The sequence below is a fragment of the Grampus griseus genome, assembly GCF_964374135.1.
Source record: "Grampus griseus genome assembly, chromosome: 3".
Taxonomy (NCBI): Eukaryota; Metazoa; Chordata; class Mammalia; order Artiodactyla; family Delphinidae; genus Grampus; species Grampus griseus.
Genome location: NC_139019.1, coordinates 169,249,778 through 169,504,791, shown reverse-complemented (window position 1 = coordinate 169,504,791; position 255,014 = coordinate 169,249,778). Strand labels below are relative to the sequence as shown.

Genomic DNA, 255,014 nt, shown 5'->3' with positions numbered 1-255,014 from the left:
TCAGGAATCCAGGAGCAGCTTTGCTAGATGGTTCTGTGGGTCCCTCCCAAGGTCACAGTCAAGCTGTCTGCCGGGGCTGCCTCATCTGATGGCTCAGCTGGGGCTGGAGGAGCCACTTCCAGGGTGGCCCCCTCACGTGGCCATTCCCTGGAGGCTTCATGTCCTGTCCACATGGGCCTCTCCACAGCACTGCGTGAGCCTCCTCACAACATGGGGGCTTCTCCCCCTCCCCCAGCGAGAGTCCCAGAGAGAACAAGGAGGAGCCCCGGGCCTTTTATGACCTGTCTCGGAAGGGACACACCGTCATTGGTCCTGTTGTGTTCATCAGAAGCGAGTTACTACAACAGCCCACCCTCACAGGGAGGGGAGTTAGGCTACACCTCTGGAAGGGAGGAGCGTGAAAGAATTTTTGGACGTATTTTCAAACCACCACAACTGCCATTTCCCAGAGGGTTAGTTCAACAGGGTCACATAGCCAGGAAGCAGCCAAGGCAGGATTCATTCCCAGCCCCGCCCGGCTCCAAAGCCACCTCTCTGAGACCTGGCGGGGCCGACCTCACCTCTCTGAGCCTCAGTTCCTTTGTCTGTAAAGTGGGGGTTATTGTGAAGATTAAACGAGATTATGTCTGGAAATATCTTAGCCTGGAGCCTGGCACACAGCAGTTGCTCAGATCGTCTTTTTTAAAAATCTTTATTACTTTTGCTTAGTGACGGAGCCAGGCTGGAAGTCCAGGCCACCTGGCTCCACCGTTGACCAGCCGCATGGTCTTCGGCAGTCACTTCCCCTCCACGAGCCTCAGTGTTCCGAGCCATGAAATGGGTACAGCTGTGGGACCGGGTGCTGTGGATCGAGCCCCAGGGTGGGGGGGTCTCCCCTTGCCCATGGTGACCCCAGAGGCCAGGCAGGCCACGTGGAGGGGTGGAATCCCAGCTCACTCAGCCCTGTGTCTGCACACCTGCCAGGTGCTGGAGAACAGAACCAAGGACTCCAAGCTGGAGATGGAGGTTCTGGAGAACCTGCAGGAGCTCAAGGACCTGAACCAGCGGCAGGCACACGTGGACTTCGAGGCCATGCTGCGGCAGCACCGCCTGTCGGAGGAGGAGCAGCGGAAGCACGAGCAGGCGGAGGACGAACGGGAGGCGGCGTGAGTCCCGCGGCGCCCGCCCCCCCACAGCCTCTACAGGGTCCTTCCCTCTGCCTGGAATCCCCCCTTCCGGACCTTTCCACAGCTCCCTCATGCGTCACCGTCTCAGGGAGGCCTTCCCCGCATCTCCCTCCCCATCTCGCTTTGTGTCTCATGGCGTCTCTGTCGGGGCCCCCAGGATCACCCCCAGGTTTGATGAGTTAATTACAGTGAAAAGTTACGGCGAAAAATCAGCAGAAGGAAAAGGCAGGTGGGGCAGAGTTGGAGGACCGGGCGCAGACTTTCAGAGGCCTCTCCCGGTGGAGTCCCACAGGAGAGGCTTAATCCCCCCAGGTGAGACATGACGGCAGAGGGAGGGGCGCTCCCGGGGGAGGCCCACGAGACCCAGCCCGGGGTTCTCACTGGGGGCCGGTCACGCAGGCACCTTGGCCCGGCACGGCCAAGACCCCAAACCCAGGGGGAGAGCAGATGCCCGTGCAGACCCCATGTCTGCACAGTGTCGGGACAAGGAGCCCCCCCATCAGTGAGGGTGGCAGGAGCCCCCAAGTCCAGATCCAGATGCCCCCCCCCAAGGGCTGGCCTGGTGAGCCAACCTTTCTGAGGATCTGGCCTCAGGCCTGCTGTGTTCATGCTTCTGCCCGGCACCTCCCACTCTCTGGAACCTTCTTGCTGATTTGCCCCTTTCCTGATTTATTATCTATCTCCCCTCATCTAAAGTCTGAACAGGGACTTGCTCTGATCTCTGCATCCATGGCCTGGAACACGGTCAGGCACATACTAGCTGCTGTTGGATTGGCGTAGATAACAGTGAGAGGAGTCTGCGTTTAGCGAGCCCCTTCTCGGTGCCAGGCACTGTTCTGAGTTTGGCTCTGTCATTATGGTGGTCAAGAGAACTGAGGTTCAAGGAGCTCCCAGCACAGCCCTGACTGAGGCCCCCCAGCTGGGGTTCAAACCCAGAATGGTTCTGGCTTCCAGGCACTTAACCACCCCACTGGGCTCAGTAGACAAAGAACTTTTTTTTTTTTTTTTAACTTATTTATTTATTTTTGGCTGTGTTGGGTCGGGTCTTCGTTGCCGCGTGCGGGCTTTCTCTAGTTGCGGCAAGCAGGGGCTACTCTTCGTTGCAGTGCCTGGGCTTCTCATTGCAGTGGCTTCTCTTGTGGAGCATGGGCTCTAGGCACACAGGCTTCAGTAGTTGCAGCACACGGGCTCAGCAGTTGTGTCTCGTGAGCTCTAGAGTGCAGGCTCAGTAGTTGTGACGCACGGGCTTAGTTGCTCCGTAGCATGTGGGATCTTCCTGGACCAGGGCTCGAACCCGCGTCCCCTGCATTGGCAGGCGGACTCCCAACTGCTGCGCCACCAGGGAAGCCCCTGGACAAAGAATTCTATTTTAAAGTTATTTGTGCATCCCCATCCCCCACTCAGTGAGATCAGGACAGGGCAGCCAGGCAGTGCACCTCAGTGTGTGTGTGGGGGGGTCCTGGCCATTGTCCCACAACAGAGCACGTTCCCAAGTCCCACGTTCCTTCCCGCAGGGCCTTAGTGGAAGAATCTAGGAAACGAAGACTCCTGGAAGACTCCGATTCAGAGGAGGATGCTGCCCCCACCCAGCCCCAGCAGGCCCTCCTGCCCAACCCCACTGCCATCCTGGACGAGGTGAGTGTGGCCTGCCTGCATCTCCACATGCTCTCAGGTGAAGCAGGGGCAGAGTAAGCCAGAGGTTGGCTTAACTTTGTCTTGAAAGGCCAGTCTGGGTCGTAAGTGGTCAACTCCACATCATAGCACTAAACATAGCACTAAACTTGCTACGTAGATAGTACATGAATAAGTGGGTGTGGCCGGGTGCCGATAAAACTTTATTTACAAAAACAGGTGACAGGCCTCCGGGACTAGTTTTCCACCCCTGCTTCAGCTGCAGAAACAAGGAGACTCCCCACACTTAGAGACATCAGGCAGACGTTTATTTCTCAGTCACTTCACAGTCCTGGGCTGGACTCCCAGGCAGCCCTGCTCCATGCAGTCACTCAGGGATCCAGACTCCTCCCATCTCCTAGTTCTGCCCCGTCCTAGAACATGGATGCCAACTCTGCGGTCACAGCTGGCTCAGAGCACCCTGGGGTTCCAGCTGCAGGAAGGCAGAGCATGTGTGGAGGACCACCAGCCAGCGCCTGGAGGCCCAGGTTCAGATGCAGCCCACCTCCATTCCCCTCGAGTCCCAATGGCCGGGCATAGTCACATGGCCGCATCCTGCCTTTGCAAGGGAGGCTGGGAGCTGCCTCCTCTAGCTGCCCTTGCTGGCAGAAAGAAAGAAGAGGGTTTGGGGAGGGAGCGAGCCTTTTCCGCCACAGATGTCTTATCCAAGGTGGTCAAGGCCATTCTGATTTGTTAATTGAAGGAGGGGGTTAAAGTGGGAAATCATAAATAGCACAGACACCCCCAGAAACTTATTATTTTAATTCAAAACATGTTCCTGGTCTGTATTAGTTAAATACAAGTCCAGCCACTGGACAGGACCCAAGTGACAGCCACTTCAACTACATGGAAGTTACTTTTCTCTCGAATAACAATTGTGCGGGGCTGTGCAGAACAGAGAAGGTGGACCCTGGTGTCCGGGTCCTCATTGTCCTGCCGTCCCAAGGATGATGCCCTCATTGCAAGGCAGCTCAGTGCCACGTCTGCATCCCAGCCAGTGGAAAGAGGTGGGGACAAGGGAGGAGGACATTGAGAGTAACTATACCCTTGATTGAGTACATCCTTCTGCTCACACCCTATTGGTCAGAACTGAACCACCTGACCACATCCTGCTGCAAAGGAGGCTGGGAAATGTAGTGTTTCACTGAGGCAACCACATTCCAGCTGAGAATTCTGTAAGTGTCTGAAGAGAGCGGGTTTGGGGGTCGCGTACTCTCACCCATTAACCTTTTGACATAGAACCAAGGTGTTTTCCTTGAGGCTGTATCCCTGATCAGAGTTCTCACGCTGTCTCTCTTGCATAAACCAGCCTCAGAATTCATGGTCTAAAGTTTCCTCTTCTTTTTTTCTTTCAAGTGGAACAAGAGATTGAAGGTACTTTCAAAGCAGTCTGGCCTTGTATGATTTCCCTCCAGTCTTTTTTTTTTAATAAATTTAGTTAGTTAGTTAGTTAGTTTTGGCTGCGTTGGGTCTTCGCTGCTACTGCGCTCGCTTCCTCTAGTAGCAGCGAGCGGGGGCTACTCTTTGTCGTGGTGCACAGGCTTCTCATTGCGGTGGCTTCTCTTGTTGCAGAGCACGGGCTCTAGGCGTGTGGGCTTCAGTAGTTGCAGCACGCAGGCTCAGTAGTTGTGGTTTGCAGCCTCCGTAGTTGCAGTGCACGGGCTCAGTAGTTGTGGCTCACGGACTCTAGAGCACAGGCTCAGTAGTTGTGGCGCACGGGCTTAGCTGTTCTGTGGCATGTGGGATCTTCCTGGACCAGGGCTCGAACCCATGTCCCCTGCATTGGCAGGCGGATTCTTAGCCACTGCGTCACCAGGGAAGCCCACCTGCCAGTCTCTTACAGTTACTTGCTCGTAGCTAATTTGATGGTGGACTTCTTGTATTTTGCTTTACACAGACTTCACCATAACTTTTACGGAAACATCTCTCTTTGACCCCTCTGTTCCCTGGGTTTAGTTTAATGGGGACATGGAATGGCGTTTGACGAAAGGTGAAGGATAGCAGCTAGCTCCACCAGTCAGTTCAGTGGTGCCAGATGAGCAAGCTTCGGCTAGGACTGCCGGTCTCTCCCTGTGCCCCCAGCGGACGGCCTCTGTCTCGGTTACTACACACGGGGGATGCAGTGAGGCCGCTGTGTCCTCCTCCTGCCCCCACTCCCCGCCCCAACTGTGCCAGCCCCCTCGGATGGGCCAGGCTCAGTCCTGCCTCCCATCTCTGCTTGCTGACCTCAGCACTGCGTTCTGACCTCGGCTCTGCTGGCCCCCGATCAGCAGTAGCTGTCCCCCCGACGCTGTCACACCACCCTAACTTCTTTCTTTCACATCACTGATCAAGACAATGGTGTCTGGGGACTTCCCTGGCAGTCCAGTGGTTAAGACTTCCTATTCCCAATGCAGGGGGCACAGGTTTGATCCCTGGTCGGGGAACTAAGATCCCTCATGCCGTGCAGCCAAAAAAAGAAAAAGACGATGGTGTCCTGAGCATCTACTTGCTCATCCACCCTCTTCCTCCCCAGATGGTGAGCTCTGTGGGGGCAGCCCCCTGCCATCATGCTCCCCCTGCACCCTCAGCTCCCAGCTCCGACAGGGCCTTCTGCATCTAGTGGTTTCCAGTTCCTCTATTTAAACATCAAACAGATAAAAGGGGTCTCTTCTGGTGCGACTGAAGAGCTGGAGGTGGGGCTGAGCCCCTCTCTGCCTCCCGCTAACTGGTCCCCAAAGTGGGTGCCCCCATCTTCTGTCATTCCCTCAAACACGTTGATTGAGCACCTACTACAGACCCAGCAGTGAACAAGGCAGGACCCCGCAGCTTGGTTGAGGAGGCAGTTAATAAGGCAGTGGAGGCCACTGCGGGCACAGACATGCAGCACGCACTTGAGCTTGAAATGTGAGGAAAGGCTTCCCAGGGGAGCAGGTACTTGAGATGGGTATTGGAGGATGAGTAGGAGTTCACCAAGTGAACTAGAAGCAAAAGGGGCATTCCAGGTGGAGGGAATGGCATGGGTAAAGGCGTGGAGGTGAGCGGTCACAATGTGATTTAGGAAGTGTAAGCGCAGGGTGTGGGGGGGCCACAGAGGAGTTTTGAGCAGGAGAGAATTGGTCAGCACAGCAGGGGGAGTGGGAATGGCAAAGATCCTGGCTCAGCTGGGGACTAGGAACCGGGCTGCCAGAGAAGGAGCAGGATCTGGGACAGACCCCCCCAGTCATGCCTGCCCCCCGCTACCCCCGCCACAAACTGCAGGCCCCAAAAGCCAAGAGGAAGGCGGAGAGCTGGGAGCGAAGTGTGGGCACCTTTGGCAGCAGTCCCCAGCTGTCTGGCCTGGTTGTGGTGAAGAAAACAGACCTGGGCCGCAGCATCCAGCGAGGAGGAGTCCTGCCCGCCCCAGGTAGGTTCCTGCAGTCCCTTAGCTTCATGCAGTGCCAAGGGTGGCCACCAGGTGGCAACAGCACCCCTGGTGCTGTTCCGGTGCAGGTTGAGGTGTGCCCCCAACCAGCGGTAAGGGGAGAAGGGCTGCAGTTCCCTTTTTTTCTTGTAATTACAAAAGGAGCAAGTGCTTGCTTTTAAAACCCAAGTCAGATAGAGGCGTGTAGGACAAATTGTCTGCACCTCGGTGGTTGTGTCGCCGATGCTTTGTGTGTGTGGCTCCTCGGACCCTCGGGAGATGGAGAATTAGGGTGAGGTCGGCCCGATGAGGTGGAAAGAGCAGGCTTCCAGGGCAGGCATCCTGGGTGAAGATCCCTCTGCCTCCACGCGCTCGTTCTGTGGCCTTGGTCGAGGGCCCTCAACCCCGGTCCTCAGCTTCCTGTCCTGGAAGCTGCTCATGACAACAGGACCAACCTCGTAGGGCCTCGTAGGGTTTGGGGGCTGATTCCATGAGCTGCTCCATGTCGGGCGCCTGCAGTAGATCCTGGCACCCAGCGAGCCTTGCGGATACACAAGCCATTGTTATCAGAACAGTTATTACCCCATTTATCAGATGAGGAGACTGAGGCCCAGAGAGGTGAAGCTGTTTGCCCAAAGCCACACAGCCAGTGTGGGTGGTGGAGCCAGGGTCTGCCCCTCTTTGTCACTTGGGACTTGGAGTGTTTCCGTTTTCTGTGTTGCACCCCCGGCATGGGCACCTCTGCCCACCTAGATCAGCTTTTAGAAGCGGAGCTGCTGGGTCAAGGGGTGTGCAGTTTAAACCATGATGGGTCTGCCAGGCACTTTCCACAAAGGCTGCAAACAAGCAGGAATGGCCCAGTCCGCCTGGAACTGTCCCGAGGTGGGCTGCCGGGACGAGGAGGCACGGTGGGCTAGCTCTCGCCTCTCCTCCAGATGCAATGAAGAACGGGCAGGTGGCTGGCCCTGCGCCCCAGACGTCTGGCACCTCCTCCCTGAGCCAGCTGGGTGTGTATTCCGACAGCGAGGACAGCAGCGGCAGCAACTGAGCCCTGCCCCCAGGCCCTTCCCCAGGTCAAGATCACACAGCCAGCTCCAGCCCATGGTTGGGGCAGGAGGCCCTGGGACCAACTGGAGTCACCACTGGACAAGCACAAATGACCTCCAAGGCTGGCGGGGTCAGCAATGGCTTCAGCTGAGGGACTCAGTTTCTCTCCCGTCCCCCCACCTTCCCTGCTCCGGAGCTCGGGGTCCCCAGCTCACATGGCGGCATCCCCGGAGCAGCTTCTGACAGGCCTTCGAGGTCGTCGCGGCTGACATTCCGAGATGCTCTGGGCACGTGGGTGAGCCCACCCACCAGTGGTTGGCTCCATCCCCGCCACAGAACCATCTGGAACCCATGAAAGGAACCTGCTGATCTGGCCTGGGGGTACCTTCTCTCTGCCAGCATTTGAGGAGGGGGCTGCAGAAGCATGCAACCTAGCCAGTCCTGGACTCTTGGCTCAGAAACTGCAAGATAATAAATGTTCCTTGTTTCATACACTCCGTTGGGGGATAATTTGTGAAGCAGCAGTGGAAAGCTGATACGGTCATGTAACCAGCAAGTCTGATTCCAAAGCTCATGTTCTTTCAAGATTGCCAGATTCCAGCTTGTGTGATCTCCTGCTGCAGTATTTTCTAGTTGAAGGTCCTGTGCCCCCGCCAGACTGCTTCACAACTTGATCAGCCCCCGTCTCTGGTCTCCCACCCCTCCCGGGGTCACAGACGTTAGCCCTCCTCTCACACACAGACACACACACACAGACTGTCATCTGGCATTTGATAATGAGGCTTTGTGTTTTTCACTGTCAGAGTTTAGGGGATGAAACGACCCCACTTTGGGGATTCGCTTTCCTAAGGTGATTTCCTTGCTTAGGACAGCACAACGAGGTGAACCAGGGTCCAACCAGGGCTTCTGATGAGGGCTTGGGGGTCTTATATTACAGCTCCATGGCTGCGAAGACAGGACCTGGGTGGGTCTGATTCCAAAGCCCTGACAGGGACTCCCCTGGCGGTCCGGTGGTTAAGACTCCACGCTTCCACCACAAGGGGCGCGGGATTGATCCTTGGTTGGGAAACTAAGATCCCACGTGCCTCTTGGCGTGACCAAAAAAAAAAAAAGCCCTGACGGTAGGGACTAAAGCCAGCCCACACTGGCAGCTAGTGAGAACTGATGCCTCGTGCATCTCTTCCCAGTTTTGCACCCAGCGGCATCATATTTATGGCTTAAAATTGGCCACCACGGAGTGTTTACACCACGGAAATCGGCAGATGCTGCAAACCAGTTCCCCACACCAGAGCCAGTTGTGAAGCCCGTACCAGCACACCACTCCCTGTTTTCCCCCAACTCAGCATCCTGCAGACAGTGCCCTGGACGTGGGCCATTCAGAGACTCTGGGTTAAAATGTCATCCAGGGAATTCCCCAGCGGTCCAGTGGTTAGGACTCGGTGCTTTCATTGCTGAGGGCCTGTGTTCAATCCCTGGTGGGGGGACTAAGATCCCGAAAGCTGCTCGGCACAGCCTAAAAATAAAAACAAAAAATAAAAAGTAAAGAAGTCACCCAGCTTAAGTAGTTGTGAAAAGAAATTGGGGGGCTGGGGCCTCTCTGCTTCATTTCAATTCATTCTTTCAGACGGTTTCCTGAACTGCCATTGCTCTTAATCCACCACAATTTTTGCCATGTACGTGCACCATCCGTTGCTATTATTTACTTAACATTATTGTTAACCTGACTCCGTTCTAAAACATGGGTTACCAAACTCTGATCCACAGGCCAAAGGTGGCCTGTGGCCTGTTTCTGTAGATAAAGTTTTATTGGCACACCTACACACCCATTTGTGTGCATATCACCCACGGCTGCCTTTGCTCTCCAGTGGCAGAGGTGAGTGATTAAAACAGCAATTCTGTGACCTGCAAAGCCAAAATATTTACTCATATATCAAAATAAGATGTAAACGAATGATACTAGAGGTGGTGCTAATGTTGCAATTAAAGCAGGGTAGGGTAGTTCTGATGGGAGTACCTTAGGAGGTGTGCGTACTGCTTGTGGCTCTCTGTATTAGTTACCTAGTGCTGTGTAACAAGTGATCCCCAAATCTAGCAGCTTAAAACAACAGGAATCTGGATGTGGTTTCACTGGGTTCTCGGCTTCAGGGTCTGTTACAGCTGCAGTTGAGATGTTGGCTGCGGCTGGGGTCTCACTGGAAGGCCCGACTGGGGTAGGGTCCGCGTCAAGCTCACCCACGTGGTTGTTGGCAGAATTCACTTACTCATGGACCCTTAGCCAGAGGCCACACTCAGTTCCTTGCCTGCACGGACTGGCTTCATGAAAGTCTGCTAGAAGTGACGGCCCATCACTGTTGCAGTGTTCCGCGATTAGAAGCAAGCCACAGATCCCTCCCACGTTCCAGGGGAGGGGCTCACCTTGTGTGACAACCAGGAGGTTGGGGTCATAGGAGCCACCTGAGGGTCTACCTGCAGACCCCCCTGCACAGTGAGCTTTGCAAGGGTCCGTGTGTTGATGAGTGTGTCCCCAGCACCTAAGACCAGCTAGGCACTTAGTAGGTGCTCAATTAATGTATGTAGCCTGAGTGGGTATCTCCCCATTCACGGATGAGGAAGTTGAGGCCCAGGGAGCCCCACGCTTCTGCCCACTGTCTGTCACCCTCCCCTTTCCTCCACACTACACTGGAATTGTTTCTTTAATTCTTATTTCCCCCGCAGGCTTTTACGCTTTGCTCTCCCACCCGTGTCTTGGGAACAGTTTGTCTCCTGGTCCCCAGTTTTCTTGCAGGGGTTCCCAGGGCCGAGCAGGCAGAGGGACAGCGCAGCAACACTTTGGGCAGGGGGTCTGTTGTTGTGTGCTGACCCTCCAGGGCCTCAGCCTGCATGCCCCCTCGCTCCCTGCCCTGAGCCCGCCACCCCGAGATCCACACCCCCTTTTTGCTCTCTGGAGCCTGCCCTTCCCTGCTCGCTGCCGACAGTCCCCGTCCCCCACGAGTTCCATGTCTGTCATCTGGTCCTTGGGAGCTGTCAGGCCTCATCCGGAATCTCCTACATCAACTCCCCTGGGGGCTGCCTGGCTGCCGGAGCACATCAGAGGGACTGGGGGGGGTGGTCTCCCCTATTCTGGAACCCCCTCCCTCCTGAGCCTGGGCTTCACAAAGGAGACAAGGGGCCGCTCCTGCTTCCCAAGCTCTCGCTGAGGGCCAAGCGCTGCCCCAAGCTCCCTCCATGCCAGGGCTCTGCCACCCATGCCGTCGGGCACATGCTCCCTTACCCACCGCCCCATTTTACAGATGGCAGGAGGCTCCTTGGCCAAGGGCTCAGAGTGGGTGAGTGAGGGGCTGGACCTGGCTTTGAAACTGTGAGGCTCCAAGGCTACACCTTCGATCACCACACCCTATAGACTGGGAGCTTCCAGGGAATGGTCTGTGCTTCCCCCATCAGGTTGGGGCCCTGGAAGGCCAGTGTTAGACTGGGAGCCCTTGAAAGCAAGCACGTATTTCCTGTGTCAGACTGAGTACTTCGAAGGTCAGTCTTATGCCTCCTCCATCAGACTGGAAGCTCCTAAGTTCAGAGCCGTGCCTCTCCCTTCAGACCGGGAGCCTATTGACGCTTGCACACATCTCCTCCATCAGACTGGAAGCTCCTAAGGTCAGAGCCGTGCCTCTCCCTTCAGACTGGGAGCCTATTGACGCTTGCACACATCTCCGTCAGACTGGGGGCTTCTGAGGGCAGGACTATGTCTCTCCCATCAGACTGAGCTGAAGGCAGGGCTGTGTCCAGGAGCTTCTGAGAGCAGAGGTCGTCTCTTCTATCAGATTAGGAGCTCCTAAATCAGGGCCATGTCTCCTCCATCAGATCAGGAGGTTATAGGTCCCACCATGGGTCATCCCCACTTGGTCCCCTCCTGTCCTGGTGCCTTGGCTCCCATCCCCCCTGCAGACATGGGGATCCGTGAGGTGAGAGCAGGCGCAGCCCCCAGCCAGGGACCCCCTCTGGCTTCTTCCTGAGGTCCCATCCACCCTAAGCATCTGTTGAGCACTTACTGTATGCCATACAAGAAAATACTATTCAGGGGCTTCCCTGGTGGTGCAGTGGTTAAGAATCCGCCTGCCAATGCAGGGGACACGGGTTTGAGCCCTGGTCCGGGAAGATCCCACATGCCGCGGAGTAACTAAGCCCGTGCGCCACAAGTACTGAGCCTGCGCGCTAGAACCTGTGAGCCACAACTACTGAGCCCAACTGCCGCAACTACTGAAGCCCATGCGCCTAGAGCCTGTGCTGCACAACAAGAGAAGCCACCACAATGAGAAGCCCGCGCACCACAACGAAGAGTAGCCCCCGCTCGCCGCAACTAGAGAAAGCCCGTGCGCAGCAACGAAGACACAATGCAGCCAAAAATAAGTAAGTAAAAAATAAATACATTTATTTTAAAAAAATGTTTTTTAAGGCACCCAAAACAGTGCCAGGCAGTAAGCGCTCAACAAAGGTTAGCTGTTCCATTTCATAGACGGGAAAACAGGCCAGGTCACTTACTCAAGGTCAGGTGGGCTGGGATTCCAGAAACCCAGCGCTACCCGGGAGGAGACCTTGATGGAGGAGACCCTGATAGACCGTCTTTCAGACCCTGAATGCTGGGGAAAAAGAGGTCCCATCAGCCCAGGACCTCCAGACCACTCACCTCCTTGCCTTTGTCCATGCAGTGCCTGCCTCCTGGCTTTGCTCTCTTGCTCCCTCCTCCCCCAATCAGAAAGGCAAAACCCAAGAGGTTACTGGCTATTCAAGGTCATACCACTGCAGGGCCGCCAGACCTCCAGCCCGGCTCTAACCCTCGTCCACCATCTCCCGCCCCTTCTCAAGCCCCCTCCCTGCTCCTGCAGTGGGAGTGGGGGCAGCCCCAGGAGAACCCAGCTCAAAAGCGCAGGAAAGTCAAGCGCCGTTTGATTCTGCCTCCAGGGCCTCTAATTGCTATTCCTGACACAGACCGGAATTAGAAGGCCCCTTTCAAATATTTATACCTTAGACATCGCGTATTTATCTGACAGGGAGAGGACTCGGATTTGATGAGATCTGTCAACAGCTCATCCCCGAGCCGGGTATTGCCTTGCGGCTGACAGAAAACAGGACAATTACTTGCCGTGCTCCCTGGGCAGTCCCCAGGGATGCTGCCTTGTCGCTGATCAGAGAGGACGGGGTGGGGTGGGGGTCTGTGTGAGTGCTCTTCGGGAGGGAGGACCAAGTTCAACAGGTTCGTGTGGAGGCCAACTCAGCCAAAGCAGGAAAGAGGAGGGGAGGACATACGGACACCCCTGCTGCCGTGAGGGGCCTTGCCTCATCGGCTCTGGACCTCAGTTTTCCCATCTGGAAATGGGGCTAACAGTGGAGGGGAGATGGAGAACCTCTGATTCCACGAAGAGACCTGATGGGGGTCGAATGCCATCCCAAGCCAGGCCATATCACAGCATCCAGGCAGAAATGAGCTGTGGGGTGTGTCTCCCCTCTCTGTGCCTCAGTTTCCCCATCAGGAAAAAAATGTCACATCCTCCTGATGATCCTTCCTCCAGCTCTCTGAGTTTTTCCTATTAGAAACCCCATTTTTCAAATCAGGAAAGCAAAGCGTGGCCTGCATAGACATTGCCCAGGCCCCACTGTTCTTTGCGGGGGGCGGAGTGGGGGAGAGCTCACAACAGTGTCAGCTCTGACTTGCGTCTGGTCTTGCCTCCCCTCCAAGCCACACCCACCCTAGGGGGCTTGGAGGAGGGAATCTGAGGTTCCATCCTTCCTGACTACCCCTCTCTTACTCTTTCTATTAGGGGTCACTGAGCAAGCCCCCTTATGGGGAAAGAAAAAAAATGTGTTTGCTTTGGAACTGGCCAGCAGCTCCCTTTGCCTATCTTACTCCCCCCAAATCCGTTAGTGTCCTCGCCCCCTGACAGCTGCAGCTGCCAACAGGCAGCCAGGCCAGGCGAGACACCTCTCATTTCTGTCCCCCTCCCGGCCTCCACCCCCAGAAACCACAAAGGGACAGATGCCGAAGGCACACTCCAGGCACAGATACCATCTCCTTTCCCCTGGCCAGCTGCCCCAAACCCCTTCCCCCATCCTGCAATTAGTCCCCGGGGGAGAGGGGACGGAGAAGAGCCCTCTTGGGGGAGGGGAAGCCAGAACCCCGTCCCTTCCGTTGCAAACCCCCCTTCCTTTGGCTGCCTCAATATTCATTTTAGCCGGTGACCTCTGGAACAATTTCCACAACCCCAATCTCCTGGTCAGTTTCGCCGCCAGACCCTGGTTCAATTTCAACCCTCAATAGTGGTCACGCTCACCCCCTCTGCTGGTCAATTTCATCCCTGCTCGCGGTCAAGTCCAGCCCTCCATTTCCCGGCCAATTTCCACCTCCCCTCCCTCTCCCCCTTCCCCATCTCAACACCTCTCGCTCTCCGGAGCAAGGTCAGCCCCTGTGGGTTTCCACCTCCCGTGCTCCTCGCTCGCTCCTGCCAGCCTCGGTCCTCCGGGTCACTGTCCAGCCGCCGCGGCCTCGGCCCCCGCGACTCCCGCCCCGCATCCCCCCTCCCTCCCCGGGCAGATGCTCCCCTCCCTCCCCAGAACAGCTGAAGGTCTCAGTCACCTCCGAGGGGAGCGCAGGGGGAGGGGAGGGGAGGGGGCGGGGAAGCCTTGACGTCGCTGCCCGGGACCCGGCCCGGTACTGGTAGGGGCTGGGGCGTCCGTCTGAGAGCCCCCTCCCCAAAGTCCCACCTCCCGGGCGCGCGCCGGCGGCTGCGGGTAAAGTCTCTCCGAAAGCGTGAAGGGGGATTGGAGATTTTATTTTCCTTTGTGCCCGCGACTGGGGCCGGATCGAGGCGGCCGGGCCGGGGGCCGCGGGATTGGGGCTCCCCCCGGAGTGGCGAGGAGCGCAACAAAGGATGCGCCGCACCGGGGTCACCGTTCCCGCGGCCCAACTTTGCGCGCGGCGCCCGAGTCCCCGGGGAGCCTGCCCGCTGCGCTGAGAACCCAGGCGTCCGGGCTGAGCCAGGGCTTGGGGGCGTCCGCAGGCGGCGCTTTCCCCGCCCCCGGCCCCCAGGAAGGGATCCCGGAGCTTCCCGGAGGCAACGGGTGGCCGAGCCGTGCAAGGAGAGCGCGCTGCCCGCGGAAACTCCGCGGATGCCCCTCGCTCTGGCTGGACGACCCCGCGCTCCGCGTTCAGGGCCCTACGGGGCGCCCCCTTCCCCCGCCGTCCTTCCAGAGCCGGGCTAAGGTGCGCTTTTGCTTCTCCTCCCCCTTCCTCCCTCCTCTGTCTCCTCCTTTTCCCCCCCTTTTCCCCCTCCTCTGAGCCCAGCCAAGGGTCACACCTGATCTTTCTCCTCCTCCCTTCCTCCCTTCCTTCTCCCCCTGCTCCTCCCTGGGGACTCCGCCGAGGAAGAGGGTCCAGAAGAGGGCATGTGGGTCCTCTTCTGACAGTGGCCAGGTTTGGGGTGACACTCGCTCAAATGGCCAAGTGGCTACGAGACTACCTGAGCTTTGGCGGTCGGAGGCCCCCTCCGCAGCCGCCCACCCCCGACTACACGGACAGCGACATCCTGCGGGCCTACCGGGAACAGAAGGATCTGGACTTTGAGGACCCCTATGAGGATGCAGATGGCCGCCTAGAGACCGACTCCGCGGGGCCCGGGGACTCCAAGGGCCCTGGAGAAACCAAGTACGACTCTCCAAAGCACCGGCTCATCAAGGTGGAGGCAGTTGACATGGCCAGAGCCAAGGTCTTGCTGGGCAGCCCCCGGGAAGAGGTGCGTGGCTAAGGCCCAGAGGTTGGGTGGCCCCAGGAGACTGGGTGGGGCGGCCAGGCTAGGTTTCCCCAGGACTTTGGGGAGCGTGTTTTATGTGTTACCCCAGGGAAAGACCAGGGCACCAGCCGGACACTCCCCAATCCTCCATCCGCTTCGTGGAGTTTGATATCTGCCCCTTTTCACTGCACAGCGCTGGTTGTCCTCCTCCCTCTCTGACTGGCTTTGTGCCCCTGTCCTCCTGCTCCCTGATTCCCCCCTTCTGGATCCCTCCGCACAGCTTCCCTTCCTCTTAGCAGCTGAAGGGATCTTCCTTAAACAGATCTGAGTGAGTCAGTTTCCTGCGGTCACTTAAACATCCTCACCACTACTCTCCACCCTTGCTCTCTTATTACTCCCATTTTACAGAAGTGGAAACTGAGGCTCACAGAAGAGAAGCGACTGGCCCAAGGTCACATGGCTCTAGCTTGTTAGAACTTGAACCCAAACCTGCCTCCAATGCCCATGCTTTTTTTTTTTTTTTTTTCGGTACTTTTCCTAGAGGATCAGGGGGTCCACCCCAAACCCTCAGTGGAGAGACAGAGAAGGCTTCAAAGAGGGTTACGGTAGGCTGTGTCAGGTAGTGGTTAATGGCACAGAGAAAGGTAGGAGGAAGCAGGGACTCGGGGAAGCAGACGACCAAGGATCAAGCGCTGCTTCTTACTTATCAGCTGTGTGACCCTGAGCAAGTCACTTGCCCTCTCTGTGCCTTGGTTTTCTCATCTGTAAAATGGGGATAAGGTACTTACTGAGTGTTGGTGCTACAAGTAAATATATGTGAAGCCTTTAGAACAGTACTGGCACCTAATCATTAAAATGATTGAAGGAGGGAGGTAGGGATCTGTGTCGGGGAGAATCAGAACAGCACAGAGGAAGAGAGTAAGGGAAGCTCTATCTGCAAACACTCGCGGGTGGAAGAGGAAACTACTTGCTTGGAGGGGATGTATCAGATGACACAGAGACAGCAGGCAAGAGGTGTAGTATTGCCCAGCAGGGGTATTCAGAGCTAGGCTTGGTCCCCCTGAACCGTTGACTCCCTCCCCTTCCTTTCTGTCTCCAGTTGGAGGTCGACACCGAGTACTCGGACCCTTTTGATGCCCAACCTCACCCGTCACCCCCGGATGACGGCTACATGGAGCCCTACGATGCCCAGCGAGTCATGAGCGGTGAGTGGGCAGAGCTTGGGGGAAGGTGACAGGGTCCCAGGTGGGAGTGGGAGCTGACCAGTGTCCTTGGCCTCCCAGAACTGCCATACAGGAGGGTGCAGCTGTATGACACTCCCTATGAGGAGCAGGACCAAGATCTGGGAGATGGGCCTCCTTCAGGGTGGAAACCTCGGCAGAGCCGGCTGCCCCAGGAGGATGAACGGCCAGCAGACGAGTATGACCAGCCCTGGGAGTGGAAGAAAGACCACATCTCCAAGGCATTTGCAGGTGCTTCTCTGACCCTGACCTCTGAATGCCTGTGTCCCTCTATTTCCTGCTCTGGTCACATCCCCTGTTTCAACTTACAGAGTAAATCCGCATCACCTGTCACTTTGGTAGTTTGTTAATTCTCACTAAAGTGTGAATGACTGATAGTCATAATCTTCCCAGGAGAATCTGTAACTTCCTTGGAAACTGAAACCCCATTTATTTATTTATTTATTTATGCTGCACCGCGTGGTTTGCGGGATTTTAGTTCCCCAACCAGGGATTGAACCCAGGCCCTCGGCAGTGAAAGTGCAGAGTCCTAACCACTGGACTGCCAGGGAATTCCCCTTTCAGAGTGCAATGGAACCTACGCATTCTGCTCAGTATAGTGCAGGAATAGGCGTTGATGTCACACTAGATCTGGGTTTGTGTCACTTGGGCAAATCCCTTTATCTCCCTGAGTCTCAGTTCCCTTACCTGTAAAATGGGGATCATTCTAGTACCTATCGAATAGGGTACTTGTAAATTGAGTTCTAAAGTGCTCAATTACACAGGAGCCATTGTGGAAGAAGGTAGCATTTCCTGGAGTCGATTCGTAACTGAGTTGGGTAAGCTTGGATAAGTCTCTGAACCTCAGTTTCCTCTTCTGTAAAGAGGGAATAATAAGGTCAGCTTTAAGAAATAAAATAACTTGGACTTCCCTAGCGGTCCAGTGTTTAAGACTTCGTTCTTGCATTGCAGGGGGCACGGGTTCGATCCCTGGTCGGGGAACTAAGATCCCACATGCTGCATGGTGCGGCCAAAAAATATATATATAGGAAAAAAATAACTTGGACCAGGAAGAGTTGTGCGTACCCAAATCTGCCCCAGAAGTTGTATGACTGTGAGGGAACTTGGAGCTCAGTGCCTCAGTCTACCTGTCTGTATATTGAGGGTGGTTTTCTAGCTCTATGAGTTGGCCAAAATCAGGCAGAACTTCCCGCCGACCCCTCTAGCCACACCCCCTGCTCTCTGATTTATCACTCAGGGAACTGCCCACCCTTCCATGCCACCAGATTCAAGAATGACCACACCCCTTTCTTCTGAAGGCTAATTGGTTGCTCGCGTACCAATCCCGCCCCACCCTTAAGCCCAACCCCTCCTCTTCTGGGTTCTGATAGGTTGCCCTAAGCTGGCACCGCCTTCCTACTGAAATTCCACTGGCTTGCCCCCACCCCACCCTCTTGAGATAGGCGGGACTTAACCATTTTCTCTTTAAATCTTCTCCAGTGCAATTTGACGGTCCAGAGTGGGAAAGAACCTCAGGCTCAGCCAAGGAACTCCGGAGACTCCCGCCCCGAAGCCCCCAGCCTGCAGAGCGCGTGGACCCGGCCCTGCCTCTGGAAAAACAGCCGTGAGTGGGGAAGTTGAAGATGGAGTTGAATCCCTCCCTGCCCCACACCAGCCACAGATTCCTCGGGCCAGGGGGGCTGGAGGAACTTTCACTCATTCACTTAATTCATTTCCTCAACTAATCTTCGCTGGGTGACAGCGCCTGCTGTGGGCCAGACACCCAGCTCGGTGCAAAGCAGAATCAGGTGGCGTCTCCATTCCCTCCGGCGTCAGATTCTGGGTTCAAATCCCTTCTCTATCTTTTGGCTGTGTGGCCTTGGGCAAGTCACTTAACCTCTCCAAACCCTGGGCTCAACACCTCCAAGACAGTGTCTGCCTCACACAGAATAAAAGGGGATTTCCTCCCTTCCCTTGAGTGGGGTTTATAAGCCTGAGAGCAAAGAGACATCTTTCTCACCCCCAGGAGATCTTGTGGTGAAAGTGGGAGAAGCAGGATTTTGAAGGGGTCCCAACTTTAGGCTGGGGTGAAGCTCACAAGCTGGGAGAGTCTGGGTGTTCTCTGTGTCTCTCCAGTCTAGGAGCTTCTCAGGGAACTCCCCGAGCCCCCAGAGCCCAGCCCTGTGAGTACCAGGGTGTGTTTATCACAGTCATTCCCAAACCTCTTAGGTGGGCCGTACAGAACTGCCTAATTAACACAAGCACAGGGTATTTTCTTTCAATACAAACAACTGTTTGGTGCTCATCTGTCTTTGACACTTTGCTCCCACTGCTAGCTTCTCTTTGAGCACATTAAAGAAAAATATTATGTAACAAATGGTACAGGTGGGTTGGGGATACAGGATGTGGTGAATCTCATGAAAGTGATATGCAAGTGATTCGAGTTGGGGGATTAGGGAGGGGTTGAGGACACTTGGAGACCCAGCTGAGGGAGGCTGTAAAAATCAAGGTCGGGGTATGTGCTGAATTGGAAGGAGCAGCTCCAGGTTGACCTGGGTTCAGCTCCCTCCCAGGGAGAACCTTGTCTGCCTGAAAACCAGGCTCCTCTTGAGAAATCCAAGGAAATTTGTCTCACTTGTTTGCCTGGACGTCACAAGTCCTTGAAAGAGCTGTGCCTGCATCCAGCCCCAGGACGTGTTGGAAAGGGGGATTGCCCTTCAGGAGACCTGTCCCCACCCCCTAGGTGGTTTCACGGCCCGCTGAGCCGGGCAGATGCCGAGAACCTCCTGTCGCTCTGCAAGGAAGGCAGCTACCTCGTGCGGCTCAGCGAGACCAGCCCCCAAGACTGCTCGCTATCCCTCAGGTGAGACCGCAGCCCCCTGGAGGGACAGAGGGTCTCAGGACTGCGTGCTTTCCGGAGCAGAGGGGTGTGTCTCCAGCAGCCAGTGGGCGGGACTTCCAGGGCTGATGGACAGAGCTTTCAGGCCAGGGGGTGGGGCTTATGGGATCCGTGGGCGGGGCTTCTAGGCCAGGGGGTGGGGCTTCCAGAGGGGCCACTGGCTTGGTTCCGACTGAGAATGAACACCCTGTCACTGGAGGTACGCAAGAACATGGAGAGGAAGCCATACCGTAGATGTAGGGCTTGAGTGAGATGGGGAACCAGGGACCCTAGACTGAGGGTAACCCTAGTGAGGAGCCCAGGACAGGTAGCACAAGGTGTCAAGAGGTTTGGAGAGAAAGTGCCTTCTGTGTTCCTGGGGAGGGACCTCCACCTGGTAGGAGCTCCAGCCTGTCTTGATAGGGGACAAGCTCGGAAGGCATCCCCGCAGTGTGGAACTAGCCAAGAGCTTGACGCCAAGTGGCTGTTAATCAGAAATATTAGGGGATGCCAGCGTCGGGCTCCTGGGGGCCATGAGGGGGTGGCTTTAGGGTTGGAGAGTGTGGGCGGGTCTGGAGTGCTGGGTACCCCCTCTGACTCCTGTCTCCAGGAGCAGCCAGGGCTTCCTGCATCTGAAGTTTGCTCGGATCCGAGAGAACCAGTTCGTGCTGGGTCAGCACAGCGGCCCCTTCCCCAGCGTGCCAGAGCTGGTGCTCCATTATAGCTCCCGCCCACTGCCCGTGCAGGGCGCTGAGCATCTGGCCCTGCTGTACCCCGTGGTCTCACAGACCCCCTGACTGAGCCTCAGTCAGCCCCCCGCCCTGGGCTGTGAGGACCCAGATCAGTGGCTGCAAACGGTGGAGGTCTTCCCAGTCCTGGAGAAGGCTGGATGGAGAGAACCCCGCCCCTGCCCCTCCAGGCTCTGGGTCTTCATCAGAGCCGCCCTGCTCAGCCTCCTTCTAGGTTCTAGGGATTAGAATTGTGTCTCGAAGCCCTCCTCTGGCCTGGAAAATAAATAAGTTATTGTGTGTTTCAAGTGTCCTTTCTGGGAGGTGGGGATCTCAGCCCCTCAGAAGGAAAAGGGGAGGCAGACCCTTGGAGGGGGAAGAGCATCCCCAGCTCCTTGTTTTGGGGATGGAGCTGGGGTTGGAGCCTGAATGGCTCACAGGGAGGGACCAGAATTCAGAGAGCTGGAGACAGGCAGGGAGAGAGAGGCATGGAGGCAGATAAAACTCCGGAGACAGTGGATGGAGACCAGCAGATTAAAAAGATGGAGAAACGGAGGGGGCGAGGCTCTCAGGCCAGCCCTGCCCCCACCCTGCCCCTCCTCCTTATCCGGGGCGGGCGGGCGGGCAAGGGCTGATGCTGCAGAAAGGACATCTGTCCCCATGGAAACAACAGAAGTGGGGGAGGGGAGCCAGGCCCAGCTGGTGTCACTTCAAGGTGACAGTCGGGCAGGAGACCCCGGGGGCTGATAAATGCCAGGAAGCCCCGATCCCCCCCCCCCCGCACCCAACTCCAAGCCTGCCTGGGGGAGAGATACCAGCTGGGGAGGGGGTGCGTCCAGCTCCGGGCACTGTTTTGAAGCCGGGGGCATCACTTCTCTCTGCTAATTGGACATGTCTCTCCAAGGATAAGAGGTGGAAGGCTTGCGAGTCGTCAAAGAGCCCCCTCACCACAGTGGTCCTCTGAGACCCCCCTGATGACTCCTCAGATCTCTTTAGCACTCCCAAATTGCCACACATTCTGGCTTTGGTTTCTTCATGAGCCTTTATTGGGTGTTCTTTGGGCAAGGGAGAAATCCAGCCTCATAGAAATGAGGAGGGGGCGTGTCTCAGGATGAACTGCTGAACTTCGTGATCCTCTTGGAATAAGTCACATCTTTACGTAGCTGCTGGGGGGGTGTCCTCTGTTGGTCTCTGGGGTTCTGATTCGTCTTCCCACTTCAAAGAATCCTCTTGGCCTGGGCCAGGAGGGACTTCAACTGCAGAGATGGGGTGACTGGGCCTGGGGCTGGAGGAAGATTTGGGAGCCAGAGGCCGCTTGGGGGTGGGGGGCCAGGGGAAAGAGATCGAATAGAAGCTTTGGCCCTTCTGATTCTTGCTGGAGATGTCCAGCATCTTCCCCTACACAGGCCATGCTTCACTCTTCCTTGGGGCCCTCCGGGGCTGATATAAGGCATTGATGTAGAGTGGATTCCCTGCATTGGAAGGAGGGGGGTATGACACCAAGAGGGCAGAATCACTTAAGAGAGCCTGGCCCTCTCCAGCCCACTTTCTGGAGGCTTTGCCTATGCCTCTGAAAAACATGGGTGTAGGGGCCAGCCTTCCCCATCTATTCCCCTTCTCTGCCGCCCAGCCTCACCCTCGCTCCTTCCAAAAGGGGCAGGTATCAAAGTCAGAAGGGTCTGCGTTCCATCCTTGTCAAGAAGCTGCAGTTCCCGCCTCCGCCACGCGGGGGCGGGGTCGCCAGTGGATGGCGGTGCTCGTGGGAACCGTCCACCCTCCGAGCGGCTACCTGCGCGGTTCCTTACCTGCGTCTCTGTTCCGGCAGCGGCGGCGGCCCCAGATCCAGGCTCCCAGAGCGAAAGCGGCCACGGCCACCGCTCCAGTCACCAGCAGTGCGAAGGAGAGCCCTGGGAAGGCGGTGGGGGTTTGTGGGCGGTCTCACTGGGGGCGGGGCACGGGGGCGGGGTGGGGCGGGGCTGGAGGAGGGACACGTGGGCGGAACTCACCTGAGAAGCTCCGGTTCAGTAGCCAGCCATCTGCCGAGAAGAAACCTACGTCTCAGGGGAGCTCACCTTCGAGTCCAGCTTCCTGCACCTCTTCAGGGTAAGAGCCCCTCTACCCCGTGTGGGACCTCAGGGTTCTTGCCCCTGCCATGCTGTGTGAGTTCAGGCAGGGATTTGCTCTGAACCTGTTTCCTCTTTTGAAAAAAGGATACTAATCATTCCTATCTTGCTGGGTTATTGTGAAGTAACTGCCAACGGGATTTTCTCATCATGAGCTCCATCATCCCCACCATGAGCTGCACCACCCTTGTCATGAGCCCCATTGCTGCCATAATAGACTCCACCGTTCCCATCACAAGCCTTATCATCCCCACCCTTAGTCCCATCACCCTGAACATGAGCTCCATCATCCTCATTTTGAGCTCCACCATCTTCACCAGGAACTTTGCCAACACTACCATGAGCTCCATCATCCTGATCATGGGATCTATCGTCCTCATGGCTCCTGTTTTTTGAGCGTCTACACTGTGTCAATCCCAAGATAACTGAGCCTCAGAGAGGCTGAGTCACTTGCCTGGAGTCACACATCCAGGCAACAGTTGGGCCATGCTTTGAACAAAGGTGTTTCTCCCCTCAGCTTCCCTCTCCCTTCCCTGTTTCAGAAAGAAAGGAAAGGAAAAAAACCAAACCAAAACAAACAAAAACTTACACGGGCCTGAATTTTTGAGTCTTGCTGAATAATCAGTATCATAGACACAATAATAACCACTTATGTTTACTGAGGACTTACTATGTTCCAGACCCTGCAATAAACTCTTTAGATATAATCACTTTAAATTCACCTAATCTGATGAGGAAAGCACTATTAGCTGAATTTTGATGACTAAGGAAACAGGCACAGAAGGGTCAAGTCACTTGCCCAAGGTCACACAGCAAGTGAATGGCAGAATGGGGATGTGCTTTCAGGTCTGTATAACTGACATGAACCCCAGCCAAAGGCGCCTTCTCCTGTGATTAAGACGAGACCCAGAGCCCCCAACCCCTTCATCTTGGAGGTTCTAAAGTTGGCAGTGGTCCCAGGGTTCCAAGCAGCTGTTCAGGGATAGGAAAGCCAGCTGTGGGGAGCTGGACCTGTGCCCGCTCCCTCTCGCTCCCTCACAGCTGCCAACAACTCACAGCCTGGTGCCTCTGCTACCCTGCCTCTGCTAATTGGTAATTGGCCCCCTCATCACTGGAGGGGTGGGGGGCAGGCAGGACAGCCATAACACACCGCCCTAGAGGCAGGCAGCGGGTGGGTCCTGCCAGCTGGAGACAAATGGGCGTCTCTTGGGCCTGGGAGCCCGGGTGGTGCTTCATTCTGCCTGATACGGGCCAGGCATGTGCCCAAGGCCCTCGGGAACCGCCGAGAGAGAGCAGGACCCCATCGGGTCAACCTGAGTCTCCGGCCCCTATGGTTTGGCCTATAATGGGGTGTCATGCAGAGTGGGGGAAACGCATGAGGTGGGCTCTGGAGAAAGCTGGCTGCATCCCCGGCTTGTGTGTGTGGTTGGATGTGTCTTGGCCCTTGCTGAGCCTCAGCTTCATCCTCTGTAAAGTGAGACAGGTGGCTTAGCTGATCGGGAAAGTGGCTTCCAGCCTTGAGAGTCCATGCCTTTCTTTTTCGTTTATTTGTTTGGCCGCGCCACACGGTTTGCGGGATCTTAGTTCCCCGACTCACCAGGGATCGAACCCGTGCCCCCTGCAGTGGAAGCATGGAATCCTAACCCCTGGACCCCCAGGGAATTCCCGAGAGTCAATGGTTATCAATTCTGGATTCTGGAATTCTAGAATTTTCTGCTCCTATACACTTTGTGATTGCAAAATTCTAAGAGTCTCTCTGGGACTCCCCTGGTGGCCCAGTGGTTAAGAATCCATCCTGCAATGCAGGAGACACCAGTTCGATCCCTGTTCAGGGAGCTAGGATCCCACGGGTCGCAGGGCAACTAAGCCCATGTGCCACAACTAGAGAGCCTGAGTGCTGCAACTGGGACTTAACACGGCCAAAATGTAAATAAATAAATATTTAGGAAAAAAGTTCTAAGAGTCTCTTTTTAAAGTCAGACCGGTTTCCCTGGTGGTGCAGTGGTTAAGAATTCACCTGCCAGTGCAGGGGACACAGGTTCGAGCCTGGTCTGGGAAGATCCCACATGCTGCAGAGCAACTAAGCCCGTGTGCCACAACTACTGAGCCTGCACTCTAGAGCCTGCAAGCCACAACTAGTGAGCCCTCGAGCCACAACTACTGAAGCCCGCATGCCTAGAGCCCCTGCTCCGCAACAAGAGAAGCCACCACAATGAGAAGCCCACGCAACGCAACGAAGAGTAGCCCCCGCTCGCCGCAACTAGAGAAAGCCTGTGCAAGCAACAAAGACCCAACACAGCCATAAATAAATAAACAAATAGATTAATTAATTAATATTAAAAATAAGTAAATAAATAAAGTATTTAAGACTACAACTCTAAGATTCTAGAATCTTCCATTCCTTTATTTCAGTGTTTCTCAACTTTTTTCATTATCACTCCCCTAAGTAGACGTTCTAAGAACCTTAATTTGTTCCCCGATGAAATGTTAATACCACAGACATTCTGTAACTCTGTTTATGGGCTGTCTGCGTATCGATGCTTTGTACATAAAAAGAGTAAGATTTTCTTTGCTCCCAAGAACAAATTTTTGCCTGCTTAGGAGTGATAGTCCCATGCAGAACATATGCTGTAATTCTCAGAGCTTGGAATTTATGTCCCTAGGATTCTAGAACTGCAAGATTCTTTTTTTTTTTTTTTTTCGGTACGCGGGCCTCTCACTGTTGTGGCCTCTCCGATTGCGGAGCACAGGCTCCGGACGCGCAGGTTCAGCGGCCATGGCTCACAGGCCCAGCCGCTCCGCGGCATGTGGGATCTTCCTGGACCGGGGCACGAACCCGTGTCCCCTGCATCGGCAGGCGGACTCTCAACCACTGCGCCACCAGGGAAGCCCTAGAACTGCAAGATTCTATCTTGTGGTTTGAGATTCTGGAATTGTCCTCGGTACAATAGAAATGTGGCCATATGTTGACCAAAAGACAAGTTCTAGATTGTTCACAGCAGCCTTATTCATAATAGCCAGAACCCAGAAGCTGCCCAAATGGTCATCAGTAGGAAATTGGAATGATTGGTGGTGATGGAGGCCGCTCTGCAGCAAGGATGAGCCACCGCTCCACACACCAACATGGAGGAATCTTCCAGACATCAGGTTGAGTGAAAGATGTCGGAGACAGAATATACTCTGTGAGTCCATTTAAGTAAAATGTGAAACCAGTTAAAATAGATTTATGCTGTTAGAGGTCAGGATGGTGGGGTGGGCATGAGGACGGCATCTGTGAGGAAGCAGATATGTGTGTTGTCATGGTGCTGGGTACCCAAGTGTGTTCAGGTTGTGAGAATCCATTGCTGTGGTTTGTACACATCCCTCTAAAATTCATATGTTGAATCCTAACCCCCAATATGATGGTAACTGGAGGTCGGGGCCTTTGGGAGGTGATTAGATCATGAGGGTAGAGCCTTCATGAATGGGATCAGTGCTCTTATAAAAGGGACCCCAGGGGACTTCCGTGATGGTCCAGTGGTTAAGACTCCACGCTTCCAGTGCAGGGGGCGCAAGTTCGATCCCTGGTTGGGGAACTAAAATCCCACATGCCGTGCGGCACGCCCCAAAAAAAAGACCCCAGAGAGCCCCCCGGCTTCTTCTTCCACGTGAGGACATAACTAGAAGGTGCAAGCTATGAAACATGAAGAGGGTTCTCACCAGAACAAAACCTTGCTGGTGCTTTGATCTTGGATTTCCAGCCTCCAGAATTCTGAGAAATAAATCTGTGGTTTATTTAAAAACACTACCCAGTCTGTAGTGTTTTGTTATAGCAGTGGCCAAACAGACTAAGACATCCATTGAGCTGGCCACTTACAGTGTGTGCATTTCTCTGTTTGTAGGATGTACTTGAATAGCGTGTTTTATGGGATGTTTTGAACCAGAATCCAGAATTATATATATTCAAGGGTTATTATAATTGTGATATCTTGGAACAGGGCTCAGCAAATATGGCCCATTGCCTGTTTTTTTCAATAAAGTTTTATTGGCATCCAGGCCTGCCCATTCCTGTAGGTATGCCTCTGGTGACTTTCATGCTGCAACGGCAGAGTGGAGTTGTTGCAACAGAGGCTGTCTAGTTTACAAACTTCTTGCATCTGCAGACTTTCTGTTCCTAGGAATCTGATTTGGAGAATTTATGTTTCTAGGAGTTTGAGATTCTACAGTTTTAAGATTTCTGGAAGTTCCAAGTCCCCAGCTTGCCCGCACATGCTCTCATACCTGTCTCCAGCAGGAGCTGTGTCCCACTGCCCTGGGCCTCCTCCAAATCAGGGATCTCCACGGTCGCACAGCACACGTAGAGCCCATTGTCATTGAGGCTCACGTGGTCCAGCTGCAGGGTGAGATTGCCAGGCGGCTGCCAGGAGAGCCGTCCCCAAGGCCCGCAGACACCCACGGTGAGACTGCCGTTGATGATGCGTGTCTGGCACAAGATGTCACCATCCTTGGTCCATTCGATGTGTAGCTGCTCCCAGGCCTGGGCCTGCACCACCTGGCAGGCCAAGGTCACCTGGCTGTCCTGCCTCACCTGCAGCAACTTGGGTGCCTGCTGCACACTCAGGCCTGTGGCTCCTTGCAGGCCTGGGGGACAGAAGAGGTGATTGAGGCCTTTCTCAGTGTGTGTGAGTGTGTGTGACTTACCGCATTAGCCAGCCCACAGGGATGAGGCAGTAAGAGTCTGAAAGCTTGCTGTCTGTGTGATCTTTGCAAGGTTCTTGCTGAGGGTCAATGGCCTCATCTGTGAAATGGGGATAAGTCTCTTGGCACTTGCGAGATTTCAAGGTGGACTGTATGACGTGTCTGGCTCTCAGCCACACACATATTGCCTCGCGTGAGCCAGACCCTGTCCTGGCCACTGTGGACACAGACACAGAGGTGACTAAGACAAAAATCCCTACCCTTGTGGAGCTGAGGGTCTGTGGGGAGAGAGACACTGGAAGTCGTGAAATGAGAATCCTGACGGAGGAAAGGAATGGGGAGTGGCAATAGGGGATAAGGATGAAGTGAGAGGATCTACTTATAGAGGATGGTCAGGGAAGGCCTCTCAGAGGAGGCGACATTTGAACAGGGATCTGAATGGTAAGACGTAGTCAGTCGTGGGAAGGAAGATATGCAGGAAGAGCACTCCAGACAGAGGGAATGGGCCGTGCAAAGGTCCTGAGGCTGGACCGTGCCTGGTAAGTTGCAGCAACAGTGAGGAGACCCTGTGGCTGGAGAAGAGCTAGCCGGCGAGAGGAAGTGGGATCCAAGAAGTCAGCAGGGATGGCTTTTTCGAGGCCTGCAGGCCATTGGGGTGGGGTGTGGTGGAGGTACAGAGGTGGGGGTGGGGAAAGAGGAGCAGCTTAGTTTTTAACCTAAGTGTGATGGGAAACCAGGGGAGCAGGGAGGAAATGTGGTCCAATTTAAGTTTTAAAAAGATCACCGTGACTGCCATGGTGAGAACAGACTATGACACAGGGAGATCAGGTGAGGCCAGGAAATGAGGGTCCAGGAGACCAGTGATGTGGGCCGGACCCTGGAAAGAAGTGGTCAGAGTCTGAATAGATTTTGAAAGTTGTCCCCAGAAGGACTACAAGAGGAACTGAATTGAGAGAGAGGGAAAGAGGGACAGTGGCAGATTTCCAAGGTTTAACCTGAGGGACTTTGTGAATGGTGGAGGCTTTGGGCCAAGATGGGGGACACCGAGGGAGAAGCAGGGCTGGAGGGGAAAGAGTTTGCTTTGGGCCATGAGAAGTCGGGGTGTCTGTTAGACACCCCTTCAAGTTCCCGGTCTTTGGGGTGCAGTTGTAGCTGACGCTAGAGAGAGGAGATCCAGGGAAGAGTATTCCAGGCAGAGGGAACAGCAGGCGCAAAGGCCCGGAGGTGGGATCAAGCTTGATGTGTTGGGATAAAAAAAAGAAAAAAGGGGGCTTCCCTGGTGGCGCAGTGGTTGAGAGTCCGCCTGCCGATGCGGGGGACACGGGTTCGTGCCCCGGTCCAGGAAGATCCCACATGCCGCGGAGCGGCTGGGCCTGTGAGCCATGGCCGCTGAGCCTGTGCGTCCGGAGCCTGTGCTCCGCAACGGGAGAGGCCACAACAGTGAGAGGCCCGCGTACCGCAAAAAAAAAAAAAAGAAAAAAAAAAAAGAAAAAAGGAGAGAAGAGTCAGCAGGCTGGCCACGGGGGAGAGAGGGAATGCAGAGGAGAGAGGAGATGAGAGGCCAGCGGAGCCAGGTCACGCAAGACTCATACGCAGGTCATGGTGTGAATTTTATCCTGCAGGCCCCTCTGAGGATCCTTGCTAGAACCCTCCAACCCTTGTAAAGTTCTGAGTATCAGGGAGAGAGACGGGGCCTATTTGGCAGAGCAGAGAAACTAAGGTTTCGAGGGGCCCTCTATAGGAGGGGCAGGAAGCTGGGTGATGGGTTGCAACAGGGTGGGGGTAGAGGGGAGGGAGGCCCAAGTACTCACCCCAAAACTGTGCCAGGAGGACCAGCACCTTGCCCAGGGAACCCATTCCTGGCCCATCAGGCTCCCCTCTCCCAGCATCCTGCCAACCCCCTCCCCCTCCTACATGACAGACTTCCTGCCACAGAGACATATGTGACACTCCACCCCCACCACAGAGGTATAGGTGACACCCGGGCAGCCAGCAGACGTCTGGTGGCCACTGCTGCTTGGGGTTCCATTTCCTGTCACCTCTTGCCTCAGTTTCCCAGAAGTTTTTTTTTTTTAATCTGAAAAGCAGTATGCGTATGTGGTGGAGATCATGTGAGCGAAAATCCTTCTAAAAGACTATACAAACACACCTAGGCTGGGGGGGACACATTGAAGGGCAGGTGAGGCAAGGGGAGGGGAGGGGAGCAGGTGGCAGAGGCCTGAGCAGGGGACAGAATGGCAGAATCCCAGGCTCAGTTATTTTGCCCCCAAGGTGTCTTCCTTTGGGGTTCAGAGGAAGGGATTTCTGCTAATGGCTTTGAGTCCCACGGCAGATAGGGTGGCTCCCCTGTCCCCACAGCCTGGGGAGAAGATTGGGGGCCCAGTCGAGGGGGTTCACAAGCTCTGGACTTTCTCCCAGCCCTGCACCCATCACCCCACAGCCGGCAGTACCCACCCCGGAGGAGGAGGCAGACTCCTAGGCCTCAATGTCTCACCCCCAACCACAGTGTGACCTCCTTTTTTTCAACCAGAAAGAAGAGGGTCAGCGTTCTTGGCAGAATTGTTCCTGTCAACCACAGGGAGGCCCCTGCGGTGGCGCTCTGCCCACACTTCCCCAGGAAGTGCCTCCCAGCCTCCTCCTAGCCCTATGGATTCTGGGCAGGCAGAGAGGCTTCTGGAGGAGATGTGAGAGCCTGGGGCTTTGTGGGATGCATAGGAGTTCAGTTGTGATTTAGGGAGGGAAAGGCGGCTTTGGAAGCTGAACATCCGCTTGTGCAAAAGACTTTGGCTTTTCAGTAAATGTAAGGCGTGAGTAGTTGCGGGGGGCAGATCTCTGGGCCAGGTGGAGGTGGGTTGCAGTGGAATTCCAGTTTGAGTGGCAGCTGAGAAGTTGTGTGGGTGAGAGAGTGGGGAGACTGAGGCACTAGGAAGACTAGGGGTAGGCTCAAGGCCACACGGCAGTCGAACCCAGGCATCCTGCCTCCCAGTTCCGGGCTCTCTCCAGCTCAGACATCATTAGCAATGTCGCCTGGTACGACCCAGGCTCTGGGTCTCGGCTCTCGGCGACCCTAGCGCAAGAAGGACTACATTTCCCAGTCTGCCGCGAGGGGCGCGCCTGCGCCCTGCGGCCAGTGATGGAGCGCTGACTGGGGGCGCGGCGGCGGCGGCGGCGGCGGCGAGGGCTCGGCGGGCCATTGGCTACCGGCAGCGGCAAAGGCAGCTTGGGGACTAGAAGAGCGAGTGAGACCCGCGGCCCTGGCCGGGGACGACCTGGGCTGCAGCCATGGAGGACCAGAGGGTAAGACCGGGGCGGGGCGGGGCGGGGCCCGCGGCGGGGTTAGACAAGAGGAGGGGACCAGGTGATGCCGCAGCTACCTCCCCGCCCCCCCGCCCCAGCTGCTCTGCGGAGGAAGCCCCACCCCCACCGCAACCGCGCCCGGATCTAGCCCCGATTCTAGACTCGGCCCCCCCCCACTCTCGCCACGACCCCACATCATCTTGGCCTGGGTTCAGGCACATCCCCTCCATGTCCCCCTCGCCCTCCCAGTACCCCGGACCCAGCCTTGACTCCATCTCCCACGCCTTCCACCCGGATTGCGGACCAGGTGTCCCGGCCCCCGCCCCGCCCCGCCTCGGAGGACGCCCCGCCAGCTCAGCACTGGTGACCCCATCAATCCCGCGCCCCCAGGAAAAGCACCCGTCGGAGGCCTGGGTTAGGGATACAGGCCCCAGCAGCATCCCCCCACGCGGCCTCCTTCCCTCCCGCATCCCCTCTTCCAGGCCTCCTTGCCTTTCTCCACTTACCTGGCCTCTCTAACCCTCCCTCAGGTACCGTCTTTCTCCTTGCTAATCCCTTTTCCCAGCGTATCCCCTTCCCCAGATGAGCCCATGTTCTGCAGGCCTCCTTTTCCTCTGGGGTTTCTTTCCCGAAGCTAGTCCCTCGCCCTGGATCATGCCCTGCCCTCAGGATATAGGTACCTGCTTGAAGGCTTTGTGCTCAGGCAGACCTAACTGGGGCCCAGGGTCTGTCCCTTCCTGAGAAGCTCTCTCAGAGCCTCAGTTTCCTCCCCTGTGAAATGGGCACGCATAGGGTGCCTAATGCCTGCCCGCTTCCTGAGGGATGTAGGGCCAGAGCTCCGCCCAGGGCCTGCTCTTGGTGGATGCCCAAGCTCATTGGCACCGTGGCCCCCGCATCCCCTCCCTGGATGCCTGGAGGACAGAATGGGGAGCCTCAAGTCGGGGAGCCCGGCCAGGCTGAGGGGCTTACCTGTGTGCGCGCTTCCCTGGGGGCAGGAGGCTCTGCGGAAGATGACACTGGCTGTGAAAAACGAAGAGATTCAGAGTTTCATCTACTCCCTCAAGCAGATGCTGTTGAACGTGGAGGTAAGGAAGTCACCCCCCCCCAGGAGGGAGGGAGGGGCAGCCATACGAGCTAATCTGCTGATGTCCATGGGACTCGCGGGCCTGGCTGCCACGGCCAGGCCTGTTTCCCCATCTGAGCACCGGCTTTGACAATCCTAGCCCTTCTGACCCCACAATGTCTCTCCAAAGGCGAACTCGGCCAAGGTGCAGGAAGACCTGGAAGCCGAGTTCCAGTCCCTCTTCTCCCTCCTGGAGGAGCTGAAGGAGGGCATGCTCATGAAAATAAAGCAAGACCGTGCCAGCCGCGCCTACGAGCTGCAGGTGTGTGTGCGGGGGGGGGGGGGGGGGGGGGGGGGAGATGGGGGGGCGGTGCTCTCCTGGAACCCCGCCCAGACGCCATCCTCCATCCCACCCCTCGCACTCAGCAGAGCCCAGCTGGCCTAAGCATCTTCCTCCAAACCTGCCCCTCCTCCCGTGCCCCTTCCCAGAGATGTCCCCAAGTGTCCCCGGTGTCCAGAGCCAGACCCTCTAGCGGTGTCGGCCACACCTCCTCTTTTTTCCTGGGGTCTTCCCAGCCTCCTCCCTGGCCATGACCTATTAATGTCCCACCCACCTGCTCTCCTTCTTAGTCCCCTCTCCCATCCACCCCTCCTCTCCACGGCTGCAGCCCCACCCGTACATCTGGCTTTTCCTCCCCACCTGTCCTCACCCAGCGCTTCCAATTTCTCAGCCCTTCCCACTGGTGCCCCAGATCTGAGGGCATCACCCCTTGCCAAATACCCGCCTGTGAGTCTCCTGGGGTCTCAGATTCCAAGCTGGGGTCGCTGGAGGTTGCACCAGAACCTCCTGGGCAACCTCCTAACACCCCAGATTCCCATCCCTGGGGGATGTGGAGCCCTGGGCTTAGATGTGGCCTGGGCATGTGCATTTCTAAGGAAGGGATCCCCAGGTGGTTCTGATGCCCTGCCTGCAGAGGGCCAGCCTCCGTCTCCCACCTGCAGTTGGAGAAGGGCATGGTACCCTGCATCCCGAAGGCGGTGGGGAGCCCTGGGAGGGCTTGAGGCAGTGGAGTAAGGTGTCTCTTCTCTCGGTGCCATGGCGCCTGCAGAACCAGCTGGCTGCCTGCACGCGAGCTCTGGAGAGCTCTGAGGAGCTTCTGGAGACGGCCAACCAGACCCTGCAGGCCACGGACCGTGGGGACTTTCCTCAGGTAGGTGCCTCGGGAGCCAGACTGGTAGGGCTGCCAGATAAAATACAGGACCCCCAGATACATTTGCATTTCAGATCAACTACGAGTAATTTTTTAGTATAAGTATGGCCCATGCAATATTTAGTCTAAGTACATCCCAAAGATCACATGGGACATACGCTAAAAAGAACAATTCATCGTGGTTGATCTGAAATTCAAATTTAAGAACAAATAAATTTTTTAGTATATCTCATGCAAATGTTTAGTATAAATATTTCCCAAGTGTTGCATGGGACATATTTACACAGAAATACATATTCATTCTTTATCTGAAATTTAGATTTAACAACGAATAATTTTTTAGTCATATGTCACGTGCGATATTTAGTATAAGTGTGTCTGAAATATTGGATGGGACCTACTTATACTAGAAAATCATTTCCTGTTTATCTGAAATGCAAACTTAACTGGGCATCCTATAAAATTTTTATTTGCTAAATCAGCCAACTGTATGTACTGGGTACTGGGTGGGAGGTGGGGGTGGGAGCCTGTCTTTGCCCCCTATCCCTTCGGGGCACAGCCAAGGTTTTCTGCCCCAGTGTTGGGGCACTTTGCCACATAGATGCCTGGCTGGGCCTCAGTCTTCCTGTCTGTATACTGGCTTTCAGACTCAGTCAACACAATTCTTTGGATTTTATTCTGTCCCTCTTTCTAGGCTGCCAAGCAAATCAAAGATGGGTAAGATGCTGGGACCTGGCTCCCACCCCATTGCCCCACCCCTGTTGTGAAGGTGGGAATGCCCAGGTGAGGGTCCCTTGGCCCAGAGCACTGGACAGGAAGAAGGAGGAGGGGGTCCCCTACACACACCTCGGAGGACTAGGCCTGGGCGTCCACCTCCTTCCCTGCAGTGTGACGATGGCCCCCGCCTTCCGGCTGTCATTGAAAGCCAAGGTCAGCGACAACATGAGTCACCTCATGGTGGACTTTGCACAGGAGCGGAGGATGCTACAGGCACTCACGTTCCTGCCTGGTGAGAGGGGAACTTGCTGGAGGGCCAAGATTGCAGGGAAATGGCCCGGGAGTCTGGGGGGCCCTGAGACAAGGCCTAGAGTAGGGCTGACAGCCATTTGTGGAAACCCCAGAAGGCCCCGCCCTGGGGAGGAGCCCTGAGAGTTCCCACCCCACGGTGGATGGAGCCATGAGTAAGCCCCACCCTGTGACAGAGCCCTGAAGAAGCCCCACCCACCAGGGGTGGAGTCCCATGGAGGCCACACCCCCAATTGGTCGCGTTCTGGAAATGTTCTTCATCTGAATGGTGGAATCCAGAGAAGGCCCAGCCATTTGTTGGTTAAACCCTGAGAAATCTCTTCCCTACCCTCCACCCTTTGAGGAGGTTCCACCCCCAGGCCCCACAACCCAGAGGGGCCCCGCCCCTAATCCTGGGATCCAGAGGACGCCCCGCCCCCAAGAAGGTCTATTATGTGGGTGGGGTTACAGCAAGGCCCGCCCCTGCAGGCACAGCGCCCTGACACCCCTCTCTGCTCTGTCCTGGGCAGTGCCTAGTGCCCCTGTGATCGACCTGGCCGAGTCCCTGGTGGCCGACAACTGTGTAACCTTGGTGTGGCGCATGCCGGACGAGGACAACAAGATTGACCACTATGTGCTGGAGTATCGGCGGACCAACTTTGAGGGCCCGCCCCGCCTCAAGGAGGACCAGCCCTGGATGGTCATCGAGGGCATCCAACAGACAGAATATACCCTGACCGGTAAGGGCAGCTCACCCTTCCCCATCAGTCAACCTGGGGCTCATGGACGATCCTCAAGGCACGTGGGGTGTGAGAGCAGCCGGGCTGGACCAGTGGGGCGTAGCAGAAATAACAATGATGAAAACGATACTGGTGACAGCCACTGTACCACGTGTTGAGGGCTTACTACGCGCTAAGCATTTTACCCACATGTAATGGGCGTGCTTCTTATCACCATTTTACAGATGAAGGAACTGAGTGAGGTACGGGCCGAGAGGGCCTCCTCCATCCCTGTCTTATCTCTATGATCCAGCATTCGTTCATTCATTCATTCATTCATTCATTTTGACTTGATGTCTGCAGGGTACCAAGCACCATCCTTGGAGTAGTGGGGGAGCAAAGTGGGTGAAAATCCCTCCTCTGGTGCACTGGTGTTTGGGGGGCTACCCTCCCAGGATTTGGGGATTTCCTTGGCAGTTATAAGAGAGCAGAAAGCCTGGGGGAATCCATCCAGCTGGTAGGGGAGGGTCTGATGGAAGATGAAATTAGGGGTCCCTAATGAGTTAAGAAGCCATCCTGAGCCAAGGGAAATCCTCAGGGGCGGGGAGAGTCTTGCTGACAAGATAACTATCACCACCGCTCTTGGGCTGTAATTAGCCTGCATGGTTACTAATGAGCATGCTAATTGCAGGAAAGAAAAGCCAGCAACCTGCGACAGGGCCTGAGAAACTCTTGGCTTATCCTTTGCATGGGAATCAAAATAAACACATCCCATTTTTTCCCCCAATCTTTTTTTATTGTGGTAAAACACACATAACATAAAATTCACCATCTCAACCATTCTTAAGCGCACAGATCAGCTATTCACTGCGTTCATGATGTTGTGCTAACATCCTCCCCACCATCCATCTCCAGAACTTTTCATCTTGCAAAACTGAAACTCTGTCCCCACTAGCTTTGTTTGTTTGTTTTAACTTTTTGGCCACACCACACGGCTTGCAGGATCCTAGTTCCCCGAGCAGGGATCGAACCCACACCCTCGGCAATGAAAGCTGAGTCCTAACCGCTGGACCACCAGGGAAGTCCCCCTGTCCCCATTAGATGCTAACTCCCATTCCCCTCCCCGCGGCCCCTGGCACCCACCATTCTACTTCCAGTCCTTACGATTGTTACTACTCTAAGTGCCTAATATAGGTGGAATCACACAGTATGTCTGGCTTATGTCACTGAGCATCATGTCCTCAAGGTTCATCCACGTGGTACCCTGTGTCAGAATGTCCTTCCTTTTTTAAAGCTGAATGATAGTCCCTTGTGTGGCTATACCCAGCTTTCTCTAGTAGTGGCAGCTTACATAACTAGAACTCAATACCAGAACCAGAACGCTGATACGGGTACCTTCTGCAGTGTTGACTCGCTTTTCCCCAGTTTTACACGCACTCATTCGTGTGTGCCTGTGTAATCCCATATGCCATTTTATCCCATGTGTAAATCTGTGTCATCACCACCGTCATCACGGTGTAGATCTTCTCCATCACAGGCTTCTGGATGCATCCTCTTTGCCTCTCTGGCCTTTTCCAAAATCCATAGGGCAGGAACTTGAATCCCTCAAAAGACCTGCGATATTCAGGATAATGATGAATTCGCTCACCTCTGTAAAGAACCTATGTGGTTATTTGCAGTCCGCCTACTCTCTCGTTGATTGTTTGGAAGACAGGAAGGTTTGGGTTGAGTTTATAACTTATATTCCTTGACCCATCTCATCCTCATGTGAACCCTGCTCAGTGTCGGGGATATGATTGTTGGGTTGCAGAGTAGGAAACTGAGGCACGCACTGTCAAAAGTCAGATGGGTTTGTGATTCTGAAACCAAGCCTCCTGGGTGGTAGGTAGTCTTAGCTCTGGGGCAGTAGATGGCGCTGCTGAGCAAACCACCTTACTCTCAGAAAAGGGGCTCCAAGGGAGGGGGAGGCAGTCTGTGTGGGCACCTGGAGGAGGTTAACAGCCAGGCTGAGGCCCAAAAGAGAAGAGGGGGAGAACAGACTTCCAGGCAGAAGAACAGCCTGATAAGGGCTCAGAGGCCAGAACACTGAGCCTTTGTGCCTGGAACTAGTTAAGTCTGCAGAGGGAACCACAACTGTAGGGAGAGGGGAGAGGAGGAACGGGGACTTTACCCTGAGGGCAAGGGGATCTATGGGAGATTTCAGAGCAGGGAGTACTAAGTGTTGTTTGGGATGCCCAGAGAATGGGCACCCTGTGAGGAATGCCCAGGAGGCAGCTGGACATGTGGTCTGAGCTAAAGGTTGGGCTGTGAGTGCTGTGGGTGGAGAGGTGGTGTCTGAAGGGTGAGAAGGGGACAGTCAGCAGAGTGACGTGAGCAGGGGTTCCAGACTGAGGCACCCATACATTTGAGGGTATGGAGGAGCCTGCAAAGAAGACCAAGGGGGAGCAATCAGAGGGGGCAGGCTGCCATGGCTGCCAAGGAAAGAGAATGTTCCATGAAGGAAGGAGTGGTCAGCCAGGAGATCCTGAAAGATGAGGATTAACAAGGCCAAAGGAAGGAGAGGGAGTGAGGCAGCTGAGAGGGGGGTGTGGACAGCTCTCCAAAGAGGTTTTGCTTGAGGGAGAAGACAGCTTGATGGTTGCTTTTATTTTGTAAGATTAGAAGAAATTAATAATATATTTTTTAAAGTATAGAAATGGAGGGTAGGATATAACCTAGTAGTATGGAAAGTCTTTAAGGAACCAGGCATGGCTAGATCCAGGGGTTCCAGCAAATGACTCGCTCAGCTCTGTTCCTGACACTCATTGGCTCTAGGGCTGCATTCTCAAGGAGGCTTGCCGACGTGCTGGAAAATTTTCTCAAAAGGAGCTTCCTCCTAGCTGGCGAGCCCAGAGGAAAGACAGAATCTGCTCGTTATAATACTAGAGTCCCAGGGCAGATTCTGATTGGCTAGTTTGGGTCATGTGCCTATCCCTGGACCAATTGGTGTGACTGAGCCATAAAGCATCCTGACTGGCCAGTCTGGGTTGTGGGCAGAGCCAAGTGATACCCCACAGGTGAATGAGGGCAAGGATGGTTTCTCAGGGATGTCATTTATAAGATACTCCTTAGAATGAAGGGTGGTGGGATTACTGTGGGACACAGGGGCCTCTAATCTATTGCTCAAAGCGTACACAATGTCGATTCCTCTGTTGTCTCGTAGGTCTCAAGTTTGACATGAAATACATGAATTTCCGTGTGAAGGCCTGTAATAAGGCAGTTTCAGGCGAGTTCTCTGAGCCAGTGACCCTGGAGACACCAGGTGACTGGCTCCCACCCCTGCCCTGGCTGAGACACCATAACCCCTTACTCCCAGGGCCCCAGGGACTGGTGTCTGAGGAGAATCTTCTAAGCGGGATTCTGTGACCCTTTTTGCCATGGTTGCCAGGAAGCTCAGTGCTTGGTCCACAGTAGCTTCCTTAGCCTGAGTGTCTGGTATAAACCTGGTATTGTTCTTTGCATTTGCAGTTGATCCCATTATACCTGGATGGTTTTTAGACACACACACACACACACACACACTCTCTCTCTCTCTCTCTCTCTCTCTCTCTCTCTTTTCCAAAAAATGGCTAAGCGCGCTATAGAATTGGGAATGGGATATCAGTACTGAAGACAGATTTGTTAGCTTCCCACAGTGACACTTTTGAATGTCCTGATAGGAAGTCCTTCTGCAATCTTGCTTAACTCTGTCATGCTATAGCCCAGCCCCTTTCCTGGGATTAATCCCCAGTGGAAGCACAGGGCAGCACAGTGGTTTGAAAATGGCTTCAGACCTGGGATACCTTTAGGCAACAAGCCCTTGGTCTTCACTCCTCTGGCTACATGTTCTGCCCTCTCCACTCTTCCCCATCTTGTCTATTGGTGTCTTTCTGCCTGTTGTCTCTGTATCTCTCTGTCTCTGAATCTTTGTCCATTGGTCTCTTTTGCTCTCTCTCTGTCTTAGTCTGTTTCTTTGTGTTTTTCTGTTCTCTGTCCCTGTCATGGTCTGTCTTGGTCACTGTCTGTCTCTCTCTGTGCCTCCGGGTTTCCCCATCTCTGTGACTCCCACATCTGCCTGGCCCCAGCGTTCATGTTCCGCCTGGATGCGTCCACATCCCACCAGAACCTCCGGGTGGATGATCTCTCCGTGGAGTGGGACGCCATGGGCGGGAAGGTGCAGGATATCAAAGCTCGCGAGAAAGATGGCAAGGGGCGGACGGCGTCTCCCGTCAACTCCCCAGCCAGGTAGCCTGCCCTCTCCCCTCTCTGAGTCTCTGGTGGAGGAGATCAAGCTGGACATGGACACACAAAGCCCAGTGTGCTCAAGGCTGGGGTGGAGGGAGGGATGTGGAGCTGGGGGGACCCAAAGAGTGAATGGAGAGGAGATTTTGAAATGGGTTTTGACGGTTGAATAGTTTTCCAGATGAGGAAGGGCACTGGTGTGTTCTGACATGAGAGGCCCTGTGTATGAAAAGAACAACAGACAGTCAGGGAATGATGAAAAGTTCCTCGTGGCTGGGGTGGACCAGGGAAGCCCTCCGATGGGAGAGGTGAGTTCTGAATTGAGACTTCCCCTTCCCTGTCGCCCACAGAGGTACTCCATCTCCCAAGAGGATGCCCTCGGGTCGTGGGGGACGGGATCGCTTCACAGCTGAGTCCTACACAGTGCTGGGTAAGGAGGAGGGTAGATGGGAGGAGAGAGGAGTACTCTGGGCAGGGCCCTGATGGGGGGTGGTGGGAGAGAATTCCTTTGGCTGGGGAAACTGAGGCAGCTATCAACAAAGCTTCTGTGGGAATGGTCCCAATAAGGTGTTATTGTGACACTGGAGGAATGGGAAGATTTGGGGCTGAGGGATTAATGGGGGGAATCAGAGCTTATGGGTGTTCTGGACTGGGGAGTGGCTGGGCAGGAGCTTGAGGGGGGATTTCCTGGGGTCTGTGGAGTAGCTGAGACTCAGGGAGTAGCTGAGCCTCGGGGAGTAGCTGGAAAGAACAGTTGCCTGTGGAGCAGCCAGGTTTGTGGAGGAGCTGAAGCAAGACAGGGGCTCGGGGAAGTGGCTTAGGGTGAGTGGAGGAGCCAGAGAGAGTCGCTGAGTCTGAGAAGTGGAGAGAATGGCTAGGATGAGAGGAGCGGTTAGCACCACAGGACTGATTGGATCCTGTGAAGGAGAAGCTGGAGTCCGAGGACGACCTGGAGTTCAGGGGAATCACCACTGTCCAGAAGAAAAGCTTGAAAAAGAAGCCAGGGTAAATGAGGAAGCCAGTGTGGTTTGTACTTTGTGGCAGGTGGCGGCGGGGAGGGCACAAATTTAGGGAGTAGCTGGTTTCTGGGAATGAGTGAGGAGAAAAGCTACCATCTGGTGGGGCAAGAGCGTGCAGAGAAGCTGCAGCTCAGGAGTAGCTGGATCGGGGAGTAGCTGAGGCGGTAAGAATCTGGATCCGGGGTCCGGGGAGGATGTGGACTCAGGGAGTAGCTGAGATCTAGTTGAAGCTTGGAAGATCCGGACTTAACGAATATCTAGGGACGCCTGGAGTATCTGGAAGGAACAGCTGAGGACCAAGCAGTATCTGGAGGGAATAGTTGGGCTCTGGCTGCCCCTTTGTGAAAGGGCACCTGGGACCCGATTCTACCCAGTCCCCCCTGCCCGCTCCGCCCCACAGGGGACACGCTGATTGATGGCGGGGAGCATTACTGGGAGGTGCGCTACGAGCCGGACAGCAAGGCTTTTGGCTTGGGGGTGGCCTACCGCAGCCTGGGCCGCTTCGAGCAGCTGGGCAAGACAGCCGCGTCCTGGTGCGTGTACGTCAACAACTGGCTGCAGGTCAGCTTCACTGCCAAGCACGCCAACAAGGCCAAGGTGCTGGACACCCCCGTGCCCGACTGCCTGGGCGTGCACTGCGACTTCCATCAAGGTGACCCCGGGCCCCCGCTGACCTCTCCGGCCACCCCTGTCCGCCGTCTCTCTGCCCAAACCCCTCTTACTGGTCCCCCTGTTCCTCTTGCCCTCCACCCCAGGCCTCCTGTCCTTCTACAACGCCCGCACCAAACAGCTGCTGCACACCTTCAAGGCCAAGTTCACACAGCCACTGCTGCCGGCTTTCACGGTGAGGCCTCCTCCGCGGCCCAGGGGTAAGAGCGGGCGTGGCGTGAGGGCTGGCTTCACTACTGAGCCTCTCTGTGTCCCCCCACTCCGACGCCGTCCCCCAGGTGTGGTGTGGCAGCTTCCACGTGACGGCAGGCCTACAGGTCCCCAGCTCTGTGCGCTGCCTGCAGAAGCGGGGCAGTGCTACCAGCAGCTCCAACACCAGCCTCACCTAGGCCTCGGGACGGCCCCTCAGCCGGGCTGATTTCGGGGCGGGGGGGGCGCCTCCAGGCCTTGGCTGTTTCAGCTGGGCACCCTCCTCTCACTTGCTGCTTGGAGCCTTAACCCCTGATGGGGTCACCAGTGGGGAGCGGGCACGGGGGCGGGCCCTCCTCCCCACCTCACCTCCTAATAAAGGTCAAACACTGGCCGGGCGGTGCTGCTGGTCTTATTTTCGGGGCTGGGTGGCACTGGGTGTGCCTGGCCCTCTCTGGACCTCAGCTTTCTTGGCTGTAAAGTGGGCTTTTCTTGGGAATTGCCTGGCGGTCCAGTGGTCAGGACTCAGAGCCGTCACTGCTGAGGCCCGGGTTCGATCCCTGGTCGGGGAACTCAGATCCCATGAGCTGTGAGGCACAGCCCCCCACAAAAGGCTTTCCTTGAGGGTCAGGAGGCAGGTTTTGCTGAGCTGAGGACCACCGTGGGCAGTCGTCTGAGGGAGCCCGCACTGCCCCACCCAGCCAAGCCAAACACGCAGGTCCTGGGGTCATTTGAGCTTTAATTCTGGGAGGAGGGATCTGCCTGACTGATGCGCCACACTTGGAGATGGGCCCGCTGGTCCCCTGTGCACTCGGCTGCCTGCTGCAGCGCCAGTCTCCTCTGCAGTTTCCCTTTCAGCTCTGCTGTCACATCTGCCAGCCCTGGGAGTGGGGAGGGGGGTGGTCCCTGAGGCTCCAGCGGCACCAGGGATTCCCCAGTCCAGGCTGTTCTCTCTTATATCCACCCAGGACTGCTGCAGAATTTTCGGGGCCCAGCATAAAATGAAACATGTGTTCAGTGGACATGAGGAATTTCAAGATGGACCCAGCAGAGCATTAAACCAAGCGTGGAGGTCACCCATGTGTGACTACACGGGTCCCCCGCTTGTGAAGCCCACCCTGCATTGACCCCTTACCTGTGGTCGGGGAGGAGGAAGCCTGCGCTGAGCTGACTGCCAGCTTCCTGGCCAGGCCACTGTTGAGGCCTTTTTTGGGCTCTGGTGGACAAGGTAGATGAAGGCTGAGGCTGGCTCTTGGCTGGATGGGAAAGGGGCTGGGAAGAGGGACCCCTACCTGACTTGGGCACGATGGGTGGCTTTGGAGGCTTTGCCTGAAACATGGCCAACTTCCTGGGCTTCGGGACAACTGGTCGACTAGGGGAAGGCACTGCATGGACAGAGATGTGGCATATCACATCCAGTCGTCAGCCCGTTCCTCATTTCCAACTCTCATCCACCCCGGCCGCCACCCACCGTCCCCGTTCACGTAGTTGGCAGCTGGGTCATCTTCAATGGGGATCACATAGTTCTCATCCTGGTTCAGTAGTGGGGGCAGCTTGTCCTGGCTGGACACAGGCGTGATGGACGAGGGAGGCAGCTGCTTAGGGCCACCCCTAGGGGCTGCGGGACCTGGTGGGAAACTGTGGTCACTGTCAGGGCCCACGTGGTGCAGAGACACCTCAGGATGAGGATGTATGTGCACACCTCGTTGCATGCATGTGTGTCTGTGCACGTGCCCGTTTATGAGTCTGTGTGTGTCCCCCTGTGTAGCATATACATGGACACTGGGTGAATTTGCGGAAGTTGAATATATGCAAAGGGTTTATACACACGTGTGTGCATGACATCGCATGGATGCTAAGGTATGTGCTGGGTCGCTTGTCTATATTAGTGTGTACACTAATTTAGTGTATGTGTAAAAGTCTGAATTTGTGCTCTTGAGTGGGTATGTCTGCATTTGTGTGTACGTACATGATTGTGACGTGAGGTATGTATATGTGTGCTACATGGGACTGGAACTGTGTGACACCTGTATTCATGCATGTGTGGAGCCACTATCTACATAGGAGCTTCTGATGATGCAGGTGAACACATACAGGTCTGTGTTCATGAGTGTGGCATGTATGTATGTATGTATACTTGGGCCCATCATGCACGTGGGGTCCGAAGCATCTGACCAGCCCAGGGAGAACTATACTGCTCACTCCACAGACCTTTCCAGTCTCTTCTTGCTTCGTAATCGGGACTACCTCCCACCCTGATTTCCCATCTCTACCTACTGAAATCCTTGGGGACCTTCAGCAAACAGCCCCTCCTCCAGGAAGACTCCCCTCTACTCTGCCCTGCCTCCTCTTCTCCCAGCTCTAGGTGCCGCGCCTTCCCCTCCCACCCTCCAGCCCCAGGTTCGACTCCTCAGGGCTGGGACTGTCTGTGCCCAGCCATGCCCGCCCCCTCCATAACCTGGAAGCCCCTAGAGAGCAAGGTCTGGGTAATTTCTCGGTCCCTGCAACTCTGGGTAGAAGATTGGGCACAGGTGGCGCCATGAGGTTCCTAGGTCTTTCCCCACTCTGCCCCAGTGGCGACCGCGGGGACAGGGCATCACCTGGGCCGGGGGCCGAGGGCGCCACCCACACACTCTCGCCATTCTCTTTATCCGCCTCCACGTAGCCTGGAACAGAGAGGGCGGCCTGGAGGAGGCACGGCGGCTGGGGGCTGACCCAAGGGTGTCCGGGTCGGGGAGGGGGCGGGAGAGGCGTGGACTGGGCCCCCAGAGTTCCCTGAGGCTGCACCAACCAATCACTTTCTCGTAGTCATCGTCCAGCAGGAAGGGCATCAGCTGCTTATTGGAGTGCGACACGAAATAGTTGACCACTGCGTCGAGCGAGGTGCAGGAGAACTGGGGTCAGATAGGGGATGTTATCAGGGCTGGCGGGGAAGGGGAGCAGACCTTTGCAATTCCCGGGACCGGGGCCCAGCGCTCACCGGCTCCTCCACGTCGATCACGTACTTGGGGCCCTCGCGCTTCACTCTGTAGTGCCGGACCACCGGCGTCCTGCAAGGGCAGGGGCGAGTGAGTGGCCTGGGTGAGGACAAAAAATGGCCTGCCCCTCGTCCGGGCCCCGCCATCATGGAGGGCCCAACCCCGACTTGCTCCCCTGCACACTGACCACGCCACATCCTGGCGTGGGTCTCTGCAGGGGACCAGGCCCTCGAAAGACTCCACCTCCTAGAAAAACCCTGCGCCTGGTCCTGGCATAGCCCCCCAGGAGGACCCTCCTGTACGGATTCCATCCCGGGAGCCCCCGCCCCCGTCTCCACATTCTGCCTGGCCCCCCGCCCCTATATATGACCACACCCCCGCACCCGACGCCCCTCCCACCCCGGCGCCGGGGCCACGCATGCGCACCCGTTGAGCGTCTGGAGCGTGCTGACCGACACTCCGCCCGCGCCGTCCCCGCTGGGCCGGAGCAGCAGGTTCCCGCACTCGGGGTGGCGCTCCAGGAGCAGCTGAGCCTCCAGCCGGCTCACTTTCAGGAAGCACCTAGGGCGGGTCGCGTCACTCACCAGGACAGGCCCCGCCCCCAGAGACACAGCCACGCCCTCCCCACGTAACCCCGCCCCTGGGCACCCAGCCTTGCCCTCCCGTCCGCGACCTGGTTTCTGGAGACCCTGCCTTGCCCGACCCCAGGCCCAGGCTCTGCCTCCGGAGGCTCAGGCTATCCTGCGGGCACACAGGCCAACACTCAGAGACCCATACCCGCCTCCCAGGCACCTATACCCTCTCCTGTAAAACTTGTCCCGCCCCCAGGCACCTAGGCTCGCCCATGGAGATCCAGGCCCGCCCCCAGGCAGCTAGACCCGCCCCAAACACCCAGTAGGGCTCCCAGCTGTGAGACCTAATCCCCGCCCCTGCCCGGATGCAGTCTTACGCTCAAGACCCAACGCCTGGAGACCCCGCTCACTGCCCTCTCCGGCTCCATGCTGTCCAGCCCGCCACCATCCTGGAGACCCTCGGCACTTACGAGGGCATCTCGAGCGCACGTCGTGCCTCTTCTTTGGCCAGGACCTCGGCCATCATGTACAGGTGTCCGGGCAGCAGGTTCAGGTTAGACGGGACACGGAGCTGAGGGGGGCATTGGGGCGTCTGGGAATGGGAGGCTGTGACTATGTCACGGAGGGGCAAACTGAGGCCAGAGTGCGGATACAGCCAGGATGGGAACCCAGGTCTGGGGGCTCCAGAGCCACCTGACACCTCAGGGGCAAAGAGGGCATAGAGAGGACTTCGGTGATGAGGAGGACAGAGCAAATGCTAGCATGTAGGGTCTCAAACAAACTCAACGGCCTGCAGGAGGCAGACTGGGAACAAATGAGTAACCTAGAAATCAGGAATGTTTACTAACACTCCTGGTTTTTAAGTGTTAGCAGCTGACTTAAATTTATAGCACTTTGCTGGCAAAACAAAAGACGTTTATGGGCTACATCTGGCTCATAGGCCGCCAGTTTGTGACCAGTTTGCTCTACTGGAGAGGTTTGTTTGGGGAATGAAGGTTGGAAATTAAAAAGAGGATTTCCGAGCAGGCCTAGTGGGGAATGGGGGAGAGAGGGGCCGAGGACGACCACTCTTACCTCCACCACCATCAGGATGAAGCCTTTCCACATCTCCCGAGACTCCAGACTCTCTACCTAGGGAGGGAAAGAAAAAGATTTTGTGTCGATGAGCCTCGGTCTAGTCATCTGTGAAATGGGAGTGAGGAATAAGAGTCCCTGTGTCCAAGGGCTGTTTTGAAGATTAAATGAGCTTGAACAGGTTAATTTAGAATGATGTCTGAATATAAGTTCTTAGTAATGTGGGGTACTGTTATTCTTTAATGTTATTACATCAACATTTAAAAAAAACATAAGTCAGATCATGTATCTCCTATGCTTGAAACCCTCCCTTGACTCCTACCTCCCTCAGGGTAGAAGCCCAGGTCCTCCTGGTCACCCACAGGCCCTGTACAACCTGCCCCTTCCCCCCACCCCTGCAACCCTCATTCCCTCCCTCTCTCCCCCTCTTTCACTCTGCTCCAGCCACAGGGGCTTTATATATATATATATATATATATATATATATATATATATATATATATATATATATATATATATATATATCACATCTTCTTTATCCATTCAGTGGACATTGTCAGTGGACATTTATGTTGCTTCCATGTCTTGGCTATTGTAAATAGTGCTGCAGTGAACATTGGGGTGCATATATCTTTTCAAATTATTGTTTTCTCCCGATATATGCCCAGGAGTGGGATTGCAGGATCATATGGTAGCTCTATTTTTAGTTGTTTAAGGAACCTCCATACTGTTCTCCATAGTGACTGCACCAATTTACATTCCCACCAACAGTGTTAGGAGGGTTCCCTTTTCTCCACACCCTCTCCAGCATTTATTATTTGTAGACTTTTTGATGATGGCCGTTCTTTCTGGTGTGAGGTGGTGCCTCACTGTAGTTTTGATTTCCTTTTCTCTAATAATTAGCGATGTTGAGCATCTTATCATGTGCCTCTTGGCCATCTGTATGTCTTATTTGGAGGAAGGTCTGTTTAGATCTTCTGCCACTTTTTGATTCGGTTGTATTTTTTTTTTTTTTTTGATATTGAGCTGTATGAGCTGTTTGTATATTTTGGAGATTAATCCCTTGTCAGCCACATCGTTTGCAAATATTTTCTCTTATTCTGTAGGTTGTCTTTTCATTTTGTTTATGGTTTCCTTTGCTGTGCAAAATCTTTTAAGTTTAATTAGGTCCCATTTGTTTATTTTTGTTTCCATTACTCTAGGAGGTGGATCCAAAAAGATATTGCTGCAATTTATGTCAAAGAGTGTTCTGCGTATGTTTTCCTCTAGGAGTTTTACAGTATCCAGTCTTAAATTTAGGTCTTTAATCTATTTTGAGTTTATTTTTGGGTATGGTGTTAGCGAATGTTCTAAGCGCAGGGATTTTTAATTGTCTTAGTCACTGCCTTGACACTAGAAGAGTGTCTGGTACACAGTAGGTGCTCAGTAATGTTAGCTGAAAGATTGGATGATGGCAGTGATGGTCTTTGTGGATCAGATCTTGTTCTGGGCACTTTACATATATTATCCCACTTTTCAGTTGAGGAAACTGAGGCCCAGAGAGGTTAAGTGACTTGCCCAGTGTCACCAACCCAGTGGTAAACTTTTTGTGACTCCATGCTACTATGTGTTAATGGTGGGTGTGACAAGAAGGAAGGGTCTCCTACCAGCCCCACCTTAAGACACCTACCTTGAACTTGATCTCCTGGTTCCGCAGGACCAAGCAGAAGTGGGTGCCACGGTCATGGGAGCTCCCCCAGGGAGCTTCATCTGTGAGCTTCACAAACATTCCTAGGTCTAGCTTCTCCATATGCTGGGGGCACAGTAGACAGGGTCTGAGCACGAGGCCTGTGGCCCCTCAGGCCCCCTGTCTTAGACATACCATCCACGTCCTCTGCTTGGTCCCTGGGGTCAAGGTGGGCCAATTCTTGAGCCTTCATTTCCATCCTTACCTGGGAGTCCCGATTGCTATTGTAGAAATAGAGAGTCAGGCCCTGGAGGCCTGCCCAGAACTTCTTGTAATCCTGTGGACCAGAGTTGGAGAAAGAGAAGGAGGTGAGGTGGCGAGGCTGGGTACCTCCATCATAGTCTACCTCAGGACGTTTGCACTGGCTGTTCTCTCTGCCTGAACACTCTTCTCCCAGATCTTTAGGTAGTTTCATTCATCACCTGCTTTGGGTCTGTGAACAAGTGTTGCCTTCTAGGGGAGGCCCTCCTCATCCATGGCCCGGCTTCTGGGGATCTGTTACTCTCAGAAAGGACCAAAGGGAACCTACAGGGGTGGGAGCTTTAGGAGTAATTTGTGCTAACTCACTTTATGGTTTTCCATGCATCCACCACTCATCCATCTGTTCCGCCCTCCCATCCTTCCACCCTCCCATTCACCCATACATACATATAACCCCCTGTCCCCTTATCCACCCTGTAAATATTAACATCTCCTAGGTGCCAGGCACTGGGCTAGGTGCTCAGTCTACAGTCAGAATTTCACAAGGCTCTGGACACTAGAAGGTCTGCAGATTCAGGATTTCCCCCTCAGGATTCTGAATTCCAAATGTCCTAGCTCTCTGGAGGCCGAAGGGGCTGATACAAATCAGATTATAAGATTGTAGAATTTGTTTTTCACCAAATATTCCCTGAGCACCTACTCTGCGCTCAGCTCTGTTGCAGGCAAAATAATAAATGGGGCATGGCTTCTTTTTCTAAATAGATGATGTTTCGGGAATTCCCTGGCGGTCCAGTGGTTAGGACTCCGTGCTTTCACTGCAGGGGGCACAGGTTCCATCCTTGGGGGTGAGGGGTGGGGGTGGGGACTAAGATCCCGCAAGCTGCATGGTGCGGCCAAATAAAATAAAATAATGATGTTTTAGAAAGGTAGAGAAAGCATAGATACTTAAATCCTCCAAAGAAGAGAAATTAGCACCCTCAGGGAGGGATAGATCCTGGACCAAGAGATCACAGAGGAGGAGAGAAGCCCTCCAACTGGGAAATCTGGGAAGACTTCCTGAAACAGGAGGTACTTTAATTAGTCCATAATGATAATGAGGGTAGCTCTTATATTGACAGCGATCAAGCATCCATCAATCCACCTATCAATTCATCCATCTGCCTATCCATCCGTTCATCCAGCCGCACATCCATCCATTCATCCTTTTTATCAACTTATGTACTCACCCACACATCCATCCACCTGTCTACAAGCATACCTCATTTTATTGCACTTCACAGATATTCTGTTTTTTTCTTTTTTACAAATTGAAGATTTCTGGCTACCCTGCTTTGAAGAAGTCTTTCGGCGCCATTTTTCCAACAGCGTTATTTTTTTTTATTTTTATTTTTTGTGGTACACGGACCTCTCACTGCTGTGGCCTCTTCCGTTAAGGAGCACAGGCTCCGGACGCTCAGGCCCAGCGGGCATGGCTCACGGGCCCAGCTGCTCCGCAGCACGTGGGATCTTCCTGGTCCAGGGCACGAACCCGTGTCCCCTGCATCGGCAGGCAGATTCTCAACCACTGCGCCACCAGGGAAGCCCCCCAACAGCGTTATTTTAAAATTAAGGTACGTACATTGTTTTTTTAAGATAGAATGCTATTTCACACTTAATAGAGTATAGTCTAGTGTAAACATAAATTTTATAGGCACTGGGAAGCCAAAAAATTCATATGACTCACTTGATTGCAATATTTGCTTTATTGTGGGACTTCCCTGGTGGTCTAGTGGTGGGACTGGGTGCTCCCATTGCAGGGGGCCTGGGTTCAATCCTTGGATGGGGAACTAGGTCCTGCATGCCACAACTAAGAGTTTGCATGCTGCACCTGAGAAGACCGCCTGCCGCAGCTGAGGATCCCACATGCTGCAACTAAGACCTGGCAGCAGCCAAAATAAATACATACATACATACATAAATACGTAAATACATACATAAATAAATAATATATATTTGCTTTATTGTGGTGGTCTGGAACCAAACCTGCAGTGTCTCCGAAGTATAGCTCTATGTATCCATCCATTCACCTATCTGTCCCTCCACCCAGTCACCCATCTGTCCATCCATAGGTACATACTACATATATACATTTTACATTTATTGAAGACCTACTGTGTGCCAGGCACTGGGAATACAGCAGTAAGTGATTAAACTCACATGGTCAGACCTACTTTGTCATGCACCAGCTATGTGCCATCCATTGCACATTGTTCAAGCTATCTCTGCCTCAGTTTCCCCACCTATAAAATGGCAATAATAATGGTGCCTGCCTGGGACTTCCCTGGCAGTCTAGTGGTTAAGACTCCGGGCTTCCACTGCAGCGGGCACAGATTCGATCCCTGGTCCAGGAACTAAGATCCCACATGCCTCTTGGCATGGCCAAAAAAAAAAAAAAAAAAGGTAACTGCCTCAGAGACTGCTATGAGAATTGGGTGAATTAATACATGCAAAGCGCTGAGTCAGATCCTTGGCATGTTAAGAGTTATCCCTTGGGGCTTCCCTGGTGGTGCAGTGGTTGAGAGTCCGCCTGCCGATGCAGGGGAGGTGGGTTCGTGCCCTGGTCCGGGAAGATCCCACATGCCGCGGAGCGGCTGGGCCCGTGAGCCATGGCCGCTGAGCCTGCGCGTCCGTAGCCTGTGCTCTGCAACGGGAGAGGCCACAACAGTGAGAGGCCCGCGTACCGCAAAAAAAAAAAAAAAAAAAAAGAGTTATCCCTTGGGACTTCCTTGGTGGTGCAGTGGTTAAGAATCTGCCTGCCAATGCAGGGGACACGGGTTCGAGCCCTGGTCCGGGAAGATCCCACATGCCATGGAGCAACTAAGCACGTGTGCCACAACTACTGAGCCTGTGCTCTTAGCCCACAAGCCACAACTACTGAGCCCGTGTGCCACAACTACTGAAGCCCGCTGCGCATAGAGCCCGTGCTCCACAACAAGAGAAGCCACTGCAATGAGAAGCCCACGCACCGCAACAAAGAGTAGCCCCCACTTCCCGCAACTAGAGAAAGCCCGCGCGCAGCAACGAAGACCCAACGCAGCCAAAAATAAATTAAAAAAAAAAAAAAGAGATATCCCTCTTATGTAACCATGCCTATGGCCTTGTCAACCCATTTTATTTTTTTCATTTTAATTTTATGTTTTTGGCCTCACGGTGTGGCCTGTGGGATCTTATTTCCCCAGCCAGGGATAGAACCTGCGCCCCCTACAGCGGAAGTGTGGGATCTTGACCATTGAACGACCAAGGGAGTCCTTTTTTTTTTTTTTCTCTCCATTTTATAATAGAGAAAACCGAGGCACAAAGATGCAGAGTCACTTGTACACGGCGTGGGAGTCAGGACCGCGCGGAGCAGGGATGTGAACTTGGGTCTCATCCTCTGGGGCCCTCGTGCTCTTTCTTAACCCCTGAGATCTCCTGCCTCTGGATGCTTTCTAGGCTGGGGAGGATTTGGGTGTGTGGAGGCCGAAGGACGGGAGGAGGAAACGGGAGGAGGAAACTGCCAGGGCAAAGGCAGAGAAAAGCCTGTTTGGTTTGCGTCCTGGTAGGAGATGAGTATGCAGATGAGGAGGGGGATAGGCCTTAGTGGGAACCAGGCTGGGCTTTATTCTGAGGAGGACACACACACACACACACACACACACACACACACACACACACACACACACCCCTACACACACACACACCCCTACACACACACACACCCCTACACACACACACACACACACACACACACACACACACACACACACAGCCCCTGGCCAGTATCTGGTTCTGTGGGACGTAGCCTCCATTAATTCTCACTGTCCCTCCTCACAATCTGTACTGACTTTGACCCCTGGATCTGAAGTTCACAGAGTTAGCTCAGGGCTGGGGGTGGGGGAGGGAGGGGAGGTGTGGGAATCAGAAGACTCCCCATTTCCTGGAGTAAAGTCGCTGATCCTGTTTGTATCCGAGAGAGACATAAAGAGACCAAGACAGAGAGAGATGGAGCCAGGCAGGGAGAAATACAGAGAAAGAGAAAGAGCTCAGGTCAGAATCAGAGACACAGAGAGAGACAGAGACAGACAGACAGAGGGACGTAACCTTTCCCAGCCCCCAGTCCATGCCCTGCCCCACCCAGCACCCACCGCATTATCCTGGGCCGGTTGCGGAGGTCTAGGCTCAGAGAGGTGCTGCACCTGCCTCGGCCGCCCAGCAGCGCCAGCTCCCTGGCCCGTCTTACCCGGTCTCGGGGTCCCTTCTTCTCCAGGAAGCTTTCGTGGTAGTGTGAGGGCAGGCTCCTCTTGGGCTTGGGAACCCGGGGTGGCCTCAGGGCCAAGGCCATGGTGGGCCGGGTCTTTGGCCTGGCCTCTCCCTCCAGTGGGTGCCCCAGCTGAGCCAGGAAGCAGAGAAACAGGTTCCAGGGGAATTTCCTCTCTTCTGTCAGCTCCCGAGCTCCCTCCCCTGCCAGGGCTGGATGGGGGCTGGGCCTGGGCAGGTCCCGAGATCTTAGGGAAATCCCCTCCTCTCTGGTGCCCAAAAGAGGTCAGGGAGGCCTGGCTGGAGTAAGGGAACAGAGGAGAGAGCTGCTGGGAGCTGTCAGTGCCAGGGCATCAGGAGGGGGACCTGCCTAAGCAAAGGCCTGGAAGGGAGAGAACGGAGTCTGGTGCCAGAGTGGTGAGGGGATGAGACCAGAGAGTGGTACGATGTCCAGGAAGCCCATTAGGCCGCCTGGACGTTAGAACAATCTTGTTTGTATCTACCAAAAATCTTGCAGGGATTTTGACAGGAATAGCACTAAACCTGTATATCAGTTGAGGGAGACTTGACATCTTTTATGTCCTGTGTTGAGTCTTCCAACCCACAGACATGGTCTTTCTCTTCCTTCCTTCCTTCCTCCCTCCCTCCTTCTCTCTCTTTTTCTTTCTTTCTTTCTTTCTTTCTTTCTTTCTTTCTTTCTTTTCTTTTCTTTCTTTCTTTCTTTCTTTCTTTCTTTCTTTCTTTCTTTCTTTCTTTCTTTCTTTCTTTCTTTCTTTCTTTTCTCTCTCTTTCTTTCTTTCTTTCTTTCTTTCTTCCTTAGTAATTATAAACACCATTGTACTTTTAGTTCCAGTTTTCATTGTTCATTGCTAGCATACAGACATGCCATTGATTTTTGTGTGCTGATCTCTTATCCTATAACCTTGCTGAACTAACCCACTTCTTAGTTCAAGGGGCATTTTTGGTAGATTTCTTGTGATTTTGTACACAGGCCATCATGTCATCTGCAAATAGGGTTAGTTTCATTTCTTCCACCTTTCCAATCTGTATGCCTTTTATTTCCTTTTCTTGTCTTATTGTGCTGGCTAGCATTTCCAGGACTCTGTTGAATAAGAGTGGTGAGGGTGGACATCTTTGCCTTGTTCCCAGTCTTAAGGGGAAAAGTGGGATTTCCCTGGCAGTCCAGTGGTTCAGACTCCATGCTTCCACTGCAGAGGGCACGGGTTCAGTCCCTGGTCGGGGAACTAAGATCCCACATGCCACGTGGCGTGGCAAAAGAAAAAGTGTTCCGTCTTTCACCATTAAGCACAATGTTAAGTTTTGTAGACGTGCTTCTCCAAGTTGAGGTAGTTTCCCCTCTGTTCCTAGTTTGCTGAGAGTTTTTATTATGAGTGGGTGTTGAATTCTGTCAAATGCTTTTTCTGCATGAATGGATACGTTCTTATGATGTTTCTTCTTTAGCTTGTGTGTTAGTTTTCTGTGGTCGATATAATAAATTATCACAAATTTAAAGGCTTAAAACAACACAAATGTATTATCTTACAGCTCTGTAGGTTAGGAGTCCTACGTGGATCTCACAAAGCTAAAATCAGGGTGTTGGCAGGGCTGTTTTCCTTTCTGAAGGCTCAAAGGATGAATCTATTTCCTTGCCTCTTCCAGCTTCTAGAAGCTTTCCTCATTCCTTCCTCCATCCACAAAGCCAGCAACTGTGGGTAGGAACCTCACATCATATCACTCTGAATTTCTTCCATAGTTATCTCTTCCTGACTCTCTTCCATTTTTAAGGACCCCTGTTATTACACTGGGCTCAGCAGATAGTCCAGGATCATCTCTTTATTTTATTTTTATTTTAAAAAATTCATTAATTTAGGCTGCGCCAGGTCTCAGTTGCGGCACGTGGGATCTTTTGTTGTGGCGGGCGGGCTTCTTAGTTGCGGCATGCATGCGGGATACAGTTCCCTGACCAGGGATTGAACCCCAGGCCCCCTGCATTGGGAGTGTGGAGCCCTACCCACTGGACCACCAGGGAAGTCCCAGGATCATCTCTTTATTTTAAAGTCAGCTGATTAGCAACTGTACTTCCATCTGCAACCTTAAATCCCCTTTGCCATGTAACCTAAATATTCACAGGCTCTGGGGATTCAGACATGGACACCTTCAGGGAACCATTATTCCACCCACCACAGTCTCTTAAATATGGTGGAAAACACTGACTGAATTTGGCGTACTGAACCAGCCTTGCACCCCTGGAATAAACTTCACTTGGTCATGATGTATATAATTCTTTTTATGTATCGCTGAATTCTATTTATTAATATTTTGGTAAGGATTTTTGTGTTTGGATTCATGAGGTATATCCTGTAGTTTTCTTTGTACTCTTCTTATCTGGTTTTGGTGTCAGGGAGATGCTAGCTTCATAAAATGACTTGGGGAGACTTCCCCGGTGGTCCAGTGGTTAAGACTTTGCCTTCTAATGCAGGGGATGCAGGTTCGATCCTTGGTCAGGGAGCTAAGATCCCATATGCCTCGCGGCCAAAAAAATAAAACATAAAACTGAAGCAATATTGTAACAAATTCAATAAAGACTTTAAAAATAGTCCACATCAAAAAGATCTTTAAAAAAAATGAATTGGGAAATATTCCCTCTTCAATTTTCTGGAAGAGAATATGTAAAATGGTATTAATTTGTCTTTGAACCTTCATAGAATTCTCCATCTGGGCCTGGAGATTTCTTTTTTGGGAATTTTTTTTTTTCTCCCAAGCAAATGAATACTTTTATTAGCATGGTAAAAAATATTTTTTTAAACACATAGGGTAAAAAACATTTTTTTAAAACACATAGGGTTTTGACTTCAAATACTTGCCAGGCCTGCTACAGAAATTAACGTGTAGCTAAAGAATTTATGCATCTTGAAGGTACCTAGTTCCTTTCTGGGGACTTTTAAAATTACAAATTCAATTTCTTTCGTAGTTATAAGGCTGCCTGGACTTTATACGCGTAGCAAAGAATAGCCTTTGGAATCTGCTCAAGAACTGTGTAGTCTGGGCAACCTCTTCATCTGCTGAACTGTCTGGTAATGTTGATTATACTATCTGCCATATAGGGGTGCTGTAAATGGTTAATAAGGTCACAGCAGTTAGGTTTTTTTTGTTTTTTTTAAAAAAATATATTTATTTATTTATTTTTGGCTGCGTTGGGTCTTTGTTGCTGCGCACGGGCTTTCTCTACTTGCGGCGAGCAGGGGCTACTCTTCCTTTCTGTGCCCGGGCTTCTCATTGAGGTGGCTTCTCTTGTTTCAGAGCACGGGCTCTAGGAGCACAGGCTCAGTAGTTATGCCTTGTGGGCTCCAGAGCGCAGACTCAGTAGTCGTGGCACACGGACCTAGTTGCTCCGCGGCATGTGGGATCTTCTAGGCTCAGGGCTCGGACCTATGCCCCCTGCACTGGCCGGCGGATTCTTAACCGCTGCACCACCAGGGAAGTCCACACAGCAGTTAGTTTTAATTTTATTTATCAAAGGCAATGGGGAGGGAGGTGGTCATAGTTGTATTTTATAAAGATCTCTCTGGGGCCAGCCAGGGTGAGAGATGGACAGGGTGTGGGTGAGTGTGGAGGCCTGAGTCCCTAGGAAATGATCCAGATGGGAGAGGCTCGAGATCCAGCCCTGGGTTTTATAAGAGAGCCAAAGAGAAAGTAGGCAAGGTTATGTGGGAATAAACGGGCCAGTTTGAGCTCTGCTGAGTCTAAGGGGCTGGGGGATGCATAGTTGATGGCTAGCTCCTGGGTGGGTGGTGAGATGACTCCAAAAGGAGGTTTGGACTGGACACAAAGTGAGTGTCAATGAAATTTAACTATCAAGTTAAGAAGAAGAAAAAAGGGAATTTTATTTGAGCCAAACTGAGGATTATAACAGAGGAAGCAGATTCTCAGAAAGTGCTGAGAGCTGTTCTGCCTGTTAGAAGCTGAAGGCACATATACATTTTATTTATTTATTTGTTTGTTTGTTTGTTTATTTACGCTGCACCACGGGGCATGCGGGATCTTTAGTTCCCCAACCAGGGTGCGAACGCGCCCTCTCTGCGGTGGAAGCATGGAGTCTTAACCACTGGACCTCCTTGAGACAAAGGATCATACATCGAAATGATACTGATATTCTACATAAAGTTCACCAAGGATAGATAGTCCAGGTAAGCCCGTAAAAAGGGAGGAGCGGGCTTCTCTGGTGGCGCAGTGGTTGAGAGTCCGCCTGCCGATGCAGGGGACACGGGTTCGTGCCCCGGTCCGGGAAGATCCCACATGCCGCGGAGCGGCTGGGCCCGTGGGCCATGGCCGCTGAGCCTGCGCGTCCGCAGCCTGTCCTCCGCAACGGGAAAGACCACAACAGTGAGAGGCCCGCGTACCGCAAAAAAAAAAAAAAAAAAAAGGAGGAGCAAATCATCCTGATCCCCTACAGAGCTGGGAAAGAACACTATTCTTTTAAGAAGTTACATTTACTGTTGAGTAGGCATTCCCATCTTCCCATGTTTGAGGATCACTGGTTAATGTGTAATGCAGATTGGGGAGAGAGGGAGGAAGGAGGTCCAAACAGAGAATTTTGTTTACTTTTTCTTGTCCTGCCTTAAAATACAACTTTTATTTCATCATGAGTAATAATAATCATTCACATTGCCTAGCTCTTACTCTTTGTCAAGCTCTGGTCTTTAACAACTCTGAAGTAGGAATTATTATCCCCAGGAGGCAACAGGGAGGTGGAGACACTTGGCCAAAGTCACAGAGCTGGGAAGTGGTGCCGCAGGATTTGGAGCCAGGTCCAGTCTGATTCCAGATCATCCTGGCTGGACACCCCCGCCCCTAACAGCCTGTCCCCTCTTCCAAACCCGGGTCGGGTACACCCATATGCGGCTGAGCCCAGCCAAAGGTGCCCTGCAGCTTAACGGAGCCCCCACCCCGGGCTTTAAGCCCTGCGAGGGGCTGGTGAGTCCCAGCGCTGGGAGGTGGCCCTGCGCCTCGGAGCGGAGGTCCCGGGACGGCGGCCACCGAGAAAAGAAAGGGCTGCAGCTGTGCGGCGCACTAGCTGGGCTCAGCCCACATGCACGAAGCGCTAGCGTTGGGTGGGGGGTGGAGGCCACGAGCCAGCTTTGACCCGCGAGCTGATTGGCTAGCTGAGGACAAGACCCTACAACTGATTGGATGCGTGAGGCCGGAGTCTCCTGCTGACTGCTAGAGGAGGAGCAGTTTAACACTGATTGGCTGGAAGGAATCCAGCCTCTACCGTCTATTGGCTGAAGATGAAATGACCCAGTTTTAATTGGTCGGCTGGCTCTGCTGTGATCCAATCATGGAATCAGTCGAGGGCCGCCGGGAAGGGTGGAAGTTAACCCTTTAGAGAGTGCCGCCCGGCTTGGGCGATCTACAGTCGCGGCGCGGGGCTGCTTCCCCATTCTATCCCGTAGCCCCAGGGCAGTGTGGCTCATTCTCCCGGACCTCAGTGTCTCCTCGGTCCCAACAGCCGAGGCCTGTGTGTCCCTCAATAGGAGTGGCCGCGGACCTCAATTTCCTCGGTCGACGTAGTGGGCTGAGCCACCCTTGTCCCCCAGCCCCAGGCCTCAATCCTGTAGGCTATGGCCTCGGGTGGAGTCATTGGTTCTCCGAAACCGTAAGTCCCCGGCCTTAGTTTCCCCAATGGTACCCTGAACTCTCGGCTACCAGCCCCCTCCCATGGAAGGTGGCCTCGGGCCTCAGTTTTCCGAATGGTCCCGGAGGATTGAGCCGCCGCCTCTTTCTCCAGCGTGTGCAAGCCGGAGGCCTGACTTTCCCCGCTCGCTCCTGCTGACCCGCCCACCGGCGGCGGCCAATGGCTGGGGCGCTTCCCGCTCGGGGCAGAGCCGCGTCACGTGCCGGGAAGAAAGCACCAGAGGCGCGCTGGGCGTGTGGCTGAGCGGCCATGGCAGGTACGGCGGGCCTGGCGGGGGGCCGGCAAGGCGCTGGGTGGGGTGGCTGGACCAGCTCGGGGTGCGAGGCCCCGCTGCAGCCTGTTGCTGCCCGCAGCTCCAGAGCCGCTGTCCCCCGCGGGCGGCGCGGGCGAGGAGGCGCCGGACGAGGACGAGGCGGAGGCCGAGGACTCTGAGCGGCCGGGGGCATCGGGTGGCGCGCGCAGCGGCGGCGGAGGCGGCGGCGGTGGCGGCGGGGCCGGGCCAGGGAGCTGCGGTGGCCCGGGGGGCGCGCTCACCAGGCGCGCGGTCACGCTGCGGGTGCTCCTCAAAGACGCGCTGCTGGAGCCCGGCGCCGGGGTGTTGTCCATCTACTATCTGGTGAGCACCCCCTAGCCGCATCCCATCCTAGCTGGTGCAAAAGGGGAAACCGGAGTCCAGTGTGCTTTCTTGCCGCAGGCCGAGCCCCGGTGTGGGGAGGGGAAACTGAGGTACGGAGCATCCTGACCCAGCACGAGCCCTTCTGGGCGGGAGAACATTGTTTACCAAATACTCCACTCAGAGAGGACACTAGTGCCTTCCTGACTGTGTGACCTCATTCAACCTCTCCGTATACCAGTTTTCTCATCTGTAGAATGGGATTTTCTTTCCTCCCATGGGGTTGCGTGAGGATTCAATGAATACAGTGCTCAGCAGTATGCCTGCTACACAGTAAGTGCTTTTTATAAGTGTTTGCTATTATTACTATTATTGTTACTGTTGTTGTGCTCTTTGTGAGTGGGAGCAATTTGTGAATTGAACACCTGCTGTGTGCCAGGCTGTGTTGGGTGTTAGGGACACAGCAGAGATCAAGACAGACCCTGTTCCTGCCCTTTGGGGCTCACAGTCCAGTGAAGGGAGGGAGTACAGTCATATAACTGGACAGTTCCAATCCAGGCTGATCGGGATGGTACCTAAGCTGGAAGCCTTCCTGGAAGGAAGCAAGAAGTGGTTACCAAACCCTGGGAAGCGGCATGGGGTCAGGGAGGACTTCCCAGAGGAGGGGTCTTGATGGGTACCAGCTCTTCGGCCCAGCCAGCCCACTGTCACTGCAGGGGAAGAAGTTCGTGGGAGACCTGCAGCCCGATGGGAGGATTGTGTGGCAGGAAACGGGCCAGGTGTTCAACTCACCCAGCGCCTGGGCCACCCATTGCAAGAAGCTGGTGAACCCAGCCAAGAAGTCTGGCTGTGGCTGGGCCTCTGTCAAGTACAAGGGCCAGAAACTGGACAAGTACAAGGCTGCCTGGCTCCGGCGAAACCAGCTCCATATACCTGCAGCTGCCGCCGATGAGGTGCGTCCTTCAGCCTCCCTGACTCACTGTTGGATAAGGAGTACCCAGAGAGAGGATGTTGGAGCTGGGGCCTTGAAGGATGAACAGGAGTTGGTCAGAGAAAGGTGAATGGAAGAGTTTTCCAGAGGAAGGGATAGCATATGCAAAGCCTTGTAGGCATGAAGCAACACATGCTGCTTAGGGAACCATTATTAGCTGATGCAGCTGGACATTCAGATGCCTTGGTAGCTGAAGGGGCTGGAGACATCAGCAGGGACCAGATCTGGGAGGGTCTTGAATGCCATGATAGTAATAGATATTCTTTGAATGTTCACCAGCTGGGTTGAACTTGGCCAAGGACCCTCTCTGGGTTCCTAGTCTTTTTCATATGTAAAATAGAGATGATAACGGTACCCAGGTGTATTACACACACACACCTGGTTGGCAAATCTTTAGGGCCACTGGCAGGCTGGAAACTCAGGCAAGAGTTGATGCTGCAGTCTTGAGGTAGAATTCCTTGTTTTCCAGGAAACCTTAGTTTTTGCTCTTAAGGCCTTTAAACTGATTGGATGAGGCCTACTGACATTATCAAGGGTAATCTTCTTTATTGAAAGTCACCTTATTGTAGATGTGAACCACATCTACCCAATGCCTTCAAAGCAACACCTCGACTAGTGTTTGATTAAATAACTGGGTACTATATCCTAGCCAAGTTGACTTTTAAAACTAACTTTCACAGCATGCCATAGGGCTATTCATTCAGCAAGTATTTAGTAAATGCCACCTGTGTGCCAGGCCCTCTTCTAGGTGCTGGAGATAAAACAGATCAAAATGAGAAAAAATCTCTGCCTTCATGGAGAGAGAAACAAATAAGTCCACCTTACTGTACGTTGGCAGAAGTAAGCAGGGACAGGGGATGGGAATGGTGGGAGGGTTAGGGTGGTCAGGGAAGGCCTCACTGAGAAGGTGACATTTGATCAGTGAACTGAAGGAGGGGAGGGAGGGAGCCATAAGGCTTTCTGGAAAACAGCACATGCAAAGGCCTTGAGGCTAGACTGTGGCTGGTGTTTTTGAGGAACAGTGAGGCTCCAGTGTGTCTGGAGCAGAGTGAGCAAGGGGCAGAGAGGGAGGAGGTGAGGACCAGGGCCGGCGGGGGGAGGACAGGGGCAAGTCGTGCAGGACATCATGGGCTGCGGCGTGGACTTGGGCTTTTACCCTGAGGGAGGTGGGAGCCCTGGAGGGCTGTGGGCAGAGGAGGGGGCGGGACCTGACTCAGGTGCTCACGGCCGCCCTCTGCTGGCTGCTGTAGGGTGTAGGGAGGACAGACTGGGGCCAGGGCGTGAGAGTAGGAGCCGGGGAATCGGGGTGCAGGTGATTGTACAGATCCAGGTGGCTGATGATGGGGTGGACCAGGACAGCCATTGAAGGGGGAGGAAGTGGGCAAGTTCTGGTTAATTCTGCAAGTGGATCTGATGGGATGTGCTGATGGATCTGATGTTGGTGTTAGGAGATGTTTTGTTCTGAGCAAGTGGGTAGACAGGATTGCCCTCATCAGAGATGTGGGGAGGAGCAGGTTTGGGGGGATGGTTGGGGCAGGGTGGCCATGTTGAGTGTGAACCCCCCACGAGGAGATGTCAAGGAGCAGCTGGACCCCAAGTCAGGAGCTCAGGAGAGCCCCAGGCTGGAGTCAGGACTGTGGGCAGTTGTTCAGGGGGTAGATGGGGTTGGAGGCCACCCAGGAGGGATGTGGGTGGGGAAGGAAAGAGGCCCGAGGACCCAGCCCTGGGCCAGCGAGTGAGATGGGGGAGAATAATGGGGTCCAGGAGAGGTGGGAGGGAAGCCAGGTGAGTGGGGGGCTCCCTGAGGAGTTTCTGGGAGGAGAGGAACAGACCCGGGCAGACGCTGCCAAGAGGGGGGCAGGGGGACAGAGACTGAGATGTGACCATTGTGTTTGGACACAGAGAGGTCACCTCGGCAAGGTTTCTTGAGAGAGCAGGGGGAGAGGTTATTGAGAGAATCTGGTAAAATAATCCATGCAAAGTGCTGGCTTGCTTGCTGGATGAATGGAGCAACAGGGCATATGCTAAATGCTTTACACGCATTCTCATTTCACCCTTACGCCACGCCTGTGGGGCTGGAGGTCATTGTGCCGTTTAACAGATGAGGAGACTAGAGCCCGAAGTCTGTTTGTAATAGGCAGAGGCGGGATTCGAACTTGCGAGGCTAGTCCACAGCCTAGATTGTTTCTGCTCACTCCCTCCCTCTAGTGGGCACCTGGGGCAACGACAGGAACCGAAGGCTCAGGCCAGCCAGAGGTCTCTGTGGAACTTGCCGGGAGAGTAGGGAGCAGCCAGCTGAAAGTCCCGTCGCTGTCCCCCCAACCCCGACCCCGCCAGAGCCCGGCCAGCGAAGGAGAGGAGGAGGAGCTAATGATGGAGGAAGAGGAGGAGGAGGTTCTGACAGGAGCCTCAGCGGAGGACAAGAGTCGGAGACCACCGGTGAAGGGCCCCTCGGAGCCTGTCCACCCTGGTGAGAGGTGGGGGGAGGAGGGAGGGAGGAAGGGCAGGAGGCCGACGGAACTCAGGTGGGGGAGGAGGCTGGGGGCAAGTCTGGCCTTTCTTTTCCTTAGAGCCCCCAAGATGCCTGGCTGACTTCCCAGCCCCCGTTGCCTAATTTCACTCTCACTGCCTGACTTCTTTAAGCTCTAATACTACATTTCTTGGTCCCACTGCCCAGTTTCTTTATCTGCTGCCGGATTTCTTCACCATGCCGCCTGATTTCCTTGCTCCCCCGTAGGATTTCTTTGCCCTGTTGCCTGATTTCTAGCCCTGCCGCCTGATTTCTTTGACCCGTTGCCTGGTCCTCACCTGACTTCCTGAGCCCTTCATCTGAGTTTTTAAATCTCTTCTGCCTGATTTGTTAACCTGCCGCCTGATTTCCCAGTCCACCTGCCTGATTTTTAAGGCTGCCCCTGGAGTGGTTTTTTTTGTTTTTTGTTTTTTTCTTTCTCCGGCTGCCTGGTCTTCATTTTCCAGTTTCTGGCTGGGGAAGGAACTGACGCTGCCTTTTTTTTTTTCTCTTACCCCCCAACCCCGCAGAGGCCACGCCCCCAGGGAAAAGGGTGGAAAACAAGATCCGGGTGCCTGTGCGCTACTGCATGCTGGGTAGTCGAGACTCTGCCAGGTCAGATATACCCCATGCCTGCCGGGACCCTCACCCCCATCGGTGTGAGCTCTTGCCGGTGTATGGGGAACAAAGGCAGGGGTAGGGTGGAGACAAGGCCTCAGGTCCGAGCTGGATGTGGGCAGCTGGGGAGCCAGCGTGGGGGTGAGGAAAGGGCCTGGGGGTTCCTGAGGCTGTGGAACCCTCCTGGCTCCTTCAGGAACCCGCACACCCTGGTGGAAGTAACATCCTTCGCAGCTATCAACAAGTTCCAGCCGTTCAACGTGGCCATCTCTAGCAACGTGCTGTTCCTGCTGGTGTGTGCCCAGCTCCTACTTTGCCCCTTAGGGGTCAGGGGCTCTCAGGCCTGGGCAGGGGGTGTCCCCCCACCCCACCCCCCACCAGAGGATCCCTGGAAGGTTGGCTCCATGAGAGCAGAGACCTTGTCTGCTCTGTTCACTACCGGTGAACAGTAGGCGCTCAATCAATGTCTGAATGAAGAAGGAGGTGGGTGGGCTGACCCCGTCACAACGCAAGGGCCCTGGCCCTCAGGACGGCCTTGGGGCGGCGGTGCGCAGTCTGAGCGGGTCTTCCATTGTCCCTCCCCTCCCCAGGACTTCCACAGCCACCTGACCCGCAGCCAGGTCGTGGGGTACCTGGGCGGCCGCTGGGACATCAACAGTCAGAGTGGGTATTTGGGGCCTGTGGGCAGGGGGGTGTTTGGGGCTGGGGTCGATGTCCACGCCTTCTCCCGCCTCCGTGCAGTGCTCACGGTGCTGAGAGCCTTCCCCTGTCGGAGCCGGCTGGGGGACGCGGATACCGCGGCCGCCATGGAAGAGGAGGTGAGGGGGCGCACGGTGACTCGGCGTTCTGGGGAGGGCTGGCGTGGACACAGCTGTCCTGGCTACCGCGTCTTGGCGCCTAGCACCGTGTCGCCACTCAGCAAGGGAGCAAATGGGTGTGTGTGACCTCCGGTCCCCTCACCTGTGACCCCCACCCTCATACTTCCTTCTGTACAGACGCCGCCGCCGGCCCCTTCCCCTCTGAGCCTGTCTGGCACCTGGTAAAGGCCCGATAAGTATTAGCTGCCGTCCTTAATGTTTTCATAGGGTGCTTAGTACGCGCCTGCGCTCCACACTCACCTTGTCACAGGGCACAGAATGCGTGTGGATTGGGCGCGCACATGTTTCTCCGCCCACTTCTTCCTTTCTCTTTACCCTATCTCTTGATTTAACTATTGATTGAGCGCCTACTATGTGCCGGGAATTGTTCCTTGAGCTAAGGATACAGCAGTGAGCAAAATAACCTTTTATCTTAGATTTATGTGAGGAGCATCTTTGTTTTTTTGGGGGAGGTCGCACCACTTGGCTTGCGGGATCTTAGTTCCCCGACCAGGGATTGAACACCAGGCCCCGGGCAGTGAAAGCGTGGAGTCCTAACCACTGGACCGCCAGGGAATGTAGCAGCAACTTTTTAACGTTATTTGTTGACTGTCCCCCACCCCCCCACTGGACTCGCTGAGGGTGGAGCAGGGTGTGTCTGCGTCACTGCTGTGCCCTCAGGCCTGGTACACAGCAGGCGCTCATTAAATGCTGGCCGCGTGGGGCTGGATGGGTGCCAGGCACGTGAGCGCACTAGGGCTGCTACAGCCCCCGGCCCCGTGCGTCTCTGCCCCCAGATTTACCAGAGCCTGCTCCTGCGGGGCCTGTCCCTGGTAGGCTGGTACCATAGCCACCCGTACAGCCCGGCCCTGCCGTCGCTGCAGGACATCGACGCACAGATGGACTACCAGCTGCGGCTGCAGGGCTCCAGCAATGGCTTCCAGCCCTGCCTCGCCCTGCTCTGCTGTGAGTCCCGGGAAGGGGTGGGCGTGGGGCCCCAGAGGGCCACCGCGCCTCCATGCCCAGCCCCTTCTCTCTCTCTCCTCCCCCAGCCCCTTACTACTCTGGTAACCCGGGCCCAGAGTCCAAGATCTCGCCCTTCTGGGTGATGCCGCCCCCTGAGGTAGGCGGGGCTGCTGGGGGGAGGCCTAGGGCTGGGAGGCGTGGGCGGGGCCCTGTGTGGGTGTGGGAGGGGTCAGGAGGCCTTGTTAGCCGCAGGAAGCCAGTACTCTGGTTCCGGGCTCATCTGGGGAGCTGGGGTCTGCTCTCATCTGTGAAATGGGAACAAAATCATTGCTCTGAGGCTGTGGGTGTGAGGACTGTTGAAAAGGTGGGTGCTCTACCTGTAGCATGCTGCTTTTGCACCAAGGTAGCCTCCTTCCTGAGCCCTGTCTGGTTTCATTCCCCAAGTCCATCTCGGGGTCAGAAATCAGCTTTAGAAAGGAATTCCGGAGCCATGGCCACTCCTGTGTGTGTGGTGGGGTGGGTGCCACCCTGCCTCCCTGGTCGCATTGCTGGGTTCCTTTAAGGTCTCGCGCGGCTCTGGATCTGATCTGAGTGCGGAGCCAGGCCTGCAGTATCAATTCTCTGACTGCCAGCCCTGGGCACTTCCTGCTGTGCTCTGCCATCTTGGAGGGGGGCCGGGTTGGGGGTAGCTAGTGGTGACTGCCATGTGTCTCTGCCAGCAAAGGCCCAGTGACTATGGCATCCCCATGGACGTGGAAATGGCCTACGTCCAGGATGGCTTCCTGACTAATGACGTCCTTCATGAGATGGTGAGTTCACTGCCGCGTGAGGTGGGTGGGGTGGGTGCCCTGGGAGGAGCAGGTGGGAGATGAGGGCGCCCAGCTGGATGGACATGACACTGTAGGACTTGGGAAGCGCTGGCTGAACGGGCCACATCAGGGCCCAGTCAGGCTCCTCTTCCGCTCCTGAAAATCACGGGCTCTTAGGATCAAGTCCCAGATCCTTGCCTCAGCCCCTCCTACCTCTCCCCCCTCGCCCTCCTGGCTGTTCTGGAACATGCTAGGGACGCTCCCACCTTGGGCCTCCGCAGCTGCCAGGGATTCTCCAAGTGGGGACACGTGAGAACCTCAGGTGTTACTCGGACGAATAGCGAGCAGGCACGTAAACAAACGGAGCTAGTTCGTCACACCTGTGACTTCACTGATGTTACTGCTCTGGCTAAGGCTAAACCGTGGAGCCATGTCAGGACCGGGGCAGGTATAAAGAATCACATTCAGTGTGCCTGCTGCTTCTGCAGAAGTTGTCTCCCCCTCCAGGGGGCCCTCCTGCCAAGCCCCTAATTTCTTCAGGACCTGGGTAACGTCTACATGCCACACTGCATTAGACTAGAGGCCCCCCGAGGGGTGGCAGCAGTGTCTGTCCCACTCGCTAATGTATCCTGAGTGCCTGGCCCGGGAAGTGCGGTCGCAGGGGCTCACCTGCCCCACCGTTCCTTAGATGCTGCTGGTAGAGTTCTACAAGGGCGCCCCTGACCTCGTCAGGTTCCAGGAGCCTTGGAACCAGGAGCACACCTACCTCGACAAGCTCAAGGTAAGACTCATGCTGAGTCCTGTGCAAACCCCTCCTTTTATAAAGATCTCTGGGAGCCCCGGGGACCCCCCCCCCCCACTGAATATATTCGTGGGCAGCTTGAAGAGAAGTGAGTTCTTACCTGGGCCTATACAAAAATACTTCAGTCAGAAATGAATGCTACCAAAGAAAAGTCGTGTTTTATCACATGGAGGTGGTGACGCTGGTGGACATCACCATCGACATGCAGATGAAAATGCAAAAGCCCCGTAGACCTCATCACCCCTGGGACGTCCCAGCTGGAGACGCTGCTCTGGGCCCTGCTTCTCCCGGGGCGCCCATGGAGGTGCAGGAGGGGTTCTGAATCTTAAGCAGCAGCAAAGCTGAACCGAGCAGAGCGGCTGGTGCTGGGAGTGGGTTTGTCTAGCCCGCTGGTCCTACCGCTGGTAAACGGGACGTGTCGGCAGGGGCTCCGCATATTTCCTGCCTTAGAGTCGTTCTCAGAAGACACTACCCACTCCGCTTTGCAGAGAAATAGCTGCACACGTTTGCTTGTTTTGTTCACACTTAACAGTGACCAGGGCTTAAAGCTGCCACTGGTTACCTCCCAGACTGGTGCTAGGTGGGTGGGGTGGCCTCGGCACACGAGGGGGCCGCGTGTAAGAGCAGGATTTGGGAAGTGTGGAGGAACCTCACCCCCAAAGGACGACGTCCCCAGGCCTCAAGGTGTGGCTTCAGGGACACGGCTGCGTGCTTGGGTTAGGAGAGCCCCCTGGCAGGCTGCAGCCCTGAGGCATCAGGCCTCCTTATTTCAGATCTCCCTGGCCAGCAGGACGCCCAAGGACCAGGGCCTGTGCCACGTGCTGGAGCAGGTTTACAGCGTCCTCAGGCAGGGGAGCTGAGAGCACCAGCCTCCAAGGACCAGGGAAGCCTTTGGTCAGATGCGGCTCCCCGAGGCTCTGCGTGAGGGGAGTGGGCCCAGGGCCTTTGTGCTGCTTCGTTCCTGTGTGACTGAGGTGTGTGACGGCAGGGGCTCAGATAATAAAGGAGAAACAGCCTAGGCATGTGCCTCACGGATTCAGGAGGGGTTACTGTCCATGCAGCCGTGGCTATGGGGAGGGGCCGTGCTGGCGACTGGGCGGATGACAGCCGTCCCTCCCAGGCTCTCTGTGGGCTGGTGCTCATGTGGGCCCCACCCTGGCTGGAGACCCCTTCGAGAGGGCCCACCCTGCACCACAACCAGGCAAGAGACTGTAGAAAGAGACATTTAATACTTTTTTTAAAAAAATCAGGATTACATTTTGATCTGCCCTAGGCTGGGATGGCTGTCTCTCCTCCAGGTACTGGTGACCAGGGGCCTCTTGGAGGAGCAGGGAGGGCCTGGTGTCCTTGGGGGCTTTACCGGGTCACCAGAGGAGGGGAATGTGAACCAGGCCCGGGGTCCCCTGTTTAGCCAAGTTTTGGATTAGGCAAGAGGGGAAGTGGGTGCAGGGCTGGGGCCCTGCTGGTCTGGGCAGCTGCCTACCTTGGTCTGGAGGAGACGGCCTGGGCCACTGTCCAAAGAGGGTATGGTGGCTGGCTCACCAGGGTGGTGCCCGTGACTCCCCCAAGGGTCCCAGCAGCCAGGGGTCTGGGAACATTCACTTAACAAAGCCTTTGTGCTTGACCTTCCACATAGTGGAGGCTGGGCTCCCGTGGTCGCATGTATGTGTGTAGGCTGGGCTCCCGTGGTCGTGTGTGTGTGTGTGTGTGTACACGCACGTGCACGCTGGCAGCTTGTGCCAGAGATGCTCCATGTGCTTGGCTTGGGATGCGGTGGTGGGCACGGGTGTTTGGGGCTTAGTGCCCTGCAGGGGGGAGATGGCCTGTCTTTAGGGGCCCTGGCTCCTGAGAAGCCCAGGCTCGTCTTTCCCCAAGTCCCCAGCCAGAAGAATGGGGTGAAACCCTTCCAGGAAGGTGGCATCTGTAGGCACTCAGGGGCCTAGGGAGCTCTGGAGGGGGCTGGTAGTGTCCGGGGGGAATTTAAAAGCAGGGTGGCGAGTCTCAAACAGGGGTCTCGCCCAGACCACCCCATCACACCGATGTTCAGTCCTATCCCGTTAAGGGCAGGTCTCCGGGCAGGGCTGGATGGAGGTGGGAGAGGATGCGTGTGCGTGTGTGTGTGTGTGTGTGAGTGAGAGAGAGAAGAGAGGAGAGAGAAGGGGGGCCCACCTTGAGTTACCAGTCCCTGGAGGGGTGGGAGCAGTTAGTGTTTCTAAGAGCACCTTAGTGTGAGCCTCCTGGGGCGGGGTGGGCGGAGCTGGGGGGGCAGAGTTGTGAGCAGCAGGAAGGAGGAACACTGCCCAGCCCCCAAGACGGCCACGTGGAGTGGGGAAGGGAGCCCCCACCACCGGGGGTGAGCACTAGTGTAAACAGGGGCCCCGCTGCCCTGGGGCTGGATCAGGCCCAGAGTGGGCCGCCCCGCAGGCTGTGAGCACTGCCCAGCTGCGGGGGCCCGTGGAATGCAGAGATCTGGATGGAGGGGCGGCGGGCCGACACACCATGGAGACGCGGTCACTGGGGCAGCGGCACCAGCACCTCCACGTAGCTGAGGGGGAAGAAGCCAGACTGGCCGTGGAGCATGCCCTCATACCAGTTCTCGTCGATCTGATTGGTCAGCGTGATGATGTCGCCCTCATGGAAGCCCAGCTCCCCGTCGTTCTCAGGCTCAAAGTCGTACAGGGCCTTGCAGCTCGGCTGGTCCAGGGGCGCTGGGGGCGGGGGGAGGTCCAGGCTGTCACCTGCCCCTGTGGGGGCGCAGGGGGATGTCGCCTCCTCTCCCCTCCCCCCCACCCCTTTGTCCTGCCTACTCACTGCTCCTTGCTTTCCCCCAAGGAGAGCCGCTCTCTCCCCTGTGGCCCCCACTGCTATCAGGAGGAGCCAAGTGACAAGGGGAGGGAAAAGGGCTCTGTGAGTCGTCACCAAAACGCTCCTGGGAGGAGCTGGGGACACCCAGTGGCATCAGGGTGATAGTGACCAGAAGCACACAGCTCTCAGGGTACCACTTGGAACAGAGGGAAGCCCAGCTCCACTTCTACCAGAGAAGGGGTGGAGAAGGACCCTTGGGGCACAGATTAGCAGGTGGCATCATAAACCGAGGCAGGGGCACGGGGCAGGGCCTGGGCCCCTTGGGGACACTCACGCATGCTCCTGCTGCTGGGGGTCCGGGTGGGCTTGTCGGAAGATCGGAAAGATGACGAAGCTGCTTGCAGACAAAGAACAGAGGTGGGCTGAGAATGCTGGCGTGGGGCCTGGTGCCCATCCTTGGGGCTCCTTGTGCAGAGAACTGGCCCTGCGGTTGGATGGGTGGCGGGCTAGGGGCTCCCCCAAAGGGGCCTGGGGCAGAGTGGTGCCCTCTCCTCCATTACCTGTGATCTTGGGGGCCGTGGCACAGGGGAAGCCCCCGTTGGACTGCTCAGGCTCTCCGAGGTCCAAGGGCTCCCGGGGCTTGGGCTTATACTCCCGCTTGGGGCGCGAAGAGGCTTCGCGCATCCTGCATGTGGAAGGACGCCTGTGAGCGACTGCAGGGCACCTGTTGAGCCCTCGCGTGTCGAGGTCAGGGAACAACGCCTCCAACCCCAGCTATTTATGCTGCTGCCTCGGGACTCGGGATGCACGTGGGAGGTGGCGAGAGGGGGGCCCCCAGGCATATCTCCAAGGCTGCCTACAGGCCTGATCCTACTGCACCCAGAAGCCTCCTCGGCAGTGGCGGCTGGGGAGCTGGTGCCCAACAGATACCCACCCCTCACCAGGGAACCACCGCCCACCGGGGCTTCCCTTCTTAGGCCCTGGACGCTGCTGACTGCAAGATGGCCCTTGGAGACAGGGAAAGAGAGGAAGGGGCTCCCCAGGGGCAGGGCTGGCCAAACCCTCTCCCCACAGGACATCCCAAGCCTCTCCTCTGGGGACCAGGATGAGCATGATGAGGTCCTGCTCCCTCCTGGGACCCCCGCCCCGACTCATGCAGCCTGGGATTCTTTCTGAAAAGGAAGTAACCCCGCTGCTCTGGAAGGAACGTGTCACAGTGGGGCTGGGTTGTCCAGGGGCGGGGGCGTCCCACGGGTCCCCCAGGGCTGCCCTGGCAGCCGCAGCACCCAGCCACCGGGCCTCCCAGCCAGCAGGGTGGGCCGGGGCTCCCGCGGGGAAGGCCAGGGGGCCAGGCCCACCTTCGCTTGAGCTTGTCAGCCAGCTCATCCAGGATCTGCACGGCCTGCCGGTGGTAGTCCAGTTGGGCATCCACCAGGGCGGAGAGCTGGCTCACCTGCTCGATCTGCAAGGGACCAGCCAGGGCTGAAGAGCTGCCCTCCTTCTGGCCGCCTCCTGCAGGAAGCCTTCCCAGATTGTTCCAGACATGGGCCCAGCCCCCGCCTGACCCTTGAGCTGCAGCCGGAGGAGGGTGAAGGGCCTGAGGAGACCCCAAAGCCTCAGTGGGCCAGTGGCTTCCTGTGGGCCTCCTGTTCCCCCTTCCCTTCACACCCTGAACAGGCTGCCCACTGGCACTGGGAAGTGGGCACCGCCGCTGGGCTCATGTCTCAGGGGCTCCCCCAGAGTGGTCCCCGGCAGACCGGTGTGGTGGGTGCACGCGGGGAGGGGCTCAGGGCCTACACACGTACGTCAGTCTCCAGGAGGTTGTGCATGCTGGTCTCGGCCACCTCCTTGGACTCCTCAAACTTCTCCATGGCCTGGCGCAGCTCCTCATCGGGGATCTTGCCCTGCCGCTTCTTCTTGTAGTCAAAGTCCAGGCGGCGGCCCTCCAGCTTCTTCAGGTGGTGCTGGGGGCCGGGACGAGGGTCACACCGCGTGCCTGGGACCTCGGGGAGGGCCACCTGATGCCCTGCAGCCCTTCCCGCTGGGAAACCTGGCCTGGGCTGTATGTGTGGGGGGAGGGGGTAGGAGCGAGGGTGGGCCTGGAGCGGCCCCACATACCTGGATCTCCTTCAGGTCCTTGTCGCACAGGTTCTGGAGGGGATCGATGAAGTTCTGCTTCACCTCTATGTCCAGGGAGTCCTTCACCTCAGCCAGGCGCTTCATGGACTCCCCGGCATCCAGCAGGGCGTCGCCTGGGGAGAGGATGGGGTGGCGGAGGAAGCCGTCACAGGAGGCCTTGGCCTGCGCGGCCGAGGCACACCCCACGGCCAAGGACCTGGACACCAGAACAGAGAACGAAACAAGGGACCCTTAAGTCTGACCAGGAGCCATGGGGGCCGGTGGTGACAGGTGTTCACGAGCCGCCCTCCCACCTATTGGAAGGCACCCAGGTCCACCGTGGGCCGGGAGGGTGGCTTTTGCATGGCCGTGATGCTGTAGGCAGCCCTCGTCCAGGGGACCAGCCACCCTGGAGAAGATCCTCAAGCTACGGGGAAGTGCCAGCCTGCTGGCAGCAGAGACTTTGGCCCCAAGCTCTCAGGCCCGCCCCCGCCTCCAGCCTCCCCAGGGCCTCACCGAAGTTGGACTCGCCGCCCAGCTCCTTCCCATGGCGGATCATGCACTCGCCCAGCAGGCCCTCCGACTGCGGGTAGCCAGGGTTCTTCACCTGCCCTCGGATCTTGGACACCGTGTTGAGCATCGTCAGCTTGGCCCGCGAGGCTAGAAGAGGGCGGGGCCGGGTGGGTGTGGTCTCTCAAGGAGCCACCAGACTGCCAGCTGCCCCCCTCTGCCCGGGGGCTTGTTTATTTCTGAAGTGCTCCCTTGGCCTGAGGAACCAGAGCGTGAGAAGAACCTCCTGAAGAGACGTCCCCCCGCTGCTCTGGTCCTCGTGCAGGAGTACTGGCAGTGGGCAGGAGAGGGGGCCAGCTCCTCGAGACCCCCAGAGAAGCGGGGTAGGCAGGTAGAGGTGTGGACAGGCACAGGTGCCCCAGTGCAGACCTCTACCGGGGGCGGGAGGTGAGGGGCGTGCCTGCACCTCTGCCAGCTCCAGTCTGTCCTCAGCGAAGGCCTCAGGTGGACACAGCTGCTTTTGCTGCCTGTCCTGCATCCTCTGCCTTTCACTACAGGAACCAACATTTGGATTTTTCTCCAGGAAAAGTCCCTGCCTCCCTCTCAGCCTCGGAGACCCCACCTCATGCTCCAAAGACAGGCTTGTGGCTGGGGCCTGGCACCTGATTCAAATTGGTCCAAAGAGTTGACTGGGGGGAAAAGATGCCCTTTTCTGCTGGGACCATTAGCTCTAAGGATAATTTAAGGCTAGGGTTGCCGTGAAAAGCGAGAGCTGACAGATAAAGCAGAAAGGAAACGCATGACCCTGAAGACATCCTTTGGATGCCTGGATCCAGCCATGCCTGAACCTGCCTAGCCCTGGGCATTTCAGTTCTGTGGGCCCACGCACTGCTTCTTCATGCTCCGGTAACCAGAAGATTCTGGACTGACAAGAGACCCAAGGAGCTGGGGGCAGACCCCTTGCAGCTGGCTGGTGCCCTACCTGGGTTGGGCTGCAGATACTCGATGGTTCTGGCCAACACTTCTGTCACGGCCTTGCTGGTAACATCCACCTTCTGTAAAGGGAGTCCACGTGTAGGGTTTTGAAACCATCAGGGCGTCTGAGGCCAAACCAGGAGCACCTGGACAGCCCTTGCCCTGGTCCCAGTTCCCCAACCGCCTCAGAGCCCACGCAAGAACTGCCCGCTGCTTCTGGGGGCCGCCTCGCCTCCCTGCCTCCTTGCTGTTGGCTGTGCTGTGCCCCCGCCACTGCCTGCTCTGGGCTGGGGGGAGGCCTGCGACCCGCCTAGACCCTTCCGGTAGGCCTCGCCTCCCCCCAGGTGCCAGGGCCGGGGCCTATGGGGGCTGGTAACACTGCCAGCATTAGACAGGCATCCCTCTCCTGTTACCTTCTCCATCTCTTTGAAGTCATCGTCCAGCTTGGTCCCTTCAGCCCCTCCGACCTTCTCACTGACCAGCTGGGGAACGAAAGGAGGGAAGAGAGTGTGAGCCTCAGGGGAGGAGGGCGAGGGCTCAGGCATCCACGATGGCTTCCCAGGGATGCTGAACGTGGCAGCCAATGGCAAAACGGGGAGCCAAACGAGCTCCTGCTCCAAACCCACATACTCCTGCAAACCCAGGGCCGGGGGCTCCTCCGGCTGGAAGCCTACCCTGGCTGCGCCCACCCAGTCAGGCTGCGCTGGCAGCTCCGCAGCCCCCAAGAGGGTCCCCCACCCCTGCGGAGTTGTGCAGACTGTCCAGGCCCCCCTCACAGGGCCGCGGGGCCCACACCCGGACGGGGCTGCTGTGGTTCAGCGAGACGCCGAGGCTCACGGAAGCCCCTTTGCTCAGGGAACTGTGGCCTCCCTTTCCCACTGAACTCCTGCCTCTCTGCGAAGGACTCTCGGGGACCAAGGGTCTGCACGCGCCAGGGGCACCTCTGAGAGGCGAACAGGTCCTGAGGCCAAATGAACATGAGGACTGCCATGGGACAAGCGCCGAGTGGGAGGGAAGACCTGCCCCACATGGGCCAACTGTGGTGCCCAGAAGTCACTTCTTGCGTGCACGGGTGTGAACACACACAAACACACACACAATTTCCTGGTGGCCAGCAGCAGTCTTTGCCTACTTGTCAGGACCGCTCCCGGGGCTCCTGAAGGCACCCCAACCCTAACCCTAACCTGTGTGGTCTTGGGCCATCAGCTTCACTGGGCTTCAGTTTTCACCTCTGTAAAATGGGGTGACAGGTGTGCACTCACCAAGCTGTGGCCAGGCTGCCGTAGGCTGCTGTGTGCAAGTGTGTGCTCTGGGGTACTCCTGCGACACCCATGCTGCCCACACCGATGACTGCTGTTACTTTCCCCACGCATCTTGGTTCTCCAGGGGAACCACAGAACTGTAGGGCAGACCTAGCCTATAGGCCTTTATCCCTGCCTCTCCCCCCGGGGGTCAAGGGGAGTCTGGGGGGAGCTGCATGCCCCTGCAAGTCAGTGTTCTCATGGCAGCTGCACCCCGGGAGCCCAGGAGGGGATGGGGCACAGAAAGGAAGCAGGGCTGGCTCAGGGCCCCTCCACCATGCACCAGTATCTGGGGGACCTCCAAGGGCGGGCAGGGGCTGCCCTCCCATTTTTGACTTTATAAGGAAAGACCCTGGTCTCTCCTAGGTGTTTCTGGGGTGTTATACTTTATTTCATGGGGCAGTTTCACTTCTTTTGATTATGGTAAAACAGGACGTTCTCAAATTCAGTGGTTGCCAGAGGGAAATGAGTTAGGTGTCTGATGTGAGACAAGACACTTCTGGTGAACTGAAAGGGTAGCTGAAGTGCTGGGGCTCAAAAACCACACTTTCCGGGCCGAGGGCCTGCTCAGTACAGGGGACATGGGCGCCCCCAGGGAGCAGCCCCTGCTGGCGGGGACTACATCCTTTCTCTGAGGGGAGAGGGCACAGGCAGACCCCACAGCCTCTTCCAGGCCCTCCAGGAGTGTCACCTCCCCATCTTCCCTGGGAGCCCTCTGACAGCTCCCATGTGGGGCCTCCTTGCTCTGGCACCTGGGGGGCTGTGCTGGGAACATCTGGGTCCCTACCAGTCTCCTCGCCCTACCCCCACCTGGGAGCTCCAAGCTCCAGTCCCTCAGGCTGATTTGCCCCAGGTCCCTTCTCTCCAAGGCCCACAGTCCGGAACTGGCACAAGTGGATGAAAGGATGACAAAAGGCCAAAAGGGAAAAGTGGGAAAAAGCAAGCCACATGCCAACCACAGCAAGAGCATCAGCAAAGGGAGGCTGTGCTGAGTGCTGGGCTGTGCTCCAGAGGAGGGGCCTGGGGAGCCCCCAGGAGGAGGCCGGAAGGCGGGGAGTGCCCCATCTGTGTGGGAGGCCAGGACTCTGCCGCTCGGTCCTGCTCGGGGACCCCGCACACACCTTTTCGGGGCCGGCAAGAGCAGCAGCACCGCCATGGAAGTAACACCTTCACGTGTAGCGTCTGCATCCAGCACTCCCCACAACTGACGGTGTTCCCCGGCTGCGGGAGAGGAAACTGAGGCGCAGCCCTGGCAGGGGCCCCGCGGGCTGAAGCCCACTCTTCTCTCTGCAGCTGCCGCCCCCCACCCCCCACTCCGGCCCGCAGTGCAGAGGGGCTGGCCCCGTCAGCCAAGGCACCCCCCCCGGGGTGGGGGAGGCAGCAGAGGGGGTGGGTGAGCGCTGCCCACTCTCCGGCAGGGCCGTGACCACGGCGTTGTGGAAATCATGGCCTCCTGGGCCTGCCCAGCTGGGTGGGAGCCTGAGTCACCAGCAGTGGGCCCACACTGGCTGCCACTGTGAAACCCATATGGGTGCCTCCCTGGGGGAACGTGGGGCCCAGGCCAAGCCATGGCCCCAGCCACCCCCGCCAGGTGACAGCCAGGGCTGAGGGGTCGCTGTGGAGAGGCTGCGCTCGGCCAAAGCTGGCAGCGGCCTTCGGAGATGAACTCGCTGTTGCCCGTCACACGGGCCTCTCAGATCTCAGCCTGGCTCCCCACCTGCACGCCTGGCTTCACTTCCGCCCTGGCAGGGCGCTCAGGGACCGTGAGTCCCATGAAGGCCCAGAACAGGGTCCTTTCTGAGGAGGCCGGGCAGCTGTCTGGAAAAAAGGTCCACGAGTGGTTCTGAGACCAGCCACCAGGTGGGACTGCTGAGTGACTGCTGCTCTGTGACCCTCTGAGCGCGGGCCTTCCTGTGTCTGTCCGTACCCTGTGATGGCGGCTCTATCGAGGTATTGCTGGCCTGCGCACGACCCACCAGGGAGTGCACACCTCTGCCCCGCAGGAGGCTCCCTCTGCAGCCTGTCCCTCTGGCGGTACCTCTCCGGGAAACTGCATGAGCCAACCCCCCACCGTATGTTTGGTCTGACCTATGTTACTGCCCTTATATTATTTCTAACCTCTGAGAGGAGCGTGCCCTGCTTGCAATTCAGCCTGCAGGCGCCTCCAGGGCTCCAGCTCCAGGTCCCCCTCAGTTCAAACTGCAGCTTAGACTGCAGAGGTGGTTACTACCAGCCAGAAAGTGGAAGGACCCCAACCTGTTCGCTTCCCCGTGTGCTGACCCATTCGGACTGCTCCGCCAGCGACGGCCCCAGCCCAGCTCCCACCTGGACTCTGAATGGTCAGATTTACGACGACACGACCCCCAAGTGACTGCGACAGGCAGAGGGCACCCACTTCAGGCTCTCACACAGAGAAGCAGTGGAGCCGTGTGGTCTGAGGACACCTGCCCCAGGCACCTGGAAAGTGAGCGAACTTGGAACGGAGATGGGGCTTCATCCCTGAGCACCTACACGACCTCCACCCATGCAAGGCACCCGTGGGCACTCATAATAAAGACCACTCGGAGAAGGGGCTGTTCTCTCAAGGACTGGCGTTCTTCAGCCTTCTAGTCTTGGCCATGTTTGGAGAGGAGCGAGGAATCTGACACGCGGGAGAGAAACAAAGAACGCGCAGTGGAACAATCTGAAAACACAAGACATTGTATGCCAAGAGCCGGCAGGACAGCCGCTCCAGGAGTCGAGCAGAGAACAGGAAGGCAGGAGAACCTTCTTTCCCCCAGGGAGGGACGTGGGGACGAACGGCTGCCCCAGACCAGGCAGGCACGCTGCAGTGGCCCCTCAGGGGCAGCGGAAGCTCGAATCCTGCACCAACGGGAGGCCTTGTAATTGAGTCATCTCAGCGGGGAAACCTGATCAATATGATATGGAAAATAAACAGCCGATCTGCAGGCTCGGTGACCGGGGCAGACGATCCACTTTGACGAATTAAGAGCTTAAGTAAAAAGAGCAGCAGGAGGAGGCTGGCACAGAGGAGCCGGGAGAGAGAAGAGCAGGGCTGCTCAGGGCCTCGCAATGCAGGATGGATGCTCTGCACGTCCTGTTCAGCACCCTCGCGCCTCGTCCAGCCGATATGCTCTGTGGGGCCGCTTGCCACGCTCCAGGTTAACAGCAGAGGTCCCCATCCTCTCCCAACTCCCCCAACTCCCCTCCTGCCCTCCGCCTGGCTAACTTCTCCCTGGCCCCACCCCGTGCTACAACAGAGCAGCCCCCGCCTCTCCCTCCCTCCTCATCAGTGAGGAGCCCAGCGCCAGGCGGAGGGGGCACGCGTTGGGGGCAGCTGCTCTCGGGCACTGGCTGGAGAGTTGGACTAAAAGGCATGGAAGGACTTCCCTGGTGGTGCACAGGAGTTAAGAACCCGCCTGCCAACGCAGGGGACACAGGTTCGAGCCCTGGTCTGGGAAGATCTCACATGCCACGGAGCAACTAAGCCCGTGCACCACAACTACTGAGCCTGCGCTCTAGAGCCCGCGAGCCACAACTACTGAGCCCACGTGCCACAACTACTGAGGCCACGTGCCTAGAGCCCACGCTCTGCAACAAGAGAAGCCACCACAATGAGAAGCCCGTGCACCACAACGAAGGGTAGCCCCCGCTCGCCGCAACTAGAGAAAGCCTGCATGCAGCAATGAAGACCCAACGCAGCCAAAAATAAACAAATAAATTTATAAAAATAAATAAAATTTAAAAAAGAAAAGAAAAAGCGATGGGGGTGAAAGAGCCTTGGGGTCCAGGCCCAGCCGCCCTGCTATGCGGTCCCGTTCCGGCCATCCTCGGGTCTGGGCCAGTGAATGCCCTGTGGCTGAGGCGCTGTGACCCAAGGCTGTCAGGTGTGAGCACTTCCGGCTCCAGTTAGCGACCACCGTCGGGAGGGGGTGGGCAGGCCCGCTACCCGCTGCCAGGGCAGAGGCTGTGCTGGCTTTGAGGAGCGCCCCTCTGGCGAGGGAGGTAAGAACAACAGAGACACAGTGATAAGAGCTGCAAGGGAGGTTTAAACACGCCAAACATGCTCCTGGCTGGGTGAGCTGCGGGGGCCAGTGCTGTCCAAGCTGGACCTCAAAGGGCAGGGTTCCAGCAGGCAGAGCCTGGCCAGGCAGGCACATGGTGTTCTGGGTGAGACCCAGGCTCAGGGGCACAGGGGCTGCCATTCCTGATCCTCCACGTGCCAGGCACTGTGCGGGCGCTTTGCATACATCCTGCCATTGATTGTCACCCCTCTGCAATGACAATGCAGGGACCTGCACACCCATTCTACAGATGAGGAAACCCCCGGGGTAAGAGGTGGAACAGCAAGGCTGCGAGCTTTAAGTGGAGAAGCTGGGAGCTGCGCCCAGAGCTGTTGGACTGGTCGGTCCGTCCCTCACTGCTCCCCGCAATGCAGGATCTGCCAGAAGGGCACGGGGCCTCCGAGGCTGTGGGGAGGAGGCAGACTGCCTGTGTGCAGAATGCCCAAACGTGGGAGGTCCCGGGAGGCAACTGCAATGACTCCTGGGCAGGGCTAAGAAATTCCTGAACGGGGAGGACGGCACAGGGACGGGAGGGAGCGACACAGGGATGGACTCATTCGCCTCTACATCCCTTCCAATTGCTACTCCCCTTCCTGCTGGCCTCCCAACACTTGGGAGCCGCTTGCCAAACACCTCAGAGCAGCCCCTTCTAGTTTCCTTTATGGTCTTCTGTCTCATGACTTGGAGAGCCCACGACACGGGCAGAGCCCAGGATGGCCTGCTACCCGGCCGACACACGAAGCCGCTGGCTTTCTCGAGTCTCCTTTCTCTGCTTGGGCCCTGGGCCCCTGACTCAGAGCTGCTGGCAGACACACCAGAGGGTGCACTCTTTGGCTAACTGACGCCCTTTCTGGAAAGGCGAGCCAAGGGTGCTTCTGGGGAGGTAACGTGCACGGTGCACTGCCACGCTGAAGCCTCCTGTCCGTCCCTGCCCAGAAACCTCCAGTGGCCCCCGTGTCGGGATGATTTCCAGAGCCTGGGCCCTTGTGAGTACGAAATGCTTGCCGACGGGGGCGGCACTTGGACTCCAGGCAGCTTGGATCCCACGTGGCTCTGAGAGTAAAGGCCACGAGGTGTGGGGCCGGGCCACCGCCCTAAGGGATGAGGGAGAGGTGCCACTGAAGCAGAGGCCACAGAAACACTATTCATACCCAACTCCTCAGCCCAAGGAGGCGGGCCAGCAGGAAGCCTGAGGGCTCTGGCAGCAGGAGAGCTTTCATCTGTGGCGGGTCTTTAGTAAATATCTGTGAGCTGATGGAGAGTAAGTCACCACCCGCTTTGTCAAGCTCCGCAGAGGGAAGTGTCCTGACAAGTCAGAACTTCCTTCAGTATACCCGGAATTCTGGAATGTTCCCGGTTTGCTGGTACCCTTCATGCCTCCAGGCACACACTTCCTCTCCTCCTAGGGATCAAAGCTACGTGGTTTTAAAAAGCAGCTCTGTGAACGGGAGCAGTGGAAATAATCAAGCAGGAAAAGGCTTCTGAAGTTACTTCTCCCGTGAAAACCCCCAGTTGGGCACCACGACCACCAGGTCTGGCCCCAAGGGGCAGACACAGACCCACAGACGCCCCTCCACACAGCAGTGTGTCGGGGTGTATCTGGAACACAGTTCTGGCAGCACAAAAACAGCGGCTTTGAAGCCCAAGGTGTTCTCTCAGCAGGAGGGATGGCACCTCTGGCCTGAGGCCAGCAGCTGAGATACTGGCTCAGAAGCAGAACCCCTCAGGTCCCCGAGGCTGCAGGCACAAGCCAGCTGCAGGGTCCCCCAGGTGGTGGCGGGGGAAGCGTTTGGCTGTCTCTGTGGAGAGGAGACTGGCCAGGGGGCCTGGTCTGAGCTAGCCTCTTGCAGTCTGAACCCCCCTGGTTCTCTGCCCCCGCCCCGTGGTGCCCCTCCCGCCTCCCTGCCCAAACCTTCCCAGGGCTGGCTTGGTGGGCAGCAAGCTGAACGCCATGTGAGTCCCAGTGGCTGCTCCCCTGCGTGCCACATGCTGCTAAGATGAGGGGGGGAAACCGTTACATGAGAAAAATCCCCTCAAAGTCACGTCCGGCTTAATCTGAGAGTCTGGTCTGGACACGGCACGGGCAGTGGGAGCAAAGCAGGAACCCGTCGTCGGAAAGAATGGACTAGGGAAGGCAGCAATGGCACGTGGGGACAGTCGCTCAGTGACTGTCAAGGCAGTGACGAGCTGGGGGACGGCGGTCCCGAGATGGATTGAGGTGTAGCCTCAGCATCGTCTCAAAGCCCCGACCTCTGCATCTGCAGGCTTTGTGGGTCCTGGTACCAGCAGCCAGAGGTTCACCCAGGGCAGACACCCAGAGAGCTGCCCCTTCAGCCCCAGGCTGATGACCAAGTTGCCAGACCTCCCACTGCTGTGACACTGCTTTCCCGATGGGGCCTCAAACTGGCTTTAAGCACCCCGGATCCGTCACCAGGGCCCCTGTGTGTAAACCAGGCCTGCCCTGCCCTGGCTCAGACTCTCCTCACTTTTCCCCAGGACCCCTCCTGGCTGCTCTCCCCTCGGCCTTGCTGGGCCTCCTGCCCACGGCAGCCCCCGAGAGCTGGGTCGAGAACCCTCTGTGTGTCAGGGTCTGTGCCCTCTCCAGCTCCTGCAATCCTGGGACTGCTCCCCTCCTCCTGCAGGGGCTGGAGGCTGAGGCCTGGCCTGACCCCCCGTTAGCTTCCCACGCGCCCGTGCTCATCTCCGAGCGCAGGGACCCCGTGTGTCTTGCTTTCCGCCATCACCCAGCCCAGTGCATCTGACCAAGCACCCAGGCCCCTTACTTTTGGGGGGTCCTCTCCTGGCCTCGCAGAGGAGTGGCAGCTCAGAAGGACCCAAAGTTGGAGGAGGAGTGAGGGGCTGGGCAGACACGGGTGGCTGTGCGGTGCCTTTCCTGTTGCCTCAGCCCTGTTTGAGGAAAATGCCTCCCTCACCCCGAGGTGACCCAGCAGTCCTTGGAGATGGGGTGACAAAGAACTTACTCTCTGCCTGGCCCGACCTCCATGTGGAGCTCAGCTGAGTGTCGGCCACAAGGGCCCAGGCTGGCCAGTGTTTCCCCTCGCAGCCTGTCTGGCCAGAAGCCACAGGCCTGAGTGCCCTCCCGGTGCGCTGTGGAGGGGTGGGCACTTCCTCTGGGGACCAACCCCCCGGCCCAGAGCGTTAGCCCGGGCTCGACTCTAATGATGGTTGGTCCTGGGATTCCCATTAAAATGCCGAGTTCCTCCACAAGAAAGCAGAAGCACTTAACAAGAAGTGTTCCCTGCTTCCATTCATGGTTAACCAGTTCCCCAGGTCATCTGGCAGAGTCTGGGGGAGGAAGTGAGCCCTGCTGGGTGCTGGGACAGGTGTGGAAAGCAGGCTTCAAATTGAAGCACTTCTGGCTTGTGGGAGGAGGTAGGACTGCTGGAGGGGAGAAGGGACCGCAGAATGTGCATCTTTTAATGTTTCTATGAAACGCAGCAGAGACTGCATTGCTCCTTGGACCCGCGGCCTTGCCAGCCCTTCTGTCAACCTTGAGGAAGGGATGGAGCCCCAAAAGGAAGAGATAGAGCCATTGGGGACCTCCAGCACCCATCTGGCCCAGCTGCAGCCTCTGGGCAGTTATCTCCACCTTATAAATGGAGCAACTAACACCCCAGGAGGTGACCCGCCTTTCCCAGGGCCAGGCAGTGTAGTGTAGTGTAGTGTGTGTGTGAGACCAAGCCATACAGGAGGGGTAACTGGGTGCCCAAAGTCTTAAACCACCTTGCTCTGGAGGCTGCCCTGCATCTCCCTGCATTGCTTCCTCATTTTCAAAGACTGGCCAGGGCAGTCAGGGTGCTGTGGATACAAGGCCCAGCCCTCAGGATCCGGCCGCAAATCCCGCCCCTCCCGCTTGGCTGGGGAAGCGTCCCAGCAAGTGTGAGGCCACATCGCAGCCCCTGGGAGCAGGCGGTCAAGAGGACCACAGCTGTTCCTGGACAGTGACAGTGGGGGACAACCACCCAGGATGACACCCTACACCACACCAAGTGCACGGGCCTGGAGGCGGAAGGCGTGCGTTGGAGGGCCGACTCTGCCCTGAGCCTTCTGGAACTCCAGTCTCTCACACGATACCCACCACTCCAGGGTGGCATGAGGCCACAGCCCCTGGAATAGCACAGAGCTTTCTATGAATACCAGTGGCACCCCGGACCGGGAGCTGCTCAGGGAGGAGGACACCAGTCACACACAGACCCCTGCGCAGGACATGATGCAGCTCATGTGGGGGAGAAGCAGACGGGCCCTGCCCCAAATGTTATCGGGGGAGGTGAGGGCCAAAGCCTCAGGGCCTGGCTGAGGAATCTGGGCGGCAGACTGGGGTGTGGGCTCAGGACTTTGCCTCCTCCAGGACACAGGGAGGGAACAAGCCCGCTGAACAGGGGCTCTCAGGGGGGCCTGATCCCAGCCGGCACCCCAGGCTGTGCCGAGGGTTTTTACCCAACGACCGAGAGGCCAGCAATTGCTTGAGGCTCATCTCTTAGGAACAAATCTCATCTGGAACTCTTGCCAGAGCTGAGAAGCCTGGGTATAAACCGGCCTCATGCATTTTAATTTCTCATCTCGGGGACAAGGCAGGAAGGCTGCATGTCACACAACCAGGAAAATCAATTTCAGATGAAAACTCATAAAAAGAAACACCCAATCCACAAACAAATGAGGTAATAAATTCCCGAGTCCTGCCGCGCCGGCTCCGCACCACTGACCGCGTGCTGTGCCAGGCTGTGCGGTTGGGGAGCTACCGCCCGCAAATCCCCTCTCAGGGCAGCACAGCAAACTTCTGTCCCCACAGGAGAGTAAATGAGGTGTCCTGCAAACTCACCTTTTGTCAATGGCAGAGCTGACGCAAGAGCAGCCCTTCAGGAAGAGACAGGAAACGGGACTTGGAAACCCTGCGAGGCGCACAGCTGTGCGGCCTCCAGAAAGCACCGGAACAGACCCTGTATCCAACACCATCACCACAGCCTACTACATAAGAGGCTGTAGGCACCAGGTCACGAGTCTCACGGAGGGCCACGTGTACCCCAACAGCACCAAGCTAAGGTGACAGAACGATCTAAAAGCCCAGGGCCCCGACCTCCTTAGAACACAGATGCTATCCCCCCATCTCTACTACCACTTCCATTCTGAGACACTTAACTAATGTGAAGCCACCTCTTCGAGGAAGCCCTCCTGATTCTCCATCACCCGCCTCCTTACCCAGGTGGGAGTGACCTGGCCACTGGCCACCTCTCCCAGCACACTAATGGCACCTCCTCCATTGAGGCCAGAACCCCCGCCCCCTCTGGACCTCACCTTGGACCAGGCTCCACAAAGGCACCCACCTCACCCCACGTCAGAGCCTCTGCCCTGCTGTCCCTTCTGCCCCAGACTTTCCCGTGGTTGGGTCCTGTCCATCTGGTTCCCCCCTCCCCCTGACCCACCCGTCACTCATCCTTCTCTCAAGCCCCTCTTTTTTGTTTACAGCCCTCTTCCCACTGGACTGTGAACTCCAAGTGAGTGACCCCAGCACTGCTGTACCTGCACTCGGAACGGTGTCTGAGACTAGAAAGTGCTTAGTCGATACTTAGCGCCCCATGGGAGGAAGGAACGACCTCACAGGGGTCTGACCTCATGGCGCCATTCCATAGTGGCTAAGCACTGGGAGGGCTGCGGACCCAGGAGCCGGCCGGATGACAGCACCCCCTACCCCTGAATCCCCAACTTTCCTTTGCGTCGCTTATGGGAAGTTCAAGTTAGGCGGCACTCTGCCTGGGGGCTGCCAGTCTAATTCCCCACTCTCCACCCAGGGTCTGCCCACAGCTGGCCCCCTCACCAGAAGGTGAAGGGAAAGTTTGCAAAGGAACAAAATCTGAGCAAGCTGGGCCCAGGCTGGCTTGCATCCAGAGGACCGCGCTCCCTGTGAAAGGCACGTGCCTGCAGTTTGGGAGGACAGGACACGGGAAAGGAAGGCTGACAAGCAAGCAGGCTCTGAAGGCTAGAGGGAAATGGCCCCCAAATGGGCCGGGCTGGAGCCGTAGGGGCCGCACATCTAGGTTCTCCAAGGATCATCGGGGGCAACCTCTCGGGGAGGGCAGAGCTCGGCCTGGGCGCTCCTCCGAGAGAGCTCCAGGAAGAAGCTCTGAGTGGGCGCTGAGGAACATACCCTCACCTGGCTCCACGGCTCGCCTGTCACTCCAGGGCGGCGACACCAGGTGACTCAGGGCCACTGAGACCAGTTTCTTCAGGCGTGGCTACCAGAAGCACCCGGGTGGGTCATGATCCCAGGACAGCACACGGCAAGCCAGAGGAGGTGACGCCATCAGCCCCTCTCGGCACAGCGGACCAGCCCCTCTGAAGTTTAGTGACGGGCACTGCGACACTAGGCCACGTGTTAGATGCCGGCACCCTGTCACCCTGCACGGCCGCTCCTCTTCCTGACCCCCACCCTATTTGTCCAGGGGCACCTGCCCTTCTAACCTGTAGAGTCAGTCCTGGAAACCCTGAACTGGAAGGAATCTCAGCACACAGATGAGGAGATCAACAGGGGCCTGCTGGGGCCAGGTGGGCACCAGAGCCGCCGCTCCTGTCCCCGGCTGCCATCCATCCTGCAGTGGCAGAGGGGGTGGGCCTTCTCCTTCTCAGGACGCACATCAGGCCTGGCGCACACGCTCCCTGATGTTACTGCCTGTAACTGCCCCAGTGGTGGGTGAGCACCCGACTGAGGGGTTCCCAGGGACCCCGCCCTAGATCACAGACAGAGAAGAGCAGTTCTCAGGGGCCGTCTCCTCCGCCACAGCTCACCTTCATTCCAGCAACAGCTCCTGGGAGAGCCTTGCCTCCCCACCCAAACGCACCCTGTCCCCAAACACTGACTTCCCGTTGGCTGCCAGCTGCTGTGATGGGGCTAGTAGAGCAGCAGGGGGCCTGACGCCCAATAGGTGATGGGCAATCAGTATTTGCTGAGATAACGCAGACCTCGCCCTTAGGAGCCCAGGGGAGAACACTGCCAGTCAGGTGTGTCAGTAACAGGCCAAAACAAGGGTTTGCCCAAGAGGTCCTGAGGCAGGGCTGGGGTCGCAGGGGAGCAGTGGGGGTGTGGACCACAGCATGGGGACTGGATCCGGCTCTGTCACCGCACTGTCACTTAACAAGAATGTGGACCCCTCTGAGCCTCTGTTTCCTCAACTGTAAAACTGGGTGCTGATGACGACCCGTGATGACACAGGTCGCTGGGTCTCCATTGTGTGCACAGGCTCTTCACTGCGAGGCTTTTCTCTAGTTGTGGCGCACGGGCTTCTCTAGTTGTGGCATGCAGGTTTAGTTGCCCTGCAGCCTGTGAGATCTTAGTTCCCCGGCCAGGGATGGAACCCGCGTCCCCTGCAGTGGAAGGCAGATTCTCAACCACTGGACCGCCAGGGAATTCCCTCAGCAATGCCTTTTTATGTTGATTTTTCCAGGAGTAAAGCAGCCCTGCCCTCGTCCTTGCTTCTCCGCTGTCACCGTGTGACGTGTCTGGTGCTGCCACTTGCTGAGCTAGGAGCCGTAAGCATATTCAAATCTCTCTCCATCTGATGATGATGGTCTAGTAGCCAGGGCCTCCCCCCGCACCCAGGCCAACCTCTGCTCCCCTAGAAGGACTGAGCCCACAGACAGGCGGTGTCCGGACTCCCGGACAAGGAACAAGAACACAGTAGGGCAGGCCAGTGACCCGGAAGCCCCAGCACTGGGGGCTTCGCTCTGCTGCCTGCTGGGGACAATCTGCATCCTCCTCTCCCTTCTCCCTCCCGTGTCCACATTCAAAGCCAGGGTCCAGGTCACCTCCTCGTGAGTCATCCCTGGTTTCTCCGTACAGGGCGCGTGTCATAGGACCCTGTGTCACCGTATCTGCCCTATTTCAATCGCTCAGCCACTGTGCGTGTCTGGGACACTCTCCTGCCCTGAGCTTACCTGCTCCATCAGAGCAGGATGGGGCTGAATGTCTGGGGTCAAAGTCAGCAGGCCAGCTCCCCACTTGAGAAGGTTGCCCTTATTCATTCAACAGATATTTATATGTGCCAGGTATAGTAGAGGGAAAAAGAGATAGATACTACAAGCTCACACAAAAACGGCACTACCTTAAGGACCTAAGATAAGGAGCCCCTTCCTCCTTGTGGGGAGGGAACGAGGTAGGAGTTACAAGATGTCCCTGGACTTGGCTTTGAAGGATGGGAGAAAAGGACATGACATGAGGAAAGGCAGAGACGGAGGACGCGGGGTCTGCACCAATGCAGAGGACAGAGGCGCTAAGGGCCGGCTTGGAAACCAACTCCCAGAATGTGATTCTGAAGCGTCCCCTTTGCAGGTGTGGGAGTGATTAGTGAAGGCTGCCTGGCACGAGCCTCTAGTGTCCGTGATGGGAAGAAAGGCACGCTATCAGGCTCGAGAACTGCCGACCTCTTTCTACAGTGGATGGGAAGTGATGCGGGTCGAAATCCCACTGTGGCATTTCCCAGAGGTTTAGACGGGCCACAGCGCTCTTTGCATAAAACCTGAACACAGAGCCGGTTTTCAAGTTGACGATGGAGGATTCCCTATCAGTCCACTAGCTCGTAAGTCACCAAGGTGGGATTCCAAGAACCAGGGGATGACTTCCATGGAGCACTAAAACGAAGATGGCTCGGTGGGAGGCCCGCTCTTCCCACAGCACCCATCCATCAGCTTGGCAAAGCAAATCGCTCCTATTTCCTCTTTGACCCCAGCCGTTAAGTTGGAGGTGAGAGCTAAGGGAGGATGAAACACACGTGCTCGTGTGTACATGCGCATGCATGCGTGCACGCGCACACACACACTCTTCAATGCTGAGCTGAAAACCTTTATCCAGACAAAGCTTTAAGACAGCAGGGACCTGTAAGAGTTTCCTACAGCTGCTGTAACGAATTACCACAAACTCAGTGACTCAAAACACGTTTCCTAAGCCGCACAAAAATCTGAAGGAGGTCTTAAGTCCAACATGGCTCTCCCCAGCGAAGACCAAGGTGTTGGCAGGGCTATGTCCCTTTCTGGGAGCTCTAGAGCTTTCCCGCCTTTTCCGCTCCTAGAGGCGGCCGCACTCCTTGGCTTGTGGCCTCGTCCTCCGTCTTCACAGCCAGCGAGGTGGGCCTATTGTGCCACCTGCCCTCTGGTTCTCTCCTCCATGGTCCTGTCTCCCTCTGACTAGGCAGGGAGAGGTTCCACTTTTAAGGGCCATTATGATGAAATTGGGCCCACCTGGTCATCGGTTCCACCTCCGGGTCCATGCCCTTAATCTCACCAGCAAAGTCCCTTCTGCCAAGGTCACACATTCACAGGTTCCAGATAATGGCAGGGACACCTTGGTGGAGGGTAGGGGGGTGGTGTTCTGCCTGCCACGGGAATAGTCAGCTCTCGTTACTCACAGTGGTTCTGTGCTATAAAGTCGCCCAGACGCCGCACTAGTAAATACTGAGCCACTGCTCTGGGGACACGCAGGGGTTAGGCTCCTGTGAGCCTCTGGTCACAACTCATCACCTGTAACTTCATGTTATGTGTGTTTCTGTTTAAAGAAACCTTATTTAGGGACTTCCCTGGTGGCACAGTGGTTAAGACTCCGAGCTCCCAATGCAGGGGGCCTGGGTTTGATCTCTGGTCAGGGAACTAGATCCCACATGCATGCCACAACTAAGAGCCCACATGCCGCAACTAAAGATACCACATGCCGCAACTAAGACCCGGTACAGCCAAATAAATAAATAAATAAATATTTTAAAAAAAAGAAGAAAGAAAAATGATGTAATATACACTGCTGATTCATTAGCACTGGACGCACGGCCAGCAGTACCTGATCTCGCCTGAGCGGAGCTCATCTCACACGTGCTCTGTGAGCACGTCACAGCCTTCCTGTGCCTGGGACACTAGCCAGCACTTCAGCTCCATGCTTGGGACCAAGAGCGAAAACACCCGCAAGAAGCACAAAGGTACAAACACGCATCACTAAACAAGCCGTGGAAAGGATGCTGGTTTACAGTCTTGTTCTGCCTCAGTGGGAATGAACGTGTTGGGAGACTCAAAAATTTCTGTCACTCTGGGCATGTTCACGAATACCTGCGAAGGTGCCCCAAGTCCTGATGGGGGGGGTTACAAACACATTTCGGCAAGTAAGGTGAAACCGCAAACACAAGCCCGCCAACAATGACGGACCGATGGTGAGTTCAGGTGCTGCTGGCTGTGCATCCAATGCTAATGAATCAGTAATGTATATTAAATAAGGTTTCTTTAAACAGAGGCACGGACCGGGAGGTGGAAGCGATCGCCCTGGATGACCAGGTGGGCCCAATTTCATCAGGTGGGTCTCCCTGGGTCCTCCCCCTGGCTTGTGCCCCCACCAAGCGGACCCTGTGCCTGAGGAGCCCCCGCCCCACGCACCCAGTTTCCTGGCTCAGGCGGTACCATGGAGCCTAGCAGAAAGATCACCCCTGACAAGGGCCCCGACGCAGGACCCCCAGCAGCTTTGATCAAGACTCCGGGGTCATGCGAACAGAAGAGGTGGTGATGTTCTCCAGGCTGGTCCTGCTCAAAAACCTACACCGTCACATTAAATGGGCAGGAGTTTAGAGAAACACTTGGACCTTGCCTGCGGGGACATCCATGTGACCGCTCACTGTGACGCCAAGAGCAAAAACGCGGCAACGTCCTAAATGCCCACTGCCAGCGGAGGGAGGACAAGTCGCTGTCCGCACACAAAGGACAGCAGGGAGCTGTGGAAGCAAAAAACTCGAGCCACACGCTCAGTGTGGACGAAGCGCCCCAGCGGTGCTGAGCGAAAAGAGCAGGCCAAAAAAGCTGCCATGTGACACCATTTTTAAGAGGTGTAAACTTGCAAAACAAAGCTGCAGACTTTTTAGCGGTAGATTCGTGTGCAGTGATGTATCGGGGAGGGGCCCTCGACTCTAACTGTGCTGCTCGTGTTTACTCAAGCTCTTGTGGGCGCTTGGCTAACGGCTGGCCATTCTTCACCTCTCTACAGATGAGACATTTTAACACAAACTCAAGTGCCTGAAAAGGGACGTGCCCTTTACGACACACTGGCACTGCCTGGTGTGGGGAACTAGCTGAGTGCAAACTCCCCTAGACGGCGGTGGACTCTCCTCCAGGCTCTGCTGAGAGCTGAGAGGACGCCTGGACTGAGACCGGGCAAAAGGTCCTCCTCCCCACTCCCCGGAACCAGCACACCTGGACTCCCGGGTCCCCAATGCGCCCCCATCTGCACAACTTCCCACAGAAGCCTCCCAATCCTGACAGTCTGGAGGCGGCAGAGGGACTTGGCCGACCGGTGCCTCCTGCCCACCCTGGGCCGAGGCCAAGGGCATGGGATACTCTGAAGCAAAGCGGAGAGAGTGCTCAGCTACCCTTGAGTCCACTGGCAGGAAAGGAATGGTGATGTGGAACTTCCAAGAGAGCCCAGGAGAAACACCTAAGGCTTCTCAGCCGTGAAGTAAACGCATCAAGCCTGGGGGCAAAAGACAAACCTCAGAGCCAACCTCTGAGGGCAGCACACACAACTGTATTGGGGCAATCAGTGGGGAGCTGCAGCAGCTCCAAGACTCCTCAAGGGTGAAATGCTGACTTGGTGGGACAGCAAGGATTCTCAACCTTGGAGGAAACACCCCAGGGAGAGGAGATAAAGGACAACCCTAGGCCAGGAGGTTAGGGTTAGGGGACGGAGAAATCCCGCCCTTGTCCCCGTGCGCTCGCCGCCCTCTTCTGGACAAAGGCTGACCCTGAAGGGCCAGGGCTGCCCGCCCGACTTCAGACAATCACGGCTCTGATGACCTGAGGCCATCAAGCTGATGGACACCTGCCTGCCTGCCTGCGTGCCTGCCCAGAGGCAGCCGAGGGGCCTCATCCTGGGGAGGCAGCTGGCAGAAGATGAGGAGGGGACCTCGGGAGTGATAAAGTTCCCAGTTTCCTTCCCCGGGGGCGTCCTAAGTCTCCTCTCACTCCTGGGGCCGAGACCCAAAATGACAGAGGAAAAACCATCAGTCAGCTGCTCCACTTTAGAGAAAGTGGGACTGGATTGAGGTGTGCTGGCCAAAGACATCTGAATTATCGGCCAAGGTGGTGTCGGGGGACTAAACACACAGACTGAACGGTGCCACTTACTGTCGGGCCTCTCCCCAGGCACTTGGGAAATGCACCCTCACCCCAAAGCTCTCTCTTCTGAGCCTTAATTCAAGTCTGCAGGATTTCCTGGCTCCACGGGAAGACGATGAGGGGCAGGGGAGGGGGTGACAAGAGAAGAGGTAACCCAGGGACAAGTGAGAAAGTTATTCCCACCGCGACGCTCTTTCAGTACCCCTCGTTCTGGCAAGGAAAAACTTTCCAGTGGGCACTTTTTTTTTTTTAATTTTTTTTTTGGCTTTTTATTTTTTGGCCATGCCACGTGGCGTGTGGAATCTTAGTTCCCTGAGCAGGGATCGAACCCATGCCCCCCTTCAGTGAAAGTGCAGAGTCATAACCACTGGATGGCCAAGAAGTCCCTTGTGGGCACTTATTGTTTCAGCGACTCTTTAATAAGAGGGACCAGGGCTTCTCTGGTGGCGCAGTGGTTGAGAGTCCGCCTGCCGATGCAGGGGACACGGGTTCGTGCCCCAGTCCGGGAAGATCCCACATGCCACGGAGCAGCTGGGCCCGTGAGCCATGGCCACTGGGCCTGCGTGTCCAGAGCCTGTGCTCCTCAACGGGAGGGGCCACAGCAGTGAGAGGCCTGTGTACCGCAAAAAAAAAAAAAAAAAAAAGAGGGACCAGACCCCAGCCTCCGAGGTAAGGAATCCAGGAGGAATCAACTACACTGCTTTGTTTCTGTTGTATCTTGTGATCCAGTTACTATGACTTAGAGTAAGAAATAACATCAAGATCCCTTTTAAAATAAATTTAAAAAGTGAGTCTATTTGAAAGTCAAGTTAACTAACTGATTCTAGTCACAGGCTAGGTGGTTGGTTCCAGGTATTTACTGCAGGCCCAGGAGCTGGTGTGATGGACACAGCACCTCGGGGAAGGTGGCGGGGCTCCCTGGGCCCCAGGGTGTGGACAGGGAAAGTTAGGGCCCGCAGGTGAGGAGGCTGGCCTCAGGTGCACTGGGCCTACGAGCTTGTTGCATTTCCAGTACCAGCCAGACGGGCAGGGACCACCATCTAGAGGGTGGCTGGGAGTGCCATGACTGGGGACAAAGATCTGGAGGACAGGTGCACGAGCAGTGGCAGGTGCCAGGGAGGTCCCTCAGGTCCTGGAGGGAGAAGGCCCAGAGGCAGGGTGGCAAGCCCACAGGGGGAACCAACGGGGCAAGGCAGAGGAGGGCGTGAGAGAGCTGGCCAGCTGACTCAGGACACAGGAGAAGAGGCAGAAGGGCGGCCAGGTGTGGAAGCCAGGGAGGGGCTGCACACAGGACCCGGGCTAACGCCGGTCAAGTCTAAGAGGTCAGAAGTCCAGGGGCAGAGAGCAGGCTTCTGAGGCCAGAGTGGTGGGGCCTGGGGAAAGTGGAGCCAGGGAACTCCTTTTCCCAGCAGGCTGGGCACCTCCAGTTAAGTTCAGGCCTGGCTGCGGGGTTGAAATGACAGAGACTGCCCGTGACACAGGTTGGGCCACTCTGGCCCAGTCAAGCGCCGGTCCCTCGGCCTGGAGCCCTCAAGACAGATCCTAAGCCAAAGGAACAACCTCTAAGCTTTGATTTCTTATTCTTTAAACCAGTCGGACCTGTTCCTGACCGAGGCCTCCACGGCCTTGCCAGCCACCTGGCTTCGCATGGGCACCGCCACTGGCACCGGACAGCCCCATTCCCGCTCTGAGAAGGAGTCCACCATTTCTGACTACTTGGCCAGCAAGCCACAACCCGTGGGGACCCGGGCCTGTCACCAGCCGCCAGGCAAGCCTGCTCCCTCAGGAGCTCACACCCAATGAGAAGAAAAGCACACTGGGTGTGAGGATGTGCTGGGTGTGTGGCACGTGGGCAGGAGACCACCAGGGAGGGTGGAGAAATATTTTTGGGAGGGGGACCCAGGAGATGGCAAGGATACAGGAAGATACACGCAGGGCTCTGAGGGCAAACAGGAAGTGGACAGGGAGACCTGGGCTGGGGTGGGGAAGGAGGAGGGAAGGTATGAGCCTGAGCAGACCTGTTGGACTGGGGCGTGCTGGCTGCGAGGGGGAGGGTGGGATTGAAAGCCGCGACCAGGGCGGGGGCTCCAGAAGGTTCTGAATGCCAGGTTGGAGCTGGAACCGCACCCCAGGTCGGCGGGGGACGCTCCCCTCAGCAGACCCCAGCCCTGTCTTCTCTAGGTGCGCCCACACGGCCGCCCCGCTTTTGCGCTCTCATGACCTACGATGTGGGGCAAACTCCGTCCAGCTAACCTTTACTGAGTTCCTGGGACAGTGACCCACTGTCCTCCTCACCGCCCACCCCCTCCCGGGGGGCAGCTCACGTCACTGGGCCGTGACAGCCCGGGCGGGCGTGGTACCGCTGGAGGGGTTTAATGCCCAGGTGCGGAAATCTGAGCATCCAGGCAGCGGCTCTTCCCAGGGCGGCCACGGCTGATGCTGAGTCAGGTCCTTCAGAGGAAATCGCACATCTATTTTCCTGCTGTGGTTGGGAGTCTCCGCGTGACCCCCCTCTCGGGCCCAGTCAGCAGGTTTTTCTAGGAGCTGAGTGGAAAAGGAAGACGAGGCCATCCTCTGAGAGCCTGAGTTTGTGGAGCCCTGGTTACTGCTTAACAGGAAATGAGCAGAATTGGACCCGAACTGCAGTGCTCGAGAGAAGTGGCTGCAAATCCAGCCCTGGGGAGAGGGGCGGGGAGAGAAAAAGTTTGGGTGGGGGGGTGGGGAAGAGAAAGAAGGAGAAGAGGAGGAGGAAGGAGGGGGGTGCAGAGAGGAGGGGAGAAGAGAGGAACCGGCTGCTCCACAGTCTGATACACCCTTCCTCAGCTTTCCAGGGACAGCTTTTAAAAAGAACCAGAAAAAATCGCCCCTGACACTTCCCCAGGCACTTAAAAGCCAGGACGGTTTGAGCACAGGGGGTAAAGATGCCTCAATAGGCCTGCTCACCCCTCCAGTGGCTGGAAGGCTCCAGCATCAAACCCTCCTTAAACCTCAGAAACGTCACCCCACCCCCCGCCGTGACCTCGAAAACCAGAAATAGAAGACAATCTGACTTTCCTCTGCCACTCCGCGGCCCACGGCAGCCCTGCAGTGTCAAAATGTGCAGATGCCTCTGAAATCCTACGGAAGAAGTTGGCTGCACGCCCCAAATTAAAAACTAACTTTCCCCAGATTGGATCCGTTTCAAAATACTGGCAACAAAGTGGAGAGGGCTGAGACAGAGGCCAGGGCAGAACTAACTGTGGCCCACATCCCAGGGTCAAAGGCCATGGGACACGCACACCAGAGGCAAATGGCAGGCCTGAGGGGCCCGGTCAAAGCCTGTCAGTTTGTCTTCTGAGGAAAGAAGCAAAGAGATGCCCAGATGGACACTTAACGGGCGGGCGGAGAGCTCAGGCCCCCAAAGGCACTAAGCGCTTGCTTGGATGTTGGCTCCGGAGGGAGGCTGGGTGGATGGGTGGTGGGTGGGTAAATAGCACCATTTCCTTACTTCACTTGCTAAGTCAGTGACAGTTCTGGGGTCGCAAAACTGTGACAGCCTTCAATTTCTGAAACCAAACAGAGGCTGTTATTAAGTGGCACACGGAATATAATTAAGTATCCTACAGCTTTGCCTCAAAACATACCCAGATAAGCAGGGCGAGTAGCTCCCACGGGCCCTCTTTGATAAACTGCTCTTTACTACACACAGGATTCTGAGTCAGAGGTGAACTTCAGGTCTGATGTACCGCCGTCACGGGCAGCAGAAACAGAATATGATGACCCCTTGGTCCTGGTATGTTAATAACAAGAGTATGCAGGATGCTGCTTGGTTACAGGGCGCCTCCCTGATTGCAAACAGCGGGTCCTGCCCAGGAGGTCGGGTTAACCTGGTTTTACAGACAGGCCTGGGAAGTGGTGGAGTTTAAAGAGGCCCCTTGGCTCCCTTCGGGAAGGGCAGTCTCAAATCTCTTCTGTAGCTCCACAGTGCAGCCTAAAACACAGGGCTGGTTACTCCACCCAGCAAGCTGGGGACGGAATACTGATGGAGCAGGACAGGATCATCTCTGTCCAAGGTCCCACAGGGACACCGCTAGGTCAAGGGTCTTCCTACAAAATGAGTCAGCAGAGTGGCTTCCTGTAAGAGTGGACTTAACCCAGTTCCCATCGCACATGGACATGGCAATGGCCAAAGGCCCTTCCCAGGTCTGCTGTCCCGAGGCAGAAGGTCTTCCGGAGGTTAGCCTGCAGCTGCTCAGCTCAAGGGTCTGGGCCAGGGACCACCCCCACCACCAGATCTCGCCTGACACCTGTCGCTCCCGGCTCACAGGTTCCACACTTTGATTCGTGCTGAGACTAAGGGGTTACAAATTCCAGATTTTTGTATCCTAAGATCACTCCATGTCCACTACTTAGCAGGCCAAGAACTTTACTGGGAAATCAAAAGCATGATCCCATAAAATGAAGTTTAAAAAATAGGTCAGAGGGACTTCCCTGGTGGCCCAGTGGTAAAGAATTCTCCTTCCAATGCAGGGGACACAGGTTCGATCCCTGGTCGGGGAACTAAGACGTGCCACGGGACAACCAAGCCCGTGCACCAGAACTACTGAGCTCACGTGCTTCAGTGAGAGAGCCGGCGTGCCGCAACTACAGAGCCCACGGGCTCTGGAGCCCTCGTGCCACAACTAGAGGGAGAAAGCCCACATGCCACAACTAGAGAGGAGCCCGCGCCGCAGTGGAAGATCCTGCACGCCTCAGCGAAGACCCCGTGTGCCACAACTAAGACCTGATGCAGCCAAAAAAAAAAAAAAGGTCAGAGCAGGCAGTATCTGGGGACATCGGACATTCCCCCGGCTACTGCTTACTCCAACACGTTGGGGTCCTGGGCCCCCCGTCATACCCCCACCCCATGCCTTTCCCAGGAAGCTCGATCTTTCCTCCTAGACACAAACCCGGAGCCTAGCGAGTATCCAACAAACGTCAAAGCTACGGGATATGACGGTCATGAATTTCCCTCCTAGCTCGGACGGAACCAATCTTTCAGTTTAAACTCTCTCCCTTCTTTCAGGCAAAAAAAAAAAAAAAAAAAATCAGGCCAGCATTCCAGGCAACTGCCAGATCTACCCCTAGTTACACTCTCAAATCTCCACATAGCCCAGCCACAAGAATTATCAGGAAACCAGTTAGAAGGTTAGGCCTGGAAATTAATGTCACCCAAACACACCACAATGACAAGTGAACTTTTGAGCCTAGATCTCACTACTGGGTTCCTCTACCCACCTCAGTTCCTCAGAAAGGCTCATAAAAGCATCTCCCCAGATTCTAGGTGTGCATGAGTACCAGAGGGCTATTGAGTGGCATTACACAGCGAGGCCAGACGGGACCAAAACCATGGGCCTGAGACAGACGCCCATTTCTTTGGCTGCTTCACTCCATACATTCAACTTTCCTCAGCTCAGGTGGCCAGTTCCTATTAAGAAGTAAAAACCCACAAACTTCCCGCTCAAGCTCAAACCGATTTTATTTGAGACCTGAAAGTTTTCACCAGGGATGAACTGGTGTGGAATTTGCCAGTATACTGCCAGACACTGGGACCTGGTTTGTTACCAGTGTCACCAAGGAGGTAGAAACTTTTCATTAACATCACAGCCTCACCTTCGAGAAACCCAGCTTCTCTATTCCCAGCTCTCTCTCACACATCCACCTGGCTTCTATTTCTCAATTTAGAAATGATGCTCTTACAAGCCTTGGAAATCAAGAACCAGTTTCAAAGTAGGGTTTCTTGCTACAGAAACGTTGGCGCTTCTCTTATGCAGGGCCAGATAATTCTCTGTCGTGTAGAAGACTGTCTTGTATGTTGTAGGATGCTTAACAACCATCCCCAGCCATTACCTACTCGGTGCCAGTAGCACCCTCTCCCCAAGGCGTGCCACTGTCTCAGACGTTGCCAAATGTCCCTTGGGTGGTGCACAGGGTGGGAGAGGGGAGGGTTAGTTGCCCCTAATTGAGAGGCACCAATGCAAGCTTGTACCTTCTTAAAAATGCCAGATGCCAAAAAACACTCTGGGGTTTTCCTGAGGACTTGGGAGGGGAAGACTTGGTGTCTGGATGCTGAATTTTACGCACGTGTCCATCTGCGTATATGTGGTTATCTGCATTTCGAGAATTAGAAAAAGCAGGCAGCTGCCAGAAGAATGCCCAGGAAGGATTTTTTGTTGTTCTTCTGTTTGGGTAAAATTATCCTCACTTTTTTCAAACCATAAAACAGTGTTTCTCAACCTCAGCACAGTTGACGTCAGAGCCAGGTGACTCTTGGTTGTGCAGGGCCGCCCAGTGCGCTGTAATATAATTAATTACCACCGTGTTGTGACAACCCAAGATGCCTCCAGACATTGCCAATGTCCTCTGGAGGGTAGAACTGGCCCTGGTTGAGAACTACTGTCCTACAGGAAGACAAATGCCCCCAAATCCTTTTGTGTAAAAAGGGGACAGTGTTTACCCTTAGGCCAGATAAGTGAGACCAATTGAGACCGACTGGTTTAAAGAATATCACCTGTTCACGCAGTGAAAACTCAATATATATTATTATGACTTAACAAGAATGTTACCTGACACAGATGACCCTACTTGAAAGAGGTGTTCATAAGATCAAGAAAAGAAACACAGGGCTTCCCTGATGGCAGAGCAGTTAAGAATCCGCCTGCCAATGCAGGGAACACGGGTTCGAGCCCTGGTCCGGGAAGATTCCACATACCACAGAGCAACTAAGCCCTGTGCCACAACTACTGATCCTGCACTCTAGAGCCCGTGAGCCTCAACTACTGAGGCCCGCATGCCTAGAGCCCGTGCTCCGCAACAAGAGAAGCCACCGCAATGAGAAGCCTGTGCACTGCAAACTAAGAGTAGCCCCCGCTCGCCGCAACTAGAGAGCCCACGCACAGCAACGAAGACCCAACGCAGCCACATAAATAAATAAATAAATTTACATATTAAAAAAAAAAAAGTAAAGTAATACACAAAGAAGTGGACACATCCAGATAAACAGCAGAGGTCTATGGAAACTATTGCAGAAGGGAATGGAACACAGCCAGGGTGATTCTTGAGAGGACAACTCAACATGGAATCGGTCAGGAGGCCAAGACGACAGCTCTCAGAGGAGGACGTGTCGCACCAATTCTTTGGGACTGGGCCTCAGAATATCGAGATAATAAATTGATCCGCACCACCAGCTTGCACTGCTCTGAGCTTTCCAGATTTCCAAGCACTCCCCGCAGGTCTGAATGCAGGCCAACCTTCTTTCCCTGAGAGGAAAGGCTCCGGTGGATGGCCTGAGGCCCAGCTAGTTCCTCCGGCACAGCGTATCTGCTGGGGACAGCATGGGCCACCAGCACGGGCCCTCATGGCTGGGGGCGGGGCGTGGAGGGCTTCCAGAGACCTGTCTATATGAAGGAACAAAGTGGCCCAGGAATTCTTCCGAGACCCACAGTTCCTGCGAGAGGGGCTACATCAGGGCCCAAGATAGTGAGCAGCCCTCCAAGGTGCTCTGGTCAAGTGTGCGGGGGTGGGGTCTGAGGCCTGCTGGGCAAGGTCTAACCCAGGGCCAGCTCACTTAATTCCATCCTGCTGGGGCAAAGGGCTGTACTCTCAGCAACAATCCTAGAATCCCTCTGGATTAAACCTCTCTTCCTCCAGGGTTTGGCCTGGAGTCTAGAGATAGACCCCAAATATCTTTAGCCCTAGACAACTACTAGGGTCATTAGTTCTCCCCCTCAAAGGGCAAAAGGTCCCAGCTGTGTATTACTGGGGACTCATCTCTCTTCCCTCCCACTGGACCTCTCCAAATTGTGGGCAGAGTCTGGTTTGCCAGCGCGGGCCAAACAACTCCTACTACTGTTGCTCGCTCCTTCCTGGAGTCTATCCACACAAACTCCAGATCTAAGGTTCTCATAGGATCAAGGGATCTGGGACTTCTTGGATCTGAAATTATAAACTGAATTTTGCATTCGCCCAGTTTTCTGAAGAGTGGATCCACTCAGCTTTCACCAGACTCGTGAGCAATGGGGCCTGACACAGCACCGTTGGGAGGGGGAGACTTGATGTCTGGATGCTTGGACATGTCTGGATGTTTTGGAAAGGTGACTTTCCAAAACACCTATTCTATCTGTCAAAGTAGAACACTTATATTCTTGGATTCTGCATTCCACTTCTGGGAATTTATCCTTTAAATCCAATCCCACCTGTGAGCAGAGATATTCACTGGCTATTCACGATAGTATCGTTTGCAGCAGAAAACTACTGGAAACAACCTAAACGTCCATCGATGGACAACTAATTAAATAAATTATGACAGACTTCATGGAATGGAATGCCACATACCCATTAAAAAGATACAAGAGGCTCTAGGAGTAGCTCTGGGGGAGGGGGAAGGGAGAGGGGTTTTCCCCTAAGGACATTTAGCAGCATCCGGAGACATCCGTGGTCGGTGGGGGGAGCTCCTGGTATCGACTGGGTAGGGGCCAGGGATGCTGCTCAACGCCCCACAGTGCCCAGGAGGGCCACAACAGAGAATGACCCAAGGTGATAATTCTGGCTCTAGTGCGATCTCCGAGACACATTTAATGAAAAACATCAATTACACGGTTCTGTGTAGACGATGTTACCGCTACGTGTGTGTTTTTAAAGGAGAGGCATACCCTTCTCTTTGGTAACTGGTGACAGTCCCTGTCTCTGGAGAGAGGGACTGGATGCCTGAGGGACTGAAGTGGGAAACTGACTTTTCACTCTACCCGTTCAACTTTGTACCGGGCCCACTGAAAAGGTTTTTTCGTTTGTTATCTTTAAAAAAAAAAAAAAGAAAAAAAAGAATTGTTCTAGACACAAAATTTCCCTGACCCTGGGTTCTCTAGCAAGAGTCCTGTGTCGACAAGCTCGGGACTGCTTCCTCCCCTTCTCTCCCTGCCCCCCCACAGCCCCCGCCGCCCGCCCGCCCTTTCAGAGGGAAGGACGGGAGGAGAGGGGTCCACGTCCGGGGCCAACCTCTGGGTGCACCTACGCGCCTCTAAAGCGTCTGCCCACCCGTCTCGAAGAGACTGGAGCCCACATGGCGGGGAGGGTCTGGGCCACCTCGCACGCAGACCCCCGCCCCTCCTAGGTTGTCCCCACCCGGCAGGGGACGAGTGCCAACGCCGCCCCCTCAGTACCCACGGCTCCCTCCCGAGTCAGGGCCTGGCCGGGACCCCCTCCAAGCATCCTGGGGCCCGGAGCTCGCCCCCCGCCTCGGCCTCCGCTCACCTGGCTCGCCTTGTAGAACTGCTTCTTCAGCCCCGCTACCGACATGCTGCCTCCCGCCGTCGGGCCTCCCGCGCGGACTCAGCGAACCGGAGGGACCGCGCAAGCGACAGGCTTCCGGGCGCCGCCAAACCCCGCGCGCCTCAGCGGGCCCCTACGGCACCGCCTCCGCCGCCCTCCAGCCAGCTCCGCGCCCGCCCCGGCGCCGCCTCAGCTCCTCGCGCGCCCGCGCGGCCAGGATATTACATGGCAACCACACACTTCCGGTGCCGGCCTCCGCCGCGCGCACGCGCGCCCCCCCCCTCCACGGCCCCGTCTGCGCACGCGCGCCCCCTGCCGGCCAGGGAGCGCACGCGTACTCCGCCTGCGGATGGAGCGGCCGCCTAGCCCAGTGAGTGGACCGGGGAGAACCTAGAGGGGCTGTGGCGGCTGCAGCGACCCCTCGAGTCCCGGAGGTGGGCCTGACGTCTTAGGAAAGGCGCTTAACACCTTTTTGCAGAGATTGGGGAGGCGAAGGGGCAGGTAGAACTCCAGAGGCTGGGTTTACAAATCTTCGGATACCTGTTCGGTAATCTCAGCTATACCCAATTCTTCTGTGGTCTTCCACCACCATCTCGTTCGGCCCCGTGTTCGTCCATTCAGTTGCCCAAGTCAGACATCAGGCTATCACTTATAACTCCTTTCCACTGCCCCAACTGTCTTCTGCCCTGATCAGACCATTCCACCACCCTCCTCTCTGGTGTGCCCACCTTCAGGTTCTCCCCTCCAATTCATCTTCTACAAGACAGCCAGAATGATGCTTCTATAACACAATTCAGATCACATCAGTCCCCTGTTTAAAGTCCATCTACTGGCCTTAGCATACTCTCCCAATTTCTTAACATGGACTACAAAGCTTGTATAATTTGGCCCCATCACCTTGTCTAACTTCGGCTCTCTTCGTCTTCTATAACCCATGGTCCCTGTTGCCTATGGATTTTGCTAACATTATTCCTCTCATGCACATTCTTCCCCAATCTTTCCCCTGTCCCTTGTGCATAAAAAATAACTCTATTTGGAATGTCACCTCCTCCAGGAAGCCTTCCCAGATTGATACATGTTTACCGATATTGATTTTTTCATCAATTGTTATTTCTATTGAATGAATTGGAAATTAATAATGAATCGAAATGAGTAAATGAGTCCAAAAAAACAGGGTGGGGGCCAGTTGCACAATGGATAACGTGTCTGACTACCGATCAGAAAAAGAACAATAACGTGACTAGAGCTAAAGTGCTTGCAACTTCAGTGCTGAAATATCTGACAGAGTTGAGTGATTTTGTAAAGCAGAGGATTGCTGGAAGTTTACAGGTGCCTCAACAGAAGGACTAGATCAGAGGATTGCTTTAGAATACGCATGCCCCAACGTCTTTCCCCAAGATCCTGATGGGGCTATTATGAATAGTTTGAAAAATCTCCTCTGTGATTCTGATGGGCACCCTGAATGGTAATCCACTGGTCTAAATCATTTCAGATGCCAGAATGTCAGAGAAGGAAGGGAAAACATCCTAATGGTTCAGATGAGGAAACTGAGGCCTTGAGTAAGACATGACTTGCCCAAAGCGATGTCCTCAAATTTCCTATTTTCCACATTATTTCCAACCAATTCTACTGATTTAATTATCCAATCTACAGGATAAATAGAATTCCAAAATTGGGCTAAATTTCACTCTTCTCTCCTCACTTCTGCTCTGCTTGAGAGGTTCAATTGGTGCTGAAGAAAACTTGTCCTAAGGCTTGCAGGCTGACTCTGAAGGTTTCTGTTCCGTGTGAGGCTTTTAACTTACATGATCACACAGTTCAATTAAATGATATTTATGTATTCACTCAAATATTTATTGGGTACCTACTAATGGTTGTCATGGGTAGGTCCTGGGGATACTGTGATAAACGATTCCTGCCCTCATGGAGCTAATGACAAAAACAGAAATGAATTCATTAACCAATAACACGCTAATAAATAAACACAAGCTGTAATTGCTCCAAGAAAAAGAACAGTGTTGTTGTAGGAACTTCATCTTGTTGGGGGATGGGGAGGAAAGGCTCCTCTGGGGTTTCAATCTAAGATCTGAAAGTTAGGTAGAAATCAACCAGGAAAAGAGCTGCGGAAAGAGTGTTCCAGGCGAGGAAACAGCATGTGCAAAACCCTGAGGATTAAACCAGAAATATCCATTTCATTCATTCCCTCTGAATATATTTACTGCCTCTCAAATGCTTCTGAAGCGATGCGCAGAGTTTATTTAATTAATTTTATTTTTATTGTTAATATAAAAATAATTTATAATTTTAAATTGCTGTGGCTGTATTCGGCCTACGTCCCATTAGGATAAAAAAAATTTTAGTCTTCAGCTCAATTGCAGCTTCAGGTTGTCACCGGCGCCCTACGTAAAGCGTTTCGTCATGACGTAGAGCCTGACCCTCCCTCCTCCCAGAGACGTATCCCACGAGCTCAGCCAATCACAGTGTCTGGCCCTCAACTTGACACCACCCACCACCAATCGCAGGGCGCCTGCTCCCTGCCAACGACAGGCGGCCGAGAAGAAGCCCCGCCCACCGCGGGAATATCAATAGGGGAGCCATGGGAGCAATGGAAGCCTCGGCTCTCGCGAGGATGCTCCCGGAGCTCCTCTCTTCCCGAGGAGGACCGTCACGTGACTCGGCCTCACCCAATCCGCGCGTGGGCCGCGGGGGTCGCCGCGGTTCCCGCCAAATACGAGCGCTGCGGCCGCGGCAGTAGCGGCGCGGGCGGGAGGGCGAGCAGCAGCGGCCGCCTGAGTGGAGCCCGCGCCTCCGCCGCCTGAGGGGAGCTCGAGACGCCGCCGGAGCAATGCTGGAGGAGCCGGAGTGCGGGGCGCCGGGCGCCCGCGGAGCGGCCGCAGGTCGGTTCCGGCCCACGCCGAGGGGAAGGGGGGTCGCGGCGCGCGGCCTGTGCGGACTGAGGCGGCGGTTTGGGGGCGGACGGGCCTGCCGGCCCTGGGCCCGCTCCTCCCCGCCTGGCGTTCGGTCCGTGGAGCCGTTAACAATCCCGAGGAAGGGCCTTGCGGTTCGAAGAGCACCCTCCTTGACGTTATTGTTGCAGCCGCAACCATTTTTTTTCCGGCACTTTTGCGTCAGTTTGTCCTTCCAGAGCGCTTTGCGGTGACGGGTGTGTGTGTAGCCAGGAGGGGAAGCTGAGGCCCAGGGAGGCGAAAGGGACGGGTTTGCAGGTTACCGAGTGCGTTTGTGTCCCCTGGACAAGTTGAACCCTGCAGCGGCCCTGTGGCCGGGTGGGGAAACTGAGGTCCGGGGTCACACGGGCTCGGGGACCAGAACAGCTGCGTCTGCGGGTCAGGGCCAGCCCAGGTAAGCGGCCCGGATGGTAGGGGTCTCGGGTTCTTGATGCTGCCGGATATGCATGGTGAAGACCTGTCTTTCTGCTTCCTGTGTCTTGGGAGGGGGCTTTCTGGCGCCTGGCAGGCCCCCAAAACGTGGGGTGGTGAACCAAGGAAGACCAAACGGCTTGTCTCCCCTGCTTGACTCCCGTTTTACCACCAGCACTTGGCACAATGCCTGGTACATAGTAGGTGCCCAATAAAGATGGGTTGGTTGAATGAATTAAGGGTTGGTAGGGACATCAACTAGTCTAGTTCAGGGTTTTTCAACATCAGCATTACTGACATTTGGGGCCATCCTGTACGCTGTGGGGGGTCGAGCAGCATCCCTGACCTCCACCCATTACATCTCAGTAGCAACCTCTTCTTCCCAGCTGCGACAACCAAAAGTGTATCCGAAGCATTGTCGAGGGGCCCCCTAGCTGAGAACCACTGTGCTAATTGTTTCCAGACTTCGGGATCTCAAAGAGACATAGAATTCATATAAATAAAGTTGGGACTGATTGTCATTTGACCCATGTTTAATTTAAAAGTCTTAAAAGCACCATCTGTTTTGACCATGCACCATAAAAGGGAAGGATGTTTTAATGCCAACTAAAATTAGGAGGGATATAATCTCAGGATAAAGAGCAGTGGTAAGTTTATACAGAAGTATTTGTTAATTTGTATGTGTACCTTTGAACAATCTGAATCCCTGGATGGGATCCCTTTTTATGTCGACCTGAGGTTGTTTCTGGGCCCCAGGTCACCTCTGTTCCACTTGCGTCAAAGCTGGTGACTCAGGGCCATGCCAATAAGTCCTTGTGGTTGTCCTAAAAATAAATTTAAGTGGCTAAAGATTATGTGTCCTTCAGCTGATGGGGGGAAATCCATGTTTTTGGTAACTGAAAACTTGAGAATGATATCTTTAAATGGGTAGAAAGGAAATGTGAGTCTCTGAGTACTTTTCTTATATTCTAAGCTTGGAAGTGGGGAGAGCAGCTTCATCTAAGGGCAGCTGAGTTTTTTAAAAGGCCCTGGTCTGCTTTTAAAAAATGCTCAGTTGGGGCTTCCCTGGTGGCGCAGTGGTTGAGAGTCCGCCTGCCAATGCAGGGGACACGGGTTTGTGCCCCTATCCGGGGAGATCCCACATGCCGCGGAGTGGCTGGGCCCGTGAGCCGTGGCCGCTGAGCCTGCGCGTCCGGAGCCTGTGCTCCACAACGGGAGAGACCACAACAGTGAGAGGCCTGCGTACCGGAAAAAAAAAAAAAAAAACTCACTTGTATGTATCTTTTTAAAAAAAAATGTAGATTGGCCAAAATAACTGAACTAGACTTTTCCAAGCCAGATCTAGCGGGTGTCAGCTTCTAAACTTATTCTAGCCATTTGAAGATATTTATCCAAAGATTTGGTTCTATTTATAGTCATTTCTGCATCAGCTTTGATATCGTTATGCTTTTTTTGAGATTTTTTGTGTGCGTGCAGGAAAACATTCTCCCTTATCACTTCTTGACAGCACTTGAGCTCCAGCTTGGCAAGCTTGAAATGCTTTAAGATGTATTACCTTTTATAAACTCTGTTTTTAAAGAATATAAGCCCTATTCTAATTTTACAGGTATGTTGGTGGGGAGGGGTTGGTTTGGAGGAGGATGATTTGGGCTCATGTGAATGGTGAAATCAGTGATACAATGTTTTCTCTCATCTCTACTTTTACTCAGTCTTCTTTTCATTGTCCCTGTTACTGTGTTCATTGGTTTCCCACTATGTGCCAGGCCCTGAGCCCGCGCCACAGGTACAGTGTGGAACACGTTTCCCTGCTGTCATAAAGCTGGTGTTCTGATGGTGGGGGGAGACATAAACACAGAAGTCTCAGAGTGATAAGTGCTCAAGGAAAATAAAACGAGCTGTGACGGTGTCCAGGGCAGAATTTCTCAACTCATTAACATTTTGGGGCCAGATAATCCTCTGTCGTGGGGCTCAGTCCTGTGTGTTGCAGGATATTTAGCAGTATCCCTGTCCCCTACCCACTAGATGCTGTTTGTGCCCTCTCTCCAGTCATGACAGCCAGAAATGTCCTTAGACGTCACCAAATGTTCCTGGGGAGGTGGGATTAGGGGCGAAATCAGCCACACTGGACAACCACTTTGTACACAGTAGGTACTACATGTGTGTTTGCTACTTCATTATTTCCAGCACTTAATAACTTATCCTCTGACACTTATTCACAGCCATGGATTGCAAAGACAGACCAGCTTTTCCAGTCAAGAAGTTAATACAAGGTAACTTTCTGGGAATGGGTTAAATATTTGTTCCTGGTTTATATCCTTAATTATCCTCTCAATTATATTTTCAATTCCCCTTGAGCAGAGGCCATCTCTTGGGGTCCCCAGCAGAAGCCTCCAAGGGGCTGAAGGGGAGAAAACAGTTGCATCTTACAACTGGAAGCTGGGAAACCCGTTTCATTACACTGCTGTTGGCCAGGAGCATATCCAGAGGTTGCCGCCCTTACAGTTGGATTTCTCTACTCCAGCACTATTGACATTTTGTAATGTTTTTGTCATGGGGGGCTGTCCTGTATACTGTGGAGAGTTTAGCAGCATTCCTAGCCTCATCTCCCAAGTCGTGACGTTTAATGTCTCCAGACATGGCAGGCACAGCTGCCCCTGGTTGAACAGCGTTTTACAGGAAGTGTCCTCAAATCTTTTCGCGTAAAAAGGGGGGTGGATTTACCCTTAGGCCAGGTTAGTGGCTGGACTGTATAAAAAAGGATGGTTTCTGGTTTTCAAAGCTTGGTTATCTGGTTCCCCTGTAGCAGTTTGCCTTCTCCTGTGTCAATTGATAGCAGGTTTGGTGTTGGTGGGAATCAAAAGAAGGGCAACCGTCTTCTGAGGTTAAAGAATTAGGGGCAAACTGTAGAATCCAAGGGCATGATAATTTTATAAACTGACCAAAACCAGGCTTGTTTGTTGAGTCTATTATATTAGAAAATAGTTAATAAGATGTTTGGGCATTTGAGTACATGTGGACTTCTTGGGAAGTCACTCACCTGAACTTCCTCACTCTCTTGAGGTGTAACTTCCTCACTCTCTTGAGGTATTGCTGTGTATCTCTTGGGACCAGCCAGAAGGCTGGCATGCAGTGGGAGGGTACTTGTTTCATTGGCAAGAAGAGCTAACAGCTTGGGATGCTGGGAGCAGAACGAAGTCTTTCCTCAAATGGATCTATCTCTTTCGCTTTTCAGAGCCAGATGCACTTATCTTCAAACGAGATTTCCACCCATAATAAATAACTTTGGAATTTGAGCTGAATCTCAAACAGATCAGAAAGTGTCTTCTTTGAAATTCTTGCAGTGTCCCCGCTATGAAAGCTTGTCAGTTTTTTGTTTGTTTGTTTGTTGCTTTTGCTTTTAATTAGGATGTTGGAAAAGTACATAATGAGAAGATAACCCCTTTTTAAACTTTAGAAATTCCCCCCACCCCCAAGCACAGCAAGGTCGATTACTCATTGAGCATGTGGAATATTAAAGCATTGATTGTCACTCTTCACACTCTCACTCAACAGACGGCCTCCTTCTCTTTTGGTTTCAGCTCGTCTGCCGTTCAAGCGCCTGAATCTTGTCTCAAAGGAGAAGACCGACGACGGGTTGGACGACATGGGGGGCGCTCAGGGTGCTCCTGTGCAGGGTCATGTCCCTGGTTTAGAGACCTCTTTGGACCACTTGGAGGACAGCTGTCACATGGGCTCCGACATAGATTTTAGGCCGAAACTTGTCAACGGGAAGGGCCCCTTAGATAACTTTTTAAGAAGTCAAGTCGAAACCAGTATTGGCCAGACTGTGGTCATAATCGATTTGACGGAGGACTCGAGTGACCCGCCGGACGGCACCATGGGCCACGATAAGCTAAATTCTGCAGCCTCTCCCTCCCAGGAGAATGTAAACGGGGTCACAGACGAAGCTGGAGATGACAGGGGGCTGCCAATGGTCAGTCAGAAGGACGAGCTGGCGTTTCCCGAAGAGGCCCTTTCAGACCTCCCGTGCAAAACGGAGGCGGGGGGTGCTGACTCGGGGGGCGTGGAGAGGAGGGGACTTTCACAGAAGGGCTCGCCCCAAAGCCTTCCTGAGCTGACCGGTGGCCTGAGAACGTGCTCAGAGAAGGACCAGGACGGCTGGAGCGGGGCCAGGGGCATCCTGTTCAAAGGGAAGGTGCCCGTGGTTGTCCTACAGGATATCCTGGCTGCCAGAACCCGAGCCAAGTCTCCTCCTGCCACACCTCCGGGCCAGGCTGTGCCCTCCGAGAGCGAGGCGCTGGAGTCCAGCCCCGAAGAGGACTCTGTCCTGAGCCATTCGTCCCTGAGCTCCTCCTCTCCCACCAGCTCACCCGAGGGGCAGTCTGCACCCGCCAAGCAGCACAGCAGCCCTAGCCCCCTCCCCGCCTCCACACCCGTCCGCAGAGTGAGTATCTCCCCCGAATCAGTGCCGTCGGAATCCAGAGGCTTCTGGGTACGGCCCCTCCCTCTTCACCCAGGGACGCTGTGTCCCCCAGATGGCTCGTGGCCGAGCAAGTGGTGCCAGAGAGCAAGTCCTGTGACTTTCCGGCATCAAAAGCCATTGGGGTGTTTGGTTGTGTGTACGTTGCGATGTGCTGATGGTTCCGTGAGTCGCCGGTGTGTCGGTGCCATCCTGGTAGCGCTGTTCACACCTAATTAACGGTGCTGGTCATCTCAGCCACTTTAGTGACTAACGGGTGTAAGCGGGCGGCTGTGACCCTTGACTCAGCCTTTAGCTTCAGCTCCCTGCGCGCCTGCTGTTCCAACACAAGACTCGTAGGGCCGTTGCTGTCAGTAAGCAGTCAGTAAGCATTGGTGGAGAGACCCCAAGATGGCAGGAGAACAAAACAGGGGCATTCTTTAGGGTCAGCTCTTGTCAGCACGGCCTGCCCATCTTAAAAACCTCACCCAGAATGGCGAGAACAGGAGAGTCCTAGCACCATGTTTAAGGACCTGGATGGGTGACTTTGGAAATGCCTGTTTCTGTTACTGCCTTCCGAGTGGCACAGTGGCCGATGTCTCTCTTCTCACCTGTCCTTGAGGTCCTGTGGGTAAAACTGATAGAATCAGTCAAGAATACCAAAGCATGTTGAACAGTGTTCTTTGGGTTTTTTTGGTTTTGTAGCACTTGTGTTTGTTCACATCAGGCTTTCACATAAGATTGGATCCTGGGGTGGGTTATTCATTTGCTAACTGTACCTGCTTAATCTGACCATAAACCACCAACCTTGATTGCTTTCTAAAATTTGATCTCTAAGGGACTAGTTATGTTTCTAGATGGTTTCATTTCTTGTCTTTTACCTCCTTGAGGAGATTGGAGAATGGGAAAAATGCCTTCCTCTTTAGGTACACAAAATATCAATCAAGAGCGGGGTCGTCTTTTTTCCTTCTAAGTTTCTAAATGTGGCAGACTGACATACTCATTTTTTAAACTCCCATCTGAGCTTTTACCCAGACTCTCAAAATCCGAGTTTGAGTCCCTTGCCGTCAGCCATCTTGTTCTGTTCTGTCCACCCAGTTGCTCAGAATCCTTCCAGACGGCTGCTTCTGCTTTGCAGAGCTACTTTGTCACATGACTCATCACAGCCAGTGAACCTGGAGAGCAGGACATGTACACATGTTTCCATTCTTCTTAATAGCTTCATTTTTTTTTAAGTTTGTTTTTATGCCCATAGCCAAGCCTGAGGACTGGGGAGCCATGCAATTAGGCCTTGTCACAGAAGAGTGTTACTTCTTGTCCGCTGGCTTGAGTGGCCATGCAACATCTGAGCACATGAAACCAAGTGGGCTGCGTGTAGGAAATCCTGCCTCTGAGACACTCAATCTGGGTCTGAACACAGGCTTGGAGTTTTGAGATGTTCTAGAAGACAGTGTTACCGCACAGCTTTGCAGATAATTCATACTGCAGGTGGCGAAGCCTTCAGGCCCCCACCCCACCCCCGCCACCCAGCCTGTGGCAGGAAATCGCCCCAGTCACCCATAGGATGGGAGTAGAGCCCCGTGACTTTGGGTGACAACACAGGTATGAGAGCAAAATGGAATGATCACCAGGAGGTGCCTGAGGGCCTGGCGGAGACAGCCCACCCCGAGCCTCACACACTCAGCTTTCCAGTTTAGCTCCTCACCTTTCGCGAGTGCTGGATTTCCTGGTTGGTTGGTTGGTTTCATGGTTGGCACCTGACTTTCACACCTTTGCCTGCTGTGGGCCCAAGTTTTTCCTGACCCCTGTGACTGTGGGGAATACTATTATTCTTCCGTTTTCCCTCTCTGTCTCCTCCTCCTCCTCTCCAGACTGTAGGCAGACACTTGTTGAAGGCTTACAGGTTGTTTCCTATTACCATGTCACGTGTGTGGTTTTTATTGGGCTCCGTTAGTTCTGGACTTGGAATCGTAAAATCTCTGCATTTGGAACCCCTAAGCATTTGCTGGTCCTCTATTTTGTGTGTGTGTGTGTGTGTGTATGTCCTGAGAGAGCTTTGTTTCGTTTTTGTTTTTTAATATATTTATTTATTTTTGGCTGCGTTGGGTTTTCGTTGCTGCGCGCGGGCTTTCTCTCGTTGTGGCGAGCGGGCTTCTCATCGCGGTGGCTTCTCTTGTTGGGGAGCACAGGCTCTAGGTGCGCGGGCTTCAGTAGTTGCAGCATGCGGGCTCAGTAGTTATGGCTCGTGGGCTCTGGAGTGCAGGCTCAGTAGTTGTGGCACACGGGCTTAGTTGCTCCGTGGCATGTGGAATCTTCCCAGACCAGGGATCAAACCTGTGTCCTCTGTATTGACAGGCGGATTCTTAGCCATTGTGCCACCAGGGAAGTCCCTGTTTTGTTTTTTAAAGTACTCCCAGGTATCTAGAGTCCGACTTTGAAAAACAATTTAGGAACACCTTTTTGAGATAATCTAGGGTCTCTTGATTAGCCAGAACGTGGCTATTTGTCATCAGAGCTTTTTACCACCTAGGATAGAACCATTTCTCCAGTTTGTTTGCAGTTAGATGTGTAATTCAGCCTACATTATCGATGACTCAAGATTATTGTTCCATAAAGGATTGTGTGGATATGGTGGTGTTATTGGAATCTTGGCTTGCCTCTGTACAGACGCTGGGACTGTTTCCCAGGTAATTTAAATTATACAAGTATTAAATTCTCCATGTTTAAAAAAGATCACTGAAACATTGCAGCCCCCTTTGGCTTTTTTCTGTCCCCCAGGTTGCCACTATCTTCATCTTATATTTCTCTGTGTGGTGTGTATGTGAGAGATCCCTAGGAATAAACAGTATCATTTTTGTTTCTTTACATGGGCCGTATAGTGTAAATATGTTTCTTTTTCATTCCAGGGTGTCTTAGCAATTTTTTTACACTGGGATGGGAAGATCTCTTTTTAATTGCTCTATCATACGCTGATGGTCCCGTGATGGTGTGGATAAACTGCAGTTTGCATAGTCATTCTCCTTGATGGATATTTCTGTTGTCTCTAATGCTTGGCCTTGACAAACAATAATTGTCATGAGCTTCCTTGAGTTGTTAAGTGGAACTGCAGGCTCACAGGAACGGGCGTGTCAGTTTTTGCCTGCTCTCAGTCCCCACATGCCTGGACCAGTTAGGGTCATGTCTCCCCTCCGCCTGCTGTCCCTCCTCTGCTGTCAGGTTTCTAGCTGCTGCGGGGCCTGTCCACAGCCACCTCTCCTCCCCTCACTTACTGCTGCTTACTTGCTCTGGGCCTAGAAATTAGACCTCCTTATGTATCACATCAGAGTGAGTGGGCCCTAGGATTCTCCCGAATAAAGTGCAGGAATTTTGCCTCACAGACGTGGTTATATCTGCCTTGACTCTTTGGGGTAGTTGATGTGTGTGTTTCAACCTCATTGTGGAATCCTGGATCTTGTTTTTTGGTAGCTGAGTTCCAGGTCGGTAAAATGTGTGGCCTATATTTTGAGAGAGTTTTATAAATACTTGGGTCAAAGGTCAAGATTAAAATTATATCTGTTCAGTAAGGTCTATCCGAGTGCCTGGTACAGCAATAGAGATACTAGTTTTAAATAAAATCGTAACTGCTCTGGTTGTTGGATATCGTTAAGCCAGCTCTTGGTAGTCACGTCAACTCTCTCATTCCTGGACTCACAGCAAAGGGGACGATTGTGAAAGGCACTGATTCCGCAGCTGAAATTCAACAAGTATGGGCAAGACCGAAGAGATGCGTCTTGCTCCCCAAACACCCTCATATAGCGGTCTGGCAGTCACGTTTGGTGCTACCATCTTTGAACACAAAGGACAACGATATAGACACAGCACCTTACAAGTCCTGCTGTTAAATCCTTTCTTGTGGGGCTCAAGTCCCGCAGGCTTGGCAGGCCAAGTGGATGCTGGAGAGGCAGATACTTTTTCTTAAGCCCTTGGTAAGACGGCTTTGGCGTTTCTGTGGGCGCCTGCGCAGTGAGGTGGGATTGCGCGCTCTCCCAATCACATGGCTTTCACATGACGGTGCGCGGCCCCCTCCTGAGGGAAGGCTTAGTCCAGAAAGGACTCGGTGCGTCCTGAGTAAGAAGGATGTCTTAATCTGTAGTTTTCTTCGGTAGGAGGTCTTAGGGCGAGGCTTTCCCAGATAGAGGAAGCACTGTTTTTACATAGTTTTGTTGGCATGTCAGACAATTTCAAGAGAAGTGGGCTTTCGGTTTTTCACCTCGTCTCATTTTCTGGCTGCCTCCTCAAGTCTAAAATGAGCCCGGGTGGGTATTTCTTTCCAGCCTGAATTCTCCCCATTGGTCTTCCATGCAATGAATGGTCTGTTCGCCAGGATTCCCTGCTCTGGAGGTAGCTTAGGCCAGTAGCCTGGACTCCTTGTGCGTATTCCTACCTGGGACCATTTAGCCAGCATGGTGAGGGAGTCCAGCCGTGCGTCTTGGTCAGTCCTTGTAGCCCATGATCAATTTGAAGCAGGACGATAGAGAATGCTGTGCTCTAGAACACAGGGGTTCTAGACGAGATTGCCACCTCTGGCCAGCTGACTTCTCTTCCTGGGCGTTTACTCTGTGTTCTAAGAAGCAGGGCTGAGCTGGGCAGGGGGTACAAACATGGGAATCCAGCCTGTAAACGTGTCTTACTTGACTCACGGGGTGTTGATTTGTAGACATTACAGCAGACCTTGGAGATAATGCAGATTTGGTTCCAGACCCCCACAGTAAAGCGAGTATCACAATAAAGTGAGTCACGTGGATCTGTTGGTTGCCCGGTGCATATAAAAGTTATGTTTACGCTGTAGTGTAGTCTATTTAGTGTGCAGTAGCATTATGTCTGAAAAAAGAACATACCTTAATTAAAAAATACTTCACTGCAAATAACGCTGTTGTCTGAGCCTTCAGCAAGTCGTTATCTTTGCAATAGTAACATCAAAGATCACTGACCACAGATCACCATAACAAGTATAATAATGATGAAAAAGTTTGAAATGTGAGAATTACCTATATGTGACACAGAGCCACAAAGGGAGCAGATGCTGTTGGGAAAATGGCGTTGTGTTGGTGTGCCTGTACTCACACAGGAAATTTCCACTGTCAGCCTCTCCGGGGAGAAGCAGAAGGGGCAGCAGCAGTGCTGGGCTGCGTGCCTGTAAGACTCCGTCCTCTGTGGCCAGGGTGCCTCCTCTCCAGGTGCCTACAGACCTACCACTCTGTGTCTCCCTGACACCAAGGCCTCTGGCTGTGGCTTCTTATTTCCAGCTTGACCTCCTACGTTTTTTGGTTATCTGCCTCCCAGTCTCCCCTTTTATCCCCACATGCGTTGGAGTTTGTGACCCAGCTAAGAAGTTTTGGTTCTGTTTGCTGGAACTGGTACCCGGAAAGGTTTTCACTGTTGTTGTTTTACATTGTTTTCTCCTTGCCCTCCCCAAGGACTGTGCGGTATGTTAAACGTGTGAAAGTGATTGAAACAACCCATGTTTATAGATCAATGTCTTTCCTTTCAGATAAGTAAGAAATTGGTCAGAGGCTCTGCAGAGAAGAACAAGATGAGACCGCAAAGAGTAAGATATGTCCCCTGAAATAGAAAGTTCCCCGGGTGTGCTTTTTGCAGTAAATAGGAAACAAAGCCCTTTGCCCTTCTCTGGCCCCGTTTTCACTCTCCCCTGCTTGTTCTGAGCATTATTTTGATTCTTGCTTCATTTTGCATAACTGGGCCTTGTGCTTATGGGTTGCATCATTTTTAGGTTTGTTGAATCCTAAGGTTTTGCACGTAGGCTTTTCTAAGCTCTTATTATAATTAGTTCTGAGTGTCGTAATAGTTGGGCAGCCCCACTGTAGTTTAAAATTGTCTTAAAAAGAACCCAGTGGCTCTCCCTGCACCCCAGCCTCCTACGCGCGTAGACTGAAGTTCCATCCCTTCCCAGGCGCTGTACCATGGTGGCCCCTACATCAGATGGGTGATTACTGTTTAGTGGTTACCTGCTGAGTCTTCCATTCTGTTATCTGGAGGTCACCATGTTTCACACCCAGCAGTGCAGGGGCCTTCTTCCTTACTGGATGAATTGCAGAGAAGGCCATGGCCTTCTTCCCCGACCAGCTCACGGAAGGGGCGCTGATGACAGTTGGCTGTGCGCTCACCAGGCACTTCCTGTGCCGTCTGCCTCATGGCTGTGTTTGATTTTAGAGTTTATCTCATTCTTCATTGTAGTTTCAGAGATGGGCACCTGTGGGGCGGGAGTGGGGAGGGCCTGATTCCAGAAGCCTCCTGTCCTCGTAGTTAGCAGGGGGAGACTCCTCCTCACCACCCGGCACTCGTGGCTGGTCTCGTTACTCGATCCAGACCAGCCCCTTCTTCAGGTATCCCACGAGTCCCGTGCGGAGGGTACCTGGCAAGGACTTTCTCAGATCTCTACCAACATGCCTCCATGGCTCTTGTGAAGCGAGCAAAGGTTGATCAGGGCAGAGGGTAGGATATTCTCTAGGCACAAGGGCATGATCATAGGCCCATACAAAAAGCTGAGTTGTCGGGCTTCTGCCAAAGGTGAGAAGCCCATCTTTGGTGGTTCCTGTCCTTGAGAATTACCCTGCGCTATGTTAGAAGGTAATGCCCTTCAGTCTGGGAGGTGAAACTTGTTTAATACAAAATCAAAATTATATAATAGCCCAGCGCCCCAGGCCACATACGAATTCTTTGGAATGAGGAACTGATGTGATTAAAAATGTTCCCGCTTTAAAGAATATCCAAGAAACTAGCTGTTTCCTCCTGCTGGTGATGAAACGGCACTGCCATAGTCATAGAGATCACTCTGGGTCCTTTATTAACATCTGACCTTTTCAGATCCCAAGAAATGTTTGTTCGTTTGGTTTTTTGAGAAATGGTTTTAAAGATAAAAAGAATTTTTTCTTTTGAGAAATGGCTGTAAAGATTAAAAAACTTTTTTTTCTTTTATTTTTTAATGTGTTCTCATCTGTTCCCCACTGTTTTTTTTGTTTTTTTAGTATTTAATTAATTAATTTATTTGGTTGTGCCAGGTCTTAGTTGCAGCAGGCGGGCTCCTTAGCTATGGCATGTGAACTCTTAGTTGCGGCATGCATGTGGGATCTAATTCCCTGACCAGGGATTGAATCCGGGTCCCCTGCATCGGGAGCGCGGAGTCTTATACACTGCGCCACCAGGGAAGTCTCAGTTACCCCCCTGTTTTTAAGACTTGCTCGTCAGGTTCCCCCTCCTTGTCTCATCCCTCTCTCTCATTTCAAGAGAAAGAAAAGAAACCCTATTGTCTGGAATAGTTTTGGGGGGATGGGAAGGAAAATGTTTTTGTTTTGAAGGTAGGGAGGCAAAACCTGTGGGTGTTTTTGTGTCTTTATTTCACCACAGCTTTCTGAGCAGAAATGCAGTTCAGATCCAACAGCAGGTACCCGGCGTAGGCAGCCTAGAGGTGCTTACTTAGTCTTTTTTAATTAAGTAAAAATTGACCCTCATCCCACGTTTGAAGACGGTGTCTTAAACGCATCTTACTTTGAATTGCCCAGAAGGTCCTGTGGCAGTCGGCTAACCCTCATCGCCTTTCTCATGACAGAAGGAAATGTAGTGGACTGAAAAGCCCCCTCTTTGTAAGGACGCTGACCAGCAGGCTGCTCCCGGGGCTGGTTCCTTTGTGCCTCCCCTCCGCTTGCGCACGGCCGCCCCCGGACGCTGGCACGGCCCTTTGTGGCATCCGTGGGGCTGAGCTGTGGACCGTCTCCCGTGCAGGATAAGGAGCGCCTGGGCAAGCAGCTGAAGCTCCGGGCCGAGAAGGAGGAGAAGGAGAAGCTGAGGGAGGAGGCCAGGCGGGCCAAGGAGGAGGCCAGAAAGAAGAGGGAGGAGGAGAAGGAGCTGAAGGAGAAGGAGCGGCGCGAGAAGCGGGAGAAGGATGAAAAGGAGAAGGCAGAGAAGCAGCGGCGCAAGGAGGAGCGGCGCAAGGAGCGCCAGGAGGCCCTGGAGTGCGTGCCCCTCCCTCCTCCCTCCCCCTCCCCCTCCCCTCCCCCTCCCCCTCCCCTCCCCCTCCCCCTCCCCCTCCCCTCCCCCTCCCCCTCCCCCTCCCCATGCCTGGCCTCGGGGAGGGTTGCCGGGCGTGGGCTGGGCCTGTGCTGGTTGGTGAAACTGAGTTTGATGTCTCTTAGGGCTAAGCTGGAGGAGAAGCGGAAAAAGGAAGAGGAGAAACGGTTGAGAGAAGAAGAAAAGGTAGCATGTTCTCCCAGAACTTGCATCTTCCTTTGTGTTTGAGAAGCGGGGTCTTTTGCCTGACTACTGCTGGATATCGGATATCATCCTGGAGGTAGTGGGAAGCGGGGTGGGGGGCCCAGGGACTGACACGTGCCTGCTGGCTTGACATCCCGGTCCTTCTGCAGCTCTGACCTTTTGAGACTGCCTGGTACCCACTTGTGGGTTTTGAGAGCTAACATCAAAATAATGCTTTCAACCTAAAAATGCTTGGGGTTCAGTTCTAGGGGCTTTTGCATGTTTTAAAACAGTTTCTCTTCATTTCTTCCTCATCCTCCTCTTCTCTTACATTGCAGCGCATTAAAGCCGAGAAGGCGGAAATCACGAGGTTCTTTCAGAAACCAAAGACTCCACAGGCCCCCAAGGTGAGCAACTGGCTTCCTTTGGCTTTACTTTTGGCCTTTGTCAGGCTGTTCCTTTTGAAAAATAAAAAGACATCTTCTGACCCACTGGCTCTGCTTTCATCAAGAGGAGCCTCTGCTTGCCCAGGGAGCTTTGATCGCTGGTAGGATCTGGAGGTTCAGTATCTTGTCATTCACTGTGTGCTCAAAAAGGCAAAAAGTGGCACGTTTACTAAAACTGCCAAGCGTTTAGAGGTTGCCTCGTCAACAGTTTTGTGGTGGGAGCCGTGTGGGAAGGTGTAAGGGAGAAAGACCCGGTCCTCACCCTCGGAGATTTTCTGCTCAACATAGGAGACAAGGTTGAGCATAAAACATGTGGGATTCAGCACAGGATTCTGCTTCCCCATCTGCCATCCGGTCACCTTCTAGACCATCCTCTGCCTGTGGAGACCCCAGACCTCCGTCCCCCGCATCCCTCCATGCTCCAGAGGTGTGACCCACCCCCTCTGATACAAGGGTGTCCTTCCAGATCTTTCTCTGGGCGCGTGCATCCCTTCGTATATATGTGTATTTATGTAGGTAACAAATCATGAATTTATTATGTTACCGCTTTGTTCGCTTAGCCCTATCTTGGATTCTTGCCATGTTGGCCTCTCTTCATTCTTTTTCGTTGCTGCGTAAAGTGTCGTGGTGTGAGTGGCATCATCGTTGATATCCCCCTCCCCTGTTGATCCCCCCCAAGCGGTGCATGGATGTCACCAGCACACCTCTCAGGATGCGGACTTGCCACTATGTCCGGGGGACACAACGTTGACAGAGTTGTATTTGTTATTGTCCAAGTGCCCTCCCAGCAGGAAATGCTGATGGACAGTCTCCCGTCCCCACAGTGCGTCAAAATATGTCCTCTCCGCCTACTTACTGCCAGCACTGGGTGTGACGAATTTTCTTATAACTGCCGACCTGATGGGTGAAAAATACGTATCTTTGTTTCACTTCGTTTTTCCTTGATTCTCAGTGCAGTTGAACATCTTTTTATGTTTGCTTGCCATTTTATTTCTTTTTCTGTGACTTGCCAGTTCCTGTTTCTTGCCCATGTTTCTATAGGATAGGCTTTTTCCCCTATCTCTGGCTCTTTATATAGTCTGGGTTTTCATTCTTGGTGGGGTACACTACACATACTTCCTTCAGTCCATTCCTTCCCCCTGACTTGTTGATGGTGTCTCGTACAGAAATTTTTCGTTTTAATGTGAACATTTTTATTCTTTTATCGTAATTGGGTTTTGCTTCGAAAGCCTTATGTATCCTGTGGTTATAGACACGTTTTAATTTTTTCCAGTTTTGTTTTTTTTTTTTAGCTTAAGTTTTGTTTTTTTATGTTTATTTAGTTCCTTAGCTTAGCTGGAATTCTTTGTGCTCGTGGATTGGGGCGTGGCCCTAATGTTTCCCCGTACGGATACCCGATGTTCCCAGCAGCTGTTAGTGAGGAGAACAGTCTGCTGGTTCTTGGCCTCGGCTGTGTGTTGGACTCACCAGGGAGCTTTAAAAATCACTGGAGCCTGGGGCTTCCCTGGTGGCGCAGTGGTTGAGAGTCCACCTGCCGATGCGGGGGACACGGGTTCGTGCCTCGGTCCGGGAAGATCCCGCGTGCCGCGGAGCGGCTAGGCCCGTGAGCCATGGCCACTGAGCCTGCGTGTCGGGAGCCTGAGCTCCGCGACGGTGAGAGGCCCGCGTACCGCAAAAAAAAAAAAAAAAAATCACTGGAGCCTGGATCCCATCCCAGAGAACCTGATGGGCCTGGCTTGGGCATCAGGATTTTAAACAGTTCCTGGGTGACCCTGCCATGCGACCCACAGTGAGGGTGCTGGCCTCAGCTGTTGTTTTCTTGCTGGGGTGAAAGGCTGGCCTTCTTATACCCAACCTCAGAGACGTACACACTCCTCCTGACCCCCCATGTTGTCCTCACTTGCTGCCACCCTCAGGATCCGCTGACACAGACATTCACGATGCTGAAGGAGCTCTAAGAAGGGAACTCAAACCTACCAGGGTTGGGAATTTCTGGAGGTCCAGTAGTTAACACTCTGTACTTCCAATTCAGGGGACACAGGTTCCATCCCTGGTCAGGGAACTAAGATCCCACATACTGCCCGGCACAGCCAAAAAAAAAAAAAAACCTACCAGGGTTTACTGAGGAGGATTCTTAGGATACAGATACCCATGTTTCAGGTTCACATCAGGCTTCAGCTCTGTTTCGAGTCATCTTGTAACAGTGTGGTGGGTCACTCTCCTAGGTCTCTGTTTGCTCATCCAGGTCTAATTATCCTTAAAAAAAAAAATCCAGTGAGATCCGTCCTTTTCAGGAGTACTGATCGGCAAGTTCTGACGATGTACAGGGCCCTGCAGCCACCTCCGTCATCAAGATGTAGAGGATTTCCGTCCCCCGAGACAGCTCCCTCCTTCCACCTCAGCCCTGGCGGCTGCCGACACAGTCTCTGGCCCTGTAGTTTCGCCTTTTCCAGAAACCCACGTAAATGCCATCAAGCAGCATGTGGCCTGTGTACGCGTCTCCTCTGACCTCCCAACCTGGACGACTCGAAAGCACCGGGCCTCACTTCCGGCGGCTCCTCCTCACCGCTGCTGTGTGCGGGTGTGTCGCAGTAGAGGTGCCATCATGCCCCTTCTCCATTTCAGACCCTGGCCGGTTCCTGTGGGAAGTTTGCCCCTTTTGAAATCAAAGAGCACATGGTCCTCGCCCCTCGCTGTCGGACCGCCTTCGACCAAGACCTCTGTGACCAGTTAGACCAGCTCCTCCGGCAGCAGAGCGGCGAATTCTCCTTCCTGAAAGATCTGAAAAGCCGGCGGCCCCTCAGGTCCGGGCCCACCGTGGTTTGTAACCAGAACACAGAGCTTTTTAACAGGTTAGTGCCGGCGGAGACTGCCGTTTGCCCGTTGGTGATGTCAGAGAGCCCTGGGCGGCCCGGGCAGACCCCTGTGTTCTGGTCGCTCCTGCGTCCCGTGGCCTTGGCCGGTCCTCTCCCACCCGGGCCTCAGGCCCCAGACTCAGCTGCTTCCCCAGACCTCTCTGTTCCGGCTTCCCCTGAGCCTCCAGAGTTTCCTGGGTGTGGTGGCTTCGCAGAAAGCCCTGCTTTGGAGGGCGGGCTGTGTGTGCCGGCCTCCCGGCAGGGCAGGGACATTCCCCGCTCATGCCAGCTTACCCGTCACACGCTGCCTTGGTGCGCGCTGTGGGGCAGCTGCTGGACAGTCAGGCTCCTCCCTCTCCTCGCGCCACGCCCCTGGAGTAAATGCTAGCCTGTCTCGGGGCAGGTGGTGCCTCCGCTTTGGGGCTGCCCGTCACCGCCTGCTGCCCTGGGGGGAAGGCCGCTGGTGGTGGGTGCGCGAGCCACAGAAGGGCCTCTGAGCGGGGGTCTCTCCCCTCAGCGGCGTGGTGATCTTGGAGAGCAGCAAAGTGGACGGCGTCCCCGAAAGGAGGAGGTTTGGCAGGATGAAGCTGCTGCAGTTTTCCGAGAACCACCGGCCGGCCTACTGGGGGACGTGGAACAGGAAGACGACGGTCATCCACCCGAGGGACCCCTGGGCCCAGGACCGGGTGAGCGTGCGGGCAGCTGCTCCCGACCCTCTGCGCTTCCTTCCCAGTGTGCCCTTGTCACTGGGCTCCGGGAACTCCCTGAGTGTTCTAGCCTTCGTGCTCTGCCTTCCCCTTCCACCCTGAGGACGACAGTGACCACCGCGTGTTTGCCCCCTCAGAGCCTCCTTGACTACGAGGTGGACAGCGACGAGGAGTGGGAGGAGGACGAGCCGGGGGAGTCCCTCTCCCACAGCGAAGGGGTGAGCACGGCCGGGCTGCTTACGGCTTCTGGGCCGGGCTCCCTCACACACAGCATCCGGGTTTACGGCTGTTCTGGGAAAACCTTACTGGGTGGCAGTAACCTGCCTAGTGGTGGATGGGCCCGCCTGCTCGCTGCCTCACCGAGGGGCCCACCATTCCCGCTGCTTTACGTCTGGGCCGTGCTTATCTGTGTCCTGCCTGACCCCCACCCCCGCTGGAGCACGATGGGGGGGCTGGGTAATGGGATTTTGGCTGATCCTCAGGGTGTGCACAGCAATGAGACTGGAAGCAGTAGGAGGCTCTTTCTTTCTTAGATGTTCACAGGTTAAAATTTTACGTGAAGCATGTGTTGTTTCCACACATGAACGTACTTTTTTCTCTTCTTGAGGATGACGACGATGAGGTGGGAGAGGATGAGGATGAGGACGATGGTTTCTTCGTGCCCCATGGGTACCTGTCTGAGGATGAAGGAGTAACTGAGGTGAGGGGTGAACGGGGAGGGGATGGGTCCGGAGCTTGGTGGCCGCCGACCTGGGGGTGGTGACATAGGTCTCAGCCCACCCCCACGGCCGATTCCACGTAGACCTCGCTCCCCACAGCCTCAGAGGCTCAGCACTGCCGCCCCCCCCAGCTTTCTCAGTTCTGCCAGATGGTGGGACTGTTGAGGGAGCCGTTTCTAGGACTCACGAAGGCCTACCAGGTCGTGGTGTTTGGGTAGTGGGGAAGCTGACAGGGCTGATGCCACTGTGGGAGTGACTTGTCTCAGAGCCAGACTTGCAGGGCCTGTGTTCTTCGTACGTTCCCAGCCAACGAGGCAGACAGGTCTCATTGGGCCTGCAGTGTATCTGCCTTAGACGGTGGCACCAGTCTGGGGTGGGAGAGGGCCAGGCATGGTGATTTCAGCTTCAGGATCACATGTTAATCAGAAAACCCACAGTGGCGTTAAGAGGCTTACTGGCGAGGTAATAAAAAATACCTGTGACTACCCAGGGATGGCCAGAGGGGGCAGATGCACCTAAGGTACCAAATGGGGGAAAGTGCCAGTTATCATTCAATCCGAAAATACTCTGCCCGTTTCATCACCCATCGGGGGTTGGAAGCTGGGTGGGCGCCGTTCCTCACCGGCCCGCCCCTGCATGTGCCCTCACTGCCCCAGAGGCTGGGACCACGGGTGCCGGGGAGGGGGACCCTGAGCAAGCGTCTGCTCCTCTCTAACCTGCAAGGAGTGTGCCGACCCGGAGAACCACAAGGTTCGCCAGAAACTGAAGGCCAAGGAGTGGGACGAGTTTCTGGCCAAGGGGAAGAGGTTCCGCATCCTCCAGCCCGTGAAGATCGGCTGTGTCTGGGCGGCCGACAGGGATAGTGGAGCTGACCTGAAGGTGCTGCAGCAGTTCACGGCCTGCCTGCTGGAGACCGCGCCCCCCGAGGAGGAGCAGACGCCCAAGGCCTCCAAGAAAGAGAAGAAGGACCAGCAGAGTGAGTGCCGGGGACGGGTGGGGACGGAGGGTTCGGGCTCCCACCTCCTCCAGGCCCAGGGAGTTCCAGGCCCGGGGCAGGCAGGAGACTTCCTAGGCACGTGGCGTGGTAATTCAGAAGTTCTTCAAAAAAATAGCCAAAGCCAGCGCTTGTTGAGCACATGTGTCCTTTCTGTGACACTCACGGGAGCAGCACAGGGCAGCCACTTCAGTCGGCCCGTTTGCCCAACCAGCACACACATCCCTAGCTCTTCAAAGCCAGGGAGGGCCCGCCACTCAGAAGCAGAACGTGAGGACTGTTAACTAAGGAAACAGGCTCATGAAGTGAAACATGACAGTTTATCGCAACGAGTCCTGCCTCCTGGGGCTTGGGCCTCTCAGAATCTCTTCTGGAGCAAGTTCACGTGTCTTAAGTCCACCCATAAAAAGCCACCCGCACTAAACCAATCGTGGTTGGTCATTTCGTGATGTCAGTAAGCATTTTGCTGCTCACCTTAAACTTACACGGTGCTGTGTGTTGATTATATCTCAATAAAACCAGAAGGGAAAAAAAGGCCACCCGAAGCTGACCGTGTTTCTCGGCCTCGGTGACAGGTTGGGGAACCCGGGTGCCACGTTTATCCCATCCCGCCCCGAGTCTCATCCACATGTCCCCCTCTCCCTGCCAGTCTTGGCCCAGCTGCTCCCGCTGCTGCACGGGAACGTGAATGGCAGCAAAGTGATCATCCGGGAGTTCCAGGAGTGCTGCCGCCGAGGACTGCTCAGCAAGGACGCCGGCAGCCCTGAGCTCAGCGCCGCGAGCCCCCCAAGCCCTGGCCATTCCCGTCCACAGACCCCCACCGCCGGCGAGGACACCGCCGTCCCCTCCAAGGCCAGGCTCAAGCGGATTATTTCTGAGAACTCAGTGTATGAGAAGAGACCCGACTACAGGATGTGCTGGTACGTCCACCCACAGGTGCTAAAGAACTTTGCCCAGGAGCACCTGCCCGTGCCCTGCCAGTGGAGTTACGTCACCACAGTGCCCTCGGCCACCAGGGAGGACAGTGGCAGCGTCCCCGCCGCAGGGCCCAGCCAGGGGACGCCTGTCTCGCTCAAGAGGAAGTCGGTGGGCAGCATGTGCATCACGCAGTTCATGAAGAAGCGCCGGCATGATGGGCAGGTGAGACCCTGCAGCGGCTTTGTTACCTTTAACAATCTTTCTTTTTAGAGCAGTTTTCGATTTATAGCAAAATTGAGGTGACAAAACTGACCAAAATTGAGGGGAAGGCACAGAGATTTCCCGTGCGCCCCCTGCCCCTGCCACGCACAGCCTCCCCCAGTATCAGTGTCCCCAGCCAGAGCTGTGCAGCAGTTGCAACTGATGAACCTACGTGGACACGTCACTGTCACCCAGACTTTGTGGTTTACTAGCGTTCACTCTTGGTGCTGTGCATCCTGTGGGTTTGGACAGATGTATGAGGACTTGTATCCAGCATTACAGTGTCATGCAGAAGAGCGTCACTGCCCTAAAAACCCCCATGATCCGCCTATTCATCCCTCCCTCCCTCCAACCCCTGGCAGCCACTCATCCGTTTAGTGTTTCCATGGGCTTCTTTCACTTAGTCGTGTGCCTTTAAACTTCTTCCCTGTGTTGTCATCGCTTGAGAACTTATTTCTTTTTAGTGCTGAATAACGTTCCACGTCGTGGCTTTTATTTAGTTTTTGCACTCATTTAACACAGTTATTAAGCACTTGCTCTGCACTAGGTACCCTGCTAGGCCTTGTAGACAGTGGTGAGCAAAACACCATCTAATGGGAGACAGAGATGGGCGTCGGTGGAGCGGACAGCCAGCCACGTGATTGCAGCCTGACAGCGTGTGGCGGAGGAAGCGCGTGGCCCCGTGGGGACACATGTTGCGAGAGGCCTGCCCTCGCCTGGTGGTGGGCGGGCTTCCTGAGAGATGCTGGTCCCCAGAGTGAAGTCTCCAGTGCTGCCTGGACACCCAGAGGCTGGGGCCCGAGCCTCGGCCTGGGTCCACGTTTGATTGTTCTTTCTCTTACTGGAATGTGGGCGTGAATGAGTCTCATCTTGTAGCTACTCTTACTGGAAACCTTGTGGTGTGAGCACTGGGTCCTCACTTTTTTCTTTTCTAAAGATAGATTTTATTCCTTATATTTTATTTACTTTTGGCTGCGTTGGGTCTTCGTTGCTGCACGCGGGCTTTCTCTAGTTGCGGCGAGCGGGGGCTACTCTTCGTTGCCGTGCACAGGCTTCTTAGTGTGGTGACTCCTCTTGTTGCGGAGCACAGGCTCTAGGCGCGCGGGCTTCAGTAGTTGTGGCACGCGGCCTCAGTAGTTGTGGCACACGGGCTCTAGAGCACAAGCTCAGTAGTTGTGGCTCACGGGCTTAGTTGCTCCGCAGCATGTGGGATCTTCCCGGACCAGGACTCAAACCTGTGTCCCCTGCATTGGCAGGTGGATTCCTAACCACTGCGCCATCAGGGAAGCCTCTAATTTTTAAAAAATCTTATTTATTTTTGGCTGTGTTTTGGGTCTTTCTTGCTGCACAAGGGCTTTCTCTAGTCGTGGTGAGCGGGGGCTGCTCTTTGTTGCGGCATGAGGGCTTCCCATTGTGGGGGCTGCTCTTTGTTGCGGCACGAGGGCTTCTCATTGCGGTGGCTTCTCTTGTTACGGAGCACAGGCATGCACGCTGCAGTAGTTGTGGCGCGCAGGCTCAGTAGTTGTGGTTCGCGGGCTGTAGAGTGCAGGCTTAGTAGTTGTGGCTCACGGGCTTAGTTGCTCCGCAGCATGTGGGATCTTCCCGGACCAGGGCTCGAACCCGTGTCCCCTGCATTGGCAGGCAGATTCTTAAGCACTGCACCACCAGGGAAGCCCACCGGGTCCTCACTTGAAGCAGGTGTCTCACAGACCTAGAGATGTGGGGAGACTTGATTTTACGAGGAGGAGCTGGGTCTTCCACTCACATCCCGGGCTCTCCTCGGGGGCGCTGCCACTGCAGGAGCTGCTGCTGAAGGCTGGGTGGTGACGGAGACAGAGGGGAGCCGGTGTGCGCCCCCCCCCTGCCCCCCCCCCGCCCCCTGCTCCTCTGCTGTTAGTGTGTGGCCAGCGGGGTGAGGAGGCCCGGGGCAGGGCCGGGGGGCAACGGCTCCTGGAGTAATGTTTAGCCTTCTCCCTGCAGCCCACAGACCAATGAGGTCTCGGGTGCGACGTAAACCTGCTTCCTAAACTGTCACAGCAAGAGGGACCGTCAGAACCGTCTGGTGTGGTCATGCCGGCTGTTCCTGCCACTCCCCAGCCCCTGTCCCTGTGAGGCCTGTGAACACGGCTTGGTACTGGGGGAGCCCACCTGGTGAGGAGTTGGGGGCCCCAGCCCCACAAACACTTCCCTCCCTGGGCCTTGACCCAAAACAATCCGTTATGTGTTCAAGCTGTGTTCAGGCCGCAGAGCCTTTTCACGGTCGATGTCGTTAGCCAGACAATCTTGGCAGGACCGCGAGTGTGGCTGCTCTGGCTGAAACTGGCCGGAGAGCCCGTTTGAAAGGGGCTGGGTCTGGAAGACCTCCTTAGTGTCCTTATCCAAGCAGTGTTCGTGGGCTCCTGCCCCCATCAGCCCTCCCTTAGATTCTCGCAAGAGACACAGCTGTCTTCCTGAGCCCCTCTCTGCTCTTCCTCTCCTGGTGTGGCCGTCCCCACACGTGTTCATTGCCTGTGTTTCTCTACGTGGAAAACGACTGTTTAGCCCTTATTACTCCTCACGCCAGGCACTTGACGTGGATTCTTACGTTTCATTGGTGCTTCCTTGTTTACTGAGCTACCAGGAATGAGAAGATGCTCCCACATAAACTGGGTGCCCCTCCTCAGGTGAGAGGGGTTGATTCATGAGAGTCAGTGACGCCTTTCATCACGAGACACACGTGAACAGCAGTCAGTGCGGCTTCTCCCCGTTCACAGGCCTTGAAGAGGCTCTGCGGTGTGGCGGGGACACACGGAAGGCTACACAGCCGGTGGTTCTGGGTGTGCTGGCCCCAGCGGTTCTGATTCAGTGGGTGTGGGGTAGGTGCTAAAGTCTGCAGTTTAAAAGCCCCTTCTCAGGGAACCCCGTGGGAAGGCCCCAGGACCACAGCGTGGGCCAGCACAATGGGTGCATCTCAGGAAGGGAAGCTCAGAGCACCAGCTCTTCAGGGTGGTGGGGAGTCATCCCAGCTGCTCCTCTGAGTGCTCAAGGTGGGACACCCTGCTTGTGACAGCACTTGGTCCCCTGGGACTGTGCAGGCCTTAGGTATAAAGCCCCCTGCGTCACCTTAAACTCATGGGAGTTTGTCTCCAGCAACAAGAAGTCCGGAGCTTGTGAACATTGTCATCCAGGGCCAAGCACCTCCTGTCGCACTCCCTCCTGCTTTAGTTTGTGGCCTTGTCTTCATGGTGGCAGAACGGCTGCTGCACCTCTAGCCAGCAAGACGAGGATGGCCAAGCCCACCCTGGGGAGGATTCCCGTTTGGCTGGAGGGGAGGCAGACTTCCACCTTATCTTTCTGGCTGGAATGCTCTGGCATAGCCACGCCAGCTGCAAGAGAGGCTGGTTCAATGAGACCTTGACCGACAAAATGCTGGTTGATTTGGAAGGGCGGGTGGGAGGATAGCTCTGGGTGTGCGTTGAGCAGGGCCTGTGCTGCACGGCGCCAGCATAAAGTGGGAGCCACGGGTGGAAGTTTCTGAGGTCGGGCTTGGAGGAGGCCTGGGAGCATGCGGAATGCTTCCCCTTGCGTTTTGGTAAAGCCACTAACTGATCCTTCCACACGCTTGGGGGTAATTGTTGCTAAACTGTAAATGCATATGAATAGTTTAGCTTGGGTTGGGCTTTTTCAATTTGTGGGAATTCTAAACTCTTTTCATTTAGAGTTCAAAGTAGCCATGCTACCTTATGGGTTTACAAGGTACCATGATCTAGTGAATCGAGCAGGCTGAGGTCAGGTGCCAGTTCTGCCACCAAGTGTGTGTGTGGCCCCACGGCAGCTCAACCCTTCGGCCTTGGTCTTATTTTTACATGGGCAGGGGCTGCATTTGCCCTTTCCAGTCTCCATGCTTTGTGGTTCAGTGTCTTCCTACTCCGGAGGCTCACTTTCCGGCGCTCCACCCTCCCCTGCAGTAGTGACAGCAGCGTGGCGAGCTGTCCCATGGCCCTCAGCGCAGCAGGACTTGGGGCGCCGTCCTGAACCCTCACTTCAGAGGCTTGAAACCTGTCGCGTGCCTGCAGGGCAGTGGGCGGTGGTTCCTCCGAGAAGTCCTCATTTGTCTGCCCTTGGCTTCCTGTCTGGAGGGCCCAGGGGCTGGGGAGAGCTCCAAGAGACACATCTGTCCCGTCGCTCACCCGACCCAAACCAGTGCCTCCAGGGCAGCGCGGGGGAGAGCTGCGCTGTCTGTTCGTCTTGGCCAGTCAGCTCTCTTGAAACAGGTAGCTGGAAACTGCCCACAGCATCCCCAGTGGTGCCCCTGCCTGCCTGGGGCCTTTCCTGCCTCGGTGGCTCCCAGCCCGAGGAGCCCAGCGTGGAGCTTCTACACTAGCATTGAGGGGGCTGCGAGCTTGCGCCCTGTCTGCTGGCCAGGCTGGGGGACCGTGGGCAAGGCGGACAGCCCCGGTGTGCTGTCGTCCCTTTTCCAGGCAAACGGAGACTTCTGTAGCAGAGGAACTCCAGGAGTGTTTTGAGAAATAGCCTCCCCGCGGAAGTAGCCCCAACTCCACCGCCTCTGCTGGCTCTTTGTTCATGTACAGAGTGTGAGCCGTGTGTGGATGGGTGATGTATAAAGTCGGTCCTGTTACTTTCCACAGTCTGTCTCTCTGTTCCCTCTGGTGGAAGCCAATGAAAACAGCCTGGGAATCTCACTGTAAATCCCACCCTCCGTAGAGCCTTCCCACCCCTCCCAACCCCTGTCCACAGGGTGCAGATGGTGTCCTCACGGGCAGAACTGGTCGGAGCCTCAATCAGAGGGAGAGTTACCAAGCATCAGGCAGAGGGGATGAAGCTGTTGGGCAGAGAAGAAACACTGACCAACTAATTTCTCAGCCACTTAGTCCAAATCATAATTCAGAGAAAGTGTGTGCTTTATCCATCTCTCTTTCAAACCAAACCGGAAAGCCAGAGTTCTAATTCAAAAACAATAAACAAATTATTTTTGTAATCAGGTAAATAACGATGGGGGTAGTTTTCAGAAATCTGAACATAATTAGTTCATTTGAGAGAACTCCCCCAAAGTTTCCTTGGATCATAACCCATCAAACAGACTCCTCAAACTTTGTTGCCAAGATGGGCAGAGGAGGTCAGGAGTAGGGAAGTGGGTGGCGGGAGGGCTCACACCGTCCCTGTCTGCTGCTGCTGCCGCTGCTGACGGCCATGCATCTTGTCTGTTCAGGTTGGAGCTGGGGACCTGGACGGCTTCCAGGCGGACACAGAGGAGGAGGAGGAGGAGGAAGGCGACTGTGTGATCATGGACATCTCGGATGTTGGGGGTGAGAAGGGTCCCAAATCCTCCTCTTTTCCTTCAGGCTGGCAGGAAAGGGAAGAATGGTTACGGTCACTCTCCCGCTTGCCTCTTGTGACTAACGGGGACTGAGTGAGGAGGCCCTGGAAGGTGCTGGGTGGGCCGGTCTGATGGTGGTGCAGGCAGTAGGCTCCAGCCCAGGCCCTGGGCCGCCTGCCCTGGTCTGAAAGCTGCAGTTAGGAAACCAGAGACCTGAAGGTTGGTGGTGATGAGCCGTGTCAGGGAGGGAGGGTCCGGGGTAGGGCGCCGGCACTGGTGAGGGGCAGCCTCTGAACCAAGCTTCCCAGGGGCAGTGAGCCCCAGGCCGGCCATCCTCAGCAGCATGAGCTCCAGCAAGCCACTGGGCCTTGCTGCCCACTTTCCTCATCTTTGCCACGGGCTTCCCCTGCTCAGGAGGGTCAAGGGTAAAGCCGCTGGAAAGTGCCACGGAAGCACACGGGCTCGAGGTGGACGCGGCCGAAGCTCTAGTGAGGAGCGGGCAGCCTGCCCGGCCCCACAGCGGACACGGCGGCTGAAGCTCCTCCCTCTCTTGCTTTGCAGACATCCAGGCCCCGTGTGGAACAACTCCTGGAGCTGGGGGTCTGTGGGAATGAACACCAGTGAGAGCCTCGTGGCCTCCAGCTCACTCGGCCCCTCCTGAGCGCCCCGACTGGCCCGTGTATGTACGTAGAATGGTTAGGGTATTTTCAATGCCACTCAGATACTTGAAAGTCCCGATTCCTGTGTAAAGAGCACTTTGTCCTGCTTTGCAGACCTCCCTGGAAGTTTGGAAAGTTTTATATAGGATGCTTGATTAGATCTTTTTGATATTTGTAAAAATTTCCCCCCCAAAGCTGCATATTATTCTGTCCCTTAATAAAGCATTATTGTGATGTGATGACCTGCACGGGGAAAGCCTGGTTGTGCTCTCCAGACCCCTGGCAGGCACTGTGATGAGATGCTTGTAAATGAATTGAAGCCCCTTGGGTGCGGCGTGGCATCCGGACCTGACATGGATGTGTATAAACTATCGTCTAGACTGACCTAGCATGTCTGTCGTCTTTTCAAACACGTCACTTCTGTGAGTGGTGCGTCCATTGCCCTGGGCCCGAGCCCGGCGCTCTGTGCCGTCGGGTGTCCACTCCCCACCCCACTGCCCCGTCCCTGCCACACGTAGACATGTGGCATGTCTATAAAGCTTTACGCTTTGCAAAAGCGCTGTCCCACCTGTTTGTTGTGAAATCCTCAACCTCCCCACTGACCTAGTTCAAGGTGAGGGCTTCTAGGCAGGTGGTTTACGCCGGTTAATCCCTCCTGCTCCTCGGGTAGGCGAGCAGAGGTATTCCCAACCTCCAGGAGCTGAATCCTGGCTTCCAGAACCGACCTCTGGGTCAGGCCACCCCTCAGGAGTGTTGAAGCTGAGCAGCGTGGAGCCAGCCACGGCGCCTGCTGAGCCCTGGCCTCCGAGGCCCTGGAGCAGCCCTCGGACGGGGCTGTGATAGGCCCTGCAGAGGCGTTCGAGCATGCTCTGAGGGCCTGGGGCAGCTGAGATTTTGGCAGAATTCACAGATTCCATCGGAACCGGGCTCCTGTCTGCCGGCCCTTAACATCATGCTGTCTTTGTTGCCGCTGTTCCCGAGAGAGAAGAGTCGGCTGGCATCTCATTGTGAAGAATGGTTCAGTGTTGACTGTGGATGCACCCGAGACAGGGCGACACGACCCCAGCCATGGGGAGCTCGCCGTGTGGTGGCCAGGTCCCTGCCGGGCCTGCCTCTCCTGGCAGCACCCCAATCCTCCCGGAGGGGTCCCATTCCTCTCCAGCTCTGCACGGGTGGGGCTGACAAGCACCCCAGTTGTGGGGTGAGGACCCTGGCCCCATCCAGGACGAGATGCTGCATGTGGGGTGCAGCTGAGTGCCGGCACAGGGAGAGGACGCAGGTGTGACTCCACCTGTGATGTGACTACCTGCAGCGGTCACGTCGCCTTAAACCGTTTTAGTTGCCACCTGACAATCTGCAGTCGACTCCTAGTGGGAGTCGAGAGCAGGGTATCAAGCCGAGGCAGTGCTGGGTTCCGGAGATGAGGCGGCAAAGGAGGATGGGCCTAGGTCCTGCCCGCACGTGGGAACAGAGCTGCCGGCGGCCCAGGTGGGAGGCAAAGCACGTGTGGCTGACGGCGTTACCAGGGAATTTTGTTTTAATCACATCTGGGGCCTAGATGCTTTAATCTCACAGTGGCCAGAGAACCAGCCACCACTGGCCTCCGTGAAGGCTAGGGGCCACAGCCCGGGGCCAGGCTGCGGGTGAGAGGGAGGGGACGATCCAGATGAGCAGTCAGGAGCAGGGGCTCAGGTGTCTCCCGGCAGAGGTGTGACCGGGGGCGAGTGCCCACACCCTCCAGGCCTTGGTCCCCCTGTCTGTGTTGGCTCCCCACGGCTGCTGCAACAAACCGCCAGACTTGTTCTACCGGCAGTTCTGGGGGGCGGAAGTCCGACAAGGGCCTCACTGGCTCAGAATCAGGTGTCAGCAGGGCTGGTTCCCGCTGGAAGCTCTAGAGGGAATCTGTTTCTGTCCCTCTTCCAGCTGTTGGAGGCCAACCCGAATCCTTGGCACGTGGCCCCTTCCTCCACATCTCCCCATCCCTTTTGTTTTCCTCCACGCATTAGAACTCACCAGGTTAACCCAGGGCCACCTCCCATCTCATCCTCAATCATAGGCCAAGTCCCTGTGTCACATAAAGTAACGCATCCACAGGTCCAGGGAGGAGGATGTGGACATCTGGGGGAGCTTGCCCTGTGGGGCCTGCAAGGCTCCGGGGCCCTGGGAAGCGCTCAGCAGGGCTGGCTCATCAGGCCGGTGGGGACAACAATTAGGAAGGTGCGGGAAGTGAAGAGCTCGCCTCGGACATGAGGGGCTCCTGGGTGCCCAGGTGGCCACAAGGTGTCCGCCTGGCCCCACTTCACCGGGAGCCACGGCCGGGCCTCACCTGCTGGTGGCTCTGCAGAGCTGCCACCCTACACCGCCTCCCACGGCCTCAACTCACCACCGGGAAACTTTATTCAGGTTTAGAATTTTACACACCGTGTCCTGACAGGCCCAGTGTCTCATTCTTGTGCCAGTCACTTCAGGGCTAGCCACAGCCACCGAGGCCACAGCACACGGGGACGGGGCCCGGGCTTCTCTAAGCAGGCTACTAGAGGCTGCCCCATCCAGGTGGCAGTCTCGGCACGCGTCCACGGGCCAACCAGCACCCCTCTCCATGCCTGTGGTACCCGTGGGCAGGAGGAGGTTCCGGAGGAAGCTGGGAGGCCCCGGAGTGGTGGGGGGACCGGGGACGAGGGGAATGTGGAGGAAGCAGGGAGAGAGCATGAGACAGACCCACAGGGGCTGAAGCCAACCTTGCTTTTATTTCATTAGAGCTTCTTGATGGCCGACAGGAGCTCGGGTTTCAGGACAGATGAGTCTGGCTGGACCCCCGCAGCCCTGATGTCTGCTAGCACGGCTGCATCCCACGAGAAGGTCAGGAGGGCCGAGGGCACCTGCAGTGGGGTAAGAAGCCTCAGCCTCGCTCTGGCCTTTATGTGACAGAGCTCTCGCTTCACGTTCAGATCTTCCTGCTGGAGCCGGGACTGCTCCCCGCCACTGACGGCACACCCATGCACTCAGTCCATTCTCATATAACAGGGACTTCTCTGATGATGACCCGGGCTCAGGGACACCCCCTGGCCTGGCTGAAGCCAGCCCAACATTGGGCAGCAGTCAGGACTTCCTGTCCAGGCCTCCCTGAATCAGGGTCTGACCACCCTCCAGCCCCCTCCTACACCCTCCCCAGTAATTCCTTGCATTTTGAATGCCACCTTGGCTCTGCGCCACAGAGGACTCTAACACACTGGGCACATTCCCATTTTGTAGACACAGAGAAGTTACTCAAGATCAGATGGCAAGGAAGTGGAATGGTGGGACTCACACCCAGGGAGCCTGGCCCCAGGACCCCTTCCCCTAATGCCACCTCCAACTGAAGAGCATCCCCCTCCTCGGGGGTTTGTGCTGATTCAACAAGAACCCAGAAAACCCAGTTCCGCTGTGCGGGGAGCCCGTCACTCACCAGCCCGCACTCATTGAAGGCCAGGTTCTCGTCCTCCAACAACTTCTGCCCTCCCAAGGCCAGCAGCTCAAAAGGCAGCCAGTCGATCAGCAAGGCCTCCCGGACAAATGCGTACAGTGCTGCCACCCGCTCCCGGGCGTAGAAGGTCCCTGGCGGGGGGACAAGTGTGGCGCTGGAGCTCGTGGGAGCACCCCTGAGCCCTCGGCCTCCTCCCCCGGGACGAGCTCAGACCAGAGCAGCCTGCTCCTGCCGGTGCACAGTGGACCCCAGGCGGCATCGCCAGCACCCAGCACGCACCCTGGAGGAGGCAGCCGTCGGGGAAGCGCACGCGCAGCAGCGTGTATGTGTACTTGCGCATCTCCCTCTGCTCCTCCCGCTCGCGCATTGCCTTGGTCCGCAGCACGCTCATCCGCTCCACGGCCTCTGACCGCAGCCGCTGCTCTCGCTTGAGCTCCTCCGCCGTGAGGCTGAAGAAGTCCGCAGGCAGGTCGAAATGGGAGGCCAGGGGCGAGGGCCGGAAGACCAGGCGCTGGCGGGCCAGTGTGGCCCTCACGGGCTCGGCGCGCAGCAGCTGCTCCTTGTGCTGCTCCAGGCTCTGGGGCTGGGCCAGGGCGGCCTCGCTCAGCACGTAGAACTCCTCGGGGCCCTCTGGGACACGTGGGATTGTCACTCTGCCGTGGCAGGGAGACCCCCGAGCCGGGCCCCTCCCACCCCTGCCCCTGGGCTCAGCCACGGCCCTTCTCTTTTTCTCTTACCCTGGTCGGGGATCGGAAGCAGCACCTTCTGGAAGCCGATGGCCTCAAAAAACTCGTGGGTCCCTTCCAGGCAGTTAATGCGCTCCTGAGAGCGGAGCCAGAGGTCATGCGGGACCCTTGAGGCCTCCTCGTGCCCCACCGGCCTCACTGCCCACCCCGCCCTTCTGGCCCAGAGTCCCCAGTCTCAGAGCGGCCGCTGCCCCTGGACAGGATGAACCCCCAAAGCTGTCTGCAGGGGTGAGCTCACAGAGGGCCTGGGATCCCAAAAGGTCAACACCAGGGTGAAGGAGGCTGAAGAGCCAAAGGACAGTGGAGGCTGGGAGTCCCCAGAAGCGGGGGAGGCAGGCCCTGGGATGCTGGATGTGGGTGGGGACCCCCAGGAGAGAGCGGGGCCCCGCCAGCTGCACGGGTACCACGGGCCAGAGTGCTAGGACCCTGCGATTTCTCCACAGAAACCAAAAGTCTGCGTTTGCGTGAAAAATCTCCCCAGTGCCGATGTGTTCCCAGCTAATTCAAAGAAAAGTCGAGTCACGCCGTGGGTTGGTGGCGAGAGCAGACAGCGTATGCGTACTGTGCTCGTCCTGCGCTCACGAAGCCCTCCCTCCCCGCCTGGCACCTTCTGCCCAACTCAACTCCCAAGCCCTGCAGGGGCCCTTCTGCAGCCGGCTCTGGCCGCCACTGGCTGGCTGCAGCCCAGCTGCTCCCACCGCCAGCCTGGGTCCTGGGTGGCCTCACAGGCCCGGCCACGCTGGCCACCCCAGGCTAAGTCACTCTGGTGGCAGCCCTCACCTGGAACACCTTGTTCTGAAGCTTGATCTTCCGGTACTTCTCCTCCTCAGGATGCAGGTGGATGTTGTCCAGGTACCTGGGCAGACAGGGGAGAGCAGCTCAGAGCCACACCGGCTCGTGCTAAGAGTGACCCCTGGGAAGGCTGCCGTCACACCCTGTACACCCCATAGAGCCCAACCCCTGGTGCCCCAGACACTGGGCCTCCTCCTCGGTCCTGCCTCCCCCTGAGGGCACCAAGGAGCCACCGTGGTGGGGGTGGAGCAGGCAGAGCCAGAGCTGATGGGTCCCCAGAGCCGGCTTGGGGGTTGCTGAGCAACAGACTTCTGGCCCCGCCCCCGACCTGCTCCCATCAGAGGAGTTGGCGCCGGTGAGACCCTGCCTGCTTCACATTCTTCTGATGATCCCAAAGGGAAGCCAGGGTTGGGAACCCCCGATTCAGTAAACCTCTTCATTCTAAACACTGGTAAACTGAGGCCCAGAGAGGCCAAGGCCCTTCCCCAAGGGCGAGGGGGAGTGAAGGGTGGGGCCTGGCCTCACTCCCAGGGCCGTGCTCCCTCTGGGGCCCCTCAGCCGATCGCGATGGAGGCCCAGGAGCTGGCACCCCAGTGGGAGGGGGCCACCCACTCACCTGGCGATGGTGTCCACGCCCAGCTTCACCCGGTCCCGGTCCTTGTTGAACGTGTGGATCTTCATGATGGAGGCGGCCACTGGGTCGGTGGAAAAGTGCTGGGAGGAGGGAGGAAAGCTGAGTCAGAAAGCGTCCACCTCAGGGCCTGGAGGCCATGCCAGCCAAGCAGCCAGGTCTCAGCACTCAGGTGGCAGCAGTGACACCGGTGACAAAAGTAAGAACTGTCTCACAGCAGGCCCTAGCGTGGGACGGAAGCAAATTCAACAGCAGAAAAAGGAGGAGGAAAACCCTTTTGATGACTCCAGCCTGGGGCCTCAGCCCTGTCCTCACGTCTAGGGAAAAGGGGGCGATGGCAGCCCAGGTTACGCCACCCCTCGGGTCGGCGTGACACAGACCTTTGCCTACCGCTCTGGCTTTGGCGCCCAACGCCAACACTGAGTGCCACCAAGGGCGCAGCAGCTGAGTGCCTGGGACCCGCCAGCCACCGCGGACCTGCCGTCCCTCCTCATCCCCCATCCCTACGAGGGACGTTCTAGAAACAGACGGAGGTGGCAGAGACAGGACGCAAAAGAGGTCTGTGACCTGTGGCTGCCTGATCACTCCTGGGGGAGGCAAGATAGTGGAGACATCACTGACCGGTCCCCATGGGACCCTGCGAACAGCACCCCAGCGAGGAGAGGCTGAGAATGGAAAACTAAGGCGAGGGGCAAGACTGGGCAGCAGATCTGCTCACGCTCTGGACAGCCACTGCACACGGCCACACCGTATGGTGGTGTTTCTCTGCAGCCCCAGAAAGTCACTAGTTACATGGCGAGTGGGGCTGGCACCCGCATCAGCCCCAAAGTCATTTGCTCTGCCTGGATAATGGTGGGGGTGGGGCCTCCCTGGCGGTCCAGTGGTTAAAACTCCGTGCTTCCACTGCAGGGGCCACGGGTTTGATCCCTGGTCGGGGAAGTTCCACATGCCGCAAGGTGTGGCCAAAAAGAAAAAAAAAATGGTGGGGGTGAACAGCTGGGTCACCAGAGGTGATGAATCAAGAGCACAGAAGACCTGGCCCCCTCAGATCTACCCCTGGGCAGCCCTGCAGAAGCCCAGCCACAGCTCCTGGAAGGCAGCTGTGGGGCTTCCACCCTGCCCCAGCTACCTTCCCTCAGCTACACTGGGGTGAGCCTTCAGCAGCCACACTGTGTCACTTAGTTGTCTGATCTGAACTGGGCCAGCTCTCCTGGGAACTTCAAATTGGGACCCAGCCCAGTCTGCCAGTAAGTTGCCAGGGTAGGACAAAAATATGTGGAAGGGCAGAGAAATCGGGTCTGCAAAGAAGCAGCAGTAAGATGGGGGGCATTCTCAGGACAAGGCTGAGCCAGGCTGACCGCCCCCTACTCCAGCCTCCTCAGGACAAGCACACCCACCCACCCAGGGAAGAGTTGCAGCTCCAAATGCTGTTCTCAGATGTTCCCAGGCAGCCTGCAGCCTCGTTTAAATTAGGACCAGGGCGCACGAACGGACAAGGGGACAAAAGAACAGACACATCCCGAAAGGAACCGAATCCATGTAGGGATTTACTTTGTGATAATGGAAGATTTCACGGTGGCCAAAAAACAGGTGTTTCAATAAATGAGGATTGGGGAAAACTGGATAACTATCCGGAAAAAAAAAAAGGAATAACACTAGTTCCATGCGTCCTGTTCTACACAGGTATAATTCTAGTGGGATCAAAGCTTTAAACATTAAACACAGCAAACAACAAAAGGCAAAACAGAAAAGTACTAGAAAAACCATGGAAGAGTTGTTTTAATCCTGAAGTGGGGAAGGCCTTCCTAAGTAGGTCACAAAACCCAGAAGCCATAAAATAAGACTGACACATTGAATTACATAGAGATTAAAAATTTCTACATGGCCATATGACCATAAGCCAACTCTAAAAAGTAAACAACTGGAGAAAAATATTCACAACTCAGATCATAGGCAAAAGGCTAGTTTTTCCTAATATGTAAAGAGTGCCTACAAATCAATAAGAAAAAAAAAACACCACCCAACACAAAAATGGGCAAAGGATGCATTCTCATATGAAAACACAGCCAACCTAAGCCTAAAAAAGGAAACGCAAACTAAAACTATGCTGAGATATTATTTTTACCAATCAGTTTGGGTAAAGACAAAAAATGTTTGGTAACCCACAGTGACAACAGGGGACAGGGAAATGGGTATTTTCTCACACACTGCTGGGTGAGTGTGAATCAGGACAACCCACATGGAGGTTCATCTGGTGACAACTCTCCAAAGCCCTACACGCTGTCCTCTGTCCCAGCAACTCTGCTTCTGGAATGGAGCCTACAGCTCAAAGTGGTGTACAGACAAGGTTTTCATCATAAATATTGTCCTCACTAGCAAAAGACTGGAAACTTCCTACGCGCTTATCAACACCAACACGGGGTTGGTTAAAGAGTCAGGGAACAATTTGCCGTGAGTCATCACGCAGTCACTGTGGAGAATGCAGGCTTTCTAACCGCTCAGAAAAAAACAGAGAGGCGTGAGAGAGCCAATGGGGTAAAAATGTTAGCAACTGGCAAATGTGAGTAAGGTGGGCAGAATGACATATATATTTGTGACCTGATCCCTGGAACCTGGGAGTATGTTATGGGTCAGGGGGTGTGGAGGTGACAGATGGAGTTAAGGCTGCTGCTCAGTGGACCTTAAAATAGGGGGATTAGAGATTAGCTTGGATTAGCCAGGTGAGCCCAATGGAATCACAAGGGCCCTTAAAAGGGGGAAGAGAGAGACAGAGAAGCAGAGAGATGGCAGCTGGGAAAGACCTGGCCTGGCACCGCTGGCTGTGAAGACAGAGAAGGAGCCATGGAGTACAGACAGCCTGACTCCCCCTAGGGCTCCCAGAAGGCACACTGCCCTGCGGCCAACTTGAGTGTGGCCCCGTGAGACCCAAGGCCCACTTCTGATTTCCCGAATTATAAGAGGCATGCTGTCTGGAGGCACCAAGTTCGTAGTAATCTGTCAGAACAGTAATAGGTCACTCCCACCCTGATTAAAGGATGTTCACGTGTTCTTTTTGTTCTCCTTGCGATTTTTCTTTAGGTTTGAAATTATTTCCAAATACAGAGTTTCAAGGGGAAAAAAAATGTGGAAGTTCTTTCTGCACTGATATAATACCTAGCAGTTTCCACGTCAGGCGTGAACGGTACGTTACCTTTTACGTAAAACAAACACACAGCACGTGTGGCAGATATAGACGTATCGGTGGTTTGTACATATTTGGAGCATCTCTGAAAAGGGGCCTAGACTACTTACAGCTGCTGCCTCAGGGAGAATGGCCGCGAGGTGAGTGGGAGGCGGCTTTTCCCCGCCTACCCTTCTGTATCTTGAATTCTGTCCCTCAGGTAAGCATTCTCTCTTTAGAGAGGTTAGAACAGAACCACAGCATATGCTCTGTGCCACCCGGGCTCCCGGGGGGTGGCTCTTGCACCGGGGCCGGCACTCACCGACAGAATGGCCTCTCTGATGCAGGCGTCCCGCTGGTCCTTCCTCAGGATGGCCCCTGTGAGCGGGCAGGTGAAGTACACTCCGGGCACTGCCAGGGGGGTCGAGCCCTCCTCTTTGGGCTTGGGCGCCTGGGAGGATGGGTGAGCGTGTCTGAGCCTAGACTGTGGACAGAGGCCACCCCGAGCCGCCCGAGTGCCACAGTCCTGAGAGCATGACCCTGGGAGCCAGACATCCTGGTCCCAATGCTGTCCCCTCTGCCTATTAGCCATGGGACACCGTGGCCCAGTGGCCAAGCCCCTCTGAGCCTGTCTTCTGGTCTGTAAGATGTCCTTGAGGGACCACCTCAGAATTCAACAAGGTAAGGAACGGAAAGTGTGGAGCAGCTCCGGACACGGTGTAAGTGCTGAATTGATCATTCCTGCTCTTCCCGCCCCCCTACCTGGTGAGGGAGGGGCTTTGGTGGGAGAGTGAGGAGTCACGGTGACCTGGACGAGTCCCAGCCTTGCTCTGGGCTTCAATTCCTAGGTAATATCCAGGGTCCGTTCCATTCTGAAATTCAGTGAGGCCTCACAGGTGGTGCTGCTCAGAACACCCTTTCTGCCAAGTTCTCCTTTGAGGCCTGCCTCCTCCAGGAAGGCCTCCCTGACTACACCAGTCTCCATGGTGCCCTCCTGTATCTGAGGAAGGCAGCAGAGGGCAGTGCTAAGGCTAAGGGCTTTGGACTCAGACAGACTGGGTTCCAGTCCTGCCCTTGCTGGTTTCGAAGTGCATGACCAAGGGCACCAGGCCTCACCTCTCTGAACCTCAGTTTTCTCTTCTGAAAAGTGGGAACTGTAACAGCACCTACCCTCATGGGGTTACAGGGGAGGGAGGGGACTTAACGGAGGTGCAGTCCCTCCCCCAGGGCCTGGGCCTGGTGTCATTAGATGCCAAGCACACAGGTCCCAGATGACACCGCCCTAAACCACGGGGATCCCCAGCGTCCTGAGGCCAGAGATGACCTCGATCCACCCCGATGTCCTTTCTGCATCTCTCCAGCACCAGATGCTTACCGCCCAGGGCTGGGCACCAATCAGACCAAACACAGAAGAGAGCCCAAGCGGGCACTCTAAGGGCTCCCAGCCCCCCCACCCGCCCCAGGCCACCCCTTGGGTGTCATGCTGCCATCGTGATGCTTTTACCGGGTTGGTCCCTGGGGCCTCCGGGCTCCCACTGACAGTCGCTTCAGCTTGAAGTTCCTTTCTCACTGGAGGGAGAGGCAGGGACGGGTCAGTGTGTGAGCCAGGCACACCATTCTCCGGCATGGACCCTCGTGTGGGTCAAATTCGAGTCCTTCCAGCTCAAGGTCCTCCCAGCCCGCCAACCTCTCCATGCCCCCAGGCTGCGCCAGGCCACCGTGCTCCCCCCCTCCTCTGAGTCCCAACCCTCCCCCCCCCGCAACCTCCCTGACATCCATGCCACCCAGACCACAGCAGCCCCCCTTGGCCTTTCCACCTGAATGGCCCCTTTGTGGACTGGCTCACAGCTGTGATTTAAACCCTCCTCCCACCCCGAGTCGCTGGCTATGAAATTATTTTCAGCCAGAGCCAAGCACAGGACCTGGAACGCATGAAAAGTCAAGGATCAGCCTCAAGGACAGAGGGGCAGAGGCCCGCTCCACCGCCCCCCGTCCCCACCCTTGTGGCCCAAGGACGGCCGAGGCTCACCCTGGCTCCGGATGGACTCCTGTGACGTGGGGCCCCGCGCCCTGGGCTGCTTCTGCTCGAGCCGGGCCAGGGCCGCCGCGGCCGCCATCTGCGCCTCATCGGTAGGTCCCTGGCGGGGCTGCCGGAGCGCCGGCTTGCTGGGCTTTTCTCTGGGGGCCTTCTCCCTAAGGAGATGCGGAGGGACCGTGAGGTGACGTGGGGGCAGACAGAAGAGCTTTTGTCCCTCTCCCACTTCTGCTCCTGCCCCAGCAGACAGACATGGGCCTCTGCCCCAGGGGTCACCACGGCCACCAGACGGGTCTAACGCAGACGGAGGAGCCTCGGGAGGCATTTGGTGACTCTGCTCCCCGCCCTGCCTGCCACTTTGGACAAATCCTGCACTGGCCTGGGCCTCGGAGTCATCATCTGTCAGGCGAGGTAAGAGCACACCTACCGTCCGCAGGGGCTGATGCTCTTCGCCCCCTTCCCTGAGCGAGAGGCTCCACCCGTACTGTCTACGAGGGTGAGACATGGAGGCTTCATCTACTGAGCACCTCACCTACTGTGTGCCAGACAGCACACCAGGAGCTAGCTGTCGCTCAGCGCGTCTATTACGCATGGCAACGTCCCTCCCAGCGAGCGCTCCAGACGCCCTTTCACAAGCCCCAGAGGGTCACGGAAGCTCGGGCAGCGGGCCAGGCCGCACGCAGGCCCTGCGTGGAGTGTGTTACAAGGGTCTGGTTTAGGGACTTCCCTGGTGGTCCCGTGGTTAGGACTTGGTGCTGTCACTGCCGTGGGCTCGGGTTTGATCCCTGGTCAGGGAACTAAGATCCGGCATGCTGCGCAGCAAGGCCAAAAAAAACCCCAAACAAACAAAGATCTGGTTTAATCTCCCGTCCACCCTGGGAAGTAGGCAGGGTGATCAACCCATGGGATGGGCAGCCTCCTAACCCAACCTAGCTCGAGAACGACCTGGCCTTGACGTTCCAGCAGAGATGGCCTTCTTCCCACCAGGGTCTGACTCACCTGCCTCACCCTCCTCCTTTCCTCAGGACGCTCTCCCGATGCCAGTAGTTGGAATCATCTCTGCTATATCTCTAGAACCTTCTCAGGAGCCAAGGCTCTGAGTTCATGGCCCTCATGCTTCCCGCTCTGCTCAGACACCCGGGCAGCCCTCTTTTCTTGTCCCCAGGCCTCTGGGAGCTTCCTGCCCATCCCGGCCCCTCTCTCCAGCCCTCCCAACAGCTGAGAGTTTCAGGTCGAAGAAAAGACAAGTCACGTAGTGCCACCTTAGCCCCCATCTTTCCATAAAAACGCCATTTTTCCAAGACCCCTCACTCACCCGCTTCATGGCTCCTCTGGGCAGCCAGAGGGATCCTTCTAAAACCCAGTCACTCCTCTGCACAAAGCCCTCTCATCCCATGCAGGACAGAATCCTGCAGCCTCCGCACACTACAGGCCAGGCCCTTCACAACCTGCCCCTTTCCCTTGTTCACTCCTATCTAAACTCCCTCCTGTTCTTCACACAGACCCAACCTCCTACGACAGGACCTTTGCACATTCTGTGCCTTCTGCCTGGAGTGTTCTGCCTGGGAGGGACAGGCACCGCTTCAAGTAAGAGTGTGTGTGTGTGTGTGTGTGTGTGTGTGTGTGTGTGTGTGTGTGTGTGTGTGTGTGTGTGTGTGTGTGTGTGTGTGTGTGTGTGTGTGTGTGTGTGTGTGTGTGTGTGTGTGTGTGTGTGACAGAAACAGAGAGACGGGTTGATTTCCACACGGCTGAGTCTCACCTCATCCAGCTCTCGCTCAAAAGTCGCCTCCTCAGAGAGGCATTCCCAGACCACCTAACAGTCACCCACATGGCTCACTCTCTGGACCCTGTTTATTTTTCTTCAGGGCTGATCTTTCATCGTTTATGTATTGTTCTACTTGTCCACCTCTCCCCACTACAACGTGAGCCCTGAGAGGGCAGGGATTTTCATGCCGTAACAGTGCTGGACACACACCCTCGCACGCACCCTGAGTCTCCAGTCCGGCTCCAGGCACATCACAGAAGCTTGGATCTCCATGTGACTCCCCTCTCCTGTCCTCCCAGGCCTCCAGTCTGACACAGCCATCAGCCCCCACCTCCTTCCTGTCACACACAGTCCAGCTGCACCAGCCCCCCACCTCCACCCACTACTTGATGAACAAATGAATGGACCCCCTTGTCTGGCCCACGGCTCTCCCTGGGCCCCTCTTAAGGTGGCCTCCTATCCCTGTCACCGCCCCAGGCTCCCAGGACCTGCACTTCCCTCCCGTACTCATGGATCTGACCCTCATGGGCCTCGTTTGTCCCACTACCCCTTTGTCCCCTCCCAAGAACCCCAGGGGCCCCCAATCCTCGTGACAGATGCCCTCATGTCCTTGCCACGCACCCACTCTCCCTCACCCACCCCCACTACCTCATGATGCCCTCACCACCCCTTCCTGCCTCCCTGCCTCTCCTCTGACCCCCTCCCAGCCCCGACCTCTTCACAATCCCTTCCATTATGCCTCACAGACCCCTCCCCAGGCTGACCTCTTTCTTCAGTCACTCCCCATCCTAAACCCCCTCGGGTCCCCCAGCCCCCTCTGTAGCTCCTGGTAGCAGCCCCAGCCCCTCCTGAACTCCCTCTTCTCATCCCGTCCCCCCCAGTGGAGCCTCCTTCTCAGCCCACCGGCCCTCAGTCTGGCATCCTCACCTGCTCCAGCTCTTCACTACCCTCTGCACAGCACTGGCCCCTCACACCTGCCCATGGAGTCTCCAGTGTGGCCCCAGGCCCTTCTCTTCTCCAAGTCCTCCCCAGATAAGTCACAGAGGCCTGGAAATGCAGGCCACCTCCCCTCCCCTCCCAGGTCACCCTCGGAACCTCCAGACCACTCAGCCATCACCCACGAGGCCCCCCACCTCTTTCCGGTAGCAGACTCCCCCAGCTCCCCATCTCCACCCACCTGCCTCCCTTCTCCTCCCAGACCTTCCTCAGCCCCTCACAGCACCCACCACCCACCCAGTTCACCCGCACCTCCCAAGTCCCTGACCACACTTCCAACAACACCTCAGGCTCCCTGGCCTTCCAGATCCTCAACCCATCCTCCCTCCTGCTCCAGAACCAAGGCCCAGACCCCTATCGCCACAGAATCTAAGCCTCACGACTTTTTGCGACCCCAGCTCTACCTGTTTCTCCAGGCTCAGTCCCCAATCTCTGGTCACCTAGATTCCCCCAAACCCTATGCGATGCCTCTTTTGGGCCCCTTCTCCGCATCCCCGGCCTCTTCCTTACCGCCCGCCCTAACCCCCTAGGGTCTCTCCAGGGACCCCCCCTCACTTCCTGCAGCCCCGCCCCCTCCTGCCCCGCCCCCGGAGGCCTCCCCTCTCCCCTACTCCCACTCCCTCCCTCTTGCCCCGCCCCCCAGGTTTCTCCCCACGCTCTGACTCTCTGCAGCCCCTCCCCGCCTCTCGTCTTCACTGGCCTCCCCGCCCCTCCCCCTCCGCTGATCTCCGCCCCCGGGCCTCAAGCTTCAGCGCCTGTCACGCACCCCACCGACTCCGTGAGCTTCTGCCCGGGCCCCGCACTCTTGAACTTGACGTCGGCCTTGATCTCTTGGAAGAATTTCTTCATGGTAGCGGCGGGCCCGGCGGCGGGGGCCGCGGGGGGAGGGGGGCGCAGGGGCCAGTAAGGGAGGGGCCGGTAGGAGGCAACAACCGGAAAGAAAATACTGGGCCGCCGGAAGTTCCGCCTTCCCGTGGGCAGCCCACGTGACAATCAGTCAGGCTCCGCTTTCTAGATCTCCGAGCCTTGCTGGCCCGGAGTGAGCGCTCTGTACTGTCGGGCCGCGTCTCGGTGGTTCCCCTGGACTCTGTTGCCAGGGGCAACGAGGGCGCTTCCTGCGGGAGGCTGTGCTTGGGCGCCTTCCACCGCGTTCCCGAAGGAGTGAGTGACAGGAGAGGGAGGGACAGACCTACGACCCCACGGAGAAAGCGCTGGCCTTGTCCGTTTCCCTCCTCAAGAACCATCCCTGGCTCCCCGGCGGTTACGTGATAAGGTTCCAACTCAATGTGGGGGCATTCAAGGTCCCCACAAGCCAACCCGGTGGTCCGCCCTAGTAGTCCCCCACGCACACAGTGTGGGAGAGAATGAAGAGAATGCACAGAGCTGGGGCTTGGGGACCCACGATGGCGGACCCCAAGGGGTTTAAATTAAGCAGATCGGGAGATTATCCTCAGAGCATTGACGAAGTTTAAGGAAGAATGGAAGAACCTGGTGCCGCCCAAACTTTAACCTTCCTGAATTTCAGTTTCCTATCTATGAAATGGGGATAAGAATAGCACCTGCTGGACTGCCCTGGCGGCGCAGTGGTTAAGAATCCGCCTGCCAATGCAGGGGACACGGGTTCCAGCCCTGGTCTGGGAAGATCCCACATGCCGTGGAGCAACTAAGCCCGTGTGCCACAACTACTGAGCCTGTGCTCTAGAGCCCGTGAGCCACACTGCTGAGCCCGCGTGCCACAACTACTGCAGCCTGCATGCCTAGAGCCTGTGCTCCGCAACAAAGAGAAGCCACCGCAGTGAGAAGGCCGCACACCGCAACAAAGAGTAGCCCTCGCTTGCCGCAACTAGAGAAAGCCCGCGCACAGCAACAAAGACCCAATGCAGCCAATAAAGAAAGAAAAGAAAAAAAAGAATCCGCCTGCCAATGCAGAGACACAGGTTCGATCCCTGGTCTGGGAAGATCCCACATGCCGCAGAGCAACTAAGCCCATGCACCACAACTACTGAAGCCCGTGCACCTAGAGCCCATGCTCTGCAACAAGAGAAACCACCGCCATGAGAAGCCGGCACCACCGCAAGGATAAGTAGCCCCTGCTCGCCGCAACTAGAGAAAGCCCACGCGCAGCAACAAAGACCCAACACAGCAAAAAAAAAAAAAAAGACAATTGAATTAAGCCTCTATGTCTAATTTATGGGAATTACAAGGGATAGACAAAGAATAAAACAGCCTCACAAGGGAATTCCCTGGCCGTCCAGTGGTTAGGACTTGGCACTTTCACTGCTGAGGGCCCGGGTTCAATCCCTGGTTGGGAAAATAAGATCCCACAAGCCGAGTGGCATGCCCCGTCCCCCGCCAAAAAAAAAGAAAAGAAAAAAAAACCAGCCTCATGAGGAGATAGGCAAATCCAGACTGTGAGACATCCTCCAAGCCGACTGACCTGTTTGCTCTAGAACATCAACGTTGTGAAAAATAAACAAAATTCTAATTAAAAGGGATTAGAAGAATATAATCTTTACTTGTAGTGCAAGAACCTTGATTTGATCCCTGTTAAGAAAAAAAGCTGCAAAAACTTCTTAGAACAATGAAGAAAATTAGAAATGGACTGAATATTAAATAATATCTTGGCATAAGTATGAATTTTCTTTGCTGTGATAAAAGTATCGCACTTATGAAATAAAACGTCCCTATTAGGAAATGCTGAAGTATTTAGGGGTGAAGGGTCATGATGGATGTATGAAACTTTCAAATGTTTAAAAACAAATACATATATATTCACACACATATATAAAGCACATATGGAAAAATGTTAACAATTGTTGAATATAGGTGTAAGGTTGTGGTGCTTTTAAAATATGTCCATAAAATCTTTGATGCTCCTACTTTCCAAAGGTGGAGCCTAATTCCCCTCCCCTTGAATGTGGGCTGGACTTGGTGACTCACTGTTTTTTTTTTGTTTTTTTTTTTTGTGAATGGCAAAGAGGGTTGCTCTTTATTTGACTTTCTCAAAGGCTCCAGTATGCTCAGTAAAGTTTCAGCTCATTCTGGGATGGAAGGAAAGGAACAGTGCGGACTAAATGTAGCATAATGTGACAAATATGACATAATGCTTGTTCAGTGGTATCCTTTGTTTTCATGGTTTGAGATAGAGAAAACTAATTAAGTGGCTGAATTTGGACAGGAATCCAGGTCTCTTAACTCTCCATGAAGAAAATAGTCTTTTTTTTCCTCACTATACAATACTATTTGGACAACAGAGAAAAAAGTTTTTTCCTAAGCCACGGAGACTTAAGTTTGGCAATGTGTCAAAATCATGATCCGATGTTAGATCTCAAAGCTGGAAGTAAGTTTTTGTTTTTTAGCTCTTTAATTTTTGAAATGGCAAGTTACCTTTATAGGTTGGGACAGTATCCAGCTTCCCTTTTTTAACTTGTCTCTCCGAAGGCCGAGCTATTGCCACACGCTGCACTTTATAAGAATTAAGATCCCGTTTGTAGGTAATACCAAGATCAATCTCCCCCTGCTTTGGTTTATATTCTTCTGGTGCATGGCGAGGCTGTTTGACTATTTCATAAGGACGATAATCCGACTTAAATGTTGTTATTCCTTCCATTTTACGACGATATGCTCGAAATTCTTGCCTGGGCTTCAGACTCTGATGTGGAAGAACATTGCCATACATAGGATATGTTTCCAAATATTCAGCCGCAGGTACAAATCTGACACAGACACCAGGTCCTCATGCTCCCGGCTCGCGGGGTTGGCTCCACAGCTCCTGCGCACCCGCAGCTTCTGCGACTCCACCGCGCCGGCCTCAGTCGAGGCAACCGCGGGGGCCCGGGGCGCCGCCGTCGGGGCAAAGGTCGTGCGTCCCCAGGTGACTCACTTTTAACAAATGGAATTGGGCGGAAGTGATAGCGTGCAGCTTCTAGACTAGATCATAAAAGACACTGCGTCTTCCTCCTTGCTCTTGCATTTGAATGACTCAGTCTGGGGGAAGCCAGCTGCCATGTGGTGATGATGCCCAAGCAGTGATGTGAGGAGGTCCATGCTATGAGGATCTGAGGCCTGCAGCCCATAGCCATGGGGGGGAGCTGACACGGAAGTGGCTCCTCCAGCCCCCGTTGAGCTTTCAGATGATGTAGCCTTGGCTGATATCTTGACTGCAGTCTCATAAAAGACCCTGAGCCAGAACCCCCCAGATCCCTGACCCTCTGAATCTGCATGACATAATAAATGTTTGTTTGTTTGTTTTTTTGTTTTGGCTGCACAGCATGGCATGTGGGATCTTAGTTCCCCAACCAGGGATCGAACCCACGCCCCCTGTGTTGGAAGCGCAGAGTCTTAACCACTGGACTGCCAGGGAAGTCCCAAAGGTTTGTTGATTCAAGCAACTAAATTTTGAGGTAATTTGTTAGGCAGCAGTAGCTAACTAATAGAAGAATGTACTGTGTTCATTGTGCTACCCTTTTCATCTATTCTAAATGTTTGAAATATTGAAAATTAAAGTTTAGTACTGTGAAATAAAGGCTCATATCCCTTATATTCTCAAATGAAGATAACAGACTAACCCAAAATCACACAGCCAGACAATGGCAGAAAGCCACCCCTTTCCCTGAGAGTAAAGTGCTGTCAGACTACTCTGTCTGGCATTCAACGTCAGGAGGCTCCTGAGGCTCTAAGAAGCCTCATCTCTTGTCACCACCCACTTTGCCCTCTCTGCCTTAGCTACCTGGCACTATTCATCGCTTATTACCTCCAGACCTTTGTCCAGGCAGTCACCTCTGCTGGAAGAGACCTGTCCCCAATCTGTCTAAAGTAGTCCTCTTCCTCCAGGTAGGCCTCCCTGACTACCTTCCTCATGCTGGATGTAGTCTACTCTGAGCTCCCAAAGCACCTCCCTCTTATAGCAATCATTGGTAATATTTGCTGAGTGCTCTTTACGTGCCCATATTCTGTATGTCATCTTCACAATCTTCACAGCATCTCTGTTTATAAATCAAACAGTGTTAGGACTCCCATTTTACAGATGAGTAAACTAAGTTCTGGAGAAATCAAATTGCTTGCTCAAGGTCACCCAGCTTTTACATGGCTTTTGATTTTTGTGTTCCAAGATATCCCGCAGTTGCAGAAAAAACTTCTCCTATATTTTCTTCAAAAAGCTTTGTAGTGGAATTCCCTGGCGGTCCAGTGGTTAGGACTCTGCACTCTCACTGCCAAGGGCCCGGGTTTGATCCCTGGTCAGGGAACTAAAATTCCAGTAGCCGTGTGGCTCAGCCAAAAATTTTTTTTAAATAATAATTTAAAAAAAGCTTTGCAGTTTAATTTTTACATTTAGGTATGTGATTAACTTTAAGATTTCTTTCTGTGCGTGTGTATGATATAAGGTAGGGGTCAAGGTTGTTTTTATGTATTCATGTGGCTGTTTAGTTTTCCTAGAGAAATAGGACTTCAACTCTATAGGGTCCTTTTTTTTTTTTTTTTTTTTGCGGTACGCGGGCCTCTCACTGTTGTGGCCTCTCCCGTTGCGAAGCACAGGCTCCGGACGCTCAGGCTCAGCGGCCATGGCTCATGGGCCCAGCCGCTCTGCGGCATGTGGGATCTTCCCGGACCGGGGCACGATCCCGTGTCCCCTGCATCGGCAGGCGGACTCTCAACCACTGCTCCACCAGGGAAGCCCCTTTATTTTTTTTTTTAAGATTTTTTTTTTTTGATGTGGACCATTCTTAAAGTCTGTATTGAATTTGTTACAATATTGCTTCTGTTTTATGTTTTGGTTTTTTGGCCCTGAGGCATGTGGGATCTTAGCTCCCTGACCAGGGATCGAACCTGCACCCCTTGCATTGGAAGGAGAAGTCTCAACATCTGGACCACCAGGGAAGTCCCTATAGGGTCCATACTTTTAATCCCTGTGGTCAGCGGAATAGTGCTCCCTAAAAATGACCATGCCTTAATCCTGAGAACCTGTGAATATGGTGACATTTGTGGCAAAAGAGATGCTGCAGATGTCACTAAATCAAGGACCTTGAGATGCGGACATCATCCTGGATTCTTTGGATGGGCCCCACGAAGTCACAGGGTCCTTATAAGAAGGAGGCAGGAGGGTCAGAGAAGATGCAATGACCACAACAGTATGAGAGGGACGTGATTTGCTATTGCAGCTTTGAAGATGGAGGAAGAAGCCACAAGCCAAGGAACGCAGGCGGCTTCTAGGAACTGGAAAAGGCAAGGAAACTGATTCTCCCCTCAAGCCTCCAGAAGGAGTGCAATTCTGCCTATATTTGGATTTTAGCCCAGTGAGACCTATTTGGGTCTTCTGACCTCCAGAATGGTCAAAATAGATTTGCATTGTTTTAAACCACTAAGTTTGTAGTAATCTGTTACAAAAGCAATAGGAAATGAATACAACCCCTAGACTAAATAACCCTAGGAAACAAGTACTGATATTTCTCACCAATTTATAGGGGAGGTTGCAAAGTTCTGGATGGACTTGTTCATATCCCCGCAGCTTGCAGAGGGATGATTCAAACCCAAGACCATCAGACCCCAATCACACTTCAGTGGGTGCTTCTTGAACCATAATGCAAACTCAAATCCCATGGGGAGCTTGTTTATGTATTTTTAAAAATATTTATTTATTTTATTAACTTATTTTGGCTGCGCTGGGTCTTAGTTGCAGCACGTGGGATCTTTGTTGCAGCATGCAGGATCTTTAGTCGGAGCATGCGGACTTCTTAGTTGCAGGATCGAACCCAGGCCCCCTGCCATGGGAGCGCCGAGTCTTACCCAGTGGACCACCAGGCAAGTCCTGGGAGGTTATTTAAAGGCAGATTTTGTTGCCTCTGGTCTTGAGAGGGGCTGCGATTCTGAATTTCTGACAATACCCTCCTGGGGAGAATGAATGAGGCAGGAATGAATGAATAAATGTTACCCTCACAGCTCAGGTAAGGAGAAGCTCTGGGTCAAATGTCCAACACTCCCAGATTCCAATCCCCTGGTTCTATCCCTCTGCCTCAGTTTCCTTATCTGGAAAGCAGGGGTGAAAAATAACAACTGACGTGGGAATGAAATTAACCATGTTAAATGTTTACTATATGTGACTTGGAACATAGTAGCTGCTCAATAAATCTTAGTTATTATTCTACTTGGGTAAGTGGGCAGTAAATATTTGTTAATCAGAGGATTGAGGGACTTCCCTGGTGGTCCAGTGGTTAAGACTCTGCACTCCCAATGCAGGGGGCCCAGGTTCGATCCCTGGTCGGGGAAGTAGATCCCGCATGCCACAACTAAGACGCAGCACAGCCTAAATAAATAAGTAAATATTTTTTAAAAAAATGATAGGATTGAAAGCTGATGGCCCAGGCTGTAAAGTGGAGATCAAGCCTGCAGCACACAGTAGGTGCTCAGGTCACGTGCTGATTAGAAGGAGACGTTCCATGCAGTTCTTGGAGCAGGGCAGCACCTTCCCCACCTTGTCTCCTCCAGCCAGGTGCCAGGCACCATCTCTCAGGGAACAGGAAGCAAAGTCACCTCCCCAGGTGATGACTAATGGCCCAGCCGTTGGCTTCAGTGGCCTCTGATTTGGCGGGAAGGCATGGCTCCTCTCCCAGCTCAGGCTGCCACTTTGGGGGAGCCCTCTTAACCCTCTTGGGGAACTCTGCCCTCTGGCTTCCATCAGAGCCTGATCTTTTTTCAGCTGCTCGACATAGCTCAGTCTCTGGTTTTCTGCACTGGCTCAAGGTCTGGGGGAGAAGTTTGCACTGAATCAGGAGGGCCCTGCAGGTGGGAACCCAGAGAAGTGGCATTCTTGCCCTCGGAAGGACTGGATGTATGACCTCAGGCAAGGCATGCCCCTCTCTGGGCCTCAGTATCCCCATCTGTACCCTGGCCTAGGCCAGACCCCTCTGCACCAAGTTCCTCATTTATTGTGCAACTTCTACCTCATGTGAGGGTGCCAGATTTAGCAAATAAAAATACGGAATGCCCAGTTAGATCTGTATTTCAGATACAAATACTTTATTGTTTTATATATATAATTTAAATTTACAGGGAATTCCATGGTAGTCCAGTGGCTAGGACTTGGTGCTTTCACTGCTGGGGCCCGGGTTCAATCCCTGGTCAGGAAACTAAGATCCCGCATGCTCAGTGGCTCAGCCAAAAAAAAAAAAAAAAAAAAAAAAATTACAAACTTAACCATTTGGAAAAGAACTATGTATCAGATATTGTTATTTCATGATATATGCATTATTATTTATTTTTATTGTGATAAAACATATATAACACATTAACCATTTAAACTATTTTTAAGTGCACAGCTCAGTAGCATTAAGTACATTCACACTGTTGTGCAACCATCCCCACCATCCGTCTCCAGAACTTTCTCATCTTCCCAAACTGAAACTCTGTCCCCATGAAACACTGACTCTCCATCCCCTCCCCCAGCCCCTGGTCCCACCATTCTACTTCCTGTCTCTATGAATTTAACTCCTCTGGGGACCTCCTATAAGTGGACTCATACAGTATTTGTCCTTTTGTGACTAGTCTATTTCACTGAGCATAATGGCCTCAGGGTTCATCCATGTTGTAGAATGTGTAATAAATACTTTTTTAGTATAGGTATGTCACAAATATTGCATGGAACATACTTACCCTAAAAAAGTATTTGTTACATATCTACAATTCAGATTTAACTGGTAATCCTGAATTTTATCTGGCAATGTTACCTACAGCCTTTCTTCACACAGCAGCCTAAGGAATCTTTTTTATTTTTATTTTATTTATTTTTTAAAATAAATTTATTTATTGTATTTATTTTATTTTTGGATGCATTGGGTCTTTGTTTCTGCGTGCGGGCTTCCTCTAGTTGCCGCAAGTGAGGGATACTCGTCGTTGCGGTGCGCGGGCTTCTCATTGTGATGGCTTCTCTTGTTGCGGAGAACAGGCTCTAGGCGCGTAGGCTTCAGTAGTTGTGGCACGCGGGCTCTAGAGCACAGGCTCAGTAATTGTGGCGCACGGGCTTAGTTGCTCCGCGGCATGTGCGATCTTCCCGGACTAGGGCTCGAACCCATGTCCCCTTCATTGGCAGGCGGATTCTTAACCACTGAGCCATCAGGGAAGCCCCAGGAATCTTTTTAAAAACAGCTTTATAGATATATCATTTACATACCCTAAAATTCACCTTTTTTAAGTGTACAATTCAATGAATTTTACTATATATTTACAGAGCTCTAGGACCATCACCACAATCTAGTTTTAGAACATAGGGTGATTTTCCATCACCTAAAGAAACCTCATACTCCTTTGAAGTCACTCTAGATTCCTACCTTCAGCTCAAAGCAAATACTGATCTACTTTCTGTCTTGAAAATTTTACCTTTTTGGGACATTCTATCAAATGTCATATGATGTTGGAATCATAGAGTATGTGATCTTATGTCTGGCTTTTTTCACCGAGTATAATGTTTTGGAAGTTAATCCCTGTTGTAGTGTGTATCGATCCTTCGTTTCTTTCACTTGCTGAAGAGTCAGCAGTAAAATTCATCATCAGGATATACCACATTTGGTTTATCCATTTATCCATAGATGGCCATTTGGGTTATTTCCCCTTTTTGGTTTTTGTGAATAATGCTGTTATGACTATTAGTTGTATAAGTTTTGGTGTGGATGTTTGTTTTCATTTCTCTTGGGTAGATACATAGAGTTGGAATTACTGGTTCATATGGTAAGTCTTTGTTTAACTTTGTAAAAAAACCCCTGCCTTTTTGAGATGTATTTCACATGCATAAGGATGTTTCTTGAGATTAAAGTATTATCGCTGTACCCTGTGATCCAATCCCTCCAGGGTTTTTTTCCCCAAGAAGTTAAAATAAAACCCAAGCGTGTTACTGATATTCACAAGGCATATGATAGGTCCTTAACGGACCTTTTTGCTATCCGCTCTGCCCTAAATGCCCTCCCAGGGCCCACCTCCCTACCTGGACCTATTTCTAGTCATCTTTGAACTCTCTGGTTAAACTACTATCTCCTCCAGAAAATACTTCTGTTCCCCCAAGATAGACGAAGTCTCTGGCATTACTCAGCTTTTTTTTTTTTCTTTTTCCTTTTTTTAAAAAATTGAAGTATAGTTGATTGACAATGTTGTGTTAATTTCTGCTGTACATAAAGTGATTCAGTTATACATATACATACGTTATTTTTTATGTTCTTTTCCGTTATGGTTCATCACAGGATGTTGAATATACTTCCCCGTGCTATAAAGTAGGACCTTGTTGTTTTATTCAGCTCTTTCTTCTTCTTTTTTAAATAAATTTATTTATTTTATTTATTTATTATTTCTGGCTGCGTTGGGTCTTTGTTGCTACTCTACGTTGCGCTGCATGGGCTTCTCACTGCAGTGCCTTCTCTTGTTGCGGAGCATTGGCTCTAGGCACACGGGCTTCAGTAGTTGTGGCATGCTGGCTCAGTAGTTGTGGAGCCCAGGCTTATTTGCTCCGCTGCATGTGGGATCTTCGCGGACCACGGCTCGAACCCGTGCCCCCTGTATTGGCAGGCGTATTCTTAACCACTGCGCCACCAGGGAAGCCCAATTCAGCTCTTTCTTAAGCATCCTATTTTACTCAGAGTTCCTTCCCTGGGTCTTAATTACAAAGAAATTAACATTTCTTTGCCCTGCTAGACGTTGGATACTTCAGGAGCCGGAGTAACAGCACCTAAGTACTTCCAGTATTTCCTGCTGCCAGGCACAGTTTCCAGCGCCTTAGGGGCGGTGATGTCATTTAATCCTTACTCCCCTATAAGATCTGTACCATTATAAGTCCCGTTTTACAGGTTGGCAGACTGAGGCAGAGGTTACATAACTTGGCCAGGCAGTGCTCAATACATTTTTCTCGACTGAATTAGTATGTATATTGGGTATTTTGTGGCTCTGGCATATGGTGCTCAATAAACTTGTCGTGAGTGAAGAAATAAGTGTTTTGTGAATTTTTTGGCTGTTTATCCTCAGACCCCCACATGACCAGTCCCTACCCCTAAGCCCCGCCCCCTCGAGCAGGCAACGGCGCGTCCCTATTTTGAGTTGAACCTTGTCTCTTGCGATATCCAATGGTGGACAGCCGCTTAAGCCTTTCCTCCTGTGGTAGCTAATGCCGGTTCTCTACCTTGAGCCGCTCCTCTCGTGGTACCCAATGCCCTTCAGCTCTATATTATGCCCCTCCTCACAGGAGCGGGAGGCTATCAATGACGCGCCCCCTACAGTGATTGGGCCTTCTTTCCTGTGGTAATCCAATAGCATGTTTCCTACTTAAGGCCCCTCCTCCTGTGGCGTTCTATGGCCCGCCCCTCTACCCTAAGCCCGGCCCCGAAGGAGCCTGGCTGCCTGCCTCTTCTCTCCCAGAGCGCCTGTTTCTCTCCTCCTACCTTTCCTCTTTCACCTCCCTTAACCTCCGTCCCCTCCCATTAGGCTTCTGGGTCACGCCCCCTTGGCTCTACCCGTTATCCAATCCCGTTAACTTGCTCTGCTCCAACCCCTCTTCTCATTGGTCCCCCTGCTCCTCTATCCCCGCACGTGGTCTTGAGCGACGGCGTCGCCCTCCCGTGACGGCCTGAAGGCGGGACTTCCTGCGAGGGGCAGACCAATAAACACGCTCCGACCCGCTACCTAGGCCGTCGCCCCCGCCCCCTCGGCGCCCTGTTCCCGCCCCCGGCTTCGCCTCCCCTTGCCGCCGCTGCTGCCGCCGCCGCTGCTGCCCCTGCCGCTGCCGCTTCCCGCGGCCTGGGTCTCCCGCCGCTAGCATGCCGCACGCCTTCAAGCCCGGGGACTTGGTGTTCGCCAAGATGAAGGGCTACCCGCACTGGCCGGCCCGGGTGAGGCCGCGAGGGAGATGGGCCAGGCGACGGGGGGTTGGGGGTGGGGTGGGGCAGTAGGGGCCCCGGGCCTGAGGGACCCGCGCTCCCGGGGTCTGGGGGACTCCGGGCCCGAGGAACCCGCGCGCCGGGGGTCTGGGGGGACCCGGGCCTGGGGGACTCGCGTGCCTGGGGGTCTGGCGGTCCCCGGCCTGAGGAACCCTCGCGCGGGGATTGTGCGGGAACCTGGGCCAGGAGAGGTCCCGGGCCTGAGCAACCTGCGCGCTGGAGATGCGGGGGGCCCCGAGCCTGGGGGATCCGCTCTGGGGGTCCCAGAGCCGAGAGGTATGGAGTTGAGGGACCTGGGGCCTGAGGAGCCAGGGTTCAAATCGGAAGGAGTTTGGTGGGTGTGAGGGGAGCTGAGGAATCTGGTATTTGAGAAGAGGGTTCAAACGAATGGGAAGGAGGTTCTCCAGGCTGAAGGACCTCTTTATGGGGGGCAACAAGAAGCCAAGTTCTGAGGGGCTGGGGGTCCTCAGCCACGTATGAAGGGGGCCTAGGGATAAGGGCTCCAGTAGGGGAGAATGGTTGAGGGTCAAGGTTGAGAGGTGCTCAGCAGGACCAGGGCTGGAAATAGGGCTGGGTGCTGTGTTCACAAGGTCGCTGGAGCTGAGGGGACTGGATCTGAAAATATGGGGCATCAGAGACCGGAGATTGGAATAAGACTTGTTTGGGGGGACCCTGGGGACTGGTGCCGCCCGTCCCCCAGGACTCCCCCGCCAGACTCTGGTGGAGGAAGCTGGTGGGGGCACAGGGTGGAGGGAGGGCTTGGGGTGGGTGGAGGCATGCTTGAATCAGAGGCCAGCCACGGGGACTCAAGCTGGAAAGAGAGAGCCCCTGAGGGAGGGGGCTGGGCCCAGGGGACTTTAGGGATCCCCTCTGGACGAAGCTGGGATCCAGAGGACCCAGATGATTCGAGGGGTCCAGTTCTGAAGGGAGTCTTGAGCGTGAGTCTCAGAACTGCAGAGTGGAGTTTCAGGCACTGTCTGTGGGGCAGGCCAGTGTGGAGGAGGGACCAGGAGGTTGTTGCCATCCCCAGGTCTAAGTCGCCCCAGGACTGAGGTTGGTGGAATATGCATGTTAGGACTGAAGGAATTTGGAGGGGGAGGCAGTAGAAGCATGAAGCTGAAGGCTCGGCTGGAACACAAGGAGCTCAGGAGTTGCCTGGGCAGTATTGTGGGGTGCCTGGAGATTTCATCCTCGTTCCCTGCCAGACCCTCCCTCCCTCTGGGTGGAAGTAAGCAGGAGGGCATCACACAGAGCTGGGCGTTTGGTTGCAGAGAGGCCGCCACAGGATGCCAGGAGTGGGCTCAGGGACTGCTAACTAGGCAGCCCTGAGCGTGGTCCTTAACAGGTGCTGCCGCTGAGATGTCTGTGCCTCAGGCTCAGAGGCGGCGCCTGGGTGAGGTCAGAGCAGAAGCGGGCCTGGGTGAGGTCAGAGCAGAAGCGGGCCTGGAAGGCATGGCAGGCTGGTCCTCAGGGTGATGGAGTTTGGGGATGCGTCTGTGCAGGAGCGGGATGCTTGGGATGGGTGTTTGGGGCCCAGGGCCCAAGGACTTTGAAAAGTAGCCCAGAGAACTGAGGAAGGAAGCTGGGTGAGGGGGGCAGGGAAGGTTCCAGCAGCTCCCAGGCTTTGAAGAGGACGGGAAGGAATTAATGGGGACCAGAGAACCCACCCTAACCTGATTTGCTCGGGCTTACTTTCTTGGAAGCACCAGAGTGATAAAACTTTACGGGCACTTCCCTTCCTCCCAGAGTACCAGTTTCTCCCTCTCCTCCGCGCCCCCCTCCAGCTGGCTCTCTTAAGCCCAGAATGCTTCCAAGCACCTGATTGGAAGGGAAGGGGCTGCTAGCCTCCTGTGGGGAGATGACTGACAGCTGCTGGAGCCCATGGGCCTATAGGGAGAGGGTGGGACTTCCTGGATGCTCGGGGCCTGTCTCCTGCAGCCCACCCCCCACCCTCTGCATCCTTGGAGCTGCCAGCTGCAGCCTCTGGTAGACTGATCACCGATTGCCCCTTTGCGGGAGGGGGTCCCGTGGGAGGGTCCTGGGAGTTCACGGAAGCTGGGCTTGGCCCCAGCCCCTGGCTGCTCAGAGGACCGTATTTGGCTTTGCCCAGGTGAAATAACTACCTTGGGGGGAGAGAGAGCACCCTGGGGGGAGCGGACAGGTATGCAATTGGGGGGGGGCACGTTGCACAGAAGAAGGCAGATGCCTAATTGGAAGGTGATGCGTCTTCCTCTGTTGAAGGCTCCCCTCCTCCCAGCGTGCTTTCCCCCAAATAACTTGGCTGTTTTCCTGGTCACTTCCTGGGTCAGTGGGTGAAGCTGTCCCCCACCCCCCAGCCACCCCCTGACTGGCCTCTCACTGCAGATCGATGACATCGCCGACGGTGCTGTGAAGCCCCCGCCCAACAAGTACCCCATCTTCTTCTTTGGTACCCACGAAACGTAAGTGTCCCCCGCTGGGGGTGGATTTTTCCCAGCTGTTGCCTCCCGGGGTGGCCTGGCTCACCTGGGCTCGGCCCGTGGTTCTTTTCTCCAGAGCCTTCCTGGGACCCAAGGACCTGTTTCCCTACGACAAATGTAAAGATAAGTACGGGAAACCCAACAAGAGGAAAGGCTTCAATGAGGGCCTGTGGGAGATCCAGAACAACCCCCATGCCAGCTACAGTGCTCCTCTGGTGAGTCGGTGCCGGGGGTGGGAGGCTGGCGGGGGTCTGCGGAGCCCAGGTCAAGCAGGCACTCGAGCATGCTGGGGACCAGAGGTGGTCTTAGCTTGTCCCACAGAGAAAGGAGAGGCCTCTGGGACAGGGCTCCTCCCGCTGGGCGCCGCTGTTGTTTGGGGCCTCATCATTCTCCGTGAGGGCAGTCCTGGGCACTGTCGGGGTTAGAGCAGCATCCCTGGTCCCACCCACTCGATGCCAGGAGCTCCTTCTTTACCCAGTTGTGACAACCAAATACGTCTGCAGACATTGCCGAGTGTCGGGTGGAGGGGTGCAGGATCCCCCCTGGTGAGACCCACTGCTCTAGGATTAGCCTGAATGTGAAACGGCATCGTTAGAGCTCCTAAGAAACCTTTTGTTTTCTAAGGAGAAAAATTTTTTTCCTTTCAGTAACACCCTTTCCTTCCCCCATTACTGCCAGATTTCAAACTCAGAAAAAGGCTGTAGGTAGTAGAACGTGAGAGCTCTTGCTCAGGTGGGAAAGAGTGCTAAGAGTCACAGAGATGACATTCTCAGTGGCAAATCAGTGTCTGGAAACAATCAGGGAAAAGAGGGAATTTAGAGAAGTTGAAGTTAAATTCGTAAAAAAGCCGTGGAAAGCTGAGGAAGGATGGCAGAGGGGTGCCTTGCTCTGGGTGTTTTGGGGTGAGGTGCAGACAAGGGGAGTCGCGGGGAGGTGGAGTAGCCTGGCCTCAGCAGGGGTGGGCTCCAGGTGGGCCGGGAGACCTGGCGAATTGACTGCAGGGCTCGGAGCTCTGCTGTTAGGGAAGAAACGGACTTGCCATGTGGTCTGTGGGCAGGGAAGCGGGAGTCGGAGAGGGTCTGGTTTGTGTGAGAGAAGGACCGAGTAGTTTTGTAGCATCTGGTCCTGCTTGAGAACTCGGGGTCTCAAGATGGTCTGGGTGTGCCTCTCCTGTGCCTTCCATCTACCCATCGACCAGGCAAACACTCCTGTGTAGACCCCGGCCGCACGCATGCCATGTGCTGCACTAGGGACCAGGAATCCTAGGTGATGCAGACACGCCTCTTGCCTTCTGGGAGCTCACGATCTAGAACCTGGGGTCCGTTCGAGAGCTCTCTCCAGTGCTGAGGGTTTGGCAGCCTCTTCTCAGGGGTCCAGGCCCACGTTTCACGTGTGTGGTCTTTTACCTCCCGTGTCTTTTACCTCCCGTGGTGGGTCTGGGAGATGGACGTTCCCCCTGCTTTGGTCCCCACCGTCTCTCCAGGCTTTGCACATTCCCCACTTGGGTAAACGGATCGGAAGTTGCTGAAGGTAGCTGAGTTTCATGAGACCGTATTCTGGCCCCAGCTCAAGTGCTGGTTAGTCTCGTCCTAAGCTTGTTGCCTCCAGGTGAATCATCACACCATTTAATGTTACTCACTCTCAGCCTGTGAAGTACCACGTAGATGCCTGCCCTCAAGGAAATGAAACTCAAAAATGGTGTAACCTTGGGGCTTCCCTGGTGGCGCAGTGGTTGAGAGTCCGCCTGCCGATGCAGGGGACACGGGTTCGTGCCCCGGTCCGGGAAGATCCCACATGCCGCGGAGCGGCTGGGCCCGTGAGCCATGGCCGCTGAGCCTGCGCGTCCGGAGCCTGTGCTCTGCAACGGGAGAGGCCACGACAGTGAGAGGCCCGCGTACCGCAAAAAAAAAAAAAAAAAAATGGTGTAACCTTGACATTAAACCCGCCCCATACAGACTCCCCAGGTTGAGAAGTAGGTATAGGTGTGAGAGCATATTACTGCTGTTTGGTTCTCTGACCCATCTGTGCCTCCAAAAGAACACTGGCTTAAAAATGCAGATCCCTGGGCCCCACCCCAAGAGGTTTAGGTGTGGTAGTTTAGGGCTGAGGCCTGGGCACCTTGAGGTGGTTCATCCCCCGAGTTATCTAGATGCTTCTGATGGAGCCAGTCCATAGCAGGCTTTTGGAAGCACCGCTTGGAGGGTGCCCAGGCAGTCTGTCTTTTCATCCTACAAGGTTTTACTTTAGTTTTACGTTTCGAGTGGGAGTACAGACTCCTGGTACAAGACTGAAAAGTACAAAAGGGCGTACGGTGAGGGATCAGCCCTGCCTCGCGGCCGTTCTGTTTAAGTTTCCTCTCAAGGTAGCCCTAGCTACCAGTTCCTTGTGTGTCCTTCCAAGATTCTTTGTTCACGTAAAACCCTACATAGCTTGCTTTTTTGAAGCGTGTAATGCTCCACTTGGCTTTATTCCCCCAGTTGGTCTCCCTCGTCTGTGCAGAGAACAGCTTCATTCTTTTTGACAGCCTTAGCTCACTGTGCTCCCACCAGGAGCGTACGGCAGGGCCTGCCAAGCCAGGAGGTGGAAAAACGGTATCTCAGTGCGGTTCCAGCTATATCCAGTAATCCCAAGATGGGCTGGGTAGGTGGAATCTTTTCCATCTTACAGCTGAGCACGCTGAGGCCCGGAGTGTTCGCTTGATTGCCGGGAAGGACCCAGCTAGAACGTGAGGCCTCAGAGACCTGGACCAGGGTTTTTCAACTTCTCTCCCTCTCCGTGGGGCGTCCTAGGCCCTGTGGGCTGTTGAGCACCATCCCTGGCCCCACCCACTCGATGCCAAGACCCCCCCCGCATCTTGAAAATTTGAATGTCTCTAGACATTGCTAAATGCCCCCTCGGGGAGAGAATCATCCCTTGTTGAGAAGGATTGACCTAGAAGGATCCCAGTTGATACATCCTCATGACCTGATAGAGGAGGTAAAGGGACCTGTCCCAGTAGCTGGTTCGAGCTGAGCTGGAACTAAAATCCAGGCCTCCCGTCTCCCAGGCTGAAGTTCTTTTCTGGTCGGTACAAGCCAGGTGGGGTCCTGGAGGGGCAGGTGGGCACGGAGAAGGACCTCTACACATGGATCCTGGGGTAAGAGCCCTGCTGTGTGGATGCGTGGACCTGGGTTCGAGGCCTGGCTCTTCCTCCTGTTCACCGTGTTCTTTGGGGTTTGATTGACGTCACCTTTCGGAGCCTCAGTTTCCTCATCTAAAACAGGCTCAGGGTACGACAAGCTCTCACGGGGCTGTTGGGGGAACACGGTGAGCCAGTGCACATCAGGCACCCGGCACAGGGGTGCAAGGTGTTGGGGACCGAGGGGGCCAGACTGGGCCTGACCTTCCCTTTCCACCTCTGTCACCCTCCCGACCCATTAAGACAGTGAGAGGGGGCTTCCCTGGCGCTCCAGGGGTTAAGACTCTGCACTCCCAATGCAGGGGACACGGGTTCAATCCCTGGTCGGGGAACTAAGATCCCGCATGCTGCACCGTGAGGCCAAAAAAAAAAAAAGAGAGAGAGACAGTGAAAGAGACCAACACTCATCACTCATCTCACTCAACCAGTGGGTCTCGGGATGGTTGCAGGTCAGCTGGCTCTTGGCCTTTATTTCCTGGTTCCTCTCCGAGCCACCAGTGTTCCCGTCCTCCAGACGTCTCCATGGGGATCGGATTTCCCAAAACTTTTGCTGGCAGGTAGTTAGGTCTCATGGGCCGAGCCCAGGAGATGCAGAGTTCCTGCCTTTATCCCCAAAGCACAGTGCGGGGCAAGTCACTTACCTTCCCGGAGACCTTGTTTCCCCACTTATGGAACATGCCCACTCGTCCCAGTCGCCTCCCCGGCTGTCGAGGCGCACATCCGGCCACAGTTGGTTGAGCGCTTAGCAGAAGCAAGCTGGGGTTTGTAACAAGAAGTAGCTTGTCCAGTGGGCCAGGCTTCAGGGCCCAGCAGAGCTGGCTTGCACCCCAGCTCTGTCGCTTAGTCGCCGTGTGATCTGGCTCCATCACGCCGCCTTTTGCCTCGTCTGCAGAGTGAGAATGACAGCTCCCCACATGTTACACGGAGAGAGATGATCCCTCGTGTCTGCTAGCTCTCACTGCCACGAGGCTGACTCCGTTCCTCCCGCAGACGATCCGCAGGGTCCTGGACCCTCCATTTAGTCATTCACACTCCAAGCTGCTGTTTCCCCCGTGAAGAACCGGGGACGTCCTTTCCCTTCTCCACTCACCAGGGGTGCCCCAGAGAAAAGTGACGCCCCGGAGGAGAGGCGTGAGGGAAATCCACCTGAAAGTCTGATGGTTCTCTCTCAGTGTTTCAGGTTTGGGGCTTCACCTACTTCGTGTGGCACTTTTTACCCTTTTTTTTTTTTTAAAATTTTTGGCTGTGCCACACGGCATGCCAGATCTTAGTTCCCCAACCAGGGATTGAACCCATGCCCCCTGCAGTGGAAGCATGGAGTCTTAACCACTGGACCAGCAGGGAATTCCCTGTGTCATATTTTAGATCCCACATATAAGTGATATTGTATGGTATTTGCCTTTCTTTTTCTGACTTACTTTGCTTAGTATGATAATCTCTAGGTCCATCCATGTTGCTGCAGATGGCATTATTTCATTCTGTTTTACGGCTGAGTAATAGTCCAATGTGTATACGTACCACATCTTCTTTATCCATTCATTTGTTGATGGACATTTAGGTTGTTTCCGTGTCTTGGTTATGGTAACTAGTGCTGCTGTGAACATAGAGGTGCGTGGATCTTTTCGAATTATAGTTTTCTCTGGACATATGCCCAGGAGTGGGATTGCTGGATCATGTGGTAGCTCTATTCTTAGTTTTTTGAGGAACCGCCATATTGTTTTCCATGGTGGCTGCAACCACTTTACATTCCCACCCCCACCACAGTGTAGGAGGGTTCCTTTTCCTCCACACCCCCTCACTCTGGTCTGCTCACGTGGCCGTGGTCGGTCTCCCACTAGATTGTAAGCTCCCCAGGGGCAGGGCCACGTCTGGGCGCTCCCACCTCCCTAGCACAGTGCCTGGCACCTGGCTGCTGCTCACAGATGGCAACTCAGTGTGCAGACGAGCCCGGCACGCGGCTAGCACAGAAGTGCGATCTACGCGTCTGCTATGTTTGTGGCTGTTAGCGCCTGAGCAGGCACTGTGGCTAAAACAGAAACAAGTGCCTGGAAGTTCGCGCCCAGAGGTCCTGTCCTAGGTCATTTTCCTCCTCATTAGTAATTGCAATAATAATCATGTTTACAAAAAGCAAACCTCGATGGACCTCCTGCCAGTCTGGGCACTGTCCTCAGTACATGCCACTTCTGTCTCACCCTCGCCACAGCCCTGTGAGGCCAAAGTGGTGTCGGCCCCATTGCTCAGATGGGAGATGAGGCGCACAGGGGCTTAAGTCACTGGCCCAGGGTCTGCCCTCAGATCCTGCAGTGCTTGAATCCTAGTGGCTAGCCCACACGTGCCCATCTCGCCCTGCCGCATCAGTCCTCAGAGCTTTCTGTTTTGTTTTGTTTTTTAATATCGTTTGGCCGTGCCGCACGGCGTATGGGATCTTAGTTCCCCCACCAGGAATTGAACCCACGCCCCCTGCATTGGGAACACAGTGTCTTAACCACTGGACCGCCAGGGAAGTCCCCCTTGGAGCTCTCTGAGCCTCAGTTCCCGCATTTGGAGAGCGAGCAGGCCAGACCCTGACACTTGAGACCCGGCCAGTGGCTGCTGCCCTGTGGGCCACGCCTGGTGGTGACCTGCTGTCTCTGTCCCCACCCCCAGCCGGTGAGCTCCTCCGACAGCGAGGCCCCTGAAGCTGATCCAGCAGTTGGCAGTGAGGATGACGAGGACCGGGGGGTCATGGCGGTCACAGCCGTGACCGCTGCAGCCGCCAGCGACAGGATGGAGAGTGACTCGGACTCGGACAAGAGCAGTGACAACAGCGGCCTCAAGCGGAAGGCGGTGGCCTTGAAGGTAGGGGCGCGGGGGTGGGGCGGGCACAGCCGGCCTGTGGGGGGCTGTGGCCCTCCCTGCTCCCTCCACAGGTTCCGTCTGGCCGTCTGCTCTTCTCCTTCTCCGGCCTTTCCTTCTTTCGGTTTTTAGTACATTCACAAAGTTGTGCCAGCATCCCCTCTGTCAGTTCTAGAACTTTCCATCACCCCAAAAAGAAACCCCGTCCTCACTGGCAGTCCCCCCACATCCCCACCCTCATTCCCTAGTACCCAGGAATCCGCCTCTGTGGAACTTGTCTGTTCTGGACGTTTCCCATCAGTGGAATCACACACTGTGTGTCCTTCTGTGCTGGCTTCTGTCACTGAGCATCGTGTCCTCAGGGTCCATCCACGTGGTAGCGAGTGTCAGGGCTTCTCTCCTTTTCATGGCTGAGCGATATTCCCGGGTATGGCCCGACCACACTTTGTTTATCTGTCATCTGTTTATGGACGTTCAGGTTGTTTCCACTTTGGGGCCATCACAGATAACGCTGCTGTGAACATTCGTGTACAAGTTTTTGTGTGGATGTGAGTTTTAAGTTCTCTTGGAGAGATTCTCTTTCCTGCCTTTTTTCCCCTCTCCTCTGCCTTTTGACTGCTTCCGAATATTTGGGTGCAGAATGAAAGGACCGGGACCTAGCAGCAAATTCTTTTGATAGAGTAAGGCATTGTTTTTATGATTTTTAAAAATAACATTTGCTTTTGGTTCCATTTATAACAATAAGCCATGCTCATCGTAGATAAGTTAGAAGATGTGAAAAGCATAAAGAAGCCGGTGAAAAATGCCTGAACTATCTGAGGGGGTTTCTGCGCCAAGGACTAGAAACATCCTGATGTGTTTCTCTGTGATCTTGTGTGTGCCTCACGGGCGGGGTGGGTATGTAAAGTATGGAATTGGCAATCACGCACGTAATGTGTCTTGCTGTTTTTCCACCTAATAGATGAGCATTTCCTTGTCCTTAAACGTTATGATTATTTTTTAATATTTTATTTATTTATTTATTTATTTATTTGGCTGTGTCGGGTCTTAGTTGTGGCACGCGGGCTCTTCGTTGTGGCGTGCAGACTTCTCTGTAGTTGTGGCACGTGGGTTCAGTAGTTGCAGCACGTGGGCTCTCTAGTTGTGGCGTGTGCCGGCTCTAGAGCATGCAGGCTTAGTTGCCCCGCAGCGTGTGGCATCTTACTTCCCCGACCAGGGGTTGCACCCCTGTCCCCTGCATTGGAAGGAGGATTCTTTTTTTTTTCTTCTTCTTTTTTCCTTTAACATCTTTATTGGAGTATAATTGCTTTACAATGTTGTTAGTTTCTGCTGTATAGCAAAGTGAATCAGCTATATGCACACGTATATCCCCATATCCCCTCCCTCTTGCGTCTCCCTCCCACTCTCCTTATCCCACCCCTCTAGGTGGTCACAAAGCACCGAGCTGATCTCCCTGTGCTATGCGGCTGCTTCCCACTAGCTGTTTTACATTTGGTAGTGTATATAAGTCCATGCTACTCCCTCACTTCGTCCCAGCTTACCCTTCCCACTCCCCGTGTTCTCAAGTCCATTCTCTACGTCTGTGTCTTTATTCCTGTCCTGCCCCTAGGTTCTTCAGAACCTTTTTTTTTTAGATTCCATATATATGTTAGCGTACGGTATTTGTTTTTCTCTTTCTGACTTACTTCACTCTGTATGACCGATTCTAGGGCCATGCACCTCACTACAAATAACTCAGTTTTGTTTCTTTTCATGGCTTATTCCATTGTATATATATGCCACATCTTCTTTATCCATTCAACTGTCAATGGACACTTAGGTTGCTAGAAGGCAGATTCTTAGCCACTGGACCACGAGGGAAGTCCCTGGCATCGTTTAAAAGTCCCTGTTGTTTCTGTTTACAGTTACTGAAGGAGTTAGAAATATGTTGAAAATAAATGCCCCCCGCATCCTACCCCTTAGGTATTAACCGCTACTTGTAGGTTAGTATGTATTCAGGTTTTGTTTTTTGGGAGTTTTTGGCCAACTTTGCATTAAATGAATCTGTCATTATTACAACACCTTTCCCCCACACTAGGGAGGCATTTAGACGACCTCTTCCCTCGTAACCCAGCACCCTAGCTGGGAACACACCTACTGGTGTTCCTTTCCCCATTTTGGGGGGTGTGGCTATGGCTTTCTGCCGGGTCAGCTTTGTGCTCTCTCTAGTTAACGTTCTTTTGTCGCTGTTTTTCTGTGTGTCCACCATCTCTTCACGTGGTCTCCCTCTGTGCATTTCTGTGTCCTAATCTCCTCTTCTTATAAGGACCCCAGTCATATTGGGTCAGGGCCACCCTAATACCTCATTTTACTTTAATTATCTCTTCAAAGACCCATCTCCAAATAGTCACATTCTGGGGTCCTGGGGGTCAGGTGTTCATTGTATGCGTTTTGGGGGAACACAGTGCAGCCCATCGTACCCTGGCCTTGGTCAGGCCCCGGAGGAGGTGAGATGCTCTCAGTAAGTGCTTGTGACGAGAACCCGCGAGTCTGGGCTGTAACGGGACAGAGGCAGAGGTGCATCGTACCTAAACCCACACCCTGACAGGGAGGACCAGGCGTCAGTGGGCCGAGATCTGTGTCCAAAGCTCAGTCCTCTTTGCCTCCTCAGTCCTTCCTTTATACAGTTTCTTAAATTGGCTTCTTTGAGTGAGCATCTGGGAGTCTGTGAACCCCTGAAACCTAATTCGGAATTGTATGTGTGTGTGTGTTTAAAAAATCTTTCTTATTGAGGTGAAATTCACATAAAAAAATTAACCGTTCTGAAACGTACAACTCAGTGGCATTTAATAGAAGTGGTGCAACCACCACCTCTATCCAGTTACAAAACATATGTGTATGTGTTTTTCTGGGGAAAGGATCCCTGGTTTGTATTCTTTATTTTTTTTAATTGTAGTAAAATACACACAACATGAAATTCATCATCTTAACCATTTTTAAGCGCACAGTTCAGTAGCATTTTACATTCACACCGTTGGGCAACCATCCCTACCATCCACCTCCAGAACTTTCTCATCTTCCCAAACTGAAACTCTGTCCCCAGGAAACCCTGACTCCCCCTCCCCCCGGCCCCCACCATCTACTTCCTGTCTCTGTGGATCTGACTCTCAAGGGATCTCCTGTGAGTGAGTGAGATCACAAAGTATTTGTCCTTCTGTGTCTGGCTTCTTTCACTGAGCATCATGTCTTCTAGGATCAGTATTCCTGGTTTTTATCAGATTCTCAAAAGGGTCCCTGCCCTCCTCCCCCCAAAGTTTCCTGAGCACATGGGCTTTCTCAGTTGCTGATGTGTCCGGGCTGCTCCCCTTCCAGATGTCGGTCTCAAAACGAGCTCGAAAGGCCTCCAGTGACCTGGATCAAGCCAGCATGTCTCCATCCGAGGAGGAGAACTCGGAAAGCTCCTCCGAGTCAGAGAAGACCAGTGACCAGGTGAGCAGCTGGCCGGACCCTGGGCAGGCACCCAGGGGGAGGGATGCACGGGGTGGGGGGGCAGGGGGGGGCGAGGGGTGGCCGGCCGGTGGGCAGCACGTCCAGCTCCCTTCTCTCTGCCCAGGACTTCACCCCCGAGAAGAAAGCCGTGGTCCGGGCCCCACGGCGGGGTCCCCTTCCAGGACGGAAGAAAAAGGTACGGGTGTTTTATTTTGTTCCCACACACCGGCCGGTGGAAGCTCCTCAAGCATCTCCCCACGGTCACCAGCCACCGTCTGAGGTCGGGGTCAGTCCGTTTTGGAGGAGGGGAGGCTGTAGGCCCCAGGGAGACCCCGGGGCCCGCTGACATCTGCCTCCACCTTCACTCATGGCTTTGGCCCATGGTTTCCAAGCGCCGTGTGCACGGAGCACCTCCCCGGAGCGGGAGGCCGCTGCTGCCCCCGAGAGGGCCTTAGAGGCCGGTTTGGAAAACGGGATGCTGGCATCGGAGGGGGGCAAAGCACTCTGAGGGGCCCCATGAGAGAGAGAATGCACGTGTGCGCGCACCCGTGTGCGCGCACCCGTGTGCAAGTGTGATGTATGTGCGTGTGTGTGTGTGTGTGTGGTGCGCAGGCAGGCATGTATGAGCGTGTACAAGTGTGTTGTGTGTATTGTGTGTACACAAGTATGTGTGCATGAGCGTGTGAGTGTGGGGTGTGTGTGTGTGTCCAGGGTTCTGGGCCAGACGAAGGGCTGTGGGTTTGGGCGGGGTGGGGCGCTGCAGGCACGCCTGGGGCTGCCCTCGCCCTGGCTGCTCTCACCTCCCCGGGCCTCCCCCAGAAGGCGCCGTCAGCCTCCGACTCGGACTCCAAAGCAGAATCGGACGGGGCCAAGGCTGAGCCTGCGGCCGTGGCGAGGTCGGCGTCCTCCTCCTCCTGCTCGTCCTCCTCCGACTCGGACGCGTCCGTAAAGAAGCCTCCTCGGGGCAGGAAGCCAGGTAGGCCGGCTGGGGGGTGCTGCCCTGGGCCTGCGCCTGGCCTGGCGGTGGGGGGGGGAATGCCCACCGAGAGACGCGGGAGAGGCCACCCCGCCCCCGCTCTTCCATAGCCGAGAAGCCTCCCCCCAAGCCCCGTGGGCGGAAACCGAAGGCTGAGCGGCCACCGACCACCTCGAGCACCGACAGGTGGGTGCGGGGCCCTCGGGGCGGGGGCGCGGGCAGGCCGGGACGGGAGCCCTAACCGGCCCGCACCCTCAGCGACAGCGACGAGGTGGACCGCATCAGCGAGTGGAAGCGCCGGGACGAGGAGCGGCGGCGCGAGCTGGAGGCGCGGCGGCGCAGGGAGCAGGAGGAGGAGCTGCGGCGGCTGCGTGAGCGCGAGAAGGAGGAGAAGGAGCGGCGGCGCGGGCGGGAGCGCGGGGAGGCGGCGCGTGCGGGCAGCGCCGGCAGCAGCGGCGACGAGCTCAAGGACGATGACGAGCCCGTCAAGAAGCGCGGCCGGAAGGGCCGGAGCCGGGGCCCCCAGTCCTCCTCCGACTCGGAGCCCGAGGCCGAGCTGGACAGAGAGGTGCGTCCGCGGTGTCCGTGCAGCAGCCGTTGTGTGCGGGGCGCCAAGCGGTCAGGGAGACACAGAGAGCCCGCTGTTAAGGAGCTGACACTAGAGGGAGGGGGACAGGCAGCGGACCACCTGAGGATGGTGTGTGGTGCCAAGGAGATGGAAGCCAGGGCGGGGTGTGAGCTGCGGGGGCGAGATCAGGCGGGCAGCCGACCTTAAGTAAGGATCTGAATGAAGTGAAAAGGTATCTTGGGGAGAGGCATTCCTGGCCGAGCGCACGGCCCTGGGGCAGGACCGTGCCTGGTGTGTTGGAGGAACAGCCAGGAGGCCCGTGTGTCTGGAGCAGAGTGAGCGAGAGGGAGGAGGGGAGGGCAGGGAGGGGAAGGGGGAGGTCGTACAGGGCCTTGTGGAGGACTTGGGCTGTTACCCCAAGGGAGGTAGGTGGGACCCTGGAGGGCTGTGGGCAGAGGAGGGGTGGGTGCTCACAGGTGCCCTCTGGCTGCTGCCGGGGAACGGCTTGTGGGGTAAGCATGGGAGCAGTTTGGCCTCTGGTGCATGTTGGTGGTGACCCTTGGCACCGTGTGTGACCACAGGGCGTCAGCTCCCTGTCCTCCTGGCTCTCACAGGCCAGCCTGAGTCCAGGAATCCGAGCTCCCCGGGCCCATCGCCTTCTGGTCCGAGCCCAGGATCCCACTCGATAGGGGTGGGGGAGCCGAACAATGCCCTGTTCTCTCTCCACTGCTCTCCATTTTGTCACAAAAGGGGGACCAAGTTCCCTGGCACAGGAGGTGTGTTGCTCGGCAAGAGGAATGCAGTGGGGCTGCCCCACTGTTGGGTGATCCTTTCAGACCCTGAGAAGCTGCTGCCCGGGGATGGACTGGACACGGGATCCATCCTGCCCAGTCTATCAGCTCCCATCAGGCGAAGGTGATAGCAGGGAATGTCACACTGTGTCTCTAAGGGAACAGCTCAGGGGTCTGGCTGGGGCAGCCCCACGCCGCCTGCCGCTCCAGCCCCTCCCTTTCTCTGGTTGCTACAGGTGAAGAAATCAGCGAAGAAGTTGCACCTGCAAAGCACAGAGCCCGCGCGGAGACCCAGCCAGAAAGAGAAGAGAGGGCGCCCCGAGGAGAAGCCCCGGGCCAGGTCCGTTCCCGCACTGCCACTCCTCCCATAGCCCCCTGGGGGTCCCCACATCTCAAGGGAGGGCCCCAGCTTCTAAATTCAGTCTTCGAGACTGAATCCAGTTGAAGTGTCTGGTTCTTGGGGCCCCATCAGGTTATGCAGGAGTCACTGCCAAGGTCTGTGGTCCTTCCCCAGAGCAGGCCTCTCCCCCCAGGGTGACCCTGCTCCCAGGGGACCCCGGGCAGTGTCCTGGGACATCTGTGGTGGTCACGTGGGGGCGGTTCCTGGGATCCAGTGGGTGGAGCCAGGGAGGCTGCCCCTCTCCCACAGTGCCCAGGATGGAGCCCCACAGAGGATGACCCGGCCCCCGTGTCGCCAGTGCTCAGGGGGCGAGACTGTCCCCAGACCAGTGGTTCTCAGGCTTTTTAAAGTCCAAGGCCCACTGAGATGGGAGCACAAAGCCCATCTCCCTGCCCACTTTCTATGTGGAATCCCAGCCATCAGTGAACGAACCTGCCCCGTGGGAATACGGCAGCCAGGCTGCCGAGCAGGATGTAGAATCGAAGGCTCGGTGACACGCCAGCTGCCGTTTCCCGGCGTCATATCAGAGTAACTCATGTGCTGGGGTCTGCGTAACTAGCCACTCACCCTTAACCGCCTGTTTAAAAAAAAAAAAAAAAAAATTCTGGGTTTTCACATTATTTACTTCCTAGAGGAAGGGTTATGTCTTGGGTCCCCTCGGGTGCTGCCCTAGACCAGGTCAGGCGGACCTTGAGCCTCTTCCTCCCAGCCTCCCGGGCCTCCTGATGGTTTCCTTCTGCAGCGGCCATGGGTCCCCCCACAGGCCCCCGGCCCTCAGTGGGGACATTGGTCAGGGGCCTTCTAAGGGCGCGACTCTCCACAGGCCCGCGAAGATGGAACGGACCCGGAAGCGGTCGGAAGGGTTCCCACCAGACCGGAAGGTTGAGAAGAAGAAAGGTGAGGGGCCAGCTGCCCAGCCCTGGTTGCAGCCTGAGGTCGCCGAATGGGAGGAGGGACGGCCCTGGAGGAGCCGGCTCCCATCACCAGGGACCCCGCTCAGGCCTGGGCGCTGCGTTCTCTCTTGGCCACAGAACCTTCCGTGGAGGAGAAGCTTCAGAAGCTGCACAGCGAGATCAAGTTCGCCCTGAAGGTTGACAATCCGGTGAGACCTTCCTCGGGGTGCAGAGCTCATGTCTCAGTTCCCCTGCCCCCTCATCGCTCGAGCTCCCTTAGACGTCTGGGGACGCTGAGGCAAAGCCAGGCCGCACGCCAGGGCAGGGTCCTTGTTCACGTGGGCGCCCACCAGATAAGGGCCCAGCTTGGCCTCCTGGGTGCAGTACTCTGCGTTCCCACCAGGTGGTGCCACACGAGGCCCCAAGACCCCTCGAGTTCTGGGTGCTTCACCACTGTCACCGGGGCTCCCTGTTGCTCAGCCCAGGGTGTCCTTCTCTGCCCTCTTGGGCCCCCTAGAACCCCCGCAGCTAGGCGCTGACCCTCCTCGCTGCCCTCGCTGCCCTGCAGGATGTGAAGAGGTGTCTGAACGCGTTAGAGGAACTAGGGACCCTGCAGGTGACCTCACAGATCCTCCAGAAGAACACGGACGTGGTGGCCACGTTGAAGAAGGTGCGGCGGGAGCCCAGGGGTTGAAGGGGCTGGTGGTGGGGCTACGGGTCTGCTTGGGGCGCTGGGCTTCCGGCCACGGCTGCCTGTGGTCAGCGAGGAGGAAGCCGTGCGCACGGGAGGCGCTGCGGGGTGCGGTGATGGGGGAAGGTCTCGGGCGGGGGGTGAGGAGGCTGCGCCCCCTGAGCCAGGCCTCTTGGTGGGCCAGATCCGCCGCTATAAGGCCAACAAGGAGGTGATGGAGAAAGCTGCGGAGGTCTACGCCCGGCTCAAGTCTCGGGTCCTGGGACCAAAGATCGAGGCCATCCAGAAGGCGACCAGAACTGGGCCGGAGAAGGCCGAGGAGATACTGGCCGGAGAGGAGGCCCCTGCGGAGAGGGCGGAGGACGAGGCGAGCACTGGTGAGGAGCTGGCGGGAGGGGCGCCGAGCAGACTGCCCAGGTGGCGCCATCTGTCGGCACTTGCTGCGCAGGCTGGCTGTGTCCCCAAGGCAGCTGGTGTCTGGGCCACACACCCCTGTGCTGCTCATAGGCTCCATCCAGACCCTCAGAGCCAGGTAGCAGGGGAGGCTGTGTGTGTGTGGCCAGGTGTGCGAGCGTTTCTGGGACGGGCGGTCGCAGAGGTCTGGGAGGGGAGGGCCACAGGTGGGCTGAGAGGAGCAAGGGCGTCTGTGGTGGGGACAGTGGCTGCGGGGACAGGAGAGCGTTCCTTCCTGCTGGGGTCATGCGGTCCTGGTGAGAGATGTTTGGAGCAGCCCTTAAGACCAGCACCGAGAGGGCTTAGCCGAAGCCGAGGCTGCCCGGGGGAGAGCACAGAGGGGGCGTCTCTCCTTACGTCTGTTTGGACACGGCCGTGGCAGGCTTTTTCCCGGTGTTGCCCACGGCCATTCGTTTACCAGCCCCTCCCATCTCCAGGCCGTGTGGACGGGCTAGGGGCCGGCTGGAGGAAGAGCCCCACGCAGCCGCGGACCCCGCGTGTCCGGTGGCTCGGGGGTGCGGGTGAATTCAGGTGCACAGGCGAGTGCTCGCACGCTGCTCGCTCTCTGCAGGCAGGTTGCCCCACAGCGTCCCACGAGCTTCTCTCCCCACAGATCTCTCGGCCCCTGTGAACGGCGAGGCGACGTCCCAGAAGGGGGAGAGCATGGAGGACAAGGAGCCGGAGGAAGGACAGAACTCAGAGGAGGGGCCAGGGGGCGGCTCCTCTGAAGAGCCATCACACAACGAGTAAGTGTCGCTGGGGCCGCAGGGGCGACTTCCGGAGAAGGCAGCCCGGTGTCTGAGCTGCTCCCAGTTGGGTAAGGCCCGAGGGACATCAGTCTCCCGCACGCTGACTGACCCCCAGGCCCCTCGGAGGGAGCTCGGGGCTCGGGGCCGGCTGGCCTGGGCCTGAGCTCTCGGAGGGTGGCTCCCTCCTGACACCCGCCACGGGAGCCGGGGCTGCAGGCAGGCAGGGGGAGGTTGGGGGCGAGGGCTGTTGGTCTCTGTAGGTGGAAGGAAGGAGACAGACGGCGAGGGGCCTGCTCACCCCTGCCCGCCCGTGCTGTCCTCCACCAGCAGCGTGCGGGAGGGCCCCGACCTGGACGGGACCGGGAAGGAGCGGCAGGAGCGAGAGAGGCTGCGGGTGGACTCGGAGTCCCTGGACGACGAGGACAGCTGAGCCGGGTGGCCCGTGGCCGGGCCCCGCCGCCACTCGCAGCTGCCCCGAGGCCTGCCTGGCTCCTTCCCGGCACCCAGGGAACAGAGAACTGTTGGGGAGACGCTGTGTTGTTCGTATTTGTCCCCCTGGGTTTTTTTTCTGCCTAATTTCTGTGATTTACAACGGACATGAAATGACTATAAAGGGTTTTTTTAATGAAAAAAAAAGTTGCTTTTATTGGCTTGGTTTTCTAGCATGACTGGTTTGCAGTTGTCAAGGGGCCGTCCAGGGACAGAGGGTTTTAAGCCATAGGGTCACCGTGAGCAGCGAATATGAATTTGGTTCTGACGGTGCTCCAGGCCCTGCAGGGCTGACGGGGGCAGTGAGCAAGGCCTTTCCAAAAGTACCAGGAGGGATGCTGAGGGCTGTCTGTTGTCGTCGATGTGCACAGGGCGTGGGTGTTGGGGGCAGGCCTCGCTGTGTGACGTGGGCCGAGTGACGCCCCACACTCTGGGCTTCTCTGTGCTCACCTGTTGCTTGGATTCAGATGGGGGATGTGTGTGCGGCGCCCAGCCAGGCACCTGCACGTGGCGGTTGCTGGTTAAACGGTGGCCTCGACCGTGTATCCCCTGTCCTGCCGGTGGCTGAGCCCCTCTGTCCCGGCTGAGAGAGAGGCGTGGTGTGGTTTTGCTCCCTGGGCCTGGCGTACTGCCCCCGCCCCCTGCCCCGTTTGGTTTGGTCTGGTTTGGTTGGATTTGAGGTTGTCGCTGAGCTCGGTTTCCATGAACGACTGTTTCCAGTGTCACCCCCTCCGATGGCTGTCCGTGATGGGGAGTGAGGAAGGAAAGGCTCGGGGAAGTTCCCGGACTGGTCCCCGTGTCTTGCCTCGGCCAGCTCCTGTGGCGCAGGGCCCCTTGTGGCCCCTGGCAGCCGTGGTGACCCTCTGGGGAGAGCTGGCCCATCCGTCCCGGGGCTTGGAGCACCTGGTGATTTCTGAGAAGCAGGGCCGCTTCGCTTCCTCCGTCAAGGAGGCGGCCAGATAGGGGGGCTGCAGGCGTGGAAAGGGGGCGCTTGACAAGCCTCGGGCCGCTGGACTTCTGATGCAGCAGCTCCCTCAGCATCTCCCGGGGCCCCGGGGAGCAGGGGGACTGGCCCTCTGTTGTCCCACCTTCCCATGTGCAGCCCACCTCGCAGGGCGCCCCAAGGATCCAGGGAGAGCACGGCGGGAAGGAAGGGGCCCTTGTCCAGGGGCTGCTGGTCTCTGGCCTGGAGCACGTGACTGAGACCTGAACGTGTGTCGAGCACGTTTTTCTGTTTGGTTTTTTTGGCTGCGCCTTGTGGTTTGTGGGATCTTAGTTCTCCAACCAGGGATCCAACCCGCACCCTCGGCAGTGAAAGCACAGGGTCCTTACCACTGGACCACCTGGAGTCCCTCGAGCACATTTTGTCACGTGCTCCCTAGGGCCCCATCCTGTGTGAGGGAGCCCCTTTATTCCTTCATCGGCAGCCTCTGGGCCCAGGGACCTGAGAACATCATCTGTGGGGTCCTTGTGATCACCCAGGACCAGGGGGCGCTGCCGGGTGAGTGGGCTGCAGCAGGAAGGGACGTGTACTCACCCCACCCCGCCCGGACAGTCCGGTTCTCAGCTGTCAGTGGCTGCTGCAGCTTTGCCTTCATGAAGCCCCTGGGCCAGGCCGGGGGTCGGCAGAGGCGGTGGGGGCCTACCTGCCTCAGGATGATGGTGGCGTTCTGGTACCTTCGGGCATGCGCTGTTTGCTGAGGGGCGTGGGCTTTCAGAGCGAGGACGGAGCTGCCTGGAGCCCAGGATGGAGGAGCAGGGCCGCCTGCCAAGCTGGTATAGCTAGAGGGCCCAGGCTGGGGTGGAAGACCCCCCCCCCAGAGATAAAAGATGAAAGGGCCCTACTGGGGGTGCTGAGTGGAGAACCTTCATGACAGGCACAACTCCCGTCTTGTTCCTAAATGAAGCGCTTGCTTGAGATCTTCAGGTGAAGCCTGGGCCCCCCCGCCGGCATCGAGGGTCTTAGCCGCCCTGGGCTCCTCGGCCAGGAGAAGGGCCAGCCGTGCTCAGGGAGAAAGGTGGGGTGCCAGCCGGCAGGGCCCGGAGCTTCCGGGGGTTGGGGCTGGTTTCGGGTGGGGGAGGGGCGCCTACAGCTGCTGCCCATTGGGGTGCAGGGTGAAGGGCCCCACCAGCCAGCTGAGTGGAGGGCTGTGCTGCACGGTCTCCAGCAGCTGCTCCAGCCCCTGCCACGCCTGGCGTACGCCCTGGCGGCTCTGGGCCAGGCGCTCGGCTGGCAGCTCCGCCACGGAGGCGGCAGAGGAGACAACGCTGTGGAGCTCGCAGAGGCTGTGCCGCGCCTGCCTGAGCTGCCACCGGAGCTCGGCGGGGAGGCCCTGGAGGCCGGAGGCCAGGCTGCTGTAGGCCACATGGAGCTGCTGGACAAGGCTGCAGACCCTGGACAGAGCCCCGGCGGCTGGCACCTGTGGGCGGAAGGAGGGAGGTGAGCGGGGCTGGAGGGGAGGGGCAGGAGCGCCGGCCCCCTGGTACGCACCTCTTGGGCGCCGGCTTGGCTGCTCAGGTCCTGGTCCGGCCACGGCTGCCGGTCTGGAGCCTGCTGGGCCTTCTCAATCTGGAAAGAGCCCAGCAGAGACATGAGGCCTTCTTGGCAGGGACCTCCCCAATACTCCCCCGGGGGCGGCATTCCCAGGCCTGGCCTGGAGCTTCGTGTCTACCTTTCCTGTGGCGTGGTGGAAAGGTTTAGGGCCAGCTGCACCAGGATGGTTCACGTAAAGAGGCAGTAATCCAAATTCCTCATCAGGTTGTCAGGGAGCTCAGCAGAACAGCAGGGGCACCATGTCGCACCCCAGCTCAAAATCCTCCCACATCTCCCAGTGAGTGGCCTTTGGACCGAATCCAGTTCCTCACCATGGCCTGTGTGGCCTGCTCAGGACACCTGCAACCTCACCTCCTGCTGACATCCCGCTGTGCTCCCTGCTCAGGCCACGCTGGCTTCCTTTTGTCCCTCGAGCACGTCAAGCATGTTGTTGCCTCAGGGCCTTTGCACGTGCTGCCCACTCAGCCTGAAACATGCTTCCTCTGGCCCAGTACGGTGGCCCCCCCAGGCCCTCCCTGCCAGATCTCTGTCTCTCCTCAGAGGCCTATCACTGTCGAGTTACCGTGAGTTTCTTTGTTGTTTATCTCCCAGCCTTGGGTGGGAGCTCTGTCAGGACCTTTTTCTCCTTGCTTTTTGGGTCCCTAGCACATAGGAGCCCCCCACCCACATTGACTAATCTTCCTTTATCCTCCTGAGAGCTCAGCAAGTGGACCAAATGTTGACTCCAACTTTCCATCACCCTCCCAGCTCTTAACCCCGGCGACTCCATCGGGGGGCCTACTAGTCATCTCCAGGTTACCCTGTCCAAGACCAAGCCTTAATGTTCACCACCCACCCACCCAGGGCGTTTCTAGGTGTCCCCTGCTAAAAGTCCCCGAGGCCTCATAGGGTCTTTTCTCTCTCTCACGTCTCACACCTAAGCTGGTAGGTCTGCTTTGGAAACACATCCAGAACCCAACTGCCTCTTGCCACCGCCGATGCTACTCCCAAGGCCCCCCTCAGCATTTGCCAGGATTTTTGCAGAAACCTCACTCATTTCGTGGCTCTGGCCCTTGACCCTGGTGGCCTGTCCTCCCCACAGTAGCCAGAGAAATCCCCTTAAATAAAACCTCTGTTGCATCAGGCCAACCCTCAGCCCCCAGTCCTGGGTGCTGCGGGGTGTGGAGCAGCCTCCCTGCTCCCACCCACTCAATGCCAGGAGACCCCCCCCCCCCGCTGGGGGACCACCACAGACATCCCCAGGCATGGCCCAGTGTCCCCTGGGGGCACGACTGCTCCGTTGAGACCCTCTGGGTTGGAGCAGTGGTCCTCAAATCGCGGCTCACCACAGACCCCTGGGGCACTGACGGAAAACAGATGCCTGCGCGCATCCCAGGGATCCCCACTCAGGCAGCATGTCTGGGTTCCTCGCCACCTGTGTAGATGGGGCTGTTCGACACTGACGACCCGTGACCTTGAGAACCTAGAGGTGCTCAGACCTGGGGGTCCATCACCGTCTGCATCAGCCACAGACGGGAGGCCACTAAACTTCCTACCGCAGGCAGGTCAGCCCCAGCACCCGCAAGGAGCCAGCGTGGGTGTCAGTGGTGCTGCAGGGGGAGAAAGCCTGGGGCGGAGGGGTGAGTGGGGCTGGCGAGAGGGCATGACCCCGCTGGCTCCGTGCCTGTCCCCACGGTGGTGTTCAAGTCACCTTCCGCTGGGCCCTTCCTTGCATCACTGAACCCCACCCAGATCGCATCGGTTCCCCCTACCGTGTCAGCGCCTTCACTTTACCCTCCCCTGCCGCCGGCCGCCCTTCTGCTCCTTGGAACACACCTAGCTTGTTCTCAGGCCACTGTCTGTCCTTGCGGTCCCCACTTTCCACACGACTTGGCTCAAACAGACACGCTCCTGCCCTGCCCCTCTCTGCACGACTGTCTTGTTTCCCTCTCTGCAACCCCGTTGGTGGCAAGTATTGGGTCTTGTGTCCATCTTCCTCCCTGGAATACAAGCTCCTTGAGAGCAGACCCGTGACTGAGTGGCCGACGGCCATTGTCTACTAGGTGCTCAGTGTGTGTCTGTCGAGTCCCCCACGTGTGGCTGAGGAAGGCACTGGTGGAAGGGAGGGTTCTTACCAGCCAGAAGGCGTCCTCGAGCTGGGCCAGCACGTCCAGGGCCTGGAACTGGCCTTGCTGCAGGTGGCTCAAGGCGTGCTCGAAAGCCCGCTGGCGGAAGCTGGGGTCCAAGTCGCCCAGACGCACGAAGTAGCTGCTTTGGTCGGCCATGGCCTCCCTCAGCCGGGGCTGGGAGGCAGCCAGCTGAGCTGAAAGGGAAGACAGGGTCGCTCAACCCGAGAGGCCCCTCGGGCGTCAGGGGCATGCGTTGTACAGACGACCGGGCCCCTGGGAGCTGGGACCAGCCTGTCTTGTTCTCACCTTGCTCCTCGGCGCTCATGGGCTGGAAGATCTCCCCCAGCTCCTCCAGTGTGTGCCGGAGTGTTGCAAAGCCCCGGGCTCCTTCCTGGCTGCAAGTGGTGGCCCCAGGCCCTACATCATCCTTCTTGCCCAGGGCGGCCTCTGGGGTGAAAGTCACCTCAGCTGACACGAGGCCCTTGGTATTAGTGGTGGCTTTCCCAGCAAGGTCCAGGCGTGCACACAGAGTGTCCGGGGGCCTGGAGACCCCACAGGACTGAGCCTCATGAGGGTTCAGGATGGTTTGTTCTCCTTCATCTGGGGCTCCGGAAGTGGCGAGTCCACCAGAGGCAGCATCCTGGGAAACAGGTAACCAGTTCTGGATGGTTCCGAGACCAGTCTGCACACCTCCTCGGGCCACGTTCCCTACCCTGGTGAGCCCAGTGGACACGGCGTCTTTGGTGCCGGTGAGGACAGCCTTCGAGGTGTCCAGACCCCACTGGGCAGCAGCATTGGCCACGTTCACGGCACCAGCCATGCCACTGGAGATGGTGTTCCTTGTGCCAGCTGAAACATTTGTGGTTGTATTCAGCCCAGTTTGCAAAGCCCCTGTAGCCACATTCACTGCCCCAGTGAGCCCTGTGGACACTGCATCTTTGGTGCCTGTCAGGACGGTCTTGGTGGTGTCCACGCCCATCTGGACGGTGCCCTTGGCCATGTTCACTGCCCCAGTGAGCCCTGTGGACACTGCATCTTTGGTGCCTGTCAGGATGGTATTGGTGGTGTCCACGCCAGTCTGGACGGCCCCCTTGGCCACGCCCATTGCTCCAGTGAGGCCAGCGGACACTGCATCTTTGGTGCCTGTCAGGACGGTCTTGGTGGTGTCCATGCCAGTTTGGACGGTGCCCTTGGCCATGTTCACTGCCCCAGTGAGCCCAGTGGACACTGCATCTTTGGTGCCTGTCAGGACAGTCTTGGTGGTGTCCATGCCCGTCTGGACGGCCCCCTTGGCCATGCCCATTGCTCCAGTGAGGCCAGCGGACATTGCATCTTTGGTGCCTGTCAGGACAGTCTTGGTGGTGTCGACGCCGGTCTGGACGGTTCCTTTGGCCACGCCCATTGCGCCAGTGAGGCCAGTGGACATTGCATTTTTGGTGCCTGTGAGGACGGTCTTGGTGGTGTCCATGCCCGTCTGGACGGCCCCCTTGGCCATGTTCACTGCCCCAGTGAGCCCAGTGGACACTGCATCTTTGGTGCCTGTCAGGACAGTCTTGGTGGTGTCGACGCCGGTCTGGACGGTTCCTTTGGCCACGCCCATTGCGCCAGTGAGGCCAGTGGACACTGCATCTTTGGTGCCTGTCAGGACAGTCTTGGTGGTGTCCACGCCCATCTGGACGGTTCCTTTGGCCACACCCATTGCTCCAGTGAGGCCAGCGGACATTGCATCTTTGGTCCCTGTGAGGACGGTCTTGGTGGTGTCCATGCTAGTTTGGACAGTTCCTTTGGCCACACCCATTGCCCCATGGAGTCCAGCGGACATTGCATCTTTGGTGCCTGTCAGGACAGTCTTGGTGGTGTCCACGCCCATCTGGACGGTTCCTTTGGCCACACCCATTGCCCCATGGAGTCCAGCGGACATTGCATCTTTGGTGCCTGTCAGGACAGTCTTGGTGGTGTCGACGCCGGTCTGGACGGTTCCTTTGGCCATGCCCATTGCGCCAGTGAGGCCAGCGGACATTGCATCTTTGGTGCCTGTCAGGACAGTCTTGGTGGTGTCCATGCCCATCTGGACGGTTCCTTTGGCCACACCCATTGCTCCAGTGAGTCCAGCGGACATTGCATCTTTGGTGCCTGTCAGGACGGTCTTGGTGGTGTCCACGCCCATCTGGACAGATCCTTTGGCCACACCCATTGCTCCAGTGAGGCCAGCGGACATTGCATCTTTGGTCCCTGTGAGGACGGTCTTGGTGGTGTCCATGCCAGTTTGGACGGTGCCCTTGGCCATGTTCACTGCCCCAGTGAGCCCACTGGACACTGCATCTTTGGTGCCTGTCAGGACGGTCTTGGTGGTGTCCACGCTCATCTGGACGGTTCCTTTGGCCACACCCATTGCCCCATGGAGTCCAGCGGACATTGCATCTTTGGTGCCTGTGAGGACAGTCTTGGTGGTGTCCACACCCGTCTGGACGGTGCCCTTGGCCATGTTCACTGCCCCAGTGAGCCCAGTGGACACTGCATCTTTGGTGCCTGTCAGGACGGTCTTGGTGGTGTCCATGCCCGTCTGGACGGCCCCCTTGGCCACGCCCATTGCTCCAGTGAGGCCAGCGGACATTGCATCTTTGGAGCCTATCAGGACAGTCTTGGTGGTGTCCATGCCAGTTTGGACGGTGCCCTTGGCCATGTTCACTGCCCCAGTGAGCCCAGTGGACACTGCATCTTTGGTGCCTGTCAGGACGGTCTTGGTGGTATCCATGCCAGTTTGGACAGTGCCCTTGGCCATGTTCACTGCCCCAGTGAGGCCAGCGGACATTGCATCTTTGGTGCCTGTGAGGACAGTCTTGGTGGTGTCCACGCCCGTCTGGACGGCTCCCTTGGCCACACCCATTGCTCCAGTGAGCCCAGTGGACACTGCATCTTTGGTGCCTGTTAGGACGGTCTTGGTGGTGTCCATGCCGGTCTGGACAGTGCCCTTGGCCATGTTCACTGCCCCAGTGAGCCCAGTAGACACTGCATCTTTGGTGCCTGTCAGGACGGTCTTGGTGTTGTCCACGCCCATCTGGACGGTTCCTTTGGCCACGCCCATTGCCCCAGTGAGCCCAGTGGACATTGCATCTTTGGTGCCTGTCAGGACGGTCTTGGTGGTGTCCATGCCAGTTTGGACGGTGCCCTTGGCCATGTTCACTGCCCCAGTGAGCCCAGTGGACACTGCATCTTTGGTGCCTGTCAGGACGGTCTTGGTGGTGTCCACGCCCATCTGGACGGTTCCTTTGGCCACGCCCATTGCCCCAGTGAGCCCAGTGGACATTGCATCTTTGGTGCCTGTCAGGACGGTCTTGGTGGTGTCCATGCCAGTTTGGACGGTGCCCTTGGCCATGTTCACTGCCCCAGTGAGCCCAGTGGACACTGCATCTTTGGTGCCTGTCAGGACGGTCTTGGTGGTGTCCACGCCCATCTGGACGGTTCCTTTGGCCACGCCCATTGCTCCAGTGAGCCCAGTGGACACTGCATCTTTGGTGCCTGTCAGGACGGTCTTGGTGGTGTCCATGCCAGTTTGGACGGTGCCCTTGGCCATGTTCACTGACCCAGTGAGCCCACTGGACACTGCATCTTTCGTGCCTGTGAGGACGGTCCTGGTGGTGTCCACACCCATCTGGACGGTTCCTTTGGCCACACCCATTGCTCCAGTGAGCCCACTGGACACTGCATCTTTGGTGCTTGTCAGGACAGTCTTGGTGGTGTCCACACCCGTCTGGACGGTGCCCTTGGCCATGTTCACTGCCCCAGTGAGTCCAGTGGACACTGCATCCTTGGTGCCTGTGAGTGTGGACTGGGTCATGCCCAGGCCTCCTTGGACCACGCCTTTAGCTGTGTCCACGATGTTGGCCATCCCACACGAGAACGCATCCTTGGTCCTGGTCATCTTGGACCACACTAGGTCGTTTGTCCTGGAGATGACCTGATGAGGAAGGACATTCGTGATCAAGCAGAGAGTGCTAGACACCTCACTCCCCACCCTTCCCCAGATCTCCACCTCATCCCTAACATGCCCCGGGGAGTGGGACCTTCCTCCCAGAAGCCCAGCCTGCTCACCTCCCACCCCGACATACCTCCCTCCCTGGCTTCCAGGATACAGCCTGCTGAGCTCTGTCACAGCGCCACGTGGTTCCCCTGACACAATAGATCCCCCACTGCTGACAGCTCTCCCCTAGCACCTCTGGGACCCTCCTTGCTCAATATCCCTTAGCCTTGTGCTCAGTAAGCCATTGGATTCCATGTTTTCGTCATCTTGCCTAATCTCTATGGCAATTTTGAGACAGGTTTCCCCATCATGGGGAGAAATCTGAGGAGGCCAAATGCTTGTTAGCATGCATGTATTCAAGTCAGAGAAGGGGATCTGGGTATCTATGTTTAGAAAAGTAATAACTGGAAAAGTACAGGGCCAAGTATTGGGTTTGAGCCATAGGAAACTGTCGATAACTTGGTAGGTCAAAAATCAGGGCAGTTTCCTCTCGTTCATCCAGACTGCTGAAGGGCTGTGATGGCCTCAGGGTTGCCACCACCCAGGTTCAACCAGCAGTTTCCTATTTCCAATTCAGGGGTTCTTAACCCAGGGTTAGGGGTGACCCAGGGTGATCCTGCCCCCCCCTCCAGGGGACACTGGGCGATGTCTGGGGACATCTGTGACAATCACAACTTCAGGGAAGAGGGTGCTCCTGGCATTGAGTGAGTGGGTGAGGTCAGGGATGCTGCTCAACAACCCCCAGTGCCCAGGACGGCCCCACACAGGATGACCCGGCCCTGAGTGGGCAAGACGACTGAAGTTGAGCAGCCCTGAAATGTTATTCTCACCACCTGCCTCCTGCCCAGCATCGTCTCAAGTGGGCATCTTGCCCACAGAGACTTGGGTTCAGCTCTTCCCCACACTTGCTGTGTTACCTCAGGCAAGCCACATCCCCTCTCTGAGCCTCATTTGAAGAGTGGCAATTAAAACAGCACCTCCTGGACTTCCCTGGTGGTGCAGTGGTTAAGAATCCGCCTGCCAACGCAGGGAACATGGGTTCGAGCCCTGGTGCGGGAAGATCCCACATGCCACGGAGCAACTAAGCCCATGCGCCACAACTACTGAGCCTACACTCTAGCGCCTGCGAGCCACACCTACTGAAGCCCGCGTGCCTAGAGCCCGTGCTCCACAAGAGAAGCCACCAAAATGAGAAGCCCACGCACCGCCATGAAGGGTAGCTCCCGCTCTCCACAACTAGAGAAAGCCCATGCACAGCAACGAAGACCCAACGCAGCCAAAAAAAAATAAATAAATAAAGAATCCCCTCCCAGCCATTTAAACAAACAAACAAAAACAATAAAAACAGCACCTCCTTCAAAGATCGGTAGGGAAAACTGAGTCAAGGTGCCTGAAGCACTTTGCAGGGAACAGGTGCTCCATTAATGCAATTGAAGAAGGGTGGAGGGGGAGGAGTGAAAAAGTGGGGAGGGGGGCCCTCAGCTGCTGGGGTCCATTTTAATTTGGGCCACAGGGTGAGCCCGGTGGTTCTTTGCCCTCCGAGATGCTCAGATCTGGCTGAGCTGAGGGCAGAGCGGAGTCGAGGAAGACTCCAGTGTGGGGTGTGTGCTGGGCGGAAGGGTTGTATCAGAGCTCTGTCACCCTGCTATGGCCCTCAGCAGTCTTACATCAGCCACTCTGCTTGCCCTGGCCCTGGGGACGTGGTTATATGGGCGGTCCCCGGTCATCCAGGACCGAAGGTGGATGCATCGTTGGCCACTGTTCAGCCTCTGACTGCCCAAGGTTCAAATCCCATGCTACAATGTCTTGCTGTGTGACCTTCAGTAGGTGGCTTGGCTTCTCTGTGCTTCAGCTTTTGTGTGGGGTTCTACTGCTCCCTTCCTCGCAGGACGGTTGGGAGGCTTAACTATTAAGCAGCACATGTAAACACTGAGCCCAGAGCCTGACACAGGGTGAGTGAGTTACCACTGTTTGGGTCGTAATGTGCTAGGCACAGAACTGGAGTGGGGGTGGGGGGTGTCTGTAGACCGGATGGAGCCTCATGGTGCCAGGCAGTAAGGCAGTACTGCACCCATTTCACAGATGTGGAAACAGAGGCTCAGAGGGGAAGACTGGCCTGGAATCCCACTGGGGTGTCTGCCTGCTCCTTGGCCTATGACAACCCCCAGACGGCAGGAACTGAAACATCCCAGGAGGAGGTACCCAAGGGGAGGCGGAGGCCGTCAGACCAGACCAGGCTCTGCCAGCCCCTCTCACCCTGTCTGAAAGCGGCAGCGTCTTCTCAACGTCCCTGGTCGTCTGCTCCGGGTCGGTGGCCACTGTGGGGACAAGAGCCAATCAGGCAACCCAGGGAGGGACACGCACTGGCATCAGCCACCCTGAAGCCCATTGCACAATCAGTGGGCACAGCCCAAAAGGTCAGGAATGTCCCAGCTGCCCTGCCAGGGACGGCAGAAGGTGACATCCACGGCCATGGGTCTGGCTCCCTCAACCCCCAGGAGCGGTCTCCTGGAGCAGGGGTTCTCTAGAGTTTTCTCTGCCTGGGTCCTGGGTGCTGGACGCCCACCCAGGGTGATGCAGGGAGAGGACTCGGGGCCCCGCCCTGCCCCACTCCACCACAGCTGGCAGCCGCCTGCCGGGCCTGGGTATGTGGAGCAGAAGTCAGCTGCCTCCGGCTCCGGGCCCAGAGTGGCCGCCCTAGCCTGAGCTCCCCTGCACCAGCCCCCCTTCAGGACTTGGGGCTAGGGCTGCCCCGAGCACCCCAGCTGAGCAGGCTGTGTGACGCCAGGGAAGCTGCTGCCCCTCTCTGGAACCAGGATCAAAATCTTTGATGAGCTTAGACATGCAGAATGCCCAGCCCCTGGTCCACAGGGCGTCAGAAACGGGGTGATGGAAGGTGGACGGGGGGGGTTGAGAATGTGGGGGGCATTGCTGGCTGTGCCCCCTTGGGCCACTTATATTTATGCCTCAGGTCCCCATCTGGCGCTAAATGAGCACGCCAGCTGCGTGGGGTCTGTTGAGGTGACGCAGGCACCTATGAAGCACCCCCAAGATGGGCAGAAGTCCCTGCAGGGGTCCATCTCCAGAGCTCCCGCCTCCATGGAGCTGTCCACTCACCCTCAGCCTGGGGCTGGGCAGTCTCGGCGGCTGGAGTACCTGTGGGATGGGCGACTGGCCGGGCCTCTCTCGCTGAGCTGTGGGCGTGGGCCACCGGGTTCTGGGCAGAACTGAAGCCAGGCAGGGACCCAAAGAAGCTGCCCAGGGTCTACATGGGGTGGGGGGCAGCATGAGCAGAGCCAGGCCGTGGTGGCGGTGGGGTGAGGGGAGCATCAGAGAGCCCTGGGTTCCCAAACCGCCTCAGGCCTTGCTCCTGGATGACCTCAGCCACTCTGAGCCTCAGTCTCCTCGCCTGAGCAATGGGCAGGTTCAGCCTGCCTCCCATGGACAGAGAGAAAGTTCATCCTCTGGGTCTCTCTCCTTTTCCTTCCGTGGCCCACATTTCTCAGCTGAGGAAACTGAGGCTCAGAGAGGGGCCGAGGCTGGCACAGGGTAACACAGCAAGGAAAGAACTGAGGCTTGAGTGCATCCTCCCACCCCCCACCCTCCAGCTTGGGACCGGAGGGAAGATTGGCACTGTGGCCTTCAGAGCCCTCCCTCCCCCACACACCCCCGGGAACCCCCCACACACACCCCCGGGAAGCCCCTCCACACCCCAGGACTGTGGAGGTCACCTTCCCAAGGTTCTGGGGTCTCTCCAGGCCCCAGTTGTGATCTTTCCCTCCCACGCCTGCCCTCACCTTGCCCTTGGGTTTGGGGGGATCCCGGCCTCCTTCATCTTGAGCAGACATGGTAATCCTCTAAGCAGCTGGAAGGGCAGAGAGGGGGCATGAATGGCGGGTCCCGGGCCTCCTGCCCCACACCCATAACCCTGAGCAGTCCCCCGATACCCGCCTGGAGGCCAGCCTCACCCTGGCATTGCTCACCTGGACCGTGTGAGGGTCCCCTGGAGTGACAGGCAGCACAGCCCTGCTCTCAGCTCCCAGGCCTTATAGGGTCTGGGGTGGTGCAGGCCTGGCCGGCAGAGGCAGGCAGCCAGTGGGCCAAGGGAGGGCCCTGGATAGTCACGTGCCTGCCCGCTCCAGCGTGGGCCCCGGGCCCAGCACCTTTCCCCTGCTCTCAGCACTGGGCAGCCTCTGCCCGTGGCCCCCACCCCCACCAGGCTGAGTGATTCACGGGCCGTCCTGTACCCTCAAGGCACAGCCTGCACACTCTCGGCCTCTGATTTCCATCTGTGTGATGGGCGTGGTTCAAGTCGCTCTGTTGGGCCACCTTGGCCAGTTACCATCCTTATGCTTCAGTTGCTCCCTCCAGACTCCTCTCACCGTGGCCCACAAGGTCTTACCTTCCTCCCTGCCCTCATCTCCCTCCCTCTCTGTCCCCCTCACTCACCATGCTTCAGCCACACAGGCCTCCTCTCTGTTCCTCCAAATCTCCAGGCATGGCCCTGCCCCAGGACCTTTGCACCTGTTATTCCCTCTGCCTGGAGCATCTTCCCCAGACACCCACACAGCTTCTTCCCTCACCTCCACCAGGCCTGTCTTTTGTTCACTGCTGTGTCCCCTGCAATAGAACAATACTTGGCACACAGTTGGCAACTTAATAAATGTTCAGCTAAACGGACCAACTCATAGGGTAGTTGTGAGCGTGAAATGAGGTCACGCATGTAACCTGTTAACCCCAGCGCCTGGTACCTAGCAGGTGCTCAACAAACATCAGCTTAGCATTGTCCAGGCAGAAAGACAGGAGCAAGGGTCTGTCCTGAGCAGTGAGGGGACGTGTCACTCTCCAGAAGGGATTTCCCTTGAGAAAGGGCCTAAATACAGACCAAGAGAGGACACCAACAGAACTGGAGGTGCCCTAGAAGTGAGATCCAGTCTGGTGGGCTTGGGCCAGCCGAGGGTGGATTCCTGGAAGAGGCATCCTGTACCTGAGGCCACAGAGCTGGGAAGTGGCAGAGACAGGATTTGAACCCAGATCCAGAGCCTATATGCCAGTAGGCTGTCTGTGGGTGGGTGTGCAGGCAGAGAAATGACTGCTACGCCCTCCTTGAATGCCCCCTGCCCGCCCCTGGGACAGGGATCCCAGCTGTGTCCAGTTGATGGCTCTGGGTGCTAAGCTGGGAGGAGGGAAGGTCCAGCCACTGGGCCTGATGACCCCCAGGTCATTTCCTTGGAGCCATCACTGTGTTTGCCAAACAGTTGGGGAACAAAACAGGGGTGTCTCCCAAACTCCTCAGCCAATGCTTCCCAAAGGTGGTGGCAAAGGCGGGTGGGAAACACAGGGTGTGCCTCTCCCCTCCCCTCCCCTCCCCGCAGGGCTGCCACAGCATAGCGAAGGGGGAGAAACCCAGCAAAAATAACAAAAATGATCATAAACACCGAGTCAGGTCCCTTCCTTCCTCTGCCCACAGCCCTCCAGGGCTCCCACCTCCCTCGGGGTAAAAGCCCAAGTCCTTCCTGTGGCCCACAAGACCCACCCTGTCCCCTCCCTGCCCTCCCCCTCCCTCTCTCCCCCTCGCTCACTCTGCTCCAGACACACGGGCCTCCCGGCTGTTCCTCCAGCTCACCAGGCCCGGTCCTGTCCCAGGACCTTTGCACCAGCTGCCCTTTGTGAGGAATGCTCGTCCATCTTTGCACATATGTCACCTTTTCAGAAAGGTCTTCCTGGACCCCTCCTCTCCTATTTTAAAAAATATCGCCCTCCTTGTACCCCTGCACACTCCCCATCCTCCAGCTTTTCTCATCACCTACTAAGACAACTAATTTACGTATTTTTCTTGTTTATGGTCTGTCCCTCCTAGAGGGCAGAATTTTTCTGCATTTTCCTCACTGCCGTGCCCGCAGGGTGCAAGACTGTCTGGCACACAGCAGGCGCTATTTAATAACTATTTGTTAAATGAACCAACGAATGAGTGAATGATCGATAGCTTCCACCGGTGAACGACCTACTAGGATTGAGGGCTGCTACCTTACTCCTACTTTCATACCTGTTTCACAGAGGAGAAAACTGAGGTCTGGAGAGGAGCAGTTGCTTACCCATCCGTTTGTAGGCAAGGCAGGGACTCAACCTCAGGGCCTTAACTACTGCTCCCTCCCCCCAAATTCCAGGACTTACCTCATGCTCTTTCCCTCCCCTCAGGGCTGGTCAAACTGATTCTCCACTGCCATGCCTTTGCCTGAGCCGATCCCTCTGTCACCTGCCCCTTCTGTGTATCATTCGGCTCATCCTCACCAAGCCTGGCCCTCCAGGAGCCCCCAGCCTTGTGAGGGAAGAGAAGGCAAAGCTGCCTGTGGTTTATGTCCAGGTAGAAAGCAACTTGGAGCCCCAAGAAGGTGGGCTGCAGAGGGTTGGAGCTATCCCACCAGGGGAGAGTCAGGGAAGGCTTCCTGGAGGAGGTGTCATTGGGGCTGGACTTAAGGATGGATGAGATGTAGCTGAGAGATGGGGGGGAGGCATTCCAGGCACAGCCTGAACAAAGGCCCTGAGGTGGGGGAATGTGCACAATTCAGCGGGACCGCAGCAGTGTCTCTGTCAGCCCAAGGATGAAACCAGAAGTCCTCAAATGCCAAGGTGAGCGGGGACGTTTGGTCTGAGGACAAAGGGAGCCACAGATATTCCCGAGGAGGGGCAGGGAAGTGAATCTAACTGGTGGGAAGTGGTTGGGACTCCCAGAGCCACCCCTGGACCAGGTCCCAAGGAAGCCAGGGAACACCCTGACCTCACCACATCAGACTGTGCTTTCCTAACACCCTGCCTGGCCACAGGGGAGTTTAAGGGACAGCGAAGAACACGGTCAGAGGACAGGGGCCCCCACGAGACTGGCCTGTGCCCCTTACCCTGTGTTTGTGTCCCCCATCCTGACCAGTGCAGCCAGAGAAGCCACAGCAAGCTCAGCTCCTACAGGTCCAGTGAGGAGGGCATAGGAGGGGCTACTCCCCCTCAGCCCCCTCCTCTTGATCCTTTGCAGTTTCCAAGAAATTCATTAAAGTGAGAACAGCTTCCATTCCAGGAACCTCCATCTGAATGCTTAACCCGGGTGGGTGGGGCACTAACCGTGGAACTCCAGACAAGATGTCCAGTTGGTCAGCGACGCATCACTCCTTTCAAATTTCGAACCCTGGCTTGTGCCATACGGTCGCACACCTCTGAGGCCCCCAGCACCCCGCCACTGAGACCCACCTCGGCTGGAACAGAGGCCACTGGCCTTTGGACAACACGAAGCACCTTTATTCTGGAGAGCAAAACCCCAAACAGCAAAGCAAGTGGGTGTGGCAGGTCCAGCTGTTGAAGCATCTTTGGGGACCCCTCAGTCCGGGATAGACAAGCTGGGGGAGGAAGGGGACACTCACTTTTCAAAACCCCAAACAGAAGCGTGTGCTTCTATCTGGGCAAAACATGCAACTCTCTGGGGAGTTTCGATCAGCTTCTTGGGGTGGGGCAATGCGGGACCACAGCCAGTGAATGCAGCTTGGGGCTAGTCAGACCTGAGTTAGGTTCAAGTCCTCATATGTCCAAGGGAAAGACTGGGGAGGGTCTAATATCAGTGAAGCTGATCTAGGATTCAGAGTTAGGGCCCCAGCCCCCAACTCTGCCTGGGCCAAGGCCAAGGCATCGGCTAGTAATGCTGATGCATGGCCACTAGGGGGCAGCAGGGATCTCGGGGTGCAGGACGGCCTCCAGCTGCCTTCGCTGCCCCACGGCCCCATCGGGTCAGAAGTCCAGTTCTGGCATCATGGTGTGCTTGCGGCGACTGGGGGGCTCAGGCTCCTCCTCGGGAATGTCCCCGGAGAGGCCCATCCCATCCCCGTACTGGGCTTGCCAGGCTCTCTGCTGGGCCGGCCAGTTCAGGTGTGCCCAGCGGGGGTCGGGCCCCCCCACGACCTCATCCACCAGGGCCTCCAGGTCGGGCGGAGGCCCGGGCCGCTCCACGAGGATGGGCGCGAAGGGCCCGACCAGCCAGGGCAGGGGCACGGCCTGCACCACCAGCTCCAGCAGCTCCTCCACGCACGTGTAGGCCCGGGCCACGCTGCCCCGGCCCTCGGCCAGCACGGCCGCCGGCACGTCCTCGAAGCAGCTGGCGTCGGCGAAGGCGGCCTGCAGGGCGTCCACGCTGCGCCGCACCTCGGCCACCTTCTCCTGGGCGCTGGTAGGCAGGCCCCGCACGCTAGTCTCCAGCGCGTCCACGGTGCTCTGCAGCTCCCGCATCAGGCTGCGGGACAGCACCAGGGTCTCCAGCTCTGCCTGCGGGGGGCGGGGTGGCGGGGGGAGAAGGGGGAGAAGGGGGAGAAGGGGAAGAAGGGAGAGTAGGGAGAGTAGGGAGAGAAGGGAGAGAAGGGAGAGAAGGGAGAGAAGGGAGAGAAGGGAGAGAAGGGAGAGAAGGGAGAGAAGGGAGGGGAGGGGCCTGGGTGTCCCGGATGGACCCCCAACAGGACCCCCGCCCTGCCTCAGTTTCCCCACAGACTCTCCAACCAGCTGACCTCAGTACTTGGTTGGAGCTGGCTGGAGCCCCGCCCCTGGCAACCCCTGGCAGATCCAGAACCCCTCCCACACCCCCCCAACCCCCCTCCTCCATGCCATCTTACCTGATTGCGGCGGCCGTTCTCTGGGGAGTGCTGGCTCCAGCCCTCCCACAGCTCATGCACCTTCCCAGGGTGGGCTGGGGTGATGGGCGTCACTCCGCACTGCATGTGGTCAATCTGTGGGGACGGGGACCATAGTAGTCAGAACTGGAGGATTTGGAGTGTTGGGGGAACCAGGACCCTAGCGTGGATCTGGCCTCAATAGGCACTTACGGAACATCCACTGTATGCAAACCTTCCGCGCCTACTGATCCAGCCTGGCCGATCTGCTCATTTTCTCCCCTGCCCATGGCCAGACCTGAGACCTGTGGTTCCCCTGAAACTCAGACTCACTGCCAGGTTTTGCCCATGCTTGTGCCTCTGCTAGGAACACTCTCCTCTCCATCCCATCCCGCTGCCTGGTTCACTTCAGTTCAAGTCTCACTGTAGACGTCACCCACTCCAAGAAGCCTCCCTTCCCCGGCTCCTGGCTGGGTGGATCCCTCCTCCGGGTCCCACAGAACCCAGCATGCTCTCCCATCATGACCCTAGTCCCCCTACTGGACTGTGAGTGTCCTGAGGGGGTCACTGGGTCTTCAGTGCCCAGGACAGGGCAGGTATTAGAAGATTAATAGAAATAAACTGTGATCCACACAGTAGAACACAGTCTGACCTCCGTATCCACGGGCTCTGCATCTGAGGATTCAACCAAGATTCGCAGTTGGTTGAATCGGTGGATGCAGAACTGTGCCATTTTACAGAAGTGACTTGAGCATCCTCGGATTTTGGTTTCCGTGGGGGGTTCTGGAACCAATCCCTCGCAGATACTGAGGGATGACTGTTATTCAGCCTTAAAAAGGAAGGAAATTCTGAAACACGCTACAACATGGATGAACCTTGAGGACACGCTGCTCAGTGAAAGTAGCCCACTCCGGTGCTCACAGGTGCCCTCTGGTGGCTGCTTCAGGAAGGACAGACTGTGGGGTCCAGGATGAGAAACCAGGACCATGGTTGAGTAATCATGGCTGGACCCAGGTGGAGCTAGAGGAAGGAGGAGATGTGGGCGGGTTCTGGGTAGACTTTGAAGGCAGAGCCAACAGTACTGGCTGATATGTCGGATGTGGGAGAGGAGGAGAAGAGGGAAGTTGAGGGTGACTCCCAGGTTTTGGCCTGAGGCCCTGGAAGGACAGGGCTGTCATCAGTTGAGATGGGGAGCGGGATGCAGCAGGAGCAGGTTAGGGGCATCTGAACTCATCAAACATAGAAAACAGGAGCTGTTATGTTCCTCTGGAGCAGGGAGCGATGCACAACGGGGAAAGAAGCTGGGTTATCAGCTAGAACCTAAAGGCTGGGAAGATTGTGATTGGTGATGGGAGAGCCCGGGAAGAGGTACCTTCACTCTCTTCCCATCCATCTTAACCGCCTATAACTTCCCCTCCTCCACAAAACCTCTTTCTGCCTCCCCAGGCTGAGCCTTGACCCCCACTGAATGCCTCCAGCCCCGGGTCCCTCCTCTGCCCCAGCCCTGCACATACACGGTTCCACCTCCCCCTTTCAGACTAGCAGGGGACCAGGTAGTCCGCGGGCACTCAATCCACGCATGCTGGCCGGCATCACGGGGTGGGAAAGGGGGGCAGGCAGAGGGCTCTCACCAGCTCCAGAGTCTCCTGCAACTGGGCCAGCGTGTCCTGGGCGTGGTGTTTCCTCCGCCTCAGTTTCCCCAGAGAGTGCTCGTATGCCAGGTGGCGGAGCCGCGCCGACAGGGAACCCAGGCGTACAAAGTAGCCCTGATGTCTCCGCTGCTCTTCCACGGAGCCCACTTCCGGGCCCTCAACCTCTGCTGCCAGAGCCGCTGGAGGACGGGATGGGGAGGGGAGTCAGCGTGGCCACGCCCTCCGCTTCTGGGTGGACACGCCCATGGGCTCCTACAGCTTGTATATTTCCCCTCTACAATATCAATTCATACGACCGTCCCCAAGTCCTACGATGTAGGCACTATTATTAGCTCTATTTACAGATGAGGAAACCCAAGGTAAAGAGAGGTGAAGTCCCACGGGGTGCAAGAGGCCGACCCAGGATTCAAACCCAGGCACTCGTAACCACTTTACTGATTGCCTCGGTGCAAATCCCGGGTCTCTTTACCTCGATTTTCCTCACCTGTGAATGGAGCTTATAATAATGAAAGAGTCGCTTACAAGTGTTTGGCCCACAGAAGGTGCTTCAAAAATGGCTCACAGCCTTTCTGTGAAGGAGGGGGGGCACGCCCCATGTTCCTCCAGTGCCATAAAGCAGGGTTTGGAAGTCAGATGGTCTCCAGGGTCAACGGACTAGATGCAGAACACTGGAGAATGGTGGGGTTCAAGGGAACCACGTAAAGGGGAGGACGCCATTCAACCCAAATATCTGATTTTCCAAGGCAAGTTAGAAATCAGGATTTGTAGGGCAAAACCTGATTTTTAAATGCATGTGATGAATTAAATCATTTTAAAGGCATTGCACAGGCCAAATACTACAGTAAGGAGGGCCACCAGCTGGAGGCCGTGGCCCTCAAGTCTATAAGCCCCATATACTCTCGGGGCTCTGGGCAGTCAGATTTCTAGTAGGATGCGGGTTGGGGGAGGTCAGGCCTGGGCTGGAGCTCCATGTTCCCCTACTGATCTGCTATGTGGCCTTGGGTGAGGCCGGGCCCTCTCTGATCCGTAACCTCCAGGGATGGGTAGGAGGATTCAGGGGCGAGCGGGGAGGGCTCTGGCCTTACCAAGCTCCTCCTCAGTCATGGGCAGAAAGTGGTCCACCAGCTCCTCTGACTTGCCCAGCACTACGTCCACAGCGTGGCTCATGGATCGTTTCAGCTCCACACTCCAGCGGCGGCCTTGCCGAGCCAGGCCTACCACGCCTGTCACGCCGCTGGCCACCACGTCCTTGGCCGAGGTCACCACCTGGCGGAAGGGGCCCAGCTCCAGTTGCTGTAGGTCTCCGGCTCCCTTCCCCTGCCCCCAGCTCCCTGAGGCTGCGAGGCAAGGACTCCTGGCCCCTGTTTGGCTCTGGGCCACAATCTCCCCTCTTATAAAATGGAGGAAAATCAAATCTTCCTCACGGCATTGCTGAAGGGATCCCCAGCACCAGCTGGCACATATTATGTGCTCAGTAAACACAGGTGTCAATTATTTTCATCTGGCGGCTGTTTTGTTCCAGTTAACCAAAGCCTGACTGGGTCCTGGAGTCCGGCTGGCCCAGGTGTTCAGGCTGCGTTTCTCGCTGCCACCTCCACCCCCTACAGCTTCCCCACCATCTATCTGGTGGTGCTGGGTACCGTCTCTGAAGGTTGCTGGAGAAAGGGCAGCTTCTCCCCCAGCTTGTCCAGGCCCCTGCAGGCGAGATCGTTCACTGTGGCCACTGGAGACAGAGAGGCAGCGAGCGAGAATTGGGGAGATGTCAAGGGAGAGAGGGACACAGGGACATAGAGGGAGGGGATGCTGGAGGGAGAGGCAGAGAAAAAAGGAGACACACATACATACACACACACACACACACACAGAGGGAAAGACAGAGGGGGCACCTGGCTGGCCCCCTGCGAGCGGCCGGGACCCTGAGTGTGTGGGTGAGCCACCAGGCTGGACCCTGCCTCTCTGCCCTTCCCGCCTCCGCCCTGCCACCGCTGCTGCCAGCACCAAGGTGACTCCTCACCCATGTCCAGCTCAGACGCCCCAGCGAGCAGGCTCAAGGTCACACAAGCCGGCTGAGAAGGAGGCAGGCGAGGCCCTGGGCTGGGACCCTCAGGTGATCCCCTTCCTCGGTCAGATGCGAGGCCGAGGGTCTCTCTGTCCCCCAACCCCACTGCCAGGTTGGACCCCCTGAGCTGGTCACAGGCTCAGGACGGGTGGAGGAAGGGGCAGACAGGGGAGGGAGATTGGACAGGCAAAGGGACCCAAGGCACATCAGGCTAGCCAAAGGGAGGAGGACAGTGAGACAGACAAGATGGGGACAAAAGGAAGGGGGCCCCAAGGAAACAGCTAAGGGCAGACGGGCAGGTGATCAAACTACAGAGGAACAAATAAGCAGAGGCAGAGGGCACGAGGGATGCAGGTAGAATGGGGGACGGGACAGGCAGAGAATGGAGGGTGAGATGGCACAGGCAGGAGGACCAAGAGAGGGGATGACACAGGTGGATGGGGGACAGGCAGGTGGACAGAGTAAAGGCACACAGCATAGGTGAGACTGCAGAGGGACACCCGTCTCAGGGGGTCCACTGCAGCAGTCATGCAGATGGAGCATGAGAGGGTGGGGCAGTGGGACAAACCACAGGACCCAGGACTCTGGCCAGGGGGACTCACGCTGGGGCTGCAGGTGGCTGAGCAGCGGCTGGGCGTGGTCCAGGGCACGCGTGGTCAGGCCACACATGCAGTGCTCAGCCAGACGGCAGGCGGAGCCCAGCAGCGGGTGCCTGTCCTTGGCGGCGCTGTAAGCATCGGAGACTGCGGTGCACGTGGCCCTGACCAGGGGCAGGGCCGCCACACGCTGCACCACGTTCTGCAGGAAGGGGTGGTGTCAGAGGGGTCCCAGGTGGAGCGGGGGGGGGGGCTCAGCCACATGCTAGAGAGCCCACTCACCCTCTCTGGGCGGGGACGAGGGGCAGGTGAGAGGGGTGGGGGGTAAGTATATTGAGCGCAGCTGCGCGCAGGCAATGGACACCCACACCGAGGTGCGCCTAGAGCTCCTGTTCTCAACAGCATACACAGAGCGGGACCAGTTCTGAAAGACTCAGTCTCCTTGAGGGAAGAGCCATTAGTGTCTGGTTATTAAGGGCACAGCCTCCGGAGCAAGACCACCTGCGTTCAGTTCTGGTTCTCCACTTCCAAGCTGTGTGAGCTTGGGCAAGTGCGTGAACTGCTCTGTGCCTCAGTCTCCCTATCTGTAAACTGGGTTTCTAGGGCTGTGATGGGGATTCAAGGAGTACAACATGTGAAGCGCTCGGAACAGTGAATGATGCAGAGTATACGCCGTGATTGCTATTATCATTGTTGTTAAGAGTGCCATGATGGTGGACACAGAAACAGAGAGATACAGGTAGAGACCCAGAGATGGGAGTGGGAGAGAGTTGGGCAGAGGCCAGGTAAGCTGGCTGAGAGTGTCTGGAGAGACACACCCCAGAGACACACCCTTCCCTGGGCCTCACTTTGCCCCTCTAGGAAATGGGTAGAATGTGCCTCCCCCAACCACGCTCCAAAATGCCCTCAGAGTAAGGTGCTCGAAGCAAGGGCAGGGGGACCCAGTCTGAAACTGTCCCAGGAGGGACTGCCCCCCCCACCTCCTCCCGTGCCGAGCTCCATGGGAGGTGCAGCCCCTTACCTGCTGGTCCTGCTCCCACAAGCTGGGTCTGGGGGCCTGAGCCGCCTCGTCTTCTGACATGCCGACTGCAAACAGGGTCACCCTGGGGGCAGGACAGAGTGATGGGCCCTTGCATGCCAGCCCTCCCGGCTCCCACCCAGGCCCTGGGTTCTGTCTGGCTGGGCTTGGTGACCCGGGCAAGGGTCACCTGCAAAATGAGGTAATGATAATGCCTACCTCGGAGCGCCCTGGGCAGGGACAATGCATGCACAGGGCTCTGCACACAGCAGGTGCGTAGTAGAGAACCTCTGACAAAGTGGAGGCCCTGCAGTGATTCAAAGCATTGGCTCTGGGCAGAGAGACACCTGAGTTCGAGTCTGACCATTACCTGCTGTGTGACTTTGGGCAAATGCCTTCATCTGTGTAGGCTGTTGCCTCCGCTGCAGTTAGGGAAGATCCCTGTTGCCCTGGCCCGGGATGGAACCGTGCAAGCAGCCCCCTGCGGGGGTGCAGGTGGTTGCCGCAGAATCCCAGTAAACCCACAGTCCAGTTTGATACACAGGGAAACTGAGGCACACAGCAGGTCCATGATGGGCCCAAGGTCACTCAGCTAAGTAGACTCAGAGCGGGACTTCGACCTCAGACTCCCCGCCTACAGTTCTTCCCCCGTCCGCACCCAGCGCCCTCAGAACCCCAGTCCTCTCCCAACTGGGTCCTGAGCTTTTGCCAACTGGGCCAAGGGTCTCAGCCACCTGCTCCGGCCTGTCACACCACTCCTCTCCCCAAGCCGCTGGGCTCTCGCCCTCCCACCCACCCACCGCGACCCCGGGCCTGCTGGGCACTCCCGAACGCCGCCCGCGAGGCACTCACCCGGGCGCGTTCAGCTTCAGCCCCACAGTGCTGCGGCAGACCCCAGACTCAGGCTCCGGTCTCCGACCCCAGCCTTCCCCGCCCCCCCTTATAGTGACTTGGGGGCGGGACCTTCGGGGACCGACCAATAGGGAGAGGCCTGAGGGGGGCGTGCCCTGGGCGGGGCTCCGGGGCCCCTCGCTCTACCCAGGGGCTCCCAGAGCGCCCCGCGGTTGCCATAGCAACTTGGGGACGCTCTATGCTAAGGATTGAGTTACTTTCCTTGGCTAAGTTTGACCACCTGTCACTCTCACTGCTGTTGCCGCAGAGACGGTGGAGAGCGATCACAGCCCCCCACCGCTTCGCTCAGTGACCTTGGGCAAGTCCTCACGGTCTTTCTTTTTACTTTTTAAAACCTGCCGCTTAACTAAGCCGGAAGACAGGCCGGCCCATTCACTTGGATCCCCATTTTACAGATGAGCAAAGTGAGGATCAGAATGCTTAAACCACTTGCCCTGGGTCGCCTAGCTATTGAGGAATCTGATTCAAACACAGCTCTGCCAGACTGCAGAACCCCGGCTTTCATCACCACACCTGGAATGACCACCAACGTGGGCATGACCCTCCTTCCAGGGAGCTGCAAAAACCGAGCATGCCCCAAACATCCCAGGGTCCCCCCAGTCCGACCTCGACCCCCACCATGCCCAACATTGTGTTGGAAGGTGGCCCCGAGGTTCTGGAGCTGTGAAAACACAGCCCCCAGGGCCTCTGCCCAGCTGTTCAGCCCCATCCAGCCTGCCCATGCTCGTCCTGGGCAGCTGCTCCCCTGGTTATCACAGGCCAGCATGAAAAATTGTTTGGAGCCCTGAAGCAATCTGGTTTAATTTAAACCTTCCCCAGGACACAAGCTCTGGAAGGAATCCACTGGTAAAACGACACCTTGGGCAATGGTCAGGGTTTTATTACCAGTTAAATCCAAGGATGGGGAAAGGGGGAGGAGCAGACACAGCCATCAGATCCCAACTGCTATCGATTTGGGATTTCATGGCATGCCTCTCCTTCTGCTTCATGCTGGAGACCTAGGAATTCGCCTTGGGAGAATGCAAGGAACACAGCAAATACATCCAATTCTGTTCAACAGTTATTTATTAACCCCTTCCAGTCTGACCTCAAACCGAGTGATGCCGAGTAAGAGGGAACCCAGCCCCAGGCCCTGCACTCAGAGAACCCCTGAAACTGGGGGCGACAGAGCCAGAATGAGCCAACCTCAGTGTGGCCAGGACAGGTTGGAGGAGCCAGAGACCAAGAGACCTGGGAAATAGGGGAAAGAGATTTCTGGAAGAGGATACAGCTTGAGCAGAGGCAAGAAAGCAGGAAGAGCCCGAGGTGTGTTTGTGGCAACATGGGCGAAACAGGTCCCGGCAACTATGGGAAGCCCAGCCTCACCCTTAGAAGGTGGGATTATTTGCTAAGTGGGGTGCGGCGTCCTGCCAAGCCTTGCCTCCCCACCCCGCCCCCAGCCCCAGGCTTCAAGGGGACCTGGCCACCACTAGGAGCATTTGGCCCTTCAAGGCTTTAGGGCCAGCACAGCGTGTGTCATTGCGGAAGAACATCTTGCCTTCGTTGGCCACCAGCCACTCAAAGAGGTCATCCAGTTTCCGGTCGCAGATCCAGGGATTACCTGAGAGGTCAAAGCCATCCTTCATGTTTCCGGCAGCCTTCCCCAAGGACATCCAGAGCCCCTTGGGCACGGTGGTCAGCAAGTTGTTGGAGAGGTCCAGCATGTCCAGCTTCTGCAGACCTCGGAAGGCGCCAGCTGCCACCGTGGCCAGCCTGTTGTTGTTCAGGAAGAGGTAGCGCAGTTTTGGCTGGTGCACCAGAAGGCCCTTTCCGAGCTCCTGCAACCTATTGCCCTCGAGGTGCAGCCGTTCCAACCTCAAGGGGCCACTCAGAAGGTCAGGGGGCAAAGTCTGCAGCTGGTTATTGCCAAGATCAAGGATGAGCAGGTCGGTGAAATTGGCCAGCAGCCCAGGGGGCAGCGTCTGGAGCTGGTTCCCGGATAGGTCCAGATGCCGCAGGGCTTTCAGGCTGTGCAGCCACGAGGCCTCCAGAACTTTCAGCTGGTTTTCCTTCAGCACCAGGGTGTGGAGGGCAGCTGAGACCTGGAAGAGGCCAGGAGGCAGCCGGGTCAGGGCGTTGCGGGTCAGATCAAGCACCTTTAGCTGAGGCACAGGCAGCAGGAACTTGGCGGAGAGGTCCTCCAGCTGGTTGCCGGAAAGGTGCAGTTCCTGGAGGTTAGGGATGCCCTGGAGGGTGTTGGCAGGCAGCTGAGTCAGGTTGAAGAACTCCACGGCCAGGTAGACGGTGTCAGCTGGGAAGTAGTGGGGGAGTCTGGCAGGTGGTTGGCAGGAGATGGAGCTGCCGTTACCCGAGTGGGACACCAGGCAGGCGTCTGGATTTGGGGTGACCCCCTGGGCTGAGACCACAGATAACAGCAGCAGGAAGAGGATTCTAGAAAGATGGGAGTCCCAGCCTACTGGGCTGCAGGCAATGACAGAAAGTGCTTAATAAGTTAAAATAATGATATTATACACCCAGCAAAGTGAAAATATACCCAGAATCTGCCTGCTTCTTCCCACCTCTACTTTCACCCGGCCTCATTGCTGGCCTGGACTAGTGTAGTAGTCCCCTCCTCCTCCTCTCCTGGCTTCCACCCTCAACACCCACCCCCCCGCCACAGCTGCCAGAAGTAGCTCCTGTTCCAGGAAGAATTCTATGAAACCTGAGTTTCTTAGTCTGACCCCTACATACTACCCTTCCCCATTGTCAGCCCAGCCCCAATGGACTATTAATTATTTGCAGTCCAACTTGCTAATTTCTTCTGCTCTCACTTGTTTTCTGGGTCATTTCTTGTCTCCCTGGCTCCATGTTTTGAAGGCAGAGCCTATGAACTCTTACTCGTCCTGCAAAACCCCAACTCCAATGGCCCCCCTTTCCACAAAGCTTTCTCTGACCCGCCCAAGCAGAATTCTCAGTTTCCCCATCTGGGCTGCTCCTCTTTCTGTCTAGCCCTGTCTAGGTTATCTGTGCCCAGCCCCATCTTGCTCCAAAGTTCTGGACTCCAGATACAGACAGGACTCTGAGCATGAAAAGTGCATCCTGCCTTGTACAGGTCTGGAGGGAGGCATTTGGTTTTGGGATGGCGAGATTTACAGTTGGTACTGGAACCCTTCGAGAGCTGGGGCTTCTGTTCCTCCCGGTCCCTCCAGCAGTAATGCCCTAGCCCAGCAGCCCTAGAGACCACCTGAACATCCTTGGTTACTACAGCCCGTGGACTACCTGGGCCTTCTGCAGGGAGTGTGTGTATGGGAATGAGTCTGTCCATAGACGGAGCCTGAGTGTCAGTCTGTTCCAGCCTGCAGGCCTACGTCTGGCCCTGTGACTTCAGTGGGTCAGACGGAATGTCCATGGATCTCTGCACTGCCTGGTGTCCAGGCCTGCCCAGGGTGGGCGGGGTGGGGACATACCTCTGTTTTCGCTCTAGGCTCCAAGAGGACATGGCGGCCTCTCTCTTTTCCATCCAGGTTCCCTTGGTCTGGTAAGGTGGCCTTATACCTGCCTGGGCTGGGGATAGGGGCACCAGCCATTGGGAAGTCTCCACCCACATCCTGTTCCCGTTAGGGGCTGGACCTGAGCCAGGCAGGGGAAAGGGAAGGGTCAGGATTGCAAAATTGCTTCCTGACAGAGTGAGGACAGAAGGTGGGCTGCCCACCGCCTTCTCGACCCTGTTTCTACCTAGTTTTTCTTTCCCCTGAGTCCTGCTTTTGGGGAGTGGGTACCCAAGAGTCTCTGAGGCTGAGTCCCCACTTCCCCCAATCTAGGAATCAAGGGTCAAGTTTGTAAGGCGCCAGTCTGTCCTGGGGGATGGGGACAACTCTTTGAGCAAGAGGTACTATTTATAATAAATTTGAGCAACGAGGAAGCTCAGTGAAGAGAACAAAAACACACTTGTCTTATATTCATGACATATTCTTATTTTTTTTTAGTAAAATAATTTTTAAAAAAAGAATTCAAAAGCAAGTGATGCTAAAAGTCTCCACAGTCTTTGAACAATGGTCTGGGAGGGACTAAACCTGGTTCTGAATCCCAGCTCTTCTGTGACTGCTCTGTTCTGTGAACTTGGGCAAGTGGCGTAACTTTTCTTGGCCGCAGTTCCCCTATCTGTGAAGCTGAACTCAGTCTCCGAGAGCCCCTTCCATTCTTTCTTTCTTCAGCTGAAGCTGATGTGCTATTTGTTTTGGACTTTTCTCATCTCCTAATAAGTGCATCTGAAGGCTCACACTTCCCTTTGAGAACTGTTTGACTGCAGCTCACAGGTTTGGCTATTCAGTGCTTAAATTCTTGTTGAGTTCTAAACATTCAGGTGTGACGTATTATCCTTATCCGCATACCTGGCTATGGCCTCTTTTTCCCAGCCCAATCTCTGAAGGGTTTTGTCCCTATTCAGCTGTGAGGATGACTAAGCATTCTGTCTTAGTGGACATACGGGCTGAGAGGGAAACACACAGGCTGGCATAGACTGGCACAGATAAAGAAAGACAGATAACCACCTGCGTGAAATACACGGACATACATAGTGACCGAGAGACAGGGAAAAACACATAGACCCAGAGACACAGACAGGGCAGGACACACAGGAGAGAACAACGTATCTGCAGAGATGGACACACAAAAACAGACACACACACAAACAGGAAAAGGACCTGAGTAGACGTTTTTCCAAAGAAGACATACAAATGGCCAACAGGTACATGAAAAAGTGCTTGACATCACTAATCATCAGGAGAATGCAAATCAAAACCACAACGAGATGTCACCCACACCTGTTAGGATGGCTTCATCAAAAAGACAAGAGATAAGAAGTGTTGTGAGGGTGTGGAGAAAGGGGAACCCTTAAAAAAAAAAAGAAAAAAGAAAGGGGAACCCTTGTGCACCACTGGTGGGAATGTAAATTGGTGCAGTAGGGAGTTTCCTCAAAAAAAAATTAAAAATAGAACTACCATATGATCTGGCAATCTCACTTCTGGGTATGTATCCAGAGGAAAAGAAACCAGTAACTTGAAGAGACATCTGCCCTCCCGTGTTCATTACAGCACTATTCACAATAGCCAAGACATGGAAACAACCTAAGTATCCATTCACAGATGCATGGATAAGGATGTGGTGTATATATGCATAATGGAATATAATTCAGCCATAACCAGGAAGCAAATCCTGCCCATTTGGGACAACATGGATGAAACTTGAGGGCATTATGCAAGTGAAGTAAGTCAGGCAGAGAAAGACAAATACTGAGTGATCTCAGTTATGTAAAATAACCAAATTCATAGAAACCAAGAGTAGAATGGTGGTTGTCAGGGACTGGGGGGGTGAGGGAAAGGGAGAGATGTTGGTCAAAGGATATAGACTCCCAGCTCTAAGATGCCTAAGTCCTGAGGATGTAATGTACAGCGTGGTGATTAGTTAACAAGACTGTACAGTATACTTGAAAGATGCTAAGAGAGTAGATCTTAAATGTTCTTACCACACACACACAAAGTAACTATGTGAAGTAATGGATGTGTCAAGCTTATTGTGATAATTATCTTACCATATATATCAAACGTATCAAATCATCGAGATATGCACCAGAAACCTACACAATCTTATATGTCAAATATATTTCAATCAAGCTGAAAACAGACACACAGGTACAGGAGGAGCTGCTAGATGCCATCATGGTGTTTTGTGTTTCTTTGATTCAATCAGTCTCCCCATGGTAAGCGGTGGACAGGGGTTCTGTCCTGCTCATTGTTCTATCCCCAGAGCCCAGCACACAGTAGGTGCTTAATCGACATGGGCCGGAAGAGTTGTGAATTGTAGTGACATAATGCTAAAGTGATCTCTTAAAGTGAAATCAGATCATGTCCCCTGCTTAAAACTCTATGATGGCTTCCTGTCCCACTTAAAATTCATAAGGCTGGAGGGAGCAGGGAGTGGGGAGTTAGTGTTTCATGGGGACAGAGTTTCAGTTTGGGAAAACCAGAAAGTTCTGGAGATGGATGGTGGGGATGGCTGTACGACAGTGTGAATGTGCTTAATGCCACTGAGCTGTGCACTTAAAAATGGTTCAAGTGGTAAATTTGATCGTATATGTTATTTACCACAATTAAAAAAAAAAATTGTACTCCTCACTGGTGAGGCCCTGCCTGCCTGGGGCCCTGTGCTCCTCTCCCTCCTTATCTCCAGCTGCTCGCCTTTCATTCACCTAGTGTGGCTGCTCCAGGCATACTAATGGCCTGGGCCCTCCGCCAAGCTTCCTACCTACCACAGGGCCTTTGCACTGGCTGTTCCCTCTGCCTAGAACACTCTGCACATCTCCCCACAGCTGCTCCTTCTAGCCCATCTTATTTCAGCTTACATGTCACCTCCTCTGGCAGGCTCTCCTCAACTCCCCGCCACCATACACAATCACCCCCTACCTAACACATTATCTGGCTTTTTCTTTATTACACATATCGCTAATTCAAATCAAGTCCTAATTTGCTTTTATGTGGTTGGTCTTTCCCATTAGGCTGTGAACTCCATGAGGACGGGGGTCTTTGTCTCCACACAGTAGGTGCATAATAAATTTTTGCTGAAGGACCAGAGACTGGCCCCCAGCCAGATGAAGACTGGGACCCCCGCATCTCTCCACATTTCCACACCCAGCTCCCCATCATTCTGTTTGCTGCAGTGACCCAGCCAGGACTCTCCCAGGTGCTCCCAACTGCCCCAGGCCAGGCCAGGCCACTGTCCAAGTCCCACCCCCAGGAGACAGAGCAGACCCAGAGCCTTGGGCGCCGGTGGTTGTAAACAGTTTTATTGACAGGGGGTTGGGGGAGGCAAACTCCAGAGAGGGTCCAGGACTCTCAGCTGGCCACTCAGCTGGCATGCATGGTCAGCTGGAGGTCAAGGGGGAGGTCACAGAGGATGGGTGGCATGGGACCCTCTGACCACCCTGGGGCCATATTTACAGGGGGGCCCGCCCGCCTTCGCCATCTCCCAGACCGCCCGAGCCCTTAGACAGCCGCCAATACGACTTCTGGGCAGGCCGTCCTGACCCCCTGCCTGAAACCCCTTCCTCATCACCCCTCAAACTCCTAACCGGCACCTTGGAGGCCCCCGGCTTTCTGGAAGCCCCGGCATCGGCTCAGCCAACGCCCAGGCCGCTGGGGCCTCCACGCTCGCACACAGACACACACACCGCACGTGGCCGCCCCCACGCACACGCCGCAGCAGCCCGCGGGCACACGCGCACGCCTCCCTCCCCTTCCCGGCCCCTTGCACACGGACACGGCATGCACGCGCGCGCACACACACACACACACACATACATACATACATGCCGGGGGCCGGGTCGAGGAGGGACCTCTGGGTGGGGCGGGGGGGGGAGCTGGGGTCTGCAGATGTGCCCCCTCCCCTTCCCACCGCCAAGCCCCCGGCCGCCACCCCGAGAACGGAGTTGTGCAATTGGTTAGAAAACTGCAAAAGAAACGCAAATTGGAAAACAAACCAAAAATCCACGCGCAGAAGGTCAACCTCAAATCCACAGCACATTCCGCCCGCCCGCCCGCCTGCCCCAGACCGCCTCAGGGTCCTGCGGCCCCGGGGCGCGGCGGGGCGGGGAGTCGAGCCCCTTGTGCTTCCGGGCGGCGGAGGGCGCCCCCCACCCCGCGCGGCTGGGCCGGGGGTCTGAGCACCCACTCGGAGCTGGCCCGGTCTCTCGCTCCTGGTTCCCGTGGCTGGCACCGCCGAGGCGCGCGGCCCCGGCCTAGGGCACGGGGGGCGCAGTCCTGTCCGGGCCCCCGTACGAGAGGAGGTGGGCCAAGTCCGTGCCAGGCCGGGCGTGGCGGCCGCGGGGCCGGGCCTCGCCGCTGTTGATCGTGTGCGTGCGGCGCAGCGCGGCGGCGGGCGGGGCGTGCGCGCCCGGCCTCCGGAGGCTGCCGGTGGGCGGTGGGCTCCAGGGCCGAGGGAGGCCGTCGGCGGCGGAGCTCGGGTCCGAGGGGCCCGTGGGCGCCGACACCACCCGCCGGCGGTCCGGGCTGGCGTGGGGGGTGAGCGGGAAGTCGCCGTGGGAGGCGCGGCCGGGCCGCGCGACGAAGAGGCGGGCGTCGGGGGCCGGCTCGCCGGGCGCGGGGGGCGGCTCGGGGGCGCGGGCAGGGGCCAGCAGCAGGAGGGAGGATGAGAGGGAGGCCGTGAGCAGCGTATGGCCGTGCTCCCAGGCGCGGGGGCCCAGGGCGTGCGGGTGCGGGGTGGGCAGGCGCTTCTGGGGCAGCGGCGTCTGCTCGGGCGTGGGCAGCAGCCCCGAGTCCAGGTCGTGGGAGCCGCCCTGCAGCAGCGTGGCCTTGGCCCACCCGTTCTGCATCAGGGGCGCCAGCAGGGCCTCGGGGGGAACCCCGGGCCCGCCGCCGCCCCCGGCCCGGCCCCCGGGGCCGCCCGCCCGGCGCTCGCCCAGGCGGCTCACGCTCAGCACGGCCTCGCCACCCCCGTGCGCCAGGATGGCCTCCTTGTCCTTGCGGCGGGCCAGCTCGCGCCGCTCGCGGAGCCCCACGTACCAGCCCACGCTGAAGCCGGACACCACGGCGCCCACCACGAAGGCCGCCACCGACGACGTCACCAGCAGGTTCACCGACACCAACCCGGCGCGCTCCTCCGAGAGGCTGGCCCCCAGGAGTCCTGGCCGGGAGGGCGGCGTGTGAGGGGCCCGGCCGGGGACGGTCCCCTGCGCACCTCTCGCGGCCTCCGGCTGGCCTAGGCACTCAACGTCTGTCTGCTTCTCTGCTTCGTGGCGCCTCTCTGACCCTTTCAACGCCCGTCTGCCCATCTCTTTGTCCCCTGGCATCTGTCTTAAAGTTTGTCTGCCCATCTGTCTCCTGGCCTCTCTCTCTGCGGTCCCCAGCGCCCCCTCGCCATCTGTCGGTCCTTTTCCCACCTCCCTACCTGGAAGTGGGGCCCCCTGCCCTTCCCAAGCCCTGACGGTAGCCAGTACCGCCCCCCCGCCCTCGCGTTGGGCATGGGCGGCAGAGGGTGTGAGAACCCTGGAGGACCAGGACTCCGAGTCCCCAGGCCTCCTCCCCTCTCCCTCGCTTACCTGTGCAGTCCCCTAAGCCTGAGGTGCTGGCCCCGGACACGTCTTGCTCAAAGTTGGCTCTGATGAGGGCAGGGGGGCAGAGAGGCGCAGTCAGCAGAAACCTCTCGCACAGAGCTGTGGTTGGGGGCGGGGGGAACTCCCGATCATCACGTGGGTCACATACCCGCCCCCCACCTCCCTTGTCCCCAGTACCTGGTGCCGGGGCTGAGGAAGATGCAGGAGCCATCCGGGGCCCAGCCGCAGTAGGGGTCCTGACTGCCAATACAGTTCCTGGAGCAGACAAGGGACCCGGAGAGCAGATCAACCACAGCCCCTTCTGAGGCACCTCTTACTGTCAACTCTGGGAGTTCTCAAGGTATGTCTTAGCGGTGGGGGCTATTTCTTCCCCATTTTACAGATGAGAAAACTGAGGCTCAGGAAAGTTTACTTTTGCCCAGGGGACAGAGCCAGGGTTGGAGCCCAGGCAGGCTTGCCCCTGAGTCTGTGCTTTGGGTGTGTGCTATGGCATCATTATTGCCAAGTCGGCGGGCACAGGGTCAGGTGCTCTCCAGTGTGTGGAGGGCACGCTGTGAGTCCAGAGATGTGCCAGTGTTTTATCTGCATGTGATCTTCCCACCCATTTTATTTATTTAATTTTCTTTTCTGGCTGTGCCACGCGGCATGTGGGATCTTAGTTCCCCGATCAGGGCCTGAACGCATGTCCCCTGCATTGGAAGGCGGATTCTTAACCACTGGACCCCCAGGGACGTCCCTCCCACCCATTTTAGAGGCAGACAAACAGCTGTCTCCCTGGTCCCCAGCTTCTGCTCCTGATGCTCTTAGAAATGTCACTCACATCCCATCCTGCTCTGCCCATAGACCTCCAGGGCTCCCACCTCACTCCAGGGGTGGGGGAAGGAGCCCAAGTCCTCCCCACAGCCCACAGACCCTGCACGACCCACCCCCGGCCCCGTCCCCTCCCTGACCTCCCCTCCTCCCTCTCTCCCCCTCGCTCATTTTGTTCCAGCTATACAGGCCCCCTCTCTGTTCCGCCAACACACCAGGCCCAGTCCTGCCCCAGGGCCTTTGCACATGTTCTGCCCTCTGCCCTGCTCATCGTTCAGTGAGTCAGGATGCTGTTGGGGCCTGGACTTGAACTTGACTCTCTCCCTCTTCCCATGCTCACCTCCCCTCACTTCCCCTGCCCACAGTTGGCCCAGGAGTACTCACTTCATGCATCCTGAGTATTGCTGGCAGCGCGCCACGGGCACTCGGACCACACAGCGGGGGAAGGCCGCCAGCAGGCCACCCGAGGCCGCATCCAGCTCCAGGCTCAGCAGCCGCTGCCCTGTCTCGCCACCCCCAGAGCGTCCACACCTGGGGGTGAGCAGATTGGTAAGACTCAAGGGGCACGCCCCATCTCCCTGCCCACTGGCCCTGTCCCTTGACCTCTGCCCGGCCTCACCTGTCCGGCCGGTAAGTCTCAAACTCCTCCAGGAAGACACTGGGCCCGGTGGTGCCCGAGGCACTGGCGTTGGGCCAGACAAGGAACTTGAGGACAGTGCCCGCCTCAGAACCCAGGAAGACGACAGTCTGGTTGCCCCAGGGGCCGGCGCCCACGTCCACGGCCACTCGCGTCAGCTGGTACCTGGGGCCAGGGTTGGGCAGAGGTCAGGCTGCCTCCCAGCCCCCTGGGGTCCTGGGCGCACTCAGAGACACCACCCATGCCCGGCAAGGTGGACATGGGCGTGGCTCCAAGGGGGCACATCATGGAGAGAAACACCCCCCCAAACCCGACTCCTACCTGGGCCTGCCTGTCTCTCTCCCTGTCTCCCAACATCTCTTTGTGTCAGATGGTCTCTCTCTCCCTCTCTCTGTTTCTCCCTCTTTCTGGGCATCCCCGGAGCCTCATGCCCAGCTGTCTTGAGTGTCTGGCTTCTCCCTCATGTCCGAAGTTGGCCCTGTGCCTCCCTCCTTGCCCACCACCCTGGCCAGGGCTCTCCTTCCCACCCAGCCCGGCCACCAGGACCCCGGCCCCGTGTAGGGACTGACCGCATCAGAGTCCGAACAATCCATGGTGCGTGGCCCAGTGAGGGCACTGCCTCGTCCATCAGGGGGTGTGTCTTGACGAAGTTGAGGATCTCGTCCGGGAAGGCGCTGGAGGCGTTGTACTGCATGCCGGGAGCTGCACAGCACCCGGGCCTGGGTGGGGACGAGGGGGTGGTCAGGGTGGACATGGAGGCCCCCACATAGGGGCTCTGATTCACCAGGGGACCTGCTGCCCTGCCCAAAGGGCCTCGGTTTTCCCCACCTGCATAATGGGTACAGCTGAACTCGGCAACAGCTATTAAAATAACTAACTGCCTGGAAGTCCAAGCCCTTGGTCCAGGGTCAGGATCCTACCCAGGCACCTGTCTCAGGGTCGAGGGGGCTCTCACCGGGGCCGTGGCACCTGGTCCTCCGGCACGGGTGTCCAGATGGACTCAGGGGACTTCTGCTCACGGAAGCGGCCCTCAAATACGGCAGCCACCTGTGTCATGTCAAAGGCGCAGACGGCCGAGCCGGGGATGCTGTGGGTGGGGGCAGATGAAAGGGAGCAGTGAGCCTGGCCAGGGGTGGGGTGGGGGTGGGGGACTGCCCTGGGCAAGCAGGTGGAGGAGTGTTTGTCCTCCGGAGCTGTCACATGTTCAGTTCCCTGGGCCAGAGGTTGCTGCCCCCCCACCCCCCATCCAGTCCAGTCACTTCACCTGCTGAACAGTTCTCAGACTGGATCGTAGTTCAGCCCCTCCACAGCTACCCGTGTCCAGGCCCCGCCTTGTCACTTGCCTGCATATCCAGTCTCCCAGGTGCCACCCTTGCTCCCTTTCAACCCATTCCCCAGGTAGTTTTCCAAAAATGCAAACCTGACCTGGTCCCTCTTCTGCTCCTTACTCTCCCATGGCTCCCTAGTGCTCTCAGGATAAAATCCAGGCTCCTCCCCACAGCCCATCACCTCCCTGCCCTCATATCCTCCGCTCTCCCCCTTACTTCCCTCCAAGCCAGCCACACGGGCCTCCTCCCTATGGTTTAAACATAGCAAGCTCATTGCAGCCTCAGGGCTTTTGCACAGGCTGTTCTTCCAACTTGGAATGCTCTTCCCGCTTCTTCCATCTCACAACCATTGATGCCTCCTCCAGAAAGCCCTCCCCGACCCCTCCTCCAAAGGCAGAGGATGGGGACGCCCCCCTACCCCCATCTGCCAAGTTCTGGCCAAAGGGCCTCGGAGGGTCAGTGTCTGGCTTGGTGCCCCCTGGCCTGGGGTCGAGGCCTCCTGGGAGTCAAATCTTACCCAGTGCAGGACCCAGGGGATATGTGGTGAGGTAACATGGGAACTCTCCGCCCGTGCCCACCCGGTGGTCCCAGTCTGCTCCCGACGGTGCCCGCTGACCTGTTGCTGGGCGTGGAGAAAACAGCAAGGACCACGGGCCGGCCCCCCAGGCTGACCACGCCCGTGACGGCCCGCAGCACGTTGAAGTAGAAGTGGGAGTCCCCTGGCACCGAGCAGTTGAGCCGTGCCTTCAGGAACGACGTCCACTGCTTCTCCAGCACGCGAGGGGAGCCGCCCACGTCATTCTTGCACACCCGGGCCACACGGGACACCACCACCTGGCACATCAGCAGGCGGGGGGGGGGGGGGGGCGGGCGGGGGCTGAGCCCTGTGTTCCACAAGGCCTGCCCGCAGGTCGCACTGCCCGCTACCCAGGATGGGATGCAGGAGCCTGGCCGTGGGTCACTGTGGGTGCCCCAGCCAGTCACCTTAGCCCCCTGAGCACCAGATTCCCCAGCGAAATGGACAAGCATAATCATCATCGCTTCCACTTACAGATCACTCATTAAGTGCCAGGCACTTTATCCTCCTCATCTCTCATGTTCCTCCCAAAGCTCTACAGAGGAGGGCCTACTGATATCCCCGGGGTACAGAGGGGAAACTGAGGCACAGCGAAAGGAAAGTGACCGAGGCCCAAGGTCACACTAGTAGTAAGTGGCAGTCTGTGCACTTAAATGTCTCCGTGGATTGAGGGATGGGATGGATGTATGTATGGATCAGTGGAGGGATGGATGAATTTGAAGGACACAGTGATGGACTGAAGATAAGGAAGAAGGAGATAATCAACTGATGGATGAATGGGTGTGTGGATGGATGGGTGGCTGGCTGGATGGTTGGATGAGTAAATGGGTGTGAGTCTGCATGAATGGAGAGATGGGTAGGGGAATGGGTGGGTGGATGGATGGATGAAAGGATGGATGGGTGGACAGACGGATGTGAGTGTGGATGAGTGGAGAGATGGGTAGGGGAATGGGTGGGTGGATGGATGGAAAGGCAGATGAAGGAGGTAAAGACAGATCAGTGGATGGGTGGATAGAAGGTTGAATGGAGTGGATGAACAGGTGATGAGGAGGAGATGGGATAGATAATTGGATTATAGAGGGGTGGGCAGGTAGGTGGAGAGATGGATGGTAGATGGATGAGCTGATCAGTAGGAGGATAGCTCAATGGATGGTTAGCTGTATGAATGAATGGACAGGTAGGTGTATGAATGGATAAAGAAGTCAATGAGTGGGAGGTGGGTGGATGGATATATAGGTGCATGGAAGGGTAGATGAGTGGACGGATGGATGGAGGATGGCTGAGTCAGGGGGTGGGCGGATGGATAGATAAGTGGTTTGATTGGAAGTGTGGGTGGGCTGAAGGACAGATAGGTGGGTAGGTGAGAGGGCGGCTGAGTGGGAGAGTGAGTGGGCAGACAGATGGGCCGTCGAGGAAGGATGGATAAATGATGGTAGATGGGTGGGTGGACAGGTGAACAGCAACGGCACTGGGACTGGAATCAGGGGTGTATCTGACTTCAGACCCGGGACCCTCACCCAGGGCTGCTCCAGAAATGTCTTCAAGCCCCAGGGGCCTGGACCCGGCTAGAGTGGAGGGCCCTGAGGACCAGAGGGACTCTCTCGCCCCAGGCGGAGTTTCACGGAACCACCTCTGCTCCCCACTTCCCGAGATCAGAGCCTCTCAGCTGCGTGCCCCACTGCCTGGGCCTCTTCGGGAGGGGAAATAGGGCCCTACCTTTTCCAGGTAGTTAAACTCCATTGCGATCTCCCGGAAGAAAAAGTAGATGTGGCTGCCCCACTCCACCACGTGGACAAAGTAGGGCTCTGTAGGAGACGAGGGGTCAGAACTCAGCCCGTGACAGGAGAAAGGGAGTTTCTGGGGCTGGGAACACAGTAGCCTGGGTGGCTCCTTTTACAGTGAAGGGGGGAATATAAGCTGATTACCTGGGCAAAATAAAAGAGACCAAAGTTTTGGGGGTTTTTTGGAGGGAGTAGGTGTCAGAATCCTAAAATCACCGTGTCTTCTTTCCACAGACAACGTCTACTGTTTTGTCACCTTCCTCCTTCACGTGTTGAGCTGAGCTCCTACCATACCGCTCACGCTGTCCCACTTCAGGGTGCTAAGCCACCCATTTCCAGCAGGCTCTACTTTAGATCCAACTTAAATCTTTCTTCTAACTTTATCTTCAAAGAGGCTAGTAGGTTCCAAAGATGAGATGGGAGCTCCCTGCCTGTCTCCTCTGGGACTGTTATTCTGGTGGGGGAATTTGATGAATGTCAGCCCTACCAGGTCTGCCCCTATCGCCCCACCTTTGAACCACTTGGAGTCGTGTTTCACGGTGCGCAGAGTGGGCCGGTCCCCGAGGCTGCGGTAGATGACAGCGTCGATGGCTAGGAAGTCGGTAACGGTGGCTGTGAAGAGCATCCCTTCTGGATGGGGGTGAGTCAGGGGGAGGCAGGTGAGAGATTAGATCATAGAGGCCGGAGGCTGGGTGGGTCAAAACTTGACTTCAAGACTGAGCCCTGAGCCTAAGTGAGCCCTAAGCCCCGGGCTGAGCCCCAACTCCTCAGCTCATCCCCAACCTCGGCTGAGCCCTGCCCTTGAGATTCTGCCTGTTTCATAGCTGGAGAGATGGTCTCCCAGCCATCTTCTAAATGACCTGACTCCACGAGTGGAAAATGCCATGTCTTGCTGTGGACTGGGGCCCCATCAGATGGTCAGAGTTGGGGGCACTCACCAGAGAAGAGGGCAACATTGGCGTGTTTGGGGTCGTATGGGCAGCGGGCCATGCCACTGATGTTGTCCCCGAGGGGCTGCAGTGTGTCCATCTGCGGGGGGACAGGGACTGAGTGACAGAGCTCCTGTCTATACCTAGCAGCCCCTGGCTCCCCCAGCCACCCCCTCCAAGGGGACTCCTGGCGCCACCTTGGATGTTGTGTGACTTGGTCAGTCATTTAACCTCTCTGGGACTCAATTTACTGATCTGTAATAAATGGGTCTGAATCGATCCTAATTCATCCTATAACTGGTTTGTAGTTTAAGTTGCTGCAGCCTGTACAGGCCTCCTTTGGAAGACTCCTCTGGAGCTCCGGGTGAGGGGTCTGGGAGGGCATATCCAGTAAGGCTTCCTGTAGGAGATGATGTGGCCTGGGGATAGGGCATGACCAGTGGAGGGCCAGTGAGCAAAGGCGTGGAGGTTGAACCTGGGGCAGTCAGGGCTTCGAAGAGCGGTGACTCACGCTGTAGTTGGCACACACGGGGTTGAAGGCATTGGAACCACACACGAAGAGGGTGGATTCGTCCCGAAGTAGAAGCACCTTTACAAAATTTCGACACTCGCCCTGGATTGGGGCGGCGGGAAGAGAGAAGCCAGGGTGGGTGTGGTCACGGGTGTGGGCGGGGTCAGGAAAGAGGCGGGGCCTGCAAGGAGGGGCCAGGGATGTGGGCATGGCAAAATCAGGGGGCTAAACTAGGACTCGGCTGGGGGCGAGGCCATGACTAAGGCAGGGGCCCAGACAGGGAAATAGGGCACTTGAAGGGGTGGAGCTATGGCAAGACGAGGGCTAAGGGCACGGCCACGACAGAGGACCACCTTGGGGTTGTGGCCAGGCTCTGGGATTAGCCATGGCAACACCAGGGCCCTGGCATAGAATGAAAGCAGAAGATTTGCCCTGGGGGGGGTGGCCAGGACGGATTGGGGCGTGGTTGGAGGCGTGGCCAGGGCCCACTTACCTCCTGCTTGCCCTTCATCCGACACACGTTGATGTCGCTGGGGTTGGAGCGCCAGGTCAGCTTCTGGGACACAGAGAGCTGGTGAGGTGAGCGGAGTCCTTGACAGCCCTAGGAACCCTGCTAGGGAGGCCCGAATCCACCTTGCTCCCCAGCTCAGTGTCCGGGCCCCCTGGCGGGAGCCCCAAGAATTGCCCCCTCCCCTCCCTCCTGCACCCCCTCCTCACCCGCTGGTACCGCAGCTCCATGGACGTGGGGGGCTCCAGCTCCACCCGGTACAGGTTGTCCCTAGAGGAGGGGTGTAGTTAATGAGATCGGAGAGCCTCCCCTCCCCGCCCACTATTCTGACAGCAGACGTGAGGCCAACACGTGCCAAACAGGGGCGTGCCAGCGCCTCTGCCACGTGCAGCTCCGCATGTGCATGCCCTGACACGCCTCCTCGTGCCCTAAAGTGAGCCACGGGTTCTGGCACACCCCACATGCCTTACCACGCCACCTCACGCTCACACACCCCATGGCCTACACCCAACACAACGCACTGTCTGATGCCTTTACATCCGCTGTCCCCGTCTCAGCACCCCTCAGTCTCTCCCAGGCTCTCAGCGCTCCCCCCATGCCACAGAAACTGCCCTAATCAAGGTCACTGGCCCCTGTTAAGTCCAGCGGTCACTTCTCTGTCCTCCTCCCCCTCTCCACAGCGTCTCCCCCGGCCAGTCCACCCTCGTCCTGGGAACTCCATCCTCACTGGGTTCTTGGACCCTGCACTCTCCTGGCTTCCCTCCCACCTCTCCGGGCCCTTCCTCTCTCCCTGGTGGGCCCACACCTGGGTCCTCTGGCCTCTTCCCTCCCCCATCCATACCCCTCCTGGGCCGCCTTGTCCACTCTCAGGGCTGGAACCACGTCTCTGCCTGGATGACACCCACAGTCCTGTCTCCAGCCAGGGCCTCCCCTGAGCTCCAGATTTGGGGTCCAGCTAACCCTCAAGGTCTCCACGAGGGGGCTCAAAGGTGTCTCATACTCTTGTCTCACACTCAGCTTGGCCACACGGCACCCGACCATCCCCCAAATCTGCTCCCGCCCTGTCCACCATCTCGGCTGAGGCAACTCTATCCCCACGACGTGGGAGTCACCTTCAACTCCCTTCTCCTTCCCTCCCAGTATGTCACCTCTGCCTTCAGTATCTAGCGAGGGTTCACCCACTTCTCACATCCTCTATGACCACCACCCTAGTTCAGCCCCCATTACTGCCCACCTGGACCAGCATTGTCCCCTCTGCCCTAGTCTAGTGGCTCCTGCCCTCACCAGTACAGTCTGTCCTCCCCCAGCCGCCACCAGAGGGCACCTGTGAGCACCTGAGTCAGGTCCTGCCCCTCCTCTGCCCACAGCCCTCCAGGGTCCCACCTCCCTTGGGGGTAAAAGCCCAGGTCCTCCCCTACAGCCCACAAGGCCCTGCTCTCCCTGCCCCGTCCCTTCCCTGCCCTCCCCTCCTCCCTCTCTCCCCCTCACTCACTCTGCTCCAGCCACACGGGCCTCCTTGCTATCCCTCCACCATGCCAGGCAGAGTCCGGCCCCAGGACTTTTGCACGGGCTGTGTCCTATGCCCTGACTTCTCCCTCTCCCTCAGATTTCCTTATAGCTGGCTCCTCAGCAGTTCTCAACTCAAATGTCACCTTCTCAGAAAAGCCTTTGGGGCCACTTCAGCACCCCCTCTAGCACCCAGTGAATTTTGACCAAACAGCTGTCCTTACCTGGTAACACATCATAGCAAGCTCTGGGCTCCAACCACACCCAGAGTTCAGCACCCTTAAAAATCCCACCCCAGGGACACACATTCACACTCCAGCCAAACAACAGGCCCCAGCATGCAAACCTCCCTAAAATGCTACCACCTACTCCCCCACACCTCACCCTGCACGCTCTGCCCGACAGTCCCTCGTACCTGTCCCCGATGAAGAGCGTCCTGTTGACCCGCAGAACCCGCTGGATGTTGAGATCGTCGGTGCCCTCTGCGGGGGTCAGGTGTCCTGGCCCGCTGCCCACGAACACGGGATAGTGGTTCAGGTCTGGGGAGAGGACGAGGAGGGGTGTGATTCAGGGCCAGGGTGAGCCTGGCCTGGTGAGCCCCCGGGGGAGGGGGCAGCAGATCCAGCTGGGGAGCAAGACCCTCCCTCGGGACTCCCCCTCTCCAGGCCCCCCACTCACAGTCCCTGGGGGCCACGCTGAGTGGCGGCGGCTCCTCGGGGAAGAGGCCGTGGGAGCCTCCCAGTAGCAGCAGCAGGAGCAGTAGGGCCGGGCGGGGAGGGGGCGCTCGCGGGGTCCGCATGGCGAGGTCAGGGCGACAGGAGGTGACACCTGCGAGCGAGGGGCCATGCGGTGAGCCGTGTGGCTTGCAGTCCCCATTGCTGCCAGCAGAGGGGGCTCGAGAGCCGCGGCGGCGGGGCCTTCGATTTCCAGAAAAATTCCCCATTGGGGGGTAATCATTTAAAAATAACAACAATCATGGCAACAACAATAACACCAGCACTTATTAATTACCAGAACAACTTTCTGACCACATTTTAGTGAAAGCTCAGGAAACAGTTTCTAACAACACAAGGATAATCACGAGAATATTTAAAAAATTAAATGATTTTAAATTAAAAATTAATAATAATAATAGATAAACAGGGACTTCCCTTGTGGCGCAGTGGTTAAGAATCCGCCTCCCCAAGAGGGAAGAGATATGGGGACATATGTATATGTATAACTGATTCACTTTATTATAAAGCAGAAACTAACAACACCATTGTAAAGCAATTATACTCTAATAAAGATGTTAAAAAAAAAAAAAAGAATCCGCCTCCCAATGCAGGGGACACGGGTTCGAGCCCTGGTCCGGGAAGATCCCACATGCCGCGGAGCAACTAAGCCCGAGCGCCACAACTCCTGAGCCTGGGCTCTAGAGCCCACGAACCATAACTACTGAGCCCACGTGCTGCAACTACTGAAGCCCGCGTGCCTAGAGCCCGTGCTCCGCAACAAGAGAAGCCACCGCAATGAGAAGCCTGTGCACCGCAACGAAGAGTAGCCCCTGCTCACTGCAATTAGAGAAAGCCCGTGTGCAGCAACGAAGACCCAACACAGCCAAAAATAAATAAATAAATAAATTTATTTTTAAAAAATAGATAAACATTTCAAAACATGTATTTATAAAAACTTCAACCTCAAAACATATGTTTTAAGAATTCTTAGAACTGGGGCTTCCCTGGTGGCGCAGTGGTTAAGAATCTGCCTGCCAATGCAGGGGACAAGGGTTCGAACCCTGGTATGGGAAGATCCCACATGCCGCGGAGCAACTAAGCCCGTGCGCCACGACTACTGAGCCTGCGTTCTAGAGCCCGTGTGCCACAACTACTGAAGCCCGTCCGCCTAGAGCCCGTGCTCCGCAACAAGAGAAGCCACTGCAATGAGAAGGCCACGCACCGCAACGAAGAGTAGCCCCCGCTTGCCGCAACTAGAGAAAGCCCACGTGCAGCAGCGAAGACCCAATGCAGCCAAAAATTAAATAAATGAATAAATAAATTAATTAAAAAAAAAGAATTCTTAGAGTTAAAACACAAAAACCTTAAAATGAAGGTCTCAAAAACCAAAAATTCGAAGGCTCTTGGAATTTTATAAAACACAATCTGGGAACTGCAGTACTTTAGAATAGCAGAATATGCTAGCTGGCCAGGGACCTCAGAGGCCCCGGTAAGTCTGACTTCCTTCCCGATAACAGCCTTTCTGTCCTTTCCTGGAATACCTCTGTGACAGGAGCCTCACGACCTCTTCAGGGGGCCTGTTTCCCGCTCCCGCTCAAGGGAATTTGGAGAAACTTCCAGGTGTGTAGAGTGGAGACCATCCCCCACCCATCCCAAGTGATGATCTGGTGGGCGGTGTGAACAGAACTCACCCTCTGGAACCCAGCCCTCCACGCCCCTCCCAGAAGGAGAGCAGTCCGGAGGCCCCAAGAAGACACTCGCAGCCTCTGGGCAAGCCCCGTGCCTCAGTTTCCCCGTCTGAGCAGCAGGTACATCTCCGAGCCCTGCCCCAGCCTTGGGGTGCGGGGATCCCGAACCCGTGGAGGTGGACGCGAGGCGGGAACTTTGGCCCTGGAACGCCTGCCTCTGAGGATTCAGGGCCAAAAAACAGGAAGGCCTTGCGTGGAACAGCGAAGTTTCCTCTCTGTGACCCTGAACTTCCAGGATTTGTGACTCAGCGGACGCCAGGATCTCACGTGTGCGCGGATCTGGCTCTACTTCCTTAAGAGTTTCCTTCCCCGGCTCCTCCCCTGCTTAGCAACGTCCCGTGGCTCCCAGCGACCCCCGAGCCAGGCCCCAGACACTGCATTCAAGACCCACAACGGGATCACCAGCCCCGCTGCTGCCTACCCCAGCCTACAAGCTTCCTCCTTACAACACCTGCCGGGGCACCCCGCCTCTGGTGTTCTGTCTGCTCTGTGCCTTCTTTTTTTTTTTAAGATTTATTTATTTACTTATTTATTTTTGGCTGCGTTGGGTCTTCGTTGCTGGGCGCTGGGCTTTCTCTAGTTGCGGCGAGCGGGGGTTACTCTTCCTTGCGGTGCGCAGGCTACTAATTGCGGTGGCTTCTCTTGTTGCGGAGCACGGGCTCTAGCTGCGTGGGCTTCAGTAGTTGCGGTGCGTGGGCTCAGTAGTTGTGGCTCGTGGGCTTTAGAGCACAGGCTCAGTAGTTGTGGTGCACAGGCTTAGGTGTTCCGCGGCATGTGAGATCTTCCTGGACCAGGGCTTGAACCTGTGTCCCCTGCATTGGCAGGTGGATTCCTAACCACTGCACCACCAGGGAAGTCCCTAAACATTTTTTTTAACATTGTGGTAAAATGTATAACAAAGTTTGCCATCTTAACCATTTTTTTTTTTTTTTTTTTTGGTATGTGGGCCTCTCACTGTTGTGGCCTCTCCCGTTGCAGAGCACAGGCTCCGGACGCGCAGGCTCAGCGGCCATGGCTCATGGGCCCAGCCGCTCTGCGGCATGTGGGATCTTCCCGGACCGGGGCACGAACCCGTGTCCCCTGCTTCGGCAGGCGGACTCTCAATCACTGCGCCACCAGGGAAGCCCCATCTTAACCATTTTTAAGTGGCACTAAGTATATTCACATTCTTGTGCAACCATCCCCACCATCCACCTCCAGAACTTTCTCATCTTCCCAAACTGAAACTCTGTTCCCATGAAACACTGACTCCCCACCCCTCCCCCAGCCCCTGGCCCCCACCATCTACTTTCTGTCTCTATGGCTGTGACTCCTCCAGGGACCTCACACAAGTAGAATCAGACAGTATTTGTCCTTTTGTGTCTGGCTTATTTCACTGAGCATCATGTCCTCAAGGTTCATCCATGTTGTAATGAGTGTCAGAATACCTTGACTTTTTAAGGCTCAGTAATATTCCACTGTGTGGATAGACCACATTTTATTTATCCATTCGCCGGCTGATGGACACTGGGGCTGCTTCCACCTTTTGGCTATGTTGTGAACGGGTCTTTGAGACCCTGCTCTCAATTCTTTTGGGTGTATATGCAGGCGTGGAATTGCTGGATCGTATGGTGATTCTACGCTTAACTTTTGGAGGAACTGCCACGCTCTTTTCCAAAGCGGCTGCACCGTTTTACATCCCCACTGGCATTGCGCATGCGTTCCAATTTCTCCTGCCAACACTATTTTCTGTTTTTTGATAGCAGCCATCCTAATGGGTGTGAGGTGGTGCTCTGTGCCTTTTACCCCATGTCTTATCAGAATAATTTTTTTTTTCTCCTTCCTTTGGTACGCGGGCCTCTCACTGCCAGGGCCCCTCCCGCTGCGGAGCACAGGCCCCGGACGCGCAGGCTCAGCAGCCACGGCCCACGGGCCCAGCCGCTCCGCGACACGTGGGATCCTCCTGGACCGGGGCACGAACCCGTGTCCCCCGCATCGGCAGAAGGACTCTCAACCACTGCGCCACCAGGGAAGCACCCCAGAATAATTTTTAACTTCAGAAACTTCAGGACAACAGCTTCCACTCGTGGGCCATGCAGCATTGTGGTGAGGGGAGGGGCTCCAAGGCCATAAGTGTTCAAATCCCAGCTCTGCTATGTACATGCTGTGTGACCCTGAACAGGTCACTCCACCCCTCTGGGCCTCAGTTTACTCATCTGTGAAATGGGCATGGTAACAGTATTGACCTCACAGGCCTGTGGTTGGTGTTAGCAAAGTGCCTGGCATGCTGCAGGTGCTCAGTAAATGCTAATTATTATTGTTGTTGCTGTTGGTATATTGAGTACCAGAGGCCGGGCTGGGTGGTTTCCAGGAATTGCTTCACGGAGACCCCTGATGGCTCTAGTACGGTTGGTATAACATTCAGTCCATTTGGCAGATGGGGAAACTGAGGGACTGATTGAGGGGCCATGACCCACCAGAGAGGATGTAGCAGCTGGACTGAACCCAGGGCTCTCTGCTACCAGGATTTTGCTCCTGGGGGTTGAGCGTACGAATGGTCACGGCAAGATTGATAATCACCCGTTCCGCCATCCCTCAACCCAGTGAGGCCAGCAGTTATTTAACACCCAGTTCACGGATGGGAAGACTGAGGCCCCAGTTCGGGATGCGACCTCACGGCTCATTTTTTCTCCTGGTTTTCATAACTTTGTGATGCAGCAACTCGGGGCTAGAAAGCTGTTCTTGTCCTCCCTCTGTCCACAGCTGCCCCCAGCCCCTCAGAACCACCCTGGGAACCCTGAAACCCAAACTGGGCTTTTCTTACCAGCCCCATTGTTCCTGAGCCAAAGACAAGAGTGTCGGCCTCCCAGTCCCTCCCCTGCCCTGAGGGCCCCAGAGCCCAGCTCCCACCCCCTACCTGGTCCCCTGGCTTCCAGTCCCGCCCCTTCAGTATCCTCCTCAAGGTAGCAAAGGAATCTTTCCAGAACCCAAATCTCACTTGTTTCTTCCCTGATCTAAACCAGGGTCTCTCCCCTTCGGCACTGCTGACATTCAGGGCCAGGTCATTCTTTGGGGTGGGGAGGTTCTGGGCGCTGCCAGGTGTGGAGCAGTATTCCTGGCCCCCACCCACTCGATGCCAGGAGCATCCCTCAATTGCGACAACCAAAAATGTCCCCAAACACCGCCCAGTATCCCTTGGGAGGCAAAACCACCCCCAGCTGAGAACGTCTGCTCTAAACCCTTCTATGGCTCCCCAGTGCCCTTGAAATGAAGTCCCCTCCCTTCCATCTCCACCTCTGAGGATCTGCACATGCTGTTCCCTCTGCTTGGAACACCTTCCTCCTGCTCCCAGTAACCTGGTGAACACGCTCGCTCGTCAGGTCTCAGACGTCTCCTCCAGGAAGACTCCCCAGATCAGCCCGGATTGACTTCCTCTGGGCTCCTGCCTGCCTGTGCCGGAGGGCCCTGCTCACCCTATCTTCCAAATGCCTGGTTAACCGTTCATCTTCCCCACTGGACTCTGAGCTCCCCGAGAGGGCGGGACTGAGTCTGTCTTGGCCACCACTGTGTCCCCACTGCCCAGCATAAGGCCTGGCATTCAGTAGAAGCTCAATAAAGAATAAAAGTAGCAAACACCAAGCACTTGGGATGTGCCAGGCACCGTCCCAAGGACTTAAATGAACTCATTTGATCCGCACAACACATCGGAGAGGTGGGTGCTGTGCCCCTTACACAGATGAGGAAACTGAGGCATAGAGAGGCGAAGTCACTTGCCCAAATGGAAACAGTGGAGCCAAGACTGAAACCCGCTCAATCGACATTTGTTAGTTTGACAATCATGCAGAGCTGAACCCCACATGCTCTTTGGGGGAGTCTGGGTCACGTCGGGGCCAACCCACTGCCCCTGGCCTCAGTTTACCCCCTGACCTGGGGTTATCGGAGAGGTGGCACCTCTCCCGCCCCTCCAAGACCATCTGCTTCTCTCCATGAAACTCGAGGCGTCTCTGCCAGCAGCTGTCCGGCGCCCACCTGCCTGGAAGTGGCCCCACCGCCGGCCCTGGCACCTGGTCACTGGGAGCCGCACTACCTCCCAACCCCGGGGCTGCGTGGCCAGCGTGTGCACCCCTTGGCGTGCAGGGCACCCATGTGTCTGCCTGCCTGCAGCCCTGGAGACGTGCATCCATGAACATGGGGGTGGGAGGGACGGTCATAAAGAGACAGAGGTCCACCCCCAGCCGGGAGGGCTCGCGCTGTGGCACGGCCTCTCTGCCTGACCTCCCAACCATCACTCCAAGCCTTGGTACAGTCCCACTATACAGATGAGGAAACTGAGGCAGGGATGGAAACTCCCCCCAGGCCACCTGGCTTCGCCCTCCCATCGACCTTCCCAGGTACCATATGGCCTTAGCTACTCTAACTTCGTCAAAAGTTCAAATTTCCTTCTGGAACATTTTTTCCCACCTGGCCAGGGCTACCTGGGCTACCCTAGGGCTTCAGCATACATTTTAGGATCAGCTGGTAAGTTCCAAAACAAATAACATAAAACATAAAACATGTTGGGATTTTCACCGGAATGGTGCTGAACGCATAGACCAAATTGATCTATTGACGGACAGGCTCCCTGTCTCCGCTAATGGTTCAGGCCCCACCTGGGAGTCACACCCCCACCAGCTCCCTTCAGCACCGGCCCCTTCTTTTCTCACCCTCACATCCAATGCCAGCAAGTCCTGTGGGGTCTTCCAAATTCATCCAGAATTCTCACCCCTCTCTAGTCTGTTCCCTGGTCGGCCCCCAGCATCTCCTGCCTGGACCCCACGGTCCCCTCCACCCGGTCCACAGCTCCCACCCTTCATCCCCGAAGTCTGTCCTCCCCGCAGCCGCCACCAGAGGGCGCGCGTGAGCACCCGAGTCAGGCCCCGCCCCTCCTCTGCCCACAGCCCTCCAAGGCTCCCACCTCCCTCCCAGTAAAAATCCAAGTCCTCCTGGGGCCAACAAGACCCTGCGCGACCTGCCCTGTCCCCTCCCTGCCGTCCTCTCCTTCCTCTCTCCCCCTCGTTCACTCTGCTCCAGACACGTGAGCCTCCTCACTGTTCCTCCAGCACACCAGGCCCGGTCCTGCCCCAGGGCCTTTGCACGGGCTGTTCCTCACTCCTGAAAGCCTTTTCTCTCAGATACCCACATGGCTCCCTCCTTATTTCAGGTCTCCACCCCCACTCCCTGGACTCTAGCAACCCCTTCCCTCCCACCCACCTCCCACCTGGGGTCCAATGTCACACTCTCAAAGGGTCCTCTTAGACCCTCTGTTACTTCAAATATGGTCCTCGGACCACCAGCAGCAGCAGCCTCACTTGGGAGCGGTTATAAATGCTGAGTCCCGGGACTTCCCTGGTAGTCCAGTGTTTAAGACTCCATGCTTCCATGGCAGGGGCATAGGTTAGATCCCTGATCGGGGCAGTTCCGCATGCCGTGAGGTGCAGCCCCCTCCCCCCCAAAAAAAGTCTACACAGGGGATGCCCCCTCCTCCAGGAAGCCTTCTCTAACTGCCTTCCCTGGGGAGCTCCGTTTCCCCGGGCTCCCCCAGCCATGACCCCGCCCTCAGCTCCACCCAACCTCACCAACTTGGGAGCATCTGTGACCAACTCTGGCTCTTTGTACCCCAAATTGGAAGCTATTCATTCACTCATTGGATGAGCAATTACTGAGCACCAGTTGTGTGCCAGACACTGTTCCTAGCATGGGGCCGCAGCGATGGCCAAGACAGTTGCAAAGCCCTGCCTTTGGGGGGTTCCCAGTCCAGTGGGGAGAGAGGGGTACACGCATTACCAGAAAACAGAACTCAGCTTCTGACAATAATATCGAAGCCTGAAGATGAAAATGCAGAGAATGATGGAGAGTGATGGCAAAGGGGCTGCTTTGGCTGGTGGTCAGGGGAGCTCCTGGAGAGGGAACTGAAAAGGCAAAGCCCTGGAGGCTGGAACCATCAGAGGAACAGCAAGAAGATGCCGATGGGCGGGGAGGCTGCCATATCATAAGAGAGGAGCCCTGGGACTTTCCCCCTTTTCCAGACAAGACATAGAGCCTCAATTTTCTCATCTGTAAAATAAGGCACTAGAACAGGGCCTGGCACACGTGTTTACTCTCTGTGAAATGACCTTGCTGGGTGACCTTGGGCCAGCAGCTTGCCCTCTCTGGGCCTCTCCATACCACAGCAGGTGACTCAGTGACCCGAGGCCAGGCTCGGAGCCCCTGTTTCTCCATCTGCCGTGGTAAGGATGGGGGCGGGATGCCCGTCTCCAGTTCCATGGAAGGAGCTCCTGTCAGCCCAGCCGCCCCAGGATTCCAGCTCCGGGGCCCGGCGTCCCCGAGGGGATCGAGTAACCTGGCGAGGCAGCCGGGCCCCTGCGTCGTCCAGGTCTAGTTACCAGCTCTGCTTACAGCTGCCTCCTCCACCTGCCTCAGTTGCCCCCAGCGCAGCCCAGCCGGGCTCTGGGGCTGTCTAGGAACTTGGCAGAGTAGCCAGAGAGAGTCCCTTGGGGCCCAGGCCACGGGGGCGCTGAGGAGAGGGGCTCCCTCGCCCCGCAACGTTCGCACCACGCTGGTTAACTCATCCCTCCCCAGCCTGGGAGGCGGCCAGCACATCCTCCTGGTCCTCAGCCTTCCTCCCTGTGTTCTCGGTTCCCGGAACCTCAGCTTCCCCATCAGTGACTTGAGCACGATAACCATCCCCAACGGGTTATCATGATGGGTAAATAAGCTCCAGATAGTAGGTGCTTAATAAACTATTGACTGCTGTGCGGCCCAGGGTTACGTCCTTCCCCTCTCTGGGTTTGCTTCTGCCTCTGTAAATCAGGGATGAGAACATTGGCTCCACGGGGGCAAGGGGTCTGGTGCACAGTAGGCACTCAACAAATACCGGCTGAATGAATGTCCCACAAAAAGATCCAATTTATGAAAGAGCTACAAAGATCTGTTTATTCCAGACTTCCTGAGCACCTACCGTGTGTCAACATGGCCGGGGATTCAGCCCTGACCGGGACCATGCACAGAGCCGGGCATGCAGTAAGCACCCAATTAATGCTGAGCATCTCGTTTAAAGAGGATGGTGCTCAGAGTACCCGAGTCGACTCCCCGGTGCACCCCACAGCAGCCCAGCAGGGCAGGGATTTAAGCTAAAATTTGATGAAGCCCCTACTGTGTGCCAGCTGCTCGACCAAGACTTTCACATGTTTGAACTGGTTTCCTGCCCACGCCAACCCTATGAGGCAGCGACCAGCACCATTATCCCCATTTCACAGAGGGAAAAACTCAGGCTCAGAGAGGTTAAGACACTTGGCCAAGGTCTCACAGCACAGAAGGGTGTAGTTGGGATTCGAACCCAGGCCACGTGGCTAAACTGCCTCTTACTGTCATTTACCGAGTGCCCACAATGTGCCATCTGTCAACGAGGCTGCACAGCCTAATTGCACATCTTGCAGATACGCAAGCAGAGACCCAGAGAGAGGCTGCCCCAGTGCCAGGCCACTCAGAGAGCCAGTGGGGAGACCAGGTGTCAGAAGCAGGACCTTGAGTGGGGGACATGGACAGGTCCCCGGGGCTCCCAGCCAGACAGACAGGGGGCACTCCTGGGTAATTAATTTTAATCACTGTTTGGAAATTGGGCTGCCAGGAGGCAAATCGGAAGCAGCAACTTGTAATTAGGAATGGGGAAGGGGGGCGCTTCTTTCTTGGTGATGCGGCGACCATTCCGAGGAAATTGAAGTGTCATTTATACCCAGCGGGTAATTAGGGGGCCTGGGAGGGAGCCACTCGAGGGGGCTGGGGGCTCCTAGGGAATCTGGGATGGTGCTGGGAGTTGGGGGTCAGGAGCCCACAGATTCCCAAGTGGGGGGCCCTGAGCCGGCCTGGGGGCAAACGTACCCTGGTCTCAACCACAATTTGGAGGAAACACAGAAGAGCAGGGTGCTGCTCTTGGGACCCAGCTTTGGGAGACAGAGGGGAGTAAGGCTCGGCTCTAGGGGGCTCCACTGTAGGGAGGGCAAACAGATCTGGTCCCTGCCCTTGGGGTCCTCAATCTGGAGGAAGCAGAAGATGGTGAGCCCGGCCCCTCTCACTTGGGATTCTGGGAGCCCTCCTCTCCCCGAGGCTGATCCTCCCAACCAGAAGTCCCCCAGTCACTGTCCCTCTCTAGAGGCCCTGTCTGGGAGGCCACAGGGATCCCCAAGTGGGATGAGACCAGAAAGGCAGGTCTGGAGGGGGACACCGCTGAGCGATGCTGGGCGGGAGGCAGGCGGGGCCCTGCCAAGTGCTGCTGGGAACGGAAGACCTGGCGATGAACTTGAAGAAGACAAAGGCGGGAAATGGGTCCTGGGGTCCTAGAGGACCACAAGTCCTGGTGAGTCAGGGCTCAGGAATGGTGGAGATGCTGGCAGAGTGACGTGGGTTCTGGGGGCCGGGGCGTGAGAACTGTGCATCAATGGAGCAAAACGGCGAGGGGACAGGGGCCCCCGTTTTGCTGGGTGACCTCGGGGAATTTGCAACCCCAATCTGTGCCTCATTTCTTCCCAGACCCTGGGACTTAGACATTCAAAGGGAAATAACAGCAAACATTTATAGAGCTCCTATTGTGTTCCAAGCCCTGTGCAAAGGGCTTTGCAGAAAGTACTGGTGGGGTAGGTAGGAGGGGTTTCCTCCCCATTTTAAAGGTGAGGAATTGCAGGCAGCCCAGAGCAGGCAAGTAATATGCCCAAGGTTGCACAGCTAGGAAAAGGCCAGACTGGTTTTTGAACCCAGGCCATATGGTCCAGACACCACACTCTTAACCTTAGCACTATGTGCCCCCAGAGAAAGGGGCTGTCAGTCCCCCACATCTAGTAAGTCCAAAATCTATCCTGATCCACCCACTTCTTTTCCCCTCTACTGCCTCACCCTGGCTGGCCCCCATCATGGTTCATCTGGACCAGCGCAGACGCCTCCACCCTGGTCCCCCAGCTCTGGCCCTTGCTGCCCACAGTCTGCTCCCTGCAGCAGCCAAAAGGCGCCTGTGAGCACTTAAGTCAGGCCCCGCCTCTCCTCTGCCCAGAGTCCTCCAGGGCTCCCACCTCACTGGGATAAAAGTCCAAGTCCTCCCTGTGGCCCACAGGGACCTGCATGACCTGCGCCGTCCACTCCCTGCCCTCCCCTCCTCCCTCTCTCCCCCTCACTCCCTCTGCTCCAGACACAGGGGCCTCCTCACTGTTCCTCCAACACACCGTGCATGGTCCTGCCCCAGGGCCTTTGCATGGGCTGTGCCCTCTGCCCGGAAGGCTCTTCCAGTTCTCTGCATGACTGGCTCCTTTTCATTTTCCAGGTCTCAGCTCAAACACCACCTCCTCAGAGACACCCTCCCTGACATCATCAGCTAAAACAGCCCCGCCCTTCTCAGTGTCATTCCTTGGGGCACTTGTTATACTCGATTCACTTTCTTTCCTGAGTTAGTGTCCATGTTCCCATCTAGTGTGAGCTTCGCAAGGACAGGGCCTGTTCTGCCTTGGTCATTGCTGGGTTCCCAGCACCTGGCACATAGTAGGCAGTCATTAAATATCTGTCAACTCATGAAATGAGAGCAAAGACCCCACAGCTCTCAATGAGATCAGGACCAGAGGCCACAAGCTTCTGCTTTTCAAAATTATTCCTTTTTCCGGAGTAAGAAAAGAACAAGTCCAGACCTGGCACTTTCCCTGCATCCTCTTGTTTAAATGTTCAACCCTAAAGGAGAGAGAATAGCATCCATGTTTCACAGATGGGGAAACTGAGGCTTAGAGAGGCGGCATGAGGGAATGAGTGAATGAAGAGATGAATTCCAACCCAGGTAAGTCTGACCCAACTGTTGTGGCAATCTCTAAAGGCAAAAATTCAGAGGGGCTGTCTCAACTGCCCCAGGGGATTCTTACTGGGCCTTCAGGAAAGGGAGAAGGTTCTGAAACTATCAGAAAACATGTCGCTTCCCCCTGGTGAACTCCTACACATCCATCATGGTCCTAGAGGCAATGCCCATCCTCGATGCATCTTCTCTGATCCACTGGGAAGAGCCAGATTTCCTCAGCCCCATTTTGCCCCAACTCTGATCCCATGTAGCCAAGAGGGCCAGGGTCTGCCTGTTTCCCCTCCCTGAGCCTGGAAGACCCTTGAGGGCCAACCAGGCACTAGAGCTAAATCTCCCTCTCTGCGATCCCAGCATCACCCAGCCCAGGGCCAGGCACACAGAGGCCACTGGGAGCATCTGTTTAGTGACTGACCTTCCCTACCACTCTGGACCAGGTCTCCCCCGGGCCCTCCTGAAAACCCATGTACCCACAATCCTCTCTGGGATCCTGCAGTTGGGAAGTTCTCTCCTAGGTCAGCCCTTGGAAGGCAGGCTCAGCCTGGGACAAAATGCACCCTGGGAAATGTAGTCCTCACTAGACTGGGCTTCCCTCCCAGCAGGCCCTGGGGCTACCACCTTTGGACCCTGGGGCCAGCGAAGGAGCTTCAAGGGTGGCTGGTAGGGGGCCACCCCTGTATCCCTGCCCAAAGAGATGGAAGAGGGGGTCCTTGGCCTCCCAAGTCACCTCCTTAGCACATTCTAATGCCTGCCACTTCATCTGGACATCCCTCAAGGGCAGGTGATGAACGACTGTGATAATAAGAGAGAATTATGTGGCTCAGGCCCAGACCTCTCAGGCCACACATCAAACCCTGGCTCTGGCAAGCCAAACCTACACCGATCACAATGGTGGGGGTATCTGGCGTGTGGGTCTGTCCCCTGAAGCCGCCTCCTAGATAATTGGACCACGGGATGTGGGGCAGGCGGCCGGGGCCCCCTCCCAGGCTGCCATGAGCCTCAGTGTCCCTGTTTCTGCTAAATGAGGCCCCACCCACGGTCAACCCCAATCACCACTGGGTCTTGGATGAATCAGTCTGAGAATCTGCAGCCCCTTAAATGGCTTAGAATTTTGGAATCACTGTATCCTAAACATTTTTCCAGCATTCTGGAAAACCTGTCTCCTGGTAGCTATCCTTCCCCATGGCTGCTCAAGGTCCGAAACGTGGCCCATTCCCTCCCCTGCTCTAAGATCTTCGATGGCTCCCTATTGCCCTCGGGATAAAGCCTGCTCCCCAGCTTGGCATCCGCGGCCCCTGTCACCTCTCAGGCCTCATTGCTTATTGTCTCCCACCCTTAAAATAGCCCAGTCACTCAGGAGTCCCCCAACACACCCCTCCGTGGTTTTCCCCACTGCTCCCTCCACCTGGGATCCCTGTCCCCCCCGCCTCCTGGCAAAACCGCCTTCTCACCCCTCAAGGCCAGTGCCAGCATCCCCTCCTCCAGGCAGGGGATGCTGGCACTGGCATCCCTGCTTCCACCTGTCCTGACCCTGGCTGAGTCCTCTCTGGGTTCCCCATCATCACCTGGCAAAGGGCTGTGCACACAGGACAGGGCCACACCACAGGGTCAGTTAGGGACACCCTCCTTCCCGGGAGATGGGCAGCAACTGGCACATCCTTCAGCCCCGGGGGACCCAGCTTACCTGTCCCGCCAGCTGACGTCAGGGTCACCTTTGCAAGGACAGTTTGATTTCTATCTTCCTGGTCCAGCCCCCGGTAACCCCAGCAAATCTCGGCTCAAGCCCTGGGCAGCCACTGCAGATGACAAACCCTCCTGCAGCTCACATCTCCAGCACCTTCTTTGACCAGAGGACAGAAGTGAATGGCCCCTCCCTGGTGACTCAATACCTCCGCTGGGAGTCGTGCTCTCACCTCAAAGCAGAGGAGGCGACAGGACCCTTAGGCCCCATGGGTGCTCAGCCCTGGCAGAAGGCAGGTGGGGACTGGAGGGAGAGGTTACAAATCCAGGGTATTCCTTGGGACCTCTCTCTGCCTTGTCTCCCTCCACTCAGGTCCTAAAACCTTCTGGGGAGATCGCAGCCCAGAGAGGGCTAGAGACCTGTCTGAGGCCACACAGCAGCACCCCTCCTCTCAGGCCCCAGCCTTCTCTATGATGCTTTTTTTTTTTTAGAGAGGGGTGGGGCGTTGGAAGCTCCAGGTCTAATTTCTGCCCTGCCCAGGTTGGCTGGGTGGGGAGCCAGGGTTTCCAAGGAAACCTTTGGGCTGGCATTTTGGGTTTCAGCAGGTGTGGAGGCTCCTTTCCCCCTTGACCCCGTCTAACAGCCCCAGCAGTGGAGAGGCCTGGCTTCCCTCTCCACCCATTCTGGGCCTCAGTCTCCCTGTTTGTTCTTGGGAATGGGCCAGTTCAGGGTGGACACGCTACAGTTTAACGAGTCTCCTGCCAGTCTGCCACCTACCCAATATCCAAGGTCCTCTGTGCCACAGGGACAGCTACCTTCCCAAAGAGCTCAGGACCCCCTCCCAGGAGAATACTGACCCCACCTATGACTCCCAGCCTCTCCCCACACCCTGTACTCCGTCTAAATAGAGTTTCAGCAATTGCTCAGATACATTCAAAAATTTCAAAATTTCATCCTTGAGAGAAAACATATCTACTAGGATATGGGAAAGGGACTGGCCAGCGTCTGTAGGGGAGGGATGCCCCGGGGGTACTGAACTTTGATTTTGGAGAGTGCGCTGTACCCTTGAGAAGCTGAGGGAACCCAGAAAAATATGAAGCAATGCAATTTTGCAAACTGGGGGGGGGGGCTTTTCTGAAGCTCCAGCCATTAGTCCCCCCCTTCCTCCTTAAACCCAAAAGAGACCCCCAAAACTTAAGGGCCCAATCCCCTAACCCCAAGCCCCAGTTCCCCTCCAGTCTGGGAGTCAAAGATGACAGCCTCAAGGGGGAGGATGCCAAAGACCTCAGCCAGACAGGGCCAAACAGGGGTTGAGGGTCTGGGAATCGCCCCCAGCCCCAGGACGCTTGCAAAAACTCCCAGCTTCAGCGTCTACACGTCTGGTCAGGGGCAGAGCAGGGCGGAGGTGCCCCAAACTCGGAGGGCACCCGAGGGGGAGAGCGGGACAGGGGGCACGTGACCCCCACCCTGGAGACCAATCAGCGCCCACGGGAGGGGGCCACACTCGGCGCCCCCCACCCCTCCCAACGCTCTCGGAGAGAGACGCTTTCTTTGTCCCTTTGTCAGCTCTTGGGGGGCCCCGAACCCTTGGGCTCCCACTGCATGGGGGGGGAACAGGACCGGCTGACTCTCTCCCCCCACCGCGGCCCCTACCCCGCGGCCCGGGCCCTGGACTCGTTCAGGGGCGCCCAAGGTGCGGCGGCTGGACCAAGGAGTGGGGCGGAGGGGCCTCACCTCGCCGGGACCACCGCACCAGCCCCGGGGGGCCCTCGACTTAGCGCCCAGGGCCCCGCCCCCCAGCACCACCTCCCACCCTCGGCCAGCAGGCCCCCTGCCTGCCCTGAAACCCCCACCTGGGCCCAAATCCAGCTCCCCAGCGGCGCAGCCGCGAGCCCCCATTATTATGCCTCTTACGGCCCCCCCGGACAAAACCTCCACCCGTTGCGGTGCCGACAGAACCCCCATTATAGCTCCACATACAGGCCCCCAGTCAACAATCCAGGCCCCCCCAGCTGCAGTGCCATTAAACACCCCCATTATGGAGTCTCATTCAGCGCCCCAGGCCCAAATCCAGACCCTTGAAAGCGTTGTTACTGGACCCTCATTATATCGCTCCATACTGCGACCCCCCTAAAATCCAGCCCCCTCCCCAGTTGCGTTGCCGGCAGATCCTCCCGTTACAGAGCTCCACAAACCCCCTCTCCGGCCCTAATCCATTCCCCTCGCAGTGGCGGGGCCCCCAGGCCCCCCATTATAGCGCCTGACCCGGCCACCCCAGCCAACGATTCAGCCCCCAGCTGCGTGCCGACAGACACCCCCGGGATAGCGCCTCCCCAGCCCCCCCTCTTGCAGACGCCCCGGGGCGCTTACCTCGGAGCCGCGGCCGCCGCGAGTGCGCGGGAGGGAGCTCGAGGGCGGGAGGGCGCGGGTGGGGGGGGGCGGTTCGTGCGCGCACCTGTCCCGGCCCGGCCGGCTCAGCCAGGCATCCCGGGGTGGGGAGGGGGGCTGGGGGCGCGCGCTCTCCCCGCCCCCGGGCCCGCTGCGCTGCGCTGGGGGAGGGGGCTCAGCCCCGGCCCCCGGCGCGCTGGCGTCGGCTCCGGGGGGGGCGCTGCGCGGCGGCCGGACCGGGGGCGCGCCGCGGCCGCATCTCCTCTGCCCGCCGCGGCCGCCGCTGCGACTCGCGACTCTGCCACCTCCGCCCCCCCCCTCACCCGGCAACCCCCCCCTTACCAAGCCGGGCCGGAGCCGCGCAAAACCCGGCCCGGAGCAAAGGCGGCGCGGAACGGAGGGCGGAGCCAGGTGGGCGGCCGGCGGCACTGGGGGCGGGGGCGGGGGTGGAGGGTGGAGGAGTGACCTAAGAGAAGGTACCCTGCTTTTGTCCCGGTGGAGGGCCTGATCGCCGCTCCCCTCCCCAAATTACTGCCCCGGTCCATTCTGGCCAGTCCCGCATACCCAGAATCCATCCTCTATCGGATCCGCGGGGATCGTGGGGATGCTGCGGCGTCAGGAACTCCGGGGGTCTACATGGCCCTCTTCATATATGAGGACATTTATTCAAACCACAAGCATTATATTAAACAAGACTCAGTAGACATGTAAGGAAACTGAGGCATGGGGGGCGTCTTGTCCAAGGTCACCCAGTTGGAAAGTGGCAGAACTGGGATTTGAACAGAGCAAGCTGGCTGCAGAGACCATGGCTATTTTCTGTCCCAGCGCCCATGGGGCCTGACGGGAAAAGAGGTTCCCAGGGGGCTGCAGCATACCCTCAGCCGGTGGGGAGCACTCTGGCCCCCTGCCTTTGGGACTCCAAGACAAACTGGTCTTCCTGTTTCCGAGACCTCCCTGTAACCTCCCTGCCCCTTTGTGACCTTAGAAAGAGAGCTCCTCTCAGGACCTCAATGTCCCTCTCTGTCCAAAGCACCTCTCCATATGGGTGTGACTGTGTATGTCTCCCCCACTGCGCTGAACGCTGTCCCGGTCCCTCCGGCATCTCCAGTATACAGGAGGTGCTCCATAAAAGTTTTACTATTGTGTATTTATCTAAGTGACAATTCTTGCACACCTGCTGTGTGCTTATGTTTGATGCATAAATCGCATTGTTCAGTCCTCAGGGCAGCCGCACAAGGCTCCCACAGATGGGAAACCGAGGCACAGAGAGGTCCACCAGCTTGCATAAATCCTCTTGCCTTTGGTTATTAAGCACCTTTGGGGCGTGCCTTGCCCGCTGAGTCCCACCCAGGGCTCCCAGCAGTCTGGGTGCTCAGGCAGGCTGTGTGGCTTCCCAGTGGCTCACACACGCAGTGGGACATTGGATCCTGGGCCACCTGCAGCCTCCCTGGCATCCGTGGAGACAACCCGGTTCTTCCAGGCCCCCGGCAGCTGCCCAGGGGCCGTCCTGGCGACCGCAAACCTCCGCCAGCAGCCAGGCCTTCCTGCCCATGGTTTTGCTCTGACAAGCTTTCCGGCTGAGCCAGAGTCCCAGGCAAATCAGCCAAGCACCTGCCTGTGTCTGTCTGGACTCTACCCCCTTGCCTCCTGCCCCCTGGGGAGACTGAGGCCAGCCCGGCAATGGGGGGCTTGTTAAGTCCCAGCACTTCAGCTTGGTGTCCAGGCTCTGCATTCCCCTCCCACCTCTATACCTTTCCACGTGCTGTGCCCTCCCACTTGCAGCCTTGGCCCGACTGGGCTCCTCAGCCACCTATTCCATCAACAAACATTTATTGAGCACCTACTGTGTGCCAGGTCCTGGACTGAGCAGTCAGCAAGGCAAACTGGCTTCCTGCCTACAGTCTAGCAGGGGAGACAGAAGCATCAGTGGCTGCCGAACTCAAAGGTACAGATACCTGCTGAGATAGATGGGGGACATTGTGCGGCCCAGGAGATCCACGAGGTGATGTGGGGGCCATAGAAGGACGACAGACAGATCTGGCGGAGTACATGGGGTGCAGGGGGTGGTGGGAAGGGTATACTAAGCAGAGGGACCCGCCAGGACAAAGGCCCTGAGGGAGGCTCCACCCCCGCGGGCCGGCTCAGCTGCCGTCCAGGCTTCGGCAGTCATGAATGGGTCTTTCATGCCCCGGACCAGGGCAAGGTCAGACCGGGCTGCTCCCTCCCCCGCCCTGGGCTCCTGACTGTCTGAGCCTTGACCTGGAAGAGGGTGGCAGGAAGTTCACAGCTTGCCCGCCGGGTGAGTCAAGGAGGCCCCGGGAGGGGCAGGGCCTTGCCCGAGGTCACCAGCGCCAGCAGAGCCCTCCAAGCTGTGTGACTCTGAGCAAAGCCCCGCCCCTCTGGGCCTCAGTTTCTCAGCTCAGGTTGGGCAGCTCTGCGCTCCCGTCCAGCTCCGACCCGCAGGAATCCAGGGCGGGTTTTGAGGGTGCCCGCGGCCACCAACACCTTCCTCCCTGCGTGTCCAGGCCGCGGCCCCGGGTCCGAGGGGTCCCGGGGAGACCTGGAGTGGGTCAAGCGGCCTTTGTGTCCCCCGGGATGGGCTGAGGCTAAGCCCGGCCTTGGTGTCTGGCGCCTGCGGGGAAGGAAAACCCCGCCCCGCTGCCTGCGCGCCCCCCATCAGGGCTCCCCGACTCGCCGCCCTGCTGTGTGACTCCCGCCGGCCAATGCCCCTCTCTGGGTTGCGCTGGAGCCAGGCGGATGGGCAGAGGCTTGGAGGGGTCAGCTGGGTCCCGCGCCCCCTTCCTGGAGGGTACCAGCCTTGGTTTCCCCAGTCAGGTCCGGGGCCTCTTTTAAGCCCAGGCTGGGGGTCTTAGCTGCTCGGTTGCGCCCCTGGTCCCGGCTCCGGCCTGGGAATCTCCGGGGGGTCTCGGAAAGGGCAGCTCCGATTGGCTGAAGCCGCCTGTGACGTCAGGGCCTCCCCGAGCCCCCTCCCCCCAGAGGCACGTGGGGGCGACCGCAGCAGGGGAGGGGCCCGGGGTCCGGGCGGATTTGGGGTGTCCCCCCAGTCTGAGCCTGCAGCTGGTTAGCGCAGACGCGATTCTCCTCGGACAGATTTTTCCCTCGTCCCATATCCCCCTCCAGTCCCGCCCCCCCGCAACGGCAGCTGTTCCGGCGGCAGATGCGCTGGCTAAATCCGCCCAGCTGGTCCCTCCGCAGAGCTAACCGCCTAGAGCCCATGGTGCGGTGTGTGTGCATGTGCGTGGGGGGGGGGGGCATGGCCTTGACCCATCCCTGCCTCTTGCCCTTTGACCCCTGCCTGCTCGCAGGGCAGGCTGAGGGGCTCCTCTCTGGGACTCTTCTCCAGATTCAAAAATAGTCCTGGGGCCTTTGGAGCATGTGGGGGACCTGGTGCCCAGAGAGGGTGTAGCCCTTTCCAGAGACGACACAGCACCCCTGGGCTGGGAGAATGACCCATTCTGTGCATATAGGAATAATGATAACGATGAGCTAACATTTATGGAGCACCTACTGTATGTAGCCCCATGATTCTAGAGCATGACTACTGTTATTGTCCCATTTTTCAGGTGTGGTAACTGAGGCCCAGAGAGAAATGGCTTGGCCACTCACATAGCCAGGAGATAAAACTGGAATTTGAACCCCATGCTTTTAATTGTTTCCAAGGGACCTCCTAGCTTGGAAGGTTCTTTTTTAAATTTTTATAAGTAATTTATTCTTATTATTTGTTTATTTTTAGCTGCATTGGGTCTTCCTTGCTGCCCCTGGCCTTTCTCTTGTTGCGGAGCTCAGGCTCTAGGCGCGCAGGCTTCAGTAGTTGTGTAGCACGGGCTCAGTGGTTATGGTGCATGGGCTTAGTTGCTCCACGGCATGTGGGATCTTCCCAGACCAGGGCTCGAACCTGTGTCGCCTGCATTGGCAGGCGGATTCTTAACCACTGCATCACCAGGGAAACCCACCAACAGTATTTCTTTTATCCATTTGGTTCTCTTCTGCCCCACTCCTGCAATCAGCTCTGCCAGGGCAGGGCCAGAGTCTGCCTTGGTCATGGCTGTGTCCCCAGCGATTAGAACAGGGCCTGGCACACAGTAAGCATTCAACAAATGTGTTGAACAAATGAATGAATGAGTGGGGGCCTGAGAGCTCTGCCTTCATTGTACAGATGGGGAAACTGAGGCCCAGCTGGGCAGGAGCCCAGGGTCGCTCAGTCCCCTCAGCAGCAAAATGGGGCAACATGAGGCCACCTCTTCAGGCTGGGGGAGAGGTATCCAGTGAAGTAATAACTTCAGGAGCACTTATTAAGTGCCTGTTGTGTGCACTGCATAGCTCCAGGTACTGTACACATTTTGAGCCAGAGCAAGGATTTAAACCCAGGATGCTTGGCCCTGGAGTTTGCCCGAGTCCCCCTCCACTGCAGTGGAGAGGGTGAGTGCCAGGCCTGGCACACAGTAGGCATTCAGCCAGGCAGCCAGCGGGGGTGGCTGGGGGCTGTCCAGCCTGAGACCCTCTCTGCAGCCCCTTGGACCCAGGGCTGTGGCTTGAGCTGACCGTGTGTCTGGCTGGAGCTCCAAGCGCCAGACATACCCCTGGGAAACAGTAGAGAGAGAAGCAGTAGCATTCCCTGCCTGATTTGTGAGTGGAAATTAGAGCAATTACAGTGCTTCCTCCCGGTCAGAACCAGTGACATCCCCAGAAAGGCATGGGTGTGGCCAGGGTCCTCCCAGAACCCCCAGTCCCAAGGCCTCATCTGAATATGCAAATGAGGCAAGGGGCACCCTGGTACTCAGAAGGGAGAAGTGGTGAGGGACCCAGGGACCTTTGAGCTCCCTGGGGTCTGTCCTGGGTGCGGATAGGAAACTGAGGCACAGAAAGGGCAGGAAGCCAGCATCACTTGGAGGGAGGTGAAAAAGTGTCACATTCTCCCTATTCAATATCCACCCTCCCCTGAGCTTCCTGTTCCAGCCTAGCAAACATATGGAGCTCAGCCCCACCCCAGGACCTTTGCACTTGCTGTTCCCTCTCCTTGGGAAGATCCTCATGTGTTTGGCCAATATCCTTTTCTCCAAGAGACCTTTTGTTAATTCATTTTTTAATCAGTGATGGAGTGGTAGAATGGGTGTGGCCACTGCAGTTAATTTGACACCTGCTACCACATGGACGAACCTTGAGGACGTGCGGCTCAGTGAAAGAAGCCAGACACGAAAGGATAAATACTGTCTGATTCCACTCATAGGAGGTCCCTAGAGGCGTCATATCCATAGAGACAGGAAGTAGATGGTGGGGGCCAGGGGCTGGAGGAGGGGATGGGGGGTCAGTGTTTCATGGGGACAGAGTTTCAGTTTGGGAAGGTGGAAAAGTTTGGGTCTAGGTAGTGGTGATGGCTGAACAACAATGGGAATGTCTTTCGTGCCACTGAATTGAACATTTCCAAATGGTTAAAATAATATTACATTAGGTATATTTTCCCACAAAAAAAATCAAATCAAATCAAAACTGTTACGGGGAAAAAAAAAAAAAAACAGCCAGTGACAGTAGAGGGTGTGTGTGAATGACCTCATGTGGTGGCGATTCCATCATTGCCACCAAGGCTCTCGACTCAAGTGACGCTGACGTCAGTGTGTGGAGGTGCAGTTGGCGGGCCCTGAGCTCACCCTCCACGCCCAGGCTCCTTGTGCCCTTCGGGACCTGCCTGGGACAAACTCAGCTCTGGCTACAAACCCTCTGATGCGTTCAGGAAGCAGAGCCGAGTCCGTAGGTCTTGACCCTCATTGGCCTATTTATTCAGCTAACTTTACTGAGCACCTACTGTGTACCAGGCTCTGCTGGGTAGTGCTGGTGACACAGTGGTGACCAAGACAGAGCCAGGTTCTGTCCTGGCAATGCTCACAGCTCAGGTCAGGAGAAGATGAACTTATTTAACGAGTATGGATTGAGTACCTACCGGATGCCCCGCTTATTTTAGTCACTGGGGACACAGCAGCAAACAGAATAGATAGAAGTCCTGGCCTCCTGGAGCTGACGTCCCAATGGGGTTGACAGACAAGAAGCAACATGGTGCTAAGGAGAAAAATTAAGCAAGGAAAGAAAATGGGAAGTGCCCTAGTTGGGGGAGATATTAGGCAGGTAGTCAGGGGAGGCCTCATGGAGGAGGTGACATCTGAGCAGAGACCTGAAGGAGGTAAGGGAGAAAAGCATGCAGGTATGTGGGGGAAGGGAGCTCCAGATGGCGGGAACGGCCAGTGCCAAGGCCCTGGGAAAGGACCATTCCTGACCTGCTAGAGAAGGAACAGGGGCAGCCTGATTCAGGGGGAGAGATGGAAGAGGTGATAGGGTGTGTGTGTGGGGGGCAGGTCATGCAGGGCCTCGTGGGCCGTGGGGACCACTTCGGAATTCACTTGGTTCCTCAAAGACCGCAAGTTGTCTTGGTCAAGGCACTTGGTCTTGATCCCAGCACTGCCCAACACAGACCTGGCACACAGTAGGCACTCAGTAAAGACAACGGAGTATTGGCTAAGGTCCAGGCAAGTGTCAAGGAAGCCTTCTTACCTCCAGGATCCCGTGGAGCGGTGGGCCAGTTCTCATCCCAGACCTGTCCTGGAATGGCCAGTGAGGCCAGCGGTTCCTCTTGTCCTGCCTCAGTTTCCCCTGCAAGAAGATTCCAATAGGTTAGGATCAGAGTGAAGGTGGGAAGGTCACTCCACTGATCCAAGTGTGTGGTGGGGAGCAGGTCTGCCCCCAGCACGCCCTGAGGTGGGCAAGGGACCCCTGCCTGGCCCTCCTCCCTCATTCCTTCCAGTCTCCCTCTCTCCTTCTCTCCTATCCTCTCTGTGTTTCTCCATCTCCCCACCCTCTTCTTCATCTCTCCATCTTGCTCGTTTACTGTCTTGGACTCAATCTTCTCCCAGGTCTCCAGATTTCTATCCCCCACACCCACCTCCTGCCCCTTTCCCTGCTTGCCCCCAAGACTGTCCCTCTACCCCCAAAGATCCCTAAGAGATGTGGGCTGAGACAGCTACCCACCCACCCTCCAGCTTCCAGGGTCCCTTAGGCCATTGGGGAATTTGTTGGGGGGAAGGGGGAGGAGAAATAAATACTTGTGTCATTTACATAAAATATGCATCAATTAGCATATCGATTACAAACAGTTTGTAAGGGAAATATCAATAGTAACTTGAACAACAAATGAGGTAGGCAGCCTCCCCAAGGGAGCAGCTTGTCACAAGCCTGCCTATTTTATAGACAAGGAAACTGAAGCCCATGGCGGGTGAGGTCTCTGGCATGGTCTCTGCCCTCTCGGGGCATTCATGGACAAACAATGAAGAACCGTGTGAATGACTAAAATAATTTCAGATCATCATAAAGTCCAGGGAGAAAAGATGATGAAGAGCAGCAGTGGTCTGGAGGCATCAGGGAGGGTTTCTCAGATGAGGTGACTTTTGAGCTGAGACCTAAAGGAGAAGTAGGAACCAGTCTGGGGAAGAAGAAATAGGGGAAGGGCAGAAGGAACAACACGTGCAAAGGCCCTGGGGAAGGACCATGTTGGAGAAACAGCCAGGAGGCCCGTGTGGCTGAAGCAGAAAGAATGAGGGAGAGAGAGGGAGGAGGGGAGGGCAGAGAAGTGTTGGGGACATGGGGAAAAGTTTGGATTTTATTTCAAGGGCGCTAGGGAGCCATGGGAGAGTTTATAGTGAGCAAGTGGCATGATCTGATTTAAGGTTTAAAAAGGTCCCTCTGGCTGCCTTGCAGAGACTGATACACCCAGGGCAGGAATAGGCCCCAGGGGAGGAGGGACTAGTCTGGGGGAGCAACATGGGGGCCTAGACAGGGGCAGGGGCTGAGGAGGTGGAGAGAAATAGGCAGATTTGAGAGGCCTTCTTTTTTGGCTTCCCTGGGTGGCATGTGGGATCTCAGTTCCCTGACCAGGGACTGAACCCACGCCCCCTGAATTGGAACCACTGGGCTGCCAGGGAAGTCCCTTGAGAGTCATTTTGGATGCAAAGACTTGGGGAGCGAGGAAATGGGATCATCCAGGAGGACTCTGAATTCCTTCCCCTGCAACCTCCTCCCCTGTTTTGCTCTTCCCTCCCCATCTGTCCCATCTTACATTGGGTTCAGCTCATGTCACTTCCTCCAGGAAGCCTTCCTGACTGCCCTGGCCAAGTCTAAACTGTCTGCCTTGGTCCTGCCAGCTTCCCAGCACCCAACACAGTGCAGAAGCCCTATGTGTCCCATGAGAAAGAAGGAAGATTCCAGGGTTCTGGAATTCGAAGATTTCTACAAATCAGTAACCCTCACCTCTGGGCTTAGAACGTCATCTGCACCTCCCAGGGACAGGCCCAGTGATTCCCCTCTTTTCTCAGTCCCCTGGCAGGGGAAGGGGAGGGCAGAAGATGTTGAGCTCATTGGGGGAAACCGAGGAACTGCCAGCAGCTTTCCCCACTGTCTTCCAGCAGGGGTCCTTGGGGTTGGGGGCTTCGGCCCAGCTACCACAGTGGGAGCCTAGCCAGGAAAGATCTGGAGAGGGAGAGAGGCAAGGCTGGGAGAGGCTAGAAAAGTGTCTATTTTTCCTCCTGCAGCTGTATTTATAGATTCCCTTTGATGTCCCAGCGGTTGGTGACCTGGTTCTCTGCTGCTTAGGGAAGACAGGTTCTCGGTGCTGCTTCTGGGAGCTGGGCGGGGGATGCCTGGATGTGGAGAGCCAGGTGTGCAATGACTGGGCCCCCAGGCTTGGGGTGGGGGAGGCAGGGAACTTGCCTCAGTTTCCCCATTTGCAAAATGGGGCTGTCAAGGTACAGTTCTCAGAAAGTTGAAAACATAAACTCTGGTCAGTGATTAATTAACTCATTATTCAGGGAACCAGTTAAATGGTCATTCTCCGTGAGCGGGGGCTACTCTTCATTGCGGTGCATGGGCTTCTTATTGCGGCGGTTTCTCTTGTTGCGGAGCACAGGCTCTAGGAGCGCGGGCTTCAGTAGTTGTGGCTCACGGGCTTAGTTGCTCCGTGGCATGTGGGATCTTCCAGGACCAGGGATTGAAGCTGTGTCCCCTGGATTGGCAGGTGGATTCTTAACCACTGCGCCACCGGGGAAGTCCCCAAGCTGATTCTGAGAGCATTTAAGGGACTGGGTATTTATCAGGATTTTTTTTCTTAAGAATGTTAGAATAAGATTAGGCTGGGTACAAACTAGTGAATGTCCTACATGCAGCAAAACCATAATTGGAGTTTTTTTTCTACCAGACAGAAACCTACAAGTTAACTGTAACTTACCAGGGCCTGGGCTCCTACCAGATGACAGCAAGCACTTTCTCATAGAGCAATGTTCATCAGTAGAACTTTCTATGATGATGTGTTTTCAAAGTTATACAGCTTTGTAGGTTTGAGCAAATTGCTTATTCTCTCTGGGCCTCGTTTCCACATCTGTAAAAAGGGACTTCTATTAGCAGTCTCCACCACCTCATTTGGTTTGGGGGAGAATTAAATGAGCTAATCCACGTAAAGTGGGCACCCAGTGAGCACGCAATAGGTGTTACTGTAGTTATTACTGATTGGGTTATTTCAACCTGAGTCATATAACCTTGCTCTGTGCCTCAGTTTTCACATCTATAAAATGGGGTCAACAATACTTGGGAACTCAGAATCCTGCTAGAAGATAGAGTTCATTCATAGAAAGGCTCTAAACATGGCCCCGGGCACATAATATGCACTGAGGATGTGTCAGCTGTTATCATTATTGGTGGTGGCGGTGACCAGAGAGGTTGACTAACTTTCCCAAGGCCACACAGCCAAGCAATGCCAGGGCTAGGAGTTGAAGTGGGGTCTTTCCAGCTAAGGTTGGTAGCGGTGCCAGGGCTCTTCACAGGGTCAAGAGGGATACTGTTGGGCCTCTGAAGACCCGGCGCCCAGGCTCCAGGGTTAAGCCCCCGTGGCAGCTGAACTTCCGTGCATCTACCCCTCTGAAATCCCTGGGAAGCAAGGCATCAGGTGTCCCGGAACAGGCGCCTGCTCTTGACAGGCGGCCGCACACATGGAGGGACAGCTGGTGGAGGACGGGTGGGCCCGGGGGGAGGGGCCCAGGGGACAGGGGCACCTTGGCCAGAAAAAGAGGTCACGAGCTGCCCCAACCCACTCATCCCCAGGCAGTGGCCACAAAGCTTTCTCTTTCATGACAACCCTCGAAACCTCAATTCCCTCATCAACATTTGGCAAATATTTATGGAGTACCTCTTGTATACCAGGTGCCCTGCTAAGCCGTTCCGTCGAGCATTGGTAACTAAGGTTCAGAAAGAAACAGTCACTTGTCTGGGTCACACAGCAAATAAACAGCAAAGCTGGGACTGCAAGCTAGGGGCTCCTGCCTCAGGACCTTTGTACTTGCTGTTCTTTCTGCCAGGAACACCCTCTCTTGGCCCCTAATATCTTTAGCCTTCAGTTTAGATGACACCTCCTGTGGGAAGCCTTCCTTCCCTGACCCACCAGCTCCCTGACCCCTATAGCTGCCTGTGTGCCCCCATCACAGCCCTCTGACCCACATCACTCCACGGACTATCTCCCCCACTGGACCGTGAGCTGTATCCGCAGCCTCCGGCACAGGCTTGCAGACGGTAGGTGCTCATTAAATGTTTGTTGAAGAATATGAGTGAAAAGATGAATGAATGAAGTCAGAATTTCTACCCATCCCCCATTTCAAAATTGGCTCCTAGATCTGGGAAGAATGAGAGATCTAAACGGGAATTTGAAGGGGGTATGCATGCCTGTAGGTCTTTCTCGCAGTTTCTGATGAGGAACCTAGCCCGGGACTGGGTGTTGGAGGTAGCGGATCTCTGCAGGTATTTGCTGTATAACCGGGCCCGCGGGGCGCCCGGGGAGGGCGGAACCTCAAAAGCTCTGGTTGTTCCAGTCACAGAATATGAGGGTGATGCTGCAGTTGAGGAAGAGCCAGGGAAGCCCCCACCAGCCAAGGAGTCAAGTTTCGATCTGGACAGCCAGAAGGGGCTGTCCCAGGACACTCCCCACCCCGAAGAGCTGAAAGATGGGAGGTGGTGCTTAGAAAGAGGGGGGCTGAGAGGAGGGGGCTGAGATAGAAGAGGAGGCTCAGCCAGGGGAGGGGGTTAAGGGAGAGGAGAGGGCGCTGAAAGGGGAGGGGCCGAGAGAGCGGAGCCGGCTCAGAACCGGGAGGGGCTTCAGGGAGGGGTGGGGCTCGGCGAGGGGCGGGACTCAGAAAGGTTGTGGACCCGCCCGGTTCTGTCCTCCGCTGCGGCCCCGGGACGCCAGGGTCCGGAGTGTATCACGTCACCGGGTTTCGCATCCACCCAGAAATTGGCCGCGTCCCAAGGGCTCAGGGTCGCCTCCCATCCCGCTACCCTACCCGCCCTCTTCTCGGGTCCTTCAGGTTCCCTCCGATCCCCCCTCCCCCAAGTCAGCTGTGTCCGTATTTATAGCAGTGCGGGGCCCCGATGTCACTTCACTTCCGAAAGGGATTGTGTCCCTTAGTCTTGCCTTCAGAGCCCCCCACACCTGTTCCCGGCACGAGCCCCGGGGCCGGGGGGAGGGGGCGGCCTCTCCTTCTGGAGCCGCCGTGGGAGAGGGGGGTAAGCTCCCTCGCCTCCGCGAGATCCCTCCTGGCTGGGTGCGCCTCCCGCCCCTCTCGGAGCCCCCGCCCCTCTTGGAGGCTCTGTCTGATCTCAGGACCCCCCTCCCTGCACACCAACCCCGAGCCGCTCTGTTCCCAGGCTCCCCGAGGCCCCAGCCCCGCCTGCCCGCCTCCTCCTCCGGCCTGCCCATTGTTCTGGATCCGGGGTCCTGGGGGCTGGGCGGGCAGGGGTCTGCGTGCAGGGGGCGGGGGCCCGCCGACTCCCTTCCCGTCTCTGGGCAACGCTGACAAACCTGGAGGGATGCTGGCCCCGCGCCTGACACCGAGGCGGCGCTGTTCCCTGCTAGGGGCCGGAGGGCACTTAGGTGACCGCCAGGGAAGGGGATCTCAGGCTGTGTGTGTGTGTGTGTGTGTGTGTGTGTGTGTGTGTGTGTGTGTGTGTGTGTGTGTGTGTGTGTGTGTGTGTGTGTGTGTGTGTGTGTGTGTGTGTGTGTGTGTGTGTGTGTGTGTGTGTGTGTGTGTGTGTGTGTGTGTGTGTGTGTGTGTGTGGCAGATCTAACTGCCCCAGGTTGCAGAGAGGTTGATGGACGGGGGCCATGGGAAAACTTTTCCTTGCGCCGTCCTCATTGTGTCCCCAACTCATGCAAATCAGACCCTGCTGTTTGGCCAGACCCCACAAGAGGTGCTTTATAAGCCTGCTTGCACGTGGTCCTCAAAACCTGGATTCTGCAATTAAACCCACCTTATGGATGCTGAAACAGAGGCCGGGAGAGCCTTTGGTGACTGGAGTGGTTAAGAGACCCGGTTCTGGGCGCATGGCCTCAGGCTGGAGCCCCAGCTCTGCTATGTCCTCCCAGCAGAGCCCAGCAGCTCCTCTGAGCCTCAGTTTCCTCATCTGTACAATGGGCAGATAACAGAACCCACCTGGCGCATGGCTCTGTGGATGCCACTGCTCCTGGGTGGGAAATGATACTTAGCACAGGCTGCGCCTCTCAACTCAGAGAGACAAGGGTTCAGACTCGGGGTGCCACTTACTGGCTGTGTGACTGGCCAGGCCACAGCACCTCTCTGTACCTCAGTTTCCCCAACAATAAAATGGGTACTATAGGGACTTCCCTGGTGGTCCAGTGGTTAAGACTCCGGCAGCGGGCACGGGTTCCATCCCTGGTCTGGTAACTAAGATCCTGCATGCCGTGCGGTGCGGCAAAAAAAAAAAAAAAAAAAAACGTGGTGGGGGGGCACTATAATAGTATCTAATTCATAAGGTTGCTCTTACAATTAAAGGAGTTACTACACATACCCCCTAGCATGGAACACACCCTTCATAAACGTTAGCTTTCTCTCCTGTTTTCCCTCTGAGTCTGTATTCTTCATGAGAGAGGCTGGGTGTGTGACTGTGAAGGGGTGGTATTCCCAGGGCCTCTCAGGCCCCCAGGCTTAGAGTCAGGGATTGAGGTGGGTGTGTCTGGGACTGGTCCCCCTGCCTGGTGAGTGATTTCCCCATCCCAGAGTCCTTCCAGGCCAGCAGCCCCCAGCCCTCTCCTTCCAAGCAGTAGAGGTGGCAGCTTCCCCCTCCACCTGCCTGGCAGTCACCAAGGTGGGCGCCCCTGCCAGGGGCAACTTGCCCAGAGTACAATTTCCTGGTGTGGGGATCGTGAGAGACCCACTGGAGCAGATTCTGGAGGCAACAGGAGAAAGGGTGAGTGTAAACAGCCAACTCTCGGGAAACCGGGTGGTCAACAGAGAGGAATGTGGGATCAAGAAAAGGGTTTTAAAACGTGCCTGGAGGGGATTCCCTAGTGGTCCAGTGGTTAGGACTCCACGCTTTCACTGCCGAGGGTGCAGGTTCAATCCCTGGTAGAGGAACTAAGATCCCGCGAGCGTGGTCGAAAGAAAAGTGCCTTGAACAGTGTAAAGGCTCACAAAATGGATGCTGCTAAATATACTTTTTGTTGTTGTTTCTTCTTTGCGGTACGCGGGCCTCTCACTGTCGTGGCCTCTCCCGTTGCGGAGCACAGGCTCCGGACGCGCAGGCTCAGCGGCCATGGCTCACGGGCCCAGCCGCTCCGCGGCATGTGGGATCTTCCCGGACCGGGGCACGAACCCGCGTCCCCTGCATCAGCAGGCAGATTCTCAACCACTGCGCCACCGGGGAAGCCCTGCTAAATATACTTTTATTAGATAATAATTAAAATCATTATCCTAATGACTGTTATTACCAGTTCCCGATGCTCTGGGCTCCAAAGTCTGTCATCTCCTTCAGCTCACAAAGGAAGGGCTAAAAGAGACAGCACGCGGCCAGGGGCTCACAGCCCAAAGTCTAGGCCCCAGGGTGCCCAAGTGGCGGCATCAATTTCTATTTTACTATGTTGTTTTCAAAGCCCAGGAGGCTGCAGGTTCCTGTCTCTCGGGCTGGGAGCTGTAATGAGGCCTCTCTAGGGAGGATGAAAAGCTAGAAACAGGTTCTAGAAGCTGGTGGTGGCCGAGGCAGGGACAGCCGGGATCAAGGCTGGGAGGTGGGAGGCCCCCAACCTGGCCTACCCCAGCTGCCAGTTTGCAAGTTCTGTCTGGGAGGGGCTGTGTCCCAGGGCCAGTGTGCATTTATTGAGCACCCACTGTGTGCCAGGCTCTGGGAACTCAGAGGCATCTGTGACAGATATTAATGAAAGAAGTTCCCCAGTACAGATGCAGCTATAGCCAAGAGAGTTTGAAGGAGGCAGGGAATTGCAGGGGAGTGAGGGGATGGAAGGGCTAGCCTGAGGAAGTGACACTTGAGCTGAGAACAGAAGGATGGGGGGAGGGGGGTGCCTGGCAATGGAACAGCAGGGACAAAGGCCCTGGGGCCACATGAAGCATTGACTATTTCAGAAACTGGGCGGCCCCAAACAAACCCATTTTCCTTTCGTTTCAGAGCCTCATTTACTCCATTTGTGAAATGGGAATAATCACAGAAACTCAGAGAATGTACCTCTCCAGGGGTGTCTTGAGTGTGTGTGTCCACCTGTGTCCTCCCAGCTCACCCCAACATTTACTCTTGTACTAGGCTTACTCTGCCCCTCCCCTTTCAGATGTCAGGTCCCCAGAACAGGAATTTGTGCATATCTTGCTCACTGTCATAACTGCTAGGCCTGCCATGCCTTAAGTACTCAATCAATACCTGTCAAATGCATACATAATAAGCATTATAGAACACTGAGTATGCACCAGGCCCTGTGTTAAGTATTTTCTAACTATTAATTTATTTAATTCTCCTGGGGGCCCCATGGATGTGTGTGGGGAAGAGACTATTATAATCCCATTTGCAGATGGGAAGATTGAGGCACAGAGGGGTTATGGGCCCACGTGTCTCACCACCATGCTGCACCGCCTCTGTCTGGATCTGTGGGTTGTGGGCTTGTGTGTGTTTGAGTGTCTGTGTGCATCTTGGTGTGTTCTTTGTTCTTGATGTCACCAAGTATATGAAGATCAAACATACCAGAGGCTTGCATGAGCCTGGGAAGGGACTCTGAGCCTGCAGGTCAGTGGGTGCCCTAGTCCTGGAGGGAGGGCAGGCCCTCTCTGGTGAGGCAGAAGGTCCAGCCTTCAGGCCTTGTTCCCAATCCTGGAGCGGGGCTCCCTCCCACCTGCCGTGGCCTGGCCCTGGCCCAGCTGCCGACCTCAGGAACTCGAGTTTCCCCGGGGAGGTAGGCAATCAATTAGAACTGGCAGCGTCGGCCTAAGTAAAAGGCCTGCTTTAATGAGGAGGCCAGAAGGGCTGCTTGGAGCAGCAGGCACTGGGTTGGGCCAGGCCTAGCCAGGGCTACGGGGTCCCGTGGCCACCAGTGCCCACCTGCCTGCCAAGTCTGTGAGTCCCTGTGTATGCTCTTATTATGTTTATCATCACCAGGCCGGAGCTATTTATAGACCTGAGTGGAGCAGCATCCAACTCATGCAAGCTGCTAACATTTATTGGGCGCCGACTGTGTGTTAGGCTCTGTGCTAGGTGCGAGGACCCAGAAGGGGCAAGACACACCTCCTAGTGGATCTAGTGGGAGTGACAGACATCACCAGGTAACCCACATAGTGTGGTAAGGGCTGTGATGATGACACACGGGTGGCAGTGGGGACCAAAGGAGGCATCAGGGAGGGCTTCCTGGAGGAGGTGATCCATAAGCTGAGCTCTGAAGGGTGAATAGAAGCAAGTCCCAAAGGAGGGCAGGGAGGAGGAATATCGTGGCATGGTTAGGAATGATTCCACATGTTCTGGGTGTCTAAAGCTGTGTAACCAACTGTGGTAGGCAAAATAGTGCTCTCCAAAGGTGTCCCCGTCTAAATTCCTAGAATCTGTGAATACTTAACCTGACAGGGCAAAGCGGAACTAAGGCTGCAGATGGAATTAAGGTTGCTAATCAGTGGGCAGCTGAGTTAAAGAGATTATTTTAGATTATCCGAGTGAGCTCAGTGTAATCACAGGGAACCTTATAAAAGGGAAGCCAAAGAATGAGAGTGATGTAAAGGCAGAAAGACTCCACCAGCCATTGCCGGCTGTGAAGGTGGAGGAAGGGTTCCCCCCCACCCCCGATGCCCCTGTTCCTTCAGTTGAGGAATGTGGGAGGCCTTGAGAAGCTGGAAAAGACAAGGAAACAATTCTCCCCTGGAGCCTCCAGAAGGATCAGCCCTGCCCACACCAGGATTTTAGCTACAGAACTTTCAAATAATAAATGTGTGTTGTTTCAAGCCAGTAAGTTTGAGGCAACCTTGGTGTTCCTTGACTGGTAGCCGCGTCACCCCAAACTCTGCGTCCATCATCACATGGCTGTCTTCCCTGTGTGTCCTAATCAGCCTGTCCTTTCTCATAAACACACTGGTCACTGGATTTAGGGCCCACCCTAAATCCAGGATGATTTCATCTCAAGATCCTTAATTACATCTGCAAAGACCCCAGTTGCTGGTAAGGTCCCATTCCAAGGTTCCAGGTGGGCATGAATTTGTTTGGGGGCAGCGGGGGTGGGGTGCGGGGGAGTGTTTGACTTTGGTATGTCTCCTGCTCTTGAAGTTCACCTCTTGGAGGGCAGGAATTCTGTCCATCTTGGACCCCCACAGCATTCCCTATGCCTAGAATACGGCCTGGCACACAGTAGGTGCTCAATAAGTATCTAACCAGCGAATGATTATGAAGCAGCCGCTGTGTACCAGGCCTGCCCTCGAGGGCCAGGTTACAGGGCCTTGGTCTCTCCACATGGAGAGGGAGTTTTTCATGCCTTGTCTGGAAAAGAGAGAAAACATTTGATTCTCCATTGTTCCAAGGGCCTGGGGCAAAGTGAGGGATGGGAGAGACCAGGGGACCAGACTGTGGTTCTTCACTGTGCAGCCTTGGGCAGCAGCAGCAGCAACAATTAGAGGTGTGGGAGCAGCGGGAGGGAAAGTGCTGGTGGAGATGGTGCTTCTGCAGGAGGGAACCCCCCTGGGAATCAAGATGGGGAAGCAGTGAGGGAGAGAAGGGGTTGGTCAGAGAGCTGGTCGGGCCAGCAGGACACTGGACCAGAGGGCAGCGTGCTCACCCGCCCCTCTCTGGAGTGAAGGCAGGGCCAAGGCGGGGAGGGGTCTCTGTGTGAACCAAAATGGGGGTGGGTAGAGAGAAGCAAAACCAGGGGTAGGAGTGATGGAGGAGGTGAGGAGAGACAGAGGGAAAGAACATTGAGAGACACACAGATAGTGACAGAGACAGAGACACAAAGATAGTCAGAGATAAAGGAGGCACAGAGAGACAGAGAGACTGGGATTGAGCCCCAGAGAGAGAGAGGCGCAGAGAGAGGGACTCAGAGAGAGACTGAGAGAGACAGAGAGGGACAGAGACAGAGACAGAAGGAGACAGAGGGACAGAGAGAAGTGTGTTAGAGGCTCCCAGCCCATCCTCTCACTTGTCCCCTCTGGGCCGAGGGCTCTGGTCCTGCCCGGCTTACCTGCCCCCCACTCCCCTAGCTGCTACTCGAGACCCCTCCTTGAGGGGCCACAGTCCCTAACATCAGGTCTCCCCACTGCAGAGGCCGTGGGCTCAGCTGTGAGACCCTCCTGATCAGAACCAGGACCCTGATCCCCACTCAGCCAGAGCTGGGTCCCAGAGACAGGGACACATGTGCTCCTAAAATGGGGGCGGTCTCCACCACCCAGGCCCGAACTGAGCTGGGGACGCCACACTCATGATGCTTCCCCCGGGTGTGACCCCCTGGGTGCTTTCCTTCCCTTCTCTGGCACACCCCACCCTAAGCCTGCTTGGGAGGGTTTCCCTCCATTTTACAGGAGAGGAAACTCAGGCCTAAAGATGGGGAGGGGTTGTTGAGGGGTACAGGTTCATTCACCTAGAAAATATGTACCAAACACCTACTGTGTGCCAGGCCCCATGCTGGGGGTCCTGGGTTCACTGTGGTGGCTAAGACTGATTGGGGCCCTGTCTTCATGGGGCTCACAGTCCCATGGGAGGGACAGACTCGAAACCAAGCAATTACAACTTAGGGTGGCGAAGGTCCTGATGCAGGACATCCAGGCATTTGGGGGGGTGCAGATGAGGCACCTGGCACAGTCAGGGGATCAAGGAAGGCTTCTTAGAGCAGGGGCTATTGAAGTTGAGACCTGAAGGCTGAGTAAGAGTGGGAAGAGGAGAGAACGTGGTCTAGGCAGGGGGTATAGCATATGCAAAGGGCCTGGGGTCAGAACAAGAGAAGGGATTCTTTTTAAGAACTGATGAAGGAGGGGCTTCCCTGGTGGCGCAGTGGTTAAGAATCCGCCTGCCAATGCAGGGGACATGGGTTCAAGCCCTGGTCCGGGAAGATCCCACATGCTGTGGAACAACTAAGCCCACGTGTGCCACAACTACTGAGCCTATGCTCCAGAGCCCGCAAGCCACAACTACTTTAGCCTGCATGACTAGGGCCTGTGCTCTGCAACAAGAGAAGCCACCGCAATGAGAAGCCCGCGCACTGCAACGAAGAGTAGCCCGGCTTGCCGCAACTAGAGAAAGCCCGCGCACAGCAACAAAGATCCAACGCAGCCGTAAATAAATAATTAAATAAATTAAAAAAAAAAAGAACTGATGAAGGGAATATGATGTTAGTAAGGGTCCACCCATGCAGAGGTGGAACTGGTTTATTATTCTGAGTGCTCTTTTGAGGGGCGTTCATATTTTCCTGGTAAGTCTTTTTCTATTCTTTGACATTTAACCTTATCTGCATCATCCTTTTTTTTTCTTTTAACACTTTATTATGGGACATTTCAAACGTGTATAAAAGTGGAGAAAATAATACAATGAAACCCCATGTACCCATCATCAATGTCAAAAATTTATCAATTAATTATTGATCTTGTTTCATCTCTCTTGGTATTATTTTGAAGAAAATTCCAGAATCATATAATGTATACAGACATAGATCAGTTTGTGTCTCTAAAAGATAAGGACTCATTATCTTAATTAAAGATAATTTAATTATCTTAGTTAAAAAATTAATACTTCCATAATATCATCAAATATTCCACAGGTCTTTAAATTTCCAATTATATAAAAAGTGTCATAATTCTTTCCCTACAGTTTGAAGCAGGATCCAAATAAGATCTACACACATAATTGGTTGATTTCTCTTTACGTCTTTTTCTTTTTTCCTTGCAAGTTATTTGTCAATGATATAGCATTCTGTTTTAGGTGTGTCCTCCAAAGAACAGAGATGGATTTTTTTTTTTTTTGCGGTACGCGGGCCTCTCGCTGCTGTGGCCTCTCCCGTTGTGGAGCACAGGCTCCGGACGCGCAGGCTCAGCGGCCATGGCTCACGGGCCCAGCCGCTCCGCAGCATGTGGGATCTTCCCGGACCGGGGCAGGAACCCGTGTCCCCTGCATCGGCAGGCGGACTCTCAACCACTGCGCCACCAGGGAAGCCCTAGAGGTGGATTTTGTTTCTTTGTTTCTGTTTGTATGCATCTAACTTGAGAGTCTATGTCTTTCAAGTAGTGGGTTTAATCCATTTATATTTATTGCATTTACAGACGTATTTCGATATATTCCCATCACCTTCTTTTACTGTGTTTTCTGTTCAACATGATTTTTTTCCGTTGCTTCCTTTTTACCTTCTCTTCAACGTTCTGCTGAATTTGTGGATTTCCTTTATTTCCTTTTTATTCCCTCTAGTGATTTGGAAATTATTCATTCTATTTCTATCCTCTCAGTAGTCATTCATATAATACCTCTTTTAAAAAAACATGCATACTTAGCTTATCATAGCAGAAAGTTAATCCGTGTCTCTTTACCTCTCTCAACAAGACAAATCTTAGGGTCAGGCACACCATAGCCTTCCCCACCCTCTCCCCAACACACACACACACACACACACACACACAGCATGCACACAGCATGTCACTCTTGCTGGTATTTGAGTCCTGCCTTGGCACACCCAAGGAAAGAAGTGAGGGAGGTTTGCCCATGTGGGTCATCAATGCTTGCAGGAATGGCCAAAGAGGTGGGGATGGATTCCAGAGGCCCTAACTCTCTGTGTGACAGGTCCTGCTTTGGGCCTCAGTTTCCCCATCTGTAGGAAAGTGTTGAGTCCCTCCTGCACTAACATCTAAGGATTTTGAGCCCCACCCCACATCTTTGTTCCCACCATTCAGGCAAAAGACCATGCTGGGAACTAGAATGTGGGACTGAAGGGGGGCAGTGGGGGCTCCAGGAGCTCACAGGAGATGCTAATGTCATTATTTACTTCACTGAGCTAAATAATCTTGGGAATTGCTCATCAGGGCCTGATAATTCGATTGGATTTCACGCACAATTAGGCTTTCAGAGCCGAGGAATTCCGTCGTTGAGTTCAGGGAAGAAGCTAGGCTCCCTGCCAGAAAGGCTCAAGGTGAGGGAGCAGCAATGTGGGTGCCCAGCCCCAGGAAAGGGCCAAATGTGCAGGTCAGAGGGAGGCCTGGATGTCCAGTCAATGGGTCCAGCTGGGGCTGGAGTTGAAGACCACCAATCAAATTCAACTTGTCCTTGTTCATTTATTAATTTATTTATATTTGGAAACTTTTTTTCTCTTTTTATTTTATTTTATTATTTTTCTTTTATTATTATTATTTTTTGCAGTACGTGGGCCTCTCACTGTTGTGGCCTCTCCGGTTGCGGAGCACAGGCTCCAGACGTGCAGGCTCAGCGGCCATGGCTCACGGGCCCAGCCGCTCTGCGGCATGTGGGATCTTCCCGGACCGGGGCACGAACCCGTGTCCCCTGCATCGGCAGGCTGACTCTCAACCACTGCGCCACCAGGGAAGCCCTTTTTCTATTTTTAAACATAAAGTCCGGAGAATACCATCACATAAGAACCAACCTCAGTTAATGAACACAGTTAATGTTTTGTCACTTTGGCCTGAGATTTTTGTTTTTCTTCTGTGGAAGAATTCAGAATGATCGATTTAAAATCTGAGCCAGATCCATCCTACTTCTACCCACAGCCCTCCAGAGCTCCCACCTCCTTTGAGATAAAAAGCTCAAGTCTTCCCTGTGGCCTACAGGGTCCTGCATGACCTGCCCCATCCCCTCCCTGCCCTCCCCTCCTCCCTCTCTCCCCTTTGCTCACTCTGCTCCAAACACAGGCCTCCTCACTGTTCCTCCAACACACCAGGCACGGTGCTGCCTCAGGGCCTTTGCACATGCTGTTCTGCCAGAAATACCTTTCCCCAAAGTATTTTCTTCTTAGTGATTGGTCACTTATTCACCCTTTAATGCCCCTGCTCCAAGCCCCTTTCAGTGCAGCCTTAATTCTCCCACACAAACCAGAGCCTCCTCTCCCTGTTCCCCTCTGGCCAACATCCACCCCCAGCTTCAGCTCCCCTCCACCCCAGCCTGACCATGAGGCCTGGGGGTTGGTCTGTGGGGACCACCTGGGCTCCAGTACCTGCGCAGGTACCCAAAGATAGCTGGTAAAAAAGACAAAACAGCTGTTGAAACATTTATGATGTGAATATCCCTCTGAGTCTGAGGCTGGCCAGGTCTCTCTCCCTGATCTCTCTCCATCTCTCCTTATCCGTGTCTATCTCTGATCCCTAGTGTGTCTCTGTGTGTCTGTGTCTCTCTCCCTCTATCTGTGTGGGTCTCCTTTTGTCTCTGTCCGTCCCATGAGGCACCCGCTGCATTCACTGCCTCTCTCCCTCCCTCCCACAACTTCCCTCCTTCTCAGCCCCCTCCCTGCCCTCTCACTCCCTCCTTCATCCCCTACTCTGGTCCGCCTTTCCAGTTTCCCTCCCCACTGCACCTCCTTCACTCTCCTCTTCTCTTTTCTCCCCTCCCCACGCCACTGGGGACCCACACCCCTCTGTCACTGGTCACAGGTGGGGAGATGGTCTGTTCTCCCCCATCTCTTTGCCTCTCCTCTGACTTTTTTTTAAAGAAATTGTTAACTGTTTTTTTAACTATTTATTTTTGGCAGCGTTGGGTCTTCATTGCTGCATGCAGGCTTTCTCTAGTTGCAGCGAGCGGGGGCTACTCTTTGTTGCGGTGCGCGGGCTTCTCATCGTGGTGGCTTCTCTTGTTGCTGAGCACAGGCTCCAGGCGCGTGGGCTTCAGTAGTTGCGGCACTCAGGCTCACTAGTTGTGGCTCGCAGGCTCTAGAACACAGGCTCAGTAGTTGTGGCGCACGGGCTTAGTTGCTCCGTGGCATGTGGGATCTTCCCAGACCAGGGAATGAACCCGTGTCCTTTGCATTGACAGGTGGATTCTTAACCGCTGTGCCACCAGGGAAGTCCCTCCTCTGACATTCTACTTCAGTTTTTGTTAGCAGGGATCTCAGATGTGCTGGGCACCCTCCCCCAGTGCTGCGTGTCTCTGAGCTCCACATTCCCCTTCTCTACCAGGCTGGGCACCCACCTCTATTTCTGGGTCCCTCCATCTGCTCCCCACCTCCCCAGGTACTCAACTGAGAGCTGGGAGGCAAAACTGAAATGTATCCTGTGGCCTCACCTTCTCCCTGCCTGGCTGGGAGTGGGGGTGGGGGGACCAGAGAGGGAAAGGGGCCTCCCCAAGGTCACACAGCGCCTGGCCTGGGACCCCCTGTGGCTTCAGGTGTGAGTCCCAGCAGTCCTCACTTGCTGTGCCCCCCTTGACAGTTCAGCTTCCTCATCTGTAGGGGGACCCAGTGGCACCTCGCTGGGTGATAATTAAGCAAACTGGCACAGAGAAAGTGCTTAGAACATGTGAAAGATGGAGTCGGGGGACCGGGGGACTGCTGTGGACTTGGATGATACCAAGAGGTGGAGGGGGATGAGGGAGGGGGCCGGCTTGCTTTGGGACCCTCGTCCAGAGGCCAATTTGGTTCAGAAAATGTGGCCGGGGGTTCAGGGGCTGGGTGTGGGGAGGAGGCGGGCTGGTGGGACAAGCTAGTCTATTCTACCCCAAGAAACGAGTGTGGATTGGGGGGCTGGAGGAGACAGTGAAGAGCATTGGGTTGCCTAGCAATAAAGATGAAGCTGAGAGGGACTTCCCTGGTGGTCCAGTGGGTAAGACTCTGTGCTCCCAATGCAGGGGGCCTGGGTTCGATCCCTGATCAGGGAACTAGATCCTGCATGCATGCCACAACTGAGTCCGCATGCTGCAACTAAGGAGTCTGAATGCTGCAACTAAAGAGCCCGTGTGCCACAACTAAGACCCAGAGCAGCCAAAATAAATAAATTAATTAAATATTGAAAAAAAAAAAGATGAAGTTGAGAGACAAGGTCAAGACCACTGATGTCTCAGGGTCTGGGGTGGGGGATGGGGGTGGCATTTAAGAAAAAATAGTTGATATTCAGGAGTTTCAGCAGGGTGCTGACATTTTTTCAACGTATATATAGACATTTTTCAACAGTAACAGGATAATAGTCTAAATTAAAACTCCATAACACTTTTAACAGCTGTGTAGTATTCCACAGTGTGAGCCTAAAGTGATATCCTTAATGAAGCCCCAGCTCTAGGATGGCCCTCCAAGCATCCCCACCTCTTGCTCTATCACACCCTGTGTAATCCCCTCCAACTGGGTGTGATGGGGCGTCTGACTCACTTCTAAACAATAGAATATAGCAAAAGTAATGGGATGTTACTTCTGAGGTTAATTAATTTACATGAGATTGTAAATTCCTTTTTGCTGTTCCTCCCTCTCTCTCTCTCTCTCTCTCTCTCTCTCTCTCTCTCTCTCCACAAGCTCACCCTGATGGAGAAGGCCACCTGTCAAGACACTGAACACCACCAACAGCACCTGAGCAGACTGGACAGTCCAGCCTGCCCTAGTTGCACCTGCAGATGAGACCGCGACCCCAGATGTCTCCCTGAACGTGGTCTCGTGAGATTCCGAAGCAAGGCACCCAGCTAAGCAGCGCTGGGTTCCTGACCCACAGGATCTATGGGTAGTGACGTGTGCTGCTTGCAGTTTTTACGTTTGGGGTCATTTCTTGTGCCGCCAGAGATGACTAAGCCAGCACACGTGACTTCTTCGGGCTGGAAGGTGGTTTTTCTGGGCGGGAGCACAGTGTGGGGCGGGGAGAGAGGAGTTTGCGTTTCGCTGACAGGGCGGTGGGGAGCCATGGGCGTTTGGGGGCAGCGTGGGATGGGATGAATCTGGGTTTTAGCTTGGTCGTTCTGGTTATGGCTGTGCGGGGACAGCGCTGTCAGGGGGCAGGACTGGAGGAGGTGGGGGGCCCGGGATGGGACCCCCAGAAGTCTCCTATCACAGCAGCTCAGGCTCTGTAGCTGCCCTGGGAGTTTTACATCTTCCTCACCCTCCAAATCCCACCTCTCCATCTCTCCCTGCCCCACTCCCTCTGTCGCTGCCCGTGATGAAAAATGGAATTATATTTTTATAACTTCTTGTTTTTCCCGAACTGAGTTCCATGTGCACTGGGCTAAATTTAAAATCAGATGGATGTAGGGTGATCGTGTTCACTCTCTCTCCCCTTGGAAAAAAAATAAAATAAATGCGTCTATTCAGGTGCTGTTTCTCTCAGGGATGGGGGGGGAGGGGAAGGGGAGCGGAGGGAGAGGGGCATTTTTGCTGAGGAGTGACAGGGCTGAATTGCCACCTCTGGAGTCCCCCATCACAGTCCTGGTCACCCTGTGCTGCAACCACCCGTTTATATGTTTGTCACCTCCTCAGGGCCTCCACCCTTGCTGTTTCCTGTTGCCTGGCACACCTTTCCCACACATCTCTAGGGTCAGCTCACCCTTCAGGTGTCAACTTAAATGTCACCTCCTCCAAGAAGCTCTCCCTGACCAGCTGGCTCCAAAAGCTGCTCAACTGCTTCCTGTCCCATCATCTTCTTGCATTTTCTTGATAGCACTTATCATCACCTGGAATTTTCTGAGGCTAACGATGGCAATTCTTTAGGTACAATTAAGGGAACTGGATCTTGGGTGCCCAACCACTCCCAAGTCCAAACGACAGTCTGGCCAAGGCCCGCCCATCCCCCTCACCTTCTCTACGACTCTCCCCAAATAATTCATTTACCACTCAGCAAACATGTATTGAGTGGCTACTGCACTGGACGATGTATGGAATGGTTCCTGACACTGTGTGCCTATTTGAATCACCTGGGGAGCTATTAAATCCTGCCACCACCTTTCCACCCTGTCCCTGCCTGCCCTGAGATTCTGAGTTCATTGGTCTGAAGTGGGGGCTGGGTACATAATTCAAATGTGCCACCAGGGTGTAGTATGGTCGTTCTAGGTTTCCTCATTTCCTGAAAAGACCAAGCTCACCCATGTTTCCAGGTCTTTGTGAAGCTGGTGCCTCTGCTGGAACGCCCTCCCACTTCCTCTGCACCTATTTAAGTCCTCCACGACTGACTTTCTCTCGTCCTTATAATCATTTATTTTTAATTTTGAGAAAAGTGAAGAAGAGAGAGGGCTTCCCTAGTGGCGCGGTGGTTAAGAATCTGCCTGCCAGGGCTCCCCTGGTGACGCAGTGGTTGAGAATCTGCCTGCCAGTGCAGGGGACACGGGTTCGAGCCCTGGTCTGGGAGGATCCCACATGCCGCGGAGCAACTAGGCCCGTGAGCCACAACTACTGAGCCTGAGCGTCCGGAGCCTGTGCTCTGCAACAAGAGAGGCCGTGATAGTGAGAGGCCTGCGCACCGCGATGAAGAGTGGCCCCTGCTTGCCGCAACTAGAGAAAGCCCTCTCACAGAAACGAAGACCCAACACAGCCAAAATTAAATTAATTAATTAAAAAAAAAAAAAAGAATCCGCCTGCCAATGCAGGGGACACAGGTTCGAGCCCTGGTCTGGGAAGATCCCACATGCCGCGCAGCAACTAAGCCCGTGCGCCACAACTACTGAGCCTGCGCTTCTAGAGCCCACGAGCCACAACTACTGAAGCCCGTGCGCCTAGAGCCCATGCTCCGCAACAAGAGAAGCCACCGCAATGAGAAGCCCGCGCACTGCAACGAAGAGTAGACCCCGCTCACTGCAACTAGAGAAAGCCCGCACGCAGCAACGAAGACCCAAAGCAGCCAAAAATAAACAGATAAATAAATAAACAAATAAATTTATTTTAAAAAGTGAAAAAGAGAGAAAAGTGCAAAGATGAATATAGCAAACACCTGTGTATCTTCCACCCAGGGCTGACAACAAATGGTTAACACCTGTCATATTTACTTCAGGTCTTTTTCATCTTTTTAAGAAACAAACAATATGTTAGAAAGTTTATATATGTACATTCTCTCAAGCACATATATCCATGAACAGTGAACAGGATTATTTTGTGCATTAAAAAAAAAAATACAGGGAATTCCCTGGAGGTCCAGTGGTTAGGACTCCGCACTTTCACTGCTTTCGTGGCCGGGGTTCAATCCCTGGTCAGGTAACTAAGATCCCACAAGTCTCGTGGTGTGGAAAAAAAAAAAAAAGACATTAATGTACTCATGGTATATATAATTCTGCAACTTATTTTTTTCACCCAGTGTTGTATTTTTGACTGCCTGGGTTCGAATTCAAGCTCTGCCATGTGAAGGCTCTGTGACTTTGAGAAAGTTACTTAGATTCTCTGTGCCTCAGTTTCCTCCCTATTTCAGAATAACAAAATACTCTAAAACTTAACAGTTTGAAAAAGCAAACACTTATTATCGGGACTTCTCTGGTGGTCCACTGGTTAAGACTCCATGCTCCCAATGCAAGGGGCCCAGATTCGATCCCTGGTCAAGGAACTAGATCCCACATGCCGCAACTAAATATCCTGCATACTGCAACTAAAAAGATCTCACATGCCATGAGGAAGATCTCGCAGGCAGCAACAAAGATCCCGCATGCCACAACTAAGACCCAGCACAGCCAAATAAATAAATAAATAAATTCAACAACAGCAACAAAAACAGTTATCATCTCATTTCTAAGGGTCAGAAATCTGAGAGTGGTTTAGCCGGAT

At 55.8% G+C, this 255,014-nt stretch overlaps 14 protein-coding genes across 30 annotated transcripts in view; 6 read left to right on the top strand and 8 right to left on the bottom strand.

Annotated features, from left to right (window-relative positions):
- The window catches only part of YJU2 (YJU2 splicing factor homolog), a 17,175-nt gene extending 8,026 nt beyond the window's left edge, over positions 1 to 9,149 (top strand). Inside the window, exons 5-8 of the mRNA XM_082650479.1 lie at positions 964 to 1,145; positions 2,681 to 2,801; positions 6,078 to 6,222; positions 7,155 to 9,149. Of these exons, the coding sequence (XP_082506605.1) occupies positions 964 to 1,145; positions 2,681 to 2,801; positions 6,078 to 6,222; positions 7,155 to 7,267 (561 nt within the window). The 3' untranslated portion in view covers positions 7,268 to 9,149. The remainder of the gene's footprint in view (positions 1 to 963; positions 1,146 to 2,680; positions 2,802 to 6,077; positions 6,223 to 7,154) is intronic.
- A 5,598-nt stretch (positions 9,150 to 14,747) lies between these two features.
- SHD (Src homology 2 domain containing transforming protein D) lies at positions 14,748 to 19,994 on the top strand (the record flags this gene model as incomplete). 3 transcript variants are annotated; one of them, XM_082650478.1, is made up of 6 exons in its annotated part: positions 14,748 to 14,987; positions 16,141 to 16,246; positions 16,325 to 16,513; positions 17,762 to 17,885; positions 19,005 to 19,124; positions 19,750 to 19,994. In XM_082650478.1, the coding sequence occupies 6 exons, from the start codon at positions 14,748 to 14,750 to the stop codon at positions 19,934 to 19,936; spliced, it is 966 nt and encodes a 321-aa protein (XP_082506604.1). In that variant the 3' UTR covers positions 19,937 to 19,994. The 3 variants fall into 3 exon arrangements, with proteins under 3 accessions (XP_082506604.1, XP_082506603.1, XP_082506602.1); XM_082650477.1 differs by having other exon boundaries at positions 14,748 to 15,044; positions 16,183 to 16,246; XM_082650476.1 differs by having other exon boundaries at positions 14,748 to 15,044.
- Positions 19,995 to 20,973: 979 nt separating this feature from the next.
- Positions 20,974 to 28,524, bottom strand: TMIGD2 (transmembrane and immunoglobulin domain containing 2; the record flags this gene model as incomplete). Its single annotated transcript, XM_082650408.1, is given in 8 exon segments — positions 20,974 to 21,059; positions 21,062 to 21,100; positions 21,103 to 21,265; positions 21,269 to 21,339; positions 21,673 to 21,774; positions 21,874 to 21,903; positions 26,251 to 26,610; positions 28,479 to 28,524. Coding segments are annotated over 8 exon segments (897 nt in total).
- Positions 28,525 to 29,949: 1,425 nt separating this feature from the next.
- On the top strand, positions 29,950 to 40,299 carry FSD1 (fibronectin type III and SPRY domain containing 1; the record flags this gene model as incomplete). 3 transcript variants are annotated; one of them, XM_082649941.1, is made up of 13 exons in its annotated part: positions 29,950 to 29,964; positions 30,960 to 31,049; positions 31,218 to 31,349; positions 32,137 to 32,238; positions 32,933 to 32,955; positions 33,126 to 33,247; positions 33,774 to 33,983; positions 37,165 to 37,263; positions 38,066 to 38,225; positions 38,573 to 38,652; positions 39,642 to 39,893; positions 39,997 to 40,085; positions 40,189 to 40,299. In XM_082649941.1, 13 exons carry the CDS (start codon positions 29,950 to 29,952, stop codon positions 40,297 to 40,299), a joined length of 1,485 nt encoding a protein of 494 aa, XP_082506067.1. The 3 variants fall into 3 exon arrangements, with proteins under 3 accessions (XP_082506067.1, XP_082506068.1, XP_082506066.1); XM_082649942.1 differs by lacking the exon at positions 37,165 to 37,263; XM_082649940.1 differs by lacking the exon at positions 32,933 to 32,955 and having other exon boundaries at positions 32,137 to 32,242; positions 33,098 to 33,247.
- Positions 40,300 to 40,821: 522 nt separating this feature from the next.
- STAP2 (signal transducing adaptor family member 2) lies at positions 40,822 to 51,111 on the bottom strand. 4 transcript variants are annotated; one of them, XM_082651647.1, is made up of 13 exons: positions 50,909 to 51,111; positions 46,655 to 46,726; positions 46,393 to 46,515; positions 44,724 to 44,780; positions 44,120 to 44,220; positions 43,504 to 43,638; positions 43,080 to 43,149; positions 42,891 to 42,993; positions 42,700 to 42,765; positions 41,571 to 41,726; positions 41,392 to 41,484; positions 41,235 to 41,315; positions 40,822 to 41,072 (listed from the first exon to the last, which is right to left on the bottom strand). In XM_082651647.1, exons 1-13 carry the CDS (start codon positions 51,008 to 51,010, stop codon positions 40,966 to 40,968), a joined length of 1,266 nt encoding a protein of 421 aa, XP_082507773.1. In that variant the 5' UTR covers positions 51,011 to 51,111; the 3' UTR covers positions 40,822 to 40,965. The 4 variants fall into 4 exon arrangements, with proteins under 4 accessions (XP_082507773.1, XP_082507774.1, XP_082507772.1 ...); XM_082651648.1 differs by having other exon boundaries at positions 40,822 to 41,069; XM_082651646.1 differs by having other exon boundaries at positions 40,822 to 40,980.
- A 5,712-nt stretch (positions 51,112 to 56,823) lies between these two features.
- MPND (MPN domain containing) lies at positions 56,824 to 65,821 on the top strand. Of its 3 annotated transcripts, none has more exons than XM_082650659.1 (13): positions 56,824 to 56,876; positions 56,974 to 57,236; positions 57,950 to 58,186; positions 60,562 to 60,694; positions 61,264 to 61,348; positions 61,548 to 61,644; positions 61,942 to 62,014; positions 62,093 to 62,169; positions 63,006 to 63,174; positions 63,261 to 63,331; positions 63,894 to 63,983; positions 64,672 to 64,764; positions 65,559 to 65,821. In XM_082650659.1, exons 1-13 carry the CDS (start codon positions 56,870 to 56,872, stop codon positions 65,643 to 65,645), a joined length of 1,482 nt encoding a protein of 493 aa, XP_082506785.1. In that variant the 5' UTR covers positions 56,824 to 56,869; the 3' UTR covers positions 65,646 to 65,821. The 3 variants fall into 3 exon arrangements, with proteins under 3 accessions (XP_082506785.1, XP_082506783.1, XP_082506784.1); XM_082650657.1 differs by having other exon boundaries at positions 60,433 to 60,694; XM_082650658.1 differs by having other exon boundaries at positions 61,942 to 62,169.
- A 174-nt stretch (positions 65,822 to 65,995) lies between these two features.
- On the bottom strand, positions 65,996 to 98,186 carry SH3GL1 (SH3 domain containing GRB2 like 1, endophilin A2). Its single transcript, XM_082650660.1, has 10 exons — positions 97,973 to 98,186; positions 71,607 to 71,675; positions 71,201 to 71,273; positions 70,225 to 70,368; positions 69,709 to 69,842; positions 69,396 to 69,554; positions 68,949 to 69,052; positions 68,151 to 68,275; positions 67,925 to 67,984; positions 65,996 to 67,493 (listed from the first exon to the last, which is right to left on the bottom strand). Exons 1-10 carry the CDS (start codon positions 98,015 to 98,017, stop codon positions 67,297 to 67,299), a joined length of 1,110 nt encoding a protein of 369 aa, XP_082506786.1. The 5' UTR covers positions 98,018 to 98,186; the 3' UTR covers positions 65,996 to 67,296.
- A 2,634-nt stretch (positions 98,187 to 100,820) lies between these two features.
- Positions 100,821 to 127,333, top strand: CHAF1A (chromatin assembly factor 1 subunit A). Its single transcript, XM_082651911.1, is given in 16 exon segments — positions 100,821 to 100,887; positions 103,587 to 103,637; positions 104,946 to 105,811; positions 111,357 to 111,413; positions 113,606 to 113,835; positions 114,016 to 114,076; positions 114,412 to 114,480; positions 117,145 to 117,371; positions 117,892 to 118,060; positions 118,219 to 118,299; positions 118,689 to 118,781; positions 119,524 to 119,776; positions 120,444 to 120,934; positions 126,183 to 126,279; positions 126,852 to 126,890; positions 126,893 to 127,333. Coding segments are annotated over 16 exon segments (2,895 nt in total). The 5' UTR covers positions 100,821 to 100,835; the 3' UTR covers positions 126,952 to 127,333.
- Positions 127,334 to 129,677: 2,344 nt separating this feature from the next.
- On the bottom strand, positions 129,678 to 141,515 carry UBXN6 (UBX domain protein 6). Of its 2 annotated transcripts, none has more exons than XM_082652062.1 (10): positions 141,304 to 141,515; positions 137,771 to 137,934; positions 137,246 to 137,310; positions 136,064 to 136,192; positions 132,567 to 132,664; positions 131,939 to 132,014; positions 131,150 to 131,234; positions 130,692 to 131,042; positions 130,395 to 130,543; positions 129,678 to 129,828 (listed from the first exon to the last, which is right to left on the bottom strand). In XM_082652062.1, exons 1-10 carry the CDS (start codon positions 141,384 to 141,386, stop codon positions 129,703 to 129,705), a joined length of 1,326 nt encoding a protein of 441 aa, XP_082508188.1. In that variant the 5' UTR covers positions 141,387 to 141,515; the 3' UTR covers positions 129,678 to 129,702. The 2 variants fall into 2 exon arrangements, with proteins under 2 accessions (XP_082508188.1, XP_082508189.1); XM_082652063.1 differs by lacking the exon at positions 141,304 to 141,515 and adding an exon at positions 138,776 to 138,954.
- Positions 141,516 to 152,236: 10,721 nt separating this feature from the next.
- On the top strand, positions 152,237 to 171,996 carry HDGFL2 (HDGF like 2). 3 transcript variants are annotated; one of them, XM_082650223.1, is made up of 16 exons: positions 152,237 to 152,395; positions 154,808 to 154,884; positions 154,979 to 155,117; positions 160,727 to 160,918; positions 164,267 to 164,383; positions 164,508 to 164,579; positions 165,203 to 165,359; positions 165,470 to 165,545; positions 165,624 to 165,927; positions 166,955 to 167,058; positions 167,942 to 168,015; positions 168,150 to 168,220; positions 168,580 to 168,681; positions 168,887 to 169,079; positions 169,769 to 169,901; positions 170,232 to 171,996. In XM_082650223.1, the coding sequence occupies exons 1-16, from the start codon at positions 152,324 to 152,326 to the stop codon at positions 170,332 to 170,334; spliced, it is 1,986 nt and encodes a 661-aa protein (XP_082506349.1). In that variant the 5' UTR covers positions 152,237 to 152,323; the 3' UTR covers positions 170,335 to 171,996. The 3 variants fall into 3 exon arrangements, with proteins under 3 accessions (XP_082506349.1, XP_082506348.1, XP_082506347.1); XM_082650222.1 differs by having other exon boundaries at positions 165,618 to 165,927; positions 170,235 to 171,996; XM_082650221.1 differs by having other exon boundaries at positions 165,618 to 165,927.
- A 143-nt stretch (positions 171,997 to 172,139) lies between these two features.
- On the bottom strand, positions 172,140 to 184,095 carry PLIN4 (perilipin 4). Of its 2 annotated transcripts, none has more exons than XM_082650219.1 (8): positions 183,060 to 184,095; positions 182,874 to 182,941; positions 182,194 to 182,341; positions 181,333 to 181,394; positions 175,362 to 179,013; positions 175,062 to 175,249; positions 172,885 to 172,962; positions 172,140 to 172,813 (listed from the first exon to the last, which is right to left on the bottom strand). In XM_082650219.1, exons 2-8 carry the CDS (start codon positions 182,922 to 182,924, stop codon positions 172,481 to 172,483), a joined length of 4,512 nt encoding a protein of 1,503 aa, XP_082506345.1. In that variant the 5' UTR covers positions 182,925 to 182,941; positions 183,060 to 184,095; the 3' UTR covers positions 172,140 to 172,480. The 2 variants fall into 2 exon arrangements, with proteins under 2 accessions (XP_082506345.1, XP_082506346.1); XM_082650220.1 differs by having other exon boundaries at positions 183,045 to 183,075.
- Positions 184,096 to 184,466: 371 nt separating this feature from the next.
- On the bottom strand, positions 184,467 to 193,990 carry PLIN5 (perilipin 5). 2 transcript variants are annotated; one of them, XM_082652602.1, is made up of 9 exons: positions 193,893 to 193,940; positions 193,260 to 193,347; positions 193,044 to 193,125; positions 192,029 to 192,224; positions 191,008 to 191,090; positions 190,453 to 190,633; positions 189,347 to 189,546; positions 187,719 to 187,832; positions 184,467 to 187,377 (listed from the first exon to the last, which is right to left on the bottom strand). In XM_082652602.1, the coding sequence occupies exons 3-9, from the start codon at positions 193,101 to 193,103 to the stop codon at positions 186,847 to 186,849; spliced, it is 1,365 nt and encodes a 454-aa protein (XP_082508728.1). In that variant the 5' UTR covers positions 193,104 to 193,125; positions 193,260 to 193,347; positions 193,893 to 193,940; the 3' UTR covers positions 184,467 to 186,846. The 2 variants fall into 2 exon arrangements, with proteins under 2 accessions (XP_082508728.1, XP_082508727.1); XM_082652601.1 differs by lacking the exon at positions 193,260 to 193,347 and having other exon boundaries at positions 184,468 to 187,377; positions 193,893 to 193,990.
- Positions 193,991 to 194,939: 949 nt separating this feature from the next.
- LRG1 (leucine rich alpha-2-glycoprotein 1) lies at positions 194,940 to 197,538 on the bottom strand (the record flags this gene model as incomplete). Its single annotated transcript, XM_082652603.1, has 2 exons — positions 194,940 to 196,412; positions 197,399 to 197,538. The coding sequence occupies 2 exons, from the start codon at positions 197,536 to 197,538 to the stop codon at positions 195,401 to 195,403; spliced, it is 1,152 nt and encodes a 383-aa protein (XP_082508729.1). The 3' UTR covers positions 194,940 to 195,400.
- A 4,042-nt stretch (positions 197,539 to 201,580) lies between these two features.
- SEMA6B (semaphorin 6B) lies at positions 201,581 to 234,673 on the bottom strand. Of its 3 annotated transcripts, none has more exons than XM_082650920.1 (17): positions 234,578 to 234,673; positions 212,324 to 212,473; positions 212,061 to 212,184; positions 210,349 to 210,409; positions 210,125 to 210,187; positions 209,632 to 209,733; positions 209,130 to 209,220; positions 208,702 to 208,821; positions 208,127 to 208,215; positions 206,450 to 206,667; positions 205,461 to 205,592; positions 205,075 to 205,224; positions 204,488 to 204,670; positions 204,253 to 204,399; positions 203,236 to 203,313; positions 203,044 to 203,102; positions 201,581 to 202,628 (listed from the first exon to the last, which is right to left on the bottom strand). In XM_082650920.1, the coding sequence occupies exons 2-17, from the start codon at positions 212,442 to 212,444 to the stop codon at positions 201,724 to 201,726; spliced, it is 2,643 nt and encodes an 880-aa protein (XP_082507046.1). In that variant the 5' UTR covers positions 212,445 to 212,473; positions 234,578 to 234,673; the 3' UTR covers positions 201,581 to 201,723. The 3 variants fall into 3 exon arrangements, with proteins under 3 accessions (XP_082507046.1, XP_082507044.1, XP_082507045.1); XM_082650918.1 differs by lacking the exon at positions 234,578 to 234,673 and adding an exon at positions 227,999 to 228,083; XM_082650919.1 differs by lacking the exon at positions 234,578 to 234,673 and adding an exon at positions 214,053 to 214,128.
- Positions 234,674 to 255,014: the final 20,341 nt, after the last annotated feature.

Excerpts from the sequence above, each read along its gene's own strand:
- STAP2 (XM_082651646.1), bottom strand. The coding sequence starts at position 51,010 with ATGGCCTTGGCCCTGAGGCCACCCCGGGTTCCCAAGCCCAAGAGGAGC. Across the intron at positions 44,781-46,392 it reads ACCAGGAGATCAAGTTCAAG|GTAGAGAGTCTGGAGTCTCG; the intron begins GTAGGTGTCTTA and ends TTCCCTCCCTAG. Across the intron at positions 41,316-41,391 it reads ACCCATCGTGCCCAAGTCAG|AGCCCAAAAAAGGCCTCAAC; the intron begins GTAGGGGTCCCT and ends CTTGTCCACCAG.
- MPND (XM_082650657.1), top strand. Across the intron at positions 58,187-60,432 it reads CTGCAGCTGCCGCCGATGAG|TGGGCACCTGGGGCAACGAC; the intron begins GTGCGTCCTTCA and ends CCCTCCCTCTAG. Across the intron at positions 63,984-64,671 it reads ATGACGTCCTTCATGAGATG|ATGCTGCTGGTAGAGTTCTA; the intron begins GTGAGTTCACTG and ends ACCGTTCCTTAG.
- SH3GL1 (XM_082650660.1), bottom strand. The coding sequence starts at position 98,017 with ATGTCGGTAGCGGGGCTGAAGAAGCAGTTCTACAAGGCGAGCCAG. Across the intron at positions 71,676-97,972 it reads AGTTCTACAAGGCGAGCCAG|CTGGTCAGTGAGAAGGTCGG; the intron begins GTGAGCGGAGGC and ends TTCGTTCCCCAG. Across the intron at positions 67,985-68,150 it reads CACGGCCCCCAAGATCACAG|CTTCGTCATCTTTCCGATCT; the intron begins GTAATGGAGGAG and ends GTCTGCAAGCAG.
- UBXN6 (XM_082652062.1), bottom strand. The coding sequence starts at position 141,386 with ATGAAGAAATTCTTCCAAGAGATCAAGGCCGACGTCAAGTTCAAGAGT. Across the intron at positions 132,015-132,566 it reads GGCGTGGACACCATCGCCAG|GTACCTGGACAACATCCACC; the intron begins GTGAGTGGGTGG and ends CTGTCTGCCCAG. Across the intron at positions 131,235-131,938 it reads TTCAGAACAAGGTGTTCCAG|GAGCGCATTAACTGCCTGGA; the intron begins GTGAGGGCTGCC and ends CTCCGCTCTCAG.
- HDGFL2 (XM_082650221.1), top strand. The coding sequence starts at position 152,324 with ATGCCGCACGCCTTCAAGCCCGGGGACTTGGTGTTCGCCAAGATGAAG. Across the intron at positions 165,928-166,954 it reads AGGCCGAGCTGGACAGAGAG|GTGAAGAAATCAGCGAAGAA; the intron begins GTGCGTCCGCGG and ends TGGTTGCTACAG. Across the intron at positions 167,059-167,941 it reads GAGGAGAAGCCCCGGGCCAG|GCCCGCGAAGATGGAACGGA; the intron begins GTCCGTTCCCGC and ends GACTCTCCACAG.
- PLIN4 (XM_082650219.1), bottom strand. The coding sequence starts at position 182,924 with ATGTCTGCTCAAGATGAAGGAGGCCGGGATCCCCCCAAACCCAAGGGC. Across the intron at positions 181,395-182,193 it reads TGCCCAGCCCCAGGCTGAGG|TGGCCACCGACCCGGAGCAG; the intron begins GTGAGTGGACAG and ends TTGTCCCCACAG. Across the intron at positions 172,814-172,884 it reads GCCAAGCCGGCGCCCAAGAG|GTGCCAGCCGCCGGGGCTCT; the intron begins GTGCGTACCAGG and ends TTCCGCCCACAG.
- PLIN5 (XM_082652601.1), bottom strand. The coding sequence starts at position 193,103 with ATGTCAGAAGACGAGGCGGCTCAGGCCCCCAGACCCAGCTTGTGGGAG. Across the intron at positions 192,225-193,043 it reads TGTGGGAGCAGGACCAGCAG|AACGTGGTGCAGCGTGTGGC; the intron begins GTAAGGGGCTGC and ends CCCTTCCTGCAG. Across the intron at positions 187,378-187,718 it reads AGAACGGCCGCCGCAATCAG|GCAGAGCTGGAGACCCTGGT; the intron begins GTAAGATGGCAT and ends CGCCCCCCGCAG.
- SEMA6B (XM_082650920.1), bottom strand. The coding sequence starts at position 212,444 with ATGCGGACCCCGCGAGCGCCCCCTCCCCGCCCGGCCCTACTGCTCCTG. Across the intron at positions 212,185-212,323 it reads CAGCGTGGCCCCCAGGGACT|ACCTGAACCACTATCCCGTG; the intron begins GTGAGTGGGGGG and ends TCCTCTCCCCAG. Across the intron at positions 210,410-212,060 it reads ACGCTCTTCATCGGGGACAG|GGACAACCTGTACCGGGTGG; the intron begins GTACGAGGGACT and ends CCCCTCCTCTAG.